Source organism: Macrosteles quadrilineatus, unplaced genomic scaffold (genome assembly GCF_028750875.1).
Source record: "Macrosteles quadrilineatus isolate MER2022 unplaced genomic scaffold, UCM_ALF_1.0 Scaffold_1__1_contigs__length_201487025, whole genome shotgun sequence".
NCBI classification, from domain to species: Eukaryota; Metazoa; Arthropoda; class Insecta; order Hemiptera; family Cicadellidae; genus Macrosteles; species Macrosteles quadrilineatus.
Window position 1 is genome coordinate 106651043 of NW_026542594.1, and position 227577 is coordinate 106878619.

General features: G+C 35.3%; 5 protein-coding genes and 1 non-coding gene across 9 annotated transcripts in view; 1 reads left to right on the forward strand and 5 right to left on the reverse strand.

Moving 5' to 3' along the window:
* LOC128999618 (uncharacterized) overlaps positions 1–3545 on the reverse strand; it is a 4191-nt gene extending 646 nt beyond the window's left edge. The window contains exon 1 of the mRNA XM_054426210.1: positions 1–3545. This exon is cut by the window's left edge and continues 646 nt beyond it. Within this exon, the coding sequence (XP_054282185.1) occupies positions 1–3545 (3545 nt within the window).
* A 15569-nt stretch (positions 3546–19114) lies between these two features.
* On the reverse strand, positions 19115–162164 carry LOC128982764 (steroid hormone receptor ERR1). 4 transcript variants are annotated; one of them, XM_054401746.1, is made up of 8 exons: positions 162150–162164; positions 122628–122765; positions 58673–58799; positions 55881–56111; positions 54374–54535; positions 52191–52372; positions 37890–38062; positions 19115–19701 (listed from the first exon to the last, which is right to left on the reverse strand). In XM_054401746.1, the coding sequence occupies exons 2-8, from the start codon at positions 122757–122759 to the stop codon at positions 19536–19538; spliced, it is 1173 nt and encodes a 390-aa protein (XP_054257721.1). In that variant the 5' UTR covers positions 122760–122765; positions 162150–162164; the 3' UTR covers positions 19115–19535. The 4 variants fall into 4 exon arrangements, with proteins under 4 accessions (XP_054257721.1, XP_054257703.1, XP_054257711.1 ...); XM_054401728.1 differs by lacking the exon at positions 162150–162164 and adding an exon at positions 139485–139630; XM_054401736.1 differs by lacking the exon at positions 162150–162164 and adding an exon at positions 139488–139626.
* A 20173-nt stretch (positions 162165–182337) lies between these two features.
* On the reverse strand, positions 182338–184437 carry LOC128999627 (uncharacterized). Its single transcript, XM_054426223.1, has one exon. It carries the CDS (start codon positions 184435–184437, stop codon positions 182338–182340), a length of 2100 nt encoding a protein of 699 aa, XP_054282198.1.
* Positions 184438–184722: 285 nt separating this feature from the next.
* Positions 184723–187791, reverse strand: LOC128999634 (uncharacterized). The gene has a single exon (XM_054426235.1). It carries the CDS (start codon positions 187789–187791, stop codon positions 184723–184725), a length of 3069 nt encoding a protein of 1022 aa, XP_054282210.1.
* A 15551-nt stretch (positions 187792–203342) lies between these two features.
* On the forward strand, positions 203343–210961 carry LOC128999639 (uncharacterized). Its single transcript, XM_054426249.1, has 4 exons — positions 203343–203458; positions 208722–208847; positions 209367–209453; positions 210791–210961. Exons 1-4 carry the CDS (start codon positions 203411–203413, stop codon positions 210959–210961), a joined length of 432 nt encoding a protein of 143 aa, XP_054282224.1. The 5' UTR covers positions 203343–203410.
* Positions 210962–217888: 6927 nt separating this feature from the next.
* Positions 217889–217959, reverse strand: Trnag-gcc (transfer RNA glycine (anticodon GCC)). The gene has a single exon. It is a non-coding gene; the product is annotated as a tRNA-Gly (tRNA).
* Between the last annotated feature and the right edge of the window lie 9618 nt (positions 217960–227577).

Consider the following 227577-nt stretch of genomic DNA (forward strand, 5'->3'; position numbering starts at 1 on the left):
GCGTATCCCCGGCACGGAATGACCATCAAAAGGAGCCTAAGAAAGTACTGCTCGCTTCTGTTTGGCGAGACCCAGAAGAGACGACAGATCTTTTGACCACGCTTTCTTGAGGTAAGGAAATGCTTGCCGTCTGGATGGTCGTACACCTCAGCATTACTAGGGCGTTTGTTATGAATAACGTACTGCTCGAAAAAAGACTGGTAGGTTAAATCGTCGAATACCGAGTCAAGAGGCCTATTGAAATACAAGAGCAGGTCAGAGGTAGCTCCAGAAGTGGCGTGTGTCAAGTTGTTAGGGCGGAAGCACACAGTCTGTTTTCCCTCTAGGTGGACAGGGAGACAATCGACTGTGGGCTCAGACTTTGAGATGGGAAAGTCCAAGAGACGCCAGCATGCATCGCTGGCTCCCACCATACGCTTCGTGACGTAGTGCTCAACTTCATCGTCTTGTTTACTAAGAGGAGTAACTTTGACGTTCTGAAGCGAGCCACCCTTCATGAGGTATTTAAACAGATACTTGATCACACGACGAGTGGAAGCTACCTCCAAGTTGATGTGTGCCTCGTATTTAAGTAGTAATGCCGAGTTGTACGGCACGACCCAGCCGTCATGTACAGGAATCGATTTGTTTCTTGAAGTTATACTCCCCTCGTTACCATAATCACGTTGATATTTTACAAAGCCCCTCTCGTCTACATGGGTTGATTCACAGGGTGGTTTGGGGAAAAATTTAGAACAGCTGCCTTTGGCAGTGTCCCAGCAAGGGAAGTCGGTCCTGTGATCCGTACCACAAGGTCCGTGGATCATGTGACGCAGAACCAACGCCCTTAATCGGCCTCCTGCCTCCTCCGGAGATGGAATGTCAGCGCGGATGAGGGAGTCTATGTCGGAAGCCTGCACAGGTCCATCGCCTTCGATTTTAAACACGATGTGGGCATGTGGAAGGCCCCGCATCTGCATCTCGATGACGTGGACTATGTAGACAGACCGACCGAACATAGCTCCGCTGCGCAGATCGCGGAGGAGTTCCAGCAGTTTGATATAGAAAACTCTGCAGGCCGTGCTGGGATCACTGCGACCGCTATTTCGAGGACAGGCTTTTTTGTTCTCCTCCCAAGTCGCACTATACGTGAATGTGAGAAAAAATGTGGGGAAGCCGAGACGTGAGACCAATGCCATAGCATTCTCGTATCGAAGTTTCATGTATCTCGGCCCCCCGGTAAACGAACTTGGGAGGTAAACCTTTCCAGCTTGTACCCCACCCTCCCCCTGAACGGTCTCGTCATTGTTAATGTCGTTGAGGACCTGACGTCCACCACGATTCGCCGCTTCAATCTCATCCAACGGCCCTATCCTCATGGCATTTTCAGCTGCCTTCGTCTGCGTGAACTTGATGTAGTTGAGCTTCTCGTCCTCGTATCTGGCATACATTTCAACCTGCCAAGCTTGAGACAGTCGGCCGAGGTGTGAGAAACGAGGCTCAGACAGCAGAAGACAACGGGAGTAGTCATACTGGGACAACTTATTGTTAAAATTGTCGCGGCGTCCAATATGCCAGCCCAAAGTTCCTTGAGGATAGAGCAGAGGGTACTGGAAGGGCTCCATGAGAGGACTAAAAAGGTTGATAGAAGTGGGTCTTCCGGATCCAACTTTCCAAACGGAAAGCTTGCGGGGCTCGTACACTGTATCGTCGGTGCTTATGACAGCGTGCACCTCAACGCCTGTTTGCCTGTCGCCTAGAACGGGACCATGGGTAGATCTACTTGTCACTTGGAAATCCAAGTGTGCGTTCACAGCTGGCTCACTACCCAAACGCCGATAGTGAGCGACGTATGGATTCTGCTGTGACAGGTATCGAGTGATCGAGTCAACAACGTCACCGTCAAGTGATCTACCCAAGGCAATATTCCGCCGTTCTTCACCGTCGTCGATGTAAAGACGGGAGCGATTCACAAACTGAACGTCCCCAGTCTTGGTGGTGAACTTTTGACCGGGGTCGGACAGGTTGTATATCTGGTGGTACATTCGACCTTCGATTTTAAAGAAAGCCAGACCACTGGGGTGTCTGTACCCACCAGATACTTCTAAGGCACTAAACGCAAACAGGTCGTTGTAGGCACGAGCCCTGTCGAGAAAACGACGATCAGAATAGAAGACTGCATCAAGGGGACTTAGATCAAGGACGTTATATGCCCCTTGTCCGCAACACCACTTCTTCCTACTCTTTTCCTCCTCAAAAAGTGGAGCGCCACAGTGTATGCACTTGAAAATATCACTGTCCCAAAGACTAATTATTTTAAGACTGTAAGCTGAGATATCATTTAACAAGTCCCCCTTCCAAGACCCCATTGGACCGTGATCAGAAATGCTTCGAGCAAGTGAAGCTGGCAAGTGGCGAAGTTCGGAAAACAAAGGATTATGTAGCCGGAAAATCTGCACCCTTTGTCGAGAGGCATCAGGATTTCGTTGGCTATATCGACCAACCGCCTCTCTGTTGACCTCAGGGTGACTCTGGCTGTAACGCTCAACAGCTGCCCTGTTGACCTCAGGGTGCGTTTGGCTATAACGGCCAACTGCAGCCCTGTTGACCTCAGGGTGCGTTTGGCTATAACGGCCAACTGCAGCCCTGTTGACCTCAGGGTGCGTTTGGCTGTAACGCCCAACAGCCGCTCTATTTACCTCAGGGTGATCTTGGGAGTATTGCTTTTTGTCATCCCTGATTTGATCAGAGTGTGTCTCCCTATACTTCTTTTTAGCCGCATTCACTTGCTCTTCCCTTGTGGTTTCCAAAGTTTTCGGACGTCCACGTTTGGCTTTTTTAGGTCTTCCGGGGCATTTTTTAGGGGCAGAAACTGTCTGGGAGGGGGGAATAGGTTGTGGATCATTATCGATACGTTCGATCGACCGGACAGTGGAGTCAATTGAAAACCTAAGTTTCATGATGCTGTACTGTCCGCCGACGAACGCACAATTCACCAATAAAAGTGAGGCTAGTGTAGGGAAACTCCCACATACGAATAACCTAGCCTTATTTTTATCCGATTCAATGTCTCTACGGCGGGTTTCATTCACGGCGTGTGAATCAAATAAATAGAAATGATCTTGGTGACGCCAAAATGCAACAGTCACCAGTTGCCCCGTGAAAAGAAACCCGCCGTCGAGAGAATCAGCGGGCATGGCATTCTCCAAACTGGATGATAAAGACTTGACCGCCTCATCCAAGCCATCAACACAAGTCGGGTACAACCCGTTAGAAACATGCGTAATTTCCTCAATGGAAATCTGTTTCTCCGCAATATCAAATGTCCTGGACAGTTCCTCGGGGAACAGGAACCTGTCAACAACGCAAAACTCACGGCGAGATTTCGCATATAGGCGATCGCCGGCCATGAGTATTTCGTCGATGGCGGATGAACTGAAACCTCCGCAGAACACTTGCCAGGCAAGGGCACAAGCTGCATTGGCCACGCACTGAGCGTTGTTACTATCAGTGAATCGTGGATCTCCCTGATGGAAAGAACCAGCAGCTACACAAGTGTAATCCATGCTTTCAAACCAATTTAAAACAAATAATTGTGTATCGCAAATTGGCAAAAAGCACAAGTCCAAATAATAGGATTAAGTGATGGTGAATCTTTAATAACCCAGTAACCTTGTTATAAAAATCAGGGTCTACCTTGCATGAAATGGGGTAGTAGGTTTCTTTTTTTTATGTTGTTTGTAATAGTACAGAGAAGCTAAATCCAAATTTTCGACCTCGGCGACCTTCCGGATCACCTCCAAAAAGCTAAAAAATCGGCAGAATTACGCAATATTTTTACGTTTGTCCGATTTTGACCCTGAAGCATCACTTTTTCATAAAGAACAACCATAATCATTTTTAAAGTATATTAAATTACCTATCATATAAGACCAAAATGGTTATTACAGGCTTAATAGTTTTCAAGATATGACTCCGCAAACAACGGCTAAAATTACCAAATTTTGAATTTTTTTAAGTTTGGCTAACGTTAACCTTTAAGCATAACTTTATCGTTATTTTTCATTAAAACAACCATAATTACTTTGAAACTGCATTAAATTACTCACAATTTAAGACCAAAATGGTGATTATAGGCCTAACACATTGAGAGATATGCCTCTTCAAGGTTTATAAAATCTTCCATAAATGTTGGTATTTTAAGATTCAACTTTCTTTTAAATTAAACTGTTTACAACATAGAAATACCTAATAACGGCTTAAATACTATGATTTTTAATACAGATATGGCTTTTGTAATAGCATAAAGATTGTATAAAAGGATTGCAATCGTATTTTTTCCAAATAAACCCCATTTAAGGGGTCAAAAACATTACTTTAATTAATTAATTTGGCCTAACACATTTTGTGTCTTAAACTTTGAAATGCTTAAAATTGGCTTAAATATTATAATTTTGAATACAATTATGGCTTTTTTAATTGCATAAAAAGCGTATAAAATGAATACAACTATAAGATATACAAATAAAGCTCATTTAATAGGTGAAAAACATTACGTAAACATTGATTTTGCGTAACAGATTTTCTGATTTCAACTTTAAAATGGCAAAAAAGCTAAAATTTAATAATTTTGAATCGGATTATGGTATTATAAATTACACAAAGAGTATATAAATGGAATACAATTCTTACTTAGAAATAAAAATCATATTTAATGAGTGAAAAACATTACGTAAACAAAATACTCAAATTATTTTTACTAACATTTTACTTTATTTGTTTATTTCCTTGCAGTTTATATATTTTTAACGCTTGAAAATGCTTTATTACACTAAAGGACTATATACTTAATGGTATAGAACCAATTTAGACTATAAAAAGTCAATAGTTTGCTTCATAATTAAAAAACAAAGTCAGATTTACAAGAATTTAAGCGAGTTTTGTTGTGCAAACCATACATTACTTGTTAATATTTTTCAAATTAATCACTATTGACTTTTTAAAACCTCATATATCAAAAGAGTACTAGTTGGAGCAAGGTAAGAAACCAAAAAATACCAATAAAAACCTATAGTTTACGCAAGAATTAAGTTTTAACACAGGAAAGAGGTAAAGACCACGCAGAGTGCCAAGGGGACTATGGACACCTGTCACTATTACCTACAAACAACCATGATATGACTCATGATGACATACAGTTTTTTGGTCAGATATTGTAGATATTTGAATTATATACATCCTTCAGTTAATCCCATACTGATGGGTTGAAGCGTTCAAAAGTTATAGGACTTTGAAATTTAAAATTGAGACCACTTTTTTCACCCAAAAAATCATATTATTAGTCTTATTTTCAATTAAATTCTCGAAATTTGTTACAATTTGTCCTCTTGATTTAATGCTTAAAGGTATAGCATACCTAAAGGTTGTTTAGTCTTATTCTTATCAAGAAATTGTTAAAATTCATAAGCATGCAGGCAGGCAGATCCAGTGTAAGAGTTCCTTATCTATTATCACGCTCATGTAAGGATACCTATACCCATGTCCTTCTAGTGTCAGTGCTGTAGTTTGAACAAGTTGGTCCTTCCTCCCACTACTGCTCAATTCATACAGCACAGACAGGACAGGAGGTCCTGAGGAGTGCCAGTAAATCCTAGCATAAAAGAAGTAATATATTGCATGGCAGAACGACAGCAAAGTTGAAACCTTTTTTCACTGTTGCATCTTCATTCTTTATATCAATTCCTCTTGATAGTACTGTATAAACATTTTAATTACAATAGATTTCTTCCATAAAAAACTTATAATATGTTGTTCAAATGAAATAAATTTGTTTATAATCTTATTATGTTTCTTTTATAAAATTTGATCAAATTGAACAACTTGAATCTTAAAATACAAACATTTATGGGAGATTTTATGAACCTTGAAGAGGCATATCTCTCAATGTGTTAGGCCTATAATCACCATTTTGGTCTTAAATTGTGAGTAATTTAATGCAGTTTCAAAGTAATTATGGTTGTTTTAATGAAAAATAACGATAAAGTTATGCTTAAAGGTTAACGTTAGCCAAACTTAAAAAAATTCAAAATTTGGTAATTTTAGCCGTTGTTTGCGGAGTCATATCTTGAAAACTATTAAGCCTGTAATAACCATTTTGGTCTTATATGATAGGTAATTTAATATACTTTAAAAATGATTATGGTTGTTCTTTATGAAAAAGTGATGCTTCAGGGTCAAAATCGGACAAACGTAAAAATATTGCGTAATTCTGCCGATTTTTTAGCTTTTTGGAGGTGATCCGGAAGGTCGCCGAGGTCGAAAATTTGGATTTAGCTTCTCTGTACTATTACAAACAACATAAAAAAAAGAAACCTACTACCCCATTTCATGCAAGGTAGACCCTGATTTTTATAACAAGGTTACTGGGTTATTAAAGATTCACCATCACTTAATCCTATTATTTGGACTTGTGCTTTTTGCCAATTTGCGATACACAATTATTTGTTTTAAATTGGTTTGAAAGCATGGATTACACTTGTGTAGCTGCTGGTTCTTTCCATCAGGGAGATCCACGATTCACTGATAGTAACAACGCTCAGTGCGTGGCCAATGCAGCTTGTGCCCTTGCCTGGCAAGTGTTCTGCGGAGGTTTCAGTTCATCCGCCATCGACGAAATACTCATGGCCGGCGATCGCCTATATGCGAAATCTCGCCGTGAGTTTTGCGTTGTTGACAGGTTCCTGTTCCCCGAGGAACTGTCCAGGACATTTGATATTGCGGAGAAACAGATTTCCATTGAGGAAATTACGCATGTTTCTAACGGGTTGTACCCGACTTGTGTTGATGGCTTGGATGAGGCGGTCAAGTCTTTATCATCCAGTTTGGAGAATGCCATGCCCGCTGATTCTCTCGACGGCGGGTTTCTAATTTTACTAGAATATATCCAGGTTACTGGATTATAACAGGTATAGTCAAATTTGGTAGCAAAAATAAGAGCGAGAACCAACTCATTGTACTGCATTACCCACCAGGTATAGTCAAATTTGGTAGCAGAAATAAGAGCGAGAACCAACTAGATGTACTGCTTTACCAATAATCAGCCATTATTAATTTTTTGGGGGAAATGAGTAAAATAAAAAGTAATCTAAGGACAATACAAAGCATTAATAATATTTGAAGAAAAAAAAATTACGGAGGAAGAAAAGTGAGAAAAACATTAAAGGTTAGAAATAAATTTGCCAAATTTTGGGGAGTAAAATTTGAAAATGAGATTTTTGCAAATTTAACTATTAATTTAGGATCCCATACTACAATACTACCATATTACACGTCTCTAGCGCGTTTCTATACGATTCGGATGACCATAACAAAGTCATTAAATTTCAATGTTATTCTCCATAAGAATAACATAGGGCTCGTAAAAACTTTCAAATTTTGACATTAAACCTAAGTTTTGGTGGTTAAGGAGTAAAGTTACGAAAAAACCTGTAATGAGTAAAATTTAAAGTAAAGAAAGGAGAATACAAAGCAATAATAATATTTGAAAAAATTAATTATTTAAGTATGAAAAAATAGCGAAAACCGGTAAAGATTTGAAAGAAATTTACCAAATTTTGAAAGTAGGGCGTTTTTTGAGGGTTAAGGAGTGCGATTTTCGGAAAACGCCTAAGAGGGTTTTGTATAAAATTTAATTCCTGTTCCTGGATATACTTTCAAATCTTTTCTATCTCTTACCGTTTTCGAGCTATAGCCCTTGGAAAAAAACGTGTTTTGTCGTTTTCAGAGGTCCGCCATTTTGGATTTTTAGGGTGGTTAAAACTTGAAAATGGGACTTTTGCGAATATCACCGTTAGTTTAAGATCCCATACTACAATACTACCTAGTTTCAAGTCTCTAGCACGTTTCTAAGAGGTTTATTTTATCTTACTAATGTTGGCAATTTTCAATGCTATTTCCCATAAGAATAACATGGGGGGGAAATTCGAGATTACGGGGGGGTTAATGTTAAGAAATGCAACTTTTTAGGATTTTCCCGTGGGTTGGGGCCCAAGACCTACAAGTGTGCCAAATTTCAGATCTCTAGCTATTCTAGAAGTGCTCAAACATTTGTATCCCCCGTGAGTGAGTGAGTGAGTGAGTTACACATCGGGCTGTATAGTTATTTAGATATATATATATATAAATATATAAATATATCTCTATATATGAATTTGAACGAATGGTGTTTTTGGCCTCTAGGGACCTCAAAACGAAAAAAAAAATCGGTCCCGCGTCCAGGTCTTACCATGAGTACTACGGTAATAGCTTATTCCCTATATGGGAAATTCGCTAAGAGGCTGCCAACCTCCTAAAAAAACCAAATCTCAGTCAACAAAAATCCTAACTTCTCGTCCATTAATTAACCAAAGTCATTCGTAATATACGTAATGTATTTCCTGTTTCCCTCTCTTCTCATAGCATTTTATTATTGCAGATACATTAATCTAACTGTCAAAGAGTTCCCACACTCCAGTCTCCTCGCCTCGACTACTCCCTTCACCAATTCCTACGTCGTGGACCTGTTTCCCTCTCTTCCTATGGCATTTTTAGAATTGCAGATACTGTACATTATTTTAATTATCACAAAGGGTTTCTACACTCCGGTTTGCTCGCCTTGACTACTTCCTTCACCACTTCCTACGTCGTAGACCTGTTTCCCTCCCTTCCTATAGCATTTTAGAATTTCAAATAGATAAATTTAACTTTCACAAAGGGTTCCCACACTCCGGACTGTTCACCTTGACTACATCCTTCACCGCTTCCTACGTCGTGGACCTGTTTCCCTCCCTTCCTATAACATTTTAGAATTACAAATAGATTAATTTAACTTTCACAAAGGGTTCCCACACTCCAGACTGCTCACCTTGACTACATCCTTCACCGCTTCCTACATCGTGGACCTGTTTCCCTCCCTTCCTATAGCATTTTAGTATTGAAGGTATATTAATCTAACTGTAACAAAGGGTTTCTACACTCCGGACTGCTCGCCTCGACTACTTCCATCACCGCTTCCTACGTCGTGGACCTCTTTCCCTCCCTTCCTATAGCATTTTATTATGGCAGATACATTAATCTAACTGCCACAAAGGGTTCCCAAACTCCGGACTGCTCGCCTTGACTACTTCCTTCACCACTTCCTAAGTGTCGAGGACCTGTTTCCCTCCCTTCCCATAGCGTTTTTAGAATTGCAGATACATTATTCTTATTGTCACAAAGGCTTCCCACACTCCGGATTGCTCACATTGACTACTTCTTTCACCATTTCCTACGTCGAGGACCTATTCCTCTCCCTTCCCATAGCATTTTTAGGATTGCAGATACATTATTATAACTGTCACAAAGGGTTTCTACACTCCAGAATGCTCGCCTCGACTACTTCCATTACCACTTCCTACGTCGTGGACCTGTTACCCTCCCTTCCTATAGCATTTTAATATCGCAGTTACATTAATCTTACCGTCACAAAGGGTTTTTTTTACATTTCAGAATGCTTGCCTCGACTACTTCCATTACAACTTCCTACGTCGTGGACCTGTTTCCCTCCCTCCCCATAGCATTTTAGTATTGCAGGTATATTAATCTAACTGTCGCAAAGAGTTTCTACACTCCGGACTGCTCGCCTTGACTACTTCCATCACCGGTTCCTACGTCGTGGACCTGTTTCCTTCCCTTCCTATAGCATTTTAGTATTGCAGGTTTATTAATCTAACTGCCCCGAAAGGGTTTTTTACACTCCGGACTGCTCGCCGTGACTACTTCCTTTACCGCTTCCTACGTCGTGGACCTGTTTCCCTCCCTTCCCATAGCATTTTTAGAATTGCAGATACATTATTCTAATTGTCACAAAGGCTTCCCACACTCCGGACTGCTCACATTGACTACTTCCTTCACCACTTCCTACGTCGTGGACCTGTTTCTCTCCCTTCCCTTAGCATTTTTAGAATTGCAGATACATTATTCTAACTGTCATAAAGGCCCCCCACACTCCGCAGCGCTAGCCTTGACTACTTCCTTCGCTATTTCCTTCACTACTTCCTACATCGTAGACCTGTTTCCCTATCTTTCCATAGCATTTAAGTATTACAGATACGTTAATTTAACAGTCATAAAGGATTACCGTACTCCTTTCTTTTCACTGCTCACCTTTCCGCTCCCTTTACCACTCTCGACGTCGGGGACCTGTCCCCCCCCCCCTTCGCATAGCATTTTAGTTAAAAAATATACCAACATCTTTGAATATTTAATATTCAATGCCAACATTAAATTGAATAATGTAAAAAGCTGATTTGTTCTAAATACATACATACCTATGTACTTTGAATTTAAAGGTAAATACCTTAGGTTAATACTGAACATAAACGGTATACAACTGCCGACTAATATTGTTAAGTTCAATTTATTATTCTAAGAGTTGTGAAATTTAATTAGCTTAAATAACATTATTCTGAAAGCTGTGAAATTTTAATGATATATATTCATAGACGCCAAACTGTTTACTCCATGAATGAAAGAGCTTAGAGTAAAAGTCGTTCTCTCTGCCTTAAGTAGACAACAAAATTGTTGGTCGCAAAACGTAAACAAATAAAAAGAAGAAGAAGGTGGCTCCTAATGTTATTCTTATGGGACAAATTTATGAATTTTTTTAAGTATTTTATAATTACTAATGAGCGGAATCGTCTAGAATTTTAATGGTGTCTTTACACTGGTGTCATAACTATTTGTGGAAAATTTGAACGCTATAAGTGCAACGGTTCTTGAGTTTTAGGTGCGAACACACTCACGGACAACTTTTCTCCGACTCTGCTATACACGATACATAGATTCGTTCACTTCGTTCACTCATCTACTAGCTGTAACCCGCGGGCTTTGCCCCGTTTAACTTCTTAATTTTCAAGATGATCTCATGACATGATAGATCTATGACGCAGCGATTAGAATAGGACAACAATACCACCGGCATTCCATAGATAACGGGAGAGGAGCAAGGACACCTCAGTCATGACCACGCAACTACCCGTGCCGCGTCGTAGTGCCCTGTACTGGCCAGTAGCAATGTTATTCCGTATTTTCGTGTTTCGTGTTGTATGTGTGTGTTTTTGTGTTTACTGACGACCTCAACTTGAGTGACATGACATTTTTATCAGCCTGATGATGGGATTTTAATCCTGAAACCGGTCGCATAAGACGACAACAATAGGATCACTGACGGTCAGGTAATATAAACCATTTTTATTCTGTAAGTGATCCTGGGCCACTAAGCATAATGAAAATAAAAAATAACCAAAAAATTTGGGGCCAAACCAGAGTGTTGCAGCGAGTTTCTTACTCCAAAATATCAACAAGTCCGACTGCACTCTAGCGGTCGTTCTCGAAACTAGAAGCGGAGTGATATTCGTATTACTTGAGTTGCTGGCACGGGAATGGAGTTTGGGACGGCAACTGCTACATATAGCGGTAGATCACCTTTTTCAAATGTACAATGATTTGACACACTTAGAGTCGACTTAAAATTACCAAATTTGGTACAGCTACTATAAATTAGTGCTTCTCACTGATGGTAAGGCTGTAATTAAAAATAATATTTTTTTGTAATTTTAACAACTGTTAAAACTCAAAGACATTTTAAAATTGAGAATTAGAACATGAAAAAGTAAGTGATCTGGAATTTTTTTTATTTTTTGGTCAGGAAAGTTTTGTCAGCGGCAAAGTTTGAAAGCTTGAGTTGTAACATGATATACATTTAACAAAAAGTTGTTTTTAAGAATACTTTTGGAAATGAATCAGGTAGAAGAGGAAGCAAAATTTGTGTCCCGCCGACACGACGCTCGACCGCTGCCTTTCGACTACACGTCTCTAGCAACCACATACACACACAGTGATTGATGCACAATATGTATATTAATTATAAGTCAAGTAAGGTAACATTCGTATACATAAAATTGCTATTCACATTAATTGTATTATTATTTTGTGTAATTAATAACTAAATGCTGACCAAATCGGCTCTACATGAAACAATGCATTGAAGCCACTTTATAAACTTTTAATAAGGACATTAAAACGAATTTATCCTTTTATGTCAGTTTTACTTTGCTCAAACAACAACAAATCTTTTAAATAACAATTTTTAACTCAATTACACATTACAAAAACACGGATGTTTTATGGTTCATTACATTGTCTTGACAATAATAGTTTGAACACAAAACATTTGAAAAAAAATTACTGTACATAAAGCTGTGTGTACACAAAACTGCTTTTACTGCCCTAAATGTTACAAACTTTGTTAGATGGAGGCTACTGTAGGATACGCGCGTAACTAGGACGACTCATCGCTCCCCCCACTCCTTATATGACAACACTGATTTTCGGGGGGCTTCCGGTGGCTTCACCTGTATTTTGCGCCCATTTCGCGCCCAATGCCATCTCTATTTACCTTCTGTGCTCTCTACTGCCAAGATGTCTGAGTGAGTGGGTGTGCGCCTTTTAGTTTGTTGTGAATTTTAGTTTACTACATTGTTTTCGTTGTCTATACTATGAAGGTACATTTATGATTTTAGGCAAATAGTAAGAGCGTGTTTTTTTTATTACCTTTTGTTAGTTTTAGCTATATGTCGAAATGGGCAGCAAATGTCGGCGTAAGATAAAAAAGCCGCGTAAAAATCGTGGAGGTGAACGTCTTCAAGAGTGGCGTATTTTGAAATCGTATAACTGCTTGTCTTTGACTGCCATTACAAATGAAAGCACAGACAGTGCTACCACTTCGAGCCATTGTAATGATGCTCTATGCAGCCCGGAGCCGGACTATGAAACTCCACTTCAAGACCTTGTTATTGAAGAAGTTCCAGAAGACGATTGTAATGAACATGGAGTGGTTCAAGGAAGGCAAATTATTGATATAGCCTACTTGTTTGAAAAATTGAAGCAATTGAACAATCACGCCCCACAGTTTGGTTGTTCTTTTAGTAATTTGACACTTACAAGAGAAATAACGCGTGGACTACGTTCCGGTTTTATATTTGTGTGCAACATGTGCGGTTTTAAAGAAACTGTGTGGTCTGACCCCAACAACGAATTGTCATTGGACATCAACGCGGCAGCGGTGGCTGGTTCCATGAGCACGGGAGGTGGCTTTGCAAATTTAACAAAGTTTTTAGGGGCCATGAACGTTTGGTGCATGGGGTTCAATAATTACGAAAAGTACAAACATGTTATCTCCAAAGGCTGGGAAGATTCTGCCCTTGCAGAAATGAAGATTGCAGCAGAAGAAGAGGCAGCCCTCGCGCGACTGCGTAACGACGTGGGCAAGGAAGGCGTGCCCTTGCTTACCGTGGTGGCCGACGGGAGCTGGTCGAAGAGATCGTACAGAACCAACTTCAACTCTTTATCTGGCGTGGTAGTGTATTATTAGGTGGTGTTTACGAATGATAACTTCTCGCTGCGCTCGTTCGCCTCATTCTCCTGATATAAGTCACATTTAGATGTGTGGGCTTGTGATGGCTACCCAAAAGTAAATGTGTGATTGGCAAAATATAATATAAAAAAAAAACTAAGCTAACATTTAACTACAAAAGATTTAATTTTACTCCTAAGCGCTTTGAAATACAGCATTCAGAGTTTGTAAATTTTTTTATCTCATTGAGACCTATTTTTTAAATTTTTTATAAAAAAATCATCAACCTTTTTAAAATGGTGGTCATTTAACTGTTTACTATTTTACTAACTTTTTTGTCTTTTGCAATTTTTCAAAAGTTATTGGTTTTTGTGAAATTAACATAAAATATTTCAAATTAGCGCCATTTTAAAACGGTTGATGGATTTTTTTTGTAAAGTTTGTAAAAAAAGGGTCTCAATAAGATAAACATGTTTTGCAAAATCTCAACGCTGTATCTCAAAACGTTTATGGGTTATTAAATATTTTATAAAATCACATAAATACAGGCAGACGGAAAACTAGGCACCACAGACCCATGTTGAAATGTGTTTGTGACCTAAGCAATAACGTTTTTATACATGTGTCCAGAGAGTTACGGGACACTCTAACAATATCTATACATATATATGCATGTATACAAATTTGGACGAATGGTGTTTTTCACTTCTGAGGACAGCAAAATGAAAAAGTAAATCGGTCCCGGGCTTATGTATTACCCGGCACGGTTGAGACGCAGTCGGAGCAGCGCAGCGCAGCGCAGGGCAGGGCAGGGCAGGGTTTTGTAAACTACGTGTTCGCTAGGACACGCGCATCCGCATATTATGGCGCAGCGTAGGGCAGGGCAGTGCAAAGCACGTGGACTGCGCGCACTTGTGGTCGAGTCACAAGTGTCTGTGCCGCATTGCTCACCTGCGCTGGGTTGCATAGTGTTTTGTGACGGATCTAGAGGATAATTAATAGAAATTGTGCGTTTTTATCCAGTTTTTACGTTACCAGTCATAGTTAGTATATAAAGAGTAATTACAAGAAAAAAATCTGGAAGAAAATACAAAAATCACTAAACATTGCAAATTTTTTCGCCCTTTCTTTCTTGTTCTCTTGTGAAGAAGTAACAATAAATCTTGATCAGCACCTGAATCTGAATCAGAACTCAAATCCTAATATCAAGAAACTGTAACACTCCTATTACGAGAGCTGTACAACACTGTTTCCCAATATGTGATGTCAACTGTGCAACACAGACATTTTGCCTAATTCTGCCCTGTGCTGTGCTGCACTGCCCGAACCGTGCCGGGCGCTCAGCTCAATATGCGCCTGGGCTATAGCTACTTCCCTATAGGGAAAGTCGCCAAAATATTGGCCATCACCGGAATACTCATCAATACAATGCTGAATATGTAACTAATCGCTAACTGTGTAGGAGGAGTTTGCGTACAAAGAATTGCATTAAAATGAAACCGCTCAATTACATTATTTAGGCCTATAAATGGTTTATCAGAACTACTTACCGATATTTATAGGCATCGCTCCAGGGTCAAAGGCAAATGTAAATAGCCATTGCTGTATCATAATAAAATGTGTTTTTTATATATCCATAAATATAGTAGTTTTGCCAAAATATTTATAACATTTTGCTATAGCCTATTATAATATACAAACACAATTCAACGTACAACTATAAAAACGTCTGTCTCCCCAAAAAGTGATCAGATTTTGGAAGTTGGCATAAACAGTACAATGTTTTTGGTGGTTATGGTTGTAAATAATGTGGCACGGATAGTTTTTTCAAATTAATATTTTCCCTAATTGTCTGTTTTCAGGTAAAATGTTATGTTGCTATAGTTTGGGGACCTAAATATTATATTCTGATCACGGTATTCCATTCCAGGTTGCCATTGTTGGTTACCACACCAGAAAGGTCTTGTACTTTGGAGTCAAGAATAAGTACTGCGCCGTTTGTGCCCGCGCTGCTAACAAAGCAGGTCAACTTGAGAACTTCGCCGTGCCAAAGCACACGTGCTTTAAAAATTGGACAGGAAGTTCATCTAGTATGGAAGCAATGGCAATCGTAGAAGGATTTTTGATGAGCGAGGAAATGCATGGTGTTAAGTATAGCAAATTCATAGCAGACGGAGATAGTAGTGTGTATGCCAAAATTCTTGAGTACAGGCCTTATGAAACGCTAACAGTAGAAAAGGTTGAGTGTCGGAACCATTTGTTTCGGAATTTCAATAACAAGCTCAAAGATATTGCAACATCAAGCTACAACGGAGACGATACAAACAAAGAACTATATATGAAGATGAGACGTGCTTTTGGTAATCGGTTATTAAGGTGTCGTGTGGGAGTTAAGAAGGCGATAGAGCATAGGAAGAATGAAGAGGGGTCCTTAAAAACAAAGGCTGACAAATTAAGAAAAGATATTATAAATTCTCCAAGTCACGTCTTTGGTGAACATAAGAAGTGCGGAGAAATAGGTTATTTTTGTGATGGCATTCCCAAAGAGGGAGAGAGGAACCTAGTTGAAGACATGCAGAAATGTGGTTTGTATCAAAAAATCATGATTGCTGTAAATGCTTTAGCCGACTATAGTTACCACCTTATCCAAGACGTTGATAGCAACAGTGTCGAACAGTACAACTCTGTCATAGCAATGTACACAGGAGGCAAAAGAACAAATCAAATTCAACGCAATGGATATCTAACCAGATGTGCCACAGCAGTGGTAAAATACAACAGTTGACAGCCTTTCTACAAGCTTCACAAGTCAATAGCCAAATCAAGCCCGGGAGGTTACGCGAAACTGTATGAAGCCAGAGCCAAACGTAAAGCTGAGAAAGATTTGGAAAGGAGTAGGAAAAAACCAAAAGCCAGGCGATCACTTGTATTGGCAGCGGCAGGACCAGACAAAGACTACGGACCTCTTGCACAGAAACCTGACATTGATGAAGCTTTCTATGAAACCAAAGTTAAAGAGCATCTAGAAAATTTGAGGAAAACTGAAAATGAGATAGTAGAATTGGAACGATTAACATTGAATCAGAAAGACAACACATTGTGGTTGGAACAAAGACGACTGAGGCTCACTGCTTCCAATTTTGGACTAGTTTGTAATAGGAGGGAAGATTCCAGTTTCGGTCCAGTTGTAAAAAAGCTACTCTACTCTAAAGTCGATTGTGCAGCTAATAGGTACGGCCAGGCGCATGAAGCGGATGCAGTAAAGTGTTTTGAAACATTGACAGGATGTGCGGTATCCAAATGACTCTTCATAGACAGGCAAAGACCGTGGCTCGCTGCATCGCCTGATGGACTGGTCGGTGAAGATGCCCTAATAGAAGTCAAATGTCCTCTAACTGGGAAAAATATGACTCCTGATGAAGTAGTTGAGAAGAAAAAAGGCGTGGTAGGTTCTTTTTGGCAATACGACAAAACAAAAGACCTGTACTCAGTTAACAAGCGACATCCTTATCATTACCAAATCCAAGGACAATTACAGATAACGCAACGGCAGTTCGGTTTCCTGGTGCTCTGGACACCTCTAGGAGTCAGAGTTGAGAAAGTTGTGAGAGACCAGAATTTCTGGGAAACAAACATGGTTTCAAAATTAGAAAGGTTTTACTTCAATTGTTTGCTCCCAGAGATCATCGACCCAAGAAGACGACGAAATATGACGATCAGGGAACCTCTTTACATATTAGAGGCAAAGAGGGAAAAATGCTCCAAAAAAGCAAAGAAACTTAAAATGTGTCAAAGTAGAGAATAAAAATGCAATTTAGGTCCTTTGTTAGAAAGACATGTAAGTAAGTAAATAATCATTGTTCATGAAATCATTGTCAATTTATTTCAAATCAAATGTCGTTTATTAAATTTATTGTAATTTTCAATGCAACGTTGTAGGATTTACAGTAAAAAATGGAAATTTTAAGATGTCCCTTTACAGTTTTTTTATGTTATATAGATATTTTGTAATGCTTAATGATCAGTTTGGTGGGTAATGTATAATTAATAGTCTATGTGTTGTACTGTTTTATTCTGACAGTTATATCCTCCTGGAATTATGGAAATATCAAATTTACTTGAAATGAAGTTACAGTACAATATACATGGTTCTTTAATTGTTAAATATGAAATTTTATTGAAATTTTTTTTTCTTACACCTAGATAATAAAGACTATGCAAATTAAATTTATGTCTTTGATTATTAGTAATGTTTTTATAATCGTAATTAGTGTTTGCATTATTCCTTACCGTAGCTAAAAGAAAAAAATGCATACTCCTGGTAACGTAACTTTCCATCAGGTTCCCTTTGTAAAATATGTGTACATGTTTTTATATGTATAAACAATTTTTTATATTAAAATAACAATTTCAATTATAGATTGAGCCTAACAAATGATTTTCCCACACACTTATAACAAAATCGTGTACAGTATGTTACGAAATTCCTGAGTAGTTTGTTTATTTAATTTGTTTATACTGTAAGTTTAATAAATAACACTTGCACCTTATAGAAATTGCCAAAAATAATCGTATAATATAGGTCCTTGGACATTCTACACGCCTATTGAGTACTGGCATGTCACAGTTTCAAATTAAATTGATTGTAAGTGGATCTAGTAATGGTATATTTCACTACTAGTCACGAAATAGGACTTTTCATCGCACTAAAGCTGTTAAAAAATATTATGACCATATTTCATAGTCTGGTATTTGTTATAATATAAGTAAACACAGCCCTGTAGTCAAGATTATTTGCGCCATTCCTTTACTACTGTGTTGGAATTGACGAGTCAAATTTGGTAAAATAATAAAGCTATAGGAGAATTGAGAATCGAGAATCAGTGATGCAGAAGGCATACACAACACGGACCAAGGCGACCACTGTCGGCCTGTCGCCGTCACGTTTTCACTCAGTCAGTTCTCAGTGGGTTCCCGCCACTCGCCCGCGCGGAGGGAACTACTTTAGTTCTGACTCAGCTTTCTAGTTCAAACCGATACCGCCGCTGTGGAGCGCGCTGGCGTCGCATTCGAACTTGCCGTTAGGGGGAGCGTGCCCTTAAAGATATTACAACTACGATCAGCTGGTGCACAGTTTCCCATTTCGTTCAATGTTTGGATTTAACCTAACCTAAAAACGTGTTGTACAGTGTCTGAAAAAATAATTATTTATACGCTTTATAGTAACTGTAGGAAAAACATAATGTGTAACACGAGTGCAAACTATCCTTGCTGCACTCGAGAAACTTTCCACACTCACCTACGGCTTGTGCGTAAACTTCTCTCATGTGCAGCAAAGTGCCACTTCGCCTACTAGTTACACAATAGTTATTTGTGCCATTTGCCTCTCTATAGCATTGGGAAAAATTGTATTTACAACAAAAATTTTCTGAATACAGCATCATTGGTTTTATTGTACCACCGACATTTTTTACGTAAGTTTTACTAGGGAGAAACTAATTAGGTAAACCAGCTAATATTACTGCACCATTATAGGGAACCTTGATGAACTTAAACATCAATTAATTACATTGATTGTTTTGTCAAATATGTTGAAACTGAAGGTTTCATGCGTTTGTAGTGTTTTATACTTGTAACTAACAAAATACATTCACACTTACTTATGTAGTGGGGAACATGTTGGGGAGTTAAAAAATTGTTGAATACTCTTTATAGTTTTTATTCAACTCTACTAAATCAGTTGATAAAAACAACTACAATATAAATATACTATACAATCAGTCCACTACGTCACCCAATCATAAATACATATGTACCATATAATACATAAATACATAACACACTAACTAGGTAACAAAAATATCTTTCATAATTTATAATACAGAATTCTACATTTCAAGGAATAATGGGACTTAGCGAATTTTAGTAAAAACACGCATACTGTATGTATACGACATGTATCTTTGAAAATATTTGGAATTAAAAAGTATAAAATAAAATAAATAATACTTCAGTTACCGTACAATAAATTGTTCAAATTAAAATCTTCTCGAATATGTAGATACTAGTAAGTTACATTAAAGCCTGCACTTGTCCCATAATCCCTTGAGAGAGTGGTCAACTGCTACAAGCGTAGGTAAGCCTCCAGCATCTCCACAAACAGTTTGTTCATGATGACCTTTCCCTCGCGGTGTATGTTGGTCCAGAACCGTCTCACCGCTAGGTCGGCTTGTCTCAGCGCAGGTAGGCAGAGCAGCAGACTGCACACTTGTGATGTTGACGTGTTCGGCCTGTCACAAAAACAATATACTCATCAATAAGTTTAAAAATGGCCGAACTAATGTTCATAATGAAGAGAAGAATTTACTTCCGAGCATTGTGACTAATGAAGTGGTTGATCAAGTTGATGATAAGATGTGTGAAAACTTCCATTTCACAATAATGGAGCTTTCGCTCTGTTTCTCACAGGTTCCATAAACTCTAACACATAAACTAAACTATCATGGTGGGTGCGTAGAATGCTTGCAGACAACTGTGAAGGTCAGCGAATGGTGGCGGCTTTGACATTAATGGATGCCCAACATCAAAATGGCGATTCTTTATAGGATCAGAACATAACTGGTGACGAACGAGGGTGAAACACATCTATTGTGAGAAAAACAAGATATAGCTTACAAACCTTGTCAAACATCTTGTGAAAGATTAGGTTGGAACGGCTTGAGATATTGGAACAAAACTGTATTGAGCTGACAGATCTATCAGCTGACAGATGTTTTAAATAGTTTTATTGAATTTTGGTTGCTAAGAAGAGAAAAATAAACAAAGGGACATTCTTTTAGGCTTTTCCAACAACAGTGGTTCATTTTTATTTGCTCTAAACAATTAATTGTTAATTACTTTTAAAAGTATGATAAATTAAACAATAATATTTAGTGGAAACCTCTAAACTTTTATTTAAGTATTTCTCCTATTTAAATGAGGTTTTTTTCACTAAAATTGGTGACCCCGATTTGAAGACATCAAGAACACATAATGGAAATCAATGAAGAATAAACAAAGAGACATTCTTTTAGGCTTTTCCAACAACAGTGGTTGATTTTTATTTGCTATAAACAATTAATCTATATATTAATTTGAAACTGTTTTTCTTTGTCACAGCTATTTTGAGAGAACGGCTGGGCGTAGAAACTCGGTAGAGGTGTCTAAAGAAAGGTCTTGGTCTGTAGATGAGCCATCAAAAGAGAAACATGGTGAATTCCCTTGGGGCTCTGCCCCAGAAGCCTTTAAAGTTGCCCTTTCAGATTTGTTTACATTACGACCATATGCATAATTCTACACTACTTTTTAATGCAACAGCTGTTAATATTTAAATTGTGATTTATTGAATTTGTCAAAATGAAGTACATCAGTATTTGCAATGGATTTTTCTGATTTTAAAATTGATTTTCTTCTGCATCGTGCCATGTTTTGCAATATAATGTTCTATTACCAAATCAGTGAAAAATCCTAAAATCACAGTAACTTTTAAAATTATTTCTTATGGAGTTAACTTATATCTATTGTATGGGTTGGTTTTCTGCCTTTTTTAACACTTCTTGGAGATTGTACGTAGGTGATCTTCTTTGGCATATTGCATCTGTAGACGAAACTTGGGTTGGTGTAATTAATACAATGGAAAAGAACGAGAAATCTTGGACAATTTGATATAGGCTAAAAATAAAACTGAATTAACACTGTGGCTACATTTCTTGAGCAATCATAACCGATTTGCAAACAATGGAAACATAGAAAAAGTCATAGAACACAACTAAGTAAAAGAAATAGAAATAATGTTTTTTTTACACTAAAAAAACAAGATCAACTTTTTGAAAAAAGATAAGATATTTACAAAAGATTTCGATTATATCTAACTGTTGTGTAGATCGTGAGTATTTCCATAATCTTTGAGTCGCCTGTAATGCTTCGCAATTGCTCGAATTCGAGCAACAGGTACACTAGTTGTTAATTACTTTTAAAAGTATGATAAATTAAACAATAATATTTAGTGGAAACCTCTTAACTTTTATTTAAGGTATTTCTCCTATTTAAATGAGGTTATTTCCACTAAAAATCTTTGTAAGCTCCTTTTACCTACATTTACACATTTATACCAATTTATATACCAATTAAATTTAAATACCAATTTTGGTATAAATGTGTATACAAATGTGATAAGATATAAAATAATGCTTAAAAATCACAAACAGACCGACAAACAGAAATCTAGGCTGTTTAGACCCATACTTATATGGGATTTTATGTTTGTCTTAGCCTAAGGAACAAGCCCACAAAATATGTTCAGACAATTTGGAAATACCCTGTATATATTATATATATATACGTCCGTAAACGTAATAACTTGAGTAATTTTTGTCCGATTTTGATGAAATTTTATTTAAAGGTGTAAGGATAATGTAAGGATAAAGGTGGAAAACTTGAATGAGTTCACAAACCAGCATGATTGGACCATAGGAATGGGGTTTTACGGAGGGTTTTATGGGTTAACCTTCCAAGTGTCTCTAAGTAGTTTTGGTCTTAATGTTCGCCCATTTATTGCGCAATCGCAGGGTTTTATTAAAATGTATCTTAGAAACTTAAAAACAATGTAAAGTATACTGTTTTATATATCATTTTGTTTGGACAATTATGGGCTTCAATGTAACACATAAAACATTACAAAAAAAATGTTCAAAATTTTTTGTGGGGTTAACATTTCTCAAAAATTATAAAATAAATGAATAAAATTTATGTTTGCGCTCAATAAATTGTTATAATTTTTAGGTCTACAAATATTTTAAAATAGCCACTTTGTTCAGAATTTTATGAGGATTCCAAAAATATAATAATATAAGGAAGTAGGTTTGCAAATAAATAAGTTATGGGCAAAAAACAGATTTCAGTACATAGCGTTTAGCTAAGAATGCATAGCCTAACCATAGCTAGGAATCTGGCTGATAATTTACATCAATATCACTACCTACTTCTTCAGGATCATCAACCAGCCCTTCAAAATCACTTAAATCTTCTTGTAATGCACCTTGTATATCACTACTTTTGATTTTTAACACTAAAACAATGATAAACGTAATAAAACACATCAGTCATCCGTACGAGGTTAACCAAGCTGTTTACAAATACGCACGTCAGCTGTCTGCTACAATATTTTCGGAACTAAAATGAAAAGCGTATGGAAACAGACATCAGGAGAAAGCTCTGAATCTGCTGAAAAAAACAATATCTAACTCGATCCAGTTCAATCCGATTCAGTCAGTCCCAGAGCCGTCGCCGTAAACAGTGTTTGTGAGTCGCAAAAGCGACACATAACACTACAGCGGATGTGTTATGAGTCGCTTTTACGACACATAACACTCGTAGGGTTAAAAAATAGTTTTTCTCATTTTTGACCCTCAAAACACAAAATTTTCCAATTTCTCTAGACCTTTTTTAAGAGCTTAAAAACAAATAGTTTAGTATATCAAAAAGGTTTTTGTACGGTTCTTGGTAATGGAGAAAATTAAAAAAAAAAATTGTAATTTTTTAATTCCCATGTAATTTTTGTGAAGAATATTGTAAAATGTTGTAGTTTGCTTGTTTATGGATGTATTTTAATCAAACTTGGCAAATTTATTTATTTTATACTAAGCTATTAATATTTTACTAAAAAATACACTTTTAGCGAATTTCCCATATAGGGAATAAGCTATTACCGTAGTACTCATGGTAAGACCTGGACCCGGGACCGATTTCATTTTTCGTTTTGAGGTCCCTAGAGTCCAAAAACACCATTCGTTCAAATTCATATATATATATATATATATATATCTATACTAATATATAAAAATCTAATGGTGTCTGTCTGTATGTGTGTTACTAATAGGTGCAAAAACTACTGAACCAACTAGAAAAAAATATAGCTAACATACCAAGGACCATTATAAGACTATTCACATTTCGATACTGACCATAGGCTTTGCCCCTTTGGCTTTAAAAGTTCTGAGGTGAACATTTTAAAAGTAAATATTGATTGGTTGCGATTAGAACACTAATAATGTATGTTTACATTTGCTTTGACATTTCAATGTAAACAAGAAGAACTGCTGAATTGTATATTTCACAATTTCAGACAGCTGATACAAAGACAAAGAAGTTAAATATAATATTTTCCATAACTATGAGGTAGGTTTATTTTAATCTAGCGTTTTATCATGGATTATTTATTCCAAAACCGTCAATGATTATAGAAAAAAAAGATTCTATAACCGTTGCTGTAAAAACTCCGGCTCTGCTTTGGATTTTTTAAAGCGTCTCAGTTATGAAAATAATGTTATTGATATGTTTTCATGGAAACAGTATAAAAATGACAATGTATAGATGTTTTTATGAATTTGGAGGCTACTTTAAATAAATTCGAACTGCTTAACATGAGTTAGATAGATTAACTAAACATAACCTGCACATCACATTGTTTTTTATACGTATATTTAGGTAAATTTAGTTATTGTGTTTTGCTAAACCTATGCTTAAATTAAACTAAAGAATATCATCAATAACTAAATTGCACGTCATTGATTTTTGTGTTCTAAAATCTGTTGTATATGTGTAACTATATTTAATTATCAAATGGTAATACAAAATGCTCTCATTTTATCATAACATAGCTTTCAGTTCACATTTACTTTATTTGATAAATTTATTATTTGTGTTTTGCCACACCACTGATTAAATTAAACCAAGGAGAATATCATAAAACTAAGCAGTACACAGTGTTCTTTTGTTTCTAAAATCAATGAAATATCTGTTACTATGTTTACTTAATGGTAAGTGTGAAAATTTAAAGGCAATGGACGATGGAACTGATTAAAAGAACTGGTTTGTATATTAAGTCGTTTGTTGATATTTTTGTAGAGTAGAATCAGAGATGCAATGAAACATATATGTACTGCATTTGCTATTACTGTACATTTTTTAGTCCTCGACACTTTAAAAATCATATTAGTTTTGTCTGCTGTCTTTAATGCTAAATTATTTGATTAACATTTTTTATAGTATAGATATAGTTTCTTTGATATTTCAAAAGACTGTATTGATAAGGCACAAAAATACTTCTAAAGTGTATAACAGCTGACTTAGTTTTGCTAATAGAGCAAGAGCCCATGACTGCCAGACCTTCGTTATTTTATAAAAGCTGAAAGTTTCTCAGCAAATGCTCCCAATTCAGTGAAGAATGATCGGCGACTATGAAATTTGGATCTTGGTTACTTTGGAAAGAAAAAGGTAACAAAGGTCTGAAATTTACAAATAATCTTCGTTATAGTATAAAGCTTGGTTCTTTCATATTTTCTTTAGATTAATGTTAGAAATCATTTCCTCCATTGCCAGACACTTTGTGTGGTTTAAACCCTCTGCCAGACACCCTTAAAACTTAGGTATGACGAAGATTAATTTTCGTCATTTTATAAAAGCTGAAATTGATATATGTTACTTGGGGAGCTATCAAAAGACGTTTTCTCAAAAGCCAGACACTTTCGTTGGTTATTTTATCATGCCAGACACTTTAAAGTCCGCCGTGATAAGCTTAACTGTTACCTGCAAACAGAAGATTCAGTTCCAGTTTGCCTTTGCCAAAATGTAAACGGTGAAATTACTACTTTCTTCTTCACAATCTGTTTTTATAATAAACCATATGTTTAATGTAAACATATGTTTAATTTGCATTTAATTGTTTGTTTATTCCTGCAGTGTTTTGAAGTCACTGTTTGTAACAACTGTACCTATTGTATTACTACAGACTTTTAAAGTGTCTGGCAAGATAAAATAACCAACGAATGTGTCTGGCTAATGAGGAAATGTCTCTTCATAGCTTTCTAAGTAACATATATCAAATTCAGCTTTTATACTATGATGTAAATTAACGCAATTACGATTAGAAATAAGTTGTGATTTCACCGTTTACATTTGGCACAGAAACCTATTCCAAACTGTAACTGAAGTCACTGTTTGTATGTAGCAATTAAGCCCACAACTACCTATTATATTACAGCAGACTTTTAAAGTGTCTGGCCAGATGAAATAACCAACGAAAGTGTTAGGCTCTCAAGGAAATGTCTCTTCATAGCTTCCCAAGTAACATATATCAAATTCAGCTTTTATACTATGATGCAAATTAACGCAATTACGATTAGAAATAAGTTGTGATTTCACCATTTACATTTAGCACAGAAACCTGTTCCAAAGTGGAACTGAATTCACTGTTTGCAGGTAACGGTTCAGCTTATCACGGCAGACTTTAAAGTGTCTGGCTAGATGAAGTAACCAACAAAAGTGTCTGGCTTTTGAGAAAATGTCTTTTGATTGTCTCTCCCCAAGTAACATTTATCAATTTCAGCTTTTATAAAATGGCGAAAATAATCTTCGTCATACCTAAGTTTTAAGGGTATCTGGCAGAGGGTTTAAACCGCACAAAGTGTCTGGCAATGGGGGAAATTATTTCTAACATTCCTCCGAAGAAAATATGAAAAAACCAAGCTTTATACTATAACGATGGTTATTTGCAAATTTCAGACCTTTGTTACCTTTTTGTTTCCAAAGTAACCAAGATCCAAATGTCATAGTCGCCGATCATTCTTAACTGAATTGGGAGCATTTGCTGAGAAACTTTCAGCTTTTATAAAATGACGAAGGTCTGGTAGTCATGGGCTCTTGGGCTATAATGATTTATTGTGAGTGAAGAAACTGAAGATGGAAGGATTTGTTATTTAATATGAAAAAGAGTGAAATTTGAAAAAAATCCATTTAAATTTAATAATTAGTATTTTTTCAACTTCAAAATTGAAATTTAAAATGACAATTATAAATAAAAAGATATGTAATTAAGGGAGATGAAGGTAAATCGTATGTGAAAGTTTTATTCGAGGATTCGGTCAGTTTTTCTCATATCAGCCTACACAAGATTTAAAATTAATCAAAACCAAAATGGTGGTATCCACTACTTACCAGATTTAAAAGTCATAACTTAAACGTTTCTATTAAGGCCTAAATGTTGAATTTTGTTTCTAAAAGCGTTGGCGGATGTGTAACTATTATATGCAACAGATGTAAAGATTAAAATGTTTCTATTTTGTGTCCTCTTCCCGTTGCAAAGCACGGGTACAACAGCTAGTATATATATATAAAAATTAAAAGCCATACTTAGGGTTGACTTATTCATACTATGTGTAATGCTACTATCAATTACAGTATATTTAATTTTCCGGTAGGAGGATGACAAATTGATTAAATATTCATAGTAAAATACTAGATGTCCAAATTATTTTTAAAGCAAACTTTAAAATCTTCGGTTTGTTTTAGTGCAATATAATTTGTTTTAACTAACAGCTGGTTAAATATGTATAAATATGTATATATTGTATATTCTATACAACTATGTGTTTATTTTATTTTCTCTATGATTGTGTCATTGATTATAGTAAATAAGTAAGATTAATAGAGATAATTAGACCACAGCACAGAGATAAGTAAGACCATTGCTGTATACAAATTCAGGTTCTGTTCACAAGTCTTAATTAAGAGAAATGGATATGCAAATTATTTTACTGCTTAGCTTTCTGAGGAAAGAGTTGGAAAATAACAATGTTTACATGTTTTAATTCCTAGGCCTGGAAATATTGATGTCATTAAAAAAGGAGATCAAGACTCATAACTCACCAGGAATCACAATTTTAAATTACCTCCACAACCACATACGGGTTTCATCCAGAGATAAACATATGGATGGCATTTATTGAATACAGCTTTATCATTGACTTAGGATACAGTAATTAAACTTACCATAATTTTATGAAATTTAAAATTTGTTTGGACGTGTGTCATGTGTGGTTACGTTTGGGGGAGCAGATGTAGGCAAAATATTACTTTTAGTTTAACTAAATATAGTTTGAGTAAATGAAATAGGAAATTACGATGTACTGTAATTAAGTATTACAGGAGTTATTTTAAAACGAATAACAGTCATATTTACAATGAGTTTAAAAGAGTCAACTCAAAGATTACCGGTGTGTAACTCAGACCATGTTTATCTTCGTTATTAATAAACCTAAAGCATTCCGGCCGGTTTTCTCCTTCTCAAAATGCCTCGCTGTACAGGCATCGATCTCTATTATTTGTACAGGCAATACAGGTCATTGATAGAGGGCCAATTGAGAAAGAAAAGTCGTTTTGGGGTAGTGTTAGAGTGCATTTGTAACCTAATAGTTGAGATTGTCTAGGGTCAGGTGCTGACTGTGATGAGTTAAGCCTATTACGCGCCACTGTACTGTAGCTGCGGTGATCGTTATCACGATTACGCCTCCTGTCTATGTTTCGTTTTCATCGCGTTGGAGGCATTTAAAAGAAAAAAAAACAACAAATAAACAAATTATAGCGACACAAAATAACGATAAATACACAAATTTAAGATACAACCTTTGACTATTAACAACCATACTAACACGATCCGTCTTGGGGGTTATGTTTACACAAACTCAAATAGTAAATAAATTTACTCAATGCATCTCATTGAATTGAAAAATAAATAAAAGCAATTAAATTATACAGCTGATCAAAATGTAAACAATTATGTTCTTCATAAGGATAACATGGGAACTTTCAAAGCCACTGGGGCAGAGCCCAAGGGACTTTTTCAAAAATGTAAGGCCAGTTTGCAAATCCACGCGACATGCTCTTTCCAATGAGACGTCAATGGATAAAATCGGTTAAGAAATGGCGGAGGTGTTCAATCGCCACAGTTTCATGTAGCGTATTAATTATATAGATTTAAGAATTTTGTCAGCTGTTACAACTACACAAGTTGGTTCTATGATATTAAATAGCATTAAAAATTTATAAAGTTTACCAACAGGGTGCAGCACCATTAATTTTTTTGCATTTATGACAAAAGCTAAATTGAACCAAATAGCAACAAAGATGTGCTATATACAATAAATTTAAAGAACCAAATTTTCTTAAGCCGTGTCCCCTCTCCCATTGCAAAAGCAAAGCCAAGTATAACTGCAATAAGCATTTTATACTTATACGCCAACCCCGCACGAAGGACGGGTACTCTGCTAGTAGTAATATATTTTGAAGGACTTTTTTATTTCATTTTTATCTAAAGATTATTTCAATTTTATTTAATATAATTTTTATTTATAATCAAGCATGAGCTATATTGCTATGAATGATTTGCTAATAGCAGGCTGATAACTTCAGTGAATTGAGTAGCTGTGTTGGTAAGGTACCGTACATACAGTAGACCCCATTTTAACCGACCCTAATGGGACTGGACCTAGGTCGGATAACTCAAAAGGTCGGTTAAAACGGGCAATCCCTAAAATCATAACATAATGAAGTGCTATTCATTTGGAATTATATAATCATTATTTTGAAGTCATACTTGCATTATTTATAAACTACTCTTATCTCCTTTTTCGTATCGATAGAAAAGTCACAAATAAACACAAAACACGGTTAAGTCAAATAGGCTTACTTTCAGTGGAATATATTATGATACTAGGCAAGAGTCAATAAAATTCCTATTTTAATTGAGCGGAGCGAAGCTCTATACTAAACTCCTGCTTTTGTTTTACAAATACTCCTCCTGAACGGCTGAAGCGATCTGCACCAAATTTAGCACAATCATAGTAACCGACCATGGGAAGGTATAAATCTGAAATGGTACAAATCGGACCACAGGACTTTTCTCTACGTGAATTCAAACTTTTGGAAATTTAACATGGGCCTTATGGGTTAATTGGTTGCCATGACATTATTTGCGAGATAACAATAAAAAGGTAAACAAGAGTCGCAACATATGTTAGTCAACGAATCATCTAAATAGCATATTACAAATACCGTACAGAGAAAAAGGGAAGAACAATCGGATTAATATCATTGAGTATAATTTACTACAAAATGAAATACCAATAATTATGGTCGGCGGAATAAGGCTGATGCACCATTGACTTTAATTAATCCAAATAGCCATTCCATTTATGTAAACCAAATCTAGGCCTACATACAATTGAGTTTGGATACTGTAAGTAGACATTCCATTGACGTGAACCAGACGTACCATTGACTTTGGATACTGCAAATAGACACTCCATTTATGTGAGTCAAATGAACCACTGCTTTGGATCCTGCAAGTAGACAATTCATTTATGTGAACCAAATGCACCATTGAGTTTGGATACTCCAAGTAAACAATTCGTTTACGTGAACCCGACGTATCATTGACTTTGGATACTACAAGTAAACAATTTGTATCTTTAACTTGGAATACTGCAAATAGACATTCCATTTATGTAAACCGTCAATGGCGTACCATTGACTTTGGATAATGCAAATAGGCATTTTATTTATCCGAACCAAATGTATCATTGGCATTGGATACTGTAATTAGACATTTAATATATGAGAACCAGATGAAACTTTGGTTCCTGCAAGTAGACAATTCATTTGCATGAACCAGACTTATAATTGACCTAGAATACTGCAAATAGACATTCCATTTAAGTGAACCAAATATACCATTGACATTGGATCTGCAAGTATTTAATCTCATTTGCGAGGAACAGATGTAAAATTGACTTTAGAAAAGTATTGGATTAATATGCTAGCTCCGCTCAATATAGCAAGCATACAACTGCATTGCACACCTAGTAACTTTAGTACTGTAATGTATTAATTGATGCTTTCCAAATCCATCGTACAGAACCTTTTGTCGAAATGAAAGATACAAGCAACCATTTTGTTACAAGATAGGATGTTCATTTATAGCCTCTCACTGGAGGCTCCAGGCACAAAATCTATCTTGACCTTGGAGTTGTTAACCCCCCTTCCCTGCCCTCCCTATAAGTAACGTTATTTGTTTACTCCAGCGATAGGATAATCAGTTCTTAAAATCTTAACGCACTTTATGATGTTACAAATTTGCCGCACAGATAACAAATCAGATCAGATATGCTCGAGCTACGAACGATGATGACAAACTGACAATAGGCTATGCTATATTTTTTGTGATCAAAACAAAATAACTTATTCTTAGTCATATCTTGTGGAGATAAGCGTATGGTTCAGTTCCCATAGCCGAGCGTGGGAGCGGAAATGCCGAGATTCCTAGAAAGCGGCGGTTAAACCGAGCTGCTCTCAAAGCAAGGTCGGTTAAAACAAACTGTATTATTTTACGATCAAAGGCGGATAATCTGATTATCGGTTGATACGAGGTCGGTTAAGAGGGGGTCTACTGTAAATAGTTCAGCTGTAATTTTTTTTAGGGATGGACGAGATTGGATTTTTAGTTTGAGACGAGACGAGACGAGATTTTTTATTTCTCATAAATTTTCGAGACGAGATCGAGACGGGATTTCCCTTCTCATACACAACGGGAAATACACCTTCAAAATTTTTACCTGATTTTGTAACATTGTTAGATGACTGTTTAAATACAAAAATAATGATAATAGGCAAGAATATTTACAATCTTTTATTAAAAAACATCAGCATAACATTTTTTTATTAATCACGCCTAACTTATTAAAAATGCCTACGATTAGGAAACATAGTGATATCAGTTAGGATAGAGTTCAACTTATCCTAAAATAAAATAAATCATAAAATAAAAGCAATATTAATTTTTATAAAATAGTTAGGTACTTGTTTTGACTTTTTATAGTAATAAAACATTCCTCACACTGCTTACACTTAACAAAAGTTCTCAAATGTTATTAAAGTAATATTATTAAAATAATTAAAGTATTATTTACATTTAAAGAATTAATTAAATAAGAACGCCTTCGCAAAGGAAACGCAACTACAACACGCTCCTGTATTGCGGGTATTGCATTGACTTTCTGCAGGCGTTTTTAATTTTTTTTTTTATTCTCGTCTCGATAAAAATCTCGGCCAAAAAGAAATCTCGTCTCGTGTAACGAGATTTAAAATTTCCTGAAAATTTCCCGAAATTTCGAGACTTGACCATCCCTAATTTTTTTATATTTTTTTTACATTGAGAATACAGTTATTTATTGTTTTTGAATGAATATTTGAATATAAACAATGTCTATAAGGAAGAACATTTCTTTGTAAATAATCTAGTCTTTGCAAAAGTCAGAGATATCCTTTCTGGCCTGCAAAAATTACTGCTATAGATGAAACTTGTAACAATGTTAACAAGTTTCATGTGATTTTCTTTGGTTCAAATGAAGTTGGTTGTGTTGGAAAAAATGATATTTGTCACTATTCAAAAAATACATTCAAATACACTTCAGAACTAGTAGCAAATAGGCACAAAGAGATTGGTAAGGAATATGAGAAAGATTCACTATCTACTCCATCTTGGGGGGGGGGGGGGGGGCGAGTTAAAGCTGGGTTTTCCTAGGCGCGGAGTCGGCGAGCGGAGAGAGGAACGCGGAGAGCGGAATTGAAATTAACATGGCATTCCGCTCCGCTTCTAGGAAAACAGTAACATTAAATTGCCTAAGACAAGTGGAGTCCGCTCTCCGCGTTCCTCTCTCCGCTCGCCGACTACGCGCCTAGGAAAACCCGGCTTAAGATGGTGGCGAGTGAACAAAAGTGCCACTGTGGCTCCTGCCAAAAAGTGGTTTTGGATAGGCATAATGCAGTGTTATATTTTGGAAAGTGTAAAAAGTGGTGGCATATATCGTGTACTAATATTATCAAGTCTCATTACGATCATTACAAGCGCATCGCCGATAAAATGCCGGGTCTATTGTGGCTATGTACTGAGTGCGTGACTTCGTCTGCTGACACCGGTACCAATTCTGTATCGAGAACAACGGTTACGTCCGCGGATTTTGAAAACGATCAAAGCGATAATACCGCAATACTTAACATTATTGTTACAGAGTTAAGTGAGATAAGTAAGAACTATTTATCCTTGTCAGAAAGACTTTCTGAATTCGGGAATGAAAATGCGGCAATCAAGCTCCAGTTACGTGATATGACAGATCATTTAACCTCTAAAGCAACTTCACTTGACGCTAGCGAATCAGCTAGAAATCATATTATGACGCCTACAAATGAGATAAAGAAGCCTTCCTCATTTGTAGAAGCTGTAAAAGGCGACAAAAATAATTCAAATATGCCCCTGCATCGTAACCAACAAACTCAAAGTAGGCCTACTAGCCCTTCTAAACCCGGCTTCAAGCCTGCCCAGCTTGAGCCTAGCCCTGGAGACAATGCAGCAGATCCTCTAGAAAGTACGCCTATGCCTGTTTGGAAGCCACTGGCTAGCAGTGATACAAATTCTATCGAAATCGAAGGTGAATTGAATGATGGTGAATGGCAAACTGCAAAAAAATAGAACTAAAAGGAAGGCTAAGCTTGGAACCTCCCAAAACCAATCTAGGCCTAGGCCTATGCCAAATTCAGCTGGAAACCAAGTAAGTCTAAGTTATAGTCCTAGTAGTAAGTCAGGTTCCCAAGATGCCAAACATAAGAATAGGCCTAGAAATAACAAAAAAAATCTGACAATTGTGGGCACTGCTACTTCGGAAAATGGCTCTAATCTAGGGTTGTGTGGGACAAAAAAGGCTTGGTTTCATTTGGGGAGAGTAGCTAAAGGGACCAGTTCAAATGATGTCCAGAATTTTGTTAATAAAACCTTTCCCAAGGTTAAATTTGAAATAGAGCAGGTTGAAAACAAATGTCTCTTTTATAAATCAACCGAAAGTAACCCCTAAATCAAATTCCATCACAAAAAAAATTCTGAAACTAGCACTACTGAACTAAATATGTAAATAAATATGTAAATATAAATATGTATTTTTATATTAGATTAAGAAATGTCATTGTATTTTTATTTATTTATATTTAAGTTTGTCAGGTTAAGTGTAAGAGAGGGCCATGTGGCCCTAACTTTGCCTGGTAAAATAAAGAATTTTTCATTTCATTTCATTTCATTTACTGAAGATATTGGTTCTGGCTTTCAACTCAGTGCTCTTACTAATAGATGCATAGATTTGGAAAAAACTTTAATGGAAAAAGAACAAATAATCCTTCAACTACAAGAAGAGATTGCTGAAAAAGAGAAACTGTTAAAAGTTCCTCAAGATTTCCATACGCAGATCATTAAACACAAACTTACCAAATTTAAACTAGAAAATAAAAGCCTTTAAACTTCCTTGGAAATTCTTCAAAATGACTATGAAAAAATTACAAAAGAATTAACTGGTAAAACAAACAAAAATTGCATTCACTGTTTTCCTCCCTTGACTGCAAATCTTCAAGGCACTTTACCAATTTGAATGACAAGACAAGAGGCAAGCTGATCTAATCAACTCCTTGTGGATTCCAAGGCTCTAATGAGCCAGCCAGAAAAAGCCAAACTCACCATTTTTGCTGATAGCCATGGAAGATATATTGGAAGCATGATACAGCAAAGAGCCTCTACAAATGTAAGTCCTATCTTCATACCGGGCGCTACATTCAACATTGTAAACAAAGAGTTTAAAACCATTGGTAGCAGATTGAACAAAAGTGACCAAATTCTAGTTTTGGCAGGTACAAATGATATGGAGTCTTCTGAAACTGATCATTTTCTTGATTATGTTGAACAGTTAATTGCTCGCTGTCAACATACTAACCTTTTACTGGCTTCTCTCCCTATGAGGTATGACACACCCAGGCATGACCTATTGAGGTTTAACTCTAATTTGTAAAAATTGGCAGCAAACTACCCTAATGTAAACATCCTTTAACTCCATCTCTTGCCCAGACACTTTTTAAACCAACGAGGCCTGCATCCAAACAGAAAAGGGAATGAATAAAATTGCCTCTATGATTGCCAATATGCTGGTTGAGAGAAAAAGTTTTCAGGTTGCCAGGCAAGATAGTGTGAAACCTCACAAACTATCCCTTCACCAAGAGGATATAAATGCAGTGGATGGAGACATGAAAAAGATCATGGAGTTTTATAAAAAGGACTCGTCTGCAGGACTTGCGCACACCATCTCGTCAGACTTTGACCATCCAAGACATATGTCTGCTGGTTTGACCGTATTATTCAGGCAAAAGTTTTGTAGACTTGATTACTCAAACTACGCAGATAGGAAACTTGCTGCACAAAAAATTCCAAATGGAGCAGTGATCTATAGCCTTGTCACTAAGGCTAATTAATTACTGGGGAAATCTAAACTCCTGAAGATTACAGTACTTCTGTCAATCAACTCACAAAGGATTTTAAACAAAGAGGACTAAAGACACTTCCCTGTTCCCCCATGGGCTGTGTGAGAGATAAGGTAGAAATTGACCTTTTCTCAAAGAAAACTGTTGAGTTCCAGCAAGCAACAAATTCTAAAGTCTTTGTCATCTCTTATGATCAAACATCACACAGTGTTTTGAGGGGCGGCCTCTCCCACCCTGAATTCCTCCAGAGATTGAAAGAAAGCATAAAGTCACACCAACAACCAAGCCCACAAGAACCGTCTCTCTCCTTAAGTGCAACCCAAGATGACTCGACCCAATGCCCCTCAACGGAACAAATTGATTAATGAGGAACTAATGGTCTTTGGGAGGAAGTCACTTGCTCAGGTTACCTTCTGCAACCTTACTAAGGCTTTTGATTGTGTGGACCATGACGACCTAATGATGAAATTAAGTTTTACAGTTTCAACAGAACTCCACTTTTTTTTCCAAGTCATACTTAAACAATAGAAAAAAAAGTCAACATTGGGAGAATGGTCCCAAGAATTAATATTAACATATGGCGTGCCTCAGGGGTCTGTTCTAGGTCCTCTGTTATTTTTAATTTGCATTAATGAACGACCTCCCAGAATGTATAAATAGTAAAACTTATTTGTATGCAGATGACACAACCTTTTTAAATATTAATCCCGATCTTAAACAACTTCAAGAGTTAGCTCAAATTTAAATTAATGAAGCCTCTATCTAGTTTGAATCTAATGGATTCCTCTTAAATAAAGATAAAACTAAAAAAAACAGTTTTTGGCCTTAGACCGTGTGAATTAAATATGTTGGATGTCTATGTGGACAATGTTAAATTTCTTGGTTTTTATCTGGATAAGACTCTTTCTTGGGGACCTCATATCGATTAGGCTACATAAGTTCTAGGCTTTCAAGGGTAATACGTCTTATGACTAAACTAATACATTGTATAGATCAAAATTATATTAAAACAGCCTACTTTGCTTATTTCCAATCCATTTTTAGATACTATATTATCTTTTATGGCAATTGCAGTAGGATAGAGGAAATTTTAGTCTTACAAAAGAAGTTGGTTAGAATTATATCTTATGAACCCCTACAGGAACACTATAAACCCCTGTTCATTCAGCTGCTCTCAAAGCAATCGACGCCTGCGTGGTGGAATCTTAAGTTGTGCAGAGCTGCAGGAACACCCTCAAGGCCCTGAGCGAACACAACAGAATCCAACTTGCATGGATCCCAGGTCACGCTGGGCACGAAGGCAACGAAAGGGCTGACGTCCTGGCGGGCGAGGGGGCAAAATCCGAACTCATTGGGCCTGAACCATGCTGCGGAGTCCCAGTGAGCAAGGGCCAATCAAAAATCTTAGCCTGGGCAAAGGGACAACAAGAAAAGGTTTGGGAAAATACCCCAGGCCTGAGACAATCAAAGATGCTAATCAATCCTCTTAGTAAGGAATGGAGAAACATCTTCGACCTCCAAAAAGAAGAAATAAGCCTCCTGATAGGTCTACTTACAGGGCATGGCTATGTAAGGAAGTACCTCAAGACAATAGGACTTAGACAGACAGACCAGTGCAGATTCTGTCTCTACGAAACAGAATCAGCTGAGCACATATGGCTGGAATGTCCATCGATAGCCCATAAAAGGTTGAAACACCTAGGAAAGGCATTCTCGATGCCTACTGAAATAGAAATAAGAGAAATGGGTGTGCACCAACTGATTGGCTTCGCAAGAAAACTTCGGTTGGGTGACTAAACAAAAAAAAGGGTGCTACAAAAGATCTTGTAGGTCGAGGTAGCAAGGGGTAAGAATGCCCCAGCCCCATGAGAGAAAAAAAAAGCTGTAATAATAGGTTAAAAAGGATTTGGTGCATGCGCAGAATGTTTTGCTCCTTTAAGCATCAAACATCGAGCTGTACTGGATCCAGGCGTTGAGCTGCTGCTCAAATGTTTATTTAGGCGTTGCGAGGCGGTTTGCAAAGTTAGCTTGATGAGTGTGCGGGCTCCCATTGAAATACATGGAGCGCTCGTACCCAGCAAAACATTTTGCCTCACACCACTTGCTTCAGGTGAAATGCTACATGAGTGTGCAGCCGGCCTTGAGGCAACTATCTTGAATGAGGTGCTGCAATAAACTCAAAGTATACTGTCAAGTACACTTCATCTTTTCCTCGACCTTAGGAGAGTAATTCAAAACAAACACAGAGGAATTTTGATATAAACCATTATGTTTTTCAATGGCAATGCACGACTCATACAGCAAATCTTGCATAATATCCCCTTCCTTTAAATGGGAGATTTTCTCTCATCCACCCTACAGTCCAAACCATGCTCCGAGTGTATGTCACTTGTTTCTCAAAATGAAGACATACTGAGAAGCACAGCACTTTGGTGACAACGAGGAGCTCCAGTTCCATGTCATCAAGTGGCTGAGATCGCAGATGGCGGAATCCTATGACAAAGGAGTTTCAAAGCTCGTTCACCGCTATAATAAGTCCTTTTAATTTGTTTGGTGACTATGTAGAAAGATAGTAGGTAGTTGCTCTTTGAAATGTATATAATGGAGTAGACGTCATCGTCGTATCTCGCGACTGCAGAAACGTCATTGTCCGCAATTGCGGCAAAATCATGAAAACTTCTCGCGCAATCCTCTACCAGGGCTAAAATACTGGAATTGCTCCAAAAATCCCGGCTTTTCCTGGGTTTTAAAGGTCCCTTCAAATTCAAGGTTTTTTCCTGGTTCTTCCGGTGGTTGGTATATATATTCCCTAATCTACTTTCACTTATGGTATTACCAAACAAATGCTCTGAACCAAACCCCCCTTATTATTCCACTCCTTCAAATTTCCTTATTATAATCCACGGATCAAAAAACTCCCTCTTTAACTCTGAATTCCTTTTTAAATTGAACTTCCCTTACAATCTCCCGGCTAAAGGGCCTAACCCTAAGATAGACTAGAGTTACCAGTACCCACCCAACACATTCTGGGCACCCTGCCCTGGCCGACTGACCCCTCTCCCTACCTCACGTGGCCTATTTATTGAGCTTGATAGCTACTGAGCGAAAAGCCCTCAATGTTTACATAAACACCTCCAGCATGCTTCCTAGCTAGCATGGCTTGACCATAGGTCGTCAACCTAGCTTGCCTAGCCTACCCTCTATTACACTACTATAGTGTAAAATTAAATAGCTGTACTTTATGATAGTAACTTACCTGATTATGGCGACACACTCGGTGAGAGCGGTGAGGATGGACTCCCGGAACATCTTGGGTGCGACTACTTCATCTAGCCTAACGTCAGTGTTGGCCAGCACGAGCGCTTTGAGCAAGTAATACTCTTCCTTAGCCATGTGCACGTCCTCTATTCTCTCTACCATGTGGATGCACTGAAACATATCAAATAAACAGAAGTTGTACTTGTGTCATTTAGAGGTGTGCGGATAGTGAAATTTCAGTTCGGATCGGATTCGGGTCGGATAGTTAAGGCTCGGTTCGGATCGGATTGGATAATTAGAGGTTCGGATTCGGATAGTTTGACGTTCAAGTACAAGTACAATAAATAAATATTAAGGTTGAAGTTAAAATTTTCAGTTTTATATACATAAACTACAATATGAATTTTAAACCATTCACTAATGTGATATTGTAAGTCATTAATCTTGGTTCAGTTATAAAAACTGAAGTTCAAATTAACAGCTCACTCAACTTCACAAAAAAGAATACCGTACCTTATATCTTGATGCAAACCATTTATATGGCAAGGCCATGTCTCAGTATATACCTTATATCTTGATGCAACCCATTTATATGGAAAGGCCATGTCTCAGTGTTGGTATCTTGATGCAAATAATTTATATGGCAAGGCCATGTCTCAGTGTTTGTATCTTGATGCAAATAATTTATATAGTTAGGCCATGTCTCATTGTTTGTATCTTGATACAAATAATATATTTGGCAAGGCCATGTCTCCGTATTTGTATCTTGATACAAACAATTTATATGGCAAGGCCAAGTCTCAGTGTTTGTATCTTAATACAAATAATTTATATGGAAAGGCCATGGCTCAGTGTTTGTATCTTGATGCAAAGAATTTATATGGAAAGGCCATGGCTCAGTGTTTGTATCTTGATGCAAAGAATTTATATGGCAAGGCCAAGTCTCAGTGTTTGTATCTTGATACAAATAATTTATATGGCAAGGCCAAGTCTCAGTGTTTGTATCTTGATACAAATAATTTATATGGAAAGGCCATGGCTCAGTGTTTGTATCTTGATGCAAAGAATTTATATGGCAAGGCTATGTCTCAGTGTTTGTATATTGATACAAAGAATTTATATGGCAAGGCAATGTCTCAGTGGCCTTATAGTAGTCATATAAGTCCAAAACTTAAAAAATTTGGATATTTAACGAATAGGGTCGGATATCGAATTTGGGCTCGGTTCGGATACGGATATCCAAACTGAACCGAATCCGACCCGATTTTTCAGATATCCGCACACCTCTGGTTATTGTTACAAAAGCATAATTATTTGCAAATACATCTTGCCAAACTTATAAAAAGAATCGTTTAAGTCTTCAAAACAGCTGACTTAATAGGGGGGATGACGTTTCCTTAGTGAACACATTTTGTATCAGCTCTATTTTGTAAGAGTTTTATCATATTTCTGTAGTATTTTTCCAAAAATATTTTTACATTATTTTTTAAATTAAAAAGTGTAAACTTATATGAGTTCGCGAACCAGCATGATCGAACTATGAGAACGGGGTTTTACGTGTAATTTTTTACGCGTAAAACCATTGTGTTGTCCCTGTTTTATCAGCTGTTTTATTACTTCCTCCCAGATGCAGAACAAGTAGTTGTAATCTAGGCAAGAGTGCATAAACATCAGTTGCAATCTCGTTCAATATCTGTTGTCATATATTTTGCAGTTTTTCACAGACGATTTACGTTTTACACGGTTTTATGGGGTAGAAATGTTTTTTCTCATTTTTAACCCTCAAAACACAAAATTTCCCAATTTCTCTCTAACCTTTTAAAAGAGCTTAAAAACAAATAATTTAGTAGGCCTATATCAAAGTGTTTTTGTACGGTTATTGATAACAGAGGAGATTCAAAAGATAGTAAATTTTAAATTCCTATGTTATTCTTATGGAGAATATTGTAAAATGTTGTAGTTTGCTTGTTTGTGGATATATTTTGATCAAACTAGGCAAATTTATTTATTTTATACTAAGCTATTAATATTTTTATAAAAATACATTTTATTAGTTTCCTTGTAGCAGCAAACCTAGGTACTCGTTAAACCTAATGTTATTTAAACAGATTTAATTGAAAATCAATTCAGACAAATGGAAATTCGCTTAGTCGGCAGGTTTGCTGTGGCGGGGGGTGGTAATTAATTCCATTTTATTTCAATAGCTGATGCTGTTAGGTTGTATGTTATGTTATTAACACGTTCGCAGCTGACGATTCCGATCGGAGTCTTGCCGTACTGGCACAGCGTGCGTTCGACTCTGGTCGGAATCTTGGTGCAGCGTTATACAAGTTGGTCTAATGTGACCTCCGAATTTATTGGAGATCAACTAAACTATGTCTGTCAGCATGTAGTGCTGGTCCTATACTTAAATTTGGTGTAGGTTGGGTTTAGGTTGGTAGTAAAATATCCCATAAAATCCTGTCTGGCAACGCTTTTTGTCCTGTTTTCGGGCATTTTTTCTCTTCGAACCACATTATAAAGACACTGGCTACGGATCCAGGCAGTGCTGCTATCTGTGAGTTTTTCAGTGAACTACGTCCACTCTGGGGGTAACACAGCATCATCACAACCGCTGTTTTGCCGCTGTCAAGACTGCAATAATTTAATGCTATTGCGTACGCTGATTCACTGGCGCGCCAGTAGGTGAATTATGGATATTTAGACCAATCCCATTCCAGACCCCCGCTCTTTCATCCCCATTAATAAAATTTTACCATTAGCAACAGGGTGCAGCACTATTATTTTTTTAAATTTATGACAATAGCTAATTTGCAACCAAAAGGTGAGTGAGCGTAGCGAACGAGCTAACCTGAAGGCAAATGAGCCCAGCGAACGAGCTTCAACCTAAAGGTGAGTGAGCGTATCGAACGAGCTAAACTGAAGCCAAGTGAGCGCAGCGAACGAGCTAACCTGAAGGCAAGTGAGCGCAGCGAACGAGCTCCAAGCTAAAGGTGAGTGAGCGTAGCGAACGAGCTAACCTGAAGGCAAGTGAGCGCAGCGAACGAGCTCCAACCTAAAGGTGAGTGAGCGTAGCGAACAAACTTCAACCAGGATTTGATTGAGCCATGCGAACGACAACATCCTGTCCCCCGTGACAATTTCTCATCACGGCTACTATTAAATGGGGGCCTCGGGGCGGAGCCCCCAGCGAGCACAAGGCGAGTCCTTATATATAATTCTGTAAGACAACATTTTTACCAGAAAATTGTGGACGTCTGTTAAGTCGCAGAAAAGTGGGAGGGGTCTTAAATTAAAGGTCTTGACCCCAGGGACTCAGGGAAAATAGCGGAATTCCCATAAAGTTACCAGAAAACAAAATATAATGTAAAATGTTCTCCATAAGAATAGCATTAGAAGCCATTTATTACTGATTTTTGTTTACTTCAATACAGCTGATCGTGATTTATCAAGCCAGTACGCAATGTTAACATTTGGATTACTTATTTCCCAGTCAATTCTGCAATGTACCATATAAAACCAGGTATAAAGTTACCTATAATAACTAAGACTTTTTAGTTACGTTATAGAATGTGGAAATAAATTATTTTACTGTGAAACTTTTCAAATTTGTGTATTTTTAATGTATAGCATGAAATAACCAAATTGACTAAATAATTAACGATTCAATATTAAATAAAAAAGTTCTGCTTTGTTTTTATTTGAAAAAATATGTTCTAGATTTATACTACACTTTCATTATTTTAAATTTGAGATTTATTGTAGTGTTTAATCACTATTTTGTATAAAGAGGAATAACCTCAACGGCTACTCTTAGAAAATAACCTAGGAATAAAGATGGAATAGGTCCGTACAGGAACTATATATTTATTTATTAAGTAAGTACTATGACAAGTTCCAATGGGAGGAAAATAATATTGTTTAGAGATTTTAAACAGGCACTGTCTGTTGCTTGCAAAAGAGTTGAGAATCAGCCGATGATTAGACCTAATTTGATAGAATATGTAACGTCAATATGAATATATCGCACCTTTAAGAGGAATACCACCACATAAACTTACACTAATTGTAGTTTTTTAATGTTGGTCAGAAAAAATCTAACGTGAAGTTTGGTCAATGGGATGCCTTTACTTTACACTAATGTTGTTAAACCTTAACAAAAGGAGTATAAACTTAGAAATATTAACTAGGTAGGGATGCTAATTTAGCGGGTTTGGCCTAGAACTAAGCTTACCTCAACACACCTTTATTTGCCTTTTCATATTTGACGAAGACAATTTCCAAAATTCTAATCAGGGAAGTCTTTTTTATCACCATTAACCACAAGACCAAAGCTCCCTTAATAAACAGGTATTTATTCACAAACTATTATATATGTTTGCTGTCTTTAGCAGAGTTAAACCTATGTAGTGATTCTAATGATTTATTGAAAATAACATCAACAAAGAAAAACATCAAACTGTTTTTACACAAAAGATATGGCGATAATATTCTTAGTTCTTAGACAAAGATATTCTTAGTTTGTTTAAATATTAGAATAATTTGTTTTATATTATTGAGCTTTTTAGGGACTTATGTCCCTACAATCCACTAGTATTTATTAATTACTTAGTAGCCCTCATAAGTGAACTAGTTTACATACAATATAGGGCCTACATATATATTGAGCTTATCGGTTGCACTATGGGCAACTCTATTCATCGAACAATTTCCACAAGACTGCAGCCTTCAGATCCATGTTGTACCGAGCATACAAGATCCCACTCAGCGAGACCAATAGAAAAGAGGAATTGAATACCATAAAGAGGATAGCATTAACGGATATAAACTTCAAACAATAGAAGACATCGAAAGAAAAACGAGACGGAAAATAGATAACCAGAAAAAAGTCAAAATAGGACAACGTTGGAAGAAATCAAAGGAGAAAACACCAGATATGCGACATTTAGCTACACGGGAACTAGGACACGAAGGATCGCTAACAAATTCAAGAAAAATGGAGTATCAATAGCCTTCAGGACCCAGAACACTTTGAGTAATATACCGCATCCACATATAGAAGATTATAACTAATTCGACTCTTCAGGGATCTACAAAATAAATTGTAATGACTGTGATCATGTTTATATTGGACAAACTGTAAACTTAATTAAACTATTAAAAAACCACACATCTGCATGGAGAAACAACAAACCAGAAAGATCAAATGTCGCACAGCACTTGTTACAAAATGGTCACTCATTAGGAAAAATGGAAGACAATGTATGTATTTTAAAGAATTGTATGAAAGGAAATGCGATGAATGCTTGGGAAGAATTGTATATTTATAAGGAAAAATGTAAAAATAGAAATAAGCTCATTAATAAACAAGTAAATTTTGACTCCAGTTGCACTTATAGAAACTTAAGTCAAATAATATGTGACTGACTGATAGTTTGTTTATGATTTTTATCTTTTTTCTATGGAATTATTGTTTGTAAAATCCCGGAGAATGTGGCAATGGCACAAAAATGAATCGCGATAGAATAACCGATTTGATCAATTGCAAAGACTGTAAAAGTAAAACAGAAATAAATGAAAAACTAAAAACTGAAGTAGTAATCTTAAAATCGCAACTGAAATTAGCTAGACGAAAAATAAAGTTTTAGCTAGCATAAAACGTAAGAATATCTTGCAGCTCTAATAAAAAAGTTTACTAAATTGAAATTATTTAATTCCTTTTAGAGCGTTTGTAGTCGGTTATATTTTTTTTTACAAAAATAAATTATTTTATGATTTTTAGTGACTGTATAGTTTGTTATATATTAATTACTTGAGGTTTTTCGATAAGCAAATTTGTTTGAAACAATCAAAAGTGTCACAGAACAATCATTAGTTTTAAAACTGATTGAGTTTTTGATTAAAAAAGTGTTAGTTTACATTTAAAAAAGTTTGAGAACATGATAGGAAATTCTAATTAAATATTTATATCGCCACCCAAATAATTTTATTTTTATTTTAACATAATTTTAGTAAGCTCGTCTTAAGAATTGTAAAAATAAATAAACCTGAATATAATTTTGAATAGGAATATTACTATAGAAAAAAGCCAAATATATGTTTGTTTTTTTTAGAAACCCTTAGGGAACACAAATAAATTATTTATTTGGTAAAATATTTCATATTCTTTTCAAAAACATAATTAAAGTAACCACATGTTCAAAAGTCTAGTACAATTCTTCGTACTTTGATCTTCAATAACAAATAGTAAATAATAATATTCATATGAACAAGTTACACCATTCCATAGACAATTTAATTTCCTTTAAGAATGCCAGAGGTTAATAAAATAGGTCTTCAAATTTAGCGGGAAATTTAATTCGAAACAGGGCGCGTGCGCTGCCGAGCATTGCCATCATACTACAGTACAGGCGTGGCTGACAACCACGTGACGTCACAGGGTGAATCCATCGAACTATATAACACAACTCGAACACCGGGTAGATAGGAGATTTGGGATAAAAAAAGCGCCGTTTCAGCAACCTTCCCCTACCACAAAGGGGGACTCGACGCAGATATGTCAGTTCCTCAAGCCGTGCACGCGGTTGTTAATACGCTCCTGGCCGTGCATACAATAGGTTGTCTGCAAATAAAGTTATATATTCGGAATCTGCATTAACTGCAGAATCTGACAGTATAAATATAATCTTATTTAAATCGTAATTCGAATTTTAACAACTAAAAATGTTAAACCAATATCACACCTTGACATGAAAAAGTTACTAAGCTAGGATTTTTTTTATTTTTTGGTCAGAAGCAAACTTCAAGCGACAAAATTGTAGCTAATAAGATGATCTTCAGCATATAACCAAGCAATTTCAAATAAAATTTTCTAGTCGTGTGATATGGAGTAATTAGTAACGCAAAGAGGTTCTTTATAAATCGCGCCGCGGGCCGTTCTCCCTGGTTCCGCTGATCTTTTCGTTTACGGTACTCCCAGAAAAGTTTTGAGTACAACCAATAGTTATATTAAATACATTTTTATTACAGGTAACACATAACTAAATACTGTATTATCACCTTCTAGGTAAACTATTTACATACAATGTTACCGTAAATTAAAATATAAAATGCAGACTATATATACAGGGTCAGGGACTGGTAATCCCTAATTGTTAAGTTGTAACAAGGGATCGCGTACTATCTGCTTTGTTTGGTAATTAATAAGAAATTTCAAGTATCAAGGTTCAGAGAAAATAATTGATAAGGTCATAAATACTAAACCTAGGAAGTATTTAACGTAAAGGCAATAACAAAAATTGAATAATAAATTTACAAATCGAATTGTTAGGTTCATGTTCCTTTGACAATATGAATATTTGTATGGTTTTGAAAAGACACGATTAGTAAAAAAGTTTTGAGTGCCATTGTTATTCTGTATATGTTTTTAAATTCATATCATCACACAGAAAGGGTTTGGTTAATAATACTAAAAAGTACTTCTAAGAATATGTTTTACTGCCCACAATCGTGCTTAAATATAGTACAAAGGTTGCATTACATGTTGTGAAACAATACCAATTCCTTCAATCTCTGCTGTTCTGTATGTAATTAGAACTAATAATAAATGTATTTGTAAAAGTACAATTTTAACCAACTTTATTCAACACAAATTAAAAACAAAGTGAAGAAGTAAACATTATAACCAGCTGGTGATAGTTATAAAATAAATAATCAATAAGTAAAGATAGACATTTAGGATGTAACACTTCCCCTTCTTAAGTGAGCTTCATAAATTGAGTCTATCCACGGGTTTATGTGTCCTTTTTGAACGTCTCACTGTAATAGCGGGAGTTGGTGCCACTGGAATATCTGATATGTTGTGATCGTTGGCCTCTGGAACATCTGATATGTTGTGATCGTTGGCCTCTGGAACATCTGGTATGTTGTGATCATTTGTTATGTGGTTTTCGGTTGGTATGTTGTGATCATTTGTTGCGTGGTTTTCGGTTGGTTCCTCTCTGACTCCTCCAAAATGGACTCCTCCAAAATTTGTTGGTATGAATACTTGATTTTGCTCATTCCTTAATGAAAACTCACACAAGTTTCGCCCTGAACGTCTAATTTGGTCTTGATGACGTCTGATTGTGCCACTGCTTGTGGATATTTCATAATTTCTTGGTCCTTCTTTTCTATTGATCTTTCCAAAGCCCCATTTGTTGCAGGTCCCATATAGGCGGTAAGCAACAGGGTCTTGAGCTTTAAATGATTTTTGCCTGTCAGAATATGATTTTGAGTCAAAATTTTGGTCCATTTTTTGTGACAAATCAGGATACAATAAGTCAAGTCTTGATCGAATTTGACGTCCAATAAAGAGATGTGAAGGAGACTGTCCTGTAGTACTATGTGGAGCTCTTCGATAGGCCATTAAATATCTCTGTAATTTCAACTCAATTGAGCCTTCCTCAAAGTGCATGGCTCTGATAGTATCTTTCAAGTCTTGTACATAGCGTTCTACTTGGCCATTAGTTGCAGGATGGTAAGGTGCTGATCTCTTGTGTCTAATTCCGTTAGATTGAAGAAATTTTTCAAACTCTAACGAAACAAATTGCCTTCCGTTGTCTGACACTAATATGTCAGGGATTCCAAAAGAGCAAAAGAATTTCCGCAAAGCCTCAATGGTTTTATGTGAATTTATAGTTGTAAGTGTTACAATCTCTGGCCATTTACTGTAGGCATCCACAATTAGGAGAAAATAATGGCCATAAAATGGTCCTGCAAAATCAACATGAACTCTTTGCATAGGCCTTGAAGGATATTCCCAGTGGTGAACTGGTGCTTTGGGTGCTTCATGTTGTACTCGTTGACATCCCAAACAATTTAAGGTCATATTCTCAATGTCTGCATCAATTTTAGGCCACCAAACATACGAACGAGCTAGTCCCTTCATGCGAACTATACCCACATGAGCCTCATGAAGTTCTTTCAAAATTCTTGGACGAAGTTGTTTGGGAATCACCACACGATTCCCTTTTAATAAGCATCCAAGCTGAATTGACCATTCTTGTTCGTTAGAAGACATCGGGTGATGTATTGGCTCCCCTCTGATTAGTGATTGATAAATATCTCTAAGATCTGGATCAGATTGTGTATTTTTTGCTATTTCTTCAGCTGTGACAGGTAAAGTATAGATTTGTTCTATTTCATGAACATCGGCTGAGTCAATAACAGCAGCTTCTTCAACATTTTTAGGTAGTCTTGAAAGTGCATCAGCATTAACATTATCTTTGGTTGATTTATACTTTATGTCAAATGAAAATGCCTGAAGGAATATAGCATAATGTTGTAGTCTTGTTGCGGCCATAAGTGGTATTCCATTTTTCGGTCCAAATATTGATACCAGGGGTTTGTGGTCTGTAACTAGGGTGAAATGACGTCCATAAAGGTATTGGTAAAAGTGTTTAACTCCAAAATAAATTGCCAGGGCTTCTTTTTGTATGACACTGTACTGTTTTTGTGTTTGTGATAGTGTTTTGGAAGCAAATGCAACAGGTCTTTCGTTTCCATCCGGAAACACATGAGAAAGAATTGCCGAAATTCCAGATTGACTAGCATCTGTTGCTAGAATGAGTGGTAAGTGTGGGTCAAAATGGCATAGTATATTCTCTGACATCATTTCCTCCTTCACCAATTGAAAATCTCGTTCACATTCTTCAGTCCAATTAAAAGGTACATTAGCTCTTGTGAGATTAATAATAGCTTGCATCTTTTCACTTAAGTTTGGAATAAACTTTCGATAGTAACTTATCAACCCAAGGATTTGTCTAACTTCTTTCACATTACTTGGTCTCTTCAGGTTTCTTATTGCTTCAGTAATATGTTTACTTTTACTTATTCCCTTTGACGAGACATGGTAACCAAGAAAGTCAATCTCTGGTACAAGGAATTGAGATTTAGAAACATTAATGTGTAAATCGTTGTCTTTGAACCGATTTAATACAGCACGGAGTCTTTTCAAATGTTCTTCCTCACTGTGGGCTGTTATTTTGACATCGTCAAAGAAAACATCAACACCATCAATACCTTGTAGAATATTTTCCATTGCTGATTGCCAAATAGCAGGTGCACTTGCAATTCCGAATGGTAGACGATTTACTCGATATAGACCTTTGTGTGTATTGATTGTGAGCAATTCTCTGTATTCTTCTTTCACTGGCATGTGTAGGTAAGCTTCGGATATATCAATCTTTGTAAATTTAGTCGAATTACCCATTCTGGCCAAAATATCATCAATGCGGGGCATGTTGTGTTCTGGTATTACCAAATGGGGATTGAGGGTTACTTTGTAGTCTCCACACAGTCTGATATTCCCATTTGCCTTCATAATCGGTACAACTGGAGTAGCCCAAGAACTCTGATTCACCTTTGTAATTATACCTTCTTTTTCTAGTCTGTCGATTTCTGCACTAACTTTTGGTAACAAAGCATAAGGTAGTGGTCTAGCTTTTTTAAAAACTGGTGTAGTGTCAGGCTTTAAGTTAAGAAGTGCTTCTCCCCCTTTGAAACTTCCAACTCTTGGTTCAAATATGGATTTAAATTCCATTAAAATATCGTGTACTTTGGGATTTGAGTGTTTAACTCTATTCAAGTCAGCTCCGTGAACGTTATTTATGTCTGACCAATTTATTTTAATCGATCTCAGCCATTCCCTACCAAATATCGTATCTCTATTACCATCGACTATATACAATGGAAGATATTTGGTTTGGTTACCGTAACCAACCTGAACAATGGTTTTACCCAATGGAACAAATTCATTTTTGTTGAAATCTCTTAATATTATGTCTGGATTCATTAAAGGTCTGTGTTTTGGGAAAAACTTGGAAAAGTTACTTTTTGACATCAAAGATACCCCTGCTCCTGTATCTAGTTCAAACGGAATAGTTTTCCCATTTATTTTTATGTTTAACATTATTTTCCTAAATTTATCTTCTGATGTATTCATAGAACAAATGTCAATAACATTAGTTTCCTTATAGAGGGATCTAACAGAATTGTTCATATTTTGTTGTAGAAATATTTCACTTTGATCTTCAAACGAGTCTGTTATTTGTTTTACATTTCTTGAAGTAGTGTTAAATGTAGTCTTATTTTGTCTTTGCAATTTGATAGGTGCATTAGGATTCCTAAAACAAATCTTTGCTAGATGCCCTATTTTTTTACAGAAGTTACATGTTGTATTTTTGTGTTTGCATTCAGATATGTATTCATGTAACTCTCCACAACGGTAACATTGTTTAAGATTGGTACTGTTTTTAGGTTTTTGAAAACTTTTCTGTTGTACAACATTTAAGTTAACCGGCAATTCATTGTTTTCATGATTGAATTTTGATTGGATTGTTATTGAATCGTTTTGAGCCTTTTCAATTACTTGAGCCATGTCTACAGCTTTTTCAAAACTCAAATCACTGTCACTTAGAGTAATTAACCTTGCCTGTATTTTTTCATCCCTTAGCCCGAGTATGAATTGGTTTCTCAGGGCTTTTGACGGAAATGTGCCAAAATTACAATATCTAGACAACTTTCTAAGATCCAATGAAAATTCAGAAACGTTTTCTCCTTCATATTGGTGTCTACAATGAAATTTGAATGTCTCTGATACTTCATTTGGTTTTGGTGTAAAATGTGAATTAAGAGTTTGAACTAATTCAGCATAGGATTTAGTTATAGGTGATACAGGATGCAATATATCCCTAAGTTTACTGTAAGTGTCTGATCCAATACAGTGAAGTAACGTAATTTTCTTTTTGTCTTCCGAAATGTTGTTATAAATGAATGATATCTCTAGTCTTTCCATATACATTTCCCATGTTTCATATCTTTCATTAAAGGGTCCAATCAATGCTGAGTTAATCATTTGAATGTTTTCAGATGTATTTGAATTACTTGTACTCACCTCCATCGTCGCCAAATTGTTCTGTATGTAATTAGAACTAATAATAAATGTATTTGTAAAAGTACAATTTTAACCAACTTTATTCAACACAAATTAAAAACAAAGTGAAGAAGTAAACATTATAACCAGCTGGTGATAGTTATAAAATAAATAATCAATAAGTAAAGATAGACATTTAGGATGTAACATCTGCCTTACAGCTAACTTATTTTTGTGACATTCATGCAAAATGTTCCTAGCATTGGAGAAACAAGCGGTTTTTTAAAACAGTGTCCATACAAGTTTCATTCATGGGCGGCAGCCCGGTACTGGTATTGATATTTATCTTCTACAAATAAATGAAATATATGATCACATCCATAGAATAGTTAGTTGCATTCTTTAACTTATATCAACTTAAAAAAGGTTAAAATTTATTTAGCTTTGCAATGATCGAGTAGCAAAACCATAAAGAGTTGCTGGACTGAGGAGGTTGGTGCGACATGAAATCAACCTCGTCGCGCTATTAATCACTATACTACAAACAAACTGCACACTTAATTGTGAATTGCTCGATCACATGTTAAAAATCAACTCCTCAACTACAACTTTGTCGCTTAAAGTTTTCTTCTGGCCCAAAAATAAAATACTTCCTCGCATACTAACTTTTTCATGTCACAATGTAGAAATTGTTGACTCTTTTTAACTGTGGAAATTCTATTTTAAATCAAAAGTAAAATTTATTTATACCATTACATTCTGCATTTAATGCAGATTACGAATATATAAACATTATTGTACTTAATCTTTGTTATTGAAGGCTAGGAGCGAGTTAACAGCTTCGCGCACTATTCAATGAATTGGCTAAAATCCACTGGGTCCCCCATGGTCGTGCGGGAAGGCTGCCACAACGTCGCGCTTTCGTGAACACGTACCTAGCATTCCAGTTGTGTTATATACTTCGATGGGTGAATCGAGCGGGATGCAGGTACACCGGCTGAGTGGTCTAGCCCTTACTAGCTGCTATCCCCGGCCCTGCTTCCAGTAACCAATAGTATATAAGGGAACGCCATTTTGATTCTTGTCATTCGCCTATTGGGTCTGATGATGATTGGAGTATCCAATCGAAATCGATCACCACTTACCAACTTTTATATGTATTTACCGTCTTGTAAGTCAACAGTATAAGTGTAAATATATTATTACAAGTGTTATTAGACATAAATATTTTTGCTTTTTTCAGGTAATTTAATAACACGTATGATGCTGATCAAGAAGTTATTCAATATTTAAACAAACTGAGTTATATATTATTTATGTGTCAGAATATATATCCCTGTACACCATATATTTTGTGTAAAAAACAGTTAGTTGTTTGCTTTTGTTGATGTTATTTTCAATAAATAATTTGAATCACTCCATAGGTTTAACTCTACTTAAGGCAGAAAACATATAATTGGTTGTGAATCAATACTGGTTTATTGAGGTAGCTTTGGTCTTTTGGTTAATGACGATAAAAAGGCATCCCCAATTGAAATATTAGAAACTGTCTTTGTCAAATGTGAAAAGGCAAATAAAGATGTGTTGAGATAAGCTTAGTTCTTGGTCAAAACCGATAAATTAGCACCACGACCCAGTGATTATTAATAAGTTTACGCTCCTTTTGTAAGCTTAATGGTTTAACAAAATTAGTGCAAAGAAAAGGCATCCCATTGACCATACTTAACCCTATATTTATTTCTGATCGACATTTAAAAACTACTATTAGCCTAGTGTAAGTTTATGTGGGGGTATTCCGCCTTAATAGTCCAGTCAAGGAATGAGGTGTAGAGTGCGTGAGCAGGTAACTAAGCTTATGAAGAATAAGTAAACTGTTGTAGTTTGCTTGTTTATGAACATATTTTGATCAAATTTGGAAAATACATTAATTTCTTACTAAACTATTAACATTAACTATTAACTATTAACATTTTACAACAAAAAACACTTTTTTACCCTACCTGTTGCAGCAAACCTAAGTACTTGTTAAACTAATTCTATTTAAATAGGGAATGAATGTGATATTTTTAAGGAGACATTTTAGTGTAGGCCTAAATCCAATCAGGCAAATGGTAATTCTCTTAGTCTGCAGGTTTGCTGTGGCGGGGCATGTGGTTATTTTCCTAACCACATGGACCATGGCACTCTGCATGGAAGTAATAAGCAAGGGGAATGGTGAACGCAGTACAATAGAAAAACTGTACTGTTTATCTTTGTAGCAGTACCCGATTTTGTTAAACTGTAAACCACTAAAAATGTAAACCCACAACATTGCTGCTGTTGATTTGTAGTCTGTTGCGCTACCTACTGAGCATTTACAGTTAAACTTATTCTAATGTTTCTTACCTGGTTATAGACTTCGATAGCGCCACAATCCCTTGCTTGTCGTTCGTCCAGAGAGAAGTCTGCAGCAAAGCGTAGTTTGCCGCTCTTGGGGATGGAGCGGTAGGCAAGTGTCAGTGTGAGTATCTCAGCCCATGTGCTCTGCAGCAACCTCATCTGGTCATTCAGTGACAGATCTGTAAAACCTGTTCACAAAAAATCCTCTTAATCACAGTCATGCTTATGAACAACAAAGATCTACAAATTGGTTTTCACTAATTTTTTTAACAGATAATTTGACAAAAATTTATAATTTGATGGCTAAAACTCCCTGATGTAACATCCAAGCAATACACAAGTAATAAAACGTTAAGAAATTTTGTTTTCACATCCACATGTAAATCTAGGGGAGTGTGAAACTCTCTTAAGGGTCTTAATGGAAGCTCAACCAGCAAGAGAAGGCCTGTTCAAAGTGAAAAATCCTAAACATGGAATTTATAATTTATTAAAACCCCTTCCCTTAAAACGACGGCAATCCGCCGTCACACTCCCATTAGCCATTGTGTAAAGCGACGGCGATTCTAAGTCCACTATTAAAACCTGTTTGTGCGGTTAGTTCCTCAGAAATCAAATAGATCACATATGCTGCTTGTTCTACAGGTTTCAGGCTTTCTTTTGGTTATATTTTCGTCCTCTATGTCCAGTCCAATCAGCAAAAAAAAACTGAAGTTGTGAGGTTGCAACTTAGCAGCTGACGACGTCTACACTGGTTTCACAGCTGATACAGTTGTTGTATTTACTTCGACGATGTAAACATTGTTTTACGGTCTTGTTTTACGTTATTATTTTATTGAAAAGCTTAGTTATACAGTAGAACCTCTTTAATTCGAACCCCTGTAATCCGAACGTCCACTAATCCGAACGCCCCATTGCTTTACTCTATACACAGAACAGTAGTTCTTCATTGAATACTGAATTTATTGGTATACGCACACCGTAATTGTTTCTATTGTAATGTACCGTACTGTTTATTCCCTATGTTTACTACTGTATTAAATAAACACTGTATTTTACTTTATAAAGCATTTTTCACTTTTCCCTAGCAATTGTTATGTAAAAACAACAATTTGTTCTGTAATCCGAACTATTTAATAGTCCGAACTACCCCCGGTCCCAATTAGTTCGGATTAAAGAGGTTCTACTGTATTATAAAATAAGTTATAGAATTTACTTTGTGCCACGATTTTACTTCTTCGTTGTAATAACTGACTGAGTTATTATCAAATTGTATTTCACTTTGTCGTTATTAAGTCAGAGTTATCATGTTTTACTATAAAATCCAATTGAAAAGCTTGGTAGTATTATAAAATGAGTCTTTAAAGTTACTTAGAGAGTCTTATGAAGTTCTGAGGGAGGTTGGGCTATGTCCAATTCAATCCTAAAAAGAGACCAGATTTTGCATACAATTTTACAAGTGTTGTGGATCTGGAAGTGTATATTATTTACATTTAAGATCTATACTGGAGCTGAAGTAAAAGAAATAAACCAGCTGAAGAGGTGGGGATTCTCCACAGGAGGAAAAGCTGTTACTGAGTGAGGCGACAGTCGTTGAAATGACAAAAGATTTGGCAGGAAAAGGACATACTCTGACAATTGATGATTGGTATTACTCACCTCATCTCGTCTATAGGTAAAAAAAATAGGTTTCAATGTAATTAGAACAGAAAACTGGTGGAGGTGAAACATGCCAGAGAGTTTCAAAGAAGGTAGACTTAATTAGGGCGACTATGAAACAGCCTATAGTCACAATATGATGGCAGTAAGGTGGCAGGACAAGAAACAAGTTTGTATTTTATCTACTTTTCACAAAAAAGCTGACAAAAGGTCAACCGGAAAGAAAGACAGAGTTACCAAAGAATTGATAAAAAAGCCAGAACCAGTCATCTAATACAATCACTCAATGGGTGGAATTGACCGAGAGGACCAACAATTAGCATCTTTTCCTAGCATGAGGAGGTATGCTAAGGGGTACAAAAAGATTTTTTTTATATAATGGACATTGGGCTCTTTACTCCTATGTTGTTTTCAAGAAAATAACCAAGAAAAAACTGGGGTTCGGTGAGTTAAAAGAGAGATTTAGCATCCCATCAGGATGATAAATCTAACCTTAAAATTCAAAAATGATAAATGGTGTTGATTTTACAGACCTGGGATCTGTTTGGCCCAGCCGATGATTCCCACAAGCTCACGGTCATAGAGGTCACTCAGCTTGGCCACAGTAGCCATGGCAGGGTCCAGGTCTGCACCACTCTGGCTCTCACTCAGTATCTCTGGCTCGTTGAGGGCCAGCGCCTCCAGGATCTTGATTTCTGCAACAGAACCAGATAATCAAACTTAACCCTTCCAGGGCTATGGACGGATATATCCGTCAATCTTTGTTTACTTTCCGGGCTGAAAACGGATATATCCGTCCTGAGAAATTTCTTTTCTGGGATAAAGACGGATATATCCGTCCAAAAAACGAATTGATACACAATGTTTATAATACGGTAATTAACATTATACTGCATTATAAATGGGTTATTTTGTTTATGTGGTTGGCAATAATAATTGCCGCAGCTGTTTCGGCTATTTTGCACCATAGAGTGTACGTAAATAAATATTGCTGTCACTTCACACATGGTTGTTAGTGAGTGATGTTTACATTTTGTGTTTTGTACTTTATTTTTATGTTATTGAGCTAAAGATACTAATGCAAACGATCTGAAATTTGAAGATGTAATTGAGATGCTTAATCAAAGTATGTCTGAGAGGGGTTTTATACTTGGAAGTGAAAAATAATAGTATGGAATGTGATGGATATGATGAACCTGAAGAACAGTTTTTACGTAGTGGAAGTCTTGGCGGGGAATGGGATTGAGGACATGGGAGTGGAACTGAGTGGTTTAGATTTACTTCAGAATGATAGATACATTTTTATGGATAAAAAATAAAACAAGAGAAGGAATAGCCTAAGGTTGGCGGATATATCCGTCTGCCGCCCTCAAGATACTCAAGATTATTGGCAGTGTTCATATTTTGTGATTATCACTGAGGGCGGCAGACGGATATATCCGTCAAATCAAATTTTATTTTATTCATAACTTTTGTACAAAAATTAGTTCAGCCCTAAGGAAAATCTTTTTACGATCCATGAATTATTTCAAGTGAAATAAATACAAAACACAACCACTTTAGTTTTTAATTTTTGGCAAAAAATAATTAAGCTCCAGCCCTTCATTTAGTTTAGCCCTGGAAGGGTTAACAGTTCAAAATGCATGACTGATAATGATAGTAGTATTTTAATTATGGATTTTAAGTATAAGTCTAGGAGATTAATTTAGAGAGAAAGAGCTAAGAGCAGATTTTTTTTCAAAGTAAGAATAAAATAGTACAGTGAATTATGTTTGTGATTTATTTTCACATTAAATGTTAATTTATGTTGTGCAAAGCTGAATAAACAGGTAAAATTGTCAAATTCAATTTACAAAACAGCTTAAAACTGGATAGGGCCTAAAACAAGTTTCACAAAAGCAAAGGTTTACAAAATAATTACAAATGTATAAAGTATCATTCGTGCAATCTTGTAAAAATACAATTCAACTTGGTTAAATAAATTAAAATTAATTGGTAGTAAAAATGAAACAATATTCATCATTCAGCTGCATATTTTACCATCAAGTCTCATGTTTGAGGAGGGCTGAGCAAGCTGGTACTGGAAGGTGTAAGGCAGGTCAGTGCTGCGACGGTACTTCTGTCTGCCGCCCCTCACACGGTCCAGTCTGACTCCTTCCTTGAGCATTCCCACACTCAGACACTTGCGATAGCGACAAGCCTGACAAGCCTTGCGTCTACGCTTGGTCACCTCACAGTCATTGGCTGAGGGGCATGAGTACTCGATACTTCCTGACAACAACGACAACATCAATGACTCTTAGCTTGAGCATACCCACACCCTGACACTTGCCATAGTGACAAGCCTTGCCTCTACGCTTGGTAATCTCACAGATGTTGGCTGAGGGGCACAAGTAGGCCTACTCAATACTTCCTGAAAACAACAACAACTACTAAAATACGTACAATATGAGTCGCTAAATAATACAGAAATTTGGCAGTATTATTTATTTGAAATATGACATGAAAATAGGTACTGTGGAACCCCACAATCCGACCTCAAATTGTCTGACTCCTCGCTTAATCAGACTGTGCCATCACCTATCAAATTTTATCACAGTAATATTGTGACCATTTTCAATGGTTTTGGGGACATCATTAATGTTTCCTACAATCGTGGAATAAATCTAGCTTATCCCGGGTAAAAAGAAATATTAAAAATACTTTCCACGTAAGCGGCAAAACTGTAAATACGCTCAGCAGTAACGGAATCATCATCATCGTCTTCCTTGATCATGGAAAAATATTGAAAGTCTTCTGTGGTCGCAGTGACAATATCCTCATCCCCCAGATCGCGGGGGATGATGGAACCTTTTCACTGTTCCAACCATGGCCCTGGTCTTGTAAGTGAATGATTAGCGGCAGTGTACTGTATTCTGTAATATACCTCTACATTAGATTGGACAGATTCTAAGGACCCATTTGTTAAACCTGTAGGTTTTGACAAATATATAGACATTCTTAAAATGGTTATGTTCGGTATATGATGTTCCTTACGACCAGCTACCAGCTTGATGAAATAAGTGTATTACAATACCACAAAAAGCCATAGCAGCAATAACTGTTGTTTTACAATAGGATTGTTCATTTCGAAATACAATAATGAATAAATCACTCTGTTGTAAGTTTTCCGACTTGTAATGTAAAACAATGCTGTGTGTTTGAAGAAAACATATTTATAATGACAATTTATCTGATGTTTTAACTCTAAACCATGTCATGATGTGGAAGAATATTTATTAGATTTTAAGGACAAGCAATTATCAGAATAAATTGTAATTTATCCACACAATATTCCTTATAAGCTATTCTACGTTTAATAATAAAGCCAGAGTGCTTTTATTACAGGAATTGGTGAAAGGGGGCTTCTACACAAAAATTACCTACTTAATTTTAACACATCGTTTGTAAAAATCCGTCCATTATTAACAGAGATATTTACTTCATCAGAAATACATTGGGATTTTGATGGCCTGTGGAGCAAAGCCAGAGTGCTTTTATTACAGGAATTGGTGAAAGGGGGCTTCTACACAAAAATTACTTAATTTTAACACGTCGTTTGTAAAAATCTGCCCATTATTAACGGAGGAGTAGTGTTTTGTAGAAATTCCCTTTACGTATTATAAGTAAGGATGAAAAATACCATCCTATAGGCCTATAGGATTAAATTTTTTTTAGGGATGGACGAGATTGGATTTTTAGTTCGAGACGAGACGAGATTTTTTATTTCTCATAAAATTTCGAGACGAGATCGAGACGGGATTTCCCTTCTCATACACAACGGGAAATGCACGTTCGGAATTTTTACCTGATTTTGTAACATTGTTAGATGACTGTTTAAATACAAAAATAATGATAATAGGCAAGAATATTTACAATCTTTTATTAAAAAACATCAGCATAACATTTTTTTATTAATCACGCCTAAATTATTAAAAATGCCTACGATTAGGAAACATAGTGATATCAGTTAGGATAGAGTTCAACTTATCCTAAAATAAAATAAATCATAAAATAAAATATTAATTTTTATAAAATAGTTACTTGTTTAGACTTTTTTTATAGTAATAAAACATTCCTCACACTGCTAACACTTAACAAAACTTCTCAAATTTAATTAAAATAATTAAAGTAATATTTACATTTGAAGAATTAATTAAATAAGAACGCCTTCGCAAAGGAAACACAACTACAACACGCTCCTGTATTGCGGGTATTGCATTGACTTTCTGCAGGCGTTTTTAATTTTTTTTTTTTTTTTTTTTTTTTTTTTTTAATTCTTGTCTTGATAAAAATCTCGGCCAAAAAGAAATCTCGTCTCGTGTAACGAGATTTAAAATTTCCCGAAAATTTCCCGAAATTTCGAGACTTGACCATCCCTAATTTTTTTAAGTAGCTTCCTCGTGAAATCATAAATAAACAAAGCAGGAAGAATTTCATGAGAAAACTAAAACTTTATTTAGAGGAGAAAGTGTTTTATTCCCTGGAAGAGTATTTTTCCACCTCCCCTCTTAGCGTTACTTGATAATTCATTTAGTTTTGATCATTTTCATTTACTGGTTCTTGGTTTTTAATGTTAATAATGGTCTAAGATATGTAAATTTGTAAATTATTAATTTAAGATAGATTAAGTTGACACCATTCAAGGTACAAAACTGTACTTTATGAAATAAGCATATTTGATTTGATTTGATACACCCTAAGGAAATCCAAGACACAAAACAAATTATTTTTAAGAAGAAAACGCTGTATACATTTTTTTACAGACGGTCAGTCACATTAAATGTGCTCACCTTGAATGGTGCGCTTGAAAAACGCCTTGCAGGCTTCACAAGAGGCTACGCCGTAGTGAAACCCTGATGCGACATCACCACACACTAGACACAGCCTCCGCGGCAAGTCGTCTTCCTTCATCCCATCCTGCAACACAGACAACCCTACATTAGAAACTGACAAACAATGTGGGTAAATCACATGTGAAACACAGATGAACACACACAAGATAGAAAAACTAAGTTGTGCATCTTTTCACCTATAAAGTTAAATCCAAAGTACAGATAGTAATACAGTATCACATTCACAAAAGCAGGGAATTTAGATGTAAAAAAATGAATTTCATTAATTTATTTCCAAAAAATTCAGTATGCTCCTTCATGTAGCAGTGGATAAAGTTATAAAAACTTAACATTAGATTTAAGGGTTACTCCTTGTTTTTCTAAGAAAATTGTTCCTAAGCTTTTAATAACGTGCACTCTTTTATTGATTTATATAATGTATAAATTTACTTTCAATTTTGAAGAAAATAACAATAAATCCGGTATTGTATAAGATTATAGTAGAATTTGTTATCTTAAAATAACCATGAAGAAATGTTTCTGAAATTTAAAATATGATGGCACATTAAAATTAATATAATACAACACAGAAGAGATGCTGTAAACATGAAAATTATCTAACTCAACTGCAATTTTCGGTAAACAATCAATGGTAGTTCAATAATATTTAGCTATATTAATGCAAATAAACTACTCACGCAAGTCTGACGATTATTTCTTCAGCAATGATGTTGTCATTCATTATCACTACAAAATATGAAAAGTACTCACCATGATGACTTCTCAAGAAACCCAAGAGACTGAAAAGCATTCAAAAACACGAAGAAGCCTGTGCAAAATAAAACGATTACATGATCCGTTTATTCCATATCAGATATTTTTAATGAATTTAGCTATTTACCAAGAGTTGTGGAAGAATCATTATTTGGCGATTAAAATGTTATAACTGTAATATTATAACTATTAAATAGAACAATAATTGATTTTGTTACTTAATGAGTATAACCAATACAAAAGTTTGTCACTAAAATGTACAAGCTTATTATTACTTGCAAATCTTGCCATTCTGAACCCAGTTCAGATATTCCCGAGATCAATACAATGATAATTAATAGGTAACGTATTTATTGTGTCCATCTAATCAACATTAAACTACAACAATCTCCGTTTTATATAAAGACAGAAGAAGAGACCAGCACATCCTCCTCTCACAAGTCGGACCTTCAAATGTATTTTAAATTTTCAAATTAAATTACTAGTACTTCTTTGAATTATTATAAACTTATGTGTGTTTTTAGATTTTTCTTGCAACTTTCCTTTAGATCAAATCAAATCAAAATATCTTTATTGTGTACAGAAAAGCTGCAAATAGCGTCACAAGGTTTCAGTAAAACAACTATACATCAATTTATAATATAAGACAATTTTCATTAAAAGACTAGTTATACAGTAGAAGCATTTGATGTTCAATACATCTTGTCAATAATTTTAACAACTCAAATATACATATAATAATACAGTACTGACAAGATCCACTTGGACACTCCTGAGAATTGTGTCTACTCTTAATAGCTGATATCCTAAATCGATGTAATGAATACCGTATTGTGACTTTTTGGGACTATAAAGGAGATGGCAGCAGTGCGGAAGGATGAAAAAAGAACTGAATAGGAAGGGGTTGAAAAAGAGGGAAAAGTATGAAACTTACTAGTTTAGTTTATCTAAAATTTAAAATTAGGGTTCAATAAAATTTCTCAAATTTCTCTAGGAACAGTTACAATCACATTGTCAAATACTTAAATTTAATCTTTGACTATATAACTAGACATTTCACTTTTATGTTAATGTTATAGCCCTGTAAATTACTGAATATAAATGACAAAAACTAATGAAGAAAATAATATTTCAGACTCTAGCACTAATGAATACAAACCCCTTTTTTTGTATTCATTGTTAGCATACGCTTTGCTCATTCTGCTATGGTCTTTCTAATAATACAATTGGCTACAGCTGTTCCTATCTACTTCAGTACCTATCCAAAAGTCAATGGTTTAACGCACATTGTTTATACATTTAAGTAGTTTCTGTTTCTCTACTCCAAGTACACATGAAATGCAGCTTACCTTATCAAACTTACACGATTTATGATTATTTTGGTTGACTCTATTTAAAACAAAACATTTTGTACCGATGCAATGGCAAAACGGTAATCAGTGGAAGACCAGCTAAGAGTTATAAACTTTTTGTACGGGCTCAAATACAAGATAAAAACATTATTGCTTCTAAGTTTTATTCTCTAGCTGTATGTTTAACGACTTAAAATGTAGTAAAACTGACCAAATATGAAAGATTTATTCTCTAATAAACAAACGGTTTAATACACACATTGCTTGATTAACCACAACAAATTTAACACTTTCTTTCAATGTATTTTAAAAATTTTATATTTAATTGTTCATGCTGGGTCATTACAGCAAAAAGAGTCAAAGATAGCCATAGTCAATTTATTCTTTCATAATACAACTAACTAGAGTTACAAACTCTAAAGAAAATTAAACATACATAATTTTGTGTATTTGTTTGGTGAGAAAATAGTATTTTTAAGAGTCTGTATTGTAAAAACATATAATAATGGATCATAAGTGGACAAAATATAAGTTTTGAACCCACATTAGAATAAGTCTGTGATCCCTTTATGCTACTATCTTCTTCAAAAATACTTTCCTTTAATTATAAATTCCATGTTCTGCATAACTATCTGAAACTGATTATTTTTCCTTTTTTGACAGATGAACAAGAAGCAAAATCCAAGTTTTGCTACAACTAACCTTTGGAGGATCATTTAGGCCGGATGGCCCAGGCATTGAAACCAAAGCTTCTGAAATGTTTGGGGGGTGTAACATGTAACTATTATCTGCAGCGTCTAACAAACATAACAGGAGAAATTAAAACTGAGAAACAAACTCACCAACCAGACTCCAACCGTAAACTATACCAACATGATTATACTAAGTGTTGCAGTAGGCCTGGCTTGATAACAAAAATTATAAGTACAAGGAATTTATGAGTTTAATTGTGATTATGAATTTTTTTACTTTGTAATGGACAGGTAAATATTGGATTTGTGATTACAATAGTTTGTTATCGCACAAAGCCAAGACATTTCTATTAAAATAGTAAATAAAGACTATAGTTTATAAAAGCGGTTGAGGGGGCCTTTCGGATGAAGATGATGACGTCATTGTTTCTCGCTACTCACGTAATCAAATTCGTCTGCTTCTTTCTTTGCTGGCGTGTGATGTACAGCCATCGGTGTTCGTGGCGTAGTGGATAGAGTACTCGACTGATGTGCAAGAGGTATCTAGATCGAATCCCATCGGTGACACTTAACTTTTTGTCAAAGATTTTGCTTAGAATGCCATTTCTTCTTAACTGTACATCTTTTGTTAGAATTTGAGGCATTTATAATTTTATTTTATGAACAGAATTTAAGCTTCACTCGATTTTTTCATTATCAGCAAGTTTGGTTAGCTAGGTTAGGTTATGACAGTAACTGCCAGTGTAATGACGATATTGTTTCATCTTGCTACATCCCAAGAGGCTCCCTTCAGACGCTCTGATAGTTTATATAAAATATAACGTTGAATAATATTATTTGAGTAAAATGTCAAAAAAACAATCTCTCCTCCTCTTTATGTAAGAAATGAGAGATGTAATTTAACTTCTTGAATTGCTTATTTAATCACCAACTGGGCTTAATATAAAATACCTCCACCACAGCAAACCTGCCGACTAAGCAAATTTCCAGTTGCCTGAATTGATTTTCAATTAAATGTATTTATTTAACATTAGGTTTTATGAGTACATAGGCTTGCTGCTACAGGGAAAGTAAAAAGTATGTTTTTTTAGTAAAATATTAATAACTTAGTACAAAATAAATAAATTTACCAATTTTAATCAAAATATATCCATAAACAAGCAAACTACAACATTTTTACAATATTCTCCATAAGAATAAGATGGGAATTTTAAAATAATTTTTTTTTTTAATTTTCTACCTAATCAATAATTGAACAAAAAACTTTGATATACTAAATTATTTTTTTTTTTAAGCTCTTTAATAAGGTTGGAAGAGAAATTGGGAAATTCTGAGTTTAGAGGGTCAAAAATTACAAAAACCAATTTTTACCCCATAAAACCCCCCGTAAAACCCCGTTCCCATGGTCCGATCATGCTGGTTTGCGAACTCATTCAAGTTTATCCCGCCTTACACCTTCAAACCAAATTTCATCAAAATCGGACAAAAATTACTCAAGTTATCGTGTTCACGGACACTTAAATATATATATATATAAATAGATTAAACATTAATAAACTTAGTACCGGTACCCAAGTGAAATTATTTATTAAAATATTTACTGACTATAGTTACGGCTCTAAGGCCATTTTCAAAGTAAACAAAAATCAAAATAAAATATGTAAATAAATAAATAACATACGATATTATAAAACTTTTCTAACTTGTAACATACCGGTAATTTTATCTTCATTGATTAATTTATATACTTATGATGTTTTGTACTTATTTTCATTAATATTTTCTCAATTTTGCTATTGTTTCATATATTGGATTATTTAATTTTGGAATCATTGTATTTAAAATATTTGATTTGTTATTTTTGTAGTTCATATAAATATTAATTTCTTCTTTTACATTCAATTTTTCTCTGTCTTTTTCAATTTCTAATATTGTTAAGTTTTCTTCAATATTAGTAAACTTATGTTTGGATTTTAGTAAATGATCTGCAAAATTTGATTTCATTGATGTTTTGTTCTTCGATTTATATGCCTGTATATGTTCGTTAAATCTAACTTTAAAATTTCAATAGGTTTGTCCAATGTAGTAGTTGTCACAGTCAGAACATTTAATTTTGTAGATACCAGATGCGTTGTATATGTTTGCTGTATATATATATATATGACTTGATAATGGACTTAGTCTCCCAAACATGTCGTCATTAAAAATAAAATAATTATTTTAAAAGGGTACTTTGTTAACTATGTTTTTGATTTTTAATATATATATATATATATAAATATATAAAAATTTGAACGAATGGTGTACTTCCCTATAGAGAAATTCGCTAAAAGTAACTTAATATAAAAAGTACTCAAAACGGTTCCGAGCCTATATCACGTTTAGGCATTGAACATTGAAAGAATATGTTTACATGGCACAAGCAAATAAAATTTATGATAAACATCATTCATGGAGAATCACAAAGTTTATTGTAAAAAAAAGAGAAAACATGACTTGCATGAATCCATAGAAAAATTCTAAGAGCACAATCCCTTGATGAAGTAGAATAATTGGTAAATTTTCTCTACATAAATTTATATATGTTTATCGATTCATATTTAATCTTAAAAGCAAATAATATTTTGTACCACATAAGTGGGTAAAATACATCAAACAACTTCTTTAGAATCAGTAGAGTATAAGAAACTTAATTTTAAGAAGTGTATCCTGTGATAGTTTTAAAAGTAAAAATTATTACGAAGAAGGTATGAGATGAGAAACATGTGTGTCTAAGTAAAAGACGTATGAGGGGATAATCCTGTAAATAAGTATGAAAAGTACATAAGTATTGAGCTAAAGTAGGAGAGAACAGTGGTCTTTGAGGGTAAAAAAATAAAAATAAAGAATTCTGAATTATTTAAAAAATGTATTAAATAAATACCCTTTAAGTGTATGCATAACTAAGTGGGGGACCCTGTGGTTTGAGTGGAGGTAAAGATGACACTGATGCTCTTTGGCATTAGACTAATTACATTCTTGATGATTTTAGCGAATTTCCCTATAGGGAAGTAGCTATTACCGTAGGTGGCACGGTAAGACCTAGACCCGGGACCGATTTACTTTTTCATTTTGATGTCCCCAGAGGCCAAAAACACTATTCGTTCAAATTTTTATATATGTATATATATATATATATATAGACATATATATATATATATATATATATATATACGTCCGTGAACGCGATAACTTGAGTAATTTTTGTCCGATTTTGATGAAATTTGGTTTAAAGGTGTAAAGCGGGATAAACTTGAATGAGTTCGCGAACCAGCACGATCGGACCATGGGAAGGGGGCTTTACGGGGGGTTTTATGGGGTAAAAATTGGTTTTTCTCACTTTTGACCCTCAAAACACAAAATTTCCCAATTTCTCTTTAGGCCTTTTTAAAGAGCTTAAAAAAACAAATAATTTAGTATATAAAAGTATTTTTGTTCAATTATTAGTAACGGAGAAAATTAAAAAAATTTTAAATTTTAAATTCCCATGTTATTCTTATGGAGAATATTGTCAAATGTTGTAGTTTGCTTGTTTATGAATATATTTTGATCAAACTTGGCAAATTTATTTATTTTGTACTAAGCTATCAATATTTTACTCAAAAACACACTTTATTAGTTTCCTTGTAGCAGCAAACCTAGGTACTCGTTAAACCTAATGTTATTAAAATATATTTAACTGAAAATCAATTCAGACAAATGGAAATTCGCTTAGTCGGCAGGTTTGCTGCGGCGGGGGTATTTATAATAACAGGTTGAAGACAGTAACATAGCTTATGATATTTCCCTTACAAAAAAATTACAGATTACCAACCACTATCTGTCCAAAGTGAAATTAAATTAAAATTCAAATTTTATTATCAGAGTAATACGTCCTGCAATCCTGGATAAAGCTTTTATTTCTAGCTCTTTCCGAGCATCTTTAATCTGCTTATCTGTGTTTTTTGTAATTAGCTGAAAATGACCAAAGACCATTCTTCCTTATAAATATAAAACTTTGAAAACAAATAGTGTGCTCTATACTTTCTCTTAAGTCAAATAGTACTATAAAGTAGAATCATTCCATAAAAGTGAATCACATCATTGTGTTAAATATAAGGCTCGAATGACAATTTAAAAAGCTTTTGCTAGATAGAGTTAAACAGAGGTGAAAACCCTTCCTCTTAAGGGATAGTGCAATTTAGTGTGATCAGTAAAACCTGTGAAGATTTAAAGCCTCTAAAACAGACCAGGATAGTAGTATGATGTGTTTGATAAACAGGTAAAAAATATGAAGGAAACAAATGATTCGTTTTTGATAAATTGGGTAAAGTAGTTTAACAGAGTATTTGAATTATTGGTCAGTTGTGGGTCCTACCTGGACTGAAGAATGAAGTTAAACAAGCTGACAGAGAATTTTGACATTTTACTTGAAGATGTTAGTATTTTGTTTTGGGTCATACTCTGTGAATTATTAAATTATTTGTATTGTAAATAAACTCTTACTTAGACAAACATAGACTTACTTAGTGTACGTTGAGAGTAATGGGATGGCATTCTTCTAGATGTGTCAGGAACAATATTACTTTAAAATCCAACTAAAACAACTACACAAAAACAATATTTACAGATTGTGAATGTATTGCTGAGGTGTCTTGATAAGAAGTATATTTAACAGAGAGTAGAAACATTATGCCCAGTGAGTGGTCTTTGAGAAAAAAAAAACAAATGTTAATATTGGTATGGTAACAAAAATATCTATACTGCAGCAAATCTGCAGACTATGTCAATATCCTGAGTTGTCCATGATTTTTTATTCAAAGAGGTCAACCATAAAAGAATTGTACACCTACATCCATGCCTAGTATAAAATTACTCAACTTACTACATTCAGCATGTTTAAAATTTCTATAACTGGTAGGCATAGCATACAACTTTATCATCCTAAATTGTTCATTTTTAAACTCCTACCCTGAAAACACCCAAAGCGGGCTATTTAATTAACTCACTGAATTAGATGATGGTTCACAAGTTTAATCTACATTTTTTTAGTAACCTAATTGAGCGGAGCGAAGCGAAGCTCATTGGAATCAACTTCAATGCAAACTTTCTAACACATTAACCTAATAACAGCTGAACATATTTTAGCCAAACTAACCAAGGTTGTTTAGTCAAATGTTTGGGAGGTTTAGGCGAAACCAATTAAAATTTTTGATAGTGCCTATATAATTTAAAAGTACTGTAACTCAAAAGTTTTTAAATTTTAACATTGGCCTTATGGGTTGCCATGATGGTTACAAAATAATAACGTAAAAGTAAACAAAACAAAGAATCATAGCATCTTCGGGCATCGGATCAAAATTGGGTAGTTATGAAAATCATCTATATATTAATTACGTAAGCCGATTCTTTGCGTCAAAATTGTGGGCGACTGGGAAGTCGTAGAACGACGGGAGCGGGCTCAAATTAAAGGTCTTGATCAAATTAAATGTCTGGAAAAATAATGAAATTCCCCAAATTTTAACACAAAATTAGATATATAAGGTAAAATGTTCCCCATAAGAGTAGCATTAGAAGCCATTTACTGCTAATTTTTGTTTATTTCAATACAGCTGATCGTGATTTATCACTAAGCAAATAAGCAATATTACATTTGGATTACTCATTTGCCATTCAATTCTGCAATGTACTGTATACTATATAAAACTAGGGATAACGTTTCCTATAATAATTAAGACTTTTTAGTTACGTCTTAGAATGTTGAAATCATTTATTTTACTGTGCAATTTGCAAATTTGTGTATTTTTAGGTAAATTAGTTATGTGTATGATAAGCAGTAGAATCATAGGAGAAGGAATTAAGCTTAGAATGGCTGAAAAAATAACAAGTTATTTTCTTCTAATTTTAAGGTTATTATTTTGTTGAAGGAATGTTTAACATGAAATAACAACATTGACTAAATAATAAATGATTCAAGATTAAATGAAAACATTATGATTTGTTTTGATTTCAAAATATATCTTAAAGATTTGTTCTACACTTTTTTTGTATATTTACTAGCATTTTTTATTTATCGTTTAGTCAAAATGTTGGATGAAGTGGAATAAAATGCACGCATCGTTATAAAATGTGCACGCATCGCAATGTTTTCTGTCTGTAAATACTTTGTAAATATAATGTGTTTTTGTTTTGTGTTCGGTAAAAACTTTATGTATTTATTATAACGAATCTTTCTACGAGGATTGACCCGATGATGTGACTGTCGTCACGAAACCGGTCGTCATCTAACAACACCAAAGGATATTGAACAAGGTAACTGTTTATTTTATTATTAAAATCTTCATCAGTAGGAAAATGAACACTTACAGTAGTTTTTTTATGTTGATCAGAAACAAATCTAGGGTTAAGTTTGGTCAATGGGATGCCTTTACTTTACACAAATTTTGTTAAACCTTAACAAAAGGAGTATAAGTATAAACTTAGAAATAATAACTCTGATAATTTAGCGGTTTTGACCAAGAAATAAGCTTATCTCAAAACAACTATATTAGCCTTTTTATAATTATTTGACGAAGGCAATTTATAAAACTCCAATCAGGGAAGCTTTTATTTATCCTCACTAACCACTATACCGATTTACGCGTTTTTATAATAAATCAATATGAGTAAATACGAAAAAGATAGTCAGCTGATTGGGACAATAGGCAAGCACCCACAATGCACTACGAGGAGTGTGGGTAAATCGGGCAGCAGCCATGGTCAGGTTCTCAGTTACAGTCTTTCTTGTTTCCTTCTACCCTTCCGACGTGTATTAGTTGAGCTATCAAAAAATCGATCGTGCAAATTAAATTCAATCCGCGGTGTTTGTCCGGACTAAATTATTTTCATCAATCGTTAAGCCTATATCCCTTAAAATCAGTTTTTGAACAAGAAAGTGTTAACGTAACTTTACCGGCAAACACAGACCGCCATTGAAAATTCACGTTCGTTTTGACCAATTCGTTCAATCGCGCATTTTGGAAATAAGCTCAGCTAATTACGTATTCCCCTCCCTCACCTAAGTGTTTGTGTCTTTGTTGGACGTCCGAAATTGTAAGTAGTTTATTGTTATTTATTGTTATATATTAGTTTTCAGTGAGTCACACATGTGTACAATTTTCCTGTCATAGTTTGTTATATCCTGTTGTATTAGCACATGTTTTCAGGTTCAAGTCCTCATTAGTATTTTTAATATCCATTTCTGATAAATCAATCTGCATTGTTTAGTAAACTGTGATTTTCTCATTGTATAGGACTAATTAAATTGTATAGGGTTTTGTTTTTGTATTGAATGTAACTTGTAAATTATTCTACTGACACCAATTCACAACAGATTAATTGTTTAATTTTGCTGAGATATTAAATCAAAGATTATTTAAGAGTGCCACAGTCATTATTTTATTTGGGGAAATTCAAACAATATCGAAAGTGGAGGTAGGCAGCTGGTTTGGCTAGATACGGAGGTGTTAATTGGGGTAGTGTGAGTTTGTGAATAGATGAAACGCCAAAGTACCTTTTTAGCCATAAAATAATAAGCAATATTCTAGCACATATTACTGCGATTGAACAGAACACTGTTTAATCAGTTGGACTACGAGACTCGACCTTCGTTTTTAATTCATTGGCCAACAAAAAGGATTTGCTGGTACTGGTCATCTCAAATTTTAAAGTAAATATCACACCTCATTTGACATATTCGAGATCAGTGTGTAACCGCGCCACAACTTCCCTTTTGATGGGTTCATTCATCATTTTTTGAATAAAAGGTTTTAATTGATTGTTGCACTCGAAGCCGGGGTTCAGATATTATCTAATATTGTAAAATAAATTACAGACACACAAATATTCGATGAGTAGTTGTCAAAAAACAAATGTTAAAGTGTACAAGTTATTCCAATTCTGTAAAATAAATTGAATTGTTACATAATTCCATAGTTATCAGTATCCTGGGTATTTCTCTTAGCATTAACAGTCATTTAATAGAAATCTGGTGATATATAGTGAGTAAGAAGGGCCACTGCAAAAGATTCACATTTTAAGTGCAACACTAGGTTTAGTGTGGCAGTGTGCAGAGTAAATTCAGTGTACTTTAAGATTTATTAAGGGTATTTCAGTCTGGAAGAACTTCAAACAGTGCCAGGGACGTCCCATAAGGACTTCTGGGGATTATTTTATTCTACAGGGCCCACTCAAATATTATTTTAACATCAAGCTTCCACTGCCAACGCTCTGTTGTTTATATTATTCTCAGTTCTTCCAACCCAGGGGCAACCAAAATTTGTAAAGATTAAATTGTTAGAGAGTTATTGAGGTGATAACAAGGAGAGTGAAAAATATATTTAAATAATATTTAAATATATAAATTTAGAAGTCAGAGTCTTTTATTTTTTTTATTTTTCTTTACACCACAAGACCAAAGCTACCTTAGTAAACCAGCATTTATTCACAAACAATGATATGTTTGCTGCCTTTTCATGTTAAACCTCTGGAGTGATTCAAATTATTTGTTTAAATACCGGAATTGCAATAAGTTGTTTTACACTTGAGCTTTTTAGGGACTTATGTCCCTACAAACCACTAGTATATATTAAAACGTGACAGGGTTTTATTTCACGATTCTGAATCAACCACTTGACGGATTTTCATGGTTTTTGCGTTGAAAGAAAGATAATTTTGAGAACTAGGGAATGTTGAAGCCATAATATTAGTTTAGGGTTTCAGTTTTTTAGAAATTAAGTTTTAAATTTTTAAAAACCTAGTAGCCGACGCTAACATTCTACTCTAGCTTTTGGTATAATATAATTTGCTTAACTTAACAGCTGTAAACATTCAGCGTTTTCGACACAAATTGAGCATTTGGATGAATATGAAATGACATACGCAGGGTTGACTTATTTATACTATGTGTAATGCTATAATCATTGTTACGTTCATTTATTCGGTAAGAGAATGAGAGATTATTTCAATACAGGGTGAGTTTTAAATGAGTTCCCCCCCTACTTTTTTCTACATTTCTTAAGATATCAACTCCGGACCACGTCAGATCATTGTAAAGTAGTAAGTACTTCATTTTGACTGGGTATAAATTTTTGGCCGCCATCTTGGATCCGCCATATTGGATACAAAGTTTTTTTTTTCAAATGTAAAGGTAGGGCTGTGACCCATTGTTTTAAACTAGATTTTTATGCTGAATACGATTCTGCAATTCGTTTTTAAAAATCTTGATCCAGTCTAAAGTTATGAGAACTTTTTATATCATTATTTTTTGCCCATTTTAACATTGTGCATTTAGAAACTAAGAACATAACCCTAAAATAGTGCTAGATAAAGATTTATGTATATTATGTGGTGTATACTTATCTTTATCTAGCACTATTTTGGGATTATGTTCTTAGTTTCTAAATGCACAATGTTAAAATGTGCTAAAATAATGTTATAAAAAGTTCTCATAACTTTAGAATGGATCAAGATTTTTAAAAACGAATTGCAGCATCGTATTCAGCATAAAAATCTAGTTTAAAACAATGGGTCACAGCCTTACCTTTACATTTGAAAAAAAAACTTTGTATCCAATATGGCGGATCCAAGATGGCGGCCAAAAATTTATACCCAGTCAAAATGAAGTACTTACTACTCTACAATGATCTGACGTGGTCCGGAGTTGATATCTTAAGAAATGTAGAAAAAAGTAGGGGGGAACTCATTTAAAACTCACCCTGTATACATAATAAAATACTAGATGTTCTAATTAATTTCTTTTAGCAGTCTTAAAAATCTTTAGTTTCTTTTAGTGCAATATAATTTGTTATAACTAACAGCTGGTTGAATATAAAAATATTCTATAGAACCATTGACTATTGGATACTGTGGTATTAATAGTCAAAGATAGAACTATGAGGTTAGTTAATTTATTCTGTGATTTTGTATACACAAGTAAGATTCTATAACCATTGATGTATACGATTCGAAGCTCACGAGTCTTTAAAAGAAAACTTAATGAAAATTATTTTACTACTCGACTTTTTGAGGAAAGGTTGGGAAAATAACAATGATCACAACATATTTTAATCCATCTTGGGCAGTTTTTTCATTACAATAAATTTTGAACTCCTTAAACTATGCTTGAATTAGGATTAGACATATTGATATAACTATATTCAGTTTTAATGGAGTACTCGATTCCCGTACGTAGGACGGGCCAACAGCTCGTAATAAATTAAAATATATTAATAATTCACGAACGATCTATAATTGGTTTATATAAAATCTGTAATTGCGGCCAAATTGTAAATGTTCTGCACTCACAGTAATATCGTGGACATCTGCCGCAGTCACGGAGGGATCGTGAACGTCTACGTTCACAGCAAAATAGTGAACATCATTCGCGATCGCGGAGACATCATCTTCATATTCTGCGATCGGGATCGCGACAAAAACATAATGTATCCTGTTGTTGCGGAAAACAGTGAACATCTTCCGCGATCGTGGAGACATCATCTTCGTCTCCTCCGATCACGGTGATATCATAAATGTCTTGAATGGTTGCGGAGAAACAGTTAACATCTTGCGCGAGCGCTGAGACGTCATCTTCGTCTCCTATGATCGCGGTGAAATCGTCAAGATCTTCCAAGTTTGCATGGGCGTGTGATTTTAGACTCCCGTGGTCCCCATAAAATCCTGGTCATATTCCGCCATTGAGAATTAATAGTGATAACTCCTATGTTAAGGGCGAAATATTTAAGACGCAGATTTCATCAATGTCCCCTGCGGAAATAGATTACCGGTGAAATAAATGTATCAAGAAAAAAAATTGCGGCCCAAGGTGAGGCCCCCGGCAACCGCCGTGTCCGCCGTTAGGGAAATGCTGCCCTGCTAAATACAGTACAAAGGAAAATAATTTGGATGATGACCACTGATTAAATAATACAGAGAAAGTCTTAAGTTTACATTTAAGCTGCAATTTGGACCACTGATTGAAGAGGTACAGTATCTTAAAGATTTTATTTACGTAGCTAAAGAATGTTATAACAAATAACATTCATCTTATGTTATTGTATATACCAAGGAAAAAATGTGGTTCGGAGTTGCCATTAGCTGTTTGGGCTATTAATTAACAGCTGTGTCTAAGGAATAAGTCGGCCTTAGTCACTAACAAGACTATAAGATCGCGCCACTCATCCTACACTCATCTCCATTCATACTTGGCTTAAAATACCTACTTTGTATGGTCGCCGTTTCATTGAAAAGTATTAAAGTATTGGAAATGATAACAACGACATGATTCTGTAGTTTTAAATAACTAGGTATTCTCAAATCAATATTTTTATCTAAATCGGCAATTATGAACATGCTTTCTTATTATTTACTTTGAACTATATTTTATGATATCATCGTGTTGGCGACACACTTGTATTGATTGTTGTGTTGGCAACGTCTTGAGGTAAATTATTGCCCAAGAAGGATAAAGTATTTTTTGTGTTTTCGTTTTACAAGAAAATACCTAATTCACATAAGAGTATCATATTAGGGAAAAATTCAGAATGCATTCTCAAAAACCGCCTGATATTTGTAGAAAATGAAAACGAGCAATAAACGCCCGAAACGCACGAACAACTACTTCTGGCAATGTTTTGAAATAGTTGAATGTAGAAGCTTGAAAACAATGCTGTTCATAATTATGTTAAGTAATGTACAAAATTTAAGAAAACAAACCTCATAAGTTATGGTGACAACTATTTGTGTAATTCTCCCAAAGCAGGCAAGTCTTTAAAAAGTTACATCTGCTAATCCTATGGATTATTTCTGCATGAATTGCAAAATCTGGCCAAGATTGAAAAAATGTCAATTGGTTTAGGTTTAAGGTCGGGTTCAACCAGAACTGTGGGTTCACCAGATAGTCCTGGAACTGACTAGGGTCCTGTGTGCATGTCGTGTATAGAGAATTTTGCTTTTGCATTTCAATATAGGTGTCTTAGGAAGTGTTTTCCACTCGGGTGTCAAGTTCGCACCTGGTACGTTTTCGAGCTATGACGTCATCAAGATGGCGGCTCGGCAATTTTTAAATGCGTATATTTCGCAAACCTTTTAACGGATCGGGATGATTCTTTTTTTGTTTGAAATATATTTTTACAAACTATCTTTTTTGTATTTACACATTTGTTGTAAACTTAATATTCACCGCACAATATTGAAAAACGTCGTTTCTATTGTTATTATATTTATTGTTTTGCTTATAACTTCTTAACCGCTGATAAAATCAAATACCATCCGTTGGAAAAGTTGTAGATAATTCTATACCCTTTCCAATGATACCAAACAATATGTGATTAGACCAAAAAATAAAGCAAATAGATTGAATAAACCATAAAAAAACACTGAAAGTGGTGTACGGTCCGGGAAAGATTAGTCCTGGACATGACTAGGGTTCTGTGTGCATGTCGTGTATAGAGAATTTTGCTTTTGCATTTCAATATAGGTGTCTTAGGAAGTGTTTTCCACTCGGGTGTCAAGTCCCCGCCTGTTTCGTTTTCCAGCTATGACGTCATCAAAATGGCGGCTAGGGCAATTTTTAAATGCATATATTTCGCATACCGTTTAACGGATCGGGGTGATTCTTTTTTTTGTTTGAAAGATAATTTTATAGGAAATGTTTTTTGTATTTACACTTTTGTTGTCAACTTAATATTTATCTCACAATATTAAAAAACGTGGTTTTTAATATGATTGTTTTTGAGTTTTTCTTCCTAACTTGTTAAACGCTTATAGAATGAAATTACAAAAGTTGTAGATAACTTTATGCCCTTTCCAACGATACCAAACAACTAATATTTCAAACTAAAATTAAAGCCAAGAGATTAAATAAACCGTTAACAAACATTTAACATGGTAGGTAGTCCGGAAAATATTGCGGCTGGAACAATTTTTCAAATGCGTATATTTCACATACCGTTTAACGAACCGGGATGATTCTTTTTTTGTTTGTAAGATATTTTTTAAGCCTATCTACTTTGTATTTACACTTTTGTTGTTAACCTACTATTTATCCCACAATATGAATAAATGTACATTTAATTGTTATTTTTATTTTACTTTTGCTTATAACTTTTTGACAAATAGTAGGTTAACAACAAAGGTGTAAATACAAAAAAGATAGGCTTAAAAAATATCTTACAAACAAAAAAAGAATCATCCCGGTTCGTTAACCAGTATGCGAAATATACGTACTGTATTTAAAGAATTGTTCCAGCCGCAATATTTTCCAGACTTTCTACCATGTTAAGTGTTTGTTAACGGTTTATTTAATCTCTTGGCTTTAATTTTAGTTTCAAACATTAATTGTTTGGTATCGTTGGAAAGGGCATACAATTATCTACAACTTTTGTAATGGGTAGTTATTTCATTCTATAAGCGTTTAACAAGTTATGAGGAAAAATTCAAAAACAATGATATTAAAAACCATGTTTTTAGCGAATTTCCCATATAGGGAATACGCTATTACCGTAGTACTCATGGTAAGACCTGGACCCAGGACCGATTTTTTTTTTCGTTTTGAGGTCCCTAGAGGTCAAAAACACCATCCGTTCAAATTCATATATATATATATATATGTCCGTTAGCGCGATAACTCAAGCAAAAATGATCCGATTTTGATGAAATTTGGTACAAACGTGTAAACCTACGTTTATTCGAACGAGTTCGCAAACCAGCATGATCGGACCATGGGAACGGGGGTTTCTGGGGGCTTTTATGGGGTAAAAATGGGTTTTTCCCATTTTTGACCCAAAAAACATAAAATTTTGCAATTTCTTTCGAAACTATTTTGTAGAGCTTAAAAAAACAAATAATTTAGTATATTGAAGCGTTATAATGCGCCTAATGATTACGGAGAAAATTCCAAAAAATTGTAAATTTAAAATTCACATGTTATTCTTATGGAGAATAAGTAAACTGTTGTAGTTTGCTTGTTTATAAACATATTTTGCCCAAATTTGGAAAATGTTTTTATTTCTTACTAACTATTAACATTTTACATAAAAAACACTTTTACCCTCCCTGTTGCAGCAAACCTAAGTATGTTTTAAACTGATTCTATTTAAATAGGGAATAAATGTGATATTTTTAAGGAGACATTTTAGTGTAAATCCATTCAGGGAAATGGAAATTCGCTTAGTCTGCAGGTTTGCTGCGGCGGGGGTATTTAATATTGTGAGATAAATATCAAGTTGACAACAAAAGTGTAAATACGAAAATCATTTCCTGTAAACTTATCTTTCAAACAAAAAAAGAATCACCCTGATCCGTTAAACGGTATGCGAAATATACGCATTTAAAAATTGCCCTAGCCGCCATTTTGATGACGTCATAGCTGGAAAACGAAACAGGCGCGGACTTGACACCCGAGTGGAAAACACTTCCTAAGACACCTATATTGAAATACAAAAGCAAAATTCTCTATACACGACATGCACATAGAACCCTAGTCATGTCCAGGACTAATCTTTCCCGGACCGTACACCACTTTCAGTGTTTTTTTACGGTTTATTCAATCTCTTTGCTTTATTTTTAGGTCTAATCACATATTGTTTGGTATCATTGGAAAGGGTATAGAATTATCTACAACTTTTCCAACGGATGGTGTTTGATTTTATCAGCGGTTAAGAAGTTATAAGCAAAACAATAAATATAATAACAATAAAAACGACGTTTTTCAATATTGTGCGGTGAATATTAAGTTTACAACAAATGTGTAAATACAAAAAAGATAGTTTGTAAAAATATCTTTCAAACAAAAAAAGAATCATCCCGATCCGTTAAACGGTTTGCAAAATGTACACATTTAAAAATTGCCGAGCCGCCATCTTGATGACGTCATAGTTCGAAAACGTACCAGGTGCGAACTTGACACCCAAGTGGAAAACACATCCTATGACACCTATATTGAAATGCAAAACCAAAATTCTCTATACTCGACATGCACACAGAACCCTAGTCAGGTCCTGGACTAAGATGACATTAGCAAGCAAACACATGAAAAATACTGATACAAAGGATATGTATGCAATGTCCACATCTTTACTTAATATGAAACTTGTTATGGATAGTTCTGAGCGAAACTGATGAGTTAAATTTATGAAATAGTTGTATTTTGTACTATATCTATAATAATATCTTTATTTATTGCTTTATTAAAAACCATGAAACGTGATCGCTCCGCTCAACTGGCTTTCACTGCTATGAATGCAATCCTAGTATATTATGTCTTTCAGTTTGTTTCATCGTAGAAAAAATATTTCACTTGTGTTAACTGTTGGGTAGATACTATCCAAGTCATGAAAAATAATACACTTTAGAATAACAACTTATATCATATCCATCTACATGTTACTTGTGCCTTAATTAAACATTGTTGGAGTTTTGAAGAAAGAGATAAGTTCCATCAATTAAGTTTCCAGTATCTTGTGAATTCAGCCAAAATATCATTCCAAGTTCAAAACAAAATCAGAGTTGACACTTGACACTTAAGTCAATAGATATAAAACCAAATCACACAAAAAACACCAAACCATCATACAGTGATATTTTTTCAATGTCTTTAAGTAAACAATACAAAGATTTAAAACATTTTAAGTGGCTATAAAGAAATAAGTGTCTATGCTATAAATAAACATAATAAAAAGTTGTAAGTAAATAGGAAATGCAAAAATTAAACCGTTATATCTACCTAGCTTCGAAAATTAAAACTATGTGAAAAACATTTTGTGTTAGAAACAGTTAGGTAGTGCCCAGTCCTCTACTTTTAAACACTCTTAAGACAAGGAAAATATACTGTAATTTGTTGGTGACTGTGCTATAGGCTATGGTTTTGTTTTTCTACAAAGCCAGTCTACCTTAAGCACTATTTGTGAATTAACACGTTCGCTACTGAGCGTCGCATATATGCAACGCCGCGGTCATTGCCACAGACCGAGGTATACATTTGAATCTTACGCATAGACCGGCTGTCACTTGGTTAACAGTACACACAGACCACAGGCGAAAACCTGTAAAACAGTGATCATTAACATTGTAATAAGCTACAATCGTGTTTGTAAATAATTTTTCTTGTTTTTTTGTATTTTGTATAACTTTTTGTAATGTCGCATATTTGCGACGCCCGGTCTACACCGAAGACAATAGTGAAAATTATCATAGTTATCTTGAAATAGACCAAACGTCGCATATATGCGACACTCCATTTTTGTTTGTATTTTGAGGTGAAAGTTAGTAAACAAAACAGATTATTTAAGAACAGTTTATAACTGAACAAATATAAAAGCTACATAGGATAATGCAGCATACATACATACAGTGATGCAGAAAAGTAAAGACAAGTTTTTTCAACTATCATTATGACGTCACCAATCATCATATCCACAGACCATGCGACGCAGTTGTGCGTCAGACATCTCTGTAGACCACTGCTGGGAATTTAGTGCCTTCAAATAGACCGTTACAAAGATATAAGCATTTTAATAACATTAGAATTCCGACGCAAATATGCGACGGCAGTCTATTTGAATGTGACTAGCCGTCGCATATATGCGACGACAGTCTATGAGTGGAAACCAGCCGTCGCATATGTGCGTCGCTGGTCCATGTGAATAGAAAATTTCGTACTACAGTATTGCAGTAGCGAACGTGTTAAGCTGTAATTTTTTAAGTAACTTTTGGTACTACAGAACTAGTAACTATTTAATTTTAAAGATATATTTTGAAAGAATTAAAATTGTATTTACTATCATAAAAACGCTCCTAAATTTAAAGGGTATACTATATTCTTTTTACTAAAACTGGGGTGGAAAATTAAGAAGTTTATTTAAAATAATTATATTTTAACTAGGATATTTAATAGCTTGTAAAGGCAGTTAAAAACTTTTTTGACACAAAAATATCACAAACTATCCTCTGACACAGTTAAGTATGTTATCCATTGTTATTGTTGTCCCCTAGTTGTGTAAATGGCGTACACATATTAGTGGTTGACATTTTATCATTCAACTTTCAATTTTTTTCAAAGTTTGACTTTTTTACCTTCAGAAGGGATATTAGCTGCATATGATAATAATTTTATTTCTTTGGGCCAGCCTTTTAAAAGATAGATCAGACGCTTTTTTTACTAAATGTGTTATTTACTTGGACTGTTCCGCGACTTTGGGATAGTTATAATGGGCTTGATACCGAATAAATAACTTGTAACCTATTCTTGTGCTCAATCTGCATCCAAGCAATGTTCAAAAGAAACATTATTTTATTGTTTTTTATACCTAGCCTTTGTATACATATTTTCCCAAATTGCATAATGTATTTCAATTTCAAATATTCTAATATTGAACTGTAATAGAATATTAAAACTCTAAATAGATCAAAAAAAATTTTAATATCAGAATATAATGAAGGTGGCAACTTAAAAAAATTTTCTAAAAATTGCTATGTCCAATTAAACAGATTTTTATATCAGTATTTTACAGGTATAACTAACCACATAGTTACTGTTCATACTATGTGATTAAATATAGAAATTTGTATCAGAGGTTATTCAAGAGAATACCATTATAAAAAAGGAAGTACACTTCAAAATCAGAAACAAAATTGTTAAAATCAATTTTGATCAAGCGAGGGTAACAAAAATTAATAAGAAGAAGTTTTGGTTGACTACTTTGTTTTGTAATCACTACTTTTTAGTTTTAGTTTGAAAGATGTAGACCATTTCATTATAATGATGAGTCAAGAAAATTACTATGGTGAAAATTAAGGAAGTTGTGCTCCATGTAAAACAAACCGGAATAGCCTATTAATAATCTCCACTTCAAGTGGTTTCTTTGAATAGATAGATATTCTTATAAATCCTAAGATTCAATTTGATACTTTCTATAATTCTCTCATATAATTAATAAACAAGAGTAACTGTGTTTTGTATAGAACAATGTTTTACTAAGGGAAATAATGTTGGCTAATACAAAAACTACAAAAAATCTTCCAAAATCAATGTTAAACCTATATTCTTTAACTAATTTACAGTAAAATGTTGTCAACGATAATTACTAAAGGAAATATATGACTTTAATCTTATATACATATGAAACTATAATAATTAACAAAACTATGACACTGACATCACAAAGAATCTATCTCTTGGATTTCCACTACTTTTAGTAAATTGACTTCCTCACCTATAGCACGAAAGTAAACCATGTTGTAAACCATGTTGATGTCTTCTGCTGAGCCACTTTTTGGATAATCTTTTATACTCGCTTGATTCATAACTTTCACACACACTAAAAATAAAAATGCGATTTGTAGTTTAAGAGTTTATATTTGTTAACAAAAGATCACTAGTGTGCTATCACAACAACAAACAAAATTTAAATGGTACTCTTATTGGAGAGTGAGGTTGTGGATGGAATTCCTAATAAAAAGACACCAGTTCTGCGGAGCTAAAGAACAAAGCACAAACACAGGTAGTCTGTCCAAGGATCAATCTGGTAGTGGCCCAGACTATCTTTACCATCTAGTGACAAGTGATATATGGAAACCTATTGAATGACTAAATTCACACTTATAAGCGCACTGATGTATAATGTATCCTTACAACATAGCCTGGCCGCTAGCCCGTGTTCGGACATGAGAACAGAGCATTGGACTGCAACTCAGTCCAAATGAAACCCACCTAATCCTAGACTACTTCAATTTAAAGTAAAAAAATAAAAGTAAAATTATAGTTGGAGTTTTTTGGTTTTTATTCAGATCACATAGGAAAAGCAAAAGTAAGAGAAAAGATCTACTCCATTATTTGAGAACGTATCAAACAATGCCTGTACACATTTTTACTACTCTCCAGCTAAATTATAACTGTAAATATTTTCCAAAAGGCATTAGCTAAAGATCTGCAAGGACAAAGATGGACCACTTAAATAAAGTAGTACACAAATTACACAATTTACACAAGGACACAAATTGCGTACTACCTCCCCAAATGAGCCATCTAGAGTTTTGCCTGTAATCTGAAGTGGAGCTTTGGATAGACAATCAACAGTTATGACTACTGTATTTGTCAAATCAAGTTTTTGAGAAAATTTAAGTCCTCGAACCCACTGACAACCTAAAAGAGAATGAAGACTATTTTGTACAGGGTTAAGTTCACTAATTAAACTTCTTGCCATTTTAAGTCCCATCAACAACACTTTTCCCAGAGGCTGAATCCTCTGGTATAAGATTGGCATAAGATTGGCATAATATAACTGGCATAAGATTGAAATACCCCCGCCGCAGCAAACCTGCAGACTAAGCAAATTTCCATTAGCCTGATGGATTTACACTAAAATGCTTCCTTAAAAATGTCACATTTAATCCCTATTTAAATAGAATTAGTTAACAAGTACTTAGGTTTGCTGCAACAGGGAGGGTAAAAAAGTCTTTTTTTAGCGAGTTTCCCATATAGGGAATAAGTTATTACCGTAGTACTCATGGTAAGACCTGGACCCAGGACCCATTTATTTTTTTTGTTTTGAGGTCCCTAGAGGCCAAAAACACCATCTATGAAATTTGGTATTAACGTGTAAATCTACATTTATCCCAATGATTTGAACGAGTTCGCAAACCAGCATGATCGGACTATGGGAACGGGGGTTTATGGGGGGTTTTATGGGCTAAAAATAGGTTTTTCCCATTTTTGACCCAAAAAACACAATATTTCATAATTTTCTTTCCAAACCATTTTGTAGAGCTTAAAAAAACTAATAATTTAGTATATTGAAGCGTTATTGTGCGCCTAATGGTTACGGAGAAAATTCCAAAAAATTATAAATTTAAAATTCCCATGTTATTCTTATGGAGAATAAGTCAACTGTTGTAGTTTGCTTGTTTATGAACATATTTTGATGGAATCTGGAAAATACATTCATTTCTTACTAAACTATTAATATTTTACAAAAAAACAAAAAAATTTTGTTACCCTCCCTGTTGCAGCAAACCTACGTACTCGTTAAACTAATTCTATTTCAATAAGGGAAAAAGTGATATTTTTATGGTGGAATTTTAGTGTAAATCCAATCAGGCTAATGAAAATTCGCTTAGTCTGCAGGTTTGCTGCGGCGGGGGTATTTTTTAATGTTAGTTTAAGAAATGAATGTATTTTCCAAATTGGATCAAAATATGTTCATAAACAAGCAAACTACAACAGTTTTCATTTTCTCCATAGAATAACATGGGGATTTTAAATTTAAATTTTTTGGAATTTTCTCCGTAACCATTAGGCGTACAATAACGCTTCAATATACTAAACTATTTGTTTTTTAAGCTCAACAAATGGTTTGGAAAGAAATTGTGAAATTTTGTGTTTTTAGGGTCAGAAATGGGAAAAACCTATTTTTATCCCATAAAACCCCCGTAAACCCCCGTTTCCATAGTCCGATCATGCTGGTTCGCGAACTCGTTCAAATAAATGTAGGTTTACACGATTATACAAAATTTAATCAAAATCAGATCCTTTTTGCTCGAGTTATCGTGCTAACGTAATAAGCGAAATAATAAATAACCCCGCTGCAGCAAACCTGCAGACTAAGCGAATTTTCATTAGCCTGATTGGATTTACACTAAAATTCCACCATAAAAATATCACTTTTTCCCTTATTGAAATAGAATTAGTTTAACGAGTACGTAGGTTTGCTGCAACAGGGAGGGTAACAAAATTTTTTTTGTTTTTTTGTAAAATATTAATAGTTTAGTAAGAAATGAATGTATTTTCCAGATTCCATCAAAATATGTTCATAAACAAGCAAACTACAACAGTTGACTTATTCTCCATAAGAATAACATGGGAATTTTAAATTTACAATTTTTTGGAATTTTCTCCGTAACCATTAGGCGCATAACAACGCTTCAATATATTAAATTATTTGTTTTTTTAAGCTCTACAAAATAGTTTGGAAAGAAATTGTGAAATTTTGTTTTTTAAGGGTCAAAAATGGGAAAAACCTATTTTTACCCCATAAAACCCCCCATAAACCCCCGTTCCCATAGTCCGATCATGCTGGTTCGCGAACTCGTTCGAATAAATGTAGGTTTACACGTTTATACCAAATTTCATCAAAATCGGATCATTTTTGCTCGACTTATCGTGCTAACAGACATATATATATATATGAATTTCAACAGATGGTGTTTTTGGCCTCTAGGGACCTCAAAACGAAAAAGTAAATCGGTCCCTGGTCCAGGTCTTACCATAAGTACTACGGTAATAGCTTATTCCCTATGGGAAATTCGCTAAAACCAGAGTACCCTGTAATTAATTTTTATTTAAACTGATACGTATTTGGACACTAAGGCCATGATCACAGTATGAGTTATAAAAGTATGTATACAAATCAAATAAATAAATAGTTAATTACATATTTTTTGAATTCATAGTAAATTTTGATTATATGGTTAGGTGTATTTTTTAACATGTGAATGTGTAAGATTCTTCCCTGATTTGTCTGATTTTAGCGAATTTCCGATATAGGGAACAAGCTATTACCGTAGTACTCATGGTAAGACCTGGACCCGGGATCGATTTACTTTTAAGTTTTGAGGTCCCTAGAGGCCAAAAACACCATCCGTTCAAATTCATATATATATATATATATATAAATACTTGAAAACATTGTAAAAACATTAGTACCCTTTTAAATTCAATTTTAAAAAGGTGGCGTTCGCAGAGGCATCCACAAAATTGAGCGGGGTCATCAAGGGTTTATATTATATTGTTTTGGTCATACTGCAGTAATACCAGTCATTTTTAATGCATGCGTTGCGGGTCTAAAGTAGCATTTTTACTCTTTAGGAAGTAAAAATAGTTTTTATCCTCTATGGAGTAAAAATCACCTGTTGTCAACTCAGTTGGGCTGGGCGCACACTGATCCAGCATTTCACCTGAAGCAAAATGTTGCACAACGATTTGCTTGAAGGGTTTTGTTTATTTGCTTCTCCAGTGTGCGGGAGGTTCAAGCATGATTCAGCATTTGGTTTCAAGCAAAATTAAGAAAAAAAATATTAGAATTACATATTATGTTTATTACTGGTCTTATACTACAGTATTGTTTTAACATATGTGACGAGGAAGTCAACTATTGCTGTATGTCAGTTTTTGCAAAATGCTGGACTAAATAGAAAGACAACATTGGGTTCAAACAATCAATCTGTTGATAAACAGCTTTCCTCTCAGAAATTATATCAGATCCAGGGAAATTTTATAATTATTGTCGAATAAATGCTATACTATTTTATAGGAAGGGTTTTAAATACCGTAAGGAATTATTATTAGATAGATAGTGTCGTGATGGTTATATAAATAATGATTAATAAACTGAGTAGCCTTGGTAATTTATTAATTATTTTACTACTTTGCATGGGCTGCATGACTACCAAAATGGTAGCAAGAAAAATTAAACAACAATATTGTTCAATAGAAGACATTTGGCGCATGCGCAGAACATTTTGCTCCTTGAAACATCAAACATCGTGCTGTATGGGATCCATTCGTCGAGCAACTGCTCAAATGTTTCAAGGCGTTGCGAGGCGCCTCGCAACGTTTGCTTGATCAGTGTGCGGCGTCCCATTGAAATACATGGGGTGCTCGTACCCAGCGAAACATTTTGCCTCGCAACACTTGCTTCAGGTGAAATGCTTGATCTGTGTGCGTCCGGCCTTGTAAATTTATATTGTAAACGATTGCATGTATCAAAATAAGTATCGATTCGTGCTTCGTAATTATTTTACCCTAAAGTCTACAGTCTCTTCCCATAGCGTTTTAGCATTGCAGATACATTAATCCATTCCCACACTCAACACGCTCACATTTACTACTTCCTTCACTACCCCCTACGTCGTGGACCTATTTCCCTCTCTTCCCATAGCATTTTTGGATTGCAGATACATTAATTGCCAAAGACAGTTCCCACACTCTGCACTGCAAGCCTTACTACTTCCTTCACCATTTCCTAGGTCATAGAATTGTTTCCTTCCCTCCTCATAGCATTTTTGGATCAAAGATACGTCAATCTAACTGCCACAGACTGTTTTCGCACTATGCTCATACTTTACTACTTTCTAAGCCATTTCGTACATCGTGGACCTGTTTTCATCACTTTCCATAGCGATTTAGTATTTAGATACGTTAATCTAATTGCCACAAACATTCCCAACACTCCGCACTGCTGGCCTTTACTACTTCTTTCGCCATTTTCTATGTCGTGGGGATGCTTCCATCCCTTCTCATAGTATTTCAGCATTAATCTAACTGCTACAAACGGTTTCCAGTTCCCAAACTCCACACTGCTCACCTTACTACTTCCTTCACCTCTTCTTACGTCGAGGACCTGTTTCCCTCTCTTCCCATAGAATTTTAAGATTGTAAATAACTTAATCTAATCGTCATAAACAGATCCCACACTCCGGACAGCTCACCTTGACTACTGCCTTCACCACTTCATACGTCTCGGACCTTAACTCACCCTTCCCATAGCATTTTAGGATTGTAGATCCCTTAATCTAATCGTCATAAACAGTTCCCACACTCCAGACTGCTCGCATTTACTACTTCCTTCACCACTTCCTACGTCACGGACCTGTTTACCTCCTTTCCATAGCATTTTAGGATTGCAGATACCTTAATCAAATCGTCATAAACAGTTCCCACACACCGGACTGCATGCCTTGACTACTCCCTTCATCACTTTCTACGTCGCGGACCCGTTTTCCTCCCTTCCCATAGCATTTTATGATTGCAGATACCTTAATTTAATAGTCATAAAAAGTTCCCACACTCCGGTCAGCTCGCCTTGACTACTTCCTTCATCACTTCCTACGTCGCGGACCCGTTTCCCTCCCTTCCCATAGCATTTTATGATTGCAGATACCTTGATCTTCATAAACAGTTCCCACACTCCGGACAGCTTGCCTTGACTACTTCTTTCACCACTTCCTACATCGTGGACCTGTTTTCCTCCCTTTCCACAGCATTTTATGATTGCAGATACCTTAATCTAATCGTCATAAACAGTTCCCACATTCCGGACTGCTCTCATTTACTACTTCCTTCACCACTTCCTACGTCACGGACCTGTTTACCTCCCTTCCTATAGCATTTTGTGATTGCAGATACCTTAATCTAACCGTTATAAACAGTTCTCACACTCCGGACTGCTCGCATTTACAACTTACTTCACCACTTCCTACGTCGCGGACCTGTTTCCCTCCCTCCTATAGCATCATAGGATTGCAAATACCTTAATCTAATGATCATAAACAGTTCCCACACTCCGGACTACTCGCATTTACTACTTCCTTCACCACTTCCTACGTCACAGACCTGTTTACCTCCCTTCCCATAGCATTTTATGATTGCAGATACCTTAATCTAATAGTCATAAACAGTTCCCACACTCCGGACTGCTCGCCTTTACTTCTTCCTTCACCACTTTCTACGTTACAGACCTGTTTCCCTCCCTTCCCATAGCATCATAGGATTACAAATACCTTAATATAATGGTCATAAGCAGTTCCCACACTCCGGACAGCTCGCCTATACTACTTCCTTCATCACTTCCTACGTCACGGAACTGTTTACCTCCCTTCCCATAGCATTTCAGGATTGCACATACCTTAATCTAATTGTCATAAACAGTTCCCACGCCAGGATTGCAGATATCTTGATCTTCATAAACAGTTCCCACACTCCGGACAGCTTGCCTTGACTACTTCCTTCACCACTTCCTACATCGTGGACCTGTTTTCCTCCCTTTCCATAGCATTTTATGATTGCAGATACCTTAATCTAATCGTCATAAACAGTTCCCACACTCCCGACAGCTCGCCTTGACTACTTCCTTCATCACTTCCTACGTTGCGGACCCGTTTTCCTCCCTTCCCATAGCATTTTAAATAAATAAATAAATAAATAAAAATGTCTTTATTCAGCGTTTCTCTGGTACACCAGCTTTTCAGAACAACTTTCGTCCCTATGCTAAACATCTTATTCAACAATCAATTATACATAACAATTTGAAATTTTTTACAAAACAATTCAACATATCAATGTGGTCGTTATACACTTAGACAATAATTACAATTTTTTTAAAAAGATATCTTTAAGTTTTTCTTTAAATGTTTTGCTAGATGCAACAACCTTCAGGCCGCCGGGTAGACCATTGTACAACGAGGAACCAAAATATGAGAAGCTCTTCCTCCCAAGCTCTAGAGAAACTTTTGGGAGGTGAAGCCTCCCACCATGACGTGTCCTTCGCTGGGAAACCTCATCGCGAAGAGAAAGCCTCTCGCGTAAATAGTCGGGCTCACAAAGTGACAACACTCGGTGGGTCATGCAGCACGTCAACAACCTGCACATGGCTTCAACGGGAAGCAGACTAGCTACTTCTCGAAAGGGAGAGACATGATCAAATTTGTCGTTGTTTTATGATTGCAGATACCTTAATCTAATCGTCATAAACAAAACAGTTCCCACACTCCGGACTGCTCGCCTTTACTACTTCCTTCACCACTTCCTACGTCACGGACCTGTTTCCCTCCCTTCCCATAGCATCATAGGATTGCAAATACAATCAATCAATCAATCAATCAAATCTTTATTCAGAACGTACATAACTGCACATGAATGCGTCATTGTTACATTGTTGTTACATTGTTATACACACATAATGTTAAAAAACTAAAATAAATAGTCTACTCATAGTTTAAAAAAATCCTCTTTACTATAAATAGAATTAATTATTAGAAATGTTTTCAATTTTCTTTTAAACATATTCATACTCAGCTCTCTCCTAATGCTATCTGGGAGGTGGTTGATAAATTTGATGCCAATATAATCTGGTCTTTGTTTAAATTTTTCTTTTTTATGCTTTTTAACTGTAAAATTTTGTTTGTTCCTTGTGTCATGCTCATGAATGTCCTGTTGTCGCTGTAATTTTGATTCATTTTTTTTCACATAAAGTATTGTTTTGTAAATGTATAAACTATAAACTGTTAGAAACCCTAAATCTTTAAAATAGTTTTTACAAGAGGCCTCTTTTCTTTAAATTTAGCATGCATCTAATAGCATCCTTCTGTAAGCATAATATTCTTTTTAAGTTATAGTCGCTTGTACCCCCATAAATTTCTAATCCATATGATAAATGTGAATGGATATGAGCATAGTAAATTGTCTTCAGTGTTTGCTCATTACAAAACGGGCGAAGTCTATTGATAATGAAAATTCCAGAGCTTATTTTCCAACAAACATTATCAACATGTTTGGACCAGTTTAATGTATTATCAACTGTAAGTCCCAAAAACTTTGTTTTTTCTTCAAAATTATCAAAATTGGCTTTGTTTTTTAAGTTTGTGCAAGAAAATTTCACCAATGATGTTTTACTTCTATTTAATAAAAGATTTCTTTCATTTAGGAAAGTGTTTACTACTGTTATGGCCTCTTTCATTTTTTGTTCTGCTTCAGTTTTGTCTTTGTCATGGATTGCCATGCTAATGTCATCTGCATACAGACATAGTCTAATATTATCAATTTTATTTGTCAAAAGTTCCTGCATACCTCCCAGATAACACAAGAATAAGAACGGCCCTAAAACAGATCCTTGAAGTACCGAGTATTTAACCTGTCTTAACTTAGATTTAACATCATATTCATTTTTGTTGTCTACAAATTTAATGTTAACATACTAGCTGTTTCCTCCCTTCTAAGTAAGACTTAATCCAGTTTAACTCTTTACCAGAAATACCATTACTTTCAAGCCTATTGATTAATGTGGGATGGTGAACACTATCAAAAGCTTTAGTCATATCTAAAAAAGCACCAACAACACAATTGTCTTTATCTAAATTATCTAAAATATCTTCAATAAAAGATATCAATGCTGATGTGGTGGACTTGTCTTTTCTGTAGCCGTGTTGTTCTGAGTCTAACATATTGTTTTTTTCATAATAATCTATTAATTGGTACAGTATACCTTTCTCAAAGAGTTTGGAAAGTGATGGTTGTATTGCTAATGGTCTATAATTAGAAACCTCCTCAAGTGTCCCCTTTTTATGAACAGGAATTATCTTGGAAATTTTTAGCTGTGCCGGGTAAACACCAGTTATAAGGGAAGAGTTTATAACGTGAACCAATGGCTTTAATAGAACTGATTTGGCTTCTTTTAGAATTTTAGTTGGAATTTCGTCATATCCGGATGACCACTTTGGTTTCAGAGAATCAATCATATTATTTAGTATTTTCTCGTCAATGGTTTTGCAATTGAATCTTGTTTCTGTAGAGTAAGCGTTTATACCAACTGGTAACACGTTTTTATTAAGGTTAATTTTGGGTATGACCTGATTTTCCACCACATCAGCAAAGTAATCATTTAAAACATTTGAAACAATATCAGGGTTTTTAATTTTAATTCCATTGTGCTTTAGAACAATATTAGAAAATTGCTTTTCTCTTTTACTTCGTATTTCGTTGTTCACCATTCTCCATACCGTTTTGTTAACATTAGCAGAATTTTTAATTTTATTACTAAACATATTTTTTTTCTTTGTTTGAATCATTAGGTTATACTGCTTCTTTTGTTCTTTAATAAGGTTTTTTAATACTATATTACTTTTGTTGTTTCTATACACATGGTACTGATCAATTATGTTTCTTCTCTTAAAAATGACTTCATCATCAATCCATTGGTTGTGATTATTATGTTTTACTGTTTTGGCTTTTGGAAAATGCAAATTGAAATAATATTTCAGAATATCGTAAAAATAGGTAAATTTTTCATCTACTGGTCTAGTGTACAGCTGGGTCCAATCTTCATTAGCTAGATCTTTAATAAACATGTTTATACTATCCTGGCTGAACTTTCTACTCTCCAAATGTATTTTACACTTCTTATCATTGCTACCCTTAGTTACTATTAACTTAAACAGTTGCCCATCATGATCTGACAGACCAGTGATAAAGCATTCTACTCCGTAACTTTTACTATTTATGTTAGTTACAAAATTATCTATTGCTGATTCACATTTTTGAGTAGTTCTAGTGGGAATATTAATTGTATAATGAAGACCATGCATTTTTAAAATATTCATAAAATCACTTTTCTTTTTACCCTCTTTTAAAACATCAATATTAAAGTCCCCACCCATTACAAAGTTTGTCTTTTTTCTGTCCATCATATCCAATAACAGGTTTAATTTCTGTAGAAAGTCATCAATATTTTCTGATGGTGTTCTATATACCCCAGCAATTATTAGTTTTTCCTTCCCTGTTTTTATTTCAATTAATGAAGACTCAAATATTTTATCTAGATTAATGTTTTTAATGGATTGGCAATTTAAATTTTGAAATGAAATTTTTTCTGATAGAAGAATAATTACCCCTCCACCATTGTAATCTGTTCTGGCATAACAACTAGCTACTATATAACCCGGTATTTTCAATTTTTCAATTTCATGCATTTTTAATTTGTGCTCAGTTAATATAATTACTTCCGGTTTTATTTCTTCTGTTATTTTTAAAGAGTCAATTTTAGATTTGAGATGTTGGATGTTTTGATGAAATATATTTAAAATGTTAGTTTTTAATTTTGTACTGTTAAATGAAATTTGTTTTAAAGGCTTAATTACTTTATTGGCAACCAGGGCCATGTTTGTGCTTCTAAAAAACTACTTTTGGTAGTTACATGATCTTCATTATTTACATACTGTATTATGCTATTATCTAAACTAAGAACACTTTGGGTAGTTGGGGTAGAGTGTCGGTTGAGTGTAATGTGTTGTGGTGTAGAGGGATTCACATTTGGTGATCTTATAATTTCACATGACACTATGCTCTGCTTTTGCACTTCACACTGCTGGTGACTTGTCTTGCTGCACTGAAGCTCGAAGTTTTCAGCTCCGGGCGGAGATGTGTTGTGTTGCCCAACAGAGGAACCATCTCTCTCAGGCGACGAAGGCGACTTTGATGATTGTGAATCAATGGACTGCACCACATCGTTATGACTTGTTATTCTTGATGTTGTTGTGAGCTGGAGTGATGTTGCCTCTGCTTTTATTAGCTTCTTCAAGCAATTTATAAATTCGTCATGTTTAAATCCGTTGTTTAACATTCTTGTAGCTGAGTTCTGATTATAGGCTACAATGTCTATTTTAGCTCCAGTGTCCCGTTGAAATTTAATGATATTTGATACAAAGTGCTTTATTGGCACCTTGTCCCTCACACATCCCAATGGAACACAGATAAGGTAATCATAATTTTTATTTTTGAAAGAAGTTGTAAGTTGTTTGAAAGCTTTGTTGTAATCAGACAACTTTGGCTTCCCATTGTAATTCAGTTTCGTGACTAAGCCATATACGCCAGCTCCATTATCAAATTTTTGATATGTTAAGTGATCATACCTTAATATAATGGTCATAAGTAGTTCCCACACTCCGGACAGCTCGTCTATACTACTTCCTTCATCACTTCCTACGTCGCGGACCTGTTTTCCTTCCTTCCCTTATAATTTTTGGAATGCAGATACCTAAATCTAATCGTCATAAACAGTTTCCACACTCCAGACTGCTCACCTTTAGTACATCCTTCACCACTTCCTACATCGTGGACCCGTTGTCCTCCCTTCCCATAGAATTTTAGGAATGCAGATACCTAAATCTAATCGTCATAAACAGTTTCCACACTCCAGACTGCTCACCTTAAGTAAATCCTTTAGCACTTCCTACGTCACGGACCTCAAGCTAGTGTCGTCATATTACTGATGATATTTATGATTCATACCGTTTCTGTTCTAATATCTGAGGAATAATGCTATCAGCTATTTCTTTATCTACTGCATTCAAAAGTCAACAGCTGATCATATATGTCTTTGTTTATGTGTCAAATACTGCTTCCATAAGGATTACATTGAAACTTTGAGACCCAGTGGGGCGGATTCCTGAGAGTTATTTTTAACACCATATGGATGTTGGCACTCACCGATATGGTCTTTATCACCATCCAAAATTTTAAAACGATTGATTCAGCTGTCTAGGAGGAGTTTGCATATTACGAAATGCATAAAAGTCGATGTATAAGAGCTTCGCTCGCTCCGCTCAATTAATAAACGACATGTTTCGACACTTAGGTCATAGTCATGTTTACGTTTACAAATACAATAACAAAAATAATGAAAGGAATAAATAGTCATATGTTAAGTTAACTTAGAATTTAGAGGATCTTGATTTAATCTTTGTTTAATTTTGCGTATATCTATACTATCTATACTATTATATAAAAATCTAATGGTGTCTGTCTGTATGTGTATTACTAATAGGTGCAAAAACTACTGAACCAACTGGGCTTAAATTAAACAAAAATATAGCTACCATACCAAGGACCATTATAGGACTATTCACATTTCGATACTGACCGAAGGCTTTACCCCTTGGCTTTAAAAGTTCTGAAGTGAACATTTTAAAAGTAAATATTGATTGGTCTCCATGGCTGTGATGAGAACCCTAACAATGTTTGTTTACATTTGCTTTGACATTTAAATGTAAACAAGAACTGCTAAACTGCATATTTCACAATTTCAGACAGCTGATACAAAGAAATTAAATATAATATGTTCCATAACTATGAGGTAGGTTTATTTAAACTAGCCTTTTATCATGGATTATTTATTCTAAAACTAAGTCAATGATTATAGAAAAAAAATATTCTATAACCGTTGCTGTATCAACTCCGGCTTTGCTTTGGATTTTTTAAAGTGTCTAAGTTATGAAAATAATGTTAATGATATGTTTTCATGGAAACAGTATAACAATTACAAAGTATCTAGATGTTTTATATGAATTTGGAGGCTACTTTAAATAAATTCTAACTGCTTAACATGTGTTAGATTAACTTATCATAACTTGCACAACACATTGTTTTTTATATGTATATTTAGGTAAATTAAGTTATTGTGTTTTGCTAAACCTATGCTTAAATTAAACTAAAGAATATCTTCAATAACTAAATTGTACGTCGATTTTTGTTTTCTAAAATCTGTTGTATATGTGTAACTATATTTGATTATCAAATAGTACAAAATACTCTTATTTTATCTTAACATAGCTTTCAGTTCACATTTCCTTTATTTGATACATTTATTATTTGTGTTTTGCCACACCACTGATTAAATTAAACCAAGGAAAATATCATAAAACTAAGCAGTACACAGTGGTTTTTTGTTTCTAAAATCAATGAAATATCTGTAACTATGTTTACTTAATGGTAAGTGTGAAAATGTAAAGGCAATGGACGATGGAACTGATTAAAAGTACTGGTTTGTATAAGTTGTTTGTTGATATTTTTGTAGAGTAGAATCAGAGATGCAATGAAACATATACTGCATTTGCTATTACATTTTTTAGTCCTTGATGCTTTGATAATCATATTAGTTTTGTCTGCTGTCTTTAATGCTAAATTATTTGTGATGTAATATAAAGAAGAGTGAAATTTAAGAAAAATGTTCATTTAAATTTAATAATTAGTATTTTTGCAACTTAAAAATTGAAATTTAAAATGTCAGTAATAAATTAAAAGATATGTAAGATGAAGGCATAAATCATGTATGTCAATGTTTTATTCGAAGATTTGGTAAGTTTTTCTCATATCAGCCTACACAAGATTTAAAATTAATCAAAACCAAAATGGTGGTATCCACTACTTACCAGATTTAAAAGTCATATAACTTAAACGTTTCTATTTAGGCTACAAAAGTTGAATTTGAGCGAATTTCCCATATAGGGAATAAGCTATTACCGTAGTACTCATAGTAAGACCTGGACCCGGGACCGATTTACTTTTTCGTTTTCAGGTCCCTAGAGACCAAAAACACCATCCGTTCAAATTCATATATATATATATATATATGTGAAAAATAGAAAAATAGGGCTACTATATATAAATAAAGATTAAACATTAAAAAACTTAGTACCCAAGTAAAATTATTTATTAAAATATTTACTGACTATAGTTTCGGCTCTAAGGCCATTTTCAAAGTCTTTTTTTTTTTTTTATACTATCCTGGCTGAACTTTCTACTCTCCAAATTTATTTTACACTTCTTATCATTGCTACCCTTAGTTACTATTAACTTAAACAGTTGCCCATCATGATCTGACAGACCAGTGATAAAGCATTCTACTCCGTAACTTTTACTATTTATGTTAGTTACAAAATTACAAAAAAAAAAAAAAAAAAAAAAAGACTTTGAAAATGGCCTTAGAGCCGAAACTATAGTCAGTAAATATTTTAATAAATAATTTTACTTGGGTACTAAGTTTTTTAATGTTTAATCTTTATTTATATATATATATATATATATTTATATATGTGTCCGTTAGCGCGACAACTCGAGCAAAAATCATCCGATGAAATTTGGTACAAACGTGTAAACCTACGTTTATTCGAACGAGTTTGCAAACCAGCACGATCGGACTATGGGAACAGGGGTTTAGGGGGGGTTTTATGGGGTAAAAATAGGTTTTTCCCATTTTTGACTCAAAAAACTTATAATTTAGCAATTGCTTTCTAAACCATTTTGTAGAGCTTAAAAAAACAAATAATTTAGTATATTGAAGCGTTATTATGCGCCTAATGGTTACGGAGAAAATTAAAAACATCTGTAAATTTAAAATTTCCATGTTATTCTTATGGAGAATAAGTAAACTGTTGTAGTTTGCTTGTTTATGAACATATTTTGATTAAATTTAGAAAATGCATTCATTTCATACTAAACTATTACATTTTACAAAAAAACACCTTTGTACCCTCCCTGTTGCAGCAAACCTAAGTAGGCCTACTCTTGAAACTAATGTATTTAAATAGGGAATAAATGTGATATTTTTAAGGAGACATTTGAGTTCAAATCCAATCAGGCAAATGGAAATTCGCTTAGCCTGCAGGTTTGCTGCGGCGGGGGTATTGTTTCTAAAAGCGTTGGCGGATGTGTAACTATTATATGCAACAGATGTAAAGATTAAAATGTTTCTATTTTGTGTCCTCTTCCCGTTGCAAAGCACGGGTACAACAGCTAGTTATATAATATTTCAGTTTTTTAATTTTATTGCAACTGTAGGATTTTTTCAAATATCGGATTGTTTTATTTATGTTCATGGTATTCAATAAATTTTGAGGGTATTTTTTGTAATTTGTGTATATATGAAAATCTTCTTTGACATTTAATTTTGTTTTATTTCTTTCATATTCTAGAATTTCTAAATTTTCATTTATATTTTTGTACTCATGTCGAGTTTCGATTAGGTGCTCTGCAAAATTTGATTTCATTGTAGTTTTGTTATCTGATTTTAACGCTTGTATATGTTCCTGGAACCTTTTCTTAAAGCTACGACTTGTTTGGCCAATGTAGGATTTGTTGCAGTCTGAACATTTAATTTGATGTCTGATTTGTTTATATCTTTAACTTGGTTGTTATGTGCTTCATTAGAAATTTTGTTTTTTATCATCTGAAAGGCATTATTTTTTTGTTCTGTAACTTATTTTCAAATTTGAATTTTGAAAGGTTTTTCTTGTTGCTTTGTTTATGGTTGTACTATGGGGTATGCAAATATATTCTTTTCTATTGATTTCTTCAATTGATCTTTGTTTTTCAAATTTCTTTTTAATTTTCTTTCGAATCATTTTTTCAATTATAGAAGATTTGTACCCATTTTCAAGGCTAAATATAGGATGATGTTTTTCTCTTTTTCAAAATCTTTGCTTGACATTGGTATATTTACTAATCGATGGGTCATTGAATGAAAAGTTGACAATTTGTGCTACCATGGGTGATTTGAATTTGATGGTATGATTATGTCTGTTGTAGTTGGTTTTCGATATATTTTAAAACTATGCATGTGTCTTTCTTTCGAAATTGTTATGTCTAGAAAGTTGATTTGTGAATTTTGTATTTCTTTAGAGAATTTAATTTGCGATGAAAGAGAATTTATGTGTTTATGTAGTTCTTCTACTTCAATTTGAGTGCCTTCAAATAGGCATAGAATGTCATCAACATATCGGTACCAATACAATAGTTTTGATTTGTAAGGATTTGTTTCGTTTAAAATTTTTGTTGTTTCTAGATTGTTCATGTAAATATCTGCTAAAAGTCCAGAGAGGGGAGAGCCCATGGGTGGACCGTCTTCTTGTATGTAAAATGAATTGTTGTATTGAAAATAATTTTGTTTTAGTGTAACTTTTGTTAGTTTGATTATGTCATTAATTTGAGGTCTTGTTAGTTTTCCATGGTCGATTAATTGTTGTTCGAGTATCTCAATAGTTTCATCTATAGGTATGTTTGTATACATGTCATTTATATCAAATGAAAGAAACAATGAATTCTGTGGTATATTTATATCTTTAATTTTGTCTGATACATTGACAGTGTTGTTCAAATTTATATTGTGTTTTATTTTACTGTGCAAATATTTACATAAATTGTAAGTAGGGGCTTGTCGAAAATTGACTATTGGTCTAATTGGAATGTCTTGTTTGTGTGTTTTTGGTTGTGCTTTTAATGTAGGGGATTTTGGATTTGGCATTTTCAAAGATATTTTGTCTTTTTGTGTGATGCTTTTGCATTTCGATATTGTTGAATTTGTAGTTTTTGTGAATGTTTCTGTTAGGTCTTTTGTTAATAATTTAAATTTGCCTTTTTCAAGAAAAGCACTAACCTTATGTTGGTAATCAGTTTTCTTTATGACAACTATTGAATTTCCTTTGTCAGCTTGTGTTAATATTGCATCATTTTCTTTTAATTTTTCAGCTATGGAATCAATAATACATATGAATTGATAGACAAAATTAAAGATATAAATATACCACAGAATTCATTGTTTCTTACATTTGATATAAATGACATGTATACAAACATACCTATAGATGAAACCATTGAGATACTCGAACAACAATTAATCGACCATGGAAAACTAACAAGAACACAAATTAATGACATAATCAAACTAACAAAAGTTACACTAAAACAAAATTATTTTCAATACAACAATTCATTTTACATAAAAGAAGACGGTTTACCCATGGGCTCTCCCCTCTCAGGACTTTTAGCAGATATTTACATGAACAATCTAGAAACAACAAAAATTTTAAACGAAACAAATCCTTACAAATCAAAACTGTTGTATTGGTACCGATATGTTGATGACATTCTATGCCTATTTGAAGGCACTCAAATTGAAGCAGAAGAACTACATAAACACATAAATTCTCTTTCATCGCAAATTAAATTCTCTAAAGAAATACAAAATTCACAAATCAACTTTCTAGACATAACAATTTCGAAAGAAAGACACATGCATAGTTTTAAAATATACCGAAAACCAACTACAACAGACATAACCATACCATCAAATTCAAATCACCCATGGCAGCACAAATTGTCAACTTTTCATTCAATGACCCATCGATTAGTAAATATACCAATGTCAAGCAAAGATTTTGAAAAAGAGAAAAACATCATCCTATATTTAGCCTTGAAAAATGGGTACAAATCTTCTATAATTGAAAAAATGATTCAAAAGAAAATTAAAAAGAAATATGAAACACAAAGATCAATTGAAGAAAACAATAAAAAAGAATATATTTGCATACCCCATAGTACAACCATAAACAAAGCAACAAGAAAAACCTTTCAAAATTCAAATTTGAAAATAAGTTACAAAACAAAAAATAATGCCTTTCGGATGATAAAAAGAAAAATTTCTAATGAAGCACATAACAACCAAGTTAAAGATATAAACAAATCAGGCATTTATCAAATTAAATGTTCAGACTGCAACAAATCATACATTTGCCAAACAAGTCGTAGCTTTAAGAAAAGGTTCCAGGAACATATACAAGCGTTAAAATCAGGTAACAAAACTACAATGAAATCAAATTTTGCAGAGCACCTAATCGAAACTCGACATGAGTACAAAAATATAAATGAAAATTTAGAAATTCTAGAATATGAAAGAAATAAAACAAAATTAAATGTCAAAGAAGATTTTCATATATACACAAATTACAAAAAAATACCCTCAAAATTTATTGAATACCATGAACATAAATAAAACAAATCCGATATTTGAAAAAATCCTACAGTTGCAATAAAATAAAAAAAAAAAACTGAAATATTATATAATATACGCAAAATTAAACAAAGATTAAATCAAGATCCTCTAAATTCTAAGTTAACTGAACATATGACTATTTATTCCTTTCATTATTTTTGTTATTGTATTTGTAAATGTAAACATGACTATGACCTAAGTGTTGAAACACGTCGTTTATTAATTAAAAATGAATTTAAAAGGGTACTAATGTTTTTACAATGTTTTCAATTATTTATATAGTAGTAGCCCTAAACACAATCATACTTATTATACAGGGTGTTTTTTTTTTTAAACTTGCATCTTTATTTATGTAAAAACCGCAATAGATAGAAATATGCAGTTGGCGGGAATCATCTATTGACGTAGGGGGTACAATTTTTTTTAATTCAGCGTTACATTTACATTCCCCCCCTTTCCCCCCAACTTAATTTCTTTAAATAGCAAGGTACCCCTTGTGACATATCAAATAAAAGAGCATGAAAAAACAAAACGTTTGATGAAAAAAAATTGAAAATCGGTTCATAAATTTGTGAGATATTCCCCCCCTCCCCCCCGGAAGTTAATTTTTTTTTTAAAGCAAGGTACCCCTTGTGACATATCAAATGAAAGAGCATGAAAAAAGAAAATTTTTGGTGAAAAAAAATTAAAAATCGGCTCATGAATTTGTGAGATAATCCCCCCCCTTTTCCCCTACCAATAACTTGTTTTTTAATAGCAAGGTACCCGCCCTTGTGATATATCAAATGAAAAATAAATTTCACCAACAATTTTCTTTTTTCATGCTCTTTCATTTGATATGTCACAAGGGGTACTTTGCTATTTAAAAAAAATCAAGTTCCGGGGAAGGGGGGGGAAATATCTCGCAAATTTATGAACCGATTTTTAATTTTTTTTCATCAAACATTTTCTTTTTTCATGCTCTTTCATTTGATATGTCACAAGGGGTACCTTGCTATTTAAAAAAAATAAGTTGGGGGCAGGGGCGGAAAGGGGGGGAATGTGAGTGTAACGTTGAATTCAAAACAATTGGGCCCCCTACGTCAATAGATGATTCCCGCAAACCGCATATTTCTATCTATTGCGGTTTTTATATAAATAAAGATGCAAGTTTTTAAAAAAAACACCCTGTATATGTATTATATATATATGTGTGTGTCTGTTAGCGCGATAAATCGAGCAAAAATGATCCGATTTTAATGAAATTTGGCATAAACGTGTAAACCTACATTTATTCGAACGAGTTCGCAAACCAGCATGATTGGGCTATGGGAATAGGGGTTTATGGGGGGTTTTATGGGGTAAAAATAGGTTTTTCCTATTTTTGACCCTAAAAACCCAGAATTTCACAATTTCTTTCCAAGTCATTTTGTAGAGCTCAAAAAAACAAATAATTTAGTATATTGAAGCGTTATTGTGCGCCAAATGGTTATGGAGAAAATTCCAAAAAATTTTAAATTTAAAATTCCCATGTTATTCTTATGGAGAATAAGTCAACTCTTGTAGTTTGCTTGTATATGAACATGTTTTGATCGAATTTGGAAAATAATAAACGGTATCAGCGTTCTGACACATACTTTCTCCCATAAGTTTGTCAACAACCTTTATCATGTGTAAGCGGTGAGAGTAAATATACGGAAATGGGATTTGTACAGTTTTGTTCAGAATTTAAAGGACTATAACATACTAAATTTTTATCAAAATCGTTCGGGCCATTTTTGGGAAAATCCGATTTTCCCGTTATTTTTTGGGGTTTTTATAGGAAAATAACATAATTTACAATAACTTTTGAACCGCAATTTTTACAGAAATGGGATGTGTACCATTTTGTCCAGAATGTAAAGGACTATAACATACTAAATTTTTATCAAAATCGTTTGGGCCATGATTGGGAAAATCCTATTTTTCCGTTATTTTATAACCCACATTAAAAATCAAAATTTCCAAAAATTGAAAAAAAAACTATGAAAATTGTAAGGACCATAACATACTATGTTAAATCAAAATCTGATTTTTTTCTAAAATCCTATTTTTTGTTGTTTTATGGGTTTTTTCGAGGGTCAAGAACGAGAAAAACCAATTTTTACCCCATAAATCGCTTTATTTTTGCCATAGAATTGTTTTTTCCCCATAAAACCCTGTTCGCATGTTCTGATCATGCTGGTTCGCAAACTCGTTCAAATAAACGTAGGTTTACACGTTTGTACTAAATTTAATCGAAATTGGATCATTTTTGCTCGATTTATCGTGCTAACGAACACACACACACATATATGGACTGTATATATCAATAGATATACAAATATATATATATATATATATATATATATAAAGATTAAACATTAATAAACTTAGTACCCAAGTAAAATTATTTATTAAAATATTTACTGACTAGGCCTATAGTTTCGGCTCTAAGGCCATTTTCAAACTTTGAAAATGGCCTTAGAGCCGAAACTATAGTCAGTAAATATTTTTATAAATAATTTTACTTGGGTACTAAGTTTATTAATGTTTAATCTTTATTTATATATAGTAGCCCTATTTTTCAATTTTTCATATATATATATATATATATATATATACACAGGATGAGTTTTAAATGAGTTTCCCCCCCTACCTTTTTTCTACATTTCTTAAGACATCAACTCATATTTGGTTTTTGAAATATTGACATTTTTAAAATAAAATAATTGTAATATCTCATCAAGAAAGCTTGATAAAAAAAAACTCATTGCGGCATTGAGTTAAGCATAAAAAAGTAGTTCAAAATGATGGGTCCCAACCCCACCTTCATATTGGAAATAATGTATCACATTTTAAAATGGCGGATCCAAGATGGCAGCCAAAGAATACATCTGTCATAACCAAGTGAAAATAGTTTGACAATGAATGGTGGTTTAAATTATCTTTATCTAGCACTATTTTGAGATTATGGTCTTAGTTTGTGAATGCGCAATGTTAAAATGGGCTAAAAATAAAGTTATAAAAAGTTCTCATAACTTAAGAATGGATCAAGATTATTTAAACTAATTACAGCATCGTATTTAGCTTAAAAATCTAATTTGAGACAATGAGTCACAACCCTACCTTTACTTTTGGAAAAAAAATCTTTGTATCCAATATGGTGGATCCAAGATGGCGGCCAAAAATTTATGACATAAAGAACCAGCCAAACTTTTCAAAACTGATACAATTTTACACCTGAACTTTAAGATCCCTGACATAAAGAACCAGCCAAACTTTTCAAAACTGATACAATTTTACACTGAATTTCAAGATCCCTGGTATAAAGAACCAGCCAAACTTTCCAAAACTAAATCAGCAACAGGATTAACTAAACATGGAAAAAAGCAACAAAACTAGCTTTATCACCGGACAAATTGTGTTTATAAAATTAAAAGGGTACTCACACTGGCCAGCTAAAATTACTGAAATCTGTACAAATGACAAAAATTACATCTCAAAATATAAGGTAATTTTTTTTTGTGATAATAACACTGCTGACGTTAGAGAAACTAATATACATTGTTATGAACAAAGTAAAGATCTCTATGCGAAATCACAAATAGACAATTTTTAAAATAAACTGTTCAACAAAGCCTTAAAGGAAGCAGGAAATGACTTCTCAAACACGAAATGCTTGAACCCTGAAAGAAACACAACATTAGACAGTAATGTCCTTCCACTAGAAAAACCAGCAGCTCAGAGATGTCCTAAATAAAGTACAAGATTTACAAGAACAAGAACAAAATCCTGATGATATTATAGAGACGTTGCTCACACTTGCTGCGGAAGCTGGACATGCTTTACTGTTAGAAAATAATAAATTAACGCAAGAACTACATGATACAAAGCAAAAATGTTCAATTTGCTCATTAAGTAGAATTTATAACTATGTTTGAAATAACGACTATTATAAAACATTGCAAACACAGATGATGTCACAGTAAGAGGGAAAATACAAAACAGAGAGAGCTTATACAATAATATGGACATTGCTATTCCAACACAGGTTGCACAACAGGTTATGGGACACCAGACTCAGAAATAAAATGAATAAATAATACTTAGAAAACATGGTTTATTGATGAAAGCTCAACTCAATTAGCAATAAGTTTATAAGTTGTCACAAATCACCAACTTGTAGGAAATGTGCCTGGAAGCAATTCACAACTGAACATTTCTCAACTTGTAGCTAACTTTATGATATTATCAATGATTCTTTTAGAATCTACATTAATTGATATTCTAAAAAAAAAACGTCTAGTTTGTTACAGCCAAACCGATATAACACCTTGTAAATTCGACTTAAATAAAAAAAAATTAAAAAATCCATAAAACAGGCCCCACAACTTGCTTAAGAAAACTTTGTTATACGTTATACACTGTGTTAAAAACTGTCAACTATAAACAACTTCTCCACATTTTAAGCTTTAAAATGATATGCAACATGTTACATTTTATGCCCGCCTAAGGGGAGGCAAATTTCGTTAAACATAAAATTAATAATTCTGCTAACAGAGACATGTGACTGAACCGATTCCTGTTTGAAGCCAATTAATTCTTGCAACATATTTTTGTGGCTTGCGTTTATTCTCATCTTCTAAACAAACATACCCACTGCAAATAGCCACAAAAGCGTTAACATCCATTTTAAACACAAGTCAACTGTCACAGCAGGAGAATGCAAGAGTACTGTGCGGTGGCGGCAAGCATGTTTGCGAGCATGCTCGATCGTCTGTTGGAAACGCTGAGCATGTTCTCGAGAATGCTCGACCGTCTATTGCAAACGTCCAACAGGCTCGCGAACATGCTCGCCCGTGTATGGGGGGCTTTAAAGAATAGGATTTTATTTCTTTTGTTATGTTGCACTCTGTTGGTTTAAAAAGGCACGGTATTACATGTTGCATTAATTTATTGCAAATAACCTCTAATACATACATGCACTCATTTTTTTTTATAAATATCTTTTGTATCAAAACCCTAGATTTTTCCTCTCTTACAATTAACTACACCACACACATGCATCTAGAAACACCACTCATCCTACACTCACCTCCATTCATACTTGGCTTAAAATACCTACAATAGGCTCCCCCTTATCCGGACTCCTCGGGACCGAGGCCAGTCCGGATGACGGTTTTTCCGGTTAAACCGTCGTCCCCAAAGACTCGTTAAAACGGACCGTTTAAATGCATACTGTATACAGTAGTTGACTTAGATTTAGGAGAGCATTGTATTTAGACACGTGATCACTGGTCTTAAATCTTTCCCACGAGAAAATTTGTTTCAGTACCGCCCAATTCATGCCGATCAAGTCCGGTTAAACCGATGTGCTGATAAAAATTGTTTGGTTAAAGAGATGTCATTTCCGCCGAGTGTAGTCCGGTTAAAAGGTGTCCGGATAAGAGGGAGTCTCCTGTACATTAGTATGGTCGCCATTTCAGATTAAAGTATAGTTATAAGATTTATTTACTTACCAAGATGAATATCTGACATGATGATTCAATCGACATGTTGATGGTTTAGAAACATGCATCATTGTAACATAATATGCATACTTGCCTGTTTATGTTGAACTTAAATGTTTATGTTACAGTTACTCACATCTATATGTCCCAGTATGATATCACCAAAGGATTGAGTGGTAGAGGAGCAATACTGTCTGTCAGGACTGCCAGGAGACCTGGCTCTCACTTCCATGTATTGTCTTGTATCACAGTACTGCAACAAACACCAATATTCCAGGTAAAATGTTGATGTCACCAAAGGACTGAGTGGTAGAGGAACAATACTGTCTGTCAGGACTGCCAAGAGACCTGGCTCTCACTTCCATGTATTGTCTTGTATCACAGTACTGCAACAAACACTGATATTACAGGTAAAATGTTGATGTCACCAAAGGCCTGAATGGTAGAGGAGCAATACTGTCTGTCATTACTGCCAGGAGACCTGGCTCTCACTTCCATGTATTGTCTTGTATCACAGTACTGCAACAAACACCAATATTCCAGGTACAATGTTGATGTCACCAAAGGACTGAATGGTAGAGGAGCAATACTGTCTGTCAGGACTGCCAGGAGACCTGGCTCTCACTTCCATGTATTGTCTTGTATCACAATACTGCAACAAACACCGATATTCCAGGTAAAAAGGTTGATGTCACCAAAGGCCTGAATGGTAGAGGAGCAATACTGTCTGTCATTACTGCCAGGAGACCTGGCTCTCACTTCCATGTATTGTCTTGTATCACAGTACTGCAACAAACACCAATATTCCAGGTAAAATGTTGATGTCACCAAAGGACTGAATGGTAGAGGGGCAATACTGTCTGTCAGGACTGCCAGGAGACCTGGCTCTCACTTCCATGTATTGTCTTGTATCACAATACTGTAACAAACACCGATATTCCAGGTAAAATGTTGATGTCACCAAAGGACTGAATGGTAGAGGAGCAATACTGTCTGTCATTACTGCCAGGAGACCTGGCTCTCACTTCCATGTATTGTCTTGTATCACAGTACTGCAACAAACACCGATATTCCAGGTAAAATAATGATGTCACCAAAGGACTGAATGGTAGAGGAGCAATACTGTCTTTCAGGACTGGCTCTCACTTCCATGTATTGTCTTGTATCACAGTACTGCAACAAACACTGATATTCCAGTTAAAATGTTGATGTCACCAAAGGACTGAATGGTAGAGGAGCAATACTGTCTTTCAGGACTGGCTCTCACTTCCATGTATTGTCTTGTATTACAGTACTGCAACAAACACCGATATTCCAGGTAAAATGTTGATGTCACCAAAGGACTGAATGGTAAAGGAGCAATACTATCTGTCAGGACTGCCAGGAGACCTGGCTCTCACTTCCATGTATTGTCTTGTATCACAATACTGCAACAAACACCGATATTCCAGGTAAAATGTTGATGTCACCAAAGGACTGAATGGTAGAGGAGCAATACTGTCTGTCAGGCACTTCCATGTATTGTCTTGGATCACAGTACTGCAACAAACACCAATATTCCAGGTAAAATGTTGATATCACCAAAGGACTGAGTGGTAGAGGAGCAATACTGTCTGTCAATACTGCCAGGAGACCTGGCTCTCACTTCCATGTATTGTCTTGTATCACAGTACTGCAACAAACACTGATATTACAGGTAAAATGTTGATGTCAACAAAGGACTGATGGTAGAGGAGCAATACTGTCTGTCAGGACTTCTCATTTCCATGTATTGTCTTGTATCACAGTACTGCAACAAACACCAATATTCCAGGTACAATGTTGATGTCACCAAAGGACTGAATGGTAGAGGAGCAATACTGTCGGTCAGGACTGCCAGGAGACCTGGCTCTCACTTCCATGTATTGTCTTGTATCACAGTACTGCAACAAACCCCGATATTCCAGGTAAAATGTTGATATCACCAAAGGACTGAATGGTAGAGGAGCAATACTGTCTGTCAGGACTGCCAGGAGACCTGGCTCTCACTTCCATGTATTGTCTTGTATCACAATACTGCAACAAACACCGATATTCCAGGTAAAAAGGTTGATGTCACCAAAGGACTGAATGGTAGAGGAGCAATACTGTCTGTCATTACTGCCAGGAGACCTGGCTCTCACTTCCATGTATTGTCTTGTATCACAGTACTGCAACAAACACCAATATTCCAGGTAAAATGTTGAGGTCACCAAAGGACTGAATGGTAGAGGGGCAATACTGTCTGTCAGGACTGCCAGGAGACCTGGCTCTCACTTCCATGTATTGTCTTGTATCACAATACTGCAACAAACACCGATATTCCAGGTAAAATGTTGATGTCACCAAAGGACTGAATGGTAGAGGAGCAATACTGTCTTTCAGGACTGGCTCTCACTTCCATGTATTGTCTTGTATCACAGTACTGCAACAAACACTGATATTCCAGTTAAAATGTTGATGTCACCACAGGACTGAATGGTAGAGGAGCAATACTGTCTTTCAGGACTGGCTCTCACTTCCATGTATTGTCTTGTATTACAGTACTGCAACAAACACCGATATTCCAGGTAAAATGTTGATGTCACCAAAGGACTGAATGGTAGAGGAGCAATACTATCTGTCAGGACTGCCAGGAGACCTGGCTCTCACTTCCATGTATTGTCTTGTATCACAATACTGCAACAAACACCGATATTCCAGGTAAAATGTTGATGTCACCAAAGGACTAAATGGTAGAGGAGCAATACTGTCTGTCAGGCACTTCCATGTATTGTCTTGTATCACAGTACTGCAACAAACACCAATATTCCAGGTAAAATGTTGATATCACCAAAGGACTGAGTGGTAGAGGAGCAATACTGTCTGTCAATACTGCCAGGAGACCTGGCTCTCACTTCCATGTATTGTCTTGTATCACAGTACTGCAACAAACACCGATATTCCAGGTAAAATGTTGATGTCACCAAAGGACTGAATGGTAGAGGAGCAATACTGTCTGTCAGGGCTCTCACTTCTATGTATCGTCTTGTATCACAGTACTGCAACAAACACCGATATTCCAGGTAAAATGTTGATGCCACCAAAGGACTGAATGGTAGAGGAGCAATACTGTCTGTCAGGCACTTCCATGTATTGTCTTGTATCACAGTACTGCAACAAACACCGATATTCCAGGTAAAATGTTGATATCACGAAAGGACTGAGTGGTAGAGGAACAATACTGTCTGTCAATACTGCCAGGAGACCTGGCTCTCACTTCCATAAATTTTCTTGTATCACAGTACTGCAACAAACACCGATATTCCAGGTAAAATGTTGATGTCACCAAAGGACTGAATGGTAGAGGAGCAATACTGTCTGTCAGGCACTTCCATGTATTGTCTTGTATCACAGTACTGCAAAAAACACCGATATTCCAGGTAAAATGTTGATATCATCAAAGGACTGAGTGGTAGAGGAACAATACTGTCTGTCAGGCACTTCCATGTATTGTCTTGTATCACGGTACTGCAACAAACACCGATATTCCAGGTAAAATGTTGATGTCACCAAAGGACTGAATGGTAGAGGAGCAATACTGTCTGTCAGGACTGCCAGGAGACCTGGCTCTCACTTCCATGTATTGTCTTGTATCACAGTACTGCAACAAACACCGATATTCCAGGTAAAATGTTGATGTCACCAAAGGACTGAATGGTAGAGGAGCAATACTGTCTGTCAGGCACTTCTATGTATTGTCTTGTATCACAGTACTGCAACAAACACCGATATTCCAGCTAAAATGTTGATATCATCAAAGGACTGAGTGGTAGAGGAACAAAACTGTCTGTCAATACTGCCAGGAGACCTGGCTCTCACTTCCATGTATTGTCTTGTATCACAGTACTGCAACAAACACCGATATTCCAGGTAAAATGTTGATGTCACCAAAGGACTGAATGGTAGGGGAGCAATACTGTCTGTCAGGCACTTCCATGTATTGTCTTGTATCACAGTACTGCAACAAACACTGATATTCCAGGTAAAATGTTGATATCATCAAAGGACTGGAGTGGTAGAGGAACAAAACTGTCTGTCAATACTGCCAGGAGACCTGGCTCTCACTTCCATGTATTTTCTTGTATCACAGTACTGCAACAAACACCGATATTCCAGGTAAAATGTTGATGTCACCAAAGGACTGAATGATAGGGGAGCAATACTGTCTGTCAGGCACTTCCATGTATTGTCTTGTATCACAGTACTGCAACAAACACTGATATTCCAGGTAAAATGTTGATATCACCAAAGGACTGAGTGGTAGAGGAACAATACTGTCTGTCAATACTGCCAGGAGACCTGGCTCTCACTTCCATGTATTGTCTTGTATCACAGTACTGCAACAAACACCGATATTCCAGGTAAAATGTTGATATCACCAAAGGACTGAGTGGTAGAGGAACAATACTGTCTGTCAATACTGCCAGGAGACCTGGCTCTCACTTCCATGTATTGTCTTGTATCACAGTACTGCAACAAACACCGATATTCCAGGTAAAATGTTGATATCACCAAAGGACTGAGTGGTAGAGGAACAATACTGTCCGTCATTACTGCCGGGAGACCTGGCTCTCACTTCCTTGTATTGTCTTGTATCACAGTACTGCAACAAACACCGATATTCCAGGTAAAATGTTGATATCACCAAAGGACTGAGTGGTAGAGGAACAATACTGTCTGTCATTACTGTCAGGAGACCTGGCTCTCACTTCCATGTATTGTCTTGTATCACAGTACTGCAACAAACACCAATATTCCAGGTAAAATGTTGATATCACCAAAGGACTGAATGGTAGAGAAGCAATACTGTCTGTCATTACTGCCAGGAGACCTGGCTCTCACTTCCATGTATTGTCTTGTATCACAGTACTGCAACAAACACCAATATTCCAGGTAAAATGTTGATATCACTAAAGGACTGAATGGTAGAGAAGCAATACTGTCTGTCATTACTGCCAGGAGACCTGGCTCTCACTTCCATGTATTGTCTTGTATCACAGTACTGCAACAAACACCGATATTCCAGGTACAATGTTCCTCCAGCCATTTGAGTTCAATTTGTAATTAATTTGGCATTTTGCTATAAAATGAAAAAAATGTTTCTCTTTATTTAAATTACAGAGGGAACAAATTTGATGAAATTAACAAAATAAGGCTTATCATCTTTAGGGAAGCTATTAAGGTTTTTAGTGCTCAATTCTGGTCGTAGCATCTAACCACGGCACCTCCCATGGGGCCTTCATCAAAACATAGTATTTTAACACCGCCTTTAACAATTTTATAAGACAAATGTGGTCAGTAACATTAAACAATTGAACTATTATGTAAAATCACAAAACAATTAGCTGATGCTGACATTTTGCGATTCATGAGCAAGTCTATGGTCTTCTTCATTTATTGGACCAATGTAGTGTATAGAGCTAAGATGACCTAAACATTATGAATGCAGTGCGGGCTTTGAACTTAACTTGGGTTTATGCTTGTCCTCAGCGACTTTTTTTATTCACATTAGATGCCACAACAAAGCTTTCCCAGGGTACAACTTCTAACTAGTATGTTAACATTTACTTGATGCCTAACTAAAATCATTTCTGGAAGAGTTTGTCATAAAAAAAACAAGGAAACCTGCGGCCTGCAACATTTATCTTATACTATTTTAAATGTTGATTCTGAATTTAAGAATGGTCGGTTTTAAGTAGCTTACATTAAGTTGAACTAGAGGTTGTCCAATGGTCGAAAACTCAACCAAAAATAAAATATGTAATGTACAAATTTCTCTATTTTCACCCCATGCTGTAAATAAAACATGTGATTGGAATTTTAGCGAATTTCCCTATAGGGAATTAGCTATTACCGTAGGAGTCATGGTATGACCTAGGCCCGGGACCAATTTATAATGACTTTTTCATTTAGATGTCCCCAAAGGCCAAAAACACCATTCGTTCAAATTTATATATATATATATATATATAGGTATATATATATATATATATATATATATAGGTATATATATATATATATATATATATATATATATATTAAATTATTGTAGTACATAAAGTACAACTGAGCACCCTGAATATTATATTTTTAATAGAAGTGACATGTTTCGGACATAAGTCCATTTTCAAACTTCAAATAACATTAAATACTTAACTTTTGTTTATATTGTTTGTTTGTATTTAAATAAATATAATTAAAATTATACAGATAATTTATAAAATTAGACTGGATTTTGAATTTTTTTTACTGATTATTTATTTCTAAAATTTGGGCAAAGATTGGGTTCCTTGAAGGAATTTGGCTATTTAAAATATGATTTGGATTTTTTAGATTTTCTTCGTATATGAAATATTCTTCAGTTGAATCCATTCGATTTCCTTTGTTTAAAACTTTTAGAATTTTCATGTTGTTTTTTTAAATTTGTGTAATTGTGGTTGGTTTTAAATATTTGAACACATTGTCCAAGAAAAAAAATCTACCCAAGAAATTAAAGCTAATGAAATAAACTATCTCGACCTAACTATTTTAATACCCCCGCCGCAGCAAACCTGCCATCTAAGCGAATTTCCATTTGGCTGAATTGATTTTCAATTGATCTATTTAAATAACATTAGGTTTAACAAGTACCTAGGTTTGCTTCTACAAGGAAACTAATAAAGTCCGTGTTTTAAGTAAAATAATTATTGCTTAGTATAAAATGAATATATTTGCCAAGTTTGATCAAAAGATATCCATAAACAAACAAACTACAACATTTTACAATATTCTCATTAAGAATAACATGAGAATTTTAAATTTACCATTTTTTTTAGTTTTCTCCGTAACCAATAACCGTACAAAAACACTTTGATATACTGAATTAGTTGTTTTTTAAAGTTCTTTAAGATGGTTTAGAGAAAATTGGGAAATTTTGTGTTTTGAGGGTCAAAAGTGAGAAAAACCAATTTTTACCCCATAAAACCCCCCATGATCATGCTGGATCACGAACTCATTCAAGTTTATCCCGCCTTACACCTTCAAACCAAATTTCATCAAAATCGGATAAAAATTACTCAAGTTATCGTGTTCACGGACAAAAATTTGAACGAATGGTCTTTTTGGCCTCTGGGGACACCAAAATGAAAAAGTAAATAGGTCCCGGGCCTAAATCTTACCATGAGACCTACGGTAATAGCTACTTCCCTATAGGGAAATTCGCTAAAAAACATAAACAAACATGATTTCAAAATACAGAAAACCAACTCAATCAGACCTAATGATACCATCAAATTCTAACTATCCTTGGAAATACAAACTATCTGCTGTCAGATCCATGCTAAATCGTCTTTTGAACATTCCAAAGACAAAGGAAAATTACGAAATAGAATTAAACAAAAATTTAATACTTAGCATCAAGGAGTGGATATAAGCCAAACATCGTCTACAATATAATTAGAAACATAAAAAAATACCTCCGCCGCAGCAAACATGCAGACTTAGCGAATTTCCATCTGCCTGATTGGATTTAAACTAAAATGTCTCCTTAAAAATATCACATTTATTCCCTATTTAAACAGAATTAGTTTAATGAGTACTTAGGTTTGCTGCAACAGGGAGGGTAAAAAAGTTTTTTTTATGTAAAATATTAAAAGGTACTGTAGTTTGGTAAGAAATTAATGTATTTTCCAAATTTGATCAAAATATGTTCATAAACAAGCAAACTACAACAGTTGACTTATTCTCCATAAGAATAACATGGTCCGGCATATTTGATGAAACAAAATTTTATCAAAATCGGACAAAAATTACTCAAGTTATCGTGCGGATGGACACATATATATATCTATATATATCTCTATATATATAGATATATAAAAATTTTAACGAATGGTGTTTTTGGCCTCTGGGGACATCAAAATGAAAAAGTAAATCGGTCCCGGGCTTAGGTCTTACCATGAGACCTACGGTAGGCTAATAGCTACTTCCCTATAGGGAAATTCGCTAAAAGAAAAATCTAAATCAAGAACACAACAAAGAAAGAAGAAAGAAAGAGAAATTCATTAGCATCCCATTCAATACAACTCTTAACAGGGCTTCAAGAAACAACTTTTCAAAATTCTGAATACAAAATTGGCTTTAAAACAAAAATAACTCTTTCAATATGATAACATATAACATTACTACAAATAAAGAACATCAAGACATCTACGACAAATCTGGCACATACAAAATTAACTGCACTGATTGTGAACACTTCTACATTGTTCAGACAGGACGCTCTTTCAAATCTTATTCAAAGAGCACATTAAAGCTCTTAAGAGTAACAACAGAACATCCATGAAATAAAACTTTGCTGAACACCTTTAATTGACCAACCACAATTACATGAATTTAAAAAACAACATGAAAATTCTAAAAGTTTTTAACAAAGGAAATAGAATGGATTCAACTGAAGAATATTTCATATACGAAGAATATCTAAAAAATTCAAATCATATTTTAAATGGCCAAATTCCTTCAAGAAACCCAATCTTTGACCAAATTTTAGAATTAAATAATCAGTAAAAAAAATTTCTAAATCCTGTCTAATTCTGTAAATCATCTGTATAATTTAAATTATATTTATTTATATACAAACAAACAATATAACAAACATTTTCTTTTTTCATGCTCTTTCATTTGATATGTCACAAGGGGTACCTTGCTATTTAAAAAAATTAAGTTGGGGGCAGGGGGGGAAAGGGGGGGAATGTGAATGTAACGTTGAATTAAAAAAAAAATTAGGCCCCCTACGTCAATAGATGATTCCCGCAAACTGCATATTTCTATCTATTGCGGTTTTTACATAAATGAAGATGCAAGTTTAAAAAAAAAACACCCTGTATCTTGACAGATGCTTTGGAGTGGCCTATTACAGACCATGGCCCACTTGGTTGGCCTTAAATGAGATTTGAGAAAATAACACTACACTTCGACTGTAAAACAAATTTTACAAAGAGAGTAATTACCATTTAAGCAGTTACTGTCATGACAGAAAGGTCGTGTTCCTTTTGAACTAGATATCCCCATCCTTTCTAAGATACATTGATTAACATGGATACACATGTCATGGAATCAAAGTTATGCTAAAAAAATATTATTGCTAAATATAGAGGGTAATTCATTAGCACAGGTTACTCATTTAATAATCAACCATATTTTGTAACTAACACAATAGTCATTATCGTTTATGCACTTATTTATTACTCATTAAACAGTGCTAAATGCTCACATTTTTTTAATTTCACTGTTTTTGTTGCAGTTAGGCCAGGCGCACACAGGCGATTTTGAGTTGCGCAACAGTTGCCCGACTAATCGGGGGACTGTTGCGCAACTCTCTCGGAGACTCTGAAGTCTAGCGACAGTTGAGCTGGAGTGCGCACACAGGCAACTTTTTAGTCGCGGATCTAGTCTTGAGACGTGTTGGAAATACATTCGTTACAGCGTTCCGAATGGATTTCAATGATACAGCCGTAGTATGTGCTTTGTTGCTGAAGTTTCGCGCGCGAAAGAAAAAGAGAAGATACTGGGTTCATCCCATATATATAGTGAGCGACTTGTGAAAGGACAGAGTCAATGACTTTAAATATAGTCGGCCTCTTCTCAACTTCATCAACTAATTGTTCGACATCCTCACCACGCACACTCATACTTGCAATTTTCTAAAATCTTCACACAACAAGAGAGCAAACACTAGTGACAGTTCTGGCCACGAGTAGTTGAACTCCTGGGGTGAGACTGAGCGACACAGCAACTATTTAGTTGCATGTGTGCGCATCTACACTTGTTTCAATGGATACCAAACCTGGAGCGACAGTCCCGCAACAATTCAGTCGCAGAGCAGTCGCTGGCAAATTGGGTCCGGGAACATCGGTTGCAACAGTTGCGCGACTGTCCCCAGACTGTTTCCTTCGTGTGCGCACTCCAATTTAAAACAATGTTGAACATTTTAGTCGGGCAACTGTTGCGCGACTCAAAATCGCCTGTGTGCGCCTGGCCTTAGAAGAATTGTTGTAAGCCTTTAAAGCAACCGTCGATTTTGACGGGTTTCACCTAGTAATTTAATATATCAGCAGCCCTATTACGTGAACCTTTACCTTACCTATTAGGCCACTCAAACCTCACAAGGTTTTTGGCCTCGCCAACAATGCCTCGCCATCTCTCTCTGTCTTGCATCCATTGAGCCTCTGCCCCCAATCTGCTCAAGTCCTTTTCCACTTGGTCCTTCCAGCGAAGTCGTGGTCACCTAAATTATTACGTGAACACCTAAATTAATATATATATATATATATATGTGTGTCTGTGAACGCATTAACTTGGGTAGTTTTTGTCAGATTTTGATGAAACTTAGTTTAAAGGTGTAAGGCGGGACTTACCATTTAACTTCTTTGGATATCTCTTATAGTTTTCAAATAAAACAGCTGGCACACTTATATCAATCACCCTGTCGTGTCTGTGAACACGATAACTTGAGTAATTTTTGTCCGATTTTGATAAAATTTGGTTTGAAGGTGTAAGTTCGCGAACCAGCATGATCAGACCATGGTAACGGGGTTTTACGGGGGGTTTTATGGGGTAAAAATTGGTTTTTTTTCATTTTTGACCCTCATAACACAAAATTTTTGAATTTCTCTCTAAACCTTTATAAAGAGCTTAAAAAACCAAATAATTTTATATATCAACGAGTTTTTGTACAGTTATTGGTAACCGAGAAAATTCAAAAAATTGTAAATTTAAAATTCCTATGTTATTCTTATAGAGAATATTGTAAAACTAGGTGAAACCCGTCGAAATCGACGGTTGCTTTAAAGGCTTACGACAATTCTTCTAACTGCAACAAAAAAAGTGAAATTATAAAAAATGTGAGCCTTTAGCATTGTTTAATGAGTAATAAATAAGGTGTAGAAACAATAATGACCATTGCCTTAGTTACAAAATATGGTTATTCATTCAATAAATAACATATTCCTTATACCGTCCGTCATAAGAGTTATTGTTCCTATGTTAACTGGTTTATCTTCTTTTTGATGAATATAATATAAAGAATGCTTTTGGAAGAATCTTTAAATAGTATTAAAATCATATTGGTGGATCTTTTGTGGTACACACTTCTGCGATTTTATCAGTGTTATGCAAATGAAATCTGTGTTTTTTTTTTTTTTTAATATCTGTTTGTTGAGAAGGCCCGTTCTTACTTCAAAGGGAGGCCCACCCTAAAGCTGTATAAGTTTTATTTTTCCTTCGTCACATCTGTCATCATACCATACTTCTGTGCCAATTAATAACCCTCTAAATTTAGCAATAATTTTTTTTAGCATAACTTTGATTCCACGACACGCGGATGTCGGATGTCTCAGCCTTATCAATTACATAAAGTGTCCAATATAATATATCTTCGGAATGATAGGTGTAGTGGAATATACTTGTAGTGAAGCTGGCTTTTATTCTTGAAATTGGGGACCTCGTTCATATGGTCATGCGGCTTCATTGACAACAAATAATTCAAATGACAAAGCAATACTTATTTCCAAAAAGCAAATACTGTAAATTGTTACGTAAATAGTGACGTTTACATGCATTGTTTTTAATCAACGTATCTAAGAAAGGATGAGGATATCTAGTTCAAAAGGAACACGACATTTCTGTCATGACAGTAACTGCTTAAATGATAATTACTCTTTGTGAAATTTGTTTTACAGTCGAAGTGTAGTGTTATTTTCACAAATCTCCCTTAAGGCCAACCAAGTGGGCCACGGTCCGTAATAGGCCACTGCAAAACATCTGTCAAGATATAGGTAGCCTACTATTTTAGGCAAGGTTTCTGTGTTTGGATGAGACACGATAAGAGCACAATGAACTTCTTCTGCAGACGAGTAATCCGTTGGTCAAGAGAAATATAGCCTAAGCCAAATTAATAAATGTCACAATTCAAGTGGATTAAAATGGCTCTGGCCTGATCTTTTTTGTAGTATTGAGTTTGTGCATTTTGTTTATGTTACTATATGAGTAAGTTACTGGTGCACTTAGAGAAATTTCTTTTAGAGTAAATTAAATGGTTTTTGTTGCTGAGTAGCGCTAGTAAACATGTACAACGCTTTTTGTTAGTTTAATAACATTCAAAGGGCCTATTGTATGTTCACTAAGCTGAATGAATACATCAAAGTAACATCTCTAAAAAGTCTGCAATAAATTGCAATTTTGCAGATTAATTACTTTCTAAATCATGCTCATATTTATTATAAATTATAAAAAAATGATGCAGTTGCTTTAAACCACTATTAATTTAACAAAATATGGACACGGCTCATAATGGGCAACGTGCCCATCTGCACTTGTATTATTTTGTATTGTATTAAACAATCGAAATCTTTTCCAATAATTGAAAACAGGTATGAAAATAATCTCATGATCTGTCTTGAATAATATGACAAAATATTGGCAAAAGTGGTCAAAAAGGCAGACACCAACCCGTACAATAGATATAAGATAATTCGATAAGAAATCATTTTAAGAGTTACTGTAATACTGTCCTAAGATTTTCCAATGATTTCGTAATTGAACGTTATATTGCAAATCATGTGATGATGCAGAACAAAATAAATTTTAAAATCAGAAAATTACATTGCAAATTTTTCTTTTTGACAAACTTAGTAACTCCCTATAATATGTGTTGTCTTACTAATAAATGTGAAAGTTTGTGTGTTTGTTTGTTTGTTTGTTTGTTTGTTTGTTTGAAGTTCAATCACGCATTAACTACTGGACGGATTGGGCTGAAATTTGGCATGATGATAGCTCACATTCCCGATTAACATATAGGCATATTCTTATCCCAAAAATCCTTTCGGTCTCCGCCCCAGTGGCTCTGTAGTTCCCCATGTTAACCTTATGAGTATTCATATTTAAAGGGAATTAAAGAATTTAGTCAGCTGTTTCAACTGAAAAAGTTGATTCTATGATATGAAAAGCATTACAAAGCACTATTATTTTTTTGCATTTATGAAAACAGCTTATTTGAACTAAGCAGCAACAAAAAACTGAGATATGTAATGAGAACTGTCAAAGTATGATTGTTTACAGTTATATGTTTTTAATATCCTAAAAATTAGGGATATTTTGCGAATTGTTGATGATTTATTTTTCTCCACTGTTTAGGTGGATTGCTAGAACAATATGGCTATGGTATATGTGTAATACTATAGTATACTGTAAATTTAAAGAAGCAAATTTCATCAATCTGTGTTCTCCCCCATTGCAAACGCAAAGCTTGAGTATAACTGCAATAAGCATTTTATACCTATATGCCAACCCCGTACGAAGGACGGGTACTCTGCTAGTTTAAAATACAATTTAAATATTAACAACTGTTTCATGAAAAATTATCCATATGACGATTATGTAATCAAATCTGAGAAGGGAACTTTAAAGGCTTCTGGGGCAGAGCCCTAAGGGAATTTACTTTGTTTTTCTTTTGATGGCTCATCTACAGACCGAGACCTTTCTTTGGACACCTCTACCAAGTTTCTACGCCCAGCCGTTCTCTCAAATTAGTGGTGACAAAGTTTCCAATTAAATATTTAGATTCCCCCATGTTAAGGGAGAAAACCCAAATTTGATGGAAGATCCCTGCCAAACTGATAAAAAATTCAAAAAATGAAAAACACTTTGCAAAACTACAGATCAAGGCCATTTTTTTGACACTTTAATCATCAAAATCGGTCCAAAAATGAGGGAGGAGTTCTGTTTACAAAAATCAGCTTAGAGTATCTAAATATATAAAAGGCAAAGCCCTCACTGACACACTCACTCATGACTAATTCTCCCATTTACCTAGGAGGCTGAAATTTGGTACACCGATTCTTTGGGCATTAAATAGGAAAACTAAGTAGTTTTTATTCTGATCGAGCTATCGGGCTCCGCCCCAGTGGCTCTGGAGTTTCCCATGTTAACCTTATGATTTTTCATATTTAAAAGGAATTATTAATGAATCTTAACAGCTGTTTCAATTAAACAAGTTGGTTCTGTTCTATGATGTTCAATAGCATTAAAGTTACAAGGATTACCAACAGGGCGCAGCACCATTATATTTTTAAATTTATGACAACAGCTAATTTGCAACCAAAAGGTGAGTTAGCGCAGCGAACGAGCTCCAACGTAAGTTAGCGTAGCAAACAGACTTAGGGGGAAACGGTCGGGGCAATGTCCGCGGGTACAGCTAGTTATATATTTAGATGTTGTAGTTTGCTTGTTTGTGGATATATTTTGATCAAACTTGACTAATTTATTTATTTTATGATAAGCTATTAATATTTTACTAAAATGCCCCCGCTGTAACAAACCTGTCGACTATGCAAATTTCCATTTGTCTGAATTGATTTTCAATTAAATGTATTTAATTAACATTATAGGTTTTATGAGTACCTAGGCTTGCTGCTACAGGGAGGGTTAAAAAGTTTGTTTTTTGTGAAATATTAAAAACTTAGTATAAAATAAATAAATTTAACAAGTTTGACCAAAATATATCCACAAACTACAACATTTTACAGTATTCTCCTTAAAAAAGACATGGGAATTTAAAAATACAATTTTTTTAATTTTCTCCGTGTCCAAAAATTGTACAAAAACACTTTGATATACTAAATTATTTGTTTTTTTAAGCTCTTTATAAAGGTCTGGAGAAAAATTGGGAAATTTTGTGTTTAGAGGGTCAAAAATTAGAAAAACCAATTTTTACCCCATAACACCCCCCGTAAAACCCTGTTCCCATGGTCTGATCATGCTGGTTCGCAAACTTACACCTTCAAACCAAATTTTATCAAAATTGGACGAAATTTACTCAAGTTATCGTGTTCACGGACACATATATGAAATCTATATATACAGGGTGTCCCGGAACTCTCTACCAATATTTTAGGGCATTGCTCCTGGGTAAGAAACATACCTAAATATCATGTTTAAATTGTTCGGAAGTCCTTAGCTACTCACACAGCCACCATTTTGTTTTTTTCAGTTATTAATTTTTTTTTAAAGAACGGTTAAACATACGAAATGGAAACTTTGCACAAACATTTATGATAACTAGACAAAGCTACCAAAAAATTATGACGATTAAAACAAAATGGCGGCCGTTTAAAATTTTGTTTTTTAAATAACTCGAAAACCGTTGATTTTACAAAAGGTTTACAAGAATAACTTTTTTAAGGCAATTTTATTACAAATCGATTGACACCTTATTTTTTAAGATTGGACGAGTATTAACTGAGATATGGCTACTTTAGTGATACGTGGCCGCTTTCAGCATGCGCTGCAACTAACCTCCAGCGGTACCGGTAATGGAAATTCACTTATTTAAAATATATAATTATATTTTATTTTATTATAAGGGTATTTTTATTTTAAATTAATTTGTTGTACTTATTTTTGAGTCTATTTTAATTTATAAAGGGATTCTACACATCTACAGGAATATATCTTTCTAACAGGATGTGTAGATTTTCCCTGTGATGAACAGGGGCTGAAAGAAAGGTCATCAAGAAACATGTTTGTCTCTTAATATACAGGGTGTCCGGTCATAAGTGTTAAATAAAATTTAGCATTAAACTATATGGCAATGGTGACAGAATGTCTCACATTTGAGGTTCCCAACTTTAACAGTTATAGAGTAACAAATAAATTAAGATTTTTCAAAAATTATTGTAGTTGTTATGAAAAAGGTAATTTTACTTTTTTTTAAATGCACTTACTGTCAATTTAAATGTCATTTTCAGAATCCTCACAAAATTTTAAATAGATATAACACGTTATCGTTTGGGTACGGATTAATATTCTATTTAAATTTCTTCGTTAAACAAATTATTTTTATATTGACGAAAATGTAAATAACCCACAAACATTCATTTCTCAATTAATGAATAATGAATAATTCTCAATAATTCATTTCTCGGTTGCCGAGTTTCGGCGAGGTTATCAAATATGACTAAAAACTTCCTTATTTAAAGGGATTTACAATGATGTATAACAACATTTGCCTACTGTCAAATCCATGGTGAATTTTACGCACTATTGTGAAAAATCACGGTTAAGCCAAAACAAATATTGTAGAAAATAATGCATTATTTTACTTACTATTTTATCAGCTGACCACTGATGACTAGGGTTTGTGTAATTTATGATTGACCAGACTACACTTCCATCAAACTAAAGAGGTTTTTAGACTTTGGAAAATTTGTTATTAAAAAAAACACAGTACATTGGTAAATGTAAAAAATGTGTTATGGGCCTAAAACATAGGATCACGGACAAGTACTACAGGTATTTAACCTTTTATTAGTAAATTACGTGATTCAGAGGCTAAACATGTTGACATTGGTAAACTTAAATTTTAATATGAAGGATAGTTAACAAGCACGCCCTACTAGTAGGTAGTACTTAGTAGCTCGTTTGCAAATTGCGCCAACTGTGACCTCATACTGTACTCAATTTTCCCTTACTTTCCCAGCAGCCTCAAAGATTCTCTCCCATTACTCAACTTTAGAGTTTACAACAGTTGAGTAAACTACACTTTTCATGTAACCCCAAACAAAAAAATCCAACGGGCTCAAGTCTAAAGATCGAGAAGGCCATGTCATACTTCCTCGACGTCCAATCAATGTTGGGTAGTTTTGGGATAGCCACAACCGAAAGCTTTCAATAAAATGTGGTGGAGCACCATCAACAAACTCCCGAATCGAAAAAGACATAGTTGACCGATCACTGTCCACATGTGACTGATAGATTTTTAAAAAATATGACTACGCTTTGTTGTCTTATCGCTTAGATAAAGTATTGATATCAGTAAAATACCTGAATCTATTGACTAAGTCCGTTCAACAAAATAGAAATTCCGGGAGATAATTGAAATCTAATATGAAAAATATACAATAACCGTAACTTTATAACAAACACATTTTACTACCATGTTTCTTTTCTTGATAGTTATAAACAAAGCGTTGCATGCAAGAAAAAAATACAAATTATTTGTTGCCTGCACTTAAATGTATTATTCTTCACAATAGATTTTCTTTGCCCTACCATGTTTTTTTCACAATAATAATTAAAATACATTAGGAAATTTGAAATACGGTAAAAACTATTATACACCATTGTAAAGCCCTTTAAATAAGGATGTTTTTAGTAATATTTGATAAACTCAGCGGAACTCAACAACCGAGAAATAAATCACTAAATGTTATTTAAATTTTCGTTCATATTAAAAATAATTTGTTTAACAAAGAAATTTAAATAGAATATTTGTCCGTACCCAAACGATTATGTGTTATATCTATTTAAAATGTTGGGAGGATTCCGAAAATGACATTTATATTAACAATTATTGCATTTTTAATAGACTTGTATAACCTTTTTCATAACTACAATAATTTTTGAAAAATCTTAATTTATTTGTTATTCTCTAACGGTTGAAGTTGGGAACCTCAAATGTGCGTCATTATGTCACCATTACCATGTAGTTTGATGCAAAATTTTATTTAACACCTATGACCGGACACCCTGTATGTATTTATATATATATATATTATATATATATATATTATATATTAATATATAGGACTATTAAACACGTAGGTGTAAGGAACACAACTTTGAGGAAAACTTGCTGCTCAAATTCAAGTTAATTGCAGTAAGATTATTAAAATTTTCTGAAAACTTGATAGAAATTGAGTTAAATATTTATAATTTTGCGTTGTGAGGGTTCACGAACATTTCTGTTTTCTAATAAATGCTAAACGTTCTCCTTAATTCAAATGAACATGTTTGTAATATATTGCAACAAAGCTTTTGCAGTATGAACAGTGTGAAGAACTGAAGACAAATGTTGTCAAAGAAGGTCACGTACAAAGGAAGTATGAAGGTATCCTTCGTCTTCTACGGTTTTCAAATCTTACTCTTGCTGCTCGTGGCATTTTTTTCAGCCACAGATAATATTATTGAATTCTGATATTTATTTGTATCCAACCCAATACTTGCTTTATATTAGGTTAAACCATGTTTTGTTTTTAGCAAATTTCCCATATAGGGAATAAGCTATTACCTTAGGTCTCATGGTAAGACCATCTATGGTAAGACCTAGACCCGCGATCAATTTACTTTTTCGTTTTGAGGTCCCCAGAGGCCAAAAACACTATCCGTTTAAATTCACAAACCAGCATGATCGGACTATGGGAACGGGGGTTTATGTGGGGTTTTATGGGTTAAAAATATATTTTTCCCATTATTAACCCTAAAAACTAAACATTTTTACTACTTCTCTCCAAACCATTTTGTAGAGCTTAAAAAAAGAAATAATTTTGTACATTGTAGCATTGTTGTATGCCCAACGGTTTCGGAGATTATTAAAAAATGTAAATTTAAAATTTCCATGTTTTTCTAATGGAGAATAAATAAACTGTTGTAGTTTGCATGTTTATGGATATATTTTAACCAAATTTCAAAATTTGGCTTGTTTCATACTAAGCTACCAACATTGCAATAAAAAAACACACCTCAATTTCTTCCCAGTAGCAGCAAACTTAAATACTAACTAAAATAATGTTATTTAAATAGGAAATAAATCAGACAATTTATAGGGAATATTTTAGTAGAAATCTAGCCAGGTAAATAGAAATTCCCTTAGTCTGCAGGTTTGCTGTGGCAGGGGTATTTTTGTATTCAGCGAACAACATGTACACATGACGCAAAATATCTTGAAACTTGACAAATTCCACTACCGGAGTAAGATTTATTAAACAGCTGGGTTAGTAAATTTTCTTCATAAGAAATACATTGAGATTTTGATGACCTGTGGGGCAAAGCCCGAGGACTTTTATTACAGGAATTGGTGAAAGGGGGCATCAACAAAAATACTTAATTTTGACACATCCTTTGTAAAAATCTGTCCATTATTAACAGAGGAGTAGTGTTTTGTAGAAATCGCCTTCACGTATTATACATAAGGATTGGATTGTTTGGATTTTTATATTATTAACTCCATATTGTTAGTTTTTATTTTTACTTTATACTAACCTAAATCAGGAGGGGACCTGCCAGGCACTGATTTATGAGGGGAACTTCCACATGTCATTAGAACTTGTTAATACAAGCACTGGGAGCTTTGAAAAAATAATATAAGTTACTTGGTGACTGGAAGATTCTAGTGGAAAACTTTAATTTACATTAAAACGGCAAAAGTTTTCAAAAGATTTCATCTACAAAACAAATAAAAATTAACTATGAATTTAATAGTGTGAACCAATGTAGTAACTTACATCATTTTGAGAGTTGTTGAGGGTGGTGGTGGGGGAGTAAAGACTGCTGTTGGTTGGAGAACAAGCTTGATAATTATCCTCCTCCTTCTTGATGGGAGGAGACACCATTCTAGGACTGCTTGAAGACATCATGGATACCTGTATGTACCAAATACAACATCATTTTTATACTCTTGAAATTAGCCTAATTGAAAATACTCTTTTGATAGGTAATAAACTGCATTGATACTTAGCTTAAACCTCAGTGTGCATTGCTATCTCAAAATAAAGATGATAAATAATAATGTATAACTTCTTGATCAGCGTCGTACGTGTTATTAATTTACCTGAAAGCACAAAATATACGTCAAATAACACTTATAATAATATATTTACACTTATACTGTTTACTCACAAGACGGTAAATACATATAAAAGATGGTAAGTAGTTTAGTGGTGATCGATTTCGATTGGGCACTATAATCAATCATCAGACCCAATAGGCGAATGTCCATTTCGCCTATTGGGTCTGATGATGATTCTCGGAGTATGTTTTGTGCTTTGAGGTAATAATCTATTTATAACATACTGTATAAGGTTGCTGTTATAACAAGACTTCCTTTTTATATTCAATTTTAAAACAATTTAGGTAAAATTGGATTCTGTTCATTGTGAAGGTTGTTCAGTATCACCATGCAAAACCTGATGCTTCGCTATATATTTGAAAAAAAAAAAACTCAATAAAACATTATTAGGCCTATACTATATTGTGTTAATTCAATACTAAGTAAATTTGGCTACTTAAAATAAGTCTACATATAAGTCATTTATAGTCTTACATAAATGTTAAGACTAAACACATAAATGCTTTCACGGGAAATCACCAGGGTAGCAAACAAAAAGTGTATAACGATTTCATCACAGGTAATATCTCTGACGCCCAATAAAGCCCATACCCTAATAGAACTATCTCACAAAAGCACAACATATCATATTGCTTGATTACTGACTTCATCTTATTAAGAAAGATTGATGAATTCTTGTGTTAGTATATTTGCATGCATATTCGTAAAAATAATCATGGCAACGTTGGTGTAGTAGAGTCCTACAGGGAAGTGGGAACGAAAGCAGGCGACCTTGAACTTGGCTGCGGCTCACTAGCTCACACTCACACAGACCACAACCAATGAATACACAGACCACAACCGAACCGCCACAACACACTACCAACTAACTGTGCACACTACAGAACTAAGCCCTAGCCAAATGCCTCTTCAAGAGTCTAACATTGAGCTATGGTCATTCTTGCAATAAAAAGGACGAAATAGCTTTGAACTTAATATTTGTCGTACAATCTATATCTCAAGTATTAAGCATCTACATCACTCTGCCGACTAAACCATACAATGTCAAGGGACGTAGTAACCTTGAACTTGGATTGTCATACTATTTATCACTCTGCCGACTAAATCATATAACGTCACCACATTGACATATGGTCTTGCTGGCAAACCAAGGGACGTAGTAACCTTGAACTTGGATTGTCATACTATTTATCACTCTGCCGACTAAACCATATATCGTCACCACATTGACATATGGTCTTGCTGGCAAACCAAGGGACGTAGTAACCTTGAACTTGAATTGTCATACTATTTATCACTCTGCCGACTAAACCATATAAGGTCACCACATTGACATATGGTCTTGCTTGCAAACTAAGGGACGTAGTAACCTTGAACTTGGATTGTCATACTATTTATCACTCTGCCGACTAAGCCACATAACGTCACCACATTGACATATGGTCTTGCTGGCAAACCAAGGGACGTAGTAATCTTGAACTTTGATTGTCGTACTATCCATCACTCTGTCGACTAAGCCATATAACGTCACGACATTGACATATGGTCTTGCTTGCAAACTAAGGGACGTAGTAACCTTGGACTTGGATTGTCATACTATCCATCACTCTGCCGACTAAACCATATAACGTCACCACATTGACATATGGTCTTGCTTGCAAACTAAGGGACGTAGTAACCTTGGACTTGGATTGTCATACTATTTATCACTCTGCCGACTAAGAAAAATATAACGTCACCACATTGACATATGGTCTTGCTGGCAAACCAAGGGACGTAGTAACCTTGAACTTGGATTGTCATACTATTTATCACTCTGCCGACTAAACCATATAACGTCACCACATTGACATATGGTCTTGCTTGCAAACTAAGGGACGTAGTAACCTTGGACTTGGATTGTCATACTATTTATCACTCTGCCGACTAAGAAAAATATAACGTCACCACATTGACATATGGTCTTGCTGGCAAACCAAGGGACGTAGTAACCTTGAACTTGGATTGTCATACTATTTATCACTCTGCCGACTAAACCATATAACGTCACCACATTGACATATGGTCTTGCTTGCAAACTAAGGGACGTAGTAACCTTGGACTTGGATTGTCATACTATTTATCACTCTGCCGACTAAGCCATATAACGTCACCACATTGACATATGGTCTTGCTGGCAAACCAAGGGACGTAGTAACCTTGAACTTTGTTTGTCGTACTATCCATCACTCTGCCGACTAAGCCATATAACATCACGACATTGACATATGGTCTTGCTGGCAAACTAAGGGACGTAGTAACCTGGGACTTGGATTGTCATACTATTTATCACTCTGCCGACTAAGCCATATAACGTCACCACATTGACATATGGTCTTGCTTGCAAACTAAGGGACGTAGTAACCTTAGACTTGGATTGTCGTACTATCCATGGCTTAAGCATATACATCTCACTGCCAACTACACCATATAATAGCTATATGGCATTGAGCTATGGTCAGTAGTGGAGAAACCGCAAAGAGAAGTCACTTTGAGTGTTTTTACCATAAGAATAACAAGGTGAGCTTTTTAGCAGCTTTTTTTAAAAATCCTGCCCACGGCCTATACACCCCTATATGAATGTGCTATACCACTGTCCATCTCCATAAACATTTCAAATCCATATCCATTCATATATATATTTTCAATATCATCGACTTGGCTGTGCGAGATTTGCACGAGAACTCGGGAGCGCTCCAGACCCATAGGGATGCTGGCATGCTGCAATAAATGTTATTCTTATGGGAAAACACCCAAAATTACTTCTTTTTGTCCTATTCCATCTATTGACTTGAGATACAGCAAAACAGTTAAAAGTGTAAGCACAATACATGGGTTTCAACTTTTGAAAAAAAAAACAATAATACAGGGTAAAAAATCTAAAAATTGAACAAATGTTTTACATTATTTTATATGAGATGGATTTGTTAAATAAAATTAAAATTATATGCCTAAAATTAAAAAGTTTCATTTCTATGTCAATGAATTTTAACATAATGTCAGTGTTGGTAAAGGTTACAAACTCCATGCACTGCTTTATTGTTTGAAAATGCTTATATCTCGAAAACAGCTTAAGATACGGGAAAACAAATAAAATTCCAGGTTCCAACTTTTGATTAAATGAAATGAAATTTAAAAGTATATCGGTGCCGGGCCTAGTTCTTCCAGTAGCTTTGTTAGCACGACAATTATTAACAAAAACAAATAATTTAGTATATCAAAGTGTTTTTGTACGATAATTGGTTACGGAGAAAATTTAAAAAATTGTTAATTTAAAATTCCCATGTTATTTTTGTGGAGAATATTATAATATGTTGTTGTTGGCTTGTTTATGGATGAATTTTGATCAAACTTCGCGTTTTCATTTACTAAGCTATTGATATTTTAATAAAAAACACACTTTATTAGTTTCCCTGTGGCACCTAGGTACTCGCTAAACATAAATTTTAATTTAATAGAATAAATAATTAAAAATCAATCCAGGAAAACGGAAATTCGCTAAGTCGGCAGGTTTGCTGCACCGGGGGTATTTTTGTAATAAATCAACCTCTTTATACCAAAACCCTCGACTTTTTCCTAGCTGGTGGCAGCTGATGGATTAGGACCGCCAGGTAGGACTACATATCTTCAAGAAGAACTGTTTATATTGGAATTAATACTAATTTGAAATAATAACTTCGCCAATATATCTGAATTATATCTAAAAAAAAAAGTTATTATTTCAAATTAGGACTACATAGGTCGGACCTGCTCACCGACCTGGCCGTCCTAATCCCTCAGCGCCACCAGCTTTGACGAGGAGTATAATATAAATACACCGCACAGATCCTCACCCCTCAAAAATAGCTTGAGATACGGCAAAACTGTTAAGATCCCAGCCTACTACATGGGTTTCAACTTTTAATCAAAAACAATACTAGGTACAGCATAAAAGGTCTAAAAATTTAAAATCGTTTTAACGGGTACCGTTTGTTATACTGTATAAATTACCAGTTTCTTTTGTATGTCAATGCGTTATAGCGTTGACTATCAATACAACTAGACATTCCATCCCATGTTAAATTATTAGCCAGATTTGTTTTATCAAAATCTTCGTAGGATTGAGCCACCTATAGATTGCGCTGATCTAAATTACTAAATTCTTTCAAATACACAAACTGTTTTACAAAGCCAAACTTAGGGAATTACTTCAGGCGCCGTCGGGGCGGTGCTGCCGGCGTGGTACACTCCCTATCGCTTACACGTTCGTCTAGCTTGTAGGATGAAATTTATATATAAATATATAAATATAATTTAATTTTTGCCAGTGTATAATTACAGGAAAATATAAAAGGGTTTGACTCTATATGAACATAAAAAAGTAAGTAAGCGAGGATTATTTTATTTTTTGGCCAGAGAAAAACTTTTAGTGGGAAAAGAATAGAGAATTAGATGTTCGTCAATTTTTGTTTCAAACATGTTCTCATAAGACTTTTAGTTTGTCACCACTGGGGACGAGAAGCATGCCTATGGGTCGGGAGCGCGACCGAGTTCTCGTGCAAATCTCGCACTGTCAAGTCGATGATTTTGAAAATATATAGGCCTATGTGAATGGATATGGATTTGAAATGTTTATTGAGTTAGTAGGAAAGTAGTAGAGAACATTTATATAGGGGTGTATAGGCCGTGGGTAGGATTAAATAAAAGTGGATAACAAAGCCCAACATGTTACTCTCATGGGGAAAAACGCTCAAAGTGACTTCTCTTTGTGTTTTCTCCACTACTATGGTCTTACTTGCAAAGTGAAGGACGTAGTAACCTTGATCTTGGATTGTCGTACTATAAATTGTTCTACTCACCATGGTGAGCTGTGAGCTGGACAGCCTGGTGAACAGAAGGATATTGCAGCCTTGAACTTGACTGCCGTAGTCACTGGCTCAATCATGCACGTCTCGACGTCATCACGCGTTCTAGTGCTGACAACTGAGCATAGATTTTACTACACCAATCATGTCCGAGTCCGACTATTCATATGTGTTGATGATTCAACAATAAGTTTATTAGGCCTAAATATCTTATTCTTTCGTTGTTAGTCATAATCTACGTTATACTTTTTTCGTGGATTTAAAATTAACTTATAATAATGGAGTAAGGATATTACACAGTATGTCAGAGAATTGGTTTTCGAAATGAATAACAAAATAATCCATTTCAAGTTATTTATTGAGTTTAGGTGTCTTATTCTAGTGACTAAATCTCTCAAAGGTTGTTTCAAACGTATCAAATGTATTTAAAGAAGTGACTAAAGCACTTCTAGCTCTAGGCACCGTATATTATGGTAACTAACTGTACATAATACAAACACACGTATTAAATTGTATAAGTTAACCCAGCAACTAAATCGAATCCAAACATTCAGATTATGGTACCGTATGAGTAAGGAAGACCATGGTACAGGAGTAAAACATGGACTTCAACCACAGAAAACATACTAAAGTAGTATGTTTTCTGTGCTTGTTTTTAGCGAATTTCCCCTATAGGGAATAAGCTATTACCGTAGTACTCATGGTAAGACCTGGACCCGGGACCGATTTACTTTTTCGTTTTGAGGTCCCTAGAGACCAAAAACACCATCCGTTCAAATTCATATATATATATATATATATTTATATATGTGTCCGTTAGCGCGATAACTCGAGCAAAAATCATCCGATTTCGATTAAATTTGGTACAAACATGTAAACCTACGTGTATTCAAACGAGTTCGCGAACCAGCATGATCGGACTATGGGAACAGGGGTTTATGGGGGGTTTTATGGGGCAAAAATTGGTTTTTCCCATATTTGGCCCTAAAAACTTAAAATTTAGCATTTTCTTTCCAAACCATTTTGTAGAGCTTAGAAAAGAAAATAATTTAGTATGATGAAGCGTTATTATGCGCCAAATGGTTACGGAGAAAATTATAAAAAACTGTAAATATAAAATTCCCATGTTATTCTTATGGAGAATAAGTAAACTGTTATAGTTTGCTTGTTTATGATCATATTTTGATCAAATTTGGAAAATGCATTCATTTCATACTAAACTATTAACATTAAAAAAAAAACACCTTTTTACCCTCCCTGTTGCATCAAACCTAAGTACTCGTTAAACTAATGTTATTTAAATAGGGAATAAATGTGATATTTTTAAGGAGACATTTTAGTGTAAATCCAATCAGGCAAATGGAAATTCGCTTAGTCTGCAGGTTTGCTGCGGCGGGGTTATTTTATTTATCAATAGTTCAACTAAATACATGTTCTTTTAGCAGTTATTAAAATTCTAGTATTAGCTGGTTCACGCCTTATGTCCAATCATTAAAATTGAAAGGATGTTATTACTTTCCACTTTCCAAAATAAGTTTCTACGGTCATAACGCAGATAAAATGCATCATTCATTCTCTGTCATATTCTTAGGTTTAAATCCTTTTCGACAATGTTCTTTCGTAGTTTTAATATTTTTGTTATAAGTAATGATTACATAAAGGGTTGTTGGACTTTAACAACCTAAAAGTCATAAAATAAGCCTTCGTTTACAGAGATATTAAACTTTTAGTTTGGATTTTTTTCAAATTTTATATAAAACTTCGACCGACTTTTTAGAAATCCGCTGCTGGAACATGTATTACTCCTGCAAGGGCCTACAACCACTCAAGCCGGTTGTGATTCAATTAGAGGATTTCGGCAACTATGGCAGCCTGCCCATCCCCTCATTGTCAGCCTCTTTGCCTTGAAGCCAAAGCAGCGATCATGTGGATGTGGCTCCACTTACTCCATACCTTTGGGGTCATGCCCTACCTTTGAGGTCATGATCTACTGATGCCAAATTGCATAATGCTCTGTTGTCCAAACTTATGTCGATATACAGTCTTCAAAGTCGCAATACGTGCATGTCCTTGCACACTCACTGTGAACACAACTTATTGGGGATTCTAAATAATTAGATAACCCGTAGCTCGAAATCTAGCAAAACTGCAACAGGGTGTTCACAGAAAATTTTTCATTGATTTCCATGACCATTTACCATTGATTTCTATGACTCCGGAACTTAACTCGAAAATTATAATGTAACATACACACGCGAATAATACTGCCTAGACAAGTTATTTCACAGAAAATACTGAAATATGTATTAACAGATAACAATGGAGTACAATAGGCACAACAATTAGCTAATACAAACTCGAACCTCATTGACTAATACAACTGAAATAAATTGAATCGTCCAACATTTTTGAAAAATCCTGAAAAATGCTACATTAGTTGGAGTTACGGCCGACTCGAGCATTAAATGGTCCCCTCAAATCCATCCATTATTTGGGATTTCCACTACTTTCCATGACCTTTTGCCTATTTACATGACTTTCAATGACCAGCATTTTTTTTCCATGACTTTCCATGACTATCCCTAAAATTTCAGAATGTGGACACCCAGTGCAACTTGTAACAAAAGAGTAAAGAACAAAATCATTAATTGTAAAACCTCAATCAAAGGATCACTCTAAAGTAATTTTTATGAATAATTATAGAAATATTTAAAAAATTTAAATTATGTAAAACGTGTCATGGATCTTGAAATCGTAGATCGCCTGTGCGATCCTCTCATCTAAATGAGCTTCAGAACTGGCCATGGCAAAGGCGGACTGAATTGACGAATTTTATCCAAATAATTTCTGGATCATAGCCCTGTTTTCAGATTGGGAGTTTCCAATAAGTTCCTGAAAGTATGGTGAATTCCGCAAATGAGGTAGCCTAAACTAACCTTTCACTTAAGACAACAAAGGGTAAAAATTTAACTGTCTCGGCCAGTCTTTTCTTGTTTAAAATCTAAGCCACCACAATGTTAACATTTCATGTTCATTTGTCCGAGATTTAATGTATCACCCCGGCGGCAATGCCACTATGTATCCATCAAATGTTCCGTTGATGCAGGCGGTCACGTTCGCGTTCCCTCCAGCCACTCGCAGTTCTTGGTGGCATTTAATTTTAAGTTAACCAAACAACAGAAAACACTACTAATGAATTTTAATACACACAGTAAATTACATGATAATATGGTATTGGAACGGGTGGTAAACCGTTAACCTTAAAAACTATTTTAAACTACGTCTATATGTTAAGGTATAAACAAAGGGAATTGAGTTTGACCTAATGTCTGCAGATAACGCTGCCGTTCCCTAAATTTGACCCTTAACTGTACTTAAATGATGCCCTTTCTTAATATTCTGAGACGTATTTGCACATCTACGTAAAAATACCTTTGATTTGACACCTCAAACGTTAAAATCCGTCAAGCCGGCTTTAGGCATCAGGAAATCAGCTGTTTCCCCGTCCTCGCTCGCGCGCTCGGTGCTCGCCATTGCCAAGGCAACCTTTGCCCTAGCATGCGTAATCTATATAAATAAAATTAGAGTTTTGTCTGTACATTGCTTAGAATAATGAACTTTTTGGTTATTTTTACATTTCATAGGTCAGAGAAACCGAATCAAACCTTATCTCAATTTCTGTCTGTCTGTCTGTCTGTCTGTCTGTCTGTCTATCTGTCATTCTCTTGGTAACGCTAAAATACGCACTTTATTACAACTACTCCTCAATAACTATAGCACTGTCCCGCCTGAAACTTATTTTCCAAATACTATACATATATGAGATGGTTTTAGACGTATTTCATCGAATATGAGACAGTTAGATATTTAACAGTAAACCCTTGAAAATCAAGTTTTTGTCGATTTTTGACGTGGAATTTCTGGAAGCCCATGTTAACCTTATGAGAAATGAAATTATTGAATCTTAACAGCTGTTTCAATTAAACAAGTTGGTTCTGTTCTGTGATGTTCAATAGCATTAAAGTTACAAGGATTACCAACAGGGTGCAGCACTAGCACTATTATTTCTTTTACATTTATGACAACAGCTAATTTGCAACCTGGAGGCGAGTGAGCGTAGCGAACGAGCTAACCTGAAGGCAAGTGAGCGTAGCGAACGAGCTAACCTGAAGGAAAGTGAGCGCAGCGAACGAGCTCCAACATACAGGTGAGTGAGCGTAGCGAACGAACTTCAACCAGGACGTGATTGAGCCATGCAAACGAGATCAGATAGTAAAAATAAAAGTAAGCCTACCGTTATAGGATCGACCGGCAGACACAGAGGTAATTTAACCTTTTATTGATTGTCATACCGATCCGGAACAACAAAAAACAACATAAAATGAAGCTATGTATAATAGTTTGGCCAGCATATCTTAAAATATGCAAACCAACTGCTGTTCGTTATATAAGAAGGTTTCAACTGAATATTATAAGATCCCCGTGCGTAGAACGGGTACACAGCTAGTCTATCTATATATTAATAGGCGAGCATGTTTCTTTAAAAACTTTTTTCTCAGCTCGTGTGCATCGCAGGGAAAATCTACGCATACTGTTAGAAAGGTATTTTCCTGCACATGTGCAGAATACCTTTATAAATCAATAGGTTCAAAAACAAGCACAAAAAATGGATTTAAAATAATAAAAAAATAACATGGTTATTATGGGTTGCCATGCTGGTTAATATAAACAGAAAACCAAAACAAATGGAAGAAATTCCTGACACAAGTATTATTTACAGCGTGGGGTGAAAATAGAGAAGTCTGCACATTACATATTTTTGGTCGAGTTTCGACCACTGGACGACCTCTAGTCTATATACAGGGTTGGGCAAATGTGTAGATACCCCTAGTTAACTTTTTAACGCGTTGCAATAGGAAAACCAAACTCAGCACATATTTACAACATAAGAAATTGCACTTTTTCATCAAAGTTACAACTTTGCCCCAGCCCCCAAAATGGGGTATTTTGGGGGCAGCCCCTAATTTTCAAATGTAAACACCTATCATGTGACCCATCATTTTAAAGGGTTTATCAAGGGAAATTGAATGGCGCAAACTAGAGGTCAATATCCCACGCCTAATTAAAATGGCAGCCATTTTAATTATTTAAGATGAGCAATCATGATAGAGTCTAGACACCCCCAGTTAACTTTAAAAATTAAATATTTTAATACTGACCAAAAGGTGAATTCTCTTTTTTCATAAAGGTATGCTGAGTTTAGTTTTCCTGCTATAACCTGTTAAAAAATTAAAAAGGGATATTCCAAAATGACTGCCATTTTGATTAGGGGTGCGATATTGGCCTCTAGTTTGCGCCATTTAATTTGTCTTGAGAAACCATTTAAAATGAGGGGTCACATGATAGGTGTTTCCTTTTAAAAATTTGGGGCTGCCCCCAAAATACCCCATTTTGGGGGCCGGGTACAAGTTCTAACTTTAATGAAAAAATGCATTTTTTATGTTGTAAACATGTGCCGAGTTTGGTTTTCCCACTGCCATACGTTATAAAGTTAACTGGGGGTGTCCAGACTTTATCATGATTGCTCATGTTAAATTAAAATGGCTGCCATTTTGATTAGGCGTGCGATATTGACCTCTGGTTTGCGCCATTCAATTTCTCTTAACAAACCCTTTAAAATGAGGGGTCACATGATAGGTGTTTACATTTGAAAATTTGGGGCTGCCCCCAAAATACCCCATTTTGGGGGCTAGGGCAAAGTTGTAACTTTGATGAAAAAGTGCAATTTCTTATGTTGTAAATATGTGTCGAGTTAGGTTTTCCTATTGCAACGCGTTAAAAAGTTAACTAGGGGTATCCACACATTTGCCCAACCCTGTATTAATAGGCAAGCTGTTTCTTTAAAACCTTTTTTTCTCAGCTCGTATCCATCGCAGGGAAAATCTACGCATACCATTGGAAAGATATTTTCCTGTAGAAGTGCAGAATCCCTTTAAAAATTAAAATAGGCTCAAATATAAGCACAAAAAATGGATTTGAAATTAAAAAAAAAATAACATGGGCTTTATGGGTTGCCATGCTGGTGACGAAATAACAACGAAATATAAAACAGAAAATCAAAACAAATAGAAGAAATTACAATCACATGTTTTATTTAAAGGGTAAGGTGAAAATAGAGAAGCCTGTACCTTTACATTCCATCCCCATATTAAAGTTGTCACTAGTTTTTTCATTAAATTCGTCGTAGTTGATGTGAGCCACCAACAGATTGCGCTGATCTAAATGACTAATTTCTGTCCAATACACTATGTGTTTTACCATGGTTTTAGAAAGTCAAACTAATGGAATGACCTACTATGAGCTATAACAACTGTTATGACCCATCAAAATAAGGTAGAAAATTGAATTTAGACTCACATTCGGTAACTGGCTCACATAACTACACCTTTTTAAATAAAAAAAAAAATTGCGACAGCTGGTCCATATAGATGGGATGTCTATTTCGGTATCCAATAGTCAATACCTGTACATTACATGTTTTTGGTCGAGTTTTCGACCACTGGACGACCACTAGTATTTTTTATTAGTTATGCTATTGTCCACAAAGTTTATCTATGTGGAACTCAATACTGGGAGAGTGGGAGACGGACAACGGCCCAGATCTTTGTTTGGGTTAATCCCCTGATTTATGGCCTGACGGTAGTGGTCACATCGAGAATTTTGAATCCCACCGGAGGCGTTAACTTTTTGTCAAAGATTTCGCTTACAATGCGATTACTTTTTAACCGTACATCTTTTGTTAGAATTTACTGCATTTATAATTTTATGATCAGGACTATTTTTCGATTAGTAAACCTTTATTTGATTTTTTCATTATCAGCAAGTTTGGTTGGTTTGGTTAGGTTATGACAGTTAAATTTAATTTAAATTTAACTTACAAACGATAAGTTTTGACAGCGACGGTAATAGAGCTAACAATTTGCCGCGAACAGTTCGGCTATGCACGGTATGATGCGGGGGAAGCGTTCGAGGGTCGCCAGAATTTTATCCCCCTGGAATTTTACCCCCTGGGCAAAGCTGACGTCACTATGACGTAGTAACCTGAGTGGCCAAAAGTTTGTTCGCGGCCGGAATTTTACCCCCGCGGATTTGGAAGTCTAATGAAAATATTCAGAGCGTGATTAATTAGATTAGCGATCAAAACCGGAATTTCACCCCTGTCCATATAACTAGCGTTTAGACAACGTAAGATGTACGGGCCGGATTTTTACCCCCGGAATTTTACCCCCGGAATTATACCCCCGGATTTTTACCCCCGGGAATTTTACCCCCGGATTTTTACCCCCCGGAATTTTACCCCCGGATTTATACCCCCCGGAATTTTACCCCCTGACTGATTTTAGAAATTGAATGATTGATTTTCTTATTTCTGTTTTTAATTAATTGTAAACATTTAATTATTTAGTAGCCTATCTTTATTTATTTATTTTGTAATCTCAACTAAGTAAACAGAATTCGCCGTTTTATTTTGATCATATTAACCAACAGTTGGCTTCAAAGATCGAATCCTGACACTCGAATCTCAAAATTAATATTAAAACCCTGTTCGATTAGTTAATGTTACGTATAAATTAAGATAGGCTACTTAATAATAAAATGTTTACCATTAAATTAAAACTGAATGACGATAATTAATCATTCTCAATAATTTATGTATCTGGCCAGGGGGTAAAATTCCGGGGGTAAAAATCCGGGGGGTAAAATTCCGGGGGTAAAAATCCGGGCCGTACATTCTAGGTTTTTATAATTTGATCCCGTGAAAATGTATGTTTAATTCCGCGTTTAATCCATCAAGCTGATGTCGCGAAACTCAAAAGTTCGCGGCCGGAATTTTACCCCTGGTTTGTGACGTCGCGTTTGCCCAGGGGGTAAAATTCCAGGGGGATAAAAATCCGCTACCCCGCGTTCGACACCAACCTAGAACTGACAGGTCAAACGACCGTGATTAAGAGGATTACAGGCTGGTTCATGTACCTACACCCCTCATTTACTACTCCTGCCATCACTTATTAAGTTTAATAAAAACTACATTGATGTCTGTTTTTATGACATTGCGTGTTTTAAGGACGAAATGTACGTTTAAATTTTTTTTAAGGTCCAAGGGGGGGGGCTTTAGCTCCTGTAGCCCCCCCCCCCTTGGAACCGCCACTGCTAGAGAAAGAGGGAAACTCAATAAAATACCTAGCGTACATGAAAGAATTAGCTTTATCATAGCCACTTAAAACCTGTATGAATCTCACGTAAAGGATGGCGGCATGTTATATACAATTTGGATGTTTAGGTGCTCTTGATAACAAACTGCCAGGATAACGTAAACGTAACATCACAAGGAATCTACAGATGAGAAAACAAAACACTAAATTAATATGTATGAACTCGTGTCGGGGGTATAACGGGAAGGGAAGAAATGTCACAGTTTAAATAGACAGCGGTGGTGCATTAGTTGATTTTATACACTTAAATATTGAACAACCCCTCCAAACGTCAAATACAAAATATCTCTTCAGCTGTAGCGATGTGATATTACTAGTATTGAGGTACTGTACTTCAATAATCAATCACATTGCTCGTTCTACCGATTGTTTAGTTGTGTAGGAAGCAGTCACGATTACTAGAAAAATACCGGGTTGGATCATAAACATAAACAAATGACGTTGGCCCGAATCCTATAATAATATCATTGAACGGGCTTATCCCAACTCCGCGCAGTGGTCAGAAATCTGTCAAAACCAACTGTCCAACTCCGCGCAGTGGTCACTTCGGATCCCTCGCGGCACATGCCCAACTCCGCGCAGTGGTCAATTTTGGCTCTTGCAGCCCTGACGGCTGAGAGTTGGTGTTTGAATTTTGAAATTGTGTTATACTTTATGTTATGTTTATCATTTATAGGAAAGGAAAAGGGATAAGATATACCTAAAACAGGAGATGAAGCTTAAAAACCACTAATATAAAAAGTCCGTGAGAAAGAGTGACTATGACTTTATACGTTCCAAATTCTACAATAGTCAATCATTCATATTACTGGGCTTATGATCTCTCTGAACTTTAGTACCATGTTCAAAATTATTAGTTTTGTATACAACCGCAGATTGCTATAACAAATTGAAATTAGCTCTAATCTCTGTTTCATACAACATTAGCTACACCACTCAAATTGGAAAAAAATGGCCGACAAACTTCTATGTTTTTTATGACTTGCAATACAAAATTATATCAATACTTAAAGCAGTATAGGAATTTTAATAAAACTTCAGACTTCAAAATTGACTTTATATTTAATTACTCTACGTACAAAATGTTCAAAATTCCAGGGCAAGTGAGCCAAAATTTGTGGTTTTTATCAAACATTAATAAGAATCATATAACACAGATTTACATCAAATTATCATCGTTAACATAAACATCGTGTATATTATTTACAAAACAAACAAAAAAAAGAACAATCCATTTAAATATCTGGACTAAAAATAAAATACAAATTACTAGCCTACTAAAATTGTATAAGTAAAATATTTACAAATTTCCAAAAGTTACACTTATTTCAAACCATAATAAATTTAAATTAATATAGTTAAACAATAATTATAAGCTTTAAAATGCCAAGCAATATTAACCTTAGTAAAACATGTTACAATCGTGATATATTTTAAAAATCACAGTACCGGTACCGGTAAGTAATATTTTATTTATTTTCCAGAAAACTAAATTACATTATTGGCAAACCTCAAAAACAAACTTGTACTTAAAATTTGATTACAAAAAGAATTTTTAAATGTTTCCTTTGTTAAATGTTATTGGAAGAGATTGTTAAGTTTTGTTATTCATTAAAAAGTCCATTGTAGCCACCTTTAGATGCAGAGCAAACCTTTTTTACAAGAAAGAGGTTACAGCAAATTTGCAGTATATTGCTGCATAAAAAGGTAAAATCCGTGATCGCAGCACACAAGTGTAACGTAAAGCTCATGAAATCGTTAATAAAATGTATTATTAAATAATTTTGTGAACTGTGAATGTCTTATTAAATGGCACATTTGACGTCGATAAAGAGGATTTTCATTGAAGCCAGACCCAGACCAACGTTTTAGCAAATTTCCCACATAGGGAATAAGCTATTACCGTAGGTATTATGGTAAGACCTGGACCCACTGATTTAATTTTTCCGTTTTTATGTACCAAAGGCCGAAAACACCATCCGTTCGAATTCATATATATGTTTGATGTATATATACCTATATGTCCGTTAGCACGATAATTCGAGCAAAAATAAATGTGGTATGAACGTTAAACCTACATTTATTCGAACGAGTTCACGAACCAGCACGATCGGACCATGAAAACTGGGGTTTATGGTGAAAAAATCGAGTTTTCCCAACTTTTACCCTAAAAGCATAAATTTTTGCAATTTATTTTGAAAGCAATTTGTAGAGCTTAAAGACAAATAATTTAGTATATCGAAGTGTTATTATGCGCCATAATAGTTACAGAAAAAATGCCAACAAATTTTAATTTTATAATTCCTATGTTATTCTTATGGAGAATAAGTAAATTGTTGTAATTTCCTGTAAAAGGAGTGTATTATGATTAAATTTGGAAATGCATTAATTTTACACTTAACTATTGACATTTCACAAAAATACTTACTACCCTGCCTCTTGCAGCAAACCTATGTGTACTCCATTAAACTAATGCTATTTAAATAGGGAATAAATAGTATATTTTGAAAGAGATATTTTACTAGTAATGCAATCAGGTAATTAGAAGTTCGCTTAGTCTGCAGTTTTGCTGCAGCGGGGGTATTATTGCAATAACAGCAGCAAACCTTTTGGAAACTTCAACTCACGTCCATGCAAATGTGCCTTTGTTCTGGTAAAAACTTTACCAAAACAACTACCGTAGATATTAGAGTGGCCACCGCGCGGAGTTGGACTTGACACTAAATGTGACCACCGCGCGGAGTTGGGCTGAACCCTTCGGGGGCCATAAAACTTTTCCTCGGATTAAATTTGACCACTGCGCGGAGTTGGGCAATCCCCCATTGAACATATGTTTTGGCAGTTCCATTTAAGCAATGTTAAATAATGTTTATTTTCGGGTCAAAAACGTCATTTGTTTATGTTTATGATCCATACCGGTATTTTTCTAGTAATCGTGGGAAGCAGTTAATAGTGTAACAGTGTAGCGAGCGCCTGACTCTGAACTCTGAAAACGAAGTGCTGCGGTTCACGATTCCCCAGGGACCGTATATGTTTCTTGTATCACTATGTTACAATTTACAAAATCGCAAGGTATTTGTATGCGCCATTTTTTAAAGATTTGCAACATGCTTTAAAAAATAATTTTACAAATAAATGAGTATCCTAATATAAGGAATGATTAACACCCTTTAAACATGCCATCATCAATTGCGGCATATTAAAGTTTATTTCAGAATTTAATATCACCAAAACGGTAGGATTAGATTTTTCCAATCCGTGACAGTAAACCATAAACCTATAGCAAAATGCCAATCAATGAAGGAAACATCAATGTGTCAGAGAAAGAGTATATTTTGATTATATGTATTTTCGTACCACCTCCTCCATCCAGGTATCCATGTCTGAGCTGAGGTGCAGTTTGCGGTTCACATCACTCGATTGTTGTACCACACCACACCAAGACCACTACAGCAACAGCACAGCGTACAGCACTCACTACAACCAGGCATAACACCAACAGCGCACATCGCACACCAACAAACTGACCCCTCCTCGCCGCTCGCCGGCCACCGCGGAAAATCCCCCCTCGACTGTCGACTCCTCAGTCCCTGGCCGGTTGCTTGCAGTTGCACCGCACTAACCCGCTCTCGTGTAGCGCATCCGCAGCGTGCTACCTAGTCGTAGTAGTCTAGTCAAGACTATCGGTTCGGTACCAAACCATCGTCAGGCCATATTCAAGTACAGTATGCATAACTGTTGAACCTACACTGATTGAGTTGTTCATTGGACAAATGTCGACAGTCGGATAATATAAACTGTTTGCCTTATTCTAATACTACAGTAACTCATAAACTACTTGGGGTTCTCATACTACAAGACAATCTACTAAAAGAGGGCGAACATTTTAAAACTATGTTTTACCAGAAACTTTAAAAAGTAGATCGCACATTTTATTGTCACACTATACAGAAAATAAATTAGTTGTTTGTTCGATTCTCCTAAATTATATAGGTGAAAAAAAGAAATATGGTAAGTAAACTGTATTTTGTTTACCATACAGCAAGCGTTTTAAGAATCAATCATTCAGATATTTTTGAAGCGGTGAAAAGACAGAGAAGTTGAAAACTATATCAGCTCAAGGTACAGGTTCCACCATAAGAATGTTTTGAAAAATGTAACCACACGGAACCCTCAATCATTAGCGTTGCGTCTCCGGAGCGCCGAGTCTCCCGAGCGCCGAAGGCAAAAGAGTATCCCGAGCGCCGAAGCCATAAATCACCAAAGGGTCTGCTCAGTGATATAGAAGTGACGAGGGTTAATATGTTTTCTTTTAATATGCCGGTTACAATGAGTCTTATCTGTGAAGCAGTCAATATTTACATAATAATTTCATTAACCTGAAAACACAATTTCACTAGGTATGAGAACAGTTTCATTAGTGCACGGACATAGTTTTGATATTATTCATTTCTATTTTCATCATATTATACCTACTTCACAGCTGTTGCGTGGTTGTAATTGTATTATTTAAAGGACAATATATGACAAAACACATTCTGAAACTGGCTTTATAGAAATGCTTTTAACTGATTGTTACAAAGAACCATATTGTCCATCGTCACTGATACGTGATTCACGATTTATAATGACATCACAGACGATATTAAATTAAGAAATTAAGACAAAATGCTAGATTAAATTTAGCAGAATAAAACTGAGCTTGTGTTCAATGCAAAACAAAACAACAAACTGAAACTATTATTTGTTTTCAACCAAAAACAATTGAGGAAACATATGATTGTTCATTTATTAATCATGAAACAGTCTTTGGGCAAACTTATATAGAAATATCTATTGAGGGTTTTCTTTATAGATATTAATCATCGTACGTCAATCATCCCCTCCCCCAAAACCCTTAATATATATTTTAAATCTTCCTCTTTCTAGACCTTAAGTTATAACCAGGTAAGGCATCGTTATGGTCTTCTGCTTCTAGTTCATCATCTTCGGCTTGAGTTGCTTCACGGAGAGTTTGCGGGAGTATTTTCAACTCCGACATATGTACCTTAATTGGTGGATCAGACCTCAAGAGGTACACTCCCTTCCCTAGCTTGTGTTAATTATTTACATTAATTATCATTAATCATCGTACGTCATATTTTACGCAATCCCAACAAAACTATGATGATTTTAGTTGGTTTCTATACCCTCATGACGAGTCATATCCATATTGACCAAAACAGCGATGTTATTAGTGTAGGATTTATATTAATATAGACTTGACGTACACTAGAAAGACACTGGAAATGTTTGATTTAGCCTATCTTTGATCACAAAATGAGCAATCAACATAGAGTTTCGCACGCTGAACCCGAGGCATCGCCGCTGAGCTAAACATGTAGGTAATCAGACAAATATTTTGCGGGAAAATTAAGTATTTTGGACGGTTTATGATTAACTTGACGGTATGTACTATGTCACAGCTTTTTAAAACTTAAAATCAAATTTTGGAATAAATCCTGTAAAAATAAAGATGAAACAGAATATGCTTTTATAAAAGCATTTTGTTTTTGTTTCTACTTTACACTAGTGGACATTTTTTAGATTTTCTGAAAATAAACGGGCCAAACCGTGGTCTTGTTTTAGGTCGACTTTTTGCTAGATGGCATCATTAATTCATTGTGCAATTAAATTTGGTATCACACGAAACATTCTTCTTTTAAACCAATCTTAAAATCCCCATTGATTGGGATCAGCCATCTTTCATAATACGGGAAAATAGGCTAAAATTATGGCTACTAAACAATTACAAAACCACATTTCGCATTGTCACATTTCGACACATGTTCACGAGAATCAACCTATCAATTTATTTTCCCTACAGTCACCTGACAAAGTGGCCTTCCTCGCACTGATCCCAACAAAACTATTATGCTTTTAGTTGGTTTCTATACCCTCATGACGAGTCATATCCATATTGACCAAATCAGCGATGTTATTAGTGTAGGATTTTTACTAAAAATATATCATAAAAATGTAAGATCGATTCCCTATTTAAATAACTTTAAATTTAACGAATACTAGGTTTACTGCTATAGGGAGGGTACTAAAGTGTATATTTATGTTAAATATTAATAGCTTAGTATAAAATAAATAAATTTGCCAAGTTTGATAAAAATATATCCATAAATAAGCAAACGGCAACAATTTTATTTTCCTCCATAAGAATAGCATGGGAATTTTTTATTTAATACTAACTTTTATTATTTATCTCAATAACCATTAGAGATAGAGAAAACCTTGTAATATAAAAAAGATGTATTTTTAGACGTTCTTTAACTTTTGTATTTATAAAAATTCTCTAATACCAATAGTTTGTGAAATATTGTCAAAAAAGTGAAAATTGGCCGCCATTTTCCAAGATGGCGGCTGAAGCACAGCAGAGATTTATGGGGAATTTTGAAATTTTATTTATTTAGGCTTACTTAACAACTGTGCAAAGTTTCCACTTAGTCCGAATTTGTTAGGTCGAATGGCTTTATTATTCCTAAAATTCTTGGACTACAACCAAACAACACAAGACAGTGTGATTTTATTAGGCACGTAATACGTGTACGCTTGAAAATAAGTTGGCAACACTTAAAGATATTACGACTACGATCAGCTGGTGCAGCGTTTCCCATCTCGTTCAATGTTTGGATTTTACCTAAAAAAAACGTGCTGTACATTGTTTGAAAGACTAATTATTTATACGACCTGTTGGCCCGTCCTACGTACGGGAATCGAGTAGTCCATCAAAACTGTATATAGTTATATCAATATTTATATTCCTAATTCAAGCATAGTTTTAGCAGTTCGAAATGTATTGTAAAGAAAAAGTTGCCAACATGAATTAAAACATGTGATCATTGTTATTTCCCAACCTTTCCTCAAAAATTTTAGTAAGAAATATTTTCATAAGCTTTCATTTGAAAGCTCGTGAGCTTCGATTCGTATACAGCAATTGTTATAGATTCTTACTTATTTCCTATAATCAATGACAAAATCACAGAGTAAATAAACTAACCTCATAGTTCTATAGAATATGGAATATTTTTATATTCAACCAGTTGTTAGTTTTAACAAATTATATTGCACTAAAACAAACTAAAGATTTTAAAGACTACTAAAAAAATTATATTATCTAGTATTTTACAATGTATGTTTAAATAATCTGTCATCCTCTTACCGAATAAATGGACGTATCAATGATTATAGCATTACACATAGTATAAATACGCCAACCCTTCGTATGTAATTTTATTTTTTATCCAAATGCTGAATTTGTGTTGCAAACGCTGAATGTTTACAGCTGTTACTAAGCAAATGGTATTAATAGCTAAAGCTAGTCTAGAATATTTACGTCGGCTGCTAGACTTAAAAAAAATTCAAACTTAATTTCTAAAAAACTGGAACCCTTAACTAAAATTGTGGCTTCGGCATTCCCTAGTTCTCAAAATTATCTTTCTTTCCATACAAAAATCATGAAAATCCGTCAAGTGGTTGATTCAGAATCGTGAAATAAAAAAAAACCCTGTCACGTTTTAATATTATAGATTATATGCTTTATAGTAACTGTAGGGAAATGTGTAACACGATTGGTGCCTTTGCTGCACTCTAGAAACTCTCCACATTTACCCCGTGAAAAAACACTACGTCATTTTGACGTCACATGTCTGGGGGAATATTTCCGGCCGCGGACATTTAGGACGAATTAATTATTATTTATTTCAATCAACTCACATTTCACGGTTTACTTAACAGTTGTAATTAATCAAAATAGCAATAAACCTGACACCGGAATTTTACCGCCGGAAATCTACCCCCGGACATACGGACATCTACTCCCGGACTTCTACCATAGCCACCTCTAATACATGTATTAGAGGTGGCTGTGCTTCTACTCCCAATGGTCAAATCAGAAATGTCCGACCCCGGAAATCTACCCCCTTGGTCGGCTACGCTACGTATCGGCCAAGATTCATTGTTGTACTGTAGTTGATTTTATTAATTGGTTTATGTGAATAATCAACGGTTAATCATTACCCTCTAATATATAGTATTAAGCATGCGATATGTCTAGCTGTCACTGAATATGTTTACATTAAATGTTGTTTACAAATACTGCAACTATTTCCGATCACGTTTTCTAAGAAAATCCAAAACCAAGTGAGATTAAAAACGTTGTACCTCATAACAGATTTAATAAATTGCAGGTTCAATAATGCGTAACTGTAAATGAAATTAAATTTCTAGGCATCATTCAGGTCGTATAACCGGAGAATCTGTGTGTGTGTATCAAAAATTCAACTTGGGTTTTGATAACCGGGGAAAAGACACTGAAACAGTGATGTATACGAACTTTTGCCTGCATACCTGAAAAAATGCACACTAAATATGCAAACAAATTATTACTATTGTTTGCCAAGCAATTATTACTACAGTAGAACATTGAATAAATCGGAAGTCCAGAGTTTTATTAACTTTATCCCTTCGAAATGTGTGTAAAAACCATGGTTCAGTACACAATGGATGTAACACTTACAGGGGTCCGATGCACAAAGTGCGCAATTTTATATTATTTTCATAACTTTTGTCATCTCTTGTTTACAGTTGCAGACGATCTATTAATGTTTTCAACCTGACTAAAAAATTCATCTGATGGTTCACATTTCACCTTCAAAACTGTTACTGTATAGTGTGGAAGTTGGTCAACCATTGAAAGCACATTTTAGGAATAAATCAAAGTCTTATAGGCGTCAACCTTTTGAAGCCCTAATCAAAATATCTATCTATTCTATCTTATAAACCTACTTCTATTCTTATATGAGTAGGCTAACGTTTGCGCAAAATGAATTCAAAAACTGTTCCTATGATTTCATCCAAATTGATTGAAATATCTGAGTTTTAGGCTAAACAAATATCCATGCTAGCCTCTGTTCTCGGAAAGTTCGTTTTTCGTTTAAAATACTTAAAATGAAATTTTAATATTTTAAACATTAGTCTTATGGACTGTCAAGTAGCTATGGCAGTTTTACTAAAATTTAAACAAATTGTAACATATGCTTATTAGCAAATTACAAAATACAGTACAAAGGAAAAGGAAAATTCTTTGAATCCGATTTAGCATCGATATTTAATCCATTTGGGGTGTATGATGTATTACCGGTATTACTAACCAAAGGGATGATTACGACTGTTTACAAAACATTATACACTAGTATTTAACTAAAGATCTAGAGGAAATGCTAAGCACGTTTTACAGTTTTCGACGATGCACCGCCGGAATTGATGCGTTGTTCCACGATCCCGTAATTAGTTGTAATGTTCCGCGATCCCAGTGACCAACGCAATAACGGTCAACAGATGTAATGTATCATAATTTTTTTATATTGAAGTTTATTGTAGAAATTTTCAATATCGTTTGCTCGTCCACATGAAAAAATTGTTAGGTCATTTAAGAATGAGTGAATGTCCCCCCCTTTTCCCCTACCCATATTTTTTTTATACCCCTTAGGTACCCCTTGTGAGATATCAAATGAAAAATAAATTTCACCAAACATTTTCTTTTGTCATGCTCTTTCATTTGATATGTCACAAGGGGTACCTTGCTATTTAAAAAAAATTAAGTTGGTGGCAGGAGGAAAGGGGAGGAATGTAAATGTAACGTTGAATTAAAAAAATTGGGCCCCCTACGTCAAAAGATGATTCCCGCAAACTGCATATTTCTATCTATTGCGGTTTTTACATAAATAAAGATGCAAGTTTTTTAAAAAAAACACCCTGTATATAAGTATTATTAGAAAACAATGACAATTGCAAAATGTACTAAATAACAAAGGCCTATCTTAAAATATTGGGAAAACATCTATGACCAGTAGACTAGAAACAACCTGGCCGAATCTTGATGATTTTCAGTATGTTATTGCATTTTGAATAATCAACATTTAAGTTGCCATTTTCGTTCTATAGAAAATGAAAACAACGCGCAACGTGTCGCCTACGTCAGAAGTGTATACATCACGGGGTATCAAGGCCATTCGTGTTAAAATTAGCCATAAGTTATCAAAGGTCCGGGGTGTGAGATAAATCAACTGTTTACTCATAACACTGTTCAGATAGCAATAGTTACTCAAATCTCTTGAAAGTTTTGATGTTCTCATACCGAGTGTTAAGCAACCATAACAAAATGTATGACTGACATTGAATGTTACCTTTGTTAATATTAATCGTGTAACAGCATACCATTAGTCGAGATAATACAATCCACCCAGGATAAAGTGTTGTTAATGGATATTTCAGAGTGGAAACATTATTCCCGTCAATAAATCTTCATTCAAAATCGTTAAATTTATATTTATTTTTAGATTATTTACGATAAATTGCAAGTGCCAATTACAATAGATGGGAAGAAGGATGTAAATCCCCCGTGCATTTAAAATAATCTCACCGCAGTCTAAGGAAATATCAACTTGCTGATTGGATTGTTTACTAAAATATTTCCATAAAGAAGTAATACTTATTCCCTTTTCAATAACATTAGTTTTTATGAGTACTTTTATAGGTTTTCTGCTACGGGGAAGGGAAAAGAGTTTTGATCAAATGCCTACCTTTCAGAGGGCGCATTGGTTTTTAAAACGGGAGAGGGCGCACCCGGAGGGTACTTCCGGGTCAATAAAAACAAACATTTATGAAGTAAAATTTGTATTTTAGTATACAAATTAAGTTTTATTTTTAATTTTAAACATCAAAAATATGTTTAGTGAACTCTTAATTGTACAATAATTTAATTTAGATTTTATAAATATAAAATTAAACTATTATTCTATCAAATTTTCTAACATAAAAGTATATGAAGAAATCTTTTACAAAAATATATTCAAGAAGTTAATTTAAATTTTACCACAATGTCCTATAATCTATATATTAATTTGAAACTGTTTTTCTTTGTCACAGCTATTTTGAGAGAACGGCTGGGTGTAGAAACTCGGTAGAGGTGTCTAAAGAAAGGTCTTGGTCTGTAGATGAGCCTTCAAAAGAGAAATATGGTGAATTCCCTTGGGGCTCTGCCCCCGTGGCCTTTAAATTCCCATCCCATGTTATTCTTATGGAGGAAAACGGGGTTTTTGTCACAGCTAATTTGAGAGAACGGCTGGGCGTAGAAACTTGGTAGGGGTCTCTAAACAAAGGTCTTGGTCTGTAGATGAGCCATCAAAAGAGGAAAGAGGTAAATTCCCTTGGGGCTCTGCCCCAGAAGCCTTTAAAATTGCCTCTTCAGATTTGTTTACATTACGACCATATGCATAATTGTACACTACTTTTTAATGCAACAGCTGTTAATATTTAAATTGTGATTTATGATTTATTGAATTTGTCAAAATGAAGTACAGCATTTGCAATGGATTTTTCTAATTTCAAAATTGATTTTCTTCTGCATCGTGTCATGTTTTGCAATATAATGTTATTGAGTTAACTTATATCTATTGTATGGGTTGGTTTCTGCCTTTTTTACCACTTCTTGGAGATTGTACGTAGATGATATTCTTTGGTGTAAATTCTTTGGTGTATTCGTTGGTGTAATTATTACAATGGAAAAGAGCAAGAAATCCTGGACAATTTGATATAGGCTAAAAATAAAACTGAATTAACACTGTGCTACATTTCTTGAGCAATCATTGAAATAACCGATTTGCAAACAATGGAAACATAGAAAAAGTCATAGAACACAACCAAGTAGACGAAATAGAAATAATAATGTTTTCTTTTACACTAAAAACACTAAAAAAACAAGATCAACTTTTTGAAAAAGATAAGGTATTTACAAAAGATTTTGATTATATCTAACTGTCGTGTAGATCGTGAGTATTTCCATAATCTTTGAGTCGCCTGTAATGCTTCGCAATTGCTCGAATTCGAGCAACAGGTACACTAGTGTGGTTTTAATTGATAACACTCTCAATACCTGATGTTTTAAGTAATTTAAGATAATGGGTATCTTAATACTAAATGGCTCTGTACATACGTCGTTCGTGAATCTCCCTTTCAGCATGGCTGAGTGTTGCAATTAGAAATTTAACTTCTTCTGTCATCTTGTAAAAACTATATATTTACTAAATAATGTCATGAATCGTAAAAAAATAATTATTTACAGTAATAGTTTACACGCAATAATCAACGTACACACTAAACTTAGAGGTCGCATCACGGAAGTTGTCTCCAGGCTGTACGAGAATCGGCAGAGCGCACACGGAAGTTACTTCCAGCCTCTTACAAAACTGAACAAAAGTAACAAATATAAAATAGTAGGGGTGAGTTTTGACCTTCACTCTATTCTAGGAATGAGGTGCGTGAGGTACAGTGACACTCACACGATTGTAGGACAACCTTTCCCAGGGTCTCCTGGCCAAGGGTTGGTCGTAAAATATTTTGGCTAGGGCGGCCAACCTGTCCCAGGGTGCATGAGGATTAGTGCTGGGACAGGTTGGCCGCCCTAGCCAAAATACTTAATGGCCGACCCTAGACTAGTAGAACCTGGGACAGGGGTTGAAAAATAGGTAATCATAAGATACCAGTACTTAACTGAAGCATACATAAAATTTATATTTCTAAGCTGCAACACAAGCTTCGAATGCAAGCAACAACACTTTTAAGGAATATCTTTACGTTTCCGGGATCAAACACGGAGAACACAATATGTTGCATGGACTAGAAAATTGTCAGCCTGCTCTTTGCTCTTCTTAACAATCAAGTCATTGTGAAAAACTTGGTAAAGTATATTAAATTAGTGAATATAGGTTTTTTTAATTTCCTCTTTGGTTGCATTTTCAAACACTTTCAAACACACATGATGTGAAAGTAAAGAAAATACTCGTCAATCAAACGAGAAAGGGTTAAAATATTTTTTAAATTTTAATGTTTATTATTTAAGGGCTTATTTCCTAAAAAAGCCTAAACAAATTCTCCACACTCATCTTTGCCATTACAGTACAATAGTGGGTTAAACTTGAGTGACCCGCAGTATTAGAGAATTTCTCTATAGGGAAGTAGCTATTACCGTAGGTCTCATGGTAAGACCTACCCGGGACCGATTTACTTTTTTAATTTGATTTCCCCAGAGGCCAAAAACACCATCCGTTCAAAACGATTTATATCTGCCCGTAAACGCGATAACTTGAGTAATTTCTTTCCCGATTTTGATGAAATTTGGGTTGAAATGAGTTCGCGAACCAGCATGATCGGACCATGGGAACCGGGTTTTGTGGGGTAAATATAGGTTTTTCTTATTTTTTAAACCATAAAAACTCAAAATGTGCCTCTTTCTAAACCATCTTAAATTGCTAAAAAAATCAATAATTTAGTATAAAAAGTGTTTTGTACAGTTATTGGTTACGGAAAAAATTAAACAATTGAATTTTTTAAATTCCTAACTAAAATAGATAATAGATAACTAAAATAAATCCTTTGATTTAGTTAAACGATTGGCGTTTTTGGGAATTTTTCATCTGGCGAAAAATTTAGGGTGGAATGTCTAGTTGTATGTTCAGATGGTGTTACATTTTTGTAGGTTTAAAATTTGAAGTACATTAAGAATACTTAACTTTCCATGATACCCTTTCAAAACATTTAAGACGTAAAAAACTTGTATTAGGGCTATCGTATAAAAGGGGATGATATAAATAATACGTCTTATATAAAATGTATTCACAGAAAAATAAATTGTCTCATTTCCCTTTAATACAAGATTTGTATTATTTTTATGTTAATTTAAAGTTTTAAACGTCATTAGTGCAGTCGAACGTTTTCGAAATTACAAAATAGACTTCATATTTTATTGTGGAATGAAATATCTTTAAACACTGTTTAAAGTCATTAATAGTTCACGTTTCTACTAGTATATTCAGATAATAATTGATTTGATTTATTGTTCGTTTTTTTTGCTTTTTCAAATCACATAAATAAATAGCTAACAATTCCTTGAGGGAAGTAATATTATCTTCTCGTGCATCGCAGTGCAAATGCTAGAAATATAATCCATTGCATCCACTGTCAACTATCGTCAAACTCTAATCCTGGCAGCAGAGGCGGCCAACCTGTCCCACCCCGACCCCTCATTACTGATGGGAAAGGTTGTCCATCCCTGCAAAACAGGCCAGAAATTCGCAGGTAAATTTTAACCCTGGGAAAGGTTGTCCGTTTCCCCACTCACACAGCCGACACCACTCAAAATAATATAATCGCGAAGAATAAAACATCCCTGGAGGTTACTTCCGTGATGCGTCCTCTGGAAGGTTAATAGTATAGTATAGGATGAAATAATTTATTTTGCTTAATTTGATCATAATATATCCACTAACAAGCAAACAACAACAGTTTTCCTTTTTTCGTAAGAATTAAATTTGGAATTTAAAATGCACGGTTTCTTGGAATTTTCTCCGTACGGTACCTTTAATAATAATAATGCTGCAACATACAAAATTGTTTTCCTACAGTTACTTGACATAGCGGGCTTTCTTGTACTGATTATAGCACGCAAAGTAGCTAATTGCGGTATTTAATTATCTTTGCCGCACTCCAGTATTCCAACAAAACAGTGTGCTTTTATTAGGCACGCAATACGTCTACGATTGAAAAAAGTAACACTTTAATAGTATATTTCGTACCTAGGGCCGAAAATGAGGTTTTGCCGGCTCGAGATAGTTTTTAAGTTCGAGACGAAGTCGAGAACTTAAATCGATCGAGAGCTGCAAAACCATTTCTGCCCGTGGTACGAACGCTATTTTTCACCACACTATACCCTATTACCACTATTCACCACTATAATAATGCACACTGATAGTCAACACAACTACAACATTAAGGTTATGTAAAGAAATATTTTGAGGAATCAGCAAAAATAAAAATAAATAGTTGCTAGGCAACGGCGACAATAACACAATTATTCTATTGCAATGCTATGGATTTTGATAGTGTATTTAAAATGCATTCATGTTTTAAGTAAGTAAGCGAACAGCTGATTTTGCGGCCCCGGCCTGTAAAAACCTGCTCGGTCCCCAAATTTCAATGACAGCTGGCATGGCCAGCAAAACGTGACTTTCAGCCACCAATTAACGTATGTAATACAGCCAAAAACATCATAGTGTGGTGAAATAGTATATTTCGTACCAAGGGCCGAAAATGAGGTTTTGCCGGCTCGAGATAGTTTTTAAGTTCGAGACGAAGTCGAGAACTTAAACGATCGAGAGCTGCAAAACCATTTCGGTCCGTGATACGAACGCTATTTTTCACCACACTATACCCTATTACCACTATTCACCACTATAATAATGCACACTGATCGTCAACACAACTACAACTTTAGAAATAATTTGAGGAATCAGCAAAAATATAAAGAAATAGTTGCTAGGCAACGGTGACAATAACACAATTCTATATTGCAATGGTATGGATTTTGATTGTGTATTTAAAACGCATTCATGTTCTAAGTAAGTAAGCGGACAGCTGATTTTGCGGCCCCGGCCTGTAAAAACCTGCTCGGTCCCCAAATTGGCGACAGCTGGCATGGCCAGCAAAACGTAACTTTCAGCCACCAATTAACGTATGTAATACAGCCAAAAACATCATAGTGTGGTGAAAAAATATATACTACGACTACGACCAGCTGGTGCAGTGTTTCCCATTCCGTTCAACGCTTGGATTTAACCTAACCTGAACGTGTTGTTTAGGGTTTGGAAGACTAGTTATTTATATGCTTAAATTAACTGTAGGAAAACATAATCTGTAACGCGAGTGAAAAAATTCGAGATACTTTCCACACTCGTGCGTACAAACATGTCTCTCATGTGCCACCAAGTGCCACTTCAGTTCGCGCACTAGCTACACAAATAACTATTGTTTATCCACCCACCTCGATCTATCTCTACCCGATGGTTGTAATGAAAATTGGGAATTTCCAGGTTTTAAAGGTAAACATTTGAAAAAACAGATTTTTTCTTGTTTACGTATGAGATTGATAAAAAGATAGATATAAATACATACACATGTGTACAAATTTAAACGAATAGTATTTTTGGCCTGTGAGAACATCAGAATGAAAACAAAAGACAAATCGGTCCCGGGTATTAGCGCCCCTCTACCTGTGTAGCAGGAGAAACGGACAGTGGAGCACACGTGATAAAAATGTCAACAGTCCAGTGTCAACACCTCGGTCAAAGAATCCATCGAGGTAGGGCCAAGGAGCGCAGAGGTAACTCTATCCGATTCCGTCTCCCGAGCGCCGCGTCTCCCCAGCGCCGAGCAGGCTATCTGGCATAATCTGACAGTTTTGACAGCCGAATTGGAATTCACAAAAGCAACAAACTGCTGTAAAGGCGTGTGCCCAGTTGAGCATTGTAGACAATCAGCACTGGAATGACGATAATTTTACATACATTTCATTGCAGACATGATATGTTTCGAATTCTAAATGAACATTTAATGAATATTTTTTAATTCAGCTTACCGACTCTCGTACTTTAGAGCTAACCTAACTTAACCTAACCTTTACTGCTACACAGATTAAATTCATTGATACCATTTTAAAATAGAAGGTATTAACCCACGCCACCTCTGCATCACTGAGCAGACACCCTTTGGTAATTTATGGCCTCGGCGCTGGGGAGACGCAACGAAGCTACACTATAGAATAAGGAACCATTGGCTAAGTGGTGGCTACACTAAGTTCCTCGAAATATAGGCTACTCCTTGATGAGGGGTTGACTTGGAACGATCATGTTGATAGTGTATGCTCAAAAGACTCATCGGGCACATTCGCCTTAAATAGACTCGCAAAATACTGCCCTCGCGAAACCCTTCTCATGGTCAATTTTTTACTTTTTATCCTCACCATCATTGTGTTGTGGGATGGTTGTGCAGATTATCTCTAGCCCTTGCTTTTTAATCTCAAAGAGTGGGCAGTAAGAACCATTGCAAATATAAAAAGAAAACAATCTTGCAGGGGGCATTCGCATCATTTGGCCTGTTGAGTCCAAGAGCGGTCCCAGGGGGGGGGGGTCGCACAATTTTTATTTCAGGATGCTAGCGTTCGACGTTTGGCCACATTCTTCTTCTTATTTAATTTTTCAGCATTTAATGGTATCATTCATTTTAACCTAGATGATTGAAAACTTGAATTGGGTGTTGGATGAAAAAAATAAGTTGTGTCAATAGTCAAAGCTTGAAAGTTAGTTGAATAACAATTTATCTGAGTTCAGCGTGATAGGAATTTGTAATTACAGTAATGTAATTTAATGATTACCGTAGCAAATTTTAAAGCTTTCAATATTACATAGTAATAGTATTTATATTTAGATCACCTAATACTATATTTAAGAATACCACAACCCAATTGGTATGTTGCTAGCCACGAAACAACAACAAAATGGTAGTGTCTCATTAGATGCGGAAGGGATGGATTTAATTCCCGACACAACCACAAAAACGTTGCACAAAAGCTTTATCCTCGCGTTGAGCCCTTGTAAAATGCCACTGGCATAGAAAAAAATGAGAACACTGAGAACCAATTCTTTAGGCGGTAGCAGTGACGGCAACGGGCAACTAGTTGGGTAGTGTACTTTGTATAGGATAACTGTTGCTTACTGGGCAGGTATAATGTAGTAGTGTTGGGTGCAAGTTCTTAAACACTTCTTAACTGAAATAAGTTCTCTGGTTTGACATCTTGGTCTGATTTTGGACATTTCCTGTTTAGCTGGCACATCGGCGCCAGTTAAAAGGGTATTTTCGTAAATCAATAATGCTTGAATGTGTTGTAATGTTGCCGTATTCCTTCATTATTAAAACCACAAGTCTCAATAATGCAAAAACATGACATTATACAAGTTTATTTTTAAACATTTCTTTGACCTTTAAATAAACTGACCTTTAAATAAACTGGGAAGCTTGAACACATTAAACTAGGTCCTCAAAATAGCTTAAAAGCCACACATTTTAGCACGTTATTTTCTAATTTTCCCGGACCCCCTCCTTTGCTGGGTGGTTTTCCATACCCCCAAGACCCTCGGTGACCCCCCCCCCCAAAGTATATGTCTAGGACCGCCCTTGGTTGAGTCTGCCCAGTGTCTACGTTTGGAGACAGTGGTTCATTGTCTTTCTAAATGTAGCTTAACACGGGGTTCAGACATACACACAAATACGAGAGGAAGGGAGAACTTCCGTCTGGGCACAGAAAACGTGTGGTCTGGGTCAGCACAGAAGGTTACCTCCCGCTATCTCCGCGTACCGCCATCTCCGTGTCCCGCCACCTCCGAATTTCAGAGTGACCCTTTATAATCCTCGGTCACTACTTGCGTTAAGACTTTCCGCACAACAACAAATTTGAAACACAATTTCGTCGACACTAGCCACCAGTGTCGCATTACATGAACTATAATTTTTCAAGGGGGGGAGGGGAGGTAATAAGGAGGCGGGGCTTCGCAGCCGTGGATGCAATGACAGCTACCAACGCAGGCAGTGACAGGGGATTATAAGGGTCACTCAAAAATTCGGAGGTGGCGGGTCAGATTTGGGCTCGGAGATGGCGGTACGCGGAGATAGCGGGAGTACAGGGCACAGAACGGCGGTATTTTAACGCTTACTCTCCCAAGCTGGCAAGTTGAATGCTCTCCCCAAACAGTTTGCTCAACTGGCTCAGAGTTGAACAAGATCCACGAACATTTAAAACCAAACTAAAGCACGTGTTGTCCTCACAGGCATTTTACTCGGTGGAGGAGTTTTTGGCTCACCGCTGATAGACCTCCAATACCTCGTCACCAGATTTGGTTCTGACTTGAGCCGTTTAGAATTTTGCAGCCAACATTTGTAAAACTAATGAATTAATGAGAGTGTGCCTGTAATAAATGTATGTTTGAATGAGTATTGTGTATGAATTATTTTAAATTATATTTATTATACTTGCTATACAATGTAATAACATTGTCCTACAGAAATAAAGGCACAATTATTATTATTATTATTACTATCGTTAACTGCTCACTAACGATTATGTAACGAAAACTAAGTCATAACAATAACAATAAAATATACAAAATGCGATTTGTTTTAACTCAAAGCAATCACAATGGTTCGTCATGGGTCTTTGTTTTACAAAGGAATAATACACGATGGAATGCGAGACCATTCCACCATGCCTACACCTACATTATAATAGGCTACTGTAGGCCTACCAATTAATTGCTGACAGCGGCGATCCAACAGATTAAGGCAAGCTTCCTAACAACTGAGTCAGCATCTACAATCAACAATAGAAGATTTCTCTATAGTGAATGTGTATCTATAAATGTATAGACAGTTTTTAAGTAGGCTACTCTAGTAGTTTCTGGGAAACATATATGTTTTCAAGCGTATTTTAACGAATATGGTTGGCCGCTAATGTAGTCCCAGGTCCCAGCCACCTCGTTGTTGATGACCTGTTACTGAACGCACGGAGATGCATCAAAGCTGGAGTTTCTCATGTAAGCAAATTACGTAAGGAGAGGCCGTGCGAGGTGTCTCTGTTATGTGATATCCATCTACCCGCCCTGTGCCAGCTAAACTTTTTGTAGGTTTATAAAACGCTAGTACTGTAGAATAATTTTGTCTTGTGTGACAATACGGGGGGTTTAAGCCAGACAAATATAAATGCTAATTTACATTTACATCTTACTAATATTATAAATGTGAAAGTTTGTCCCCATGTTAACCTTATGAGTATTCATATTTAAAGGAAACTAGCTGTACCCGCGGGCTTTGCCCCGCTTAACTTCGTAAGTATTCGCATGGCTCAATCACGTCCTGGTTGAAGTTCGTTCGCTGCGCTCACTTGTTTTCAGGTTAGCTCGTTCGCTACGCTTACTCGCCTCCAGGTTGATGTTCGTTCGCTACGCTCACTCACCTTTTGGTTGCAAATTAGCTGTTGTCATACATTTAAAAAAGTCATCCCTTTTATTGTTTATAATACAGTACTTAGATAACGGTTTTTATGTTTTAATATTTAACATTGGAGAATTTAAACGTTGTTAAGTGCACAGGTGTGCTGCGATTGGGGTTTAATACATTTGGACTTATTCAAAAGTAAAATAGTTTTCTGTGCTGCAATCTGTAGAAACACTGTGGCACTATTTCAAATCATGACTAATAAATGCTAATACAGAATGTTGTAATTATTCAAACGTACAAAACATTGGTGAAAGTAAACATCTGCTTTTAAATTGTATTTATTTGTAAACATTCTAGATCAAAAAGTCTGACATTGGCCCACTTAAAACCCTCTGGGGCAGAGCCCTTTTGACGGATCTGCACCAAACTTTACTCGAACCATCCTTGAAAGATGCTTAACAATCCCTGAAAGTTTCATTACAATCTGTCGAGCGGTTTTGGAGTCCATAACGTATATACATATATACACACATACATACATAGTTCCTCTTTTATAGATATAGATTAAAGAATTTAGTCAGCTGTTTCGACTAAAAAAGTTGGTTCTGTGATATTCAAAAGCATTAAAGTTATAAGATTTACCAACAGTGTGCAGCACTATATTTTTTTGCATTTATGTATTGAGAACTGTTAGAGTAGGATTGTTTACAGTTATGTTTATGTTTTTAATGTCATGAATAATTTGTGATTTTTTGAGAATTTTTAATATTTTTTTTATTACTTTTTAGGTGAAGTGGTAGAACATTATGGCTATAGTAGATGTGTAATACCATAGTATACCGTCAATTTAAATAAACATATTTTATTAAACTTTCTCCTCCCATTACAAACGCATATAACTGCAATAAGCATTTTAAACTTATATGCCAACCCCGTACGAAGGACGGGTACTCTGCTAGTTATAACATAAATTATACATTATTATACGTATAATTTATATGTATAATTATATGTACATATTAATATATGTACTATGTATATATAATACTAGAGCTGTGTGCCCGTTCTACGCACGGGGATCGTATGGTAGTCAGTTGAATGTGACAAAAATCACACAATGTTAGGTTTTTGGACATTTGTAATTTCATTTCTTAAGTAGGTAGGCCATGTATTCTATGGAAAAGTGCCGGTTTCAAGGATCGAAAAAGTTGTAATGAATAAATAGGTAACGTACGTACCCAAGAGAAGGGCTATGGACCTATTGGCTGTATGGTCCAGCGATTGCATCACACGGTGAGTGGAAACAGAAGGTGACACATTGGAAAAGCGAGTTTAGCATCAACCGTAAACCTCTGTTACAATCACCCACTGTAGTTGTGATTTTTTAAGTTTACACTTTACACAATCGCCATTGAAGCGCCGTCAATGAGTGGAAACATTGTTTGCAAGCTATTGGCGACGATCAACACTGATACAACACGCGCCCTATACAACACTGATTCAAGGTCTTTTTTCTTGTTATCAAATCTCAAGAACAATTTTATTCACAAAGGATTTCTGGTTCCTGACCTGGATGATGCCTAGCTATTTAATTTCATTTACGGTTACACTATAATATTGCACTTGCGATTAATTAAATCCGTTATGTAAGAAAAACGTTTTTAATCTCACTTGGTTGGGATTTGCTTTCAAAACGTGATCGGACATCGTTGTGGTATTTGTAAACAGCATTTGTAAACATATCAGTGACAGCTAGAAAAAATAATTGTAATATTTCATTTAATTTAATTCATTATTTAGTATTAAGTTTCTTAAAATGTTAACTTCTGTTCATACACCTTTGTTAATAATAATAATTGTTATAAATCACTCCTCAGAAAGGCTGGTCTAGTAAATATTCATTTTCCTAATTAATATAATTTCATTAATCTGTTCAATTAACCATTAATAATACTCATTCCATAGCCTATATATATATTTATTTTAAAAAGCCCACAACCTAATTATTTATTAAATATGTAAGAGAATTGCAATACATCAAATTTTTTTATAATATCATTTCAAAATTTGTACTTAAGGAATCAAAATTCAAGAAGCAGTGAAACTGATCCATGTGTTCAACAATGAATTATGTGAACATTGAGATTGGGACGAGAAGGAAATAGTGGAAGTTGAAACTGTTAGTTAAAAGAAGGATTCCAGATTTTATCTAAATTAAATTAATTAATATCATCAAGAAAACCAGTTTATATCAAGTTATATCACAGTAAACCTCAAGAGGACTCAACTTTATCATTGTTATCTTCAAAATTAAGTATAAACTTTTCTTTTAAACTCTTTTAAATTCAGTGCTAATTAGACTTACCTTTTGGACAACATCAAAATTAGATTTTTTCATTGTTGGGATTTTGTAAGTTTAACACCTTAATTAGGACACTATTTAATTTATTAATTCTTAGCATTCAAGCCAGCACGACACCCTACCCTGAGATATATCACATCTAAATTATTTGAACCTTTATTATTCAAACTTATCTTTTATTTCATTTTAATTTCAACCCCACACACCGTGTCAGTCCTTTCATTGTAACGTTAAGCCTTTTAAATCTCATTGCATGTTTGTTAATTTGTTTAAATAAAACACCTTTTGTAATTCATATATCTTTGTTAACTTATTAACTTTCAACATTTATAGTTTAGGCCTAGCCTAAATGAATATTGTGAGGTGAGTTGACATAATCTTGATCTGAACAGCTATTCGTTATTTTATAGATGATTATGTGATAAAAATTGAACGAAAATTTGACAAACATCGCACAAAACTGCATTTTTGAACGTCCGTAATTTTATTTACAAAATAGTGAGGCCATATTTTAATGGCTAAAGACACTCTCGCCACTCCAGTGAATACATTATTAAAGGGCCATTCCTTATCAAATCAACAAGGGTCACAACCCGACAATCTCAGATTTTTATAAAATTTTCCACGTTTGTTACCCTGACAAATACAAACACAGAAATTTTTTGTTTATTTTTATCTCTTCCCGTTTATTTATAATTAATTTTTAAAAACTTCCAAAATCTGCGTTTTTTTACTTGCGGGGAGATTTTGAAAAATGTACGGATTGAGTTCTGTTCATACTAGGGAAGGCAGAAAGGTATAATTTTATTCCTGATGTTCGGGGCTTTGATTTGATATGCAACATGACTATATTCTAAAAGATTCCATTTTCCAAGAAAGTTTTGAAAAATGTTACGTAACGTACATTTTAAATTTAAAAAAAAAATGGTATTTTTAAAATTCTGAAAAAAAAAATGTTGGATGACAAAAGATCCAACTAATGATTATTCAAAAAACCTTAACCAAGCTATAACAAAATGTAAAACTATTGCAAAACAAATTAAAACTCGCATAAAAATGAACAATCCAAAATCGCCTACACTCCAAGGTCTACCGAAGCCCACAAAACAAACATTCCTATAAGACCAGTTGTCGACTTCAGAAAGGCACCAACATGCAATGTAAGTAAATTTCTCAATGATAAAATAAAAAATAACATAAATTTAAAACATAACTATGGAATCAAAAACTCATATGAATTGGTAAACAACATAAAAAACATACAAATTCCACAAAATTCAATATTTATTTCCTTCGATATTGTAAACATGTATTCAAATATCCCCATCAAAGAAACAATTAATATCATACAAGAAGAGTTACTAAGAAACAAACCTCAAAAACAAAATGAAATAAAAGACATCATCAATCTCACAAAAGTTACTTTGGAACAAAATTATTTTGAATACAATAACAAATATTACAAACAAAATGATGGTCTTGCAATGGGTATATATAATATTGTATTGACATCCATTTATGAGCTATGTTTCAAATTTCAAGTCTCTAGCTCATCGGGAAGTATCAAAACTTTCAAGAAAGCGAGTTAATAAAAACAAGCCCATGGGGCATAGCCCTAGGAAAATATGAAAATTAAATTATATAATATTGCATTGTCTTCCATTTGTGAGCTATGTTTCAAGTTTCAAGTCTCTAGCTCGTCGGGAAGTTAGTATAAAATTGATTTCAAAATTTGTACCGGACAAGAAAGCGAGCTAATAAAAACGTTTTAAAATACATGATATGAGAGTATTGAGAGATTTATACTTATACGCTACGGAATTGTTATTATTTTTTAGCAATCAAATGTCTATGGTCTGTAATCAAAATGTTTTCGTAAATTATAAAATGTCTGTTTACGATATTGTTTTATAGTATAATAAAAATAGATTTTGACCCCAAAATAATTAGCACAACCAAAGGAATTTGGTACACATGTTGGGTGTACCTTCCTTTTTAACATACTAAAAGTCCCCTAATATTGAAGCTGTGCTACGGCCGCCATATTGGAAAATCGCGGCATATTTCTGTATTTTTGGCTATAGTGACTTTATTATTAGAAATACAGGAAAAAGCCAAATATACAAAATGTAGTCCATCCACAGCTAACCTGCAGACTCAGCAAATTTGCATTTGATTGGATGTTTAATTAAATGTAGCCTATATAAATAAAATTAGGTTTAACAGGTTTGCTGCTACACGGACGGTAATATAGTGTGTTTTTTAGTAGAATATCAATAACTTAGAATAAAATAAACTAATTTTCCAAGTTTGATCATAATAAATCTATAAACCAGCAAACTACAACAGTTAACTCTTTCATAAGAATAGCATGGGAATTTTAAATTTACAATTTACATATTTAAATATACACATTTTGGTTGTGTTTTCTAAAAAGATGGCGATTATTTGTCACGATTCGAATATTAACCGAAGGGTTTTTAAAAGGAGATGGAGCAAATTGTAGTGCCATCAAAATATTAATTTATTAAATGGGTAAAAAATGAGGTTAAAATATTGCGTACTTTACAAAATACGGTTGATTACCTCACTGCATACAATATTTCCGGTACTTGGTACGAGTTAAAATTACTTAAATAACTTGCTTTATCTCTTTTTGAGTGACAAATAATCGCCATATTTTTAGTAGGCCTAAACACAATCAAAATTTCTTAGATTACCTACATTTGTTTAATTAAATTTGTAAATTGTAAATTTAAAACTACCATGCTATTCTTAGGAGTTAGTTAACTGTTCCACATCGAATTGTGGATGCGATACTCCCCAGTGTGGATTAACGTCCGCACGGGTGAGTACTACGACTATCCGCAGTACTATCCTGATAATTAGACCAATTCGTAATTACCAAGGCAAAAATGTGGTTCGGATTCCACTATAAACTGTAGGTCCCTTAGTTGCCATTAGCTGTATGGGCTATTAATTAACAGCTGTGTCTAAGGAATGTCGGCCTTAGTCACTAACAAGACTACAAGATCGCGCCACTCATCATACACTCATCTCCATTCATACTTGGCTTAAAATACCTACTTTGTATGGTCGCCATTTCATAGAACAGTATTAACAGTATTCACCTAATTTTATTTATATACATTTAATTAAACATCCAATCAAATGGAAATTTGCTGAGTCTGCAGGTTAGCTGTGGCGGAGTTGTTTTACTCATAAAATAAAGTTAAATTTTAAGATTTTATAGTATCATACTATTTAACTAAATGGAATGAATTATCATAAACCTTGAAGGTAATCGTCGATTTCCATGGGTTTCACCTATTTTTGATAGATAGAAAAACTAAATATACTTAATCACAAATAACTCAAAACCCGACTTTTAGTATGTTAAAAAGGAAGGTACAACCCTTCCTAAATATTACAATCATTCCCCGATTGATCAATGATTACACATTGCTTTGTTATTCTTAATTCTAGACTTAAACTGCAATAGAACCACCTATCCAACCCGAAGGACAATTAACTATCATAATTAACTAACCAACATCATTACGGCCAAAACTTATGCTAGACGACATACAACATGTAGGAGTAATTTTGTTTTTAAGTTAATTCTGTTCTATCAAACAGTTTATGACATACTTTCAAATACTCTACCTACAGTACTATCCACAACTACATAAGTAAAACAAAAGATGATCAAAAATGAGTGACTTACTCACCAAAGTTGCACGATGTTTCTACTTACATCTGAAACAAAACAATAAATTTCATGAATCTTTTCACACAATATGATAGTTATTTCTTTATCTTATAAGCAGAGTTAACAGTTTTCGAAAGATTATTGAACTACAGTGAGACCTCAAAAAAATGCGACCTGGGGAGCCTAGGGATAACCAAACGGGAAGCGGATTGAGTGCCGTCCTATTTTTTGCCGTGTGCTCAAAACTGTCAAAACAGTCAGGTAAGCCAGAGTGAATTTTGACTCACCCGAGCGTAGGAGTAATTCAGGGGAGGGGTATTAGTGGAAGGGGGTGTATTGGGTAGGATGTTACGGAGACCGGGTACAGTTTCTTAACTGGGCTACCCTGATATCGATTGAAAATATATATTCGATTAGTAAATCTTCATTCGATTTGTTCACAGTCTGTCTCGGAATGTAGTCTACTTATAGCCTTATAGGCTACTTAAGTTCAAATGTTTTCCATTCTACTGGGTGGCCCATAAGTCAGTTGACGCTTGCAATTTTTTTTTAATTTTAGCAGTTGGTACCATACACAGCTGTAATACCACAGCTGTTGGGAGTTGTGTTTAGTAATTGTTGTTGTTTAGTTTGAGGTTATGTTTGATAGTTATTCATGATAGTGTGTTCATTGTTATTCGATAAACAATGAATAGAAAGTTAACAACAGAACAGCGTGTATTTGTTTTGCAAACATGGTGGAAACATGGCCATAGTTATAGTGATGTGTGCAATTTGTTTGTAGAACGTTTTCCGAATGTTCAACCTCCATCTCGACAGTAAATGTTGTTTTTGAGTTATGAATTAATAATAGACATGTATTCCATTTTGTTGTGTATCATTTCATTAAATGCAAATTTGTCAACTGACTTATGGGCCACCCAGTATTTTATGGAATTATTAGTTTATCTCTTTGAGTTAGTTGCTGCGGAAATTATTTCGGGCACTTATTTTTACGCATTTTATTTAGCCTATTAACTTATGTAAAAACTTAAGCAACGGAAAATATTTTTCGTCATACTGCAGCAAAAACAGTAGTTTTTCTTACATTCGTGGTGGATCTAAAGTAGCATTTTTACCCCCTAGGGAAAAAAATCAGCTGTTGTAAACAGTTGTAAATTTTGATTTTAGCAATAGCATGGACCGAAATTATTCATTGGTAGATTTATTGGGCAAGGCTTTAGCTTATTTTTGCATACTTGCATACAATAGCTTGACATCAATTGTATGATTGTACAGTAACACAATCGTCTCAATAGGCGAAATTGTCGAATCACTAAACAGCTGCTTATTTATATTATAAGAATCGAAAACAAGGTGGAATTCGTTTTGAGGGGTAATATTTGCATGAAAAACATTTTCATTTTATAGTTTGTTAATTAATAGTGAAATATGATGCAAATTATGGCTCATCATATGGGCAAAAAGTGTCTTTTCAACTCTCGCTCATTTTCGGACCTTGCTCTTTGCCCCGATTGTAAAACTTGAGCTCGGGTCGAAAAGAGTCACTTTACGCTCTAGTAATGAACCTGTATTGAGACCTATAATTTGCATGCGTGTGGTATAATCACACAGTGCGAGTTTTAGCTTGTTTATCTGAACTATTTGTATACATATGCACTTCTCACATTGCATTCACGCTCGCGCGAGTTCAAGAGTTTTAAACAAGCTAAAACTCGGCCAGGTCCACTCTCGCCGAGACGAGACGGAGCAGGCGAGGGCAAACTATTCGGAATTCCTTCCCCGCCCACCGGGAGAAATATCGTACCTGCTCCAGGTAGAAAGTTGGTGAATTTGGACATTAGAAACGACCCCAAAAATGTTGGTGAATTTGGACGTATCCGCAATGTGATCGCCCCCTTGTGTCTCAACAATGAGGCGGCCGCCACCAGGCGGAGGCGGGCATGCAGTGACGTCATCACTCGCGTCTTGGGCATATACAGGGTGAATCACGTACGGTTCAGAGCAACATTTATTATTCATTCATTTATTTATCAGAGCCACAATGAAAATATATTCCCACTAGACACACCCCAAGGAATAACTTTAAAATATTTAAATGGTTTTTAAGTACAGGATTACCCAAACCAGAGGTTCACTACTTTTATGTTTGAAGTAAATACATAAATTGATCGGTAAATTAGTTTAATAAAATAGAACTGAACTTATTCATGAGTCAAAAACTAGAAACAAAAACAATAACAAAAACAAGTTAAAAGTCAGCTGCAGTTTAAACAATGTTAAAACATATCAGTTCTTCCCACCAAGTTTAGGCTTCTTCAATTAACCTCCTCTGTGGCCTGAAGGTCCTTGTTGATCTTCACAGCTGAGGAGGTACATTCGGGTGTGGTAAAGCTTCTGCAGGGGATGTTCTAGGTCGTAGCTGAGGAGTGAAATTCGGATGTTGTGAAGCTACTGTAGGAAATGTTGTAGGGCTAGGGAATACAGCTGGTGATCCATGGTTTTCTGAATTCCGAACATGTACTTCTGCATTTCGTACTTGGAAATCTGAAGAAGACAGTAGCAGTGGTAATTGTTTAATGCAGGGGTCGTATTCCTCTTCCGATTCATTGTCTTGGTAAAATTTCCGCATTTGACTTGTATGTCTTTTAGTGTGTCCATTATAATCAATCAACCATGTGTTCCTACCTAACTGTCTAAGTATGGGGCCTAATAAGTGTCCAGATGAGAACTTGAAGCCTTATTTTTCTAAGAAAGATGCACTGACTCTACATAATAACTGTCTTCTGTGGGGAATAAGAACTGTTATTCCATCTAAATACCGAACTTACATCATGAACTACTTGCATGAATCTCACAATGGCATGGTCAGAATGAAGTCTGAGGCTCGGGGTCATGTGTGGTGGCCAGGTATGGATGCTCTAATTGAACAGACTTGTCACCGTTGCCGTGAATGTAACTTGTTGCAAAAGATTTACCAAGTAAAAAACATCTATTCAACTGGCCTAAAGAAAGCGAACCTTGGAGTCGAATCCATTTAGATTTTGCTGGACCATTTTACGGACAAATGTTTCTCTTAGTAATTGACGCTTTCTCGAAATGGCCAGAAATAGTACCTATGTCCTCTATTACCACAGAAAAGACAGTAGAAGCGCTCAAGAGTTTGTTGTGTAAATATGGAATACCTAGAACAATCGTCTCAGACAACGGAACTTTTACGGAACATTTACTTCGCAAGGTTTTAAAGATTTCTGCTTGCGTAATAATATCAAACATATTACGACTCCAGTAGCTCACCCAAGTTCAAATGGACAAGTGGAGAAAAATGTAGATACCTTTAAAATAGCTATGAACAAATTACAGTACAATAAAGAGCCTAGCTTGTTCACAGACAACTTGAGGACATATTTATTTCGCTATCGAGCTACACCTCACACTGCAACTGGACAAACACCTGCATTTTTGTTCTTGGGTCGTAATCTGCGAACTAAATTAGATTTTATCAAACCTCCACAAGAGATAAACTCAAGAGATGAACCTTCTGAAGTGCTGCGATATACTTTATACTTTCTTATGAAATGGCGACCATACTATGTAGGTATTTTAAGCCAAGTATAAGTTTAAGTGGAGATGAGTGTAGGATGAGTGGCGCGATCTTGTGGTCTTGTTAGTGACTATAAGAAAACCAGAGGCTTTTCTATTGGGAGTAAAGTGTACATTCGTACTTCTGTTGAAGGGAAAGTAAAATGGAAAATAGGAACCATACCGTACTTAGACAGTTAGGTAGGAACACATGGTTGATTGACCAATTTTTTTGTTTTGAAAATCTGTTCTCCTTTTAATTTTGCAAACTTTTGCTAAGTGACCTTTTGTATCACAATTATTACATATTGCATTTCTAAATCTACATTGGTTCCTAAAATGGTTACCACCACAAGAATAGCATAAATAGTTTGAATTTGTATTTAGAACCTCTCCATTGCTCTCATTATCGGAAAATGAAATCAGATTTTTCTTTGCTGAAGTGGTAAAAACTGAACTTAATGTTCTAGCAAATTCAAGTACAGTATTGAAATCTGTGTAATCTTTCTGAAGTAAATTAGCTCTAATAGAATCCTCATTAATACCCATTATGAAGGATGTAATGAGAGCATCTTGATAAGTCACCAGGGAAATCACAACTGCTGGCTAATTCTTTTAAGTTACTTGCAAAGGTGGACAAAGATTTAACACCTTGCTTCAGTGAAAAGAATTTGACTCTTTCGGCAACTTTAAACTTTACTGGTTTGAAATGTTTTACCAGAAGTTCATAAAGTTGTTCATAAGTGAATTCACTAATTTCTTTTGGCTTGCAAATAGTTACCAATGTTTTAAGAACTGTACTATCCAGGCAGTCAATGAATAAACATCTTTTAATATCATCATTTGTAATATTGCCCAAACATAAATTTGCCTTGAATTAAATATTCCAAACATCAATGTCGCATGAATTAGGGTTAAATTTTTCACATCTAGGTTGACTTACCAACATAGGATTATTAAGAGTTGCTGGTAATGTATCTTCAGACATTATAATGAATTACTGTGGAATTGAATAAACATCTTGCACTCTAAGTTTTCCATAAAATCATCCTCGTCACCAGTTTTATGTTTGAAGTAAATACATAAATTGATAGGTAAATTAGTTTAATAAAATAGAACTAAACTTATTCATGAGTCAAAAACTAGAAACAAAAACAATAACAAAAACAAGTTAAAAGTCAGCTGCAATTTAAACAATGTTAAAACATATCAACTACTTCAAATTTTACAATTGTCAAATACAAACACATGTCATCATACCATAATTTTAAAGCTCTTGTTAACAAAAGTTTTCGTGGAATCAGAATTTAACAATTTTAATTCGTTAAAATGGCGGTTCTTTGTGTCTGAATTTATAATTATAATAATGATAACTAGAGGTGATCCAGTGGTCGAAAACTCGACCAAAATATGTAATGTACAGAATTCTATATTTTCACCCCACTCTGTAAATAAAACATGTGATTGGAATTTCATCCAATTGTTTGGATTTTCTGTTTATGTTTCGTTGTTATTTCGTCACCAGCATGGCAGCCCCAAGCCTATTTCTATTTTTAATTTATAAAGGAATTCTGCACATCTACAGGAAAATATATTTCTAACGGTATGCGTAGATTTTCCCTGCGATGCACATGAGCCGAGAAAAAAGGTTTTCAAGAAACATGCTTGCCTAAATATAGATGGATATAGATGTAGGAAACTAAGTACTATTTTGAACCCCTCATATGTTTCTTAAAAATGCAGATACCTCTATTCTTTCTAATTGAAATTCTGCAATTCTTAAGAGCTAAGCTTTAATTTGTTATACAATACTATTGCATTGGCGTAGATCTTACTTTTCCATAGGGTCTGGGAGTACGGAAAAAATCCAAGAAAAGAGAGGGGTCTGTGCGGCCTCCATGGAGGATAGTTATAATTTACATTTACGCATTTATTACCGTACCCTTACACTTCGGTCACATGATTTAAAAATTATTAAATTTTATGTTTTTCTGCACAATCTAAATCAATTTGGTTAGGGTCTTGGAGGGGAGGGGGGATCCGAGCCCCCTAAGCCTAGACCATATCGCTGGACGCCCATGGAAAGTACATCAGATTCTGTACTGTACCTGTCTGTCCTGTCCTTGCTGAATGCGGGGCGGGGTACAGAGTAAAGAGAGAAAGAGGGGAGACAGGAGGAGAGGGAGGGAGAGAGAGAGAGAGAGAGAGAGAGAGAGAGAGAGAGAGAGAGAGAGAGAGTGTGAGGGGGGGGAGAGAGAGAGAGAGAGGGGAGGGAGAAAGAGAGCGACGATGATGCAACTGATGGCCTTGAGCGATCCAGTCATGCGTACTAACTCAGTGTCAAGTTCAGGGATAAGCGCTGTTGCCAATTCGTGCAAACAACCAAAATATGCGCACCAACCACACGGTGTACAAATTTCAATTAATTCACAGTAAAAATGTGCAGGAAAGAGTGGCCAGTACCTAGAGACTCAGATTGAGACCTATGCATACCGCGTTTCAATGATCCTTCAAGTTGGCTATAGACAATTAGAGGTACAAAAATATTAGTTTCAAAAGCTGAATTCATCACCATACTATACCGGTTCTGAGTAACCCTAAATTTGGAACTCGTAAAGAAACATTAAAATGCACGTTTAATTGACGACATCAATCATATGGTCTTTACTACAATCTGCAAAGTAACACACACTGATGGTGTCATCAGAAAATCAGAATTCATCACTCATTTCATCCATTCATCACGCCTACGTCATTTTAACGTCACAGGTCTGGAGGTTATTATTTATTTCAATCAACTCACATTTCACGGTTTACAGTTGTCAATAATCAAAATACCAATAAACCTGACACCGATATTTTACCCCCGGAAATCTACCCCCAGTGGTTGAATCAGAAATGTCTGACCCCGGAATTCTATTCCCAGAAATCTACCCCCTGTGGCAAAATTACGCTTCAATACACATACAAATGTGTTCTATTTTATATAACCTAACATGGGGTTAGGTAGAATTCCGGGGTCGGACATTTCTGATTTGACCACTGGGGGTAGATTTCCGGAAGTAAAATTCCGTGGTATGGCAAATCACTTTATAAGCCAACAATTATATGTTAATTATTTAATAATATATTGGGGGCAAATTTCCAGTCGCGGGCTGTTTCTTAAACAATCAACCAATCAATTATATAATATGGGGACGCCACTAGGTGCGTATCCCAAATATGAGTGAAGGCTGAGGTCCAAATAGTCCGTGAGGTTGGCGAAGGACTCTGAGGGATTAACGTCCCTTCCACCAACGCACGCGCGCTCGCAAGCAGGGCCCATGGCCCTACCTACCCCACGGCGAGTGACCCATGTGTGTGTTTGTAGGTGTGTCTCTGTGTGTAAGGGCTGTAATCCCGAGTCCTTCGCCTACCTCACGGGCTGTAGGCGTTTTAAGGGAGTAAATTTCGAGGAGTAGAATTCCGCTACCTCCCTATCGATCGGTAGGCTGGGTCCCAGAACCCGTAAACCCCCGCCATGACCATATAATAATAAATACATCAAAACTTTACCAGAAAAAACATGCCAACTAAGAGAATTTCCATTAGCCTGATGGGATTTTTTTAAATCCTTAAACATGCCAGATAAAAAAAATATATGTATATTACATGAACTAAGATAAATTCATATAACATTACATGATTAAGATAAATTATGTCTTATGTCTTACTAGTGTCCCTGTTGCTCGAAATCGAGCAATTGCTAAGTATTACAGGCGTTATTTGAAAACGAATAACATTCATAAGTTTTTATGACTTTAAAGATTTGACTCTAAGCTTATGGATTACTCAAGATGTACATAACAGATCGATATAATCAACATTTCTTGTAAATGTAAGTAAGCATTGTAAGTAAATGTTTGTAGCAAACTAACTGTTAGATTAGCAAACGACTGTTTACAGTTAACATATATTCCTCTTCTCACTTTTAAATTCTGACAACAGCTGGAGTTTCATAACACTATTTGTTTCCCATGTTAATCTTATGGAGAAATACAAAACTTTAAAGGGCCCCAGGGCCTCACTCTCTAATTATTTCCCATAAAAGAAAGTTTCCTGCACAACTTCACGTAACGCTCTCTCCAATGACACCAAGAACATGTCAATCGGTTCAGTAGTTTGGGAGGAGTAATTGTCACAAAATACCTGCTTGCGTATAGACGAGGTAGCCTGGCGACGTCGCCAGCGACCAAACTGGCTACTCAGCTTGTCAAGGGTCGTTGATTCTTATGGATGTTATTACACGAGGGTAGCCAGCGACGCAGCCACACTTTGGCGACCGACTGGCTACCGAGCCCCGTCGCCACTGCGGTAGCCACTGGCTACCCATATTGGCGACGCTGCGTTGTAGCATATGGAGCTTATTACACTAGGTCGCCAGAATCACGTCGCCACTCGGTCAGTTCATATCACGGGGGTACTTGCACACTGTTGTGTTGTGAGTGGGTGAATTGTTCACTTCAGTTGATAAAATGTCTGCATATGATTCAGTCGAAGGGATACGCGAAGATATGAAGAAAAAAGAAGAACCTCCGAAAGGCGAACAAAAGAAAGAATCAAAGAAAAAACAAGAAGAGCTCATGAAAAAGTGTCAGAAGTTGGCCGACACAAAGTTGAACACTGAAAACTTTATTAGTGACTTTATAACAAGTACAAGTACAAGACAAGCACTCACAACAAAATGAGTAATGGCGGTAAAATTCTAGCTACTCAACTGGCTACTAGGTTTGGTGGCCAGTGCGTCGCCAGCTACTGTCGCTGGCGACGTCGCCAGGCTACCTCGTCTAATAGGGGCCTAAGGGCTGTAATCCTGAGTCCTTCGCCTACCTCACGGGCTGTAGGCGTTTTAAGGGAGTAAATTTCGAGGGGTAGAATTCCGCTACCTCCCTATCGATCGGTATGCTGGGTCCCAGAACCCGTAAACCCCCGCCATGACAATATAATAATAAATACATCAAAACTTTATCAGAAAAACATGCCAACTAAGAGAATTTCCATTAGCCTGATGGGATTTTTTTAAATCCTTAAACATGCCAGATAAAAAAAATATATGTATATTACATGAATTAAGATAAATTCATATAACATTACATGATTAAGATAAATTATGTCTTATGTCTTATTACCTTATTATGTCTTATTTGTATAAAAACATATTGTTTTATATATATAAAACAACATGTTTTCTAACCAGTACCTATTAAGTTTCAAGTTTAGTGCTACAGGAAAGGTAATAAGACATTTATTTGTCACTTTTACATGTGTAATGCATAGACAGGTCAAATTGTTGGTAAATACATCTGATATTCAGTGTTGGGTAAATAAATGTATAAATACATAAATAACAAGGAATTTAGTTAATAAAGGCAATATAAATACAAGATTTAAAATTGAAATTGAGCGACGAGCAAATAAATACAAAAGTTACAGACCATGGAGAGAGATTTAAAATTTGACAGTCATAAATTAAAATTCGTGCAACAATAAAAATAGGCTATATAGTTTAAATATTTAAAAAAAATTATTTACAAATATACAAATCGTACATTTACTACCACATACTAGCTGGTGGAAAAGCTACAATAATTAAGACATATCCGGGATTATAGACCTAGCAAAAGCCACAATTTTTACAAGCATTTAAATTTTTTTGGGGATTTTAAAATCTAAATCATCAGCAGTATAGATAGCTTGGTCATTATAAATATACGGTATACAGTATACACAATAACTTCCTACCCTTTTCGTGCCTTATATTCTTATTTTTAGCGAATTTCCCATATAGGGAATAAGCTATTACCGTAGGTCTCATGGTAAGACCTGGACACGGGACCGATTTAGTTTTTGGTTTTGAGAACCCCAGAGGCCAAAAATACCACCCGTTTAAATTCATATATATATATACTAGCTGTAACCCGCGGGCTTTGCCCCGTTTAACTTCTTAATTTTCAAGATTATCTCGTTCGCATGGCTCAATCACGTCCTGGTTGAAGTTTGTTCGCTACGCTCACTCACCTTTAGGTTGGAGCTCGTTCGCTAAGCTCACTCACCTTTAGGTTGGAGCTCGTTTGCTGCGCTCACTTGCCTTCAGGTTAGCTCGTTCGCTACGCTAACTCGCCTCCAGGTTGAAGTTCGTTCGCTACGCTCACGCACCTTTTGGTTGCAAATTAGCTGTTGTCATAAATGTAAAATAAATAATAGTGCTCCACCCTGTTTGGTAATCCTTGTAACTTTAATGCTATTCAACATCATAGAACAGAACCAACTCGTTTAATTGAAACAGCTGTTAAGATTCAATAATTCCATTTCTCATAAGGTTAACATGGGAAACTCCAGAGCCACTGGGGTGGATCCCGAAAGGATTTTTGAAATAAGAATACGCCTATATGTTAATCGGGAATGTGAGCTATCATCATGCCAAATTTCAGCCCAATCCGACCAGTATTTTTCGCGTTCACTTGTCACAAACATACATCCATACATCCATACATCCAAACTTTCTCATTTATAATATTAGTAGGATTTATATATGTGTCCGTTAGCGCGATAACTCGAGCAAAAATGTTCCGGTTTTGATAAAATTTGGTATAAACGTGTAAACCTACATTTGTTCGAACGAGTTCGCGAACCAGCATGATCGGACTATGGGAACAGGGGTTTATGGGGGGTTTTATGGGGTAAAAATGGGTTTTTCTAATTTTTCACCCTGAAAACATAAAATTTTGCAATTTCTTTCAAAACCATTTTGTAGAGCTCAAAAAACCAATAATTTAGTATATTGAAGCATTGTTGGATGCCTAACGGTTACGGAAAAATCGCAAAATAGTGTAAATTTAAAATTACCATGTTATTCTTATGGAGAATAAATACAGTGTTGTAGCTTGCTTGTGTATGGACATATATTAATGAAATTTTGAAATTTTGTTTACTTCATACTGAGCTATTAATATTTCAATAAAACCCCCCTATTTTCTTCCCTGTAGCAGCAAACCTAAGTACTCATTAACATTAATGATGTTTAAATAGGAAATAAATCTGACAATTTTAAGGGAACAATTCAGTGGAATTCCAGCTGTGTATATGGAAATTCGCTTAGTCTGCAGGTTTGCTGCGGCGGGGGTATTGTCTTGTGTTTTGTACTTACTCTAACTTATTTACATGGCCCAATGCATTCAAACACTTCTTCAAATCTCCCCCCTTTCTGAACTCATCTAAAATGTTTTTTTAGAGGTAAGATATATAGTATTTTTTATGATGCTGCTTGGTGCACTGTGAGAATTAAATGATTTTGTTGCTGAGTAGCGCTAGTAAACATGCACAGCCCTTTTCGTTATTCTAATAATATTTAAAGGCTCTCTATGAGTTCAAGATCTTATTTGTATAAATCTCTATATTATGTTTTCACTAAGCTGAATAAAAACGTCGAAGGAACCTCTCTGAAAACACTGCAATAAATTGCAATTTTTCCATCCTTAATGACTTTCTAAATCATGTACATATTATTTCTACATAAAAATTATTAAAAAGTAATCCAGTTACCCTAAACCACTAATTACTTTAACCAATTTTTTAACAAAATATGGACACGTCTCATATGGGCAACATGCCCTTCTGCACTTGTATTATTTTGTATTGTATTACTCAATAGAAAATGTTTCTAATGATTGAAAACATGTACGGCAATAATCTTATGAACCTATGATGATCTGTCTTGAATAATATGATAAAGTACCTATAGGCAAAAGTGGTCAAAAAGGCAGACACCAACCCGTACAATAGATATAGATATAACATAATTCATTAAGAAATAATTTTTAAAGTTACTGTGATATTACGATTTACCACTTATTTCGTAATGGAACGTTATATTGCAAACGGTTTACAAATGGTTTACACCCGCAGCGCCTGTCTGAGTGACTAACTGTCAACTATAGTGAAGACTGGTCCGTGGACTGCTGAAACCCGATTTGGTTGCTATGGAGACCATGGAATGTTCTAGAACTTTAAACCCAGATGTTTCCACCAAAAGTTAACTTCCTTTTCCGGCAGCCTGACGTCATCGCTGTCCACTTGATCGTCGTTGATCCATCAGCTCAGCCTGCTGTCGGCTGGAGCTCGACTCTCGAGACGAGCTGTCAGAGAAGCTATTGTAAACGAGTAAACAAACATTCAAACAAATGTAATAAATAAATATGTTTTAATTATTTAGTTAGTTGTTATATTTACATGTTTATCCCTTTGTGAAACAAAATGGTAATGTTAATTTATAACTGGTAATGTGTTGTTGAAATATTTACAATGGAAAACCTAACCTAAATACGGTAAGTGGGTAAGCTAACCTAGGTACGGTAAGTGGGTAGAAATATTCTTAGTTAGCATTATTTACAAAATAAACTATTAGGAACATTATTACATTAGTAATTTATAGAACATTAAGCAATATTTAAAACATTAAAATGTGAAATAGGCCTACTTTTATTACAATTTATCTAACAAAAACCTAACCTAGCCTAGGCATAACATAGCCTAAAATAGTTAAATTAAATTGAAACATTACAATATGGCCAATAATAATCATCCGTATGACAATAATCTCATGAACCTATGATGATCTGTCTTGAATAATATGATAAAATATAGGCAAAAGTGGTCAAAAAGGCAGGCACCAACCCGTACAATAGATATAGATATAAAATAATTCATTAAGAAATAATTTTAAGAGTTACTGTGATATTACGATTTACCACTTATTTCGTAATGGAACGTTATATTGCAAAACATGACATGTTGCAGAAGAAATTCAATTTTAAATTCAGAAAATAACACTGCAAATGCTTCTTTTAGACTAATTCAGTAACTCCCTATTATATTTGTGTTGTTTAAATACAATTTAAATATTAATAGCTGTTTCATTAAAAAGTATTGAAAAATTATCCATATGGCCATATTGTAAACAAATCTGGGGAGGGAACTTTAAAAGTCACTGGGGCAGAGCCACAAGGGAATTTACTTCGGTTTCCTTTTGATGGCTCATCTACAGACCTTTCTTTAAAAAGACACCTCTTCCAAGTTTCTACACCCAGCAGTTCTCTCAAATTGTGGAGACAAAGTTTCCAATTAAATAAATAGATTCCTCCATGTTAACCTTATGGGAGAAAACCCAAATTTGATGGAAGATCCTACCCATACTAATAAAAATTTCAAAAAATGAAAAACACTTTGCAAAACCACAGACAAGGCCATTTCTTTACACTTTAATCATCAAAATCGGTCCAAAAATGAGGGAAGAGTTCTGTTTACAAAAATCAGCTTCGGGTATCTAAATATATAATACCCCGCCGCAGCAAACCTGCAGACTAAGCGAATTTCCATTTTCCTGATTGGATTTACACTAAAATGTCTCCTTAAAAATATCACATTTAAATTCCCTATTTAAATAGAATCAGTTTAACACATACTTAGGTTTGCTGCAACAGGGTGGGTAAAAGTGTTTTTTTTTATGTAAAATGTTAATAGTTAGTAAGAAACAAAAACATTTTCCAAATTTGGGCAAGATATGTTAATAAACAAGCAAACTAGAACAGTTTACTTATTCTCCATAAGAATAACATGGGAATTTTAAATTTACAATCTTTTGGAATTTTCTCCGTAACCATTAGGCGCATTATAATGATTCAATATACTAAATTATTTGTTTTTTTAAGCTCTACAAAATAATTTGGAAAGAAATTGCAAAATTTTATGTTTTTTTGGTGAAAAATGGGAAAACCCCATTTTTCTTCCATAAAAGCCCCCATAAACCCCTGTTCCCATGGTCCGATCATGCTGGTTCGCGAACTCGTTCAAATAAACGTAGGTTTACAAGTTTGTACCAAATTTCATCAAAATCGGATAATTTTTGCTCGAGTTATCGCGCTAACGGGGACATATATATATATATATATATATATATAAATATGAAAAATAGAAAAATAGGGCTACTATATATAAATAAAGATTAAACATTAATAAACTTAGTACCCAAGTAAAATGTTTTTTGGTAGTAATAAATTTTAATAAATAATTTTACTTGGGTACTAAGTTTATTAATGTTTAATCTTTATTTATATATATATATATAAATATATATATAAATATATATATATAAATATATATATATATATATGAATTTGAACGGATGTGTTTTTGGCCTCTAGGGACCTCAAAACGAAAAAAAAAGGTCCCGGGTCCAGGTCTTACCATGAGTACTACGGTAATAGCTTATTCCCTATATGGGAAATTCGCTAAAAAGGCAAAGCCCTCACTGACTCACAGATACACTCACTCCTCACTAATTCTCCCACTTCCCATTTACCTAGGAGGCTGAAATTCGGTACACCGATTCTTTTGGCATTAAATAGGAAAACTAAGTAGTTTTTATTCTGATCGGGCTTTCGGGCTCCGCCCCAGTGGCTCTGGAGTTTCCCATGTTAACCTTATGATTTTTATATTTAAAAGGAATTAATGCATCCTAACAGCTGTTTTGATTAAACAAGTTGGTTCTGTTCTATGATGTTCAGACCTTTCTTTAGACACCTCTTCCAACTTTCTACGCCTAGCAGATCTCTCAAATTAGTGGAGACAAAGTTTCCAATTAAATAAATAGATTCCTCCATGTTAACCTTATGGGAGAAAACCCAACTTTGATGGGGGATCATGCCCAAACTAATACAGATTTCAAAAAATGAAAACCACTTTGCAAAACTACAGATCAGGGCCATTTTTTTACCATCAAAATACACCATCAAAACCATCAAAATCGGACTAAAAATGTGGGAGGAATTCTGTTCACAAAAATCAGCTTAGCGTATTATATGGATAAATAGATGTGATAAATAGGTTTTGATAATCCGACAAACACCTCAAATAGTACGTCATGTAGGTTGTTTCGGCTTCTATCATCCGCCATTGTCGAAACATTGCAGTTGGATGAAAAAATACTTGGCTTTGTTTATTAATGCAAATAAACTTTCACACACACATACACGAACGAATAAATACCCCCGCCGCAGCAAACCTGCAGACTAAGCGAATTTCCATTTGCCTGATTGGATTTACACTAAAATGTCTCCTTAAAAATATCACATTTATTCCCTATTTAAATAGAATCAGTTTAACACAAACTTAGGTTTTCTGCAACAGGGAGGGTAAATGTGTTTTTTTTATGTAAAATGTTAATAGTTAGTAAGAAATAAAAACATTTTCCAAATTTGGGCAAAATATGTCAATATACAAGCTAACTACAACAGTTTACTTATTCCTTATTCTCCATAACAATTTTAAATTTACAATTTTTTGGAATTTTCTCCGTAACCATTAGGCGCATTATAACGCTTCAATATACTAAATTATTTGTTTTTTTAAGCTCTACAAAATTGTTTGGAAAGAAATTGCAACATTTTATGTTTTTTGGGTCAAAAATGGGAAAAACCCATTTTTACCCCATAAAAGCCCCCATAAACCCTCGTTCCCATGGTCCGATCATGCTGGTTCGTGAACTCGATCGAATAAACGTAGGTTTACTTGTTTGTACCAAATTTCATCAAAATCTGATAATTTTTGCTCGAGTTATCGCGCTAATGGACACACATATACAGACTGTCCCAAAAGTCCCGGACCGGTTTAATATTTTCTAAACGACAACAGATAAATCAATAAGATTTTGCACATCAACACCACACTTAAAAATCTACTTTTTTTAAGGACTATCAGTTTTCTGTCATATCATGGGGACGTCCCGCAAGGAGTCAGAAGGAAATCTTAGATAGAAGCATAGGTTGACATGCACATCAAATTAAAGACCTTTACTAGTAGATTACAATGCCGTAAATTCAAGCTCAAAAGAACGCCTGAGTAAAAAATGGCAGCCGTTCAAAGATTTCTTGAACCTGCCATTTTGAATCTTTGAACGACTGCCATTTTTTACTCAGGCGTTCTTTTGAGCTTGAATTTACGGCATTGTAATCTACTAGTGAAGACCTTTAATTTGATGTGCATATCGACCTATGCTTACGTTAAAAAAATTTTTCCGATTCCTAGGGCTGTGCCCCCAAATACAAATTAAATGAATCTTTGAACTACTGTCATTCTTGACTTGGTTGTCCGTTTGAGTTCAAATTTGCGGCATTATATTCTGATAGTAAAGACCTTTAATTTGATGTACATGTCAAGCTATGCTTCTATTTAAGATTTCCTTCTGACTCCTTGCGGGACGTCCCCATGATGTGACAGAAAATTGATATTTCCTTAAAAAAGTAGATTTTTAGGTGTGGTGTTGATGTACCAAATCTTATTGATTTATCTGTTGTCGTTTAGAAAATATTAAACCGGTCCGGGACTTTTGGGACAGTCTGTATATATATATATATTATATAAATATATATATATATTATATAAATATATATATATATAGGCCTATAAATATATATATATATGAATTTGAACGGATGGTGTTTTTGGCCTCTAGGAACCTCAAAACGAAAAAAAAAATTCGGCCCCGGTTCCAGGTCTTACCATGAGTACTACGGTTATAGCTTATTCCCTATATGGGAAATTCGCTAAAAGTAAATAGGTTTAATTCAATAAATTCACCTGGAGTCTGAAAACTTTTATAGTTTGTTTTTTTATTTATGGATAAGTTATGTAATGGGAATAAGTTTAGTTTGCAGGACTGCTGCGGCGGGAGTATTTTGTTATGTATTAAATGTCACAGCAAATCGCTTTTACGGTTTTATAGTGAAATTCTGTTTTAAGAATATAAGTTGAATCGGCATTAATTATTACTCGCATCCCAGTCCAAATTCTTGGGTCGCTAGCGGCACATTTATTTTATTATTGTCATGAGAGCCGAAACCCCCTGACTGCATACCCGGTACCTATCCTTTAGGACATACCCGGGCCCCATGATGTAGGCCGAAGCTTACGCATCAACCTTTAGCACATCATGGGCGGATGACTTAAGGTCATCAGGCTCGCCGGCTGCCGAAGCAGACCCTTCGGAAGGAGGGTTGCCCCTCAATCCTAACCAGGGATTCCGGCTGCTTGTTTAAGCGTCACTCCACCTGGGTTCCACTAGGTCGGGACCTAGAGGTCCATGGTAGAGCGCCCCGACGCATTTAGTGCAAGCAACACTCGGGACCTATCTAATCCCTGACAGGCAGAACCCGCCATCAATAGCCAGGAGGAAGGGGACCATCAGCACGCTGACGGGGGGAACCCCAACCTCCCATTTACACCGCTGCCCGATCGAGGCCTTACCCATTGCTGGGAAACCAGAGATAACCAGAGCAATAGATCCCCAGATACCCCTGGCGGGCTCGGACCCAGCACCCGATCTACTTCGTTTGCCCGTCAGACCCAACATCACTGCCAGGCCATCAGGGTTTCCCAAAAGGAGGCAGGTATAGAAGTGGGACCCACCCGGATGAACCTATCCACCAGAGGTGGCGACACCCTTGACTCAATTGAGGTTCCGGGAAGAACCCCCCACACTCAAGATAACCATACCGTCCGTACTCAGAGACAGGGATTGGTTTGCATAAGTACCTACAAACCGTTGCCCTCACACTGCGGAAAGTTACGTTGCCCTTGAGTGTCCCCGTGAGCTACGGGTACTTGCCCGTTTTCACCTCCAGGAAAGGTTACTTCCAAAGTCGAGGATTTGCCCACTGAATGCTGGTCGCACACAACAAGCAGGCCGAAGCCCAAAGAACCACAGACACAGGTAGGTTAGAGATTATGATGTACTTCCATCTCTCCTAGAGCTAAACACCCCTCCATCCTGGATAAAGGAATGTCACTGGGACCCAATGCCCAGTCGTCCATGTCTGTGGCCTACTTGAAAATGCCGATACCAACACGGAGCATTTACCTCCCCTCCGGGGGCTAGGTATTTCACCTCCCAGGACGAGGCTACTTCCAAAGTCGAGGATATGCCTCACAAAATGTCAGTCGTACACAACAGGTAGGACTCAGTCACAACCACAAGCTACAGGCAGGTGAAAGATCAATGAACTTAATCAACACTAGCAGAGCTGAACACCCCACCACCCTGAATGGAGGGAATGTCACTGGGTACTCTCACTTTGGGTACAACCCAAAGAGGCTGGCTTGTCCAGTCGTCCATAGCTTGTGGTCTACCTGAAGTGCCGGTTCCAACACCGGGCAATTACCTCCCCTCTGGGAGAGCTAGGGTCCGCGTGGTCGCCCAGGCCACGAACCCACGCAAGCGTGGGCCCCCTGCGGTACCGCTAGCGGCACGGTAGAAAATTGGTGGGTTGCATCCAGTACGAGTCGCTTCTCGCACGGTCGCTTCTGGCACAACACCGGTTCACCCCTGATTCTGCCTCACTCTGGCATGCATTTATAATACCTGCCCCAAAGTTTAGAAAGTATGGAATCATTTGTCGAAATAGGTTGGATAACTCTTGTAGCTATAAGATTTGGATGGCACTTTTCATATTCTCTTTTTGAACAGCGTATATTATTTGCCTTTCCTGAATCATAAAAATAAACTTGACCGTAACTACTCGATCGTTACATAAACCAAATACCCCCGCCGCAGCAAACCTGCAGACAAAGCGAATTTCCATTTGCCTGATTGGATTCACACTAAAATGTCTCCCTAAAAATATCACATTTATTCCCTATTTAAATAGCATTAGTTTAACAAGTACTTAGGTTTGCTGCAACAGGGAGGGTAAATACCCCCGCCGCAGCAAACCTGCAGACTAAGCGAATTTCCATTTACCTGATTGGATTTACACTAAAACGTCTCCTTAAAAATATCACAATCCTTATTTAAATAGAATCAGTTTAACACATACTTAGGTTTGCTGCAACAGGGAGGGTAAAAGTGTTTTTTATGTAAAATGTTAATAGTTAGTAAGAAATAAAAACATTTTCCAAATTTGGGCAAAATATGTTAATAAACAAGCAAACTACAACAGTTTACTTATTCTCCATAAGAATAACATGGGAATTTTAAATTTACAATTTTTTGGAATTTTCTCCGTAACGATTAGGTGCATTATAACGCTTCAATATACTAAATTATTTGTTTTTTTAAGCTCTACAAAATAGTTTAGAAAGAAATTGCAAAATTTTATGTATTTTGAGTCAAAAATGGGAAAAACCCATTTTTACCCCATAAAACCCCCCATAAACCCCCGATCCCATGGTCCGATCATGCTGGTTCGCGAACTCGTTCGAATAAACGTAGGTTTACACGTTTGTACCGAATTTCATCAAAATCGGATCGTTTTTGCTCGAGTTATCGCGCTAACGGACACATATATAAATATATATATATATATGAATTTGAACGGATGGTGTTTTTGGCCTCTAGGGACCTCAAAACGAAAAAAAAAATCGGTCCCGGGTCCAGGTCTTACCATGAGTACTACGGTAATAGCTTATTCCCTATATGGGAAATTGGCTAAATATTCCCTATATGGGAAATTCGCTAAAAAGAGCAATGCAAGAAAAACTTCATGTAACGATTGGGTAAACAGATTTTTTAGGGTAATTCGACCCTGCTGAGTACAAATCTGCGTGTTGCCAAAGCGAAATTTGAACCGGAAGTGCGGTATCCAAGATGGCAGCCAGACAATGTTTGCCCCATTACTCTTTTGTTATTTGGCCTAAAATATTGGCTGAAACATCTGAATAGAGGTTTTCTCAGGTGCCAAACACATTGCAATACTCAAAATCTACTTACATCAACTTTTAAGAGCATATGTTCCAAGATGGCACCCAAGATGGCGTCCTAAAACTATCCTCAATGGTTTTACAAACTAAATGATTTGTTGTACTGAAAATTTAAAAAACGTTCTATTTGAACGTGTTGGAAAATGCTCATCTTGTCCGACCGGTGAAGATGGCTCCGAGTCATATAGCTGGGGGCTTCACTGACGGGTCGCCGGAATTTTATCTCCCTGGAATTTTACCCCCTGGACAAAGCTGACGTCACTATGACGTAGTAACCTGAGTGGCCAAAAGTTTGTTCGCGGCCGGAATTTTACCCCCGCGGATTTGGAAGTCTAATGAAAATAGTCAGAGCGTGATTAATTAGATTAGTGATAAAAACCGGAATTTTACCCCCTGTCCACATAACTAGCGTTTAGACAACTGAAGATGTACGGGCCGGATTTTTACCCCCCGAAATTTTACCCCCGGAATTTTACCCCCGGATTTTTACCCCCCGGAATTTTACCCCCTGGCTGATTTTAGAAATTGAACTAGCTGTGAGTACCCGTTCTTCGTACGGGTTTATTCAAGAATAAGGTTACAAACTTTTTGTAATAACAATGATTAATTTATTTTAACATAATTTAGTACATAAAAATACATTAAAAAACTTAAATCTTAAAAAATATTCGAAAGTTTTAAATAACAAAGTTGGCAAAGATAGCAGAGTTGAAGCGCTTAACATTTGTCACAGCGAAATTACAATATCAAAATTTCAAAAACAACAAATGACATACATTGAAAATAAATATTAAATAGTGAAGAAAAACAAAAAACACAAAAAATTAAAAGGTTGCCTAACTTAATGCCTCTTCATATACTATATTAGTGGTTCGACCGCCTGGGGCATGTATGTAAAGGTTGGTTGGCGATCGCACTCGGCTGCACGCCACGTACAGCTGTCCGTGTGAAAAACATTGCGCGTCACCTAGTTCAATCCCTGCTGTTGACAGTGTCTGACCTTGCGATTTGTTGATCGTCATGGAAAAACATGGATTTAAGGGAAATTGCAGGCGCTTAAACTCAAAGGGATAGTTGCTTGGGATGAGGGGGATCCGGGGGACAAACACCACTTCTCCCGCACCACAGCCTGTTAGAATTTCGGCTTCTATGACATTTCGCTGGAGACTTCGAATTCGAAGCCGAGTCCCATTGCATAATTTAGGAGGGTTTAAATTTCTTAGAAGCATAACGGGAATACCAATTTTAAGATTAAGTTCGTGGGCGGGTAGTCCAGGTGCTGTCACCGAGTCAAGAAACTCTGCCGGGTAGTGCACTGCGTCATCATTTCTTAGAACTGTGTTCACCGACAAATATGTCTTGTCCTCGCTTAGGAATAGGGACATCACTTTCTTATTTATCTTTGTTGAAACTTCATTTTTTGGAGTGAGAATAGCCCTATTGCATAACCAGGCACTGCTCTTGTTTGGGAGGTCTTCAATTCCTGGATAGACTTTCTCGATGAGTTCATCTTGGGTTTGAACAATAACACCAAGAGAAGGTGGTATATCGATAGTTCCATCAACGTTACCCAGCTTTCCATCTCCCAACTTTAACAGAACATTGGAGAATTCTTCCACCTCATTTCCAATATTGGCCCGCATGTTCTTTGTTAACGCCAGTTTGTTCATTATTGGCCATAGGGTAGATCTTTTCATAGAGGCGTTAATTTCATCCGCCCTTGTGCCTCTCACTACAACTGGCAGAGTTTGGCGGAAGTCACCAGAGAACAATACCGTCACTCCACCCATGATCTTATTACTGTTCCTCATATCTTTGAGTGTTCTGTCGAGGGCCTCGATTGTCAGTTTATTGGACATCGTACACTCGTCCCAGACTATTAAGGAGGCTGCTTGTAGAACTCGTGCCATGGGAGCGCTCTTCGATATAGAACAAATCGGGATGTCCATATGCTCTACATTTATTGGGATTTTGAACATGGAATGGGCAGTTCTTCCACCTGGCAGAAGGGTTGCTGCAATGCCAGAAGAGGCCACAGCAAGAGCAATCTTACTGTTTGATCTAACCTTTGCGAGAATCAGCTTTATGAGGTAGGTCTTTCCAGTACCTCCAGGAGCATCAAGAAAAAACATCTTGTTTCTTTGTCCATTTATGCTCGTCAAAACTTGCTCATACACTTGGCGCTGCTCCTCGTTGAGAGTTGGCGTACACTGTTCAATAAACCTAATGAGTTCGGGATGGTCGTAACTTGTCTCTCTGATATAATCATGGTTTAACTGATTGACATCTATGGCTGGTACTGGTAAGTTGTAGCTTTCGAGCCCAAGTCCTCCCATGCGAGTGATTGTCTCTTGAATGCTTGCTAGGCACTGGTCATATATGATAGGATTGTTTTCAAAGGTGGTGTTAATGTCGACTTGATGTGCAGATCTCAAAAAGTCCTCTGAGAGGGAATCTCTGAATCTGATCCAGAGCTCAAGAGGGTTGCTCACATTGCAAAATACTAATAAGACACTGAAGAGATCCCTCAACTTGGTGGGACTGTCAGAAACAGCAGCTTCTGCAAGAGTGCCCTCCCAGCACGCATCATCCTCTAGTAAACCAAGGGCACGGCATGCGGATTGGAAATTTGGATGGAGCACACCATCAACAGTCTTGAGATCCTCAAAAGATGTTGGACCTCGAACAGTGTGTAGGAGGAGTCGGAGATGGTAACGCTCACTGCAGCTTGGATGGACAGTGTACACCCTACCGATGCACGGATCTTGTCTCACGTCAGGATGTCCTGGTACTGGTTGTCCTCTCCGCCTCCTGGACCAACCTCTTTGTTTAGAGTATGTGTAATAATAGGGCAACTCGTTGTAGAGGAGGGTTCTTGAAAAGGCGTCCGTCTGGCAGAGATTGAAGAAGGCCAAAAGAGTTGTACTTTGGTCCATTCTTTCCCGAACATTGCCTGGCTGGAAATATACTCTTTGCTCATTTGGAAGGTGGACCTCTAAATGCAACACAGCGGGAAACCTCTCATGTATAGGAAATGATAAAATTCTCCATACCGCCTCAGATGTGCATATATACCGACCACTTTGGTACATTTTAATTTCGTCTGTGTCATTACTTACTGCAAATGTGGCCTGGTCACTGCCCTTGTTTATGTACTTGCAGATGTACTTTATAGATTTTACACTGCTACAGTACTCAACGTTAACATGTGTTAGAAATGTTCAGGACAATACAGGCGAGTAAGGTACTACCCATCGGTTGTCCATAGGGATTTCATCGTTACCTACTCTGATTAGGACATGATGGCCTCCATCATCTGGGGAGCGCCTTCTGTATGTTGGGTATCCATTGTCTCCTGTTGCCGTTTCATTGACAAATGGTCTAGGGTATCTTTTGCTACAGTGACCATCCTTCATACAGGGAAGCTTGCGCTGTCGCACATTAAAAGCTCCGCATGGTCCGTGCAGCATGTGAGTCTTGACTATATCTGCAAGTTCAGGATCAGTTTCAGGATTTGGAAGCTCTGCAGAAATGACTTGATCTATTCTATTTGGAGGAATGGATTCTTCAAGCCAAATCAGGATATGAGCGTGTGGAAGACCACGTTTCTGCCATTCAACAGAGTACATGTAGCAGCGAACTGAGCCATAAATCTGGCCTTTCATAAGAACAGCAATCATACAGTTAAGCTTCAAATGAAAAACTCGTGATACCACATCATACCGGTCGTGAGCAGACTGCCTTTCTCCAATTACACTCGTGATTTCTATCCATTTTGGATTTGTTGTCATTGTTATGAAAAGTTCTGGACGACCAAACTTCCGAACATAGCAAAAGGCGTCCTGTGTGCGAGAATGCATATATCTAGGACCTCCAGTGAAGGTGGCAGGTAAAATTATCTTTTGCCCCATTTCTTCTACGTTGTCGTCTCGTCTTAAAGCGTCTTGAAGGTGTATGTAATTCTCTGCTCTCAGTTCCTTTTGGTGCGTACGAAGATACAGCAGCCTTTCACTCTCAACTTTAGCGTACATGTCCACCAAGTACTGGTTCAAAAGCTGTTTGAATTTATGAATGTGATTTGCTTCACCTTCTCTAACCATAATGCGATAGGCGTAAAACTCTCGTGAGCTAGTTTTCTTTGTGGTTGGTTGTTTAGTAACCGGGTTTACATGATATAAATTGAAACTATATCCATCTTCGCCTCTACAAAACATAAGGGGATATTGTAGGGCATCATAAGATCGGTGGGTTTCATATATTCGTTTCAAACCCTGTTCTCTTGAATTTAAAATGATGTCTCGATGGTCACTTGGATCCCCAATCATCAAAATAGCAACCTCATTGACTGTTGGTTCATTGTATCTACCTGGGTGGTCCCCTGCAGGGCGTCTGTCGGCTCTAATAACAATTTTGAAATCAGGTGAATCTACAGGAAATGTTTCTAAAGTAGTTTTGAAGCTGAGCAAGTAGGCGTTATTATTCTGAAGCATGTTTTGCAAAGCGGCCAACATGTCATGATCAAGGTCTTGAAATAAACTTTGCCTTCTTTGAAGCTGGACTTGGTCATCCCCAACAAAGTAAATCTGAAGGTAAGACGGCGGAAGTCCAGGGGGTGGCAAAAGAGAGCCGATCAAATGGTACACTTGTCCTTGAACCTTAAATGTAGGCATATATGGTCCTTCACGGATTTCATTACCTCCAAAAGAAGTCATTTGGAACGCACTATTGTAGGCCCTGATATGTCTAAGAAAATTTCGCGATTGAGGTGATTCGTCCGATATCCATGTACGTAGCGGCTCAGGTGCTTCCAAAATAGACGGTATGGACACTTTACCAGAAGCACAACATATTCCACGTGGTTCCTTTGACCAACTCAAAGCGTGACAAAACCTACAAACTTTATCAAAATCTCCAATATTGGCAGCTTCACTGTAACGTGTAAAAGGATCATATTGGAATCCACTGTTGTGTGTGTCTCGCCATTCTGTTAAATTTCTTTCGACATGCCGAGTTCTTTCCCGCGCGATCCTAGTTTGTCTTTCTGCGTCGCTCTCAACGACTCTGTTCACCCTATGTCTTTCAGAATCAGCGGCAACACGGGCATTTCTGTCAGCAATGTCCTGGCTTGCTCGAAGTTCCTCCACTCGGGTCGCCTCGTCATGCAAAAGTAGAGTTTGCTCTTCAACAGTGCGACGGTACCTATCATTGTCGATTATATGTCTAGCTTCCCGCTCTTCAGGAGTTTCATTATTCCTACGTTGGTTTTGCCGAACTCTATCTCGTTCTTGCCTACTTTCTCTCTCTTCTCTTGTTTCATTTTCCCTCCTGCGAACGTGTAGGATTCGGTCACTGTTTCGACGTGCTCCTCCCTCCTCCACTGTCTCGTTTTCCCTCCTTTGAACATGTAGTATTCGGTCACTCTCCCGACGTGCTTCTTGCTCCTCCTCTGTTTCGTTTTCCCTTCTCTGGACGTGTAATATTCGGTCATTGTTCCGACGTGCTTCTTGCTCCTCCTCTGTTTCGTTTTCCCTCTTCCGTACGTGTCGTATTCGGTCACTGTTCCGACGTGCTTCTCGCTCCTCATCTGTCTCGTTTTCCCTCCTCTGAACATGTAGTTTTCGGTCACTCTCCCGACGTGCTTCTTGCTCCTCCTCTGTTTCATTTTCCCTCTTCCTTACGTGTATTATTCGGTCACTGTTCCGACGTGCTTCTCGCTTCTCATCTGTCTCGTTTTCCCTCCTCTGAACATGTAGTATTCGGTCACTCTCCCGACGTGCTTCTTGCTCCTCCTCTGTTTCGTTTTCCCTCCCCCGAACGTGTAGTATTCGGTCACTGTTCCGACGTGCTTCTCGCTCAACCTCTGTCTCGTTTCCCCTCTTCTGAACTTGCTGTATTCGGTTGCTGCACCGACGTGCATCTCGCTCCTCTTCTGTCTCATTTTCTTTTCTCTGGACGTGCCGTATTCGGTCCCTGTTCCGTCGAGCTTCTCGCTCCTCTTCCGTCTCATTTTGTATTCTTTGGCTAAATCTTAAACGTTCAGTGTCTCGCCTGCTTTCACGTTCTTTTTCATTCTGCTGAGACCTAAATAGGGCGACACGCTCTCGACTGGTTGAAGGTCGTGCATAATCTTCAACCACAACGGAACTTAAAATTGTCGACTCATTATTGCTATGTACACCATCATCAGAGTCCGAATCATCATAATCAACTGATTCCGTGGATACACACAATTTTTGTCTCTTGGCATTATTTGTTTTTCTACCCAAATTGCTTTTTCTCTTGCGAGGCATACTCTTCAGGACATATTTATTTAGAAACAATAGAAAATATTTCAACAAATAATGTATTAAAGATTAACTTGTAACCTCTCAACTAAAGCAACAAAAATATTGTCCATATGTTTAGTTGTAAACAAATTTAATTTGTGTTTGACACTATGTCAACGAATATCTCTACTGTACAGTATGAAACATCTGATTGATGCAAATTCATATGGGAATATGAACTTTTTTAAAAACATTACCTCAAAAAAAAAATAAATTAAAAGAAGAGTAGATTTTCTTTTATTTATAAACGTGAAATAATTTAGGACATTATTAACTATTATAACTTTTATTTTGGTGTAAAGAGTAATGAACAATAATAAACTGGTCAAGTTTGTTTGCTGGTTAGTAGCGCACAGATATTAAAGAATAACAATCAGCTGATCGTAATTTTGTTATCTAAAATGTTTAACTTTTATATTGAATACTTTGTATTGAATCTGTAATTTGAATTAAATTTACTTCTAACCAATTAATGTATTATTATTTTAATTATTTGTACGGTAATGGATGAAATGTACAAAACCCATTGTTATAATTAGCAGAACTGGTGTTCAGTTATATAATATAGTATACATTTCGTATGGTTTTTAAGTTGTGTGAATCGATAAGGCTATGGTTAACCTTGAGTTCAAATAGGCTAACGTTTTCTAATCACAGCTGTATGCCAATGTCAAAATTAAGATTGTATTTCAATTAAAACCATGTGCATATGATTAGTTGTAAACAAAGCAACATTCTTCCAGAAATTCCACGTCAAAAATCGACAAAAACTTGATTTTCAAGGGTTTACTGTTAAATATCTAACTGTCTCATATTCGATGAAATACGTCTAAAACCATCTCATATATGTATAGTATTTGGAAAATAAGTTTCAGGCGGGACAGTGCTATAGTTATTGAGGAGTAGTTGTAATAAAGTGCGTATTTTAGCGTTACCAAGAGAATGACAGATAGACAGACAGACAGACAGACAGACAGACAGACAGAAATTGAGATAAGGTTTGATTCGGTTTCTCTGACCTATGAAATGTAAAAATAACCAAAAAGTTCATTATTCTAAGCAATGTACAGACAAAACTCTAATTTTATTTATATAGATGATTGATTTTCTTATTTCTGTTTTTAATTAATTGTAACCATTTCATTATTTAGTATCCTATCTTTATTTATTTAATTTGTAATCTCAACTAAGTAAACAGAATTCGCTGTTTTATTTTGATCATATTAACCAACAGTTGGCTTCAAAGATCGAATCCTGACACTCGAATCACAAAATTAATATTAAAACCCTGTTCGATTAGTTAATGTTACATATAAATTAAGGCTTCTTAATAATAAAATGTTTACCATTAAATTGAAACTGAATGACGATAATTAATCATTCTCACTAATTTATATATCTGGCCAGGGGGTAAAATTCCGGGGGTAAAAATCCGGGCCGTACATTCTAGGTTTTTATAATTTGATGTGTTATAAACTCACAACCGTGAAAATATATGTTTAATTCCGCGTTTAATCCATCAAGCTGATGTCGCGAAACTCAAAAGTTCGCGGCCGGAATTTTACCCCCTGGTTTGTGACATCCCATCCTTGTGAGATCCTTGTCAGTCCCAAAAGCCTCCACAGATATCCTAGGATGTAATTGTTTATCCAAGTGTATATCTACAATGTAAACGCACAAGAAGAATCGAAAGACTTGCACCAAACTGTGCTACCGTTCTTAACAATGTTTGACACTTTTAAATGGTTCATTCATTTTGTTCATATCTTATTTTAAATATTGCAATTAACAATTTATTTTCTCTTAGATGGCCTTTTTCTCATATTTCTTGTCCTCTTCCAAGGACAGGAGTTTTGGCAGCTGATGTTAGAACCTAGGTCCTACACAATCGTATGAAGTATATAATTAGTGTTTCAATCCATTTGGCATCAGAAGAAAAATCTTTATGGACGTTTAAATAATAATGTCAAACAAACAAACAAGGCAGATATACGGAAACAGAGTTTTTTGGCGGCCATATTGTGTGCCATCTTGGAAAATAATACCTCAAGGGTTGTTGTGATTACGTTTTGAGTATTGAAATGTGTTCGGCATTCCAATAAAACCCCTATGCAGACGTTTAAATTATTATTTTGGGCCAACTAATAAGAGAGATATGCGAAAACAGAGTTTTAGGACGCCATCTTAGGTGTCATCTAGGAACATATGCCCCTAAAAGTTTATGTAAGTAAATTTGGAGTATTGCAATGTGTTTGCAATCCGATAAAACCCCTATGCAGATGTTAAAACTATTATTTTAGGCTGACTAAGAAGAGAGATATGCGTAAACAGAGTTTTAGGACGCCATCTTGGGTGCCATCTTGGAACATATGCTCTTAAAAGTTGATGTAAGTAGATTTTGAGTATTGCAATGTGTTTGGCACCTGAGAAAACATCTATTCAGATGTTTCAGCTAATATTTTAGGTCAAATAACAAAAGAGTAATGGGGCAAACATTGTCTGGCTGCCATCTTGGATACCGCACTTCCGGTTCAAATTTCGCTTTGGCAACACGCAGATTTGTACTCAGCAGGGTCGAATTACCCTAAAAAATCTGTTTGCCCAATCGTTACATGAAGTTTTTCTTGCATTGCTCTTTTTTAAAAACGTACCTTCTCCAATTGTATTTTGTTGTAAATTAATAACATTAATAATATATGGATTATTAAATTACAAATTATTAAATTTTGGTTATTAAATGATAAAGGATAATTACGTTTTTGTTACCCAAGCAGCTACAGGTTGAGTTCGGACATATTTCGTCAGTAAAAACTCAAATACAATCACCTCAATGTATATTTAATCCGTTTTAAAAATAAAATCTTTATTAAAATCTAATTTATAACTTTTTTTAAACGGGATATCACTATAAGTGTAATAGAGATTCTTAAAGCAAATTTCTTCTTCTTTTCAACTATAAAAGAATTATCAAAATCGGTCGTAAAACGATGGAGTTATTTGCATTTTTCTCGATCAAGGTCAAGTCAGGTGGTCCGCCATATTGGATGGCAGCCATATTGGTACTCGACCAACGCCGATCGTGGCAACATGCGTTTTCTTACTGTCCAAAGTGTCCTTAACAACAATCAAAAGAGAAAGTGCGTCCGAATAATTTTGCATACTCAACCCCAACCCCGGCCTGGTCTAGTAGGCCAAAACCATCATGGCGTTAGTGTTTCAGAAAAACAACCAGAAAGTTAACCATAATTATTGATGTAATTGCGTGGCTCTGTAACACAAAAAATATTTTTAAATAATCGTTTTACAGTTTTATTGGTCTTAATTGTTGATATAAGACATCTATAAATGAATCTATATTTAAGAAATAAAATGAGCTTTTAAAATATAGTTTGGTTGTGTGTCCTTTGAACTTAATGAAATTTACATAAGTTGCTTAGAAATAATGCAATAAGTTATTTAAAAATAAGTAGGTACTTAATATGATGGGACACCCAACTATTTGTTTCTGTTGTTGTAATGTTCGGTTTATAATGCCAACAAATTAAATACACTCTAGGAATAATTTGTTTTCCAAGTAATGTTAGTTAATGTGACATTTTTTGTTTAGATGTTTGTTCAATAAAAATGAAGTTGAAATTAATTTTACATTTACCTAATGTGCGTGGAATAAAAAGTAACGTCTTTGGAAAAGTAGCTAAAATTGTAGCTGTAGCTACATTTCATTGTAGCTGTAGTTGTAGCTAGCTACTTTTTCGGAACTGTAGCTGTAGCTGTAGCTAAGCTACTTTTTAGGAAATGTAGCAGTAGTTGTAGCTAGCTACATTTTAAAAGTAGCTTCCCCAACACTGAACAGACATCATAGACGACGGAAAAACAATAGAAAGAACAAAATACATACCAATCAACTATACTGATTGAATAACAGAGAAAATTGGAAAAGTCTTCAACAATGCAGGATATAAACCAGCACAGAGTCAAAACAAATCCTGTCCCAAACTACAAAATAGCGGAGAAAACTGACATCCCAATAGAACAAGAAATTGGGGCGTATATAAAAAAAAACATGTGCACCACCATGCCAAAAAGAATACATTGGTTATACGAACAGGTCAGTTAAACAGAGATTCAAAGAACATAGTGCCAGCCACCACGCCAATCCAGAATCATTAGTGGCCAAACACCTGAAAATTAATCAGAATCACCACATTTCATTTCCCCATTTCCGGAATCATTAACAAATAAATAAATAAATAAATCTTTATTGTCACATAACGTTTACAAAATATAGCAATGCTATAAAACAGGTGACATTGTCAATACAGTATACAAATACCTTAAAACTAAGGAGTTATAAAAGAATAAAATAAACTAACGCTATGAAAATAGAAATAATTGTTGTAGACAAAATAGATAAACTTAAACATTGCATTTAAAATACAAAATAATTACACATCTTGATCACATAAAAACTCATCTATACTATAATATGTTTTCCTTAAAAGAAAAGTAGTAAGGCTGCTCTTGAAATGCTTAAACTGTATTCTGTTTTTGAGCTCTTGACACAATTTATTAAACAATTTTTTGCCCATTTATGTCGGAGTTTTTTCTACTAATGAAAGACGGTGCCGCGGATATTGAAAATTATATTTAAACCTAGTATCGTACTTATGCTTGACATTTTCACTACATAATTTTTCAAAATTTCCCTCCACCATCAAAAGTGTTTAAAAATTGTTAAACTCGGAACAGTCATTATCCCTAATTCTTTAAAAATAGGTTTACATGATGTTCTCCAAGGTGCAAATATCATTATTCTTAAAAACCTTTTCTGTATCTTAAAAATTAAATCGATGTTTGATGCAAAGCCCCAGAATTCAATTCCATACTGAAGAATTGAATAGAAGTATGCTTAATATAACATCAAACGAGTTTTTAAGTCAATTGTGTTTCTTAAACATATCATATTATCATTTGATAACATGCCGAATTCAGTCTACTAATCAAATTTTCAATGCTTTTGTTCCAATTTAAATTTGAGTCTACGTACAATCCGAGAAATTTTGCATCATCTTGAACACATAAATTTTGGTCACTAAACTCTCTTGCCTGAGCAATACAAAACTTTACCAATTGGGTTTTATCTTGATTCATTTTTAAACCGTTAATATTGAACCACCGTTCCAATTCCGATAGGGCTTGTTTAACTTTGAGAGATAGTTCTGAATCATTTTTAGATTTGACAACTGCAGTTGTATCGTCGGCATATAAAACAAGGTTGTTTGAAACATTTTTAGGCAAGTCATTTATATATAAAATAAAGAGTAAAGGTCCGAGAATGACCATTGGGGAACACCAACTGCAATTTTTTCCCATTCTGATATTGATTTTTCATTATTTTTAAAAATTACTGTTCTTTGAAATCGATTTGTTAAGAATGAAGTCAACCATAAAACAGATTCTTTTGAAAAGTTATAAATTTTTAGCTTTTTTAAAAGTATATCATGGTTGACACGGTCAAATGCCTTGGATAGGTCACAAAACACTCCCATTGTGCTCTGTGACCCATCCAAAGCCCATGAAACCTCACTAATAAAATCTGATAAAGCTTTTATTGTGCTTAAGCGCTTTCTAAAACCAAATTGTTCATTAGCCAAAATATTGTTATTCTCGAGAAAGTTTGAGATTTTTTGGATGCTAATTTTTCAAACACTTTTGAAAATGATGGTAAAAGGGAAACTGGTCGATAATTGTCCGGATTTTGTCTCTCGCCCTTCTTGAAGAGAGGTTTGAGCTCTGCATATTTTAAATGGTCTGGAAAAGTTTGTTTTTTAAAGACTGATTAATAATTATAGATAAAGGTTCAGCAATGAAATTAGAGACAGTTTTCATCAGATTGATAGGAATATCGTCCCAGCCCGCAGAGATTTTTTACTTTAGAGGGATTTTATATTATTAATAACTTCTTCTGTACTTACAAAACTAAATTCAAATTGGTTAGGTTGATTTCCTGCCAATGAATAATTATAGATAAAGGTTCAGCTATGAAATTAGAGACAGTTTTCATCAGATTGATAGGAATACCGTCCCAGTCCGCAGAGATTTTTTACTTTTGAGGGATTTTATATTATTAATAACTTCTTCTGTACTTACAAAACTAAATTCAAATTGGTTAGGTTGATTTCCTGCCAATGAATGCCTTGTCATTTTTAGTGCATCCTCTTCATGAGGTATTAGGCCAATTTCTTTTGTGACATTTTTAAATTTTTTATTAAAGAATTCAGAAATTTCCTTGCCATTTTTTAGATGATTGTCATTAACCTTAATATCAGGAAAGTTTAAGTCACTTTTTTTACAACAGAGTTCAGATTTAATGATAAACCAATCAGCCTTACTCTTGTTATATGATTCTTTTACAAATTTAGCATTATACAATTTTTAGCTTCATTGCATACCTTGTTGAAAGTTAACTTATACCTTTTAACATAATTAATGAAATTATTATCATTTGATTTCTTTACTAGTCTGCTTAGTTCCCTTTTTCTAATACTAGATATTTTAATACCGGTTGTTATCCAAGACTTTTTTTAATATGCGGTTTGGTATGATAAAACTTCATAGGAAATGCCTCTTCAAATAAATTTGGAAAAGTGCCAAAGAAATTTAAACAGTTATTTTCAAAAGAATTATTTACAGATACATTCCAGAAAGTTTCTTTCACATTAGCCTATATATCAATTTTGCTACATTTTCTTCTGAGAAAATTCTTTTTTTTTACATTTGTTACTATTTATTATATTTTTATCAGTTTTACTAAATATATTTAAAAATAATGCTCTGTGATCAGAGATCCCTAATTCTAAATTCATTGTTGTTGATACAGACAGATGATGATTAATTTTTGGTGATAAAATATTATCAATACAGGATTTTGTGGACTTAATAATTCTTGTTGGAGAGGAAAAATTTATTTTAAAACCATATTGCTCCAAAATAGAAATGAACTCTAACTTTTTCTGTGGGTGGCTAGAAGTATCCAGTACATCAACATTAAAGTCAGCCGCAATATATACATTTTTAGTAGCCTACATGTAGCTTTAACCAGAAGTTTTAATAACCTTTCCATCTTTCTAATATAAGATGTTTAAAGTTATCAACATTAGGTGTTCTGTAAATAGCAACTACAATAATATTTAGAGTAACAATTTCAATACAAGAAATTTCAAAAACATAATCTTCGTTTAAGGCACATACATCATTTCTTACTTTATATACTAAATTTTCTTTTAATAGTATGCAAGAACCACCACGAATTCCTTCCTTCCTGCAATAAAAGTGTCCTAAAGTATAGTTAGGAATACTATTCAAGATTAAAATATTATCATTTTTTAGCCAGTGCTCGTTCAAGCAAACCACTGAAATGTTAGAATCAGATAATATTATTTCTAAATCATTCTTTTTGTTTACTATGCCACCTTCAATATTCAAATGCATTAACCAGTTAAATTTATTATCAGTTTTGGCTGCACTACAAACTGGCCATGAAAAATTAGTATTGTGTACTGAGTCATTTGAAAAGAAAGAAATATGATGGTTCTTACAGATAACACAGAAAGACGTCTTTTTTAAATCTAAGTTGGAGTCACAATTTGGTTTGCCATCAAGTTTTTTTGTTGTACACTGGATGGAGAGGAACAACAAAAAAACTTGATGGCAAACCAAATAGTGAGTCCAACTTAGATTAAAAAAAGACGTCTTTCTGTGTTATCTGTAAGAACCATCATATTTCTTTCTTTTCAAATGACTATAATTAGAACAATCCTCAGACGTACAAATTCTAAGTCAATAGCGAAAGTCCAAGAAAGCTACCATATCTACAAACATGTCCATAGTTCAAACCCAGACACCCTGTTAAACAAAAAAGAATATTACAACAATTCAATAACTTTCAAACTTATACTCCAACTAGAAGAGCAATGTGGCAACAACGCAGAAACTTGGCAACGTCGCAGTCCTGGAAGAGTACCTCTAACACCACCATAAACTCACCCTCATCCCCTAACCGACCAAACATACCTCAAGCCAGTTGCCAGTCAAAGTCTAATAGTGACACATCTAGTGCCTCCGGTCCGCGCACGCGCTAGCGCGCTCCAGTACCTACGTCCGTACCGTAAACAGTCATCCGTGTGAAATTGTAAATACGTGTAAATAGTGCTTGTATTATGTAATATAAACTGTGCTCCTGAAGATGCCACGCCTGTGGCGAAATAATCATAGAGCAAGAAATCCACAATTGTTCAAGAATCTGGCAACCATAAGGTAAACCAATTGATTAATTATTCGTTCTTGAAGCTGGAATAATACACAAATTATAAGATTCTTCAGATGTAATTATTCATTTAGAATATGTATTATAATATGTCTCCCTTTGTTTAGTTAGCTATAAGTATTTTATTAACTAATGAACTGACTATACTATAATTTTAGCTGTATCTTGACGTTGTTGATAATTTGTACAAATTCAAAAGACAATAAAGCATATTTCATTTCATTTCATTGAGCAAAGATTATACTGAAGATTACTCAATAAATTGTAGTAGTGTGGAGTGTGGGATCTTTTTATGAAGATTAGATTAAGGTATCTGCAAACCTAAAATGCTACATGGGAAGGGAAGGAAACAGGTCCGCGACGTAGGAAGTGGTGAAGGAAGTAGTAAATGCGTGCAGTCCAGAGTGTGCGAACTGTTTATGACGATTAGATTAAGGTATATGCAATCCTAAAATGATATGGTAAGGGAGAAAAACAGGTCCGCGACATAGGAAGAGGTAAAGGAAGTAGTCAAGGCGAACTGTTTATGACGATTAAATTAAGGTATCTGCAAACCTAAAATGCTATGGGAAGGGAAGGAGACAGGTCCGCGAAGTAGAAAGTGGTAAAGGAAGTAGTACAGGCGAGCAGTCCGGAATGTGGGAACTGTTTATGATGATTAGAATAAGGTATCTGCAATCCTAAAATGATATGATAAGGGAGAAAATCAGGTCCCCGACGTAGGAAGTGGTGAAGAAAGTAGTCAAGGCGAACTGTTTATGACAATTAAATTAAGGTACCTTGTAACGTGCCTATTTTGAGGGGGGGTCAAACTAGCCTACTCCTATGTCTAGCCATCGATGTATATAACCTAACTGGATCGCGCCCTGCCACGAGAGTAGAGCGCTGAAAACGAGCCGGCGCACAGTAGGCTCCCCCCACCACCGGTGGGCAACCACGCGGCGCCGGCGACTGTCTCGTGCGTTGACTTCTGCATGTGTGCACTGTTTACATCCCATGTAATCACTGTCGTACTCGTGATATTAGTGGTGGTATTTTTTGTTATGTCTAATGAAAGTTCTACATCACTGCGGCATGATGTAGAACGCTTTAGAATTTTTGATAATGAAGGAACATCCAACATCCCAATTTTGTAGGTTGTAAACCAACCATCGATTTCATTCGAATAATTGACCAATTATTTGACATTTTCAACAGTAGAGACCCGTTTGGGAAGAATTTCAAATCCCCCATAAAGAAAGAAAACCTTATGTACATTAATATGATCTTAGACAAAAGTTTAAACTATTTAAAAAGTTTAAAAATTGAAAACGTCCCCATCTTAGAACACCCTAGAAAGACATTTGCTCTCGGTTTCATTACTAACATCAACACAATTCGCATTTTAATTGATAAACTACTAACTGATCTCAAATTTAATTACATACTAACTTATAAATTTTCTCAGGATCACCTGGAGTTGTTATTTTCATGTATACGAGCTAGAGGAGGAAATAATAACAACCCTAATGTAAAGCAATTTCAGTGGGCCTTGAGAAAACTTATGTTCCGTAACAGTATCCAGCCTTCTGCAAAGGGGAATTGTTTGGTTTTTGACGAACACCATCAAAATTCGGTCACGAGCTTTGGAGAAGCAGCGCGGTTGCAAAGTAATGAAACTGAGGACAACGACGCAGACAACTACGACGACTTTGAACTTATGATTAATCTTTGCGAGGATACTAATAGAACTAAGGACAACGCATTGTACTATATATGTGGTTTTGTGACAAGGAAAATTATAAATAAACTAGAATGTGAGGAATGTACAAATCTATTGGTTGATGACGAACACAACTTAAGCCCATATACACATTATACAGATCATGTAAACAGGGGTAAACTAGTCAGAGCCTCGTCAGTTGTGTTTAAGATTATTGAGCGGAGCGAGCGAAGCGAGCGAAGCTCTTATACGTCGACTCTTATGCATTTCGTAATACGCAAACTCCTCCTAGACGGCTGAATCGATCGTTTTCAAATTTTGCATGGTGATAAAGACCATATCGGTGAGTGCCAACATCTATATGGCGTTAAAAAAGTCTCTCAGGAATCCGCCCCACTGGGTCTCAAAGTTTCAATGTAATCCTTATGGAAGCAGTATTTGACACATAAACAAAAACACAGATTCATCAACACAACAGGATGATCAGCTGTTGACTTTTGAATGCAGTAGATAATGAAATAGCTGATAGCATTATTCCACAGATATTAGAACAGAAACGGTATGGATCATAATTATAATCAAATGACGACACTAGCTTGAGGTCCGTGACGTATAAAGTGGTGAAGGAAGTATAAAAGGTGAGCAGTCTGGAGTGTGGGAACTGTTTATGACGATTAGATTAAGGTATCTGCATTCCTAAAATTCTATAGGAAGGGAGGAAAACAGGTCCGCGACATAGGAAGTGGTGAAGGAAGTAGTCAAGGCGAGCAGTCTGGAGTGTGGGAACTGTTTATGACGATTAGATTAAGGTATCTGCATTCCTAAAATTCTATAGGAAGGGAGGAAAACAGGTCCGCGACGTAGGAAGTGGTGAAGGAAGTAGTAAAGGCGAGCAGTCTGGAGTGTGGAAACTGTTTATGACGATTAGATTAAGGTATCTGCATTCATAAAATGCTATGGGAAGGGAGGAAAACAGGTCCGCGACGTAGGAAGTGGTGAACGAAGTAGTCAAGACGAGAAGTCCGGAGTATGGGAACTGTTTATGACAATTAGACTAAGGTATCTGCAATCCTAAAATGCTATGGGAATGGAGGAAAACAGGTCCGCGACGTAGAAAGTGGTGAAGGAAGTAGTAAAGGCTAGCAGTCTGGAGTGTGGAAACTGTTTATGCAATTAGATTAAGGTATCTGCATTCATAAAATGCTATGGGAAGGGAGGAAAACAGGTCCGCGACGTAGGAAGTGGTGAAGGAAGTAGTAAAGGAAAGCAGTCTGGAGTGTGGAAACTGTTTATGACGATTAGATTAAGGTATCTGCATTCCTAAAATTCTATGGGAAGGGGGGAAAACAGGTCCGCGACGTAGAAAGTGGTGAAGGAAGTAGTAAAGGCGAGCAGTCTGGAGTGTGGAAACTGTTTATGACGATTAGATTAAGGTATCTGCATTCCTAAAATGCTATGGGAAGGGAGGAAACAGGTCCTCGACGTAGGAAGTGGTGAAGGAAGTAGTCAAGGCGAGATGTCCGGAGTGTGGGAACTGTTTATGACAATTAGATTAAGGTATCTACAATCCTAATATGCTAGGGGAAGGGAGGAAAACAGGTCCGCGACGTAGGAAGTGGCAAAGGAAGTAGTAAAGGCTAGCTGCTTGGGGTGTGGGATATGTTTGTGACGATTAGATTAAGGTATCTGCAATCCTAAAATGCAATTGGAAGGGAAGGAAACAGGTCCGTGACGTAGGAAGTGGCGAAGGAAGTAGTAAAGGCGAGCTGCTCGGGGTGTGGGATCTGTTTGTGACCATTAGATTAAGATATTTGCAATCCTAAAATGCTAGGGGAAGGGAGGAAAACAGGTCCGTGACGTAGGAAGAGGTGAAGGAAGTAGTCATGGCGAGCTGTCCGGAGCGTGGGAACTGGAAACCGTTTGCAGCAGTTTTAATGTATCTGCAATGCTGAAATGCTATGAGATTGAGAAGGGATGGAAGCATGCTCACGACATAGGAAATGGTGAAAGAAGTAGTAAAGGCTAGCAGTACGGAGTGTGGGAATGTTTGTGGCAATTAGATTAAGGTATCTTAAAATACTAAAATGCTATGGAGAGTGTTGAATACAGGTCCACGACATAGGAAGTGGCTTAAGAAGTAGTAAAGTATGAACATCAGCATAGTGTGAGATTCGTCTGTGGCAGTTAGGTTAATATATCTTCAATACTAAAATGAAAATGCTATGAAAAGGGAAGGAAACAGGAAAACAGGCCCCACGACGTAGGAAGTGGTAAAGGCTGGCAGTGCAGAGTGGGGGAACCGTTTGGGCAGTTAGATAAATGAATCTGTAATACTAAATGCTATGAGAAAGGAAGGAAACAGGTCTGTGACGTAGTAAATGGTAGTAAGGCTAGCAGTGCAGAGTGTGGGAACAGTCTTTGGCAATTACATCAATGTATCTGCAATCCTAAAATGCTATGGGAAGAGAGGGAAACAGGTCCACAACGTAGGGGGTGGTGAAGGAAGTAGTAAAGGTGAGCAGTGTCGAGTTTGGGAATGGATTAATGTATCTGCAATGCTAAAATGCTGCATGAAGAGCCTGTAGACTGTATGTTAAAATGATTACGAAGCACGAATCGATACATATTTTCGTTACATGCAATCGTTTACAATCTAAATTTAAAAACTGAGTTGACAACAGCTGATTTTTACTAAATAGAGGCTAAAAACGATTTTTACTCTCTAAATAAAAAAAATGCTACTTTAGACCCGCAACGCATGCATTAAAAACTACTGTTTTTACTGCAGTATGACAAAAACAATATAATATGAACCCTTGATGACTCCGCTCAATTTTGTGGATGCCTCTGCGAACGCCACCTAGTAAAGTTTTTGTTTAATAAGTTCAGAAATTTTGCTGCAACCAACTGGGCTAAAATGAATGCCTATAATATATGTGCTTTGGCATCAAGGATGTTTGCTGGCAATGTGTATTCCGAGGCCACAGATCAAACGGAGATCTTGGTGAAGACAATCATGATCTAATGCTCATTAAAATGATAAGCATGTTGTTTTCTAAAGTAGGATTGTCTTAAAGTGTCAAAAGAAAAATCCTGAAAAAGTAGTGTTTCAAACCGGCGTTCGGCAGAAACTAGATAAACTTATTTTGTTTAGCCACGTCTAGCAAATTATTGAAAATCTTTAAAATGTATGATTGTTGTCTAGCAAATGATTTCTATTTGTAAAAGTTGTTTTGTTGGTTAGATTTAATTAAAGTTATATCAGAACTACAAAAGTTAAATTTTATTTCCTTTAATTATTCTACAATTGGGAATTCAATACCGGTAGGCCTACTGAAGTTTTTCTCACTACTGTGAGAGTGAACAATTAATGTTATATAATATAATTTAACGTCAACTGATGTACTATATAACCCAACTGACTGAATAAAATAATCCATATCGATGCATATACATACCATCAAAACTGTGTTATAAATCCAAGACTACCAACAAGAAAGTTTAATTTTAAATATGTGTTCCGGGTCCCTATATTATAGTTTAGATCATGTACCTATGAGAAAAAGTTACATACAATACCATACACGAAAAGAGAAATTAATTTAAACATTTTGATGACAATAAGGAAGTAAAAAAGTGCGATGTGTCGGTGGTCACAATGCTACTTCAATGCTATGGCCCACTGCGGTTGCCCACTTGTGGTGGGGGGAGCGGCGCGGCGGCGGCGGACCGTTTTCGTTTACCAGCCGAGCGCGATCCAGTTAGGTTATATACATCGATGTGTCTAGCCTATCCCTAGGCATAGCCTACCATCCCTAACTAAGGTTATAGGTTAGAAGGCTAACCTTAGTTATAACATCACTAGTAACTATAGGCATGATACACTGTTGTGTTTGGTAATAAATAAGTGTAGAACGAGAGTTATTAATACTGTATGAGCGTGGCATAAACCTTATTCAGTGTTTTATAGCTTATTGACTCACCAGCGATGTGTTTCGCAAGCTAGGTCTCAACCCGGCTTGGTACTTCGAAGAAACTTTCTACACTTAGTAAACCCGCAGATCATGGCCTTAGGCCAATAATCCGTCTCAAAGACGTGAGGAAATGCGGTGTGAGTAATATAAACCGACAACTTGAAGTTAAAACTCATTGTCGTGTGAAACAAACACAACATAACCTCTACGGTCAACAACAAGAACAAAAAGCTCGAGCGACTGACGATTTAGCGGCTGCAGACGACGGCGGCCGGCTAGCTTTTTTTTCGGGTTAGCAAACAGCAAGCAAACGTTCCGGATCAGCTGAGCCCCCTACTTTGCTAGAGAGGGGAGCGAGAGGGATGAACCGAGAGTCCGAGGAACCCTCAGACGGCAAGCAGGAAAGTTCAGTGTTGCCAATTGCGGGGAAAATCCTCGATTTTCGAGGATTTCCAGGCCCTGCGAGGATTTTGCGAGGATTGAGATTTTGCGAGTATTTTCGAGGATTTTCAGGTAAAGCAACGAGGATTTATCTAATAATCGAGGATTTTCAGTGTCTGGGTCTCTAAAAAAATAGTTATTTGTGTAACTAGTGGTGAAAGTGGCACTTTGCTGCACACGAGAGCAATGTTTACGCACGAGCCGCAGGCGAGTGCGGAATGATCTCGAGTGCAGCAAAGGCCTTTTTCACTCGTGTTACACATTATATTTTTCCTACAGTCACTATAAAGCATATAAATAATAAGTCTTTCAAACACTATACAACACGTTTTTAGGTTCAGCTGGCAACAGAAATAGGTGTCCTAGAGAAAGTAGTACCCGCCGTCTGTATCACTCCGCTATTTTTCCTCGGCAAGAAATGTGCTCCGCGTTTTGAGAATATAGTTCCGTATGTTTTTGTAATTTGAAGTGGTTTCCGCGCCTAAAAAAATGCTTTAAAGGTATTTTCTTGTTTATTAAGATCGTAGGAATGTTTTATAAACGTTTAAATGAAAAGTCCAGAAAGTTCAGAAATACCTAAACTATAAACACGAAATGACAGGTTAAATCGTAGTTATAATAGTCAATCAGCTGCTCATAGTATTATTATCTGTAAGTGTTGCCAACCTATTTCCAAGCGTACACGGATTACGTGCATAATAGAACCACGCTGTTTTGTGTTGTTTCGTTGGAATCCTGATGTGCGGCAAAGTATAAACCGTACGGAAAAGTATAAATATGCAGCAATTAGCAGCTTTCTGTACTATAAACAGTACAAGGAAGCCAACTTTGTCGGGTGACTGTAGGAAAAAATTTTTAAACGGCCTCTAAATCTAAGCAAGTCCAACGTCCGTAACTGAAAAAAGTCAATCGATGAATCAACCAATCAAGCAAGATACAAGAACAAGAAGATGAAGAAGAATACGATGAAATGAAATGAGGGAACTGAACTCTGACTGAACTGGACTAGTGGACTGGACTCACTGAAGTGAAGTTTTCTTGTTTCTTATTAATTTAATGTTGGTGTGTAGTACTGTTACTGGTGAAGTCTAGTCTAAACTAAACAGCTAACTCCAACTTTTTACCTGCGACTTGATTTTGATGATAACATGTTCTGTGGATCGATTTATCAAACGTCTTCCAAACAAAGTAAGTTGCCAAGAGAAAGTAAATATTAACCATGAATTATTCTAGACGTAGATTATCTTTACATGTGATGCAATTTTGTAGTCTAGGCCTAGTTTTGTTGAATGCTGTGTACTTATGTATTTTAAATCATGCTGTGGTGTTTTTCAGTAATGTGGGCTAACGTTTATCAGCCATTTTATAACCTAGGCTATGTTATTTGTACAGTAACTTACTCTTATAACAAAGGCCTAGGCCTAACATAGCAACATAGCAGTTTACATAAGTTAAGCTACATATAATTTTATGGTAGCTTATTCTGTATCTGCAAATTAGGGGTCTCTAGCCTATATCTGTATTATAGCCTGGTGGTGACAGTCACAAAAAAGGATAGCATATAATTTAGGGGGTTATGTGTGTTGTTTAGGCAATAGGTCTAAGCCAGTGAATAAATTTACTGTGTTAGATTGTTTTAGGGAAGCTTAGATAAGTCATTTATTCATTGTCTAAAACAAGGGTATCCTTGCTAGCTAGTTGCATTAAGGCTAAACATCCCTGAAAAAGTTGTGTTTCTGGCCCGATAGATAGCAGCACCTCTGCGGCAATTTTGTATCACTTATAATTTCCGTATTTATTATCAGATTTTGGTTTTGTAAACGGTTTTGTAAATGATATGAATAAGACATTCACGCTATTTTGCTAATGTTTTTTAAAACTTATTTACAAAAAAGTTTTATAAAGAATTTTTTTTGCTGTAATTATTTTTTTTAATCGCAGGTAGTCATTTTGTAAAGAGAAATTTTAAAAGAATTTTGTCGTTTTCAGATATTAATTCGGCCAAATGGTTGTATCGGAATCGTTTTTTAAAGAAATTATCATTATTTCTCTCCCGCTCCGGTCCCCTCCCCCTTCCCCCCCCCAACATAGCGCAGCTCCAGTGCCCAGCCGCTCTGCCCGGCCCTGCAACGCGACTGTAGCTTCGTCATCTCGCACACACCTTGCATTCATACTCTGACCGGACACACTTAATAGACTGGACTCCTGATTTTAACAGATACTAGTTTATGGTTTAAAAACAAGTATTTTCTGTAAGTCGGAAAGAGACATCTATTCAAATGAAATTGAAATTTTATCTGTACATTGCTTAGAATCATGGAGTTTTTGGTTATTTTTACGTTTCATAAAGCCTATGAATAAAGCCTATCAGTAATATATAAAAATTGAATACTTGTGTCAGGCAATTAATATTACAGTACCTAATCATAAATGTTATTTCTTTAACTGAGAATGCTCATTCCGATGACTAAAATAGCGAGCTGTGTTAGCGCTAAAACAGCATTGCGCGAGAGTTGGCGCAAAACACTCTCGCACTCTAATTTTTACGTTTTCTTTCTGGACTCCAAAATAATAGCTTATGCTATGAAAGTGATAAAACATTAGTGAAATATTTTTTTAGCAAACCATCATGCATTTTTAAAGCTTTACGTTGTTAACGTATCAATGTTTTGTGGACAGTACATTTATTTACTTACTAGCTGTTTGTCCGTTCTACGTAGGGCCTACGGGAATCTTGTAGTAAGTTGAAACCTTATATTCTGAACAGGAGTTGGTTTGCATATTTAGTGTGCATTTTGCATTAAAAGAAGGCCTGTAATTAAAAGTTACTTTTCACACAGGTTAAAAGTAGTTAAAATACTACCTCAACCTCACTATTGCACACTTTATTCGGGTTGAAATTTTCATTAACAAAGGTGCTCTTGTCTTTTCCACGAAACAATGAGAAATAATGACAAACAGACATACAAACAAAAATACAGAATTGAATTAGGGGATTTGCTACGCTTTAACCAAAGCAAATTACAAACAAAGTAATTATTTGAAAGTTTTGATAGTGTCATCAAATTTTATCATAATCGTTTTTAGGCCTAATCAAACTGTAAAATTGGTGTAAATCCGTTGGCAAATATATAAATAAGTAAATAAATACACAGTCCACAAAATATTTATACGTTAACAACGCCATGCTTTAAAAATTCATGATGGTATGCAAAAGAAATTCCACTAATGGTTTTTAATTTTCATAGCATTAACTAACATTATGGAGTCCAGACAGAAAACGCAATAATTGTACAGTAAGACATCAATTTAATTTAATAAGAAATAAGGTGCAGCACTAACGATAGCTATAGTTGTAAATAGTAATGTGTTTGTACGTAAAACTGTTTCTTACTACTACCAATGGTTCTAAGCAAAAGTAGCAGTACCAAAAACCAACGTTTTATAGTAGGCCTACTTACGACCAATTCAAACTGTCCTTCTAATTAAACTTTATTATAGGTGTTAATCCGTTGGCAAATATAAAGATAAATAAATACACAGGCCACAAATTATGTAACATGTAACGTTAACAACGTAAAGCTTTAAAAACTCACTATATGGTTTTCTCAAAAAAAAACTTTCACTTGATGTTGTGCAGTTCAAAAGTTATTAATCCCCCTTGGTTTTTCATTTTTTCAGTTTTCGAAAATCAAAGTTATTTTCCATTAATAGTATTATTTGTAAGCAACTTTTAATGTTAACATATTAATGACAGTTAATATTAACATATTAAAGAAACCACCGTTATCCAAACAAAGGTTTCTTAAGACTACGTAATCTCTAAACGATAATCGGTACACATATCTAGCAAACATTCGGAGGAAATGTGACAAAAAACGGACAAATCAGGCGTTTCGGACGTTAGTAATTTTACTTCCTAAATAGGAAAAGTACCAATATCGTTGTCGAAATGTAAGTAAGTAGACACCAAAAATGGCAGCCAGTGGCACATTGGAAAAGTGAGTTTAGCTACATCTGTAAGTTAAACCTCTGGTACGATCACAGCGAAATCAGAAAGATCTTCCAAGATCGCAGCAACATCCACGATCACCCACTGCAGTTGTGATTTTTTACTTTGCACTTTACACAACTGTCTTTATAGCGCCGTCAAGTGGAAACCTGTTTTGTAAGCTATTGCTGACGATGATAAATAAATGTAAGTTTCCCAGCACTAATATACAGCACTGTTTCACAGTATTTTCCCCGGTTATCAAAACTCAAGAACAATCGTTGCACTTGCGATTAATTAAACCGGTTAAGTAAGGCACAACCAAGGCCACACAACGTTTTAGCGAATTTCCCTATAGGGAAGTAGCTATTACCGTAGGTCTCATGGTAAGACCTAGGCCCGGGACCGATTTACTTTTTCATTTTGATGTCCCCAGAGGCCAAAAACACCATTCGTTCAAATTTTTATATATCTATATATAGATATATATATATATATATATATATATATATATATATATATGTGTGTCCATCCGCACGATAACTTGAGTAATTTTTGTCCGATTTTGATAAAATTTGGTTTGAAGGTGTAAGGCGGGATAAACTTGAACGAGTTCGCGAACCAGCGTGATCGGACTATGGAAACGGGGGTTTACGGGGGGTTTTATGGGGTAAAAATAGGTTTTTCCCATTTTTGACCCAAAAAACATAAAATTTTGCAAAATCTTTTCAAACCATTTTGTAGTGCTTAAAAAAAACAAATAATTTAGTATATTGAAGTGTTACTATGCGCCTAATGGTTACGGAGAAAATTCCAAAAAAATGTAAATTTTAAATTCCCATGTTATTCTTATGGAGAATAAGTAAACTGATGGAGTTTGCTTGTTTATGAACATACTTAGATCAAATTTGGAAAATGTTTTTATTTCTTACTAACTATTAACATTTTACAAAAAAAGCAGTTTTACCCTCCCTGATGCAGCAAACCTAAGTACCTGTTAAACTAATTTTATTTAAATAGGAAATAAATGTTAAATTTTTAAGTAGACATTTTAGTGTAAATCCAATCAGACATATGGAAATTCGCTTAGTCTGCAGGTTTGCTGCGGCGAGGGTATTATTTAAACTTGGTTTGGATGTGCTAACAAAACTTGATCGGAAATGGTTGCGGTATTTGTAAACAACTTTTAATGTCAACATATCAGTGACAGCTAGAAGTGAGAATTAATTCAAACAGCTGATCGTTATTTCATAAAATGTAATAGTAAACATTGGGAGACAATTTGACAAAATTCGAACCAAATTGGGTTTTTGATGGTTCGTTATTTTGTTTTCAAAGAAGCGAGGCCATGTTTTTATAGCCAAAGACACTCTCATCAATCCAGTAAATACGGAAAAATTATTAGAACCTTGATCGGAACTTTAGTTTTCTAGGAGTAGGCCGCGCAAAATGACATTTTGGCACAGAATAGACAAACAGACAGACAGAAATTGAGATAAGACTCGTTTCGGCTTTCTTATGTTATGAAACGTAAAAATAACCAAAACCTGCATGATTCTAAGCAATGTACAGACAAAACTGTAATTTTATTTATATAGATTTATATACTTGCCAACGGATTTACACAAATTTTACAGTTTGATTAGGCCTAAATACGATGATCATAAAATTAAAAATTTGATGACACTATTAAAATTTTTAAATAATTATTTTGTTTGCAATTTGTTTTGGTTAAAGCGTAACAAACCCCCTAATTCAATTCAGTATTTGTTCATGTATGGAAGCGCGGGAAACCGTCATCCACCGGTGTACAAGCAACACCCCAGCCGTCTTGTGGTTGGGAGGGGTAGCAAATGTGAGTGTGACCTTGGAATGAGTCACAGCGGCCCTGTCCTGCACCTGCTTCATGTCTCTCTCGCGTTTGTTATAATTACTGTAAATGTTTAAACAACGATACCGACTGAACCAGCCAAGCGATTTTAAAAATTTAAAAAGTAAAATTTATTAAAAATTGTTGTCTTTAAAATGACTACCTGCAATTTTCATTTTTTATTTTGTAACACAATTATATTACTATAATTTTTTTAACCAGCAACTTAATTCAAATTTATCTTCAATGGCGTGAATTGTTATCTTATCCCGTTCACAAATCAGTTTTCAAAATGAAAATCGGATGAAAATTCCACCAATAAACACCAACACAAAATGACTCCATTTTGGTGCTGCGACGTGGTGGCAGAATTTGGAACTAAACCTGGGATGTTTAGCCTTAACCATCCATAGGTTTTCTTAGGATAACTTTTGTAACTACCTTGGTGACTGAACAAATAAAATGTAAGTTAGGCCTAGGTTAGATGCTCACCTGAGGAGGTGAACCAATGAAGTTGGTAGGAGTGGTTATTTTATGTCAAAAGTAGACTTATGGTCTGTACAGTACAGTATGAGTTTTTATGTTTCCAGAAAGATGATTCAAAAAAACCTTCTACCCCTACCGGTACATCAGAAGAAATTATTAGTTCAAGTGGTTCAGCAGAGGCAAGTTGTAGCAGCAAAACCAACTTGGAAAGTTCTGCCAAAAACCAAAAGGTTTGTTAACTTTAAACCCTGTCATTATCTATTACTCTTTTCTGTATATTAAATTGTTTTAACATTTAATAAAAGTTATTAAGTTATTAGTAGGGAAAGGTCCAAACACGTGAACGTTGAGGATATTGACGTACGGTAGGTATTCCTTATGGTATGCATTTTTCCTCATCCTGGATAAGCTACAAATCATTCTTGTATAAATTATATGCAAAATTTTCTGGATGGAATCAAGAATGTCCCGGGCACTAATGGCGGTGGATGTTAGATTCAGTCCCTGAAGTCATCCTCAAAAACTAACATTGGCCTATCTTATATTCAAAACACTTTCCTGCAAAAAAATTGATGCTTTCGCTTTCAAGCTATTTCAGTTTGATGGTGAGCTAATTATAGAGTCTCAGGGCCATGATCAGAAAAGTATTTTTTCTCTTACCAAGCCTGTGGAATAAAATAGGCTACTGATGACACAACAAAATGTATTGACATAGAGAATGTTTCGTAAATGATTTGATCTTTTTCCAGGCAGATAATCCAATCCTAGAGGCAAATCTCAGTACGCCTGGAAGCAGTAAAACCCACGAAGAACAAAGCTCCTCCAAAAGATTTAAGGTAGGCCTATGCAAACTTTAACACCTATCTCTATCCTTTAAGAAGTTTTTAATTTTTAATATGACTACAAGTCCCCTAGTTTTTCAATTGATAATGTTGGAACGCTGATGTTATTTTATACAGTTAATGACAATAGGCCATAATAAAGGGTTTAAGTCAATATTCTGTTTGAATTGATAGTTATATTTTATTTTGCATTCAGATAGTACATTTATATCAAGACATAGATTTTCATATATCAAATGTTGTTTCACTATTTTCACATTTACCAATAAATGATCATCAGATTTTATTAACTCTCCTGCTCTGAAAACACATTTGTACTTGAAAATGGTTACCTCCCGCTATCTCCGCGTCCCGCCACCTCTGAATTTCAGAGTGACCCCTATAATCCTCGGTTACTACATGCGTTAAGACTTTCCGTCCTAACCTAACCTAACCTAACTTAACTTAACCTAACCTATCCTAACCTCACCTAACCCACGGGTTAAATTATCGTTAAATCTTCCATCCACGGGGCTTTGCAGCCGTGGATGCAATGACAGCTACCAACGCAGGCAATGACGGTATTATATTATTTTTTAAAAATTATTTTAAACCTGTTAAATGTTCAATAAGGGCAGCCTATATTTTGGAATTTTCATGTCAAATTTTAATAATTATAAGTATCGTATCTTATATCTTTTACAATAATAATGACGATGTCAATTACAATAATGTATTGTTTAAAGACTGAATAAATGACTATTCAATGACTATTCTATTCAATGACTATAAGGGTCACTCAAGAATTCGGAGGTGGCGGGACGGATTTGGGTTCGGAGGTGGCGGAATGCGGAGATAGCGGGAGCACACGCTTGAAAATATAGTTGCAACAAAATTTGCAGTCCTAGAAAAATATATTGTAAACGAGTTGCTATTTTTCCAGGCACATGAACAAATTTCAGAAGAAAATGTCAGTAGGCCTGGAAGCAGTCAAACCCAAGAAGGACCGAGCTCTGCCAAAAAACTAGAGATTCGTAACCTTTAAAACTTAAAACTGTACCCTCACTACCTTGTATCCTATAATGTAATAAAATCAAAATCACTACTTTCCATTCCTGTCTGACACATGGCCCATTTATGCACAAAAGGTTTATACAAAAGGTGTGTTGCTATAGGGCCTACCATTTTATAGGAACAACTAATTTAAGCAGTTTTTCAATATAAATCCTTGGTTTTCGTCACTATTTCTACGAGTTAATATGAGTTATCAAGCTCTAACAAACCATCTTAAATAAGTTGAAGCCTACAATTTTCCTCAGTTAAGTTAATGGCATATTTTTGTTATGTTTCAGTTGGCGAAGGAGACTGGACCGTCGACTACAAGTTTGAGGAAAAAGAAAACCAACCGTGCTCCCCTTAAGTTTGTGAGCTCAAAGCTAAATATCCCAGACTTTAAGGGATGGCTTGTCAAATCTACCCAAAAAAAGGTGAAAATGAATTGGGTGAAAGGTGTGCCAAACTAACATTTTGGCACATAAAGTAGATTTAGTAAGGCATTCAAAATCTGAAAAGCACAGGAGTGCACTTGCCCAGATATCGACTGGACAAGCATCTCAAAACCCCATTGGCCAAACAAATAAAAAGGGCAGAAATTAAATTAGCTGCCCTGATTGCTAGCAATAATCTGCCATTCAGTTTAATGGACTCACTTCAACCATTGGTGGCTGATATATGCCCTGATTCTCAAATAACCCAATCCCTTTCTTGCAAAAGAACGAAAACAACGGCTGTTGTTAAGCAATCGCTTGGGGAAAGCTACAGGAGAAGACTTAACACAACCCTTGCTGATCCGGAAACATTCTTTTCCGTGATAATGGACGAAACAACTGACCGAGGCAGCATCAAACAGTGTGCCTTTACCGTCATATTCTTTAATCAAAACACAAAAAAACCCGAATGCCGCTTTTTTGATATGGTGGAGACTCCGTCAGGCACAGCGGCAGATCTAACCAAGACCTTAAAAGAGACTTTTTCTAAACACGGAGTGGGATTGGAAAATATGGTGGGGTTTTCTAGTGACACCACAAATGTAATGTTTGGTGAAAACCATTCAGTTGTTAAACTTCTGAAGAACGATTTTCCAGATGTAGTGTTTGTTAAATGCTCCTGTCACATGATGCATCTTGTGGCATCAAAAGCCTGTTTGAAGCTCCCCAGATACCTGGAGGATTTAGTTAGAAATGTAGGGGCTCACTTCAGCCGAAGCTTTGGAAGGCAGGACAAATTCAGAGAATTTCAAGAGTTTTTTAAAGTCGAAATTTTAAAGATTCTAACGCCATCGACAACACGATGGCTTTCATTGAAAGAATGCGTTAATAGAATCATATCTCAGTACACAGCCCTCCAGCACTATTTCCGCCAACTGGCTTTTGAAGACCCATCTAAAACCCTTGATGACATAGTCTCCACTCTTGAAAACTCCTTCACCATCATTTACTTGGAGTTCATGTCCTATACATTGGGCCTACTTACCGACTTTAACGTAATGTTCCAGAGCGAGAGCCCTCTGCTGCATAAACTGAAACCTGAAATTCACAAAATTCTCAGGGATTTTAGTATGAACTACTTGAAGACAGATGTGGTAAGAGACAACGACATTTATAAGGTCAGCCACAATGATACAACTAACTTCTTGCCTTTGAATGAAACGTACTTGGGCCTGACAGCCACTGAAAGCTTATCAAAGCTCAAAGAGGACCCTAACCTATCTAAAGAAAACGTGGATAATTTTCTAACGACATGTAGGAATTTTTATATTGAAGTGGTGTCACAAATCAAAACAAGATTTTCATTTGAGGATGAAATCTTTCAGCTGATCGAGGTTGTGGATCCTATCAAGGCTCAATCTTTTCAAGTAAAAACTCTACAACCTGTGCTGAAAAGGTTTCCCGTCCTCAGAACAGTAACTGATCCCAAAAAGGTTGAACAGGAATGGCGGGAACATGCTCTCCTCAACTTCCAGGACCTGAAATTATATTCGACTGTTCCAGCTGATCAGTACTGGAAGGAGGTCAGTGAGCTGAAAAATGCTGCAGGACTACCGCTCTTCAAAAATCTGTGCAAAGTTATGGAGCTTTTATTAGTTTTGCCTTTTTCAAATGCAAGTGTGGAAAGGCTATTTAGCACATTGAATAATGTTAAAACATCCCATCGGAATAAACTGAAGACAAACACAATAGTATCGTTGATTTTAACTCAAAAGGGAGTCAAGGAAGACGGAGGGTTGGCCACGTTTGAACCTTCTAGTGACATGCTCTCCAAAAAGATTTGGTAGTGAAACACCTTGGGGATATCTTCCTAAAAGAGTTGTTAGCTTTACATAACTCTAACAGATATCTGATATGTCACCCAAGTTACCCTTTATTTAGGCCATGTATGATAAAAAACCAATCACATCCATGCCAATGATTAAATATTTATGACAAAAAAAAGTCATGACAAGGCCGAGATATTTAAAGTATTAATTTTTGTATTCAAGGTTGTGTCAAACTCAAGGTCATTACATGACATTAAATATTGTTTTGCTTATTTAAATATTTCTTCTTTAGGACATGATGATCTCACTTTAAGATCTGTCAAATTTTATTGTTCCACTGAAACTTGAGTTCCTTAATTAGTCTATATTCTTCTTTACACTTTTAAAGAGCATGTAAAATATAGGTTTTGATTTTTAATATTACTATTGTTATATTTATATTTATATGATATGTTGTTCAAATACCTTCGCATTTTGGACATGTTACCTTCATAACTGACCAAAGTTATACATGTTGTAGGCCTACATAATGGCACCTGACAGGAGAAATGGTTTGTGTTTTTTACTTCTTAACTAGGTAATGTACATAAAAACCCTCCAGAGCCTTTTATTTATATACTTCAAGTTATTTACATCACAACAAGACTGAGATATGTAAAATAATGCAATATTTTAGTATAGTTAGATGCCTCTATATTGGATGGCTTATACATTTTTCAAGTTTGCATCAAACTCATGGTTATTTATTAGATGAGATTTTACTTGAATATTTTGTTCTCTTTTTATGTGTTTTAGATATTGTTAGGTAATGTACATATGACATAGTGATCTCACTTTCAATTAGTCAATGTTTATTAGTTTCTTATGTTCATACTTTCTCTTAATTTAAATAGTATTTCTAATTTATGTTTTGATTTTTTACATACTTATATTTATGTCTTTGATTAAATGTATGTAAAAGTATCTTCACATTGGGCATGTTACCCTAATAACTCATCCGGTAGAGATGGTGGAGATCTCGGTTATTAGATAAGTTTTTACTGGAATATTTTGTGATCCTTTTATGTGTTTTAGTTTTAGATATTGTTAGGTAATGTAAATAAGACATAATGATCTCACTTTCAATTAGTCAATGTTTATAATTTAACTAAAAAATGTTTATTTGTTTTTTATGTTCTTACTCATTATAAAATTATGTTTTTAATTTATGTTTAGATTTTTATAATTATTATACTTACATTATATTTTTGTTAAATATATTTTGTTGTAGGCCTATATATTGCATTGGACATGGTTACCTTATTAACTAAACAAACTTTTACCTGTTGTACACAATGGAATCCGATATCAAAAAGGATATTCCGTTTCACAAGCTATAATGTATGTAAAAACTTCAGAGTCTTTTTTGTTTTTTAATGTTACTTATATCATGGAAAGACTGAGATGTGTAAAATAATTTGGGATTTTAGTTTTTGTAGAGGGTCCTGTTTTAGAAAGTTAAATTTTTTGAAGTTTGTATCAAGTTCAAACTCATGGTAAGTTAATTAGATAAGATTTTTAATTTTGTGATCCTTTAATGAGTTTTTGATATTGTGTTGCAACTTCAGTGGAGACAATGATCTCACTCACGTTTATTTAGTCAATGTTTAAAATTTAACTTACTTTATCATCATTTACAGTATTAATAATTTATGTTTTGATTTTTCATAATGTTATATTTATGTCTATGATTAAATTTATGTTAAGATATCTTCACATTGGACATGTTACCTTAATAAATGATCATCAAACTTATACCAGTTGTACACAATGACGATATCAGAAACAGAAATGTTTAAAACCTCCTGTTTTATTTAAATATTTAAAAAAATATTTATCATGATAAGACTGAGATATATAAAATAGTTCAATATTTTTAAATTTTGTAGAGAGAACTATGGCCTATTTCCAAGTATCAAACTCATGGTTTATTACATAAAAGATAAGATTTTACTTGCATCTTTTTGTGTGTTTTTTTATATTGTTGGGTAAGGTTAATTAATTAGTTATTACGTTTTGATTTATTTACCCAAATCTTTGTTTTGTAAATCTTCTTACTTTTATAAGTAAACATATTTAAATTCCATAAAGAATTTGCATTTTTTTCTTTAATCCTCTGCTTCCATTTTTGTTAAGACAAGACATTTATTATTAATTTCTACATTAAAGCTCTAACTTCAAATTTTGATTTATGTAGGCATACCTAGGTGGCGTCCCCTTTTTGATGATTTTTAATTTGTAAACTTTCAAAGTTAACAATGAATATATTATTTTTAATGGATGTTACCTATATTATATCATTCACGATTTAATTTGTTTCAGGTACATATAAACAAAGGGAATTTATTTTTTTTAGTAATAAGAACTGACCTAACCTAAATTATTATAACCTAAAAAAAGAATTATTTTATGTTTTATTTTGACGTCGACATCAGCACACCCACATATTCCAAGACGAACTACTTCTTAGGATTTGACAATGATTGGGCCAGGATCCAGGGAAGGAACCCCTATTTTAGCATTGATTATAAAATGCTAGCGTTACATCATAGTCATAGAAAAATATACTCCCTTGTGTTGGTTTGATTTAGTCTATAGACCAATAATCATAATATTCACCAGAACCCATATTTTTACTACAATAGGCTATATGTATATGTATGTCTGGTTATTTGCACATCTAGTAAAAAAAAAAAAAACCGTGTAAACGTATATCATCATTTAAATATGGGGACAATTCAAATTATTTGATTTTGGATGCTAACGAGTAACGAGGATTCTGCGAGTAATTTTAGAATCCTTGCGAGGAAAAACGAGGATTTCCGTCGTTGCCTGCGGGGAAAACCAAAGAGGTCGGTTGGCAACACTGAAAGTTAGTTCCTCACCAGCCACGAGTTAGGAAAGTTCCTCACCAGCCACGAGATAGGAGAGTTCCTCACCAGCAACTACCACGACAAGTTCGAGTCAGTCCTGACATCGTTATTGGTATTGGTGAAGCATTAGTTAGCTCGCGTGATACTTCAAATAAACTTGTAAGTCTTATATTCCATTAGATTTAAGGTAAACCGAGTTAACTATTGCCAGGGTGTAAAATACTAGTTTTTAAAATCGGTTTTACTAGATTTTATATTTTCACTCCTGTTAAACCAATGGACTTAGGCTACGTTGACTTGATCATGATGGTGCGTTAAACCCATATCGTAACGATTAAATATTACGAGGCCAGTGTATTTTTAATCCATTTTTAGTAAGCCCAAAACAATTTAATCTCATCATACGAATTTATTAGTAGTAGTCAGTGACTACTAAGATTAGTTGTGCTAGTTGAGCACGTCCCGGCCGGCACGCATGGCGTGTTGGTAGTAGTGGCCTTAGGCCTGTTTACGATGTTTTATGGTTTTAACACCGTGTTTGCCATAAAGCCTTTGAGATTGATGTGAACCAGAAGTGGATGGATAGTTCGTTTCGGCCTTGGTTACTTGTTTTAATTTTCGTTTTAAGTAACAAGGCATTTTTACACCCATTCTGTCTGGTAATTTAATCTCTGATTATTTAACGATGTTTGGTTAGTGTCATGTGAGATAATCCGTGACTAACCCTTTGAGTATTATTTCATGTTTAACGATTTATCTGTGTTTTAATATTTTGTGTTATGAGTTTACGACAGGTGATGAGATTGTTTTGGTGCGAATTGGATAGCGTTGGCCTATGGTGTGAAACCATTTGACGTCTGGGACTGGCGAGTCGGCGTGGATTCAGCGTGTCTTCGGCAGCTGTGGTAGTGTGTTGAACCTACCTTTGGTGACGACCATGGTACTCACGACGCTTCAGCAGCTGTGGTAGAGTGTTAAACCTACCTGGAGTGATGACCAACTCACGACGCTGGAACCATCGACTCGTTAGTGGACGGATTGACGTAGAACAGTCAGCTAGCCTACTACGATTCTCGAACGGCTGGGGTTGTGTGATAAACCAACCAGAGGAACTCACATCACGCTGTTGGCCAGCTTTGGTGTTCTTCGATTGATTATCCAGCGGCAGTGGTTGCGTGATAAACCAACCATTGCAACGGACAACAACGGTCAGCGAGACAACCGGGGCTTGGTCAACGTGTACCCAACGAGTGTTGAACCGTTGTGGTGGATCTTGGCGTGGTGTAAACCCAAGAAGAAGCTCACATCGGGGGTGGCACTCAACAACGATGAACGGACGGCCATCACGGGACTCACTGCGGCGGACGGGGCAGTGACACATGTCCGTGTGAGAAACCGGACACTCAGGACGTCAGCGACGAAAACGTACGAGTAGGCTCCCCGGCTGTAGTACCGATATAGGGCGCGCGGGCTGGAAAACCCAGGCCGCGGCGAAGACCAGGTGAGGATGGCTGAGCCCCAGCCTACAACGACGAGTGGGGGGGTGGAACGAACTTTAGCCTGTAGTCGTGGTCGACGGGTGAGCTCGAACCCTATGCTACAGTGGCGGGTTGAGTTGGCTAAGCTCAAGGTACCGCGACATCACGAGTCTGTGTGCAGAACCAGACAGACACCCAGGACGTTGGCGGAGACCGACGGGACCGAGGACCACCGGCTGTAGTCTCGATTGGGGCCACGATGGACGCCCAGCCTGCAGTGAAGGCGTAGTAGCTGCGACGTTAGGTGGGTGATCCGAACCCAGACTACAGCGGCAGACGGAGTCAACCCATACTTGGTGTGCAGAACCCAAGTGCCTGGCTGGATGTCGTGTGCTGAACACGAAGACGATTTCGGGGGTGGCGACTAGCTTCCATGGAAGGCCACCACGTCTCACTGCGGTGGAAGGGGCAGTGACCGGTCCGTGAGGATTAATCCGGACTACGGCGACATCGGTGTGATGAACCAGATGCTCGAGATCTCCGACGCGGTAAACCTCAGCCAAGGCGACGGCACGGCTGAGCGTGAAAGTAACATCTTGTCGCGAACCCTGGAAGGCCAACCCAAATCTCCGTACTGAGGCCTATCCGGAAACTAAATGTGCTGTATAGCACGTGGTACTTAAACCTGGCATGTAAACTAGTGTTATATGTTTCAGTGTGGAAAAGTACGTCACATTTATGTGGTGCATCGGCCGGGAACCGAACCCGGGCCGCCCGCGTGGCAGGCGAGCATTATACCACTGAACCACCGATGCAATCCTAAAATGCTATGGGAAGGGAGGGAAACAGGTCTGCGACATAGGAAGTGGTGAAGGAAGTAGTAAAGGCATGCTGTCCGGAGTGTGGGAACTGTTTATGACGATTAAATTAAGGTATCTGCAATCCTAAAATGCTATGGGAAGGGAGGGAAACAGGTCCGCGACGTAGGAAGAGGTGATGGAAGTAGTAAAGGCGAGCAGTGTGAAGTTTGGGAACTGGAGACCGTTTGTAACATTTAGATTAATGTATCTGCAATACTGAAATGCTATGAGAATTGATGGTAACATGCCTAGGTCATACTAAATGGTGAAAGAAGTAGTAAAGGCTAGCAGTGCGCAGTGTGGGGAATGTTTGTGGCAATTAGAATAATGTATCTTCAATCCTAAAATGTTATGAGATTGAGAAGGGAAGGTAACAGGCCCACGACGTAGGAAGTGGTGAAGGAAGTAGTAAAAGCTGGCATGGCAAAGTGGGGGAACCGTTTGTGGCAGTTAGATTAATTCATCTGTAATACTTAAATGCTATGAGAAGGGAAGGAAACAGGTCCATGACCTAGGGAGTGGTGAAGGAAGTAGTAAATGCGAGCAGTGTGGAGTTTGAGAATGGATGTATGTATCTGGATTAATGTATCTGCAATACTAGGACTGCTTTCAGAGTAAACTAATGATTTTCCCTGAGCAAAGCTCGGCCCCAGGTACTTTAAACTAAGCAGCAACAAAAGCTGTGATACACAATGAGAACTGTCAAAGTAGGATTGTTTACAGTTATGTTTATAATTAAATCAATAATTTGTGTTATTGTGCAAATGTTTGATAATTTACTTTTTTCAGATTTTCTATCAGATTATTCATTATTCTAAATCTATGTCAATGATTATGCAACTGATTTTTCTTTCCGTTGCGAAGCACGGGTACAGCAGTATAAATTTATATATGTATATATATATATAGCTGTATAAAGCATATATCAAGTATAAATTAAATAAATTATTTAAGCCATCCGTTTGAAATTAAAAGCAAACTGCTGAGTCAATGTTTAAAATCTACAGATCTAGGGAATTAAAAACATGTTGTTTTACCATTGACTGAAGATAAACAGTAAACAGAACACAAGCACATTATACAAATGCAAATATATTAATTAATTAAAAACATAACATAAGAAAAAAATAAGAATGCACGTGGCTGATGATGGCGTGTATTTAAACGCCTTCAATCAGAGAGACGCAATAACTCATCTTTTGGATCTTCCGATCTGACATATTGCTTTTTGGATCAAACGACCCAACTACGATCGGATGATCCAAAGTGAAATGGACAGTTGATTTCATAAGTTTACTTCACAATGTAAAATTGTACTTCTAGTTATGACTGTACTTTTGCATCTACCGATCTTTGGATCATCCAATCTGCAATATAAACGTTGGATCTTCCGATTTTGGATCAACCGATCGGCAATATAAACTTTGGATCATGTGAATTACTCCCTTTAAACGGGCACTTGTGATTGGGGTCGATGGGTTATTGAGGGTAGTTTTGACGAGACTATACTAACACATTTTTAATGTAACAACTAGCTGTTACCCACGGGCTTCACCCCGTTTGACATCATAACTATTAATAAAACTACTAGTAGAACCCCGTCAAAATCGACGGTTAACCTTGAGGTTTTATGTAAATTCAGCTAACTGCGATAGATAGAGTGAAGTCATTAAAATCTTAGTTAAATGAAGGGAGAATGGACATAATAATAAGTATGACGATTGTGTCCCCTAAAAAACGTGATTGATGAATTCGTTTAACACAATATTTCCTACCTTTTTATCGGCTTTAGGTTGCCCAAAAGGTTTTTTAGGACTCTTATAATTGTTTGTTCATGAGTTTGTTTCATGTCAAAGCCACTTTCACTATATGCGAGAATGAGTTCATATAGTATCATGTTACGGAAAGAGTCAATATTTATTACTAACAACTAATTCAATCTGCTTAGGAAAACCATTCAGATTGTATCCGGATTTATAAGTAAATCTTCATCTTTGGTCATAAAAATACAGAATTTTATCAGCATATTAAATCAGTTTTTTTTTGTATTTGATAAAAATATTTGATTCTCTAGAAAGCAGTAAGATTCTTACTTCGATCTAAGCAATTTTAATTCCTTCTCTTGTCACATCGACCCATGTATTTAATCATCCTGTTCTTACTTGATAATTCATTAACTTATGGGATAGTTTTGCCTTAGCCAGATCGATAACATAAAGCTGTGCATGTATTTCGTGGATGGAATGAACCATAATTGTAGGAAATTTGATCACAAATCTTGATCATTTGCGGAACCAAATCCATGACCTAGTCCAGCCTTGGTAACAAATTATGCAAATGCGATTAGATGTGATGGCACTGTTGTGTTTCCGAATGCTTTGTATGTAGTGAGGTTTAGATGCGTTGTTACATGTGTACAGCAAAGTAAAAACTCTGTACACATTTTTTTAAATACCTGAATTGACATTAGTTCACCTACTTCACCAAAACCATAGATGAAACATACTCCGTAGTTAGTCTATTCCAAAACTTGAACACAGCTCTCATCCTCAACGCACTCTTCTATGACACAATTTTTAACCCGATTGTCGAAAACTTTTATACCAATAAATGAATTTCTGGTGTTCTTTCTTGAATTCAAAAATAAATGGTAATTGAAAGTAGGCAAAAAAAGGCAAGTGCCAACCTTACAATATATATAAGCTAACCCGATAAGGAATAATTATGTTCCTTTAAAATTGATATGTCACACTTATTTCATAATTTAAAATTTTCTAAGAGCAATAAAGCATATATTTTTGATCACAACATTTAAAACGTATCATAAATTCATCATTTTGTTGAAACTATAAAAAACTTGCCATGCAGTGGAGAATCAATTTAAAATCATAAATAACTAGCTGTACCCGCGGGCTTTGCCCCGCTTAACTTCATAAGTATTCGCATGGCTCAATCACGTCCTGGTTGAAGTTCGTTCGCTACGCTCACTCACCTTCAGGTTGCAAATCGTTCGCTGTGCTCACTTGTTTTCAGGTTAGCTCGTTCGCTACGCTTACTCGCCTCCAGGTTGATGTTCGTTCGCTACGCTCACTCACCTTTTGGTTGCAAATAAACTGTTGTTATAAATTTTAAAAAGTCATCCCTTTTATTGTTTATAATACTTTGATAAAGGTTTTTATGTTTTAATATTTAACATTGGAGAATTTAAACGTTGTTGAGTGCACAGGTGTGCTGCGATTGGGGTTTAATACATTTGGACTTATTAAAAAGTAAAATAGTTTTCTGTGTTGCACTCTGTAGAAACACTGTGGCACTATTTCAAATCATGACTAAAGCTAACACAGAATGTTGTGATTATTCAAACCTACAAAACAGTTGGTGAAAGTAAACATCTGCTTTTAAATTATATTTATTTGTAAACATTGTAGATCAAAAAGTCTGACATTGGCCCACTTAAAACCCTCTAGGGCAGAGCCCTTTTGACGGATCTGCACCAAACTTCACTCGAACCATCCTTGAAAGATGCTTAACAATGCCCGAAAGTTTCATTACAATCTGTTGAGCGGTTTCGGAGTCCATAACGTATATACACACACACACACACACATACATACATAGTTCCTCTTTTATAGATATAGATAATGTAAACATTTAATTTTGACAGTTTCAGTAGACCTTTGAATACAATTTTAATATTAACAGCTGGTTCATTAAAAGTAGTATAAAATTATCCATATGGTCGTAATGTAAACAAAATTGCTGAGTGAACTTTAAAGGCCTCTGGGGCAGGGTCCCAAGGAAATTTGCCTCGCTTCTCTTTTGAGGGCTCACCTACAGACCAATACCTTTCTTTAGACACTCCTACCAAGTTTCTACACCCAGCGGTTCTCTCAAATTAGCTGTGACAAAAACCCCGTTTTCCTCCATAAGAATAACATGGGATGGGACTTTAAAGGCCACTGGGGCAGAGCCCCTAGGGAATTTACCACGTTTCTCTTTTGATGGCTCATCTACAGACCAAGACCTTTCTTTAGACACCCCTACCGAGTTTCTACGCCCAGCCGTTCTCTCAAAATAGCTATGACAAAGAAAAACAGTTTCAAATTAATATACAGGGTGAATTTTAAATGAGTTCCCCCCCTACTTTTTTCTGCATTTCTTAAGATATCATCTCCGGACCACGTCAGATCATTGTTGAGTAGTAAGTACTTCATTTTGACTGGGTATACATTTTTGGCCGCCATCTTGGATCCGCCATATTGGATACAAAGTTTTTTTTTCAAATGTAAAGGTAGAGTTGTGACCCATTACTTCAAACCAGAATTTTACGCTGATTACAATGCCGCAATTATTTTTTAAAAATCTTGATCCGTTCTAAAGTTATGAGGACTTTTTATAACTTTATTTTTTGTGCATTTTAACATTGTGCATTTACAAACTAAGACCATAATCTCAAAATAGTGCTAGATAAAAATAAGTATACACCACCATTCATTGCCGAAATATTTTCACTTGGTTATGACGGATGTAGATTTTTCAGCCGCCATCTTGGATCCGCCATTTTGAAATGTGATCAATTAATTTAAATATGAAGGTGGTGTTGTGACCCATCATTTTGAACAACTTTTTTATACTGGACTCAATGCTGCAATCCGTTTTTGGTTATCAAGCTGTCTTGATGAAATATTAAAATAGTCTTATTTAAAATTTCAGTATTTCAAAAATCAAAGATGCAAATGAAAAACGGATTGCGGCATTGAGTTCAGCATAAAAAGGTAGCTCAAAATGATGGGTCACAACACCACCTTCATATTTAAATTAATTGATCACATTTCAAAATGGCGGATCCAAGATGGCGGCCAAAAATGTATACCCAGTCAAAATGAAGTACTTACTACTCAACAATGATCTGACGTAGTCCGGAGATGATATCTTAAGAAATGTAGAAAAAAGTAGGGGGGGAACTCATTTAAAATTCACCCTGTATAGATTGATTGGTTAAGTTAACCTGAAATAAACAAAATACAGTAAAAGAAACAAATAATCACACCTGATTTTAATCTATATAAATAAAATTAAGAGTTTTGTCTGTACATTGCTTATAATCATGCAGTTTTTGGTTATTTTTACGTTTCATAGACTAAGAAAGCCGAAACGAGTTTCTGTCTGTATGTCTGTTTGTCCATTCTGTGACTCCGTCTGTAACGCCAAAATGTCAGTTTTACGCCTTCTCCTAGAAAACTAGATTACCAATCAAGGTTCTAATAATTTTTCTGTATTTACTGGATTGGTGAGAGTGTCTTTGGCCATAAAAACATGGCCTCGCTTCTTTGGAAACAAAATAACGAACCATCAAAACCCAATTTCTTTTGATTTTTGTCAAATTTTCTCCTAATGTTACATTTTATGAAATAACGATCAGCTGTTTGGATTAGTTTTCACTTCTAGCTGTCACTGATATGTTTACATTAAAAGTTGTTTACAAATACCGCAACCATTTCCAATCAAGTTTTGTTAGCACATCCAAACCAAGTGAGATTAAAAACGTTGTGCCTTACTTAACCGGTTTAATTAATCGCAAGTGCAACGATTGTTCTTGAGTTATGATAACCGGGGAAAATGCCGTGAATCAGTGTTGTATTAGTGCTGGGAAACTTACCTACATTTTTTTTAATCATCGTCACCAATAGCTTACAAAAAGGTTTTCACTTACTGACGACGTTTCAAGGACAGTTGTGTGAAGTGCAAAGTAAAACATCACAAATGCAGTGGGGTGATCGTGGATGTTGCTGAAATCTTGGAAGATCTATTTGATTTCGCTGTGATCGTAACAGAAGTTTAACTTCCAGATGAAGCTAAACTTGCTTTTCCGATGTGTTGTTCACTTTTGGTTTCTACTTACATTTCGACAACGATATCGGTACTTTTCCTATCCGGGAAGTAAAACTACAAACGTCCAAAACCCCAGATTTGTGTGTTTTTGTAACATTTCCTCCGAATGTTTGCTAGATATATGTACCGATTATCGTTTAGAGATTACGTAATCTTTTAAATAAGAAACCTTTGTTTGGATAAAGGTGGTTTCTTCAAACTGTCATTAATATGTTAACATTAAAAGTTGCTTACAAATAATGCTATTAATGGGAAATAACTTTGATTTTCAAAAACTTAAAAAGAAAATTAAAACCAAGGGAGATTAATAACTTCGGTACTGCACCCCATCAAGTGAAAGTTTTTTTTTGAGCAAACCATAGTGAGTTTTTAAAGCTTTACGTTGTTAACGTTACATGTTACATGTTTTGTGGCCTCCGCCTGTGTATTTATTTATTTATATATTTGCCAACGGATTAACACCTATAATACAGTTTGATTAGAAGGACAGTTTAATTGGTCGTAAGTACTATAGTTATTTTCTTAAATGTAAACGTTGGTTTTTGGTACTGCTACTTTTCCTTAGAACCGGTGGTAGCAGTAAGAATCATTTTTACGTACAAGCACATTACTATTTACAAGTAGCCATTTGATGACACTATAAAAACTTTCAAATAATTGTTTTTTTTTTGCAATGTTAAAGCGTAGGAAATCCTCTAATTCAATTCTGTATTTGTGTGTGTATGCTGTCTGTTGGTAACGCATTAATGTCCTTCCTCCTTATTTCTCAGTGTTTCGTGGAAAAGACAAGATGTTTTAAGCATTAACATTAGGCACCTTTGTTAATGAAAATTTCAACCCGAATAAAGTGTGCAGTAGTGAGGTTGAGGTAGTATTTTAACTACTTTTAACCAGTGTGAAAAGTAACTTTCAATTACAGGCCTACCTTAGGGCTATGCCTCATAGATCTATAAAGAAATTCCTTTTATCATTAGATATAAAATATGGACTAACACGATCGGGTGACTGATTGTGAAGCATTCGTTTTGGCTTTGAAACTGTCAGATATTGTATTTTCGAAGGTTTATATGTATTCCTATACAGTAATAGTTTTGCCAGCATATCGGGAAATATTCATATGCAAACCAACTCCTGTTCTGAAAATAAGAAGGTTTCAACTTACTACAAGATTCCCGTACGTAGAGCAGGCAAACAGCTAGTAAGGTAATAAATCGAAAGAATAACAAACAAATAAGTACAGCTGAGGTATTTTCAACATTAGGTATATGAAAAGTTCCCTTGAGAAAGGAATTACGGCCTTAAAGGGCAATTTATGACAAAATGGATAATTTTGCGCAAGGTTTCTCGTCATGACGAACATTTTAATTATACCTATGGTTTATGAGGGTGTGACTTGTAGTTTTCTCATGGGTACTTTTGGCTTTATAAATAGATTACAAAAACATTAATATAAATTAAATTACTGAAAATAACTGCAAGTGACTTAGCATTCAGGCTAGCTAATACTAAATTTACTCATAAAAATCTACATCCTACCAATACCTACCTGATTTCTGTGATTCACGAATGTTGATGACCAAAACATTCCCTGAACGGTTTTGGAGCATTGGAAGAAATTAATTCTCTCTCCATCAACCTAAAACAAAGCAAAGTGTAATAATACAAATGTATTCTAATAAAATTTAAAAATACCCCCGCCGCAGCAAACCTGCAGACTAAGCGAATTTCCATTTGACAGATTGGATTTATTTATTCCCGATTTAAATAGAATTAGTTTAAATAACTTCTTGATCAGCATTGTACGTGTTATTAAATTTACGGAAAGTAAATAAAAGAAACGTCTTATAACACTTAAAACATATGTTTACGCTTATACTGTTACTCACAAGACGGTAAATATACAAAAACGATGGTAAGTGGTGATATACCATCGTAACCATCGGTTACGACAGTACTAAGTACTGGATATACTTAAGTACTGGATATACCACCAGTACTTAACCATCGCGGTGATAACCACTTACCATCGTTTTTGTATATTTACCGTCTTGTGAGTAACAGTATAAGCGTAAATATATGTTTTAAGTGTTATAAGACGTTTCTTTTATTTACATTCCGTAATTAGTTTAACAAGTACTTAGGTTTGCTGCATCAGGGAGGGTAAAACTGTTTTTTTTTTTAAAATGTTAATAGTTAGTAAGAAATAAAAACATTTTCCAAATTTGATCAAAATATGTTCATAAACAAGCAAACTACAACAGTTTACTTATTCTCCATAAGAATAACATAGGAATTTTAAATTTACAATTTTTTGGAATTTTCTCTGTAACCATTAGGCGCATAACAACGCTTCAATATACTAAATTATTTGGTTTTTTAAGCTCTACAAAATGGTTTGGAAATAAATTGCTAAATTTTATGTTTTTTGGGTCAAAAATGGGAAAAACCTATTTTTACCCCATAAAACCCCCCGTAAACACCCGTTCCCATGGTCCGATCATGCTGGATCGCGAACTCGTTCGAATAAACGTAGGTTTACACGTTTGTACCAAATTTCATCAAAATCGGATCATTTTTGCTCGAGTTATCGTGCTGACGGACACATATATATATATATATAATTGTTTAGATAAAGGGCTACTATTATAAATAATGAAGAAAGCATATTAACTCAGTACCCTGAAATTATTTTTATTTTTAAAACTCTACATGTTTCGACCTTTAGGCCATTTACAAGAGTAACATTTAACCTCACTTCAAACACAAATAAATTAATTAACAAATAAACATCATGTGATGATCTTTATATATGATTTTTCTTTTTTTCTTAAAATGTATAGTAAAATAATCTTTGGTCATGGAATTGTCATATATATATATATATATATAAATTTTATTATGGTTGTTTAATTTATCCTCCTCTTGATGTTTGTGTTAAATATTCTTTAATTTAAAAATTTTTTTTTTCTTTACTTATTTTTCTTTACTATTTTACCAACTATTAAGATTCTTAAAGAAACATTAACCCAAAGCAAAACCTTGTCAAAAAATGAAATAGAAGATATAGTAAAACTTACAAAAATTGCAACGAGTCAAAATTACTTCAAATTTGATTCATCATACTACATACAAAAAGAAGGACTTGCCATGGGATCTCCACTTTCAGGACTGTTGGCAGACATTTATATGCATAATATGGAATCCAAGAAAATGATTAATGAAATGAATCCATTCTACAATAAAATAAAATATTGGTTCAGATATGTCGATGACATAATATGTCTATTTGAAGGTACGGAAGAAGAATCAAAAAGACTTTTAAACTATATCAACTCCTTATCAAACACGATACAATTCTCTCAATAAATACAAGAAAACAAATTAAATTTCCTAGACGTGACGATTTCAAAGAAAAATAGATCTCATAACTTTGAAATTTATAGAAAACCAACTACAAGTGACTGTATAATACCAGCAGACTCAAACCACCCGTGGGAACAAAAGATGTCTACATTCCACGCATTAACAAATAGGTTGATCAATATCCCGATGAACAAATCTAATTTCATAAAAGAAAGGAATCTAATTAAATACTTGGCATTTAAAAATGGATACAACCCTAGAATGATAGAAAACATGATTAAGAAAAAACAAATGAAAAAGAACAAAATTGTAACAGAA

Coding starts and splice junctions, on each gene's coding strand:
- LOC128982764 (XM_054401728.1), bottom strand. CDS start 139,508: ATGGATACCTGGATGGAGGAGGTG. Junction 58,800..122,627: donor TCAACAACTCTCAAAATGAT/GTAAGTTACTAC, acceptor TCTGTGTTGCAG/GATGGGATGAAGGAAGACGA. Junction 38,063..52,190: donor CTATCGAAGTCTATAACCAG/GTAAGAAACATT, acceptor GATATGTTTCAG/TGCATCCACATGGTAGAGAG.
- LOC128999627 (XM_054426223.1), bottom strand. CDS start 184,437: ATGGACCAAAGTACAACTCTTTTGGCCTTCTTCAATCTCTGCCAGACG.
- LOC128999634 (XM_054426235.1), bottom strand. CDS start 187,791: ATGCCTCGCAAGAGAAAAAGCAATTTGGGTAGAAAAACAAATAATGCC.
- LOC128999639 (XM_054426249.1), top strand. CDS start 203,411: ATGATAACATGTTCTGTGGATCGATTTATCAAACGTCTTCCAAACAAA. Junction 208,848..209,366: donor GTTCTGCCAAAAACCAAAAG/GTTTGTTAACTT, acceptor ATCTTTTTCCAG/GCAGATAATCCAATCCTAGA. Junction 209,454..210,790: donor GCTCCTCCAAAAGATTTAAG/GTAGGCCTATGC, acceptor GTTATGTTTCAG/TTGGCGAAGGAGACTGGACC.